At 31.6% G+C, this 272,218-nt stretch overlaps 3 protein-coding genes across 3 annotated transcripts; 2 read left to right on the top strand and 1 right to left on the bottom strand.

The window, feature by feature from the left end:
• Positions 1 to 58,656: 58,656 nt before the first annotated feature.
• Positions 58,657 to 158,460, bottom strand: LOC129983956 (uncharacterized). The gene is made up of 41 exons (XM_056093689.1): positions 158,169 to 158,460; positions 156,419 to 156,515; positions 155,367 to 155,422; positions 152,157 to 152,253; positions 145,332 to 145,448; positions 142,855 to 142,943; positions 140,379 to 140,524; positions 135,940 to 136,064; positions 134,977 to 135,121; positions 133,883 to 134,043; positions 131,461 to 131,549; positions 128,783 to 128,926; positions 127,551 to 127,707; positions 124,095 to 124,154; positions 119,499 to 119,617; positions 115,789 to 115,885; positions 113,709 to 113,764; positions 113,109 to 113,205; positions 111,212 to 111,328; positions 109,769 to 109,857; positions 106,541 to 106,686; positions 104,027 to 104,151; positions 103,796 to 103,937; positions 102,624 to 102,784; positions 101,566 to 101,654; positions 99,422 to 99,565; positions 95,666 to 95,822; positions 83,407 to 83,495; positions 79,842 to 79,938; positions 78,533 to 78,588; positions 76,447 to 76,543; positions 74,384 to 74,500; positions 71,513 to 71,601; positions 67,435 to 67,580; positions 65,095 to 65,219; positions 64,335 to 64,479; positions 64,081 to 64,241; positions 62,487 to 62,575; positions 61,631 to 61,774; positions 60,275 to 60,437; positions 58,657 to 59,419 (listed from the first exon to the last, which is right to left on the bottom strand). The coding sequence occupies exons 1-41, from the start codon at positions 158,234 to 158,236 to the stop codon at positions 59,333 to 59,335; spliced, it is 4,695 nt and encodes a 1,564-aa protein (XP_055949664.1). The 5' UTR covers positions 158,237 to 158,460; the 3' UTR covers positions 58,657 to 59,332.
• Positions 158,461 to 204,555: 46,095 nt separating this feature from the next.
• Positions 204,556 to 208,285, top strand: LOC129985269 (innexin inx2-like). The gene is made up of 2 exons (XM_056095235.1): positions 204,556 to 204,714; positions 207,059 to 208,285. Exon 2 carries the CDS (start codon positions 207,079 to 207,081, stop codon positions 208,180 to 208,182), a length of 1,104 nt encoding a protein of 367 aa, XP_055951210.1. The 5' UTR covers positions 204,556 to 204,714; positions 207,059 to 207,078; the 3' UTR covers positions 208,183 to 208,285.
• A 15,298-nt stretch (positions 208,286 to 223,583) lies between these two features.
• Positions 223,584 to 251,940, top strand: LOC129983871 (innexin inx2-like). The gene is made up of 2 exons (XM_056093539.1): positions 223,584 to 223,742; positions 249,608 to 251,940. The coding sequence occupies exon 2, from the start codon at positions 249,619 to 249,621 to the stop codon at positions 250,699 to 250,701; it is 1,083 nt and encodes a 360-aa protein (XP_055949514.1). The 5' UTR covers positions 223,584 to 223,742; positions 249,608 to 249,618; the 3' UTR covers positions 250,702 to 251,940.
• The last annotated feature ends 20,278 nt before the right edge of the window (positions 251,941 to 272,218 follow it).

Below are 272,218 nucleotides of genomic sequence, written 5' to 3'. Positions count from 1 at the left end.
CCATAGTTAAATTGTCAAAAGTATCCAAGGATGACATGATAGATTCAATAAAGATGCTAACTTCATGCCATAGATTAATATTTTTTAATTGTGTGCTAGTGTTGTGCCATTTGAGGACCAGGGTGCATAGCGTCATGAAAAATACTTAAATTTAAAAATCATTTGTGAGCACTTTAAAAGTGCTTACTTTTGAAATAAGGTCCTTCAGAAGTGCTTGCTTTTCCCAAGAAGATGCAAAGGCAGCATTTTGTTTCCGGACAAATTGAATACGGTAATTCGAAAGCATAGTCGTAGAAACTTGTTTATCAAATGTCTCCAGAAAAGAAAAGAAAAAAAAACTAAGGAAAAGGAAGAATTCGGATAAGGGATCTAGGGTGAAATAGATCCAGGGGTTCCAACACATATTAAGATAACGCTTAATATGTGGGGTTTTTTTCCCCGCTGCATCTTTTTTTCAACAATTTGCATTGTCGTTTATTAAAATACTGCGAAATTATACAGAAGGGGCCATATATATGTACTGTGCCATATATGTTGCGGTCCGAAAGACATTGAAATTTTTTTATGTATTTATTTCTCAGACATAAAAAATGTTTAATGTTTGAGATGTTAAGTATATTCTTAACTTTTTATGTGTTGTAAAAGAAAAATACGCAGATTAGTCTTATCAACGGTAAATGAGACTACAGCAGGATGAATTTGGCGCCACAGAGTTGTATATGGTAAAAGCTACTGTAAAAACACTCGCAGTGAAGTCTCTTTAGTACGTTACACATTCGATCATCACTTTCATTAATATGTTGTTTTGGAGCAATCAATTGGATGACTTATTAGAGGGTATTTGATGTATTATACTGAATTGTAATTAATTAATTTTGTGTAAATCGTTCGCGTTGTATCTAGTATGATGAGATTTTAACGATTTCTTTCACGGTCTTTTTAAATGACCCACCTATTTGAAAATTATTATTTGTTGCGCCAATCTCGCCAAATTTTGGTTTACTAAGAAAAACAAAACAAAAAATTGTTATTTCTATATTTAAAATTTAAAAAAAAAAAAATCCTTTTTTTTAGCGCTTAGATTTTATTATTTTATAACAATTGTTTCCTTTCCCTTTTTCCCACCCCCTTTTTTTTATAATTATTATAAAAAAATTTTCCTCATTGAAACCTCTCTTCACATATAAATGTTTGTCCTGATTGACCGAGGCATAAACCATTGAAGTTACCTCTTGAGTGTTAGACGTCCACAAGAAGAGAAATTTAAAAATTTTAATTTAAAAAAGAAAAACTGAATTTTAACTTGTCGCCGCAACATCGAAACATCATTGTTCAAAAATTATTTTTACGACATTTTAAAGGTTAAAAAAGTAGTTTTTAAATTATACCATTTTTTTTAATGAATGCATTTCTCTCTCTTTAGTTTTAGTAATTTTTGAAAAATTAGTTATGGATATAATTTGTAACAATGAATTTTATAAAAATTAAATTCAAAACAATATCATTGCTTCTTCGAATCGTTGAGTCACATTATTTTATCGTTCTTAACGTCGTGATAAATTAGTGTGTGTGGGGGGGGGCTTTCTTTGCTTCGATTTAAACTAAAAAGGTTTTTTAAAGGTTTTTAAATTTTGAAGCAATGCGATATATTATCTTACACTGGCTTCAAAAATAAATAAATAAAAATACTTTTAAAAAATTACTTCAACTAGCATTTTTTATTTTCATTTTGCTTCTAACTACTGAACTGGTCTTTTTAAACTTCTGGAAGTTATTTCAGTTTTTTTTTTAATGAAAACTAGAAGTTATTAAAATGTTTTCATTTCTTCGTATAATATATCATCACATTTTGCTAAAACTTTTTTTAAACTAAAGTAAGGATTTTTTTATATATAACTTAAAAAGGAGATTTTTATTAAATTTTCGAAATGCTAAACGCTAAAATAACCTTTACCTAAATTTAAAAAAAAAAAAAAAAAACGATTAGGCAATTTTTTATATCTAAAATTGACCTTTTCTGAGCTCTACTATTCTTTTTCTATTAAAAAATTATCTAAAAACACATTTAGAATATAATTAAATTTGTCCTATCAACAATCATCAACTTTATGGCGATTTTGCCAGTCTTATGTTCTTTCCTTTCATGTTATTCCCTTTCGGACAGCTTAGTTCTTAGCTTTATAAGACGGTGGCTAAAATTTCTAAATCTAATGCAGAAGGAAATTTATACTTTCCATCCCAGCTATGTCGAACCTTATTCGTTGTTGCATAGATAAAAATCAAATAAAAACTGCTGGTCATGCTACGCTTCTGCATCAGTGACATTTTCAGTAATGATGTATGCATCCAGCTAAATAAACTGGTAGTTTGTTATTTTAAAAAATAATGAAAAAAAATCACATATTTTTATTGTTCATTTTATGAAAGTTGTCTTAATTTTTGGTATTAATATTTTGGTATGATCCTTTTTGTATTTTTATGAAAACCAAAAAGACATAATTTGTTTTGTAATAAAAGACGTTGTGCAAATCCAGAAATAAATATTAAAATTTAAAGAAGGTACATTAAAATTTTTTTATATATATATATAAAAACTCTGCTTACTTATAAGACAGAAAATATCTATGCTTAGAAAACCCGCAGGTTTATGAATGCGTACATGAACAGAAGTGTTCAATTATTTGGCTAAGGTGCTTAAAAAAAAGAACTTAATTTTTGCAGCAATTTCTCACTACGCACCTGGAGGACTTGCCAAAGATCGACATTTTTTGAGGGGGCAAGGGAAAGCACTATTATTAAAAAGTTTTAGGGAGGCCACATCTGATGATTTCAATGCCAAGTACGAGAATAGGAGACAACATTGTGATTTCTGTGCTGTTTAATCTTGCTGCTCCAATACTGCAGATGAAATACCTAGAAACGGGTAATGGTGTAAGAGACGGGGAAAAAAATAGTAGAAGTATTTCCCTTCGACTTTCTTCTTCGCTTACTGAATAACATTGGGCTTCATAGTATAAGGATACTACTAATAATAAAACTGAGTACTGTTCTTTTCAGTATTCTGAGACTAACACTTTTTGACGACTCTCTCTCACTGAGGAGTGAAACGCTGAAGGATGAGCGCATTTCGATATTCTTTGATCTTGATTTTCGCCCTATTAGATACTTTTTCGTTCATGTTTTTTTTCTCACATGTATGAGAGTATCTTATTATTTCTGACCGTATTATTTTATTTTAATTCAGTCCACGAATAATCCTAGTTTACTTTATTGTTAAATGTAAAAATCGCCTCCTTTTATCTTTCCTCTCACTCCTATTTAGACGAATTAAACCCATACTAACGCATGCGCAAAAGCGCGGAGGGTTTTAGAATCCTTTGCAAACAATATGCATTTTGGATGCCTTTCTTTCCTTCGTTTGATGATAAGACTATATTTCAAATGTCATTTATCTAAAACATTATGTTGAGTTGTTGTGTTTTCAAACATACTAATACGCTCAACTCATTGATGGATTTTGCACTAAATTTGATTCAGATCAATAGTTTTGTTCATAAAACTATACGCTTGATTTCATTTTTCTAGGTGTTAGGTGTTTTTGCGTTATCTACTAGCCCATGGGCGGATATGCAGATTTTCCTTCGACAAATTTCTTTCAAAATTTGATAGAAATGTGCATCTTTGATGCAGAGACCATACATATTATTTTTAATCGCACAGTTCCCTCCATTTCTGAATTATCATATCCACAGGTAGACATGGAAATGGTTTATTTTGAAATAAAATCTTGAGATCGAATTTTTCGTCAATTACAATACGTTATCTTGATATACGAGGACAAGAAAAAAATGTTCGCCCACACCAGATAACAAACGTTACGAGAAATCTTCAAATATCTCATTAAGCTCCTTTTTCTATGTCATTATATGCATGAATTAATTTTTTTTCTCCTTAATTTTTAGTTTATATTTGCTATCAGTCCCCCCCCTTTTTTTTTTCTTTTGCGTATTTTAAAGAGATTGTCCAAGTCTGGAAATGCTGACACAGCAAATGAGACTCAATATTGCCTTGCACCTAAACCGGAAGGGGGGGGGGGATTCTTGGTTTCTTCGGTGTGGTCTTGGAGTCCGCGGTGGCTTGGTGTTAAGGTCTCGGCTTCGGAACCGGAGGGCCTCAAGTTCGGGACCCTATTCCACTGAAGAACCGTCGTGTAAGCGGGTCTGATGCACGTTAAATTCGTCGGGGCGAAACGTTCTCCCGTTGGTGTGGCTCGGAAGTTTGGGAAGGCAAGCTTGCCAACTCAGGTGTTGTCCTCGTCATCTGACAGCGGTTCAAAAGTCCGAGGTTCGTTCCAAAATAGTCCTAGCGTTGCTTTAAAACTGGACGATAATATAACTGAACTAAACTGAACTCGTTGTGCTCTTGCTACTATCAGATTTCTGCACTGTATTTTCTACGGAAAGCAGTGGTGTAGCCTAATCATTAGTGATATACTGTGGAAGACTTAAGTACATTGCTGCCCAAGATAGTGCACGCTATGATGCCCTTCTCTTAATAAAATGGCTAACTTTGTTTTACATTTTAGCATCTTAATGATTTATTTTAGGTTAATATTTTTTAGAAAACATTAAATATTTTTTATTTAATAAAATCAAATTATATATATATATATATGTAATAATATTTTAACTCTAATTTCAATTTAATTAATTCTCAAGATTTTATCTTAATTCAGCCCATAGTAACTTCATTCTAAAATATTCTCTTATTTCGTGATCCAATTCCATTGTCGCTACTTAATTAATTCAAGAGAAGCCTTGTTAAATTGTGGAATCAGCTACGATCTAACTTTCCCACACTGCGCGTGAAGAGATAAAATACCGCTGATCAGGCAAATTCTTTTTTGAAATCTGCCTGTGTTTCCCCTACCTTCTCGGCGCATGTAACGAAAATCCCTATCGAAATCTCATAATACCTTAGCACTGTAAAGAAATATTTTCCCTATCAAAATCATAGGTTATATAAGACCAGGGATAAAATGTCCGAGAGCTTTTTCCTCATTCCTTTTCTGTGTCGCTCTGTGTGCTCATCGCTTGTACATATGCTTGCTTCTTCAAAATGAAATAAAACGACGTCACAAAATTAAAAGTATCTTCACTGTCTTCAAACTGCATCATGCTTCACAACAAATAATGTTACATATATATATATATATATATATATATATATATATATATATATATATATATATATATATATATATATATATATATATATATATATATATATATATATATATATATATATATATATATATATATAAGCATTATTTTATGTGATGCAGGATGCAGTTTTGAAGACAGTGAAAAGACTTTTTACATTTTTAAATTCTTTTTAATCTATCGGGAAAGCATAATTATTTACAAGCAGAGACGCGAACAAGACACGTCCGCCACAGCGCGGCACAAAAGTGGAAGTCGAAAAAGAACGAAATAAATTATCCCTCGTCTTATATAACCTGAGATTTTGATAGGGAAAATATTTCTTCATAGTGTTAATAAGATTCTGATGGGGATTTCTGACGCATGTCAATCACAAGTAAGGGAAACACAGGGATCTTTTAACAAAGAATGTGCTTACTGGACATTTTCCTATCCCTTCAAGCGAAGCGTGAGAATGTGTCGGTGTTTAGCCGATTCAGCAATTTTATAAAGCGTCTCTTGAATTAATTATGTAGAGAAAGTGGAATTGGATCAAGAAATAAGAGAAGGAATTTACTATGGGCTAAATTAAGATAAAACTTTGGAAATTAATTAAATTGAAATTAAAGTTTAAAATATCATTACATATATATATATATATATATATATATATATATATATATATATATATATATATATATATATTGAAAATTAACTTTTAAATATTAATTTCGAAAATATGTATTTATTTTTATTTATTCAGGATTCCCAGTTACCCGGCATTTACGTTTGTACACATTATTATTGAAATAGATGTTCAATTTTATTAATATTCTAATAACTAAATGAGCGTAGGAATCTGAATCGTTATACTTGATATCATATTTTATCATTCATAGAATTTGTAATTTTATTTTTTACAAGCATTTATTTGGCAATTAGGAAAGCAAAATTTTTGAAATAAACGTGTTTACCACTTACCAGGGGCCCTAGGCAGTTGCTATATCTGCTTAATCGGAAATCCACCATTAATGACAAAATAACCTTCTGGCATGATATTATTTTTTCGCTTTTTCATCATATTTTGCTTTATACAATTCTTCATTAATACCTTTATGACATATTTAAGTCAACTCAACCTTGCCTCTTAAAGGGACGCGGTGGCCTGGTGGTAAGACTTCAGGTTCAAAATCCGATTCCACCGAAGAACCATCGTGCAAGCTGTAAGCATCGTGGTGCACGCTAAATCAGTCGGGGCAGCACGTCCTCCCACTGGTGTGGTGCGGAAGCTTGTAGTGGGAGGGGGGACTTGCCAGATCAGATGTCGTACTCGCCATCTGACCGCGGTTCAAAATTAAGAGGTGCGTCCCACAATAGCCCTAGTGTTGCTTTTAAAACGGGACGTTAATATAATTAAACTAAACTAAACCTTGCCTCTTATGCCACTGCCGCAATGCGCTTGAACATTTAAAGTTTTATATCATTTATCAAAATTTAATGAAAGTTAATAAATGTGTTGATTCCGCCCTTTTAATAAACTTCTGTGGTATGTATATTATCCCTAAAACGATTTGTGAAAGTAATGCCTTAACGCCGTTTTGAGGTATGGAAAAATGATTTAACAGTAAACAGTCAACAGCCTTTTATATTTTCGCAAATTTTATAGATAGAAAAATGCAATTTTCGCGCTTACAGATGAGAATAAATAAAATATTTCATCCATTGACATTCTTTAATCAGCATAAAAATTTAATTTATATATTTTTTTATTCTCAACCATAACAACAGCCAAAGTATTTTCACACATTTAGGTAGCTTATTGGATGAAATTTTGCAACTGGAGATATATGCTTAATTGCAATAGCTGAAGAAATAAACACTTGTTCTACTTTAATGGGGTACTCTGTATATTATATGAGAGAATAAAACAATCTTTCAAAAAATAAAAAATAATAAAAAATTGCATGTAAAATTAAATTTACCCCCCAAAAATACAATAAAAAATGAAATAAAAATTTAAATTTATAAAACATTAAATTCTTTAAATTACAAATGTTTCTTTTCATTACGTCTTCATCGTAATATTGAAATAAATAAAAAAAATTAATTGATTTATGATGACCCGAAATTAAAATGAAACCATAAATCCGCAATTAGAATCAAAGTGAAAAGCAAATTCCGTTATCTAATATTAAAAAATCTCGTGTCGCGGTGTTTGTATTCGTACTCCTCTGAAACGGCTCGACCGATTTTTATGAAATTTTTTATGTGTATTTGGTAGGTATGAGAATAGGTCGTAAAGTATATTTCATAACGCTAGGTAATTAGGGTGTCCCGATCCCGTCATTTCACGTTCAATGTACACGTTCAACGAGATTAACGCTTGCTTGAAATCATCGCCACTGTGGCGTAATGTTGAAAAAGTCCAGCTAAAAATAAACATGCGCATCCAAATGCTACAAGATCTATTTACTGACACATTCTCGGACTAATTGTTAGATATCGGCGATGGAAAATTTGCTGTCTATGAAAATACTGGATGCATAAAATTGCCCACTCATTTCTGCACTGTTGTTGATTCGCAAAATGCTCTCATTGACCGCACATTTCCCGATGTACGCACAGAATACATAAATCATGCGTGTCTAGCAGAAAGAGCAATTTTGGCAGCAAAACAATGTGGACATCGACGATATAAACTTCAAGATATAGCAGCTGTTGCCAGGCGACTTCGTATCATACAAATCGATCGATACAGTTTGCGAAGCTAACGGAGCTGTAAATTATCCTACAGAGATTTTGAACTCACTGGATTTGTCAGGCATGTCACCAGACCTTCGACGACTGAAGTTGGATCTCCGGTTATTTTACTTCGGAATTAGAACTCACCACGGCTGTTCAGTGGCACACGATTAGTCATTAAAAAATTGATGAAAAACATTATCGAAGCCATCATTTTGAATTGCAAATTCCGAGCCGAAAATGTTTTGCTGCCACGAATTCCAATGATTCTCACAGACGTGTCAATTGAATTCAAACGCGTTCAATTTCCTATTAGATTGACATTCGCAATGACAATCAATAAGTCGCAAGGCCAAACGATGTCTGTTTGAGGCTTATATTTGGGCATACCATGTTTTTCACACGGACAATTATACGTGGCATGTTCTCGCGTGGGCAAACCATCGGGCTTATTTGTGTTGGTTAAAGACGGACTGACAAAAAATATCGTACACTCAATTACTCTTCGAAATGAATATTGATTTTCTTTATTTCATTTTTATACTTTAGGATAAAAAATATATTACTTTTTTCACTTTACTTTTAAATTTTAAGAGATCAAACAATGTATATGTTCATTACGTTAATGAAATACATTGTATTGAGAAAATGAATAATTGATGTCTTTTTTTTTTTTTTTTTTTTTTATCTCCGATCATCGTCTACAGCTTTCTATTCCTCTTTCTGTCATAGATCCCATCCCCAAACACTTACAATACATTCGTTATTTTTTAATTAACAACCAAAATATTCACTAGAAATAATTTATATGGCAGAAGAACGTTTGTCAGTTCAGGTAGTTACAATATAAAATGTATCCATTTGAAACTAAAGCGAGAAAATATTTCAATATTTAAAACTTACCAAATGAAATAAAAATATCCCCATTATTTGAATTTGACAGAAAATTATATTTTATCCATCGGGAGTGATCTTTCCAAAACTTTTTCGCATATCTTCTAATAAGGTTGTTAGAGAAACTGCCTTTCATAGCATTAGCGTACAATTGTTAAGAAATATTAGCTTTTGGTGTGAATTTAGTATTTTTGCTGAATCTATTGTGTCATCCTTGGCGAGTTATTTGGCCATTAATTCCTGTCCAAGAATCTACAATGTCCAAGAATCGAATTAGTGTTTCAAACGTGTTTTTCCCAAACGACTGAAACATAAATTTGACACAAAACTATACTTGTAGTCACAAAATCACATACCAAATGTGATATATAAAAGACACTTTTACATGTTTCTAAAAGTACAAACCAATAGATGGTCAATCCCTTGCTGGATTTAGCTCAAAATTTAATAGGTGTCTAGACTATGATGTTTATTTTGTGTATCGAATTTTTACTATCCACTCCTCTTCATTTTGTAGAGATCGTGTTAAATTATATTCGAATTGCCGGGCAGACAGACTTCCTCTGATAGAAATCTACAAATGTATAAGGCCGTATACCAAATTTCATCTGTATAGATCAAAGCGTTTTTTGAGTTATCTTTGTCACAGACAACAGACAAATGGTCGTTTTTCGAAAATGTGTTTTTCGAACTCAAGAGAGGTCTAAAACGCGGAATGTATCAAAATCTCAAATTCGAATTTTTTGACGATTACACGTGCTCTGTATTATGTATACGAAAAAGTAAAAAGTATATAATATCCAACTACAAAAGGGTGAAAATTTATTTTGGAATTCAATAGATCAAAAGTGGCAATTTTGATTAACTATACTTTTAAAAATGGAAAAATTGTTATTACATTTTTCATAAAATAATTAATTGTGAATTTCGCTACAGAAATATAAAGTATTACTTCAAATTATTAAAAAAAATTAATTGTTAAAATCAGGGAACCAATTGATTATATTCACAATATTATCATTGAAAAGACATTTTTTAAAAACACATTTTTAAAGCACTTCGCTAATTTAAATAAAATTAAAATTTTATTTAAATTTTGAAAAGTGACCCGCATTTAAGATGTATATTCCCAACGTTTTAACGATATTTTCGCCACATTTCTTAGGTTCAACGATCTGTCCTGTACAGCGCCAAACAAACATTCGGGTTTTCTTTTCTTAAGTATAGATATATAAATGAGATGTACAGATATATAAGTACAAATATATATATAAGATGTTTGGTCAAGTTGCAAATTGTTTATTTTCATTTCATATTTTCTTTATCCTACTGCAAATTAATTATTTATTTCTAAATTCGTCCATTTCATTTCAGATTTCTGCATCAAACATCAATAAAGATAAGCTTTCACTCGTTATTATTTTTATCGAAACAAAACGATTTCAAAAATCTAATTCATTTATTTTTACAGATTTTCGCTTTAAATTGAAAAGCATCGACCTATTTCATCCCACTCATTCGAACGCTTGCACTTCAATCTTCCCGCTTTCTTTTGTGCTCGTCATCTTTTTGTTCGATGACACACCTCTACGGAACTGCGTCACATGCGCTCGCGCGTGCGGAAATTTCACTTCCTGCTTAGATCTGTCAAAAACAGTCCTTGGGACGCGCGTTCTTTGAAACACGCTGTAAATAAAAATGTCGGCTCTTTTTTTTCTTCCCCCCTCCCCCGGCCTCCTTTCACGCTTTTTCTCTATGACTTCATTGGTTCTACTGAATGACCATTTATTAGTTGTTCGCATCCCCATAGATGTCTCATTTATGTTTCTTTAGTTAGCAGTTAGGACCCGCATGCTGTAATGGATAGAATTACGCTCACAATTATCCGCAGTTTGTTAGCAGCTGCTTTATATATGAATTATTTATTTTTATAACTGTTGGAAATAGCACTGCGTTGTTCACTAAAGAAACATAAATTCGAAACTTCGGTTATTGCATTGCGGCTCTGGTGTTATGAATTTATTCGTTGTTGGAAGCGGGATCTTTTATAATGTTGTATCACAAAAGGCAGCATTGTTTTCGGTTTAGCTATTATTCGAATAATTAATAAATCGGTGAAATGAAAGCTAGTTATAGTTCTTGGAAGATCGCTTCTCTGTTATCGATTCCATGTGATGCATGTCTGAGCTTCAGAACTATTTTCTTAACACAATTTTTTTATTCAGTGTTTCTTAGACTCATTGGCAGATTCAGGGGGTTTGCGGCTTCAGGCATTGAACATTATGGGGCGCTTTTTTTATATAGCTGCTAATTAATTTCCACGTTGCTTATTTTTACATATCAATATATTTATGATTTATTTGAATTAATTATTTTTATTTTAGTAACTTTATTAAAATATATGTTTTAATTTATTTATGTAATATTTCTATTTTTGGAAATAAATTTCTAAAAATTCAATTGCAATTAATGGTCAATGTGTTTTTTTACATGCAATAAAATAATTTTTATGAAAGTTAATGAAATAATGAATTCTAAATAAACATAATGTTAAAAATTATTATTTTATTGGGTTTGTCAAACCAGTGAAATGAATTATTAATATTTCAATATGTTATAAGCAAATGAATAATTTATCAATTAAATAATAATTTTAATATTTCAAAATGGGTTTTACCGCAGACGATGTTTTAAAGGACCCGATTTTATTCATCGATTTTTAGGAGGATTTTAGTTTTATGGAGATGGTCTAACTCTATGTCTCTATACTATCTTTGTTTAGTAATGGTAACAATAATTTAAAACAAATACACGTTCTAGGACTAATATTTTATAATCCAAAGTATATATTTTTTATAAATTTATCATATAAGATAAATAATATTTTTTAATCGACTTCCTGTGACTCGGCCTTCAGCCTAGCGGTCTTAAATAGTTGCACTCGGAAATATGTCACCGATCAAACGCATACATCGAACTAAAAATTAAATTAAATCAAAGTATTCATTAATTTAAAAAATAACTTGGTATCACAGATATCATTTCCGTTCTTAGATGAATTTGTGAATGTGAATTAATTAAGTTAATTCAAAATTTGAATTAATGAAGTTAAATAAAATGATATGCCAAAGAGGTTGCAGTGGTCTTGTGGAACAGTACCTTCTTCTATATCCTAGAATCGAATCCTGATTTCACAAAAGATTCATGGCAGATAAGGGACGAATGCATTTCAAATTATGGTACATGCTTGCGTGGTGTGGAAGCGTGGGAGATAGGATGCCTTTCAGTAATAGTCCTCATCATCTGATCATGGCTCAAAATTTCGAGATACCTCCTCAAAACAGCTTTATTTATTTTAACTGTTCATTTCAGATTGAAAATGAATCCCTTATTTTAAATATGTGTCCTTGATTTGACTTATAAGTAGGTGTCTCATGTTAGATGCCCACCAAATTATTAAAGGTATTAAAATTGTGTTGTTTTACTCGATTTATATCTATTCTGTTCATTGGGTAGATGCCCAGTTTTAATGGAGTCGAGTCTCATAATGTGGCATTAAAAATTTAAATGTTTGGATCATCTAATTAAAACTGTTTGCCGTCTTGAGTAGAAATGCAGTTTCACTTTCCGACTCTTTGTGTAAGCTGTGCAGATAATAAACAGAATCTTTCTTCTGTCGAATGAAACAGTGAAAGGAAAGCACGAGTTTCAATATTTGATGAAACAACGAAAACGGTTCGAGTTTTATTGCAATACTGAAATATATGAAAAAAATAGCCAAAACAGATAATTTTTTAAAAATTGTCAAAATGTAAGAAAAGATTGTCTAACAATAGCAATGATATTATTAAAAAAAAAAATAAAAACCATTTTTTTTTTAAATTTTAAAATGATGTAAATATCAGTTTTGTGCAGCATTATTTTAGGGAAGGATTATGGTAGAAAACTTCCAAATCTTACTTCATTTTCTAATCCTAGTTAAAATTTCGAAATAATTATGATGAGATGCACATTCCCACCTTTCAAAGCATAATTGTACCAAATTTGAAACTCTAAGTCAAATGATCTGCTCCGTTGATCTTCAATACACACATATACTTCTTTATCTTTAGTAGATAGATGTTATTTTTAAAAAATATAAAGAATTTAAATTCCAAACTTTTATTGTGTATATATAAAGTGACTAGATGTCCTGGCATAGTCAGAAGAGTTCGGAACTTTTAACTCTGTGTCTAGAATTGGAATTCAGAGACTCTTTTTAAGACTCAGTAAATAGTTCAACTTAAAAGATCAACAAGATATTTTCAAAATTAATTTCTGATTAATTCCTTTCCTGCCTTTTATTGGTTCCACGGGGTGCGCTTCGTAATTGAGGATGAGAAGCTTCTGGCATGGTGATTGGTTCTCGCCATCCTTGTGAGTACACGAAAAGTTTATGGGTCTGGCTCCTCCCATCGACGACGGGATGCCCTTAGGACTTAAACACTGTTTCCACCAGTATTGCTGTTGTGGCTGTCCGATCATTCATGTTTTTCCGCGGGCCGGGTCGGAGTAGCCAGTTTGTTGTATCTTACCTTTTATTGTTCACAGAATAGTATAGACGTGGATAAGAAAATACAAACTATAAAAAAACACACAATATTTTTATAAAATTAACTTATTAAGAAAATAATTTCTGTGCAAAAAACGAAATTTAGAAAGTATAATTTTTCTTTCTTTCTTTCTTTTTTTTTTCCATTTTAATGCAATTTAAGCTTAAGGTTATTGAGTTATTTCTATTCTGGATCAGATAAGGATGAATCAGCCTAATCAGAATATCGTCAAATCTTTTCCTGCATTTTTAATATAATGAATTGTTTCGTATCTCTGAACTTTTGTTTCCTTTAATAACATTTTCTTCTTTACTAATATTCCATAATAAAATTTAGAAAATCTGATTATTTCACAATGATCGTTGTAGCCTCACATTTTTTTTCTGTAGACAGATCTACCGGGAAAATGACGAACTAAAAATAATAGAATATTTCCCTGTTCTTTATTTTGTGGAGTGCATTCACTGCTGATTGTAACAAAAATGACATCTATTGACATCAATAAAGAATGATCGAGCTTGCTTGAAAAAAAAAATCTTTTCATGCCGTGACGTCATTGCCTGCTATTTTGACCGACTTGATTTCATTGGAGCTCCATATTGCGTCACACGCCTGTTGCGTGAATTGACCCATTAAACTTGAATTCAGACTGGACTTAGAATTGCCCAATGGAAGAAAAAAAAAATTGAACATGCAGTTTCAAACTTGAACAATAGAGGTTAAAGTTTAATTTTGGATCATTCTTAAAAAACATCAAATAGAACTGAAGGTAAACGTTTTACCTCCTCTTAAGAAACATTTTAGTGAAATACTGCTTTACGTTTATCATTTCTGAAATATGTTAGTAGACCTGATTCTAAATATTAAGATCATAATACAATTAGCGATATTATAGATATTTTTAAATGGAATTTTAAATTTAACATAAATATAATTTTTCATGAAAATTTGATGAGACATTGGGGAAGAGTTTATTCATTTCTTCTTAATAAAACATATATTAATATAATTAAATTTCATTGCTAAATGAAATTCAGCATTATTCTAAAGTTTTTGAAAGACTATCCGAAAATATGCAGAAACATCACACAGGATTTAATTTCTCACATCAAAAGAATTATTAATATATCTTTTAAAAACACATTAACAGCTAGTTTTTAATAAAATAAACTATTCAACTGTATAAGTATATATCATGATATTGATTGATATTCTGAATTAATTGCAAATTTTGCACTAATATTGAAACTAATATGGATAAGAATATTTTTTACCGGAAAAAGGATATTACAAGCAAGAGTAATAATATTTTGTTCAGTCACAAGTTTTACGTTTCGTCTTTGCAAAATATGTTGGAATAGAATTCATCCAATCATTCATTTTGAATATGATTTTATTGAGCCTCTAAAAGTTGAGGCGCTCATATTTTTCGAAATTTATAAATATCGAAGGTAATACACATTTTTTTGCTCTCAATCCATTCAGAATTTACTAAGCTGAATTCCAACAATATCATAAATTGAACCATTGTAAGTTTTAAAGCTGTAAGCAGATATTTATTGCGAATGTATAATCCACACTGACCTCATAAAATTTTATGAAAATTCCGATTAATGCACATGAGAATCGAAATAAGGGCCGATTTGGATATTTTGTGACCCTAAACAAAGCGAATTATAAAGCCAATTTTGTTTCACACTTCACCTTAATCGACGTGTTAATAATTTATGTAGGTTAATATTTTTAGTAACTTTTTGCAAATTTATAAATTATTATTCCTTTAGTTATATATTTTCTTTATTTATAGTATATATTAAAATTATACATTACAATGTCTCTATTTTTTATGACTCATGACTGGGCAGCCACCTCGTACATTCACATTGTTAGTTTTTAGACACTCGGTACTTATTAATACCGTAACAGCAAAGAGAGCATAATGAAAGAAATCAAAGCAAATTACATCAGACAAAGTATTAATAGTATGTTAATATTTTACCATAAAATTTGAATTTTTTACAATTTTTTTTTGTAACTAATTAACATTTTAAAAAATATATTTGCTTTTGATACTTCTCAGGCCAGAGGCCCAAGGCAGCTCCCTAAGCGTAAATCCGTCCTTAAGTCCAACTACAATTATCTAAAGAATTTTGGCAACAGAATGACATCAACAGCGAATATAAATATATGTATTTTGCAACGTGCAAATATCTATTATTAACAAGAATGTCAGCCTTGGTGTTATGACCTAATAATCACTATTAGCCATAGTTCGAAATTCGAAAAAAATGCAGAATATCATAATTTAATGTACTTATAGGAATCAGAAACTGTAGTGATCTTTGATTAACATAGAAGTAGAACCCAGCTGTAAATAATAAATAAATAAATAGCTCACTTTTTAGATAGGAAAGAAAGTATGAGTGAAAGGGAAATATGATTATAATAGTGGAAAGATAAAACGATTGATCCGAAGTAATCATTGTCATCTACAACATTTCTAATGGTTCCACTGAAGCCGTTACGATCATTGCATCCTGCTTTCCTGACGTCGAAACGACCTCCAGTCGCAAGCGCAAATACATCAATTGCTACAAATGAGATGTGTCAACTCAGGCGCTTTTTTTAAAGTTTTGTTCGCCCATTAAGAGTTCTGTGCTGACCGACTCAGTAATATCTCCCATCTTCAACTGTTGAAGTTTCTTTGATCTACATTGCAGTGACTTTATAGCTAACAATTTTTTTACGAAAAAATGCTTCACGTTTTGAAAAATTAAGAGTTTTTACTTTTTTTTGCGTATGTAAGATTAAAAAAATATTGTTTGATTTGCACAATTCAGGAAAAAAGTTGGATTTAAAATGTGTTTTATAATCTGTTTGAAAATTTGAGTATCATACAGAAAGATTTTTTTTTCAAAAAGTGGAGAGTTGCACTACTTCAGGATGTAGTGTGCGTTTCACAGTATGAACCTTTAGCACTCCACTAACGGGGATATTAGGTTGCTTGCATACTTTAGGCTTAATACACATGATTTAATATTTTTTTCATTCAAACAATATCGATTGACCTTTAGTGAAATCGTAGCTCTAATTTTGGTTGCTAATCAAAGTAATTGCATCGTCTTTTAAGGAATTTGACCGGCGAATGTGACGAGCAAAAAGTAGTATAAGCATCTCATTAGATTCTGGATGGCAGAAAGGCTTTTATTGTTAATAAAATTATGCAAATCATACATTTTTGTATATCACTGCCGATATCGTGAAAGCTATGCATTGTCGTACAATTCTGGTGCTATACTTGTATATTACTAAAAAGGCATAAATAATGAAGCAAAAAAAAAAAAATTAACAGTACAGTAATCTGTCTTGAATATACAACAAAGACACACAGCTTTCAGAAGGTTATAAGGTCGAGGATTCGGAGCTCGATCAGAGCAACTCCGTTCATGTGCGCGATAATTTGGAGAAAGGGATGCCGGCTAAAACATCATCCTCGTCATCTGACAAGGATTCAAAATGAAGAGATCCGTTTCAAATGAATCCTGGAAACAGGACGCAAATATAATTTAACTAAATATACTGCATCGCATTGTCTCTTTGAGCAACTGTGGAAGCAACCAGAGCAGAGTATATAAAAATTCATATGTTTTCTGGGCATTTTAGGAATGCCAGAAGATAAAAAGAAGAATATTTTTAAAACATTTATTCCTACGTATAAATCTACGTAGCTATTCTCTACGGTCTCTCCAAACGCCTGCAATTCTCCACTGTCTCCTCGCTTTAACTGTATCCAACTGCCGACTCACTACTACATGACCACACACGACTCGATGCTGTTTCTATAATAAACTCCAGGATTCGGCACACAGCTCAGTTCACCAATCGCGTGAGCACCATTCAATGCCTGCGCTTCGCTGAACTGATCCAAGTAATTCGCTGTTATAGTAATTTTTAAGAAATTTGATCAAGAGGTCGTGACGAATCTGGACATATTAATTTTCAAGAGGTCCAAAATGAATTTTTTTGTATTATATCTGTGAATATAATAATATTTGCTCAATGTAATTTGAACTAATTCCCAACTTTCTATATTTTTTAAGCTTTAAAATCTTCATCCATTCAAAATATATGTTCAAAATATAAGCATTCCCTTGTGCATGGTTATTTCGAATGAATCTTATTTCAAAATTCTCTTCTTTAACTCTAAAATGCATGATATTTTTTTTAGAAAAGTTTTTCTTTAACCCTAAAATGCATAATATTTTTTTTAAAAAAAGTTTTTACCAAAAAAAAAAACATGTGTTATAAATAACTGCATATAATTTTAAAAAATTATTTTTAAAATTTTTTTTATTTTTTTCTGACGAAATTTTAACAAAACACTTAACATGTGCCAATTGCCTACATTATGTATTAAACAATATCCTAGCAACACAAAACATATTATAACAATTCTGCAATAAAAATAAAAGTCACTTTTTACTAAAATATTTTTTACAATGGAAATAAAATATTTTCGTAGCATTTTCAATGGTAGAATTATTCTTACAATAGCCATCTTGGTATTTTTCTAAGTTTTCCAGTTGAAATCTTATTCTGGTTTCGCTCTTGCCATACTTCGGTGTTTTCGGCAAATGTTTATCAAAACGCATTTAAAAAGGAATTTCCAAGCACTCCATATTGCCCTTTGGAACAGTCATGTGTAACATAAATCGAAATAAAAACGTGTAGCCAAATGGCTACACCATACATTGCAGGGTTAAGAAATATAGGAAACAAAAGGAAAGTGAAGCATGAATACAAAGGAAAAGGGTCTACTTTCTTCTTTTCTTTTTTAAAAATAAATGTTCAATGTATACCTTTTCTTAGTTACATGTATCGTGTCTAGAAGAAAATTCCTGTCAAGCGTGCTGAAATGTATGTTTGGTAAATGTTTCTAAAGATGAAGATTGTTATTTAAATACGAATAAATTCGTCGAAAATAATGGCAAAAACTCCTAATTTTTTATAAACCTTCAAAGGTAGAAGCCACCAAGGAAAAAAAATCGCGCTGAATGGTCACTATTAATGGATATCGCGCATACAAGACAACATAAAAGCTTTCTACTGACGTTGCCATTTCGCTTTCTTTTCTTTTTTTAAAGCAAATAGCGTCATTGTCATTTTGTGTTCTTAATCTACAACTTCGATACTTTTCTTTGCATTCATATTTTTATACTGAATCTATTTTTTTTAAAATCTTTGTGATTTACTCTGAATCCAATTCTGTTTCCATTTTGACATTTAAAATTAAGTGATTCATTCTGAATATTTCCATATAAAATATTTCAATCATTGCAAAAATTAAAGAGATGGAATTGACATAATTAAGACGAACATCTTCGTTTGGATGATGCAAAACACAGCATTCAAAATACATAATTTCTCAGTCTGTTATTGTTGTCTGAGAGAAGACAGTAAATTAATTTGTTAAAGAAACAAGCAATTGCAGTTGTTAGGATTCACAGATTTATGAAGTACTTCATCTTGATGACGTCATTTTATTTGTGGCATAATGTTTGTTTATGCAAATGGTTAATAATTTCGTTTGACAAGTGCGTCTTTTATTTGAAATCTTTCTACTTGTGACAGATGTCTTTTTTTTTTTTTTTTACTTGAAATGTAATCATGGCGCTGCGTTTCATCACTCACATCGTTCCAGAAGTTTTCTTTTGGAAACCTATACCCATTAGCAAATGTAAGGAGGATTCAGAAATGCGTCCGAACCATAAATGAGAGAGAGAAAAAAAAAAAAAAAAAAAAAAAAAGAACATAAATTTACTTAGCTGTTAAGGAAGCAGCTTCACAAGTAATAGATGTTTATGTTTTCTTGAATATTTCATAAATGTCTACAATGCAATGCAACTTTAAGTAAGAAATGTTGGCTTTTTCTGAATGCTTTTACTTTATATCGATAACAATGATTTTTCATTTCCTGCAGACAAACAATGGAAAGGGGGGGGGGACAGTGGGAGTAGTCTCTCCAAAACTTTCCTGCATATTTTTTAATAAAGATGAATTTGAGTTTTTAACAACCTATTGAAACCAAAATTTGACAAAAATCTACAAGAGTAATTACAAAATCACACAAAGAAGTTGATAAATTTAAATCTTTGTATTTTTGAGTTATGGTGTTTTCGTTGGTTCCTAAAATACAAACTGACAGACGATGAACCAGTCGTTGAATGTGGATCAAAATTTCGAAGGTGTTTGCAAAACGGATGTTAAATCTGTGAACCGTATTTTATTCATCTGACTCTATTTCGTAATTATCGTGTTAACTTTTACTCGGGCAGCCGGACAGACAGCCTTTCTCTGAACAGATTTTCCCCAAAATTTGATAGAGATCTATACATTTGTTGTAAAGACCGCATGCTAAATTTCATCCATTTAGCTGAATGCGTATTTGAGTTACTTTTGTCTCAGACAAAGAGACCTATTGCGAAAAATATGTTTTTCAAACTCTGGGATGGTTAGGTTAGGTTTGGTTAGTTTATATTAACGTCCCGTTTCAAGCAACACTAGGGCTATTTTGGGACGGACCTCGTAATTTTAAACCGCGGTCAGATGACGAGGACTACACCTGAGCTGGCACCCCCTCTCCACATCGCACTACACCAGCGGGAGGGCGTTTAGTCATGACGGATTTAACGTGCAACAGACCCCCTTACACGACGGTTCTTCTGTGGAATCGGGTCTCGAACCTGAAACCCTCTGGTTCCGAAGCCCAGATCTTACCAAACGCTCAAACGCTTACGGCCCGCTCAAACTCTGGGAAGTCTAAAGCATAAGAGATTTTTCAGAATCTTCAGGTCGAATTTTTTGATGATTACAATGTTTTCTATATACTTTGTAAACTAGAAAACGAAAAAAAAAAAAAAATGTAATTCGGCATTGCATTCATTTCTAACTTTCCTGAGCATGAGAGGAAAGTGGATAATTTTTAAAAGGAAAACAAGTCACTGAATGTAGATTTCGGTGATCTCGGCGATATGGAAAATAGGATTTTTAGTTATATTTCTTAATATTAATTATATACTTACCGCTTTTGGTGATCAATTGATTCTCTAGAATTATTGTTAAAATATTGTTCAAAACTTTCTTTAATGCTTAACATGCTTATTATTGGAACATCATGTTAACTCTCCGGCCTTGAAGCTCTCCTCTATCAGGGTAACGCACCCCATATTTCAACGGATACAAAGTAAGGGGATAGAAGAGTTATCGGCTCTTTCGTATTGTAATAAAAAGCTATCACCCTGAGAGGAAAATTTAAAATTTAAATGTTGTACTCATGAGGCGGATAAAATAAGCTATAAATTGCAATATTAGCTTAATTGGTTCAAGAATCCTTTTTTTTAAGTGCAAATTTGGAATATATATATATTTTTAATTTGAACGAAGTTTTTAAAATTTTACTCGGATATGTGTTAAACAGAAAAAACAATTTTTAAAAATTTTCAGGTCAATTTCTGAATTTTTTTCCTTTGGAAAAATATAGATAAAAAAGGATCGTCGTAAAATGCATATAAATATATTTCAGTCAGTCAGAATTCGAGAACCGAAAAAAAAAATGTGTTGTTTAAGTTTTATTTTGCGATTTCAAATGATATCATAATTGTCGATTTTCAAAAAAAGAAAAAAAAAAAAAAAGTATTGAAAATTGAATTTCAAAAAAAAAAAAAAAAAAAAAAATTATTCTTTTTCGTGGTGATTGGTTTTTAAAAATCGTTAAAAAGTAGGGTTATCGAGCGTAACAGTTATCGGTAAATAAATTCGGACTCAAGAGAATTGAGACAAACTATTATTTTCAAATTTAATATTACAAAGTACTTTCATTTCGACTGGTCTAAATGAAGTTTAATGAAAAACGAAATATATATTCTGTAGTTATGTGAAAATTCTGTACGATCAAATGATGTATCTGGAGCATCATTCGACATCATTACAGACGTAAACTTCTACTAATGAATTTGTAATGTGAAATAATTAAATCTTTTATTCTCAATAACTGTTCCGCGTTGAAATAAAAATTCGCTTCGAGTGCCTTTTTTGTTATGGCTATGCTCTAAAAGTGGTAGCCTGGTCAAACTCCATTACGAGATTCTCTAAAATGCTGCATTAGCAGAACTGCATTCCAGTTTTGCTAATGCAGCATTTTATAACTGAAGGAATCTTTCTTTTTATGTTCGCATTTGTTCTTGATTGCAAGAAAGACATTCCAAAAAGGGTCGTTGGATATGTGATATGTTTTTCTGAACTTCAGGGCAGGAATTAGAAGAGGAGTTAAGGAGAGGAGGGGATTAAACAAAATTTTCAAAAAATGTTAAATAAATAAAAATAAATTAGAAATAGTGAGAATTTTTTTAAAAAAGAGATGAAAAAGATAAAGGCACGTAAGCAATACATTCTGCTGATACTTTAGTTATTTTTCCTTTAAGCTCATTTATCTATGTAGATCATAAAATTATGCAGACTCGATAGTGAAAGTTGGGGAGGCAAATTTATCATTCATTCATTTTTTTAAAGTTTAAATCTAGTTTATATTCTATTTTCATTTGAACTACTTGCTAGTGAAGTATAAGGACTGATATAAGAAGTCTGGTCATTTTAAATATACAGTAAAAAATGAGAAAGAGGTACAAGAATACTTTTATTTAAAAATAACATTATTATCTCACTCTCATAAAAAAATTAAAAGTAGTCATTTTTTTAAATATGGGTTATTATTTTGTATGTAAAAGTGGAGTAATCGAGATTATTCATATTCAGGACTAATCCAGAATCCTTTTGCAAAGAAAATCGAAAAGGATCAGGCTAATCCGAAGCATCGGATCACTTTTGTAATGGGCGAATTTTGAAATATGAAAGTTATTTAACGATATTTAATATAATATTAAAATTTCTGATAAAATATTTTGGGGAATGGCAATGAATTCATTCTATGCATTTCTGGATCTTCTTTTCATACAATTCTTGAAAAATTTAGCTTGATTGTTTCATATTTATAAAGAGAGAATGTTAGATCCATTTTTCACTCCATTCCTGCTGCATCTGAGTTTTAAAATCTTTTTTATTCTTATGTTTTCTTGCTGACGACGCACTATTTTGATATTTTGAGAACCTAGATATCAGTTATATATTCTTCTATTTAGATTTTGATGACATATGCTTTGCGCTATTTGTAGATAAATTCGAGAAAAAGTTGTCCCAATTTCATAAAATTATTATAAAGAATTATAAATTGATCTGAACTTTTAATAAAAAAATTAAAAATAATTAAAATAAAAATTCTACATTTTTAATGCATCAATAAAACTGCAGTTAAATTTTTTTATTATTATTATTAAAATAATATTATAAGATTGAAATTTTAAAAATTGCTTTTATTAAAATTATTCTATTAAGACTGCGTATTTTAAAAGGGCTTTTATTCACTTTTTAAGATTGAGTAATCACTATTTTTTTATATTTGTATTTATGTTTAAAAGCATTTATTCTTATAAAGGTAGAAAAATTGGACATGTGATGAGAGTTTCCCTCCATTCATCACGAAACAACAGTTTTTTTCCTCTTCTATAATTTCATTCATTTATTTAAAATTTTATATATTAATTTCTATAATAATGCAAGGGCATTTCAGATATTGCAGTATTTTAATTGAAATATGCATTTTAAATTATTTAATACTTTCACTTTATCGAAAATTTAAAATTCGGTAGTTCGATACGCGAGTCAAACTGATCATTATATGCTAATTGGTTAAATGAATTTGCTATTGAATCGCAATAAAAAGAACTGAATATATATATATATTTGTTATGAGTATCTTGGATGTAAAGTCTGAGTTGTGAATGTTTTAATACAACAGATTAGTGCATTATTTCGTACATTAAAACAGCAAAAAGTCATTTTCTCGTTGTTCACAGGATTTTCAAAACGAAAACACTAAAATTAAATGAGTTGAATGAAACTAATATTAGATTTCTACAATAACACACGCTGAAAGCCATACTTATTGTGACAGACAGACAGTACTTTGAATCGCCTGGAATTGTAAACACAAACAGGCAGTGCGAAAAACCGATTCTCACAATGAATAATAGACCAGTGTCTATATAGCAGAGAGTTTTAAAAATTCCGTTATCGCGCAGTTAGGGCAGCTGTTTCTGTGCAAAGAAAAGTCCTCTGTTTTCCTTTATTTTTTAAAGATCCAATCCTAAAAAAAAGCACTAATGTTGTTTTGGTTTGTTATGAGGAGTGAAATTGTAAAGAAGTAATTATATAAAACATATAAAGAAATAATTTTATCAAATTCTATTAGTCTTCATAAATGTATCTAATTCATATTTAGAGGGAAATAAAATAATACGAAATGTTTCTTTTGTAATTACTATTTCATTTTAACTTTCAACTTTGGGAGAATTTTAGTACCATCGTCCTATTTAAGAGCTTGCCTAGCTAATTTTCTTTCTTTCTTTTTTTTTCTTTTGTTCTTCTTTATTACAGAAGTACCGAGAATCTTTTCCTTCTAAAATCTCTCTTTTTTTTAAAGTCCGATATAATATAGGCAAAGGAGCTAGGACTTAAAAAAATGTTTTTAACACTGAAACTATTAAACATATCTATATAGTTAATAAATAAGCTACTTTAATACCTTATTTTCATAGCCTCTGTTTACTATTCTGTGGAAAGTAGGAAAATTAAGATGAAATTTGGTGAACAGAAAAGTCTTGCTTTTAGTATGACGTGAAAGAGTTAGAGAAGATACAATCCTCTGTTAATGTGCGAGATTTTAGTGTTGCTGTGTTTATTGTTAGTGTTAACATAGCGCTTTCAGAATTTACTTTTTTTTATTAATGTATAGTAGATAATAGCCTCAATATTAAAAATACTGTCGACATACAGAATCCAAAACAAGTATGGAAACTACGATTTTAGTAAAGAAGCGAAGGCATATGTGTTAACTTATTTAATAAGTTATGACTGGATTATAAAATTTATGACTTCATTTGTGGCTCGAATTTCTAAATAATTCAATTTTTCCAGTTGAAATATTAATAATATGGCGTCGTCGGTTGAATGTCAAAATACAATATTATTTATTATTTGTACAACTATTATAATTTACTTACTATTTATATACTTTTTTATTATATATTACTTATTATATACTATTTATAATTTTTTGTGATATTATCTTGCATTTACATAAAAAATGAAGGGTTTTATAACAACTACACTATGTAATTAAAAAGTATCCGTACGCTTTTTTTCGAATTTCTTTAAAACGGTTGGACTAACTGTCTCTGAATTTCGACCATGTAAAATATATATTCGAATTCATGTTTTATCGAGAAAATTCGGTTACGATAATATTCAGGAGGCTTTACTACAAATTAATAAAGGAGAAAGGGACATACTGTGATTCTCAGGAAACAGATAATGTTTTAAAACTTTCTATACTATTTTTATTTCCTATGAGAAATTTTTGCAATTAGTTTTATAAAAATATTAAATATAATTCTGGTAGATATAAACATTTAAAAAGAAAATTTTCTGAGAGGATTTTTTTTAAATTTATAATTTTTAATCTAATTAAACAAACTTATGGAATTAATGACAAAGTATTAGTAAAATATTATATTTGATTTAAAACTTAAAGCTATAAATTGTGAAAACTTGAGTATTTTTAGTAAGTAAATTTTAACTGCGCATTAGCGGGAAATGGCATATTTTTTTTCTTTTCACAATTTTAAAGCCTCTTAGGAAACATATAAAAATTTTGGCTGAATCCCTTTAAGATTCAGAAAGATATTGGTAATAAAGTAAGATAAACTAATGAAGACGAACTCTCCACAAACTGATATGCTTTAAACTCGAATCTTCAAATAGTCATACTGAAATCTAAAAAAAAGTTAGAAATATACTAATTACCTATTCATATAGCGATGCACTGAATTTATAACTTTTTACATCTTAAAAATTTTATTAATGTAGGCTTTATAAATTATAAAAAAAATTGAAAAAAAGAATTTATTTATTATTTTCTGTGCAAACAGAAGTTTTCTAACATTATGCATCCTAATTCCCATTATAATAAAAGCATCTGGTCATGTTTATGTTTTGTTTATTCTGCAGACATGTCAGTTACAAATATGAGGTAGGGCATTTTTTTGATGCAGCTATGGCTGCTAATCTATGAGTAAGCTTATTCTTTAGGTTTTGGAATGTGATCTGAAGGAATTACACTATTGTATTGTTAAAGGCATGCGTATGCGTTGCTGTTGAGAACATATTGAAAGCTGATTTGTGCTGATTGCGTTTTTGATAGAATGCCCGTTATAATTCATTCCATAAGTTATGAGGAATTGAACTTGCTTACTTAGAGTCCGAATCTCAGTTCCATCAAATATATGCAAAATGAATTGAAATATGGAGTTGGAAATGAACTCTCCCGACCAGTATCAGTGATAACCCCCCCCCCCTCTCTTGACGAGGACTGATAGGCAAAATCTTCAGTGACATTCCAAAAACTAGAGAATAACCTACTTCGGGTAGTAGTAACCATAATTGCAGCAAAATATAGCTTTACATCATATTTGTAATTGAAAAAATCTACAGAATGAACAAAGTATAAATGTATTTAGTTTCTCTTAGATAACAATTCAGATTAACATACTTCATTTCCAATATCATTTTGAATGATATTCAACTGAAATTTTCATATAAGTCACCCAATATATGTGTCTTAGATATTACATAGGATATATTTCGTGCATGCACAATTAAAATTTATTTACTAAAAATGCTTAAACTTCTTCGATTATTTATAGTTTTCAGTTTAGAATTTAGCATAATATTTCAATTATACCTCTTCATTTATTCTGTAGGTTTCGTTTACTTTGGTTGAAAACTTTGCATTTTATCAGCAAAAAATCTTGTTATACCTTGTCGGATATCTTGCTATTTTTACGAAATCATGTACAAATATTGTTCATAGCAAATAAAAGCATTATTCAAAATTTCAGTTCAGCATCTGCTTTCTGTGAAACGAGGAGAGCCAAAATGGTTTATTTTCTTCATCAATTTCCAGTAGTTCTCCTACATTTTCAAGTTAAAATGTGAACTCAAGTACATTTTTTACATGGTGTAATTTTAAAGCCAGTTCGTCCAATCTTTCTGGAGGAATTCCGAAAAATATGTAAATCCGAATGCGTTCGTATATTATTGATCACATCGTGTATGAAACAGTTGATAACTCTACTTATATTAATAATTATATTATATTTTTGTAAAAGAAGAATTGCAAGTTTTTAATGCTATAGCACTTTCCGTCTTTGAAGCAAATAAAAGGTGACACCTTAAAAAAATTTCTAATTTTATCTGGCATTAAGCTGGCGGGTAAATGTTTATTTTAATTTTTATCATAAAACAAATTAATATTATATAATAACCAAAAAATTTTATAAATTGTCCTGAAAAAGGCTTTTATAATAATCTATTACATTTCTCAAAATCTTTCTTGGATAAGCAAAAATAGTAATAAAAAAAACGAGTAAAAAGTAGTTTTTTTCCAAAATTTTCTATCATACTCATTAATAAAGGTATTACCTCCTCTTTCCTGCGTAAAATTATGGGTTTCGGGTAAGAGCTTGAATTCTTTTGCGTGTCATTGGCAAATAAAAATTACGGAATGCAGATCTTTGTCATGAATGGCGTGTTTTTCCAGATCTATTGCGCGATTTTTGACAATTTTTTTGACGATTAATTGTTGAAATGCATTTAACACACAAGTATTCGAAAATCGAATATGTAAAATCGGTGAATGGAACCAAATTTTACATAAAACTATAGTACTCTCAAAATCATATACAAAATTCATTTAAGTTATTGAGTTTTTGAATAATCCCAGCGAAATTACATTTGACATATTCGGCTCAAAATTTGATTGGTATTTAAACTTTTGATGCTAACAATGTGAATCAAATTTGAAAATCCTTTTTGAATTGCCGCGTTTATAGGTATGTAAAAATACAGACTGACAATCAAACCTTTATCCGATTTTATTCAAAATGGTATGGATTTACATTTACATGTTAAACTTGTGTATCAAGATATCACATAGATTCCACATAGATTCTCTCGCAAAATTTGATCTACTTATGTGGTATATAAAGTCGTTATACCAAATTTAAATTTTCTAACTCGGAGCATTTTTTAGTTGTTTTGTTCAAAAATAAACAGACGTCATTCCAGAAAAATGTGTTTTTCAAATTGAGGGAGATTTGAAATGTGGGGATTCATCCAAATATCGGATTCGAATGTTTTGGCACTTATAGTTTTTTTCTCTTCGTGTGCTTCGTATACAATAAAATAAAGAAAAACAAATGTAAAGATTTCAGAGCTTGGGAAATATAAATAATTTGCAGAGGTATATTAAACATTGTGCAAAATGTTTTAAAACAACTGTTTTGAGTGCATCTCAACATTCCATCAAGATGTCAAATAGCACTCATTCCTTCCACTCCGATATTTTCTTATTCTCATCGGTCCTATTCGAGGACGTTAAAAATAGCAACATAAAAGAAAAGCAATTTCTCCAGGAGAATAAAATTCTTTAATCGTCAGCATATCTTGGCCTATTGAAGTTCCTGTTATGTAGTTTATTATTTTTAAACCCGTCCGAAATCATTTAATTCATTTGCAAAAACAGTGAACAATGAAATGGTAATTTTATTTAATGATCAAAATCCTGAAAAGAATACTATTTGCAATTAAAACGATAAAAAAATTATGCAATCAAATGTCAAAATTGGGAAACTTTTAAATAATTAAAACAAAAGTAAATGTAACGCGGATTTTCCACAACTATAATTAAATATCAATATTTGTGTATCTATTACAAAATAAATGCAAAACTTTTGGGAAATCTTTCTAACCCTGGAATGCAGTACGATCTAAACGTTTCACTTTCTCGTATAATACGAGGTATAGAGAAATTATAATCGTCAAAAAATTTGAATTCGAGATTTTCATCCATGTTTTATATCCTGCTGACTTCGGAAAACTCCTTTATGGCATTAAATTTTCCTCCCCACCTGTGATAAAGATCAAAGGCTTTGAGGCAGATGGATGAAATTTGGTCCACTGTGTTTACAAGGTCTAGAATTTGTAGATTTCTATCAAATATTTCGCAAAATCCGCTCAGAGGAAATTTGTCTGTCTGGCTGTTAGAATATAAACTAACTCCATAACTATAAAACGAAGAAAGCTAGATGGATAAAATTTGGTACAGATATTTAGCATTTTAGTGAAAACGCCTATCAAATTTTGAGCCATTTACAGCTAGGGGGTTGACCGTTTGTTGGTCAGAAACATATACACGCGATTACACAAAAAGGCAATGATTTAAATATAGCGAACTTATTATGTGACTTTGTAACTACAAGAAGAGTTTTGCGTCAAAGTTTTGTTTCAGTGATTGGGAAAAACGCGTCTAAAATACAGTTTTTATTTTTGGATGCTATTATCGTAGCGATTAAATGCCAAAAATACTCATCAAGGATCACACGATATATTCATTAAAAATGCTAAATTCAAGATTAACATTTCATGACTGTTTTAAGCCATTGCCATGTAAGGCGTTCTCTGAAATTAAATTTTAGTTAGAGAGTATGATTTTATTATAGAGTAGGTATTAAAGTAGGTATTATATTATATTAGAGTAGGTATTATATAAAAAATGGTTTTATATTAAAATCATAAGAAAAAAGCATATTCTTCAAAATAATACTAAAAATGCCGGAAATTCTTGCTATGACAATCATCAATAATGTTAAAAGTAATAAACTCCTTTGCTTTACTGTTTTACCTAAAATGAATGAATAATTATATGGAATTGAAAATATAATAAAGCAGTTTTTTGAAACAAATATTTACTCATGTACTAAGAAGCATAATTTTTTTCATTATAAGTCATTTTTACGTATTGGATTTTAATATATATTCCTTATTATAAATATTATAGAATAATGATATCAGTTTTTTCCCAATTCATTGATATATTTTAATTTAAAAATCAAGCATAATTCACTTAATTGATTAATGGATAATTTATTTTAAAATTTTAAAGTATTGCATTGTCAACGAGAGCCTGCAAGTGTGTAAAATTTCAGAATTATAAGGCACCGAGAAGTAAATGAAAAGTAAATTAGAAAAATTCTATCATTATGAGAGTAACACAAATCGAGTTAAATAATAAAACTCATACTGCTTGTCAACCTACTATAATTAAAAATGAAAGAGACGATAAATAAAAGCATCTAAAAAAATCAAGTTTAAAACTCAAAATCTTTTTTTTTTTTTTTTTTTTTTTTTTTGTGGTCGAGCTACGAATCTTAAACATCTTTCGCTTTTTTTTAAAAACATCTATCAATTTTTATCAATGTATAGAATTTTATTAATTATTTTTTCTAAAACTATTGTTTCCATCCAATTGGTCAGATTATTCTATAACATGCGCTTATGACAATGCTTGCATATACGAAATAACACCTTAGAATGAAATCTGTTTGTTATTCCACATATTCAGCTCCTAATGATTTTCAGAAAAAGACTGCCTTCCCTCTTCCCCCCCCTCACCGACCTTTTAGAAACTGACACCTGGCGGTACCTTCATTACTATTGTTTCATGATTACACGCACCACCGAGTCTTTGCCTGCGGGTCCCTCGGTTCTTTTATTGTCCTATTGGAACTAAAATGGTAATTGTTAGAAACGAAAGCCATCATTTATCCTCTGACTGTCCGTTTATTAATGCATAAAGAGCAATAACTTGCTTTGTTGTCACTCTGCTAGCAGTTTGTCAGTACTTGCTATTTCAACACATCCAGGAAATTAGATTACAAGCCGTTCTTTACGCTCCAAATTGCATCTTTCAGACAGAAAAAAAATTCTTGTACGTTATTTGAATTTCACCTTTGACAGTATTTTTAAACATTTTTTTTACTTTCGTTTGATACTATCTATGTCGTTTTGTGTTAGCAAGTAGCTGGTACACGGCACGTTGCTGCTACAGGAGAAATAATATGGGAAATACCGGTTGAAATTTGAAATAGCTATCTTGTTTCATTAGGAATGATATTTATTTTCATGTCGACAATGAATACATTCATTGAAATTGAATGATATATAAAGGGGAATTAATAATATTTATTCTATTTTTTTGACTTTATTATTCAAACATGCTTTAAGGTAATTTTTTTTTTTTTTTTTTTGCTTTTCCGTCTTTAGCAAAAACAAGTAAATGTCTTGGCTGTCCGACTCGTGAACATCCAACCTACAACAGGACATGTGAAAAACATGGATTTTCTGGGTTCAATCCGCAGACTTGAAGTGATTGATCTTGCGCCTTGTTGCTGTTTATCGGGAATACTAGCAGAATGAGGCATGGCAATCATTTCAAATCAAAAGGTATGCCGGTGGGAATAATGGTAATGCGTGGAATGAGCACATCTTCTCCATTCGACTTTTCGTTAAAAATAGTTGCATCATTGTTTTTCTGATTCTGATGATCAGGTAGTTGTCTTTCGATTCTTGTCGCATATTGATCATGAGATTCTGAAGCATTTGAATTTGCAATTTGTAATGATTTGTTTGTGAATTTTATTGCGTTCAAAATAAATGCTAATAATTGTACTATACCTATTACCTTCGCACAAGTGCAAGAAATAAGTTGACAAAGTTTTATCGCAATCGAATGAACGGTACGGCAGCGCATAAATTACAAACAAACAAAAATTCATTTTTATATATTGGATATCTAACTGGTCTTTTTGTTTTATCTTAAGCAGAACTAATAGACCAAAAATAAATGAGAAAAATGGCAAAATAAACACGGAGAACGGCACGTGTATCTGATAAGTTATACAAAGAACAAAATACAATTAATGCATTAAATGGATAAATGCTGTTGTATATATTACGTTATTGCTGACAGATATGTATATTTAAAATAAGTGAATTGCAGGTTAATAAAATATGCGCCTCAAAATGACATAATTATCAATGAATATTAAATAATCTGCCATGACGCTAGTTAATGGATCATTAATACTGCTTATTATACTGTAACGAACTAATGAGGGTTGTAATAAATTATATTACTTGGCGAAGATTTAAAAAAAAAACGTTGATCCGTTTGCAAATGGATGTATTTATGTGACAAGGAAACCAATTACAAAACAGCATGCTGATATATAACTGCCCTCTTCCCAGCTGAACACAATAAGGGAAAAAAATTGAAGTGGTGTTTCCAAAACTTTCTCGCATACTCTCTAACAAACTTGTCATGCCATAGAATGTCTTGCATGGCATTGGCTTACAATTTACGAAATATTAGCTTTCGGCATGAATTTAGTATTTGCACTGAATCTCTCATCTCAATTTGGCGATTAATCCCTGATATGCATTAATAGCACCCAAAAATCGAATTTGTGTTTTAGACACGTTTTTCTCAATCGATTGAAACATAAATTCGAAATAAATTTACACTTGTAGTCACAAAATCCCATATGAAATTTGATATATTTAAGTCATTGCGTTTTTAAATTATCGCGTTTACTTCTTTCTGAAAATACAGATTGACAGACAGATAATTTGTGGTTGGATTTGTACCAAAATTTGATAGGCATCTACGCTGTAAATGTTAAATCTGCGTATCTGACTGTATCCATCTAGTTCCCTTCGTTTTGTAACTGTCATGCTGACTTATATTCGAATAGCTGAACAGACTGAGCTTACTTTGCTCAAACTTTGATAGAAATCTGCAAATTTGTATAAAGACTGTATACCAAATTTCATCCGTCTAGCTCAAACAGTTTTTGAGTTATATTTGTCACAGATAGATAGACGGACGAACATTTTTCAAAAATGTGTTTTTTGAACTAAAGGGATCTAAAAGGTGGAGTCAAAATCTCGTGTTCGAATTTGTTGACGATTACTCTATGCTACGTATAATCTCTAAGCTACGTATGCAAGAAAAAAAAATCCACTGGGAGTCCTAGAAAGCAAAGATATATTCCTTTTGGTCTAGCTTAAAGTTTGTAAAAATGCTCATTTTTATAGCAGAGCAATTAAGTATTGCACTATTTTGGATGAAATAAAAACAATAAAATTTAAATATGTATATCGTGCACTTAATTCTTATGGGAAGATATCGATCCCTAACTTCTAAGGATTGGGAATTATTGAAAAATGTTAAAAAAAGTAAGGGTGTTTTTTTTTTTTTTTTTTTTATGATGATGAGGAATAATTTGTCTAATTTAAATTATTTATTTTGTCTTCATCAGCAAACGTGAAGCGCAGAACAGAAAATTACATCCTCACCACCATTTTAGCCACTACGAAAGTTGAATCTAGAGGGCTGAGAGAAAGGGAAAAAAGAACACAATTATCGAGAACTCTTCAAAGAACCAGAGGGTTAGATTGAACGAAGATTGATCGATAAACTGGGTTTAAGGATTTGTAACTTATGTCGATAACCATAAAAGTCTTTAAAATTCATTAGTTGTTCATTAGATGAAGCAATAATATGCCTACTTTGAATTATTTCTCTTTAATAATAAGAGTGTACGGAGAATTAAAGAATTTTGCGGTTATCTGCAAATCCGATCAAGATTTTTATCACGCCTAAAACATTTCGATTTTAGATGACACATTATAGCACTCTTTTGTTTGCATGCATTCTTTTTTTTTTAAAAAAAATTCATAAAATGATGTTTGTTTCCTAATTTTATACTTAGTAAGGTCATATTAGATTTACCTTCAAAGATGCGATAAAAACTATCATAATTTTTTTCACTTAAAAATTATACTTTCTCCTTTCCAAATTACTATAAATTTATACAGGGTGTCCCATCACCATACTGTCCAAACTCGTGGGGAGTACATAAAAAATACGCAAAGAACTGTACCTCTACGTTACATAGTTTTCGAGAAAAATACGAAAACAAAGTATGACGTCACATCCGATGCAAGGGAAAAATAATGTAGGACACATCAACAGCACTATTTGCATATCTTTCCAGACGATGATGTTCAAAATTTTCTGCGTGCTTATCGCGTAATGTATGTGCGCATCGCGAAATTATGTGAAGCCGGCATTTAACGTATTTAAAGGTCTTTAACTCATATTTATTTTTCTTCAACTGTCATATGTGGTCCCAGTTTAATCCTCATTCAATCCGCGCACCAGAATATCAGGAACGCTGATCTGTAAATGTGTAGGCCGGTATACTCGGGGATCGCCTGTTTGGACCATATCTGTTGCCTGAACGGCCATCGGAATATTTCTACTTGATTTCTACATGAAGTATTGCCCAATTTTCTCTATGACACACCCTTAGTGGCAATAAAATTCCTTTGGTTTCAACACGATGAGACTCCGGCGAATTTCTGTGCCCCTGTATGTGATTGGCAAGATAGGGAATACTGCGGCTGCTGGATCGGACATGGGAATTCAGTTCTATGGCCACCGTGATCGTCAGATCTGACACCGTTGGGTTTTTCCCTATGGGGCCATCTCAAGGAACTGGTGTACCGAAACATAGTGACTACACAAACGGACTTAATTCCTCATTTGCATGCTGTTTGTACTTCAGCAGGTACCGCACTGTTGCGACGTGTGCAGGCATCCCTTCCACGGCGCGCTCAAGCCTGCCTCGATATGCACGGGGAACACTTTGAACATCTATCTGCCTTTGTAGTTTGCAAATAGTGCTGTTGATGTGTCAAATAAAGTGTTTTTCCTTGCACATGCGACGTCACGCTTTGTTTTCGTATTTTCCTCGGAAACTATATTTTGTAAAGTTCTTTGGGCATTTTTTATGTACTCCCAACGAGGAATCTGGCCGTGCAGAGCTTGGCCGGTATTTATGGGATACCTTGTATTTACTTATTTTATATTTATGACAATTCTTCTAACTGTGGTTATCTTAGAAAATTCATACTGCGTTAATTTCTCTGTTTGCTTATGATATTCTTAATGCATCTAGGGAAGTGCGGAATGGTTTTTATTATTCATCTTAAAAACATTTTTTTTTTTTTTTTTTGCGCTATCGGTAAGGAAAACTTTACGATTAGAACAAAATAACTAGCTCTTTTGCCTAAATTTTTCAGTATAGTTTTTGCATACAAATCGCCTACAGTAATATAACTCCCCATTGACTAGAATTCGATTGTTTCTCAAACAAGGCTAATGCTTTGTTTTGCTGCAATCAAATCCCTATTTTCCACAGCTTCCTGCAAAAACAAAGGACTTCGGCCTTTTTTATTGACTTAGTTGTTCGGTAATTATACCGTTACGTTCCGCTGGTAAATCAGCCCAGTCCGAGAAAAACGATCTGGTCTACAAAGAAAACCTTTCTGCTTTGACGCTGCGCATTTCTGAGAATATCTGCTCTGACTAATTATAAATAGAACGAGACACATTGCTATCGCCATTTAGTAATGGGCGCCTTTTTTGTTCGATGAAGATAAGCAGAAAGGAAAGCAGGCGACATTTTTGTGCGTACGATTGCAGCAACTCTCATTCCTGAGTTTCAGCTAATGAATAAAATTAGCATACGATTTTTAATTTGAGTCGTTGGTGAAGAGACATTTTTATTTTTCTTATACATCTTTGTACTTTGATTGAATGTTTAGAATCGATTCATTTTAGTTAATGAAACTTTTATGCTTATGATTATGCCACTCTTTTCTGAACGAATCATTCCCCCTCTCTCTTTAAAGCCGCCATTTCCTTTAAGGGGACTCGATATCTTAAAATTTCGCAAAAGTCGACGAATATATCGATTTTCCAACTTTGAGTGAAAATGATCCTTGAACTTTAGACTTATTAATCTGAAAATTTCAAAACAATTGGACAAGTATTTAGTGAGATATGGAATTATATTGTCGAACTCGATATCACGTGCCACGCCCACTTCCAGTGTTTACATCAAGTATATTTCATGTGCGAGTAGGCAGGCAATCCGCTTAATTTTTTTTTTCCATCAAATAAAAAGCAGGGCAGTTTTTTTGGTACTGTAATGGTTAAATCTTTGTTTGTTTATAGTTTTATTGCTTTCGCTTTTCTTTTCGATTGAATTTCTTGCTGGTTATTAGAGTCATCTTCAATATGACTAATGCATTTCGATGAAAGGATCTAGAATTTTTGTTGTGTATTAATAGATATTTCATAAACCGAACTGCAGATCATTTAATAAATATTTCGACGAAAAAAATTTTATCAAATAAAAAAAAAAGTGAATTTTCTAATTTTTTTCTAATAATCCCTATAGATGATAATTGTTATTAATAAATACGCTATGCTATTATAGATCGGCATATTAATAATAGTTATTTTTGTTTTAAAAGTTTTTGTATTTGTTTGCAAACGCTACATTTCAATAATGATTTTTTTTAAAAAAAAATCAACGCTGAGACAATAAACCATTTGCAGTAGTTTTCAGTTATTTTGTTTTCTGGAATTGTTTTGACAAATACCAAACAGAGATTTTTTGGTGTAGGGCAAATTATAGAGGGAAGATACAGAAATTAATTTTCTAGATTTGTACTGAGCATCCTATTTGAATTTCTCTTTCTGGAACGACGAATTACTTTTATAAATTGAGTGAAAATTTTACGCGATTCAATTTTTACATCGAAGGACTACAAAAGTATTCAAGCCAGATTCTACATTTATATCAGCTGTCATTACATGGTTACCATTATTAAAAGCTCAATCTCGTATGTCGTAAACTCTATAAGCTGATAAATTTGAAACAATGGATTAAAAAAAAAAACTGAACCGAATAACTAATTGCGATTATTTATGAAAAGGAAAAAAGCAAAGTATCTTTGAGAAAACTTTGTTGAAAGATTTCACGAACACTAATATTAATTCCATAACCAGTTCCGTTTCTCAGAACAATCTTAATGAATAGACTCGGAGAAATCCAGTTTAAAATCCCATTATTTTGAAACATCTCTTATTAAATTCTAATTGGATGGGAATGTAAGCCAAGTAAAGCTTTATTGCCTGCTGCAAAAAGAAAGATGAGTCATACGTTATCTTTTAATAGACGCACTTGGTCATATTTAATCTCCTTAACTAACTGAACGTCGCATTTTGTTCTTTTGTTCCAAAGCGACGAGATAAAGAACATGAAAATCGTGGCCAAAGCTTAGCTTTGGAAGACATTATGCATTCAAAAGTGTTGAACACTAATGTTTTTCTGTGCGTGAATGCGTGCCATTCACCCCAGCAACAACCTGTTGCGTGACGAAGTGATCCATATACTATTCAATGTATCGTAATACGAATCTGCCATGGGAAAAACGCTCCATTCTTTTGTCCACTCCGAATGGAAATGACGTTCGTCTTGACAACTTTCAAGGACTTTGGATGCAACCCGATGACCTTGAATCCGGACAGAAAGCTTCGAAAAGAGTTATTTTCTAATTGAAGGTGCTTTAGGAGTTTCATGAGTTCAAAGGGGTCGCGCTTTCAGGATCATCAAATGAATCGTCATGATAAAACCAGATGAATCGTTCAGTCTTTTTAGTGATATCATTGCAAGGTTTAAAGGCTATGAAATGAAATTTATTTTTGTTCTTTATATATTGGTAATTGTGAAAATCAAGTGTAAGGTCTGTAGTTAAAGTTTAGTCAGTATTTCTAAAATAAATGGAACAATTTTTTCCCCAATTTTTGGAGAGAATGCCCTTTGTTATACTAGCAGATAAATCTGATATTCATCATTAAACATTCGGAAGAATTAAAGGCATTATTTTAACGTGCAAATATACGTATTTTTATCGATCATTTCTGAAAAAATCAACAGGAATGCTCTACTCGAGATTTTTTTTTTTGTATACTTAGTTTAGCTTAATCAATATGGGATTAAGATCTGTGGGGCAAGTTTGCAAATTTCTAAGCTTTGCTTTTACCAAACCAAATTGAATTTTAATTTAATCTTCCTGTAACCACTTTTTGTGTAGCAAATATTATGCTTAACTCAGGACTAAAATATTTAACATTTAAGGCATTAAAAATGTTTGGATCACTATTAACAGACTATGTTTAGATATATCGTTTATAACAATTTTAATTTTTGAAATAAAATCATAAGTAAACTACAAAACTATACCAATACACTAAATAGTTTAAACACAAGCTTGTATTGTGAGTTAATCAATCAAATGCAAAAATAAAAGAATAAAAGAAAAGAATATAAATATTCTATCAATGAATTTAAAATCGTGGGGAAAAAATCCTGTAATTAATGTTTCTCGCGGAAATATTGACATTTATACTTTAGGTGTGAGGATCACGTACAAAATTTCATCAATACAACTCATTTGGATTTTGAGTAATTGTGTCCTTTAACAAATGTACTTCCAAAAACAGTCTTTTCGAATCGATAGGTCTAAAATAACTTGACAATTATAACCACTTTATTTTTGTATAATTAGTATTTCTGAAAGTTAAAATATCAGTTCTATATCAAACCTCTATTCAGTATTATATAACCTCTCTAAATGCTAAAAGCGGGATTTATTTTCGCATTGATTGCGATATTGTGCCCACTCAAGCTATTGCGTACTTCTAAAGTTTAACCTAATTACTCGGAATTTACTTACGAAATATTGTGGAGAATAAGAAAGGAATAGATAGTCATTCCTGTCTCTCTCTCTCTCTCTCTCTTTTTTTTTTTTTTTTTTTTTTTTTTTTTTTGGTTTGGAAAATGACTGTAGTTTTAAGAAGGAAACTTCTAAGTACAAAAGAAATATAATATTTTTTTATGAAAATATTTTTTTTAAATCAATATGAAAATGAATATAAAATTTGCTTCTCATATTTAGGCTTTTATTAAGAAGTAAATTTTACTATATTCATTATATCTTTCAGTAAAATTTTGGTCCAGAAAATGTTCTTAGTTTAATTTAGGTATATTTCACCTGCTTAATTCAATATGCAATTCCTATATTTATGCAAAAAAAACAAAGGGTTCTTGATCATATTTTACATTGCCAGTGTTTTTTTAAGGAATGTACTTAACTTAAAAATAAGATTATTTTTCAAATAATATTTGATAATAAAACATAGAACATTAAATAGAAAACTTATTGCTTAAAAATAATAGTTTACTGGAAACATTTCATGTTACGAAATACTGATTCCATAAAAGCTTGACTTGATCCTCTCATTTCTATACTCTATTATTTATCATGAAGCCTTTTAAAAATTCTCAATCTTCCCTCAGATTCTTTATTATATTTTTCAATTTGAGCTTCCAATCAAAATTAATTCGAAGAATATTTTTACGAATTAAAATATTTTCAAAGGATGCTTTTTTTTATTAGTGAATTATCATAATATAAATTATCATAGATTTGGGTGATGACTCCAAGTGCCCTTACCTTTTCTCCTTCTATTGGAAAGCGGAACTTGAGTTTCTTTTTCAATTATTCTAGTAATTTTCTTTCTTTTTGTTGATTTTTTTTCTTGCATATCTTTAACTTTCTTGTATGCAAAGTATAGAGGAAGTGTCGCAATCGTTTTTAGAGTTTCGAATACAACAAAATTCGAACTCGACATTTTGACGAATCTCCTCATTTTTAAACCTCTCTGAGTCCTAAAAACACACTTTTTATGTTATGTATATTTGTCTGTGAACAAATTAACTCAAAAACGCTTTGAGCTGGACGGATGAAATTTAGTATATGGGCATATGGACTTAAGACCAAATTTGCAGATTTCTATTAAATTTTGACATAAATCCATTTAAAGGAAATCTGTTTATTTAGTTGATCAAATACAAGTAAACTCTAAAACTTTGAAGCACAAAGAGATAGATAAATAAAATTGGACACACGGATTCAGAATCTAACATATAGATTCTTATCAAATTTTAGATCAAATTTGTCAAGGGTTTGACCGTTTGACAGTCTTATTTTCGTATGCGTATAAAAGCAAGTCCAATGATTTAAATAAATGAAATTTGTTATGTGATATTTTGACTAAAATTTAGCTCTAAGTAAAATTTTGGCTTTAATTGCTGGAGAGAAAAGGAGTTTCTCTTTTTTTCTTTGGAGGAAATTTTTGCGTCAAATTCTTTAACAATTACTGTATTTTCTCATGATATAACTTTAATATAAAAAAATAAAAGTTTACTGAAAATTGCGGAATGTTAATTTAAACTTGATTTATTTTGATTGTTATTATTTATTGATAATGGATGTTTCATTTGATATTTAGTTTTTGAAATTAAGTTAAATTAGTAAGAAAACGGTAGAATATTTTTTCTGGTTATGAAAAGACTGTTGAGAGGCAGACTTTTGAAAGATGCTCTGTCTATAAAATAAGATACTTCTAACATAAAAGATGGATTAACACCGGCAGTCAGCATCTAGACAGCCATGAAATTTCTGCCTGGGTTCGTTGAATATTTATGTTCCGTTTCCTCACCTCGCAGCGAGTCATGCATACAACAGCAGTTATAAAGTTTGGGTTACACTGATATGACCCGTTTTGGTGGCCTGTGACCAAGGCAGCCGATTATATTCTATTTTTACGATTGACTTGTTGTAATAAAAGTGATTTCAACTACAATAAATACTTTATATCAAGCGTTATGCAAGGGAAATTGTATACTGCAAGTTAGTTTCATATAACAATTTATGGAACTGAATATATTATGCTAAATCACAATTTTTTTTTTTTATCTGAAGCAATAATTTTAAAATTTAAAGAAAATATTAATGAAAAATATCAAGTTGTTAAACTAATTTCTAGCAACTACTGTTTTATGAAGCACAGAAAAAAATGAGATAAAATTAATAACTCTTATTCGAAAAGAATGTTAATTCTTATTTGAGGGGTGTAAAAAAATTGCCAAGCGTTCAGAGTATTTGATTTTTGTTTTCTCGTACATAAAGTATTATCATCACAAAAATTTCAATTCGAGATAGTGAAGAAATCATCAGGTTTTAAACTTCCGTGAATCCTAGAAAAAGATTTTCTGAATTATAATACACTTCCGAGTATCCGTCCCTAATGTGGTGAAAGGGTAGGCCGAATAACAAAACCCCCGGATATGCCGGAGTTCTCCGAACTTATTTCTTTCTCCACCAATACCAGAAGAGGAAGTTTTTATACCAAACCTCAACTCTTTATAATACGTGTTTTCTTACTTCTTATTGAGTACTAAGCCCTCCATTCATCTCAGTGTGAACGCAGCCGCGGTCCGGTGAATCATAGAAGCAGTTGCCGGTAACGTGTCGAGTTAAAATAGAAGGCTCTGCACTTGTAGTTTATATATGCTTATATACTACAACGCACGTTTCAAGAATTTATTTGAGAAAGAGTAAATTAAAGTATGCTAAATGTTCACATTTTAAAATAAATTCTCTAATTTTCACTGTGTATACTCAAAGCATTAAGCATACCCCAAGAACAATTTATGAATACTGTACGTACTGTGCAGTTATAATTAGGAACAGTGGCAACAATTGTGATTCATTACACATTGATGAAACAATGAGCAGAACGCTTCTTTTGTCACAACTTATATTTTTCGACATATAGGAAGATCGTAGCAGATGCCCGTTTCCAATGCCTTGCCAATGTTGTCAATGCAACGCCTTGCCTTCCTCATTTAATTCAATGAAAAAAAATTAATTAGACCGGATGGTACGAAAGCCGGATAAGCACTAACCGAGCACTCGGGATTTTACAGTATACTTTTTTTTTTTTTTTGCTTAAAATCGCTCAGAGAATATATTAGTTGACTTATAGCTCCGCTTGTGACAGTTAAGTTTTTCTATTTTTTTTTTATTTGAAATATGATCATGCCACTGGGTTTCATCATTGATGGCTCTTCAAATGCGTTCTTTTGGAAACCGATACCCATCGGCAAGCCTGCAGAAGATTCAGAAACCCATTCGATCATAAATCAGCAAACTCGCTCATAAATTTACTTAGATGTCATGGAAAGCGGCTTCAGCTTGACAAGTAAATGAGATTTAATTCGTCTTAAATGCTTTGGAAACAAATTTGTGTTGCAATACAGCGTCATATAAAACGTAAATAAAACCTAACAACTCTCTGTTCTCTTTTCAGTTGAGAGTCGGCTTTTGTTGGGAAGTTTTTGCTTATAAATTTATACGCCAGTGATTTTTGTTTTGTTGTAAAAAGGGCATAGACAAAGGGAATATTTTAATAGCTGAAAATTGGACTACGATATTTCGATGAATCTTCTTTTTTCTGATCCATTGAGTGCTAAAAAAAAAACACCCCATTTTTGGGATTATTGCATGATTGTTTGCTCGAAAAGATAATAGATTAGATGAAATTTCGTGTATGGTTCTCTCTCTCTCTCTCTCACACACACACACACACACACACACACATAAAAATCCTATCGAATTTCGGACAAAATTCGTCTTACCGAAGTTTTTCTACTTTTTTATCCATGTGAATCTGAATATTATACACTCTCTCTCTCACACACAAATAATAATACCAGATAAACGAAATATCATATTTGATTTTAACACCCAAATTGAAATGTGTACCAAGTTGAAGACCTAATAAATCGTTTGGGAGAAATTCAAAATTCTAGTTTTTGGTTAGGTGAATAGTAGGATGGCGTGCTGGAACTCGATAATTCTTAACTTCCAGATATTACTATTACTGAAACGAAGGTGGCATAACAAATGACACATATCAAATGATCCAGATTATTTCTTACGATAATTATTTTTATGACTTTAATGTCTGACATAAAAGAGAAAATTCAATAATGTAAGCTTGTTTCCGTAACTTTTAAAAGAAATTTTCGTATTCGAAACATGCAAAATACTATAAATCATTATAGAATTAAAGAGAGGTTGATGTTCATAAATACTTTGACATACCGTACGTGAGTAAACTATTCTAAGCATAAAGCGAACATAATAAATTAAATAGAAATTTGATCAAATATATCTGTCGAAGTATTAACATTATTAATATTTTATATTATATAAATATATATTTTGTACAACTTTATTTAATAAATAAGTTAATAAACTCGTTAATCGAACTTTTCCAGTTCACTCAATCCATAGCCCTTGCCAGCTGCTTACTCTGCTTTACCGGAACTCCACAATACCGCGGTTGCCTGATGGTAATATCTCGAATTCAAAACCGGAGGGTTTTAGGTTCGAGGCCCGATTCTACCAAAGATTGTCATGTAAGCAGGTCTGGCCAAAGGTGCTCCCGCTGGTGTGGTGTGGGAGTTTGGAGATTGCGGCCCTAGCTCCAGTGTCATCCTTGTCATCTGACGGAGGTTCAAAGGTACGAAGTCCGTTCCAAAATAGTGCTAGTGTTGCTTTAAAACGGGACGTTAATATAACCAAACCAAACGGAACTCAATGACTGATCTAGAGTCCTAAGAAGTAGCGCATTTCCAGCTATGGAGATGGGTTCTGCGGCCCCCTGTAAGCCTTGAGGTGCTAGGCAGCTTTTTTAAAAATTACAAAGTGAATAAATTTACAAAAAAAAATTGTATAAATTATTAAATATGAAGATATCATTTACACTTTCTCAAATATAATTGTTCAGGTTCCTATATGTTTCATTATGTTTTCACACAGTTATTTGAATAAATATTAAACTATTTGCTTTAATGATATTTAATTTAATATCATTATCGTTAATATCATCAAACGCAGATGCTACATAGCTTCGATTTATAATAAAAGAATAAAAATACATATATATTTACTAAGTAAAAAAAAAAAAAAAAACCCTAGAATGCATCATTAACATGTTCTAAATGTGCCGTGGAATTAAATTGACCATCTTATTACAGGTGAGACCTCGTAATGTGCTCACAAAATATCTAAATTGTCACTGCTCCTAACTAGAATGCCTCCACGATGTGGATGCTCTTAACGCAATAATAGTAAAAATCTCCTTTTCTCAATCGAAAGTTATAAACTTCAACTATCCGTATGCGTTGAAGTGGAACCGACAGTAATATTTATCCCATAATTCAAGAGCTTAAAACACTATGGAAAAAATACTTTCAGATTTCTTTGATGAATTCAGTGATAGTAACGGATGACTTGTACAATTTTCTGTGAATATTCTTTGCATTTTGAGTTTCAGCGTGGAAAAAAAAAAAGCTTAACCATTTTTGATGATGCTATAAAGATTGAACGGGCAAGAGGATGGCATGGATTGGAAAATAGATTTCGGAACGGGATATAAGCATAATGGTAGCTTTTAGAATATTCATTCATAAAGATATGAAAGTGCAATAGACTTACAAAATACGAGAAAATAACTTTCAAATTTTTTCCATGATAATTTAAAAATATGGTAATAAATAGTCATTGTTATCTTGAAAAAGTTTTTCGATATTTCCAAAAACTAATGAATATGTGACAATAATATAGCTCTGTCAAAATATGTAAATAAAAAACGACGATATGTTTTTTTTTAAAGGGAAAGATATTTTTCGATACAAACGTTTGATGTCAATGATATCTCTTGATTTAAACTTAGTGACTAAATTATCATTATCCTTGTAGACTATTCGACGAAAAGGGATTGTCCATAAATTTAGACAAAAAGGACATGGGTGTTATGTTTTGTCTCATGCATTCTTCCAAAGAAAAATAGTGCATGAGACAAATCCCAATAGTATACCGTACAGAAGTAGTACAATATTGTGAAATCGTGTTGTATATGTATTGATACAGATAAGTCTTTTCATACGTAATTTCTTTCTTTGGCAAACCCCAAAGAATATCTCGAGGCAAGAATAAATCCTTTAGGAGAAAATCCCTTTTTTAAAAATGGTTAGTTCTTAAATAAAGGGATAAATAAATGGATATTTCATGAACTTTTTTTCCACAGAATATTCATGATTCAAATTGATTTTTTCTGGAAAATGAAAACCTCTTAATTTAGGAGCATATACAAGTAGGGTTGGAGGTTTTCTCAAATGATTTGGTTTATTTATTTTATAAGTTACTATAGAATATTGTTTTATTATTTTATATGGGCCAGAAAAAGTAGGACTTAATTTTCTTGTATTAGGATAATTAAATTCTTCATAAACAATAAGATCACCTGAATCAAACATTTTTCTATTAACCGAGTATTATATCTTAATTTATTTTTGTTATGAAAGTCAATTGCTCTTTGTAAAACCAAAATAAGAATTTCGTTTACAGCCTCATAATATTTATTTTGTCTTGAAGGAAAGTCAAAAGATAATGTGTCATTACATTTAACAAGTACGCTGGTGGATGTTTAGTTATTGAAAGAGGCATAAAATTATATTCATTGAGAACCGACTCTAGTAATTTTGTGCATTGAACCTTAACTGATGAATAATTTATCTTACTTTTATGTCTATTTATTAAAGATTGATTGACTTGTTCAACTTTATCATGAGTCTGAAAAGGATGAACTTAAGTTAAAAAATGTTTAGCATTATAGATTCTAAGAATATTTTGAATCTAGAAATAAATGCAACATTTCTATCAGTTAATAATTTTGCAGATTCTTGAATTTTGTTATCTTATTTAAAAATATTAATGTAAGTTTCAGAATTTTAATTTATTTGATGAAAAAGCCAAAACATTAATACCTTGTTTCATGGGCGATTACAGTATGCAGATTCTTGTTGTTGTTGAATTGTAATAGTTAAAACGTCCAATTATATCAACATTAATGTACTTAAGAGCTTTAATTGTGGGAGGCATCTGTTGTTTCAAATCAAGTTTCTTTTTCGTTCTTTTCTTAATAAAATAGCATATAGGACAATGTTTTAGAAATTCAGAAATATCCTAAATAATATTAGGCCAATATTATAGATGAGAAATTAATTTAATCAGCATTTGATCATCAGGATGAACAAATTATTTACGAGTTTGATTTCATAATGTGTTAAATTAGGGACCAAATCAACTTTTCTAAAATTCATGCTCTATTATCTATTTTACTACAAAGCTAATAAAAAAGAAACCGTTAAAGAAAAGGAGGTTAAATAGGCAAAGTAGATAACTGATTAGTTCCCACAACTTTCAAGGCTCCCAAGATCTTGAGTTTTAAGGGCAACTTTTGGTTTATATAATTTTGTGCTTTTCATCTGATACATATTTTTTAAGTTTCAAAATCTTTTTGAATTTTTATATTGATATTTCTAAAAGCTCTTGCAAATTAGTGGGAACTTCTTTTGCTGTTGTCACGGAATAGACCTGGAATCTTTGTATTTCAATATTTATAATGCATTAAAAAATATTGTAATTTTTTAACCATTTTGTTTAAAACTATAATGTAACTTCTTTAAACTTGAAACACTGAAAAAAATCTCTTGTAGGTTACTTGCAATGAAATATTTTGAAATTTTGGTTTTTCGTATCATAAGTTACTTAAATTGTTTGTATAGAGATTAAATCAAAATCAATAAAAATAGATGCTCTTGGTAGAAGTTACAAAGTATTTCAAAACTTGCATTCCGTAAGGGATCCTACTGAATATATCGGGCCTAAGATAATTTAATGAAAGCTTATGAGAGAATCGTATGGAAAATACCGTTTGAGAACGATACTAAACTTTAGAAAATGCATAAGTCATTCTAATTCATGAAGCTTAAATTCAATTGGAGCAAATGGAAAATGAAATGCAATTTCCTTGTATTTCATGAAGAAACCGTGAATGATCAACAAAAAGTCTATTCTGTTTTTCATGTTATACAAAAAAAGAGATTTTCCTTTCTATCTGCACGGTTTTTTTTTCTCGCAAAATTCCTTTCATGAATGAGTGTCACATAAGTTAAAGAGTTAGTGGCAGGTGTTCTATTGTTCTGAAAGTTTCTGACTCGTTTCCAGATGTAAGGATTCGCAGATGTTTCGACATCTAAATGTTTAGATCGTGTTGTTCTTAGCGCTTCTCAAGCAGAATACTACAGATTAAATGATCATTTTATTCTGAAATATTTTTTTCTTTTCCTTTTGTTTTTATGAACGATAAAATAAAAGGCAAAGAATAAACACTGTTGTCATATTTTATATAATTGAAAATAATGTTTTTAGGTTGGTATACTTTCTGTAAATTGCATGGTTCAAAAATCGAACAAAGAGAATGTAATATTTTGCAGGGCAGACCATTGATCCTAGAGCTAATAAATTTTACATGCAATTATTTTCTTGGCCAGTAGATGCGACTAATAAAGATGATTGTCAAAGTTTTTAACTAATTATACATTAAGCAAAGTTTTAATTTTTGAATTCCAATTATTTTGGTTTGCACTATCGCACGAAAAACAGTTTTATACCAGTTTAGAATTTTTTTAAAAAGGCTTTTCACTACTAACCAATTTTATTTCCGTGTTATCTTTCAAAATTAGTATTAATCAGAATCTGTAATAATGCGTTTTTAAAGTTGTCATGAAATTCAAAACAATTTTATATACTCAATTTTATACTGTAATCTTTTATTTACATGCTTTTGCCACTGTTATGTTTATGAAAAAAAATTATTAATTTCAAAACAGAATTTTTATTTTCCTTTTATTAATTTTTAATTTTTTTTGCAAATAATTATGAATTAGGAAGGTTAAATAAAACATTAATAAAACTACAAAAGTGCCCGAATATGTTTATTAATCAATATAAAAGTTTTGTTTTAAACGTTCATTAAAAGTGCTTTATTTGTAGACTACGAATACCATGGTCATTAAATTATTAATCTACATGAACAAATTCAAGTTTTTTTCTGAATCCAATTAAAAAAGGCCTGCATGTTCGTCCTTGGAACTTAATATTTCGATTGTTCGAATCGCACTTCCCTTCATTATACATACAGGAAATTTCGCTAATAGTTAAAAAAAAAAATGTTGCGTTATCACGCGTTAAGTTAAGGACACATTCATAATGTCCGCATTCTTTATTCTTTTATTGAATAAATTTAACTTTTTAATCGTTAAATTTTCGTTTTTTTAGGGGGGGGGGGTCCGTTATCGTTTCACTAACCATCCTCTGATTCAGATTACCCTTTTGAGGTGCAGAACATAAAACTATTGAATTTCAGGTGGAAATGGATTAAATTAAATTAAATACATAATAGGCAAATAAAATAAGAAAATAATTTTTTTCGTACATTTGCATATAAGTTAGGGGGTGGTTTCATTTTGAGGCATTGTGGCAAATCTTAGCGACATACATAGTTGAGAAAAAATAAAAGGCATTGATTGCCCCGCCCACTTTTTTCCTTTCTTGACTTTAAGGAGGATGTATTTCTTTTTTAAATTTAATGTTTCTATTCACAGTCAAATGGTAAATTTTGACAAAATGAAGTAAAAATAAAAAAATTAGCTACTCATCACTTTTATGAAAGCTGGTTTCAATATCTTGGGTATAAAAAAACAAAATTCATATTAATGTAATTTTATACAAGATAATTCTCAAATTATTAAAACTTTTAACAAAATCTAAATGCTACTTAATTATTTAATTGAATATTTCTTTTAAATAATAAAACATATATTCTCTTAGAATTATAAAACATATTATAAGTAACTTGGAAGATATAATTAATTTGGAATGTTGTTCGAATAATGTTCTAAAATTTTAACGATATTTGACATTAATTTGAATGCGTTCAAGGGCATAGTTCCTCTTCATTAAATGAAAGCATAAAAATTAAATTTCCTTGAAAATAAATATAAAAAAATTTAGAGATCTCATGATTGTCTACAACAGGAAGTCCTCTAGGCAGTCACATAAGGTGACTATTTGGTAATCTTGCCTTGATCGCCTAAGTGTTACCGAACACTAGAGAGAAGTTTCAATTCCAGATTATTTTTGTGTCGAGTGTCAGTGTCTATGAATGACTTCATTTGGTTTATAATTTCAAAAATGTGAGCAGAGTGCTTCGCATTTAAATCTATCAAGTGATTAATTTAAGAAATCTGACACACAATCATAAATAATGCTTATATACGCAAAATTTTAAATTAAAGTAAAAATTATTTTCAGTCCAAGATCATTAATTGTTTTAGCATGAACGCTATAATTTTAACCTTCTAAACGGCTTAAAAGTGACTATTTCTCATACATGAATAAATGGATATACATGAATACATTATTAAATACATCTGAATTTTTTTTCTTTGTTTTGTTTTTCCTTAAGATAGAACATTTTTGACATACATCTCAATTGTCATTAAAATAAAAATAAATTCATTTTTATTTCTATTTTAATTACAAGTAAAATGACATCTGTAAGATTATTCTTCCATGTAATACATGTTCCAGGAAATAATGTTGTAAATGAATGTTTTAGTTATTTTTAATTTAGGGATTTGAAAGTTCTCATATTAAAAGTTAATCAATTGAAATCCTTTGCAAATATTATATATATTCTTGGACCATTTTTGAATTAAAACCTGAATGACGTATCTTTACTTCAGAATCTTATTGGTGATTTGTAGAGAAATGTATGTATTCATAAAACGAATCCTCTTTATTATGTTATTTTGATTCATTCTTATTAATTTTCTTTTTTAAAATTCCCGAAGAGAAAATTTTAAGGATAAAATTCAAACAGTGATTTAATTAGAATCTAAAATTAAAAGCAATTATAATCGAAATTAAATTATAAGAAAAATGAAGATAAGATTAATAAAATGGTCGGTTAATTTTTTTTCTATCCAATAGCCATTCTAAACTTAACCCTGTAATGTAGGTGTAGCCATTTGGCTACAAGTTTTTATTTTGATTTATAAGTTACATATGACTGTTCCGAAGGGCAATATGGAGTGCATGGAAATCCCTTTTTAATTGCGTTTCGATAAACATTTGCCGAAAACACCGAAGTATGGCAAGAGCGAAACCAGAATAACATTTCAACTGGAAAACTTTAAAAAATACAAAGTTGGCTATTGTGAGAATAATTCTACCATTGAAAATGCTACGAAAAAATTTTTATTTCCATTGTAAAAAATATTTTAGTAAAAAGTGGCTTTTATTTTTATTGCAGAATTGTTATAATATGTTTTGTGTTGCTAGGATATTGTTTAATACATAATGTAAGCAATTGGCATATTTTAATTGTTTTGTTAAAATTTCGTCAGAAAAAAATAAAAAATTTAAAAAATAATTTTTTAAAATTATATGCAGCTATTTATAACACATGTTTTTTTTTTTTTTTTTGTAAAAACTTTTTAAAAAAAAATATTATGCATTTTAGGGTTAAAGAAAAACTTTTCTATTTTGGACTTAGATTCCTGTCCGAAGTAATAGGAATCTAAGATGCATTTTATTCTTATTGATTTGTTAAATCTTTCTCTTCGTGATACTACCAACTGAACTGTATTAGTTTTAATTTTTGTAAGGCCGAATATAATGCCAATAATCTCATAATGCCAATGTGATATAATTATTAAGAAGAGAAATATATTCTTCCTAGCCTAAATAAATATTGTTCGAATACATTTTTCGAAATTGATTTGAGTCTTATTTTCTGCCATCTTGAGGAATATCCACTGTTGTTGTTCATATCAATTCCGCCAATAATCGGGAGTTGGCTGTGATTCTAGTTCTTCCAGCAAAAAAATGGAAAATATTTCCTGAATGAAAACTATTGTTGTTGGTAAAAACAAATATTATTGGACGTCATCCCATAAATCAATTGATGAACTACTGTTCTGTTATGAGCAAGAAAATTGTGACTTCCTTTAGTTCGGTGGTCCTGAGGTGTTTTCAAAACAACACTTCCTTCCTTTTGCAGTCTTTTATTGATAAAACCGATGCTGGTGAGGCCACTCTCAGGGGTGTGATGGTGTGCGTCACCACTGGGATGGGGTGAATTCGAACGAGAAAAACAGAGAGAAAAAAGAAGAGAAAGCTGATGATGAAATGCACACACCCCCGTGGGGAGGATCTGCGTTCTACGAAGTGTCTGTGAAATTCATCGCGACCTTGTCACCGGGAGAGGTCAGTGTGTCGGCCGATTGGATGAGGATTGGTGACGTTTTCCCTGCTCCAGAAGGTCAGGGATAGGAAATGGAGACGGAAAAAAACATGTTTTCATTAGTCAGAATCAAGAAGTCGGTGCCTTTTGGAGATGAAGCGGGGTGGGGTGGGGAAGAGGTTCTGGTGAGGATGCACTGATGGTGGAGAGATGGCAGGTTGTTTGCATTATGAAATGATTGATTCAATTATTCGGTACTTATGTAATAACTATCATATATTTGAATAATGCTAATAATAAACTTTGAACCATGTGTTTTAATTTACGGTTCAAAATAACACTTAATGTTAACTCTAATATCGCTTTTTGTGAGAATGAAAATCATAGCTTTTGAACTCAATCGGCAGGTGCTATTTGTTGGTTAAGTTGTGGACTAGCTAGCCATGAAATTTTTAAAGGATATTCGAAACTCAAATTCAAAATATTGTAGTATAATAATACTTTAGTTTTGATGTACCTGTCTACGTATCTGTCTTTATAAGAATTTTTATAATTTCGCATTCATTAGAGCAACGATAAAGTGCTAAAAAAATTCTTGCTATCGTTGCAATGCCTGTTTGTATAAGTATAAAAAAAGTACTCAAAAATATTTTTTGATATTATAAGAAAAAAAGGGACTGAAATAAAATTGCTTACATGAATCACTTATGAATGGGAAATATTTTTTTTTTTAATTTTAAATTAGCTTAATTTTTTCTGTGCGTAGTAATATGCCTTAGATTTACCGAGGAAGAAATTAAATATTCCGATTAATTATAAAAATTCTATTCAAAGAAGAAAGATTATAAAAAGTTCTATTTAAAATTTTGAAAAAAATTCTATTACCCAGAAAGTAATTATATATCAAATTTGGTAGCTCTGTTTTGTAGAAAGCTTTGAACTATTTTTGTATCCTGCATGTCGAATTCACAAGTAGTAATTTGCTTATAACCATAGTCTCTTGCATATATTAACCCTTTTTACTTCGAAAAGTGATTCGATACATAACCGTCCATCTAATACAAGGATTTGTTTATTGCCCCGAAAAATAAATATATATATATATAATTGTTTTTAAATTGAATTTCCCTAAAAAATGAATTTGCATCTTCTTACCATTCTTTATGTATTTTTTATGATCAAAACATAGAAAAAAATGTCAAAACGATGCAATGGTGCCTGATAAGGAATCATATGAGTGCAAAGGTTAACACAAGATTACTACACGCAAAAGGTAGTAAGGGTCAAATAAAAAAAATTTTACATTTCAGCAGACTGCGAACAAAAAGTTAGGCATGAGAGAATGAAGGTTTCATCAGTCCGCAGCCCGTTCTAGGGCTGTTTTGAAACAAAATGATAGTTCTGAGTTTTCGAACTACTTAACTAATGTTGCAAGATACCTCATATTAGCGGGACCATTCTGAATTTTGATTCTGTTTTCTTCATTGAAAAATGTTTCAGACTTATAGCAATTTTGAAATAAAAACGTATTCGCAATAATATATGTTTATTGAATAAATATATCGTTTATTAGTAAATAGTCGCCGGCAAAGAAAAGCATCTACAATATTTAATTCTTTAGAAAGACTTCTAAAGAATTCTCCTTCCAATCTTTTTAGATTTGCAAAATATGATCAGCTTAAATAATGTAATATGGATTAATCGGTCTTTAAAAAAGGTAATAAAAGTAAAAACAAAACATGGCCTTTTCTACTTTGATATAATTTTAATATGAGATTTTTTTTCTGCATTTGTTTAATTATAATTCTATTTTATTTATTCGCTTATGGATTTGGCCTTAATACACTTTTCTTTTCCACTCCCTAGACCGAACATCATGACATCTGGTCCGCTTACTCTCTAGACTATTTGATTTTCTCCATATTATTAGATGACAGCTTCTGTTTTGGAATTGTGATGTCTATTAATTCAAGATTCTATAGACCATCTACTTATATGAAATTGTCAAGCGCTACCACGCAATTTTTGCTTTAAATTATACAATCCATAAAAGACTTTTAGACTGTAAATGAAAATAAATAAACAAATAAAAGGATAATTCAAGTGTATGACTGATGCGACGATAGTGGGATATCATGAGACTAAAAACTAAGTCATAAAAATAGAAAAAAAAAAAGACCGAATTTGTTACCAAAAGTTTTGTACAACTATGATTACTTTTCGACATAATCACCGCGAATATTCAGGCATTTGTCATATAAGTGGATCAGATCTCCGATCCCTGAAAAACGTTGTCAGCAGCAATGTGAGCTGGGTCTTAACGTTACTAGAAGCTCCCCATTTGTCTGGAATTATTATTTTAACATCCAAGCCAGTTCTTTAATTCAGGGAGAAGATGAGAATCAATTGGTTCTAAGTCGCTTTCTCCATGAAGGGACACAAGGCTATCGCAATGGATGATCTCTTTCAATGAGTTGATCAGGTCTTTCGAAAGAAATGGAGGGATGTTGGATTCAGAGACAACGAGCTAGACGACCAGCATGCCAAGATTACGACTTCGAAGGGTGAATGCTTAGATATGCTTGGTCTTTATTCTTTCCTTGAAAGAAAATTGAAAGAACTTCTAGACTAATTAGGAGCGTCAAAGGAACGTTAAGGCCGATCTCACATTACTTGTGGAAATGCTCTTCGAAGAGGGAATCGAAAATTCGAGATCACAGATATGAGAATCGTCTGAATCCTCATGGCGATTATATTGAAAAATAACCCGGAGCATGCGTAGCTTTTGATAATATATTTATTTTGTTCTCTATACATGTATTTTTTTATGGTCCGATCGGAGCTTAAAAAAAAAGAAACAAACAAACAAGTTTGTAGAAATTTAGAAAATAAATTATCTTATTTTTGCAGATTAAAATATTAGAACTTTATAAAAATTATAAAAATATTTCTAAGCATAAATTTTTTTATGATGCAATGACAAAATTATTTTCAAAAGACAATTCGATCTGATGTGGCAAAATTAATTAGTAATCCAGAGCACTTTTCGTATCTGGGCCGTTGCTTTTAAGTAAAAAAAATTAGAGATTAAAACCACACATTTATTTTTTTCTCGTCTATGTATTTTCTCACATTAAAGAAAAAGTTTACTATAACTCCCTTATTTTCTTTAATTTATTTTGCAATTTAGTTGTATTTTCTAAGACAATATCCAAATTAGTTATTATTTCGAATGCGTTCTAGATTCTGTACGATGGAGTCTTAGCAATCCATAGAATGTGAATCATGGCTTAAATCTCCATAAAAACCTCATGATTTCTTTTAATTCGTTTTGTCGGCTTTTAATACGATAATGACTCGCTAATTTATGCCGCTATATCTATTAAGTTGTTTTTAGATCTCCGAGAACAGCAAGAATGAAAATTCATAGCAAGCCTTATCTCGTGAAGAAATAGACTGTGGAATTGCGATAACACGAATTAAAAGAATGGAGCATATTGGGCTGTTATGAAGGAGATGTCCTTAACATCCTGTACATTTTTTTTTTTTTTTTAGATTTTTGTTTGGTAATAGTGCAGAAAAGCTGCCTTTTAGGTTCAAAAACAATTTTTTTTAATATTTGGTTGCAATATATTATCTTAATGTATGCAAAAAATTTAAAATTTGTAAAAAAAAAAAAAAAAAAAAAAAAAACCTGGAAATTTTTAAAATGGAACTTTAAAAATTTTTCTTAGATTTTAGTTAGCAATAATGGTGAAAAGTTAGCTTTTAGGTTCAAAAAGAATAAAAGAAAATTTGCTTCCAATACAGCAATACCTTGGGTGTCGCAAAAAGCTTAAAAGTTGTAAAAAAAAAAAAATGACAAATTATAAACTTTGATAAAAATATCATTATGAATTTTTCGTTCATATAATATTAAAAAAAATGATTACAAATATAAGCATTACAACTGGAAAAAATTATTAATTACAAAGTATAATAATAAATTTATGTCAAATTTTGGATTTCTTACTTTTATATCCATGATGATTGCAAATGTTACAGCTGCAATGTTTGTTTCTACTTCATTGTTACATTAAACTTTTTTAAATTAAATTTTGGTATATTCACACGTGAGTCAATTTTTGCTCTTATGTATCCTTCTCTTGCGATTGAACCACAGACATTTTGAACCGATTCGGCCACCAGTCTCACAGCTCTTTCCACTGCTTACATGCGGCAAGGAAGCCGGGCTCCGGCGACGACTCAGTGCCATGCCAGTGCAATAATAAAACTGTTTTTATATTTCTATTTAAAGGACAACGCCTATTTAAAGCTTTTTATTTTATAATCGAAACACGCAAAAATTCTTAAAAAGTTGCAAAAAGTGTGTTTTTATGAAACTTTAACGTCCTTGTGGCACCTCAAGATGTACTCCAATATATTTTATATTTACCTTATCTATATCAAAAGGCAACTTTTCCTCGCTATTACAAATTAAAAATCAAACGTTGATTATTTCGTAAAAAAACTTTAAAATCCATCAAAAATTGCAATTTTTTAAAACTTTATCGTTTTTGTGGCACTTTAAGACCTATTCCAATATTTTTCATATTTTTAATTTATCTTATCTACACCAAAAAGCAACTTTTACGCACTATTGTAAATTAATAATCAAAATTGATTTTTTCATTCCACCCTACTCTACAGGACATCTGTCATAAGATTGAAAAATTTATATAAAACATAAGCAAAAATAGGTTTTGCTGAAAAATCAGTGGGAAAAAAATCTATCACTGTGTAAATATGAATCGCATTACAAGCAATCACTAAGCATCCAGAGTAACTAAACTATGAAGTTGCAAGATATTCATTTTGCTTTTCGTAGCATTTCTTCATACTTCTATCCAGGGATTTCGAAGTACTTATCAACTAAAAGTCGTTCTACCGTGAACATAATCGCAATTACTTTATGGAAATCTGTGGTTGATCAGCGAAATCTCATTTCAAGTTCAAAGGACGTTTCGAACCATTTCCCTCTGCAACTCGGAATCAATTGAAAAAAATCGGCCATGCACATGTTAAAGAATAAATATGAGTACCTTGAGAAGAAAAAGTATCTTGTTATTCATTGTATAGAGTTGCATTTTCCTGTTTTTTAATTAAAGCGAAATGTAGTAATTGGTTGTCTTTTGATTTCTTCTTCTTTTTGTTTACTTTCTCTTCTTATCTAAATTATTGTAATTGATTTATTTTTTAAATATATTTTTAACTTAATAATTGTGCAACTTGTTGGTTATTATGCATTGAATTGAAATTTTTTTCTTTATTTTTCTTTTTGTAAGTAACGGCAACATCGTGATGTTTCGGAGTTCCGCCATCGGGCAAAGTGGTCACGAGCATAATTTGGATAGTTACTTTAATTTGTAAGTTTAGGGAAAGATTAAAATAAATGGAAACCAGTTTAGGCGAGCGCATATTGTTCTAACGTCATGAAATTTGGTATAATTGCTAGATGAAAACTTTTAAGATATAATTATTAATAAAAAAATAATATGCAGATTACTTAGGAGGGAAATAGAACTTTAATGGAATTACGTTGCAAGTATCTTTTTCTATGCGAACTGATTTAATTATTTTGCTTAGTTATTTTCGAAAAATTCCAGAAAGCGTGTAGCTCATCATAGCTATTTGAGGCCGAAACAGGATTTTTACCAACGGGAAATTTATGTAGAAATTGTCAAGTGTAGCTCTAGATCTTTTTCTAGAGCTTGCACATACGGGATCATATGCTGGCATCTGAAGTAACTCGTTACGAATCTGGGATAATTTTTCGATGAACTTAATTGATGTTCTTTTGATAAATTTCGAAACAAGTTTAATTTGGTGGTCAACATGAAGTATTTACCTTCTGACGTACCAGGGGGCATTAAAAATCTTCATTAGATGTTTATTTTGAAAAACTTACAACTTCTTAATGTTTGGGCAGAGGTGCTCCCCCCCCCCTCAAATTTTGGAGCCATATAGATGAGGTAATTCTTGCTACAGTAACGTAGCAAGGATTACTGATTAATATTAGTTTTTCGGATTATAATATTATTTTTTCGCCCCCTTGATGACATTACTGCCATAACAAAGGTAAATGGTGGCCTTTGTACGATTCTTTTTCTTACCCCTCAGATATATTTAGCTTAAAAAAGGGATAAAAGCGCATTAGCATATCCTTTTTTTTAGGCGCCCCTTAGACATATCTGTTCCCTTGCCGCTATGCCACTGTAAAAATATCTCACTAGAGAGGAAAATGAGCATTTTTTAAACAAATGGTTCTGCAATATCCCGAAACAGATATTTTAAATACGTTGTTCTGTTAAAATGCAAAAAATATTATAAACTCTGACGTCAAATGTAAAGACCGCAACTTAATAGAAGATAAGATAAAATATTTTTTGTATTATCACACTTTTTTAAGAAGCTATTAAGCTTTCACTATTATGTATTCATTGTCTAAAGATCAATTACTTATTCTAAAGCGATTTTGCTAAATTCTCAAAAATATTAATATTTTTACTATCTAATAAATGCATATAAATATCCAATAATATACTATCTAATAAACGCTTGTAATTAACTATCTAATAATATGCTATCTGATAAATGCATATAATTAACTACCTAATACTATCTAATAAAGCATATATAATTAACTAACTAATAACATGCTATCTATTAAATGCATAATTTTATCAATGATTTCTAGTTCTTATTTGCATAAATGTCTGTCGAATGATTTTATAGCAAGATTGAAATAAAAATGAAATAAGATGTTTTGAAATAATCTTACAATTTTACAAAGATTATTAAGATCAATAAATTATTTTAACCGGTGGCTGTTCTTCTTCTTTTTCTTTCTTTCTTTCTTTTTTTTTTATAAATCGACATTTTTTATAACATTAAGTCTGAAAATTACTCTAAAAATATGGAAAGAAAAGGCTTATTAATCATTCATTATAGAGTTTATCAGTTACCAAAAAACCTGCGTGTGGTCAATCGAAAAAGAAAGATAAAAAGATTTGCAAACTGTTTATGTTTCTGAAATGTTGTTTTCTGACATGAATAAACAGACATGAATGTCTGACAGCTGTAACTGACGCTGATAACAGCAATCAGGAGGTGTGACTATCCGTGGGGAACTAATCGCAGATTATTGATGGATGAGTTTCTCCGGCTTAAGTAAGTGCATGTGAAGTCATTACTTAGACGGCAGCTCTCCGCCCAAGAAAGATATGTTAAGTAATTTGATAGCTGATAGGCGATAAGAATTGAGGTTCCGGTTGATAAGAGCACTCAGTTTTCGACACATTCTAGGGAAAAACATTTGGGAATTTAGAAATAGATTCTTCTGAGTATCAGTGTGGTGCTTGAATATCTTTCGGGCTAATAGACATGCATAGAAGGCATTAACAGATTACGGAGGCCTCTCCCTCGTAGCTGTTTGTGACAGTTACAGAAACGTCACGAGATAACGTGGGGCAACTGCTGGAGGATAAGTTGCTGTTTTAAAAAAATACCTATTGATTTGAGACTGCTAAAAATATTATAAAAGAACCGCACTTGATAACAGCCGATTGATTCATCGGGAATACTGATTGTGTTTCACTCCACTTAAATCACTTATGCAAATTTAATGATTTAATGAGTATGTATTAGAGGTTTAATTGATTTAATTTGATATTCATAATTTTCTCATTAAAGTATTATTAAGCATTAAATTGTGATAAATATTTGTTTCATCGTTCCATTCTGTTTATTGCATACATAAATCTTTTTAATGGAAAATTGTCACATCACTTTATTTAGTATAAAATATGTAACTACCCATCAATTCTAATTACATATTGTCTATCCCATGTGCTATAACTTGCAAATTTAAGTACAATCTTTCAGTGTGTCATTGAGTATTAAGTATTTTTAAGGGTTTTGTAGAAATATTTCATAAAAACTGATGCTGTAAAAAGGGAAGAAAAAAAATTCATTATAACTTTACTAAAGATTACAAAGAAATTAATTGAATTTTCATTTCATAACTTTTAACAATAACGGAGTGATAAAAAAACACACACGAAAAAAAAATTGATTGCACAAACAATCAAGACAATTTATTGAACAAAATATTTATTTTTTATACAAAAAAAAAAAAAAGGGATTGATTCAAATATTACATGAAAATATATTCAGAGTGAAGGAATATATTGCGAAAAAAAGGATGTCACTAAAAAAATATTTTTTTTTTTGAACTTTAAGATGGTACAAAATCATTTCTATGAGATAATATTTCAAGATCCTGACAGGGAACAAAATCTAGCTTCAATTTTAATGAATAATTATATATGAGTTTTCAAGAAATTACTTCAAAGTCCAATTCGACCTCTTATATACACATGTGATAAATTCAATTTATTCGTATTTATGATTCATTTTTCTAATCATTTGTGTACAAACTTAAAAATGGTGGTATTAATATTTTGAATGTTTTCGGAATGTCAATGAAGCTCAAGAACTTTACAATCGAAATATTTATCACATTCCTTTATATTTTCAAGGCGGAGATAACCCAACAACGCAAATATTAAGTATTTTTATTTATATTTTACGTTCATTATCTCGTAACTATATAATTAAAACTATGTGGCTCCTGTACATCATTCAAAGAATTTAAAATGAAGAAAGATTGGGATTTTTAGAAGGCCGAAATGAATTATTTAATACAATGTACATGAGATGTTAAACATTGCAAATTAAAAAGTTCATTGATAGAAGCGTCGAAGACAAGAGAGTTTGTTCTTCCTTTTTTGTTTCCTCTTCGTTTATTTCACATCCATCCTTTTCTCTAACATTAGTGGCAATTCGGTTACAGTGAGAAGCACAAGTCCTTTCTTATATTCCAAAGGTACCTAGAAAAGATGGAAGGTCGTATTCATAATGTAATCTGGAATTTACATCAAAATACTGAAACTAATTGGATTCATTAAAGAAACAATAATCAATTTATGGAAAAACTTTGTCTTTTTGCTGAAATGATGGCAATGGTTCTAATTCAGTTTCTCTAGCAAAAGAAATTAAGTATTAAATGTACGTTTAGTTTTTAGAAGGAAAAAATACTTCTCCGTTAACTGATTTAAACTTATGTTAATTTAACAGTTTAAAAGCAGCTTATCGCTGAATAGTTATTATCATATATTTGTAAGAAGGATCCGTTCTCCTAAGTACGGCTCTTTTTCTTGAAAATTGCTGGTTCGAAGCATTTGGAGTGGGTAGCTTTACACTACTCCAATCGAGAGCTTTAAAGCACAGCGAAATTTTAAAATTCTAGCATTATTACATCGGTATCAGATGCATTATGGAATGTCTGGCCCAAAATGTGTATATGTAGCAATTGAAATATAGTCTGCGGAAAGAGTTTCATATAAATCTAACTAACTTCAGCTAATTTTTTAACTATCTATAGAGTTATTAGATGGGTTTTTTTAAAAATTATTTTTCTACAAATTTAACTATATATCAAATAATCCTCCCTCAAGAAAAACTGCTATATGATTTAATTTCTTGATTAAGTTAATTATTTAAAAATTGGATTAGGATATACGATACTATGATGTAATCTTTTTTTATAGATTACCTATCACTGTTTTTGTATATGATATATACTATATCAGAATCATAAAACTTTTTTAAGTTATAAAATTTGTTGATGAAATATCTTTAATCGGCTTTTCATCAAATAAAATATTTTGTAAAATATTTTTTACTTTGGTAGACGAATGTGGTTTAAGCCTGTAACGACGCAGAAGATTAGCAAGACAGACTTTTATTTCTAACAAGGCGAATCGCATCCCAAGGCAGTTCCTTGGTCCAATTCCAAAAGGCAAATAAGCATATTGGGGATGCTTTGGCTCAGAGGAATCCATAAACCTGAAAGTAAAGCAAAACGATGTTTACTGAGTTTTGCCTCCAGATAATTTTATTCGACCAGGAAAAAAACGGTAGAACACTGATTATAGTATTATTATCAGCATTTCTAATGAAAAACAAATTTTATTTAGCTTCTTTCTCCTTAAATATAGGAATATACATCTTATTTATGGAACGAAACAGGAAGTTAATTTCGTATAGCATCGAAAAATTCTTAGCGACGGTTGAAATATTTCTCTTTACATTTGAAAATTAAAAATTTTTTGGAACTGCCAAAAGATATAAAGACGCAACAGGAGAATATATTTTCTATCCGTCATTATGCCATTATGATTTTGACCGAGATGCTTATCACCTTCTAGAGCAGAATTACTACTTATTGTTTTCCTAGAAGCCTTAATCAGATTTACGATCGTTGTGGAATATTTTAAAATTAATTATCTAATTAAAGTATAAATTTGTTCTTTAAAATAAGTTTACCCAGGAAAAGAAAATTTTTCAACACAATATTGTTATCTTCAAACCTTCACATTTTACGACCATTTAAGGGGAAACTAGGGCAAATTTTAAAAAAGAAAATGTCTCAAAAATTTGCTGTATTTTTTTGTACCAACAATTTTTGATACAGAAAGTAGATCCATGAAATGCTCGTATCATGTGTTCATTTGAGTTTTGATTAGCATTTCCTGTGATTTCGAAACCATTTACCATATTGCGTATACACTTTTAGAAAACTTTACAAATTAACTTTCAAGTGAAATATCTAATCAATGTTAACTTTCAAACCATTTAGCTGAAATTTAACTCTGCAATCTGTATATTAATTTCAGTACATCATCACTCAGTTCCTTTTAACTCATTCTAACGTTCTTCTAACTTTAAAAATGTGTACGATCAATGATTACACATATGATGTAAGGGAGCAAACGTTAAGTTGCAATCAAATATTTCGCAAACGTATTATTAGTTAAGTTTTCTTACTTAATTAGCATTTTTGGCAACATTTTATTATATCTTTTCTATGGAGCTATTATTATAGTCCATATTAATATTATCACTTAATCCAATTTGTTAATGCTAATATATGTCATTTACTGAAACTCCATCGACACTAATCTCAAAACAAACCTATCACTGCAAATTCTTAAAATCTTTGCCTTAATAACGAACGAAAGTAAGAGAATTTGTACCACCTTTCTGGGTTAAATGTTTCTGGATCCTCGAAGAACTCTGGATCGTAGTGCATCCCATAAAGAGGGATGAGGACGTGCATTCCCTTCTCAACGAGGATTCCCGTGTTGCCGAGCTCGTAGTCTTCCACAGCAGCTCGTTCTGTCCTGGGAACAGAAGTATCTTGTCACAAGGTGACTAACAGAATCGAAATAATGCGCACCAAGAGTATCAACCTCGGATCTAGCAAGTATCAAATAAGCCAGATTGAAGCCTATATGGGCCACACACGCACAAAAAATCCCTCGCCCTTTAATCTATACAGATAATTAAAGTTATTTCAAAAACATAGAATAATAATAATAAAAAGAACAATTGTCAAATTAATGCTTGCTTTCTGACACTTCTTAATGCTTCCTATAGCTTTTCTTTCTCTGCTTGGCATTTCAAAATCACTATTATATCGCATGTTGAACACGTTTAATTAGCTGTTTTTAAATGAGTGTATTACTCTAAAAACTATCAACTTCAATCCTCTGTACATTATACTCGATATAATGCTACAATCAATTTTAGAAATAACCAAATTATTTTCTCTAAATATAATGTAAAGAAAACTGCATTTCAAAAGGTAAATTTTGGAGTGATTCTCCCCTCCATCATTGCTTCCACTTATAGTAATGAATATTTATACTAAATATACCACTTATAATAAATGAAATTTACATTTCTGGAATATATGATCAGGCAAATATTAAAATAATCCCAGGCAGAAAATTGATATGTATATATATAAAAGTATATCCTGAATATAATAAGTAGCTTCATAATGATCTGTACAGACGATTCAGTGGCCTTGAATTATAAAAAGTTACTTACGACGCAAGAGGTGGATGCATCCTGAGAGTTTCCGAGACCACGGCGTCTAGAATCTTCATATCTCGCACTGAATCGTAACTCATTTCACTCTGCAATACAGAATTCGAAAATTATAGTATATACACGTAGGGAGGTGCTTGATGAAGTGATAGACACAGTGAAACGGATGAAAGCATTAAAAGGAACAATAATTGTTACAGAAAATGGTATCGCAAACCCTTAAAAAAAGCAAGAATACTAATGCAAGGTAAGTCAACCATCTAACTCTCCGACCCGCCACGAGGGCACATGGATTTAAACCATAAAACTGAATGACCGGATCGCCGCAACAGCAACATTGGCGGGAACTGTGGTTGAGTCCTAAGGGCCGTCACCGGCCACGGTACAACCCTCCCCGAAGGAAGTACGTCCCGTTATAGATGGGAGGAGTCAGATCCCCCACTTATTAGTGTATCCTCCAGGGTGGCGAGATCCAACCACCACTAATGCAAGGTAATCCGGCCTTAGTGCTGCAGAATGGTAGGACATGTCTGGTGGTACGCTCGCGCCTTTTCCTATTGATGTTGGTGACGTTAGTCACAACAACGAGAGCAGAGTGCAAACACCAGACATAAGATTTAATTTTTTTTAATGAACTAAAATGTCTACATTTTGCAGAGTATACAGATAACACTCAGTCGGTGTCCATTTTTTTTTTTATTTATTTAAAAGCACAAATGTATAACAACCAATCACAATTTATCCGGAAGTACAACGCACTTCCGGTTACAAAATGATACAACCAATAATGTTTCTCCTCTAGGACAGACCTCTGCTTGATTTGAATATGCAAAAGATGTGTATAATCACGTGAGCACTCCGAAGTAATTGCTTCATCTCCTTCCTCCTTGTATTTCAATTCTTCTTTTGGGGATACTTTAAACTACTCGTGTCTGACACTGGAGGATCTCATTTTATGGATGGTGTACTGATCTACAACCTGCAACAGACATCACCTACACATCGGACTTGTTTGAATGACTCCGATAACCGTTTATATGTTTCTATGGACTGTGCAATGACACTCGTGGGTGGAATTTGTGACAATTTGTGCAATAATTTTTATCTGCTCTTTTCCAGGTACTCTGCACCATTGAATATATTATAATCAAGATATTATATAAATCATCTTATTATTGTTATAAGACTGTTTATTTTATGTTGTATAGAATAGGCTTTGTCTATTGTGCTGCAATCATACTATTAACTAAATGTTTGTTATAATCTTTATTTATTTTATTGTTCCAAATATCACACTCGTCAAAAGTTACCTCGTGATTTTACCGATTAAATGCAGTTTGAGACTTCAAGTTCTACGGCAATTATTACTCTTGATGGATACTATCATCGCTGTGAATTCGTACCACTTCAAGGCAACAGATCTCGTAGAAACACAATTGGAATGAATGTACAACAGAACAAAACAACATAAATGAGCAACGACTCTCTCTCGCTCAAAACAATTTAGGAAATTATCCCTTTTTACAATAAGGAACATTACAATGTTTAAAAAAATTAATCAGTAGTTATAAAATAATGTAAACGATCTACTGACATGTTTTTCAAAAGCCTCGTCCACTTCTTTGATCAGCTTCTCCTGCCATTCAGGATTCGTTGCCAGCGAGTAAGCGGTGAATGTCAACACAGTCGCTGTAGTTTCGTATCCGACCAAGAAGAAGAGAACACACTGGGCCAACAATTCAGTTTCTGACAATTCTAAAACAAAAAGAAAACGTTTCGATGGAAACTTATTCCAGATTTCCATTAGTCTTACATTGCATATATACAGTTAAATGCCTATAAACTTGCTTTTGTATTTCTGAGTTGGCGGTGCTAGTCCGTTGCTCACAATGGATCCAAAGCGATCCGTTTCGTCTTCGGCGAAGTTTAGATGTTCTTCACGCTTGGCTTCATCGGCAGCATCCATCATGATTTGCAAGAAGTCGTTGTACCTCTGAAAAATGGATAGTAAAGATTTGTATGCCTTTGATATCAAACTTATATAAAGGTGGGTTTACACTCGGCCAGTTATAAGACGGCCAGTAGCCAGCGCATGCGTAGAAAGGCTGAAAATTGTCTGTCCATGGCAAGTACATTGTCTCGACGGGGCAACAACATGCAGCAGTATTGTATTTTTTTCTTACTGCGCATGCGATTGTAGAATTTGACGTTTTTTTGGCATGAAAAATTGATAACTTATCATAGATTAAGTCCGACATTTTTTGCTTTTTTTTCTTTCTGGTGCGAGCTTGTGTTTTTGTTTCATTTTATTTGCAATTTTTTCTATAGTTTTCCTAATTTAGGAATGCTGACATTTTTTATTTTTATTTTACTATGTTTCTTTGGTCAATATCCGTCAGTTTAATACGATAAGCAATGAAAAAAAATTCAGGGAAGTTAAAACGACAATATATAGCCAAGCATGGAATGCCTGAATCTATCTTATGAAATTGTGGTAAACATAAATCAGTCCCTTTCAGCGCATGCGTCGTCTTACTTGACGTCTTATAACTGGCTGAGTGTAAACCCACCTTAGATTCATGTAGATATTTAGATGAACTAAATTTACCGTTCCTTTTTCCTTCCTCTTCGCAACAACGCTTCTGACGACGTCCCTAAAAAAATCATCTTTGTCCATTTTCATAGGGTTTATGCTAGGTGGAACAATTTTGAAGACCCATGAAGGAATGAGAACTGAAAAGAAAAATCATTCTATTGATGGAAAAGGAACACTTGGGAGGAGATTGCAAGACTCATGCCATAAAAAAAGAAAGAAACTCTTCAAAAAATATTTTTAAAAAAGCAATTTGGGATTCCAAAGCTTATTCATAGTGTTATAAATCTGTAATGTTGTGTTTGCCTCAATACGAATCTCATCACTGAGATTTTGCAAAAACAAATTCTCACAGAGCAGAGACATTCACACTACAAATGCGTTTCTTTTAGCTTCGTTATACAGTGGAATATCGCATAGTGAGCATACATCGTTACCGAATCTTACTCGTAATGTAAAACATTCGTTACGCTAGTCAATGTTTTTCCAATTCTAGGTATCCATATATAGGACAGTGTTTTTCCACTTCTATAAAAATATACTAAAATAAATTTAAAATAACGTAATTTATAATTTATAGAGCATGCTTTTTTTACAAGACAATTTTCTAAAGATATTAGTGTTTGGCTATATTTCAAAATTTGGCGAAAATGAAATACAGTATTACCGTCAAATAAATTTGTAGTATGCCTATCTACCTACTGCCTTATCAGAACGATACTTCTAAACATACGATGCAGCAATTTCCTATTCTTTCAATATCTCCCTTATTTCAAGGGAAGATTGTGGCTCTGTCCCGGCTATTTTTTCTTCCTTTCCTACGCAGTGTTTTACTGTGATATAGAATGCAATTCTATTTCTTCGGTTGTTCTGACTATGTTTTCCCAACAGCTCATCGATGTCGTTGCTATCTACCCCTATCTTCATAATCTTGACAGACACAAAATTTTGCCAATTAAGGTTCCACGAGTACTTACTCAGATCCCTCGGAGTCGCAGTTGACAATTCAATCCGGCCAAAGCTCCTTATATATAGCTAAAAGGGTTCTCTTCAAACAAATACTCAATACAGACTGATGCAGAGCAATCCAGCATGCGACGTCACGGTGTCTCTTCGCCGTTAGCTCTGCGAAACATTGCTTGTTAAGCGAGTCACTTTTTTACATTTTGTTTTGCTTGTTATGCTAGGTACTCGTTAAGTGAGGATTAACTGTACAATGAAGAGAAACAAATATGCCTTTAAATTTTTTTTCTTTTTATTGACTGTGTCTGAAACTTGATGCGGATTCAAGAATCTGGTGCCAACAGCAAATGTTAAAATTTAGGCATCGAGAGCATTGAGTTCCTGAATTCTGAAGTTCATTTAACAGCCATATCCATAAACAGTTAGCCAGTTGCAGAGTTGTGTTAAGCATATGACTAGGGATAAAAATCACATATCAGTTTTCGTCTATCTAGCTAGTAACATTATACTGTTTGTTTACTGATACACAAATATTGTTTGACAACGGATTCTAAAGCCCTCCGAGCGTTTGCTGATGCGTTAGGGTGGGTTCCATTCCTCAAAATAGGGGTGAATGGAAAGAAGAAAGGAGGCGATGTTAACATTTAACAATATGATGAGCTCGGATTATTCGTGGATTGAATTAAAATAAAATAATACGGTCAGAAACAATAAGATTCCCGTATACACGTGAAAAAAATTGAATGAAAAAGTATCTAATAAGACGATAATCAAGGTCAAAGAATGTCGAAGAATATAGGAAAGAAACGCGTTCATCCTTCCACGTTTCCCCCTCATTGAGATAGAGTCGTCGAAAAGTGGTGGTCTCAGCATACTGAAATGAAAAGTATCAGTCCAGTATTTGAAGAAATTTACTCTCGAAGCCCACTAGACACTTTTAGAAACTTTTGGTGATGTTCCTTCGTCATATTCCGATTGTCGGTTTTGGTTTCAACGATTTAAGAATAGTGATTTAGATGTCAATAACAAAAAATGGCCTGGAGGAACAAACAAAAGTGGAAGACAATAAGTTGCAAGACTTACAGGACGAAAATGGGAAAATGTTGTAGAAAATGATGGAAAATATTTGATTGATATATATTGTACTAATTTTTCTCAATAAATGTCTTTTTAAAGTGAAAAAAGGATCAAAATACATGCAAGTACCTTATAGAATAATCGTACAGGCTTAGCACAGCATGGATCGTTTTATCAAGAAATATGTATTTAAATATCCTGATGGAAAAGGAAATAGCAAAGATTTAATAACAAATAAAGGCAGTAACCAAGATTCACAGTTCAATAACACAACCAGGTTTATAAATAATTGGAAAAAAAAACTGTTTTCCTTACAAAAGATTGTTACGATAGTGACAGATATCTTGAGGAAGCTGCCTCGCACTCTTCGGACAAATTCGTTCTGAGGATCTTTATGAGAATCGACCTTCGTCCCGAAAGCAGAATTCGAGATGACGTCCATCGTGAAGGCACCAAACAACCTGAAAAACACAAGAACTCATTCCAATGATATAGAAAAGCAGAGATTAGTAAATAATCGATAAAATTTTCTTTTTCTTTTTTTATATGAGTTCTGTATTGTTGCCGTTAATATTACCCTTTCCCCATAGGGATAAAAAAAGTTAATGGTTTGTTCAAATGTGAAAGCGAAGACTAATGGAGACTAAGACTAGATATGACTGATAATTATTCCAGATATTCTGAAAAGTGGCTACCGAACATAGAATTTCTCATATTGTTCCTGGGAGAGACTAATCAGACAGACGTATGTCCAGCTGCTTTTTATTCATGAGACAGTTTGTGCATGACTTTTTAAAATATAACAATAAATTTGGGATATCTAACTGAAAAAAAATACATCAGGATTTTCCAAACTTTTAATTACTATGAAACACTCCTTAGAAATTCAGTGTAAAGCGATACACTTTATCCTCAGCAAAAGGATTTTTTTTTTTCATAAACGAACGGGCGCACATACTTTCTGAAAAAAACTTTAAGGGCTTAACTAAAAGGAATTTTTGTGAAAGGAAGAAAAATCCATTTATTTACCCATTTATTTATTACCCACAGAGCAGAAACCTCAGCACTAAAATAAGCAGCTAAGATAATTCAATATTTCCCACGCTAACTTAGTTATACTATAGTTTTATATACTTAGTTATACTATAAAATTTGAAGTCTTAAAATATTTTGATGAAGAATTTATTAAAGTAGGAATTGCGTAAAATATTTATTTAATTATTAAAATTTAAGCGAACATTAAGATTGGCGAACCGGCTGGTCGCCAAAGGCGGCTAGTCTTGAATAAAGAAATCAAGGTTCAATGGGGTAGTTGAGTTAGCTCTAAAACATGTTGATGCATGAGAAAATTAAAAAAAATGATTCTACTGATTTAAATTTAAAAATATTATTATGTTAAATATAATTCAATTATAATAATTTGATTTGTTCCTCTCATGACCACGGTCTATTGTCGTCAAATGATAGATGGTCAAATTGTATTTGGAATGAATGCATCTATTGTATATTTATTCTTAAAATAGATAAATAAAACTATAAAACTTAAGTAGCATAAATAATACACATACTAATATATATTTAATTTTTTAAAAAAATGGCCATATAGCTCATTTCTAAGGCTTAAGAGGTAGGTCAACTAAAAAAATGCTTAAAATTAAGCAATTTTTTTCTAATGGAATTAATGGTATGGAAATATTAAAATTCACACGAACCTCTTTAGTCCTATTAATCGATAGGATAGGAGGATTTCTTAAAAATGTATTCAGAAATGCATTTATTGATTGAAACAACATAAACATAATTTGAATGTGATTATGTATATAGACCGAACACGCTAGGATAAGATATGACTATTTGCTAAAATACTTTAGAATACTATCATTTTATACAAAAAAAGGTCCACTCTTCTACCAATAAAAGTGTTATAGTTACGAAGTTTTAAATATTACTATTTTAGATGATTTTAGATAATTTCAATGGCTTCCACAACAAGATCATCCGATCAATGCTCATTTCATAACTCGGTCGGTTCAGAGCACAGAAGTATTGCATTTTTGTCTTATTTAAAATGTTAGTTTGCCTTGAATATTTTTCTAATGTTGTCAAAGGCACAACATTAAGTATAAATATTTCCGTCATTTAAAGTATTTTTCCAGTTTTAAGCATATACCTATCTCTTAAGGTATCCGAACACGTTAAAAATGTCGATTTTAGCTAAAAATGACTTTTTAAAAAAATTCTTTCATTGCATAGACCAGTCTGAGCTTTCCAAAACAGGTTTACTTTTAGACTTCACTTTTTTTATTTATTTTTTAGAAGTCAAGATATTAATATTTTCGTAATGATCGGTAAATCGGAAGTGGACATTTAAATAACCGGAAGTACCGATTTAAAGGGCCAAAAACATGTTAAAAATTTGTATAAACATAAATTTAGTTTTAAATTCGAAAAAATTTTTTACACAGTAAAATGCAAAATGCCAACGAGAGTTTCAACGGTGTTTTGTGAAAATTTGTACTTAAAGATGTCTTTGTTGAGCTCCGAACCCTCAGATTAGGGGCATTTATTTCTGTGATATTTTTTAACGAAGGTGTTATAAGATTACTGAACATCCTTAAGGTTATTAGAGTGTATCCTAGTGCAAATGCAGTTATAGCAATTGCTGAGCTCGACAAAGACAAAATAAACGAAGCTAGGCGAAATTCACTTCCAAATGCAAAAATTGCCAGAAAAAAAGGATTAGAAAAGTAAAATTATTAAAAAATGAGGAGGAAAATGGTATAACCTATAAATATTATGAATTTTAAGTATGTATACACATAATTTATTATTAACGCAGGCCACTGTATACTTTAAATGCATTTTTCTCTAAACTGATTTTTACTTATTTTTTACTCACTTCAAATCAAATAAATCAAAACATAATTATCATATCACTATGAAATTTGGTGGACTTTGTCTTTATACTATTTTCTAGAGAATGAACTAAAAGAATTTAGATTGAGTGAATATTTTTTTTAATTTACAGCCTATTGTCTGAATAATAAAGTCATAAATTTACTAAACATTTCATGATAAAACTTCGACTGGTTCTAAAATTTTAATTTATTATTATAACCATATGTTTGTATCTCATTCCCTAGAGAAAACTAGTTAGTTTATTTTGGTATAAGTTTTGTTCGGGTGAGAGTAATAGTTTTTGGTGTAGCCAATTTGAAGTTTTTTAAGAATTTCTTTAAATTTATGCTATTAAATTCCAATTTTCAAAAAGTTTTAATGTTTATTTCAAATATTGACATCCTATTACTAATTTTGAATAGTAATAAACCCCCAAATATGGTTAAAGTATGTCTACACCATGTTTTTTGAAAAAGTGCTCCGAACTTGGATACCTTCGGATACCTTAACGATTTTGAAATTGGCGATTGGATTACAACTAGAGAGATACTAGTAGAGATATATAATACAGGTTTAGCATAAATGAATAGATACTGAACATCAATATTTCCAGAATTTATATATACACACACACACACACACACACACACACACACACACACACACACACACACACACACACACACACACACACACACACACACACACACACACACACACACACACAACAAACAATGTTTATTCCGTAAGGCTTGTAAAGAAGTTTTTGGTGCAACCGTATATAAAGAAACCCCATTAGGTGAGATCCGAAGATCGTGGTGGCCGTATGATGGTGGTAAATGAGATACACTCCAAATCCATTTTCTCAGTTAGGTAGACGACGATAATCATATTCCCAACGGGATGCAGCTCTATCTTGTTGAGAAATAAAACTGTTACTATCTTCGCATTGTTCTGGAAATAATCTTTCCAATATGTTCATATAATTGACACTTGCTTAAACGGTGCTAAAAATAAAATTTGGCTTTTCTTTGTTTTTAAGTATTATTACGTATACTACGTATAATAGTTTTGGAAATAAAAATTTTAAATATCCGGTCATTCATTTATGCTAACCCTATAATTTGAGTCATGCATGAGTATTTAAAAATATTTTCTGCGCCCTATCATAGATCTCGTTTTATGATAATTTTCTTTTAAGTTATTCAAATGATTCAACTATGTAGAAACAGGAAGTATCCATGTTTGAAATATTTGGTATGCATTGTTGAAACATTAAGTTTAGAAAAGAAAATCGTGACTGAAGTACCCATATAAATAAAAGACTGAATATTCAAAATTATTTACCAAAATAAACAAAAGATACCTTAAATTTCTTAAATAATTTTAAATTCTAGTTTCTTACAGAATTTTATAAAGTATCTTGTTCTATTTTCCCAATTGAGTAAACAAAATATTAAGCTCAATATATATTTAAACAAATATCTTTCCTTACCCTTTGCAGTCGACTGGTTCTTTCTTCTCCCAGTGTTGCTCACAAACCTCCAGCACTGATTTTGAGCAGTCATTAATAATAGAACCAATCTGAAAAAGCAAAATAATTTGCATCCATTAGTGGGTAATTCATGCATTTATTACATAAGGAATGACATGGGAGAGAAAATTATTTTAGAGTTTGTCATGGGAGAAAATGTATACACTAAGAAAGGATAATTACTTGCAGAGATATCATCATAAAAAGGACTGAAATCCTTTGACTCATTGAATTCTTTGGCCTCAATATTTTTATAACAAATGCATTTGTTTAGCATGAATTTGTGACAGGTATAATACTAGGTTAAGTATTATATCTTCCCAGCATTAAACTATTACACATTTCGATTTTAATTAGATATGTATTCCGTTTTGAAGCTCTATGAATACCAACGCGCTATACCTCATAAATTTGAAACGTGGTCATCGCAGTTCTTTTTCATCTTGATAATTACTGCCAAATCTGTATTATTACAATCGTCCTTTGTCTGATTCGGCGAATTATCATCATATTGCTACGAATTTATAAGATTAGCGTCATCGCTGGAAAGAGAAATTTACAAAAATTCTAAATGAAAGCAGAATGGATGTTGGATGAATAACCCACAACCTTATCAAGACACTATGAGACTTTTGTGAGAAAAATGAAGATTATGGAAAATTCATGAATAAGGGATCTGTCGCTATTAGAATTCGGATTCTAGAGTTTCCTTAATAAAATTCCATATCCTATTTGGAGCATATAAAAAATAAAGCACTTGCACTAGAATTAATTCTTTCCTAGAGCTATCTTTATGAATCGAATTCTGTACACTCTAAGCTTTATTATTGTTTTTTCGATGCGATTTACTGTTTGCTTGTGAGTTTCTAGTGTTGCTATTTGTCTACGCCGCGCCTATAATTTTGCTGCCTGTGCTTCGTGTTTTTCAATGGAATAAAACATCGTTATCCATTAACAAGCTTGTTAAACTTTTTGAACAGTACATCAGTGGACGATTTCTATAACAATATGATAATCATTGTGATTGCTACCGAGTCATTGGCACGAATTATTCATATTTAATCAAGAATGTTACATTAATAATTCGTGTAGAGAAGGAGATAATTAATCAATTATCTCCTTCGCTCAATAATTTCTCAAATAAACCCAATTCATTTTTAGGTAAAATTCTGAACATTTACTTCAATTCAACTTCTGAACATTTTTAATCTTCGACTACGTTTAAAAAAATTATCAGTAAAATAGAGCTTTATAAAACGGAGGTTTGTACCCAACGAGTTATGATAGAAACCCAAGAACGGAGTCGTGTCCCCGAAGCACTTTCGCATACTCCCCAATAAAGATGCTATCCATCCTTTCAAAGCATAAGAAATGCGGACTTTAAACGAAGCTCTGAATGAGCTCAGATGCTCAAATTTTCTCATTTTATTTTCGGAGTCTCTCCCAAGAGTATTTTGTTTTTTCTTAGTACAGTGAAGAAAAGAAAGTATTCATTTTGGGCATCTCTTTTTTAACCGATTGAAATTAAAATTTGACACAAAACTACTATTTTATTTACAAGATCCCATACCAAATTTCATTCATTTAAATCATTGAGTTTTTTAAATTATCGTAATTTACGGGCACACTAACTTATAGAGGAATTTCGGAATCAATATTTCACTTACTCCTGGATGGGCCAGAGTTCCTAAATACTATTGCGTGATATCTATGACAATACAATTCTAACATTTTTAGCACAGTTATTAATTAGTCGCTAAATTTTATTTTTTTATCAATTCTATATGAGAGGCAACAATTATATTAAATTCGAAAAAAAAAAAGAAAAAAAAAAAGAGTTTGGAAGATTCTATAATGATAAAGTGTGAGTTATAATAAAAATTATAAATTACTAAAAATAAAAAAAAAGTTGTTCAAGTTCTCTTTTATTAATGTGCCAAACAAAGTAAGAAGCCATTTTTCATGAAGTATTAGAGATTAAAACAAAATGCCTTAAAGCTAGAGACACTGCATGTAGTATAGCGAGATATTATGCCTCGATGAATATTATAGGAAATACAATTTTTAAATATTCATTAAAAACTAAAATATGTCAGGAATGTGATTAAAGTTTTAACTTTCATTGAGAATATACATATATATATATTTAAGCAGATGCGTGGCCAAAAAGAAGAAATTTTTGAAATTTGTAACTTTGTTTTATTTTTATCACGAGAGTCATAATATATACAAGAAGCGATGGTGGAACTCACATGCGCTTGCATCGTGATACAAGGCAGCAAAGCAAAAAGGACGCTTCAATGCCTTTTTCCTTCAATAGATTTACTATGAGATTCAGATACGGATTTCTTTAAAACGTGTCGATTTAGGCAAAAGAATTTTAGGTATCTTTAAAAGAATGTGGTAGACATTAAGGATATTTTTTATCCCTTCACTTGAGAGCATGAGAACCTGCTGAATTCAGCAGTTTTTAAAGAGCGCGTGCAGCATTAATTAAATAAAAAAAGTAGGAATAGGATCAGGAAAATTTAGAATGAAGTTAATATGGGTCAAAATAAGATAAAAAGTTGGAAATTAATATATATATCAAGGATTTACATTTTACGAAACTTCGTTCTTGAAATTTTATATTTTGATCTTGAAATTTTTGATTAAAAAGAAAAAAGAATCTACATTTTAGTTCACTAATGGAAATATGAAGGTATGTTTCTAAAACGCTTTTTAATTTTATTATTTCCTATTCACATAAAAAATGTGTAGTAATCTCTAACACCTAAAACAGAGGACATTCAGGTTGGTCTGTAAAATGTTGGTTGCGAAATCCAACTTTACCTGCCTCATCCTTTTGGAGGTGAATGCAGGAGTAATGATGGTTCGAACTCGCTTCCAGTCATCACCTGTTCGATTCATGACGATACTGTCTGCTACGGGGTCGCCTATATTCGAAACCTAAAAAGAAAATGAGTTATTTTATGCTTCTTTCTCACGAGGACTATTATGATGATGGCTAAAATTTAGAAGAAACTATTTGGAAAACAAATAATTTTAAATAAAAACAAGAAGCAAAAAAAAAATTGTTTATTAATTAGAAATCATTTTTTGTGTGGTCGATAAAATATCTCATAATTCGATTTTCAGACTTACTTAAAATGATTTATTTCAAGTTTGTTACATCGATTTTTTACTCACTTCTTGATGTGCTGAAGTGTCCAAATTTTATATGTGCTCATTTTATACATGTGTGTGTGTTTGTTTTTTTGATGATAATACATTATTTTCTGAATTGAATTATATGTCAATAGATTCATTAAGTTAAATTTTGACACCATACCAGTAGCGTCACTCTTCATAAAAAGAGATGCCATAGTATTTATAAAAATGAGTTATATTTCATAATTTTATATTAAAAAAAGCATTTAGAAATGAATGAGGTGAATCTTACAAAGCTCAAATTTCCAAAGTTTCCGGTCTAATGATCAATAATGTTGTTCTCGCTTGATAGACTATAAAATGTCTTGTCACAGGTTCGAAGTGGCTTCGGTTTATATAGAAACGACGAAGATAAAAGGTGCATGTCATTGTCACTTGGTTCTCTCTCCCATTTTTACTACAAACTTTCAAACGCCTTCTAAACTAAAATAACGCGTTTTTTTTCGTTTAGTTATAACTTTAGAAGCGTTTCATTTACGTAACTGCATCGGAAATAAAAGTACCAGAATTTCAAAAGGTGTTTAAATGTGAACACTACCCCTTTCAGCACTGCTCTAAACAGAGAAAAAAGTCTTTTGAAATTCAATTAAAAAACTTCTCTTTTACAACAAATATAAAGCGTTGAGCATTTGTAGATATATTTATTTTTGATTGATTTAAATGGTTTAAATAGGATCAAAAAGAAATTGATGAAAACCAGAGGCCAACCAAAATTCAGATGAAAACAGATACGAACATTTAAAAATTTGCCAAAATTAATCAAAAAAAATCTTCTCCTAAATAAAAGAACTGTGGCTAAATGACATTATTTAAAAAGCGTTCAACAAACAATACAAGAAGAAAAATAACCTGATATTTTAAAAAATAAACCATGGTTTCTTTAATCGAAAATGCCCAAGCACACTATCTCTCAAGATGTGTTTGGTCAATTATGGGATTCCATTCTGTTCACCAGATGTAGATCCATGAGACTTTTTTTAAATTCCCCATTGTCAATTCAGTTTGTATTTGCAATTATAGATGCAGTGAAACCAAGAATAATGAAGAGTGATGAAAGAACTTTCAGGAATTGACTTGTAGCACTGCTCTGAACAGTGAAAAATTCGTAAGGAATAGTATAAGTACTGAGAAGTACAAGTAACAATAACTTTAAAATTATACAAACTTAAAAATAAAAAGATTAAAATTTTCGGTTACTTCTTAGTCATATCTCTTATTCTTTATATTATCAAATAGATTCAATGACAAATTTCGGTGTATTTATTGAATAAAGACGGTAAAGATAATCAGGATATTAAAAAAACCCGAAGCTTTTCTATAAAATCAATTATCGTTTATGAAGTCCAATTTAATTTTGAAATACAAAATATAACTTTCAGGAAGGAAAAAAAAAAGTGACGTTACTGAACAATGTAAAGCAACGTCAATTCGTTATGAGATGACGTATAATGATGCTTGTTATGTGACAGTGACGTCATGGGAATTAACTCTTCTTAAATTTGTAAGCATTTTATTATTGAGTAAATCAGGTGATGCCATGATTTCGTTTTAAAATTTTTCGCAACAATCTGAATTGCAGTGGGTGCTTGGTCTTAACGAAGCAATAATACGAAATATACAGAAAGAATTTTTATTAGCTAAGATATAATTAGGACAGAAGAAAACAAGGGAAAGTAGAAACTCACTCTTCTGTAAGGAAACACGTGAAAGTCCTTGACCAGAATATCACGCAACAGATCTGGATCAGTGACGATCACGATAGGCTTGCTGCCTTCGAAGGAGCTGTAAATGATTCGGTGGTTTAACAGTACAGTTTGAATACTTCAGGAGATCAATGGTAATGAACTCAGCAGAGAACTTAAAACTCAACTTATTATAACCTGAAATTCATAATGATAAATACATTTCAAGATTCTTTTTATATTTAAACCAGCCGGAGGGATCTCTCCGAAAGTTTCTCCCGTACTCTTTAATAAATGTGAATATGTATTTTAGATGTATCTTATTCCAAACTAAAATTGCACACAGAACTACAATTGTAATCACAAAATCACAGACCAAATTTGATATATGTTTAAGTCATTGCGTTTTTCAGGTTCCGCGTTTACATGCTTCTGAAAATACAGTTCGACAGACATTCAACCCCTTATTTCATTTAGCTCAAAATTTACTGTTGCACTATAAATGTTGATTCCGTTTACCGAATCTTATTTACCTAGCTCTCTTTGTTTTGTATTTACCGTGTTAACTTATATTCGAACAGCCGGGTAATCAGGAATACTTGAGGCTTCTGCAACAAGCGCAGACGGAAATTTCTAAACAGATTTATTTTCATTTGTCGATGTACACCATAATCCTCTAAAATCTTGCTCATTTCATGATTGAAAACTAACAATGTTTAAATATTAACCCAAACATTCAAGATCATTTCCCAATACGCCAATGGAGTGACGTATTGGTATGGCATGGACTGGAAAGTTGAATATCTAAAGTAATCCAATTTCTTTTCAATCCATTTTTATCACATTGTTTGGATTGACTGCTCATGAAAGGCGAATACAGAGACAGAGGTTTGGGCTGCACGGAGGAGGATAAGTTTGGGGTGTACATTAGTAAGGTGTATATCAAGAATATTTGAGAGATGCTTGCATGAAGTGATTATGAATGACCAAGCTAAATGGATGACTGAAAGAAATCGAATCGGGCACCAACATCTCATTTTCATATTGCAGCGGAAATGACCGGTTTTAAGTATATTTGGAATGAATTGAATGTTTGTTCATTGTCCTGCTAAATCGAAAAATACGTCATGTCTTGAATTTTTTTATAATTATAAAAAGCAAGGAATATGAAATCCCCGCTCAATCAATGGCCTTGTGCATTTATTTGCAGCTTTGCCATTTTTTTGTCTTAACATCTGTCCTTTTTCTCGCTATTCGCAAATAAGCACATCGCAATAACTAAAATATTGCTGATATTTTCAAAAGTGCTTTAAGAAATTATCAGAAGACTAGGTACAACTAAAATCGACTAATTTAGGATATGTTTTAGTTATTTTAACGTCCCGTCTTAAAGCAACACTAGGGATAATTTGGAACGGGTCTCGTGATTTTGAACCACGGTCAAATGCCGAAGGCTACATCTAAGTTGTCACCTCCTCACCAAGCTTCCATGCTACATCAGCGATAGTACGGTTGGCCTCGACGTATTGAACGTGCACCAGACCCCCTTACTCGACGGTTCCTCGATGGAATCGGGTCTCGAACCCGAAGCCCTCCGGTTCCGAAGTCGAGACCTTACCACCAGGCCACCGCAGCCCAGCATGTTTAGAATACGTAGGACAATCCTTTGTATTAAGTCACCTATTTGTAATACATAGAAGAAATATAGTTTTCTTGCAAATTATTTAAAAAATTTATGATAAAATAATTACAAATAATGATAATAATTGAGTAAAATTGAGAATTAAAGGAATATAATTAAAATTGAACAAAAAAAAATTAAAAGCTACTCAGTACAACAGATCTTTTTTAAAAAAAGAAATACCATATTAAACTCCTGACTACACATGAAATGTTTATTATGATTTGCAAGAACTAATTATTTCTAAAAATAATAGACATTCTGTCATTTATTAAATATAGATTATCAAACATAGTTTTCCGATCCTTTTTTGTAAAGTCAAAAAAATTTGTATCTAAAAATTTATTAAGGATCGTGAGAGAGCATGCGTGAAGATAATCCAGAGAGATAAAGTGCTTTAAAACTTACCCGTATACTCGTCCAAGTTTGGACAGGGCTATCTCCTTTATTATACCAGACATGCCCTGAAAAAAAAATTGAAAAATATATTACGAAAAGATATTAGTGTATTCATTAAAGGCCTTATTAACTTTCGTTAAATGCGATTTTTTTTGGGTAAATTTCCATTTATCCTAAGTTTTAAAGCAATACAAGAATTAATTTGGGACAGACTTCGTAATTTTGAATCATTATCAACTAAATCCTCAGCCTGACTCATTTTTTCTAATTTACATACCACACAAGTAGAAGAATGCTGGATTTTTTGGCGGATTTAACATGAACCAAACTGTATAAGTGATAAATCATTTTTTTTAGTTTGGTTTGTCTATCCGGTGATGTAACCGTAACAAATTGTCATAACGATTCATTCAATTTCTTTAGATTTATAAAAATGATTACTTTCGTGCTAAGTTTAGCTTTATATTTATAGGGAGGTATAAATCTGTTTTGAGCTACTGAATACACTACTGAAACTTTAGGTTATAGTTTGGATACACTACTGAAGTATTCCCCACACTCAAGCATGTTGTAAGATCTTTATTTACCTGAATAGATAATTTTCGCTGATTGGAGGACACTCATATATAGAGATGAACAGCCTCCGAATGGTATTTGATTCTCGATTCCCTGTAGATGTTATTAATGATATAGGGTCGAGTTACCTCCACTTCAATGACAGGACGTACCTTTTTTCCTGAAGAGTTGCACCCTTACCATGATGACCTGTGACATCATTAGTCGTTTAGTTCCTACTCATTAGCTTCAAGTAGGACAGGAGTACTCTAATGTGATTGCATTACATATAGTTTTACTTTACTGCTGGGTCCTTTATTCGCCGTATAGGTAGTTTTACTGTCTTGTTACAGTTTATTAAATTTTTTGTAATGGATAAGTTACAAATTTCGAAAGGATAGGAAAAATTAACTTACGTAATCGAAGGTGGCCGTTTAATTTAATTATACTAATGTTCCGTTTTGAAGCAACATCAGGGACATAGTTAGAGAGACCTCGTAATGTTGAACCACTCTCAGACGATGAGGTCGACACTTGAGTTTGCACTCTCTCTTGAAATTTTATATCGCACTATAGGAAAAACATTTAGCCCCGACGGATCTGAAATGCACTAGACCCATTTAAACAGCTGTTCTTCGATGAAATCAGGTTTCAAACCTGGAATCTTCCTAACCAACGTAGACCAAAAGGCAGGGATATTTTTATCTCCTTCAATACTACAAACAGTGATAGGCGATTATATACATATATTGATAAGAGTTACCTTTTTCTTGATAGAATATAGAGAAGCGAAGAAATTTCTGCGCGGCAGATGAGGTACACCTCTTTTCTTCCAGTAATCGTCATTTCTCCCACTGTACCTGAAAAAGTTGTCAGAGAAGCTTTAGAAGATGAGATAAATATGGAATGCACTTATTGCTGAAACCAGTATTACTGGGCCAAGAAGAATTATCGAGATTGTGGTAGTCTACAGTAAAACCGATATTTACTTCGAAGAACTAAGAGTAATAAATATTGAATTTGAAAATTACTCATTGGGATATTCCATAAATTGAAATGGAGGATTTTTCCAGTTAAACATTTAGTATATTCTCCTCTTCACTTTCTAGAGTACTTATATAATATGGTGACTTTTATGTTATATTCATTGGATAGGATTTGCGACATTTGTTCTTTGGCCTGCTAGGATCAGTATTTGATACAGATCAAACATTTCGTATTAATATTACAAATCGCTTCATTTATCAGGTTTGATGCATTTTTGAATTATTCCACTCATATCCACACCGATGGACCAAGTTACAGACAGTGGTACTTAAACTGACGTAATCAACAACAATAATAAAATAATATGCCACATTTCATGGACATAGAACTAGACTTACACTAGATCATTAAGTAAAGTAACAAGTATATATATATATATATATATATATATATATATATATATATATATATATATATATATATATATATATATATATATATATATATATATATATATATAATGGAATTTAAATGTACAACAGAGCACCAATACAGTAACATGAATGAAAAATAAAATACGTGTAACAGGCCAATCCACATTAAACATAATACCAAAAGTTTCTCTCCACACGACCAACTGGAACAGAGCTGATATCCTATCGCCAAAACATTAAATACGGCCGTGTTGAATTTGACACCGATGGGATTCTCTCTGGAGATCCTAGGATGGTCTGTCGTTTCTTTCTTTCTTTTCTCTTCTTTTTTTTTTCTTCCTTCTATCTTGTGCTCATCCAACTGGTTAGATAACTCAGTGTTATAGACACCGGGGCACAGAGTGGCGTTATGTTATGTATCGTTTCGAACCGTAAACCCTTTGAGTATTTTGTCGATTAAAAATTCATCCACAGTTTATAGTTGATGTTGCTAACTACTTTACATTGTATCTGTCAAAATATTTACAACTTGCTAAAGGGTAAAGTGTTGCACAGACCGTCAAAAAAGTATCCGAACACTTATTATTGTTCGTAATCTATAAAAGTTAAATTCAAGGTAAAAGTGCTATTCGACTTGGAAGAGTGTTAAGAATTCAGTTAACCACGTGGTCTTATTGGGCGGAGCCAGCTGTCAATCATGTAAATACCACGTGGTCTCACTTCTAATGCTAGAACATTTTCTGTTTATATCAGAAGCTAACTTGAATGTCATGGATTATGTTGGGTGTGATCTCGGCTGTCTGCCCAGTATTATAGTGTGTAGCTCTCTAAGCCTGCAACACCTTGTAATATTTTCTTGGGTACGATGCACGTATTAATATTGAATTGCCCTTGAAGGCACAATCATGTGCCTTTTGTTTATCAAGAAATGTTCAGTCTAAATTTGCTGATGTTGCGTTTCTGTTACTAATAAACCACAAAAAGAACAACACAAGTCTCTTCGGGTTATTTAAAAACCAGGCACTAAACTTCGCGATTAAATTAATTATTGCGAATCGCGAAAGCAATCATTTTCAAAGAATGCTCACTTCGAAAATATGTGAATTGCATTCCATTAGGGACCATGTACATATTTATGTAAGTATTCCCATTTCAACTCTTAATTTTTCGTTTTTTAAATGATTGCCTAATAAGAAATCTTCAGATATAAAATTTGAAACAAATTGATTCAAAATAATCGGATATTATGAGAAAAAGATTTAGTGGCTTTTTAATACGAGCAAATGTAAAAAATAAGTCTCTAATACTCTACTTTATTCAAGTTTTCATTCCAAGTGTTAATACGGTAACTTTAAGCTAAGAAAATGTAATGTTTTTGTGCATCATTTTATTATTCACGAAGCAAGACTAATAAGAATACGAAATCCCTGCTGTCCTACGCAATTGCAAATAAATGATAGGTAAATAGTTTTGGTATGATAACTCGAAAATGCAACACGCAAGATTGATTAAATTCGGCACGTGTCTTTCCACCAAAGATTGTATACGTGTGTTGAATTTCTGATCGAATCAGTCAACGAAAAGTGTCACTTTTCAATATATATATGTACTCGATTTTCTTCATTGTTGTCATACTTTGAAATCACCATGTAGCTGCTTAGTAACACTGTGTATTAAAAAATTCCAAAAATATCCTAATCATAGGAAATACGATATATGTGGTATATATGAAAGTTCAAAGAAATATAACACATAAATGGAAAGTTTATTTATTTAATATTTTAAGGAAAAGGGCTGAATGATAGGTGATTTAAAGTTTATTTATCATAATAAAAATGCGCGAAATTTTTTTTTAAATGGCATATTATCTGCATCTAATATATAAGATAAAACAAGTGGAATCATACGTTCGATTACATTAATTAAAATAGTCACGTATGATTAAAAAGAGGGGTATGAATAATTTAATCCAACAGTTTGTTGTCAGGAAAATCCTATTTATAAGATAAGTGAAAAAAAAATCAATTAATAATGAGTTTTTTTGTATCCAATTTGGCAAGACTGATAAAATACAAGAATTTACAAATAATAACAAAAAAATCTTATATATATATATATATATATATATATATATATATATATATATATATATATATATATATATATATATATATATATATATATACAGTAGACTCCCGATTATCCGCGCCTGCCGCACAAAGTTTTTTTTTTTTTTGACTGATTTCTTCAAAAAGGTGCAGTTTTACAGTTATACTTTTGCAATTACATAATACATTACAGTATTAAAACAGTACATATGTATTCATTTTTTTGTGTATCCTTGACGCCTCTCGTAAGTACAAAGCACTTTTCTGTTTTCATTAACAAAATGTATTTTAGGTTAGTTTTGAGTGATATACTAAAATATTAAGCGTTAGTTAAACATTTCTTGCTGTTTATTTTACGTTTCATTGTACATAAAACGTTTTTTCAAAGTTGGAATGACTGTTTTCTCTTTTGCTATACCCGTTTTTAGCGTTTTTCGGATTATCCGCGATTTTTTTTATCCGCGGCGGCCGCGCCACCCAATTTCGCGGAAAATCGGGAGTGTACTGTATATATAAATGGTAGAAAAATTAGGAAAATTTGTCTTAAAATTTAAAGATTTTTTTCTTTCAAATAACATTTCAAAAGATATGGTAATGCATTTCTTAGTTAATTAAAATCTCCCAGCAATAAAAAGTGTTATCAAGAAGCATTTTCAACTCTTTTTTAGCACTGTTTATTTTGCAATATCATGTTCGTACAAAATAATAAAAATATCTTTTTTATATTCAAAACAAACCAGAAAGAATCATACAGATTTCTATGAAAATGTGTAAAACTTTTTTTTAGAGAAGTACTCACCAAATGAGCAGGGTCAAAATGACTGCAATTCCAGCAAATATCCAAGAGAAAATTGAAATATCCATCGTATTTAAAAAAAATATCCAGCACTTTTATTGGAAACCGAAATGATGTGATTAAGAATCCATTTTTTTAGAATGCTTCATAAAGGAAATCGAAAAAATTATCACCTGTTATCAAATGAATAATGATAATACGCCAACTGAAACTACGTTGGTTGAATTTTTAAAATATTCTTGGATGGGACAATGTTAAGTTATCCATTTAATAAAAAACATGCGCTCTCTTCTTGTATGCCTAGACAAAAAGAGAGTATCACACTGAGTATTATTTTTAAATAATGTAGTAAGATAAATATAGGTGTATAAACATCGCTGACGTACTGATAATAACATTCTTATCGTCAGAAAAGAGGAAATAATGTTTTTAAAAAATTGATTTTGCAATAGAGCACTGACCTTTCTTCGAAAATACAAGGCTATTCACTTATTATTTAGACAGCTATATTCAAAGTCAGATTTGTATCCAAGAAACAGTGAACGGATGAAAAATACTTCTTATTACCAACATTTAAAGTAAACAGTAACTATACATCATTTTCTCTGTCTAATCTTAGTAAATTATACTTTAATTTTTTTAATTAAATAAAAAAAAATTGCAAATAAGTTAAATCATTCATTAGTTCTAATATTTTTTTAAGTGTCACATTCATCCAACACAAAATCTTAAAAGAATAACCTCCTAATTTAAAGTATTCTTAAACTACAGAATCATAAACGGCTTCTTTGATCCGCCTTGAAGGGATACGGAAGAAACTGAATGACCGGACCGCCGCAATAGCATTAGCGGGAAGTAAGGTTGAGTCCTAAGGCCTATACTGGCCACAATTCCTCTCGTAGGAGGCCTATCCCGTCATCGGTAGGGGGTAGCTGACCCCACATTATCTGTGTAGCTACCAGGATGACGAGAACTCCCCCCCCCCCACACACACACACCACCACCAAATCAAAAGTTTCACATCCCCATATCTGAAGTGCCCCCTGTTGGAATCTTAAACCACAGAATATTACAAGTTATTATCCTGTACTATACCCGAGGTGGCCTGGTGTTAAGGTCTCGGCAACGGAACCGGAGGGCTTCAGTTTAGAGATTCCACAGAGTCCCGATTCCACCGAAGAACCATCATGTAAGAGGTCTAGTACACACTAAATTCGTTGGAGCCAAACGCTCTCCGCTGGTAGAAGTTTGGAGAGGGGAAGCCAGCTCAAGTGTCGTCCTCGTCATTTGACCGCGGTTGAAAATTACGAAGTCTATCCCCAAATAACCCTAGTGTTGCTTAAAAATGGGACGTTAATATAATTAAACTAAACTGACTAATTCTGCACCACTTTCTTATAGCGAGTAATATATCCTCCTCCAGGCATTTCTAAAAAAAATCCTGTGTATAACAATATTATCTAAAACGATAAAACTGACTACAATGATATTTCCTTTGGTCCCGATGGTTTTCTACTTACTCAGTGCCCTTTGAACTTCTTACAGCTATAAACAGATATATTTTAGCTGCAAATATCTAAAATGATAATTTTACATCTTTAGAAATCTGATGCAACACAATGCGATTCCTCTCTGTATTTAAGCCGGACTCTTCTTGCTTCAGAATGTGAGACAGCAGAAAAAATGACCATGAAAACCATAGCAGCTGGGAAGAGAGGGGATACAGTACTAGCAGATGTTTTTTTGCCTTTGTCTACGGCAGAGTGCAGTCGAACCTGTTTATTCGCATACTTTAGATACCTGATACTTTGTATCTAGCATACATTTCTTGGAGACTCGTTTATGACGCGTTAACGTTTCGAATCTGCAATGGAGTGGCATAAAAATATTGATATTGGAAGAAAAGCTACAAGGACTGAAGTAAATCGATTCTGCAGAAAAATTGAGGTTTCTCGATATCGACAGTAACATTTTTGAAGAAAAGACCTTGAAAATGCTGTGAGAAAAAGTAAATCGTTCAGCAAACGGAATGAGTTATAGGCGATGATTATGCTGATCAATCTGCACTAACATTCGTGACGTAAGAGATTAAGACTTGCAGACTTAATCGACAAAGGATTGATAAGACTTTTCTGTTATTTCCTTTTTATTATTATTACTATTATTATTATTATTGGGTGTGTGTGTGGGTCATGGTGGTAAGGTTTCGGCTTCTGAAACGGAGGGTTTCAGGTTCCAAAGAACAATCGTGTAAGAGGGTCTAGTGCACGTTAAATCCGTCGGAACCAAACGTCCTCCCGCTGATGTGGTGTGGAGGTTTGGAGAGGGGTGCTAGCTCAGGTGACGTCCTCGTCGTCTGACCGCGGTCCATTCCAAAATAGACCTAATTTAGCTTTAAAACGGGACTTTAATATAACTAAACTAAGCTAAACAAATGCTTCTTTTTTTAAAGCAAAAGATTGCAGATGGCTAGAACTGGAGATCAAAATTAATTATGGAGTTATCATCACTGCAATCTTAACCTTTTTTGCATTATGGAAAATCTCGAATGTGACACATGGTGCATTTCTTTCTTCTTCCTATAACAACCATTTTGTGACATATATATCTGAAAAAAGTAGCACGACATTAAAATTGCAAAAAATGAAAAGCCAGATTACTAAACAGAAAAAAAAAGTAGACAATTCATTGCCTGGAAGGTGGGAGGTGGGGGGGGGGCAACTTAAGAAAGCCTCGATCACCTGAGATTTTGAAAATATAAATTTGTGCTTTCATTTAATTTTAAAAGCCGCAGAATCAAACTTATTCAAATTAATTAATTTTGGAGTATTATTCTAATAGCATTTTAAAATAATTACCGTTTGGAAGTTTTATTTGACGTTATCTTATAATTCTAAGATACTGCTATATAATTTTTAAAAACATGCCCGCTTCTATTATTACATATTATTCGGATTGTGTTAAGAATTGTCTTGTCATTTCATTTACTATTTTATTTAAAATTAACTCTAAATTTCAGTTGTGCATTGTTTTTTATCCGCGATATATCGAAACCAATTTTTAAAAGGTAATCAGCATTTAAGTGTTTTGTTATTTCAGTTTGTCACAATTTACTATTTAAAACTACTTAAATAAAATTAAAATCAATAAAAAAAATTGGATTTGAAAGTTTGGACCGAAAAAGGGCCCGTAGATTCGCATTGTTGGAACTTAAAAGTAAGGGTTGATATAAAGCAATTAATATGATTAGATATACTGAAATTAATATCGAGGGATGTTAGAATTAGGAAACAACATGGAACATCAGTTGAGAAGGGATCTAAAATATGAAACAAATTTCAATAAACAAATCAAAAATTTGAAAATCAAAAACAATAAACCAGTTAAAGACGAATTTTATAAGACCCAGTAAGTATATATAATTAAATACGAATTTTATAAAACTCAATGAGTATATATAATTAAATACGAATTTTATAAAATTCAATTAAAAAAATAGAATGTTCTACTTTTTTTACTGTTTGTCCTTAAAACTGGTTTATCCATACTGGGATTTTCATATTCTAAATGAAGTAAAAAATTAAAAGTGAAAATTTTTTAGATGCTAACTTTTAAAAAATTAAATCTAACTTTTCATTCAGTGCGGATTATTTACTATTTCGAACAAATTGCGAAAATTTGGATAAAGAATCAAAATGTGAATCTGTTTAAACTTATCCGATCTGGTCACTTATGTCATGTTGGTATATGGTAATAATAATTATTACTTACCATTTCAGAAAAGAAAAGAATATTATAACAGCTGCTAAAATCCAAGAAAAAATATTTATTTCTATCATTTTTTAAGCAAAAATTTTTGAACACCGTGCGGCAAAATTTTTTACACAGCCACAAGCGATGTCACCTAGAGGCACACTGGCGCTAGAATATTTGAACAGTCCGCTGCTATATTGCTTATTAAATCGTTGACAGAAAGAGTGATCATGTGTCAAGGTCAATATGAAGGCCACACATTGCTCCTCCGACGGAAGTCTTTTTGTACTTTCATTTGCTTCGCTACATCCGGATGTTCTAACGTTGTTTAAGAATTTCTTAAATGCATCAAGATATAAATTCTTAATTATTTTCGTTCATATCATACCTCATCATATACGTATTTTCTAGATAGGCAGTTGCATATCAGAAGAGCCAGAACTGAATTTAACTGAAAGGACGTGATGGTTGATTATATAATTTTGGTCAAATGATCATAAAAATCAAATTGAAACATAACTCGCAACTATTTTGGAGTAAAAGAACTGTATCGTTTCTTTGCTCATCGTTTCAAAACTAATACTTCATTTCTAGTTATGTCTTTATTATCATTGTTATAAGCAAATCTTTTAAAAGGATATCTTCCTTTTTCTTCTTCATATATGCATTTTTCGTTTTCAGGTAGACGTACTATAGAGAAAGTATAGTAAACGTCAAAACATTCGAACTCGAGATTGGACGAATCTTTTAGAGTTCGTAAGATGCATTTTTGGAAAATGTTTGCCTGTCTGTAACAAAGAAAACTCAAAAGAGCTTTGAGATAGAGGATTGAAATTTGGTATACTACGTTTACATCAAATGTACCGTTTTCTATTAAATTTTGTGTAAAAGCTGATTAGAGGAAGTCCGTCTGACCGACTGTTCGAATATCAGTTAATTCGATAACTGCAAAACGGAGAGAGCTAGATGGATAAAATTCTGTATACATATTTAACATCTATAGAGTAGAAATTTGTCAAATTTTGAGTTAAATCCAACTACAGGGTTGACTGTCAGTCGTTCTGTACTTTCAGAAATATGTAAGGCGTTTTTCTGACAGGACAAGTTTACTAGAGAGTATGCGAAACTGTTTTGGGGAGAGAACTTCCGCTGATTTTTTCTGCAAGTTGTTGCTTTTAATGTATATAAATGATAAAGAAAGAAAAATTTTAGTTATGATAAGATGTAAAATGATAAAGAAAGAACAGCTTGTTCACCACCTACATGGAATATTAATAACTTAAAAATGTGGAAAAATGGATTCATTTTGCACTGCTCGACGTTTTATGCTCTTCCGCCAATGTTATGGTAATACAGGAAAATCTATAGAAAGTCAATTTAAATTTATGAAAAAATATTTTATTTTTATTTTTTGTTATAAAGTCTTCTATTTTATATCAAACGTTTGAGGCATCCATTGTTTTACTATTATTTTACTATTTCTATTTGTTTATCGAAACATGATTGAAAATTCATTTACAAACAGTAAAAATGTATGCAATGCAAATGTATGTTGTAACAATGTACAAGATTCATTCCATTTCAAACTAAATAAACAAAGCCAAAGGCATACTGTGCCTTTGGCTCTATTCTAATACTATGGAAACGAAATTGCTTCAAAAAGATATTATTTCTTTAAAAGCACATTGACAAGGTTTTGCACTGAGAAGGAAAACATTTCTTATGTGGATTAAAAAAAGAAAGGATTGTTTTTTCTCTGTAATTTTAGTCTCCTCTTATGATTAAAATACAGTACACTCCCGATTATCCGCGGAATTGGGTGGCGCGGCCGCCGCGGATAACAAAAATCGCGGATAATCCGAAAAAAGCTAAAAACGGGTATAGCAAAAGAGAAAACAGTCATTCCAACTTTAAAAAATCGTTTTATGTACAATAAAACGTAAAATAAACAGCAGGAAATGTTTAACTAACGCTTAATATTTTAGTATATCACTCAAAACTAACCTAAAATATATTTTGTTAATGAAAACAGAAAAGTGCTTTGTACTTACGAGAGGCGTCAAGGATGCACAGAAAAATTAATACATATGCACTGTTTTAATACTGTAATGTATTATGTAACTACAAAAGCATAACTGTAAAACTGCACCTTTTTAAAAAAAATCAGTAAAAAAAAAAAAAAAAGCTGTGCGGCAGGCGCGGTTAATCCGCTCCGCGGATAACCCGCCCGCGGATAATCGGGAGTCTACTGTAACCATAAATCAAATATTTTCAGACAATTTTAAAAATTACCGAAAATCAAACACTTTGTTTCTGAACAAAGTGTTCGACTTACGGTAGTTTTCAAAATCGGCGTAGGTTTATTTTTGTATTTTTTTATACGTTTTGTTTCGTTTCGTTATATCAATATCTCTTTTACATAATAAAATTGGCTTTCCTACATTAACCCTTTCCACTCGATTGGCTTTTCTCAGTCAGCATTCAAGACAGAGCATTATTTTGACATTCTATTCATTTATTTTTAATTTAATTTTTAAATACATACAGAATGTTAAACAGATGTAGATTCATTTTTCAGGGAAACTCAATTTAAAACAGTTTAAATAATTTAACAATACTTTGGGATGGTTTTCATAATTTTGAATTGTGTTCGGATGATGAGGATGTCATCGAATTGGATCAGTGATAATGCAAGAAAACTGAATCAATAATAATCTAACTTAGTGATAATCTAGGTTTAAAAATTGATTAATACGCTAAGATCTTATGAGCTGCCTGAGAGGTAACACAGCTTTATTTTTTAAGGGATACTAATTTTCTCAACTGATTTGTCTTTAATTTCTTGTACAATCGGGCAATTTCTTAACAAAATGTAAAGTTATTCATTTAACACATTTTAATTATAATGTATCAAAAATGTAATCTGTTCATTACAAGAAAAGTTTTCGCAAGTTTGTATTCAACAGTCTTGGTTTACGGTAGAAATTCAATCATAACTCTGAAACTATATTCACTAGTTTCTCTTTCATTAGGTCGTCTTTATCAGACTTTAATTCACAGTACTTTGAAATTATTTATAAATCATAACTTTACCATTGTACTCAATAGTTTCTCTTTCATTAGGTAATCTTTTGCTTTCCTGCCTGGAGCAGTACTGCTGGCGATTCCACATCGATTACACCACTGTGATTGTAGATCTCTTTGTTACAAGCTAACTGTTGCATTGTTTGAAATGGGTAGATATTTCACTGATTAAAAAAGCAAAAATAATTAAATGAATAAGTGAAGAAAAATATTACGACTCTTTGTTTAATGATGCCGAGACTAGCTCTTTTAGCTGATTGTACTTCAATAAAGGGTGATACACAGTAAGATGAATTCATTCCTAGAATTCCTTGATAGGATTTGAAATGCATTTTTTCCAATTTATTTTTCCGCTTGTTACTTTCTCGTATACTTATTATAGAGAAAGTATAATAATCGTCAAAAAATTTGAACTCGAGATTTTGACGAATCTCCACGTTTTAGATCTCTCTGAATTCGAAAGATACATTTTTAGAAAATGTCCGTCTATCTGTCCGTGACAATGATAACTCAAAACTGCTTTGAGCTAGACGGTTTAAATTTGGTATACGATGTTTACACCAAATTTGCTTATTTCCATCAAATTTTGAATGAATTCTGTTCAGGGGAAGTCTCCGTTTGTCCGGCAGTTCGAATATCAGTTATCAAAATAATTACAAAACGAAGAGAGCTAAATAGATAAAATTCGGTGTGCAGATTTAACATCTATAATGTAGACATCTACCAAATTTTGACCCAAATCCAACAGCGATTTGACTGCCTTTCACTGTACTTTCAGAAACGATTTAAACGCCATAATTCAAAAATACAGAGACTAAATTATATCAAATTTAGTATATGATTTTGTGATTACAAGTGTTAGTGTTAGATTTTTGTATCAATCGTTTGAGAAAAATGCCTCTCCTGATACACAAATTTGATTGTTGGATACTATTAACTGCATATCAGGTATTAATCACCAAGTAGCTCGCCAAGGATGACACGATAGATTCAGTTAAAATGATAAATTCATGCCGAAAATTAATATTTCATAACTGTTGTACGCCAATCCATATAAGGCGTGCATGAAAAGTTTATTAGAAAGTATGCGAGAACGTTTTAGCTCCCGCTGCTGGTTATGAATCGTATATATTATATTTCAACTCGAAACTTTTATGCTATTGTTCATATGGCTAGTTGAAGTGGCAGAAAAAATCTGAAATTGATTACAAGATTTGTAGAAGGCTGTATACCTGTTGAAATTGTGCAATTTTATGGTTATATTGAGTTACTAAATAATCCTAAAATTTTTCAGTGGATTTTAGAGGCCTTAGTGGCTTTGGAATATTCTACTTGTCTCGTTTTGCTGATGATTCGAACTATTTATAAGAAGGCACAATTACCAGTTTTCCTCATAAAACCAATGATAAATTAACCTTTTCACAACTGACCAGATCCGACCGGTAGTGCATATTTCACCCTGGCTGGCCGGTTTCTGTTTCAAAAGAGGAGTTCAGGGTGTAAAGCGAAAGCATTCTTGATAATAACTTGTTTTACATCTTGCACTCCTCGTTTGAAACAGAAACTGACCCGCCAGGATAGTATTTCTAAGGGTTCAACAGTCTGTATCATTTTATGATGTCTCTCAATCTGCCACAGTTTATGGATTCTATTCCCCTACGAGATTACTTCCAAATAAATATAAGTACAATTCTTAATAATCGTTATATTTTTTACTGTCGATTCACACATTTTAACAACATGCATATTTGTGTCTGAAATCAGCAAAAATGAACATGATAAAGACTTTTTTAAAAGAAACAATTATACAGCAGTTTAGAAAAGTTTTCGAAAACAGCATTTGTTCTCAAGACGCTTAATTCTAAATTATCAAATTCTATAATTTTTACACCCTCTTATGCAAAGTATACAAAAAAAAAAAGCATTGGAATTGCTAAAATACTTGATTTCCTGATTCTCAATATCTCCACATTTCAGACCTCCTCTATTCCGTGAAAAAAAAACTAGTCTTAGAAATATTTTTTCTTGCAGTTGGTCTTTCTATCTCTCTCTGAACTCGATAACTTAGAAACACAACACACTCGATTCATTTCATAAAGTGTGCATTTCAGTCGGATCCGTCAAATGCAGTTTGAAATTGGTTCACAAGAATTCTGCACATTTCGCTATGCATGGGATTTCAAAAATACAAAGAATTAGAGAAGGGATTGTATTACTTAATCTGTGTCATATTTAGACTTCTGCCTCTTATCCGTTAAGGGGTCGACTGTCTGTTGAATGGTCTGTTCGTGAGTGCACGAATGCAATAACTAAAAACTGCAAGAATCTGAATTCATAAATTTTAGTATATGTTTACTGCAACGAAATTATGCATCAGTGTCTAATTATGAATCAAATAGCTATAAAGGAATCGCTATCTATTTCTTTGTCCCTCTCTGTATAGGAGGAAATGATAGTTCTAAAAGACAGTAAGAAAGTTGAATAGAACTTGATCAGAAATGCTGTAGATCTACATCAAATTTTAGAAGAAAAAAATGCATCTCCGAATTTCAAACTGCATACGAGATTTCTTTCAATTAAAACTGCCGATTGCAAGACAATCGTCTTGAGGGAAGTAAGGTGGGAATTATGGATGGTTATGGCTATCAACGGCGGCAATCTGTCGGAGTCCCATTATGTCATCAGAAGGGGGGCAACTCTACCCGACACCTTTATTTTATCCATCGGAAAAGGAAAAACAATCGCTGTTGTGAAAGCTTCTCCTCTCTCTTTCTTGTACGAACCACACTGCATTTAGCGAGAATCGATGAGAGATCACTGCTGCGGTTTGAATTTTGCCTCTGAACTATTTTTCAACAGCAGTGGTAACCAGAAATGGCAATGGTATGAAGCAGAAATATCCAAAATGTAATATAATTTTTGAGAACTGGTTTTGAAAATCGAAGTTTAAGATTCGAAAAAATTGACTGAAGAAACTGACTGAAACTTGAGGAATGCAAGAAAAGTAAATAAGAAAAATCAAATTTTGATCTCAATAAAAATTAACTGTTGGATGAAAATTACGGTAAAAATTTATAATTATCTAGTTTAAAATTACATATTTCATAAGTAAATAAATCTATTCATCAAGTATTTATATGTTCAAAATTGTATGATAAAATTGATTGTGACAGAAACAAACAGACCTATGCAATGTTGTGTAACATATTAATCCGATATTTGGCCCTATACAGGCATTCTGATTAAAGCTTAGAATTAAACGACAAACAAATGCGATTTTTTAAATATAATTTATTCTTAAACAAGGTTATGTAATATAAAATTGGAAGGTGAAGATGATGCATCAAAAAACAGTATGAAATGAAAACACAAAAAGAAAATTGAAAAGCAATGAAATGATACTAAATTTGTTTTTTTACTAAACCCTATTCGTTTTAGTTCAGTCTATATCTGTTCTCTTTTCAACCAAGAGAGGGAGTTCAGTTACAGTGAGAAGAGGGGCATCTTTCCTGTATTCCAGAGGAACCTAAACAGAGAGAAAAAAATCGTTTTATCGCATCAACAAAAAGCAATAATGATAATTAGTCTTTAGTGTTTCCTTTTGAAGTAATTTAAATCGTCAGTTTTTTAAATTGTGTTTTTATTTATCAAACTATAGATAATCTATAGATCTTCAGAATTCTTGAATTTTAAGGAATTTTCTATCCAGATAAATCTACTCAAAACTCTAGCAAAAATATTGTGAATCGTGGAAATTTCCATTAAGATTATTGAAAATTTGTATGTTTATTAGATTATTGAAAAATTGTATATTTCATGTGATACATGTCAAATACGCTCTTTATCATTAACTAATGCGAAATGAATCTTCATAGTGAATTGTTTTTTAATAGATTAAAAATGAGAAACAGTGTTCATTTGCAAAGAATGCCATCAAGTCCTTTGCAATCTTCTGCCGCAAAAAAGAATATTTTGACGGATCATTTTCACAGCTGAGTAAAGATTATTAGTCATTGATTTTCGAATTTCTTATTGACTAGCCATTTTTTAATTTTTGTTAATGTAGAAATTCAACTGAAAGTCATAAGGCAAAATGTCTTTGCATAACTAATATACAATTTATGCTTTGATTGTGCTGTGTTCTCTCTCTTATATTAAGGTGGAATTCAATTTGACATCATTGGAACATTTGCATTGTTTTCTCTTTAAATAACATTCACTGAAATTATTCTCTAGGAATTCTTAAATGGCGTCTTTTTTCATAAATATGCTAGCTTAATACACTTCGTACATTCCTATTTTGTAGTTTTAATTTTTAAAATTCTAAAAAAAAACTCAGTAAATGCTTTTATATTTCTAGATAACGGAGGATACCATTGGTAGAAATAAAAAAAAAATACGAAGAGTTTATTTTTAAGAGTAGTACTTTCATTGCTGTTTAGTCAGAAAGCCAGAATGATGAACAGCAGAAAGGAAGATGATTGCAGTACCTTAATAATAATAGCCTTATAAAAAATATTTCTTTTCTATTTATTTGAGTTTTGTTGCTACTTTTATTATTTCTACTTATAATAAAGATGAATGTGTATGTTGTGTTGGCGCTCTAAAAGCCAAACCGTTTGATCTAGAGTTTCCAAATTTGGCTCAGATATACTTTGGGAATGTGCATCTCGAAGCGCCTTTTCTCAAAATTTTAATTAATTCAAAATAAGCTAGATTTAGAAGTTTCCCCGCGATAACTTCCAAACATATTCCTACACAAAAATTATTTTTACATAGTTTTAAAGCCCAAAATATAAACTTTTAATAGCACCAACTTCATTGCAGTAAAATTCTTTAGTTTAGATTTAATTATCTTTTGACCATAAATTTAAATCTATTTCACTAAAATATTTTCATTGCTGTGAACGAAGCGGAAATCGTTTTCATTATTACATCAAATATTTGATCGCATAATTTTCTTCCATTCTTGAAAGCGCTAAAGAAGTATTCAAATTGATGTCTATGTAGTTTATAGGATGACTAAAAAACTTAAGGTAACAGTTCACTTTGTTTAAAAAATATTTGAACTTATTTATTTGCAAACACATCTATATAGTAATTTTAAAAAATTACGCAGTCAAAGGGATAATCAGTTTTCTGACCTAAACATTATAAATGCTTGCATGATCAAAGGTATCCTATTTTAAAGTGATAATTTGAACTTAGCACTTGTATGTTATAAAGAAAATGCGATACCTTAAAACAATATTTTTGAAATTTGATGAGCTGCTTATGACAATATAAAACACTGTTTCTGAAATTCTGATGAATTGCTTGTGATAAAAAAAAAAGAACACATTTTTTAAAATTATTTTTCTGTATAGTTCTGAACATTAAATAGGCAAATCAAAATGTTTCGAATTCAATAACAACTTCTCCTCACCTTTGTAGTTTGATGTGGCTTAAGCCGGAAACGATGCAACAAGTTAGCGAGACACACTTTTATTTCCAATTGAGCGAATCGCATTCCTAAGCAGTTTCTGGGTCCCATCCCAAAGGGCATGTAAGCATACTGGGGATGCTTTGGATCTTCCAGAAACCTGTCAACAGAATGAATAATTAATTAAAGAAAATCTATTACTTTCTAAATTTGTGACTATTTTATCGACCAAAAAAGAAGCAACAACAAACCATTAATTGTTCGAGTGTTCAAATTGCTAACTTGGGATGGAGATACATACTCTCTATATTAAGGTTATTGTTTAGCTTAACTCAATGGTAGCCAATAGAAAACGTCATGATAAAGATCGATGGCGTGGCATAACATGACATGGCGGCAGACAGTACTTCTTGTCCTCGTGCCTAAAATCCTTGTGACTTTTTATAAGCGATTTACGTTGAAAGAAAGTGAAAGTTCTAGCCCACTATGTCAAATTCCGGTTTACAAAATTGAAAACAAGATAATGTAAAAAAAAAAGATTATATTACAAAATCAGAACCTTTGAAATATAATTTAGGCATTCATTGGCTTACCCCTTACATGGGCATTGGGAAGATGACCTCCTACCTACATGATATTATGAAATGTCCCTCATGGAAACTTAAGCCCACTATCATAATTGGTCTAACTATTGTACAGTTGGGAACAACAATTTCCATAAACTGCAAAAAAGTGAATCAATGTTCCTAACTAAGAAAGGAGTGAGGATGTCCCTACAATAAAATGCATGGGCAACAAGGCTGGACTTTGTTGACTACTGCACATAACCCAGCGATTATGACATCTGTAAAGCAGACTAAATAAGAGGATACTAAAAGAGAAGTACTTTGACCAAAGACTGTCGCTGTATACGACGGTATCAAGGGAGGATTGATCGCTTCGATCAAAGAAAAAAAGGATACCAAACAGGAAGATCTGAAGGATAGTGACACCCTGTCTTTTATTTTCTTGTTTGCCTTTTCATCGTAAATAGTTTTATATTGTGGAAAATGAGCAAAATAAACTGAAATTCAGACTAGCTAACATTGCGTAGAGCATTAGATCGTCAGCTATAGTCTATGTAATTTCTGCAGGCATTTCAAGGACACTCGCCTTCTCTGCTCTTCACTCTTTCTCCTTCTCCGTAGCCATGATTTCGACTTTTTTTTTTCTTCTTCACGTCAGTACGTTTCGGGAATACCTTAACAGCTGAGTAATAAAAAAAAAAAAAAAAAAAAAAAAAAAAAGAGTGACACTGTTTTCTGCCTTAGCGTTGCAAGGCAGACAACCAGCAACGAGATAGAAAATGCGACCTTGAACTGCCTACAGAAAATACACAGACTATAATAGATTATTTATATTTCTCAATTAAAAGGAAAGGCCATTCTGCCAGCTACCAAACAAAAAGTGTGCGATTCCGCATGTTGTGTGCTTAGCCTTATGGTTTAGGATTATTGGCGATATAGAAAAATAGCGCAAATGTCCAAGAAAAGAAAATTCGCTCCATGTCTTCAGAAAGTGGGGTACCCTTGTGCATTACAACATGCTTCTCATCATTCCATGGCAAATAATCGCCATTAAACGAACTTTTCCTCACGATCAATAGTTCCTTGGGATGTGTACTTTACATCCCTAGAATTTAAATGTAAACATAAAAGTTGGATAAATAGAATATAATTCCTTGAATGTTATTGTTTAATTCATAATAAAACACAAAAAAAAAAAAATCCGGGAGCAATTCAAAAGAAATATAAAAGGCATATGAAATAAAGAGTAAAGAGTTAACTCATTCTACTTCAGCCAACAAAGAATGCTATGATAATGATCTGTAATACGGCAAGATGCCATAACCTTGTCCCTTGTGTCTTGAATTCGTGTAGCTCTTTATAAGCGATTTGGCCAGACAAAAAGTAGAAGCTTTCTAAAATCAGGAAGTCACCCCGACTTATTACACTAAAAACAAGGTTAGACTAACAAAAAGTTTACATTGTCAGGTCAGGACCTTTGAGAAAAAGTGAGAGCATAACCAATAAATATGGATTATGAAGATATATTGGTGAAGTTACAAAAGGAAACACAGTCAGTTTGTTGAAATTTTAAAATAAAGGGTAGGGGATAAAAAATTTAACGACTCATAAAGAGTAAGAAATTTGGGCATATCTGAGAAAATATTTACAAATATACACAAAGAAAAACTTTCCATTAATGGAAGGAACTTCATGTTTGAAGAATTGTTGATATTATTATCATAGAGCATTTAAGTGGAGTGGATTTAATGAGTGACTTAATGAAGGAAGCATCATACAAGACTGCTGAAAGAATAAAAAGAATGCACACGACATCCACAGACGCATGAAAATTCGGCAACAAACATTGTTGGACAAATGGAGATTTGTAGATATTTTTTACATATGATGAATGCGTTTGTTATAGCTAGACAGCAAAATGGACAAACTAACTGACAGTGATAGGTGTTGATTATATGAAACCCCCTTTCGACGGCCTGTTGCCTTTAAGGATTTGGTCGTAAATTTGACAACTGATAAATTGTAGGACCACTCCCGTCTGTGGACGTCGATAGGAAGCTTCCCACAAATTGTCGGTAAAATGAAGAGACTTCAAAGGACCTCGGAAAACCACAAGAAAGGAGAAAAAGGGCAAAATACACCCGCCTCAAGGCGCGAATGGGTCATGAGACGATGCGAATGAGAACCCTCCACGCCGACCAAGTAAAATGGACGGATACGAGGCGATTGCATTACTGAATGGTCTATGTTTTTTCTTTATTGATGACTGCTTTTTCCATGAATGACCACTTCCATCAACAAAGCTTTCTTCTAAATTGTTGGAGACAGACAACTATTTCCAATCGAAAAAATGTTCTACACGATGGAATTAGTATTTTTTTACTGCATAAAATAATGAATGCATAGCTGAAAAATTTAAATATTTATACATTCCTTCTGCTCTAATATTCATATTTAGTAACATATTTTTGAGACATTCATATTTTAAACAAAGAAACTTTCACCGTTTTACGGCTAAAGCTAATAGAATAATGAAATGACGGAAATTATTATTTTAAAAAGTTTTATATCTTTTCAAACACTGCTTTGAAAAAGATAGACAATCAATGGACGTCCGAGAAGTGGAGAAGTGGCGGATGTCGATTTGCCTAAAGTAAGGATATTCAAAACGGCATAAAATCGATCCATTATGTTTGCAAAATAGTAATGCTTCTTTTATGTAAAATGTCAGCGTGTAAAAAATATTTTATTAAATATGACTAATAAGACTGAAAAATGCATAAATGTTTACACCTGTCATATTTCCTGCAGAATATTAATTCACTCAAACAGAACAAATGTATTTCTTTCGAATTATTTCGAGTAAACTTTTAAATGGAAGTACATGCCTATCTCTAAAGATTTAGAAATTTGCTGTTGTGCCACAATCAAATTGGGCATTTATTTCGTAAAAATCTGAATGACACATTATTATCATAAATCTTCTGACATATTATTATATTAGCTTCTAATTTTATTTACATGCATAAAATTCTTTAAAACGTTTTAAATAACTAATTATGAGGGGAAATGATTTCTTTTTCCATTTGGAACCAAAATATTGACCGTATATTTTGACAGAAATGAAAGGAGCGTGGATTGTAGTTCCCATTTTTTGGAGAAGTAATTAGTTAAAAAAAAGCAATTTGATTACCTTTCTGGATGGAATGTTTCTGGATCTTCAAAAAACTCTGGATCGTAATGCATGCCATAGATAGGGATCATGACCCGCATCCCTTTCTCAACCACGACGCCAGTATTCCGGAGCTCATAATTCTCGGTGGCTGATCTTTCCAGTCTACCAAAGAAAAGTGCATTATCAAAGTGCTTTCTAACAGTCATCATACTGAACTGGTAAGGTTATTTTACTCTCTTTATTAAGGCAGAAATATAAATATACGAGAAGTAGAAATACAGTAGAATGAAAAGACTTCAATTTGCAGAAATGGGCTTCGTGACATTTAAAGTTGAATTTTATTAGGGTAATGTTATCCCGATGTGTTATTAAATTTGCACGATAAGTGATATTTATATATTAATCAAAACAGTGGTTCAATGATTCATAGTAAATATGATAAAGTGCCTCGACTATTGTGGGTAACCATAAATAGCTACTTCGACCCTCCTTCGAAGACACGCGGAAAAATCTGAGTGACTTCCCGTAGGAGGCACGTCCCATCATCGGTAAGGGAAGCGTAAGTTTGTGAGTAGTCATGTCCTCACACCATTTATGTGCCTACCAGGGCTTCTCATCCCCATTTTTGAAACGCCCCTTGGATTGGGATATAACCTCCTCATTAGTATGACCTCTGGGATGGGGTTCTATTGTGGGTATGTAGACATTGAGATGACACATTTATCTCTCTTACCGCAGAATATCTATGTAGTCTTAAAGATTTGTGAGTCTTATGTACGTCCACAAATTTCAGAATCTGAATCTGGTAATATGAAAAGTACTTTTTTTTCGACAATCAAAAGTCCATTGGTCTGGTTCAAGTTTGACTATGCACTTGTCGCAAAGGAAATAGTGGCATCATGATACAAATAGTTTTGTTCAATAATAAAATGAAAATTATAACAGTATGTACAACTGTATCCTTAAACTGAAATTCAGCAAATTCTCCGCTAATATGTCATACGACTTTAAGTTATGAATAAATACAATTTTATAGCAGCGGAACTGTTCAGTACACTTAAACAAGCTCTGCTCTGTTTTTCTATTCTTTGCTGTATCGCCTGAACGTATCAGGATTGGAGAGATGATTCCAAACTCTTGAAGGTCAAAGCAGTCCGTAGGTACGAGTGCCTCACTTCGACTTTGGTGTGTAGTGGTGCGGCACAGAATATTTCTTGCTTCGTAATATGATGAAGGAATACTGAACATACATTTTGGACACTTCCCTTCACACCAATCAGTTCGAAAATTTGACGTAGTGCGCATGAAAATTGATTTGTCTAAATTACCGTATTTTTGAAATATTACATTCACATACCCGGGAATCTACAGAACAATAGATACCTCCTAAAAATATAATATATGTCTATTATTCCGAAAACATAGCTGTCTAGCAAATTTTATCCATCTAACTCTAAACGGTTTTGAGCCATTATGTTCACGTGGATACGGACAGAGAGGTAAAACTTCCCTTCAAAGGATTTCGCCCACATCTTGATAAAACATTACAGAAGCTTATTATCCCTCGAGAGGGGCATCGTAATTGAGGATGAGAAGCTTCCTGTATGGTGGTTGGTTCTCACCACCTTTGAGGGTATTCGAATGGGTAGGAATGGCTACTTACCATCGATGACGAGACGTATTTCCCAATGGAAGGGCTGTACCGTGGTCGGTGATGGCCCTTAGGACTCAACCACAGTTCCCGCTTCGGTCCGGTTATTCAAGTTTTTCCGTGTGGCTTCGGGCGAGTAGGTGTAGCCAGTCTATGACTTACAGAAGCTTATTGTTTTGGGTTCATATCAAACGTTATTACAGAAGCCCAGCCGTTTCTAGGTTGTGGTATTCAGAGATAAACATACATAATTCCGAAAATGCGTTTTTCAAACTCGAGAAGGCATGAAATATTGTACGATTGTACGAAAAGATAATATAAAAAAAATTTAATAGCCGACATCCCTTTGTTCTTTAACAGAATTTTTCAAATAAACTCCGGTAACGTTCCGATTTTTTCAGTTATGTATTAATTCAGAGAAATCCATGAAAATCCCAGTAAAAAAATGGTCCATCACATATCAAAGAAGCAAAAGAATTATTAGAAAAGAAAAACTGATGCATTCACGTACGATGCCAGAGGCGGGTGCATCCGTAGAGCTTCTGAGATTACGGCGTCGAGGATCTTCATCTCTCGAACGGCATCATAGCTCATTTCACCCTACAAATACAAGAAAACGTTATTTTGAATACATACCTAGAAGTTTATCCATCTTTAATCAGTGAGGCATATTTGAAGAATCCAACAACAGAGCCTAACGATAGGCCTTTGCCGATAATTCTATTTGTTTTGTATCCTACGCTAAGATGTTGCGGCCTTTGCATATTGTATCCATTTGCTTTATGTTCTATGGAATAAGACTATTTATCATGCACTGATATTTATTATTAATTTTTGAGGACGTTCAAGTTTTATGCATTCTTCATATTTAAAAATATTTAGGCTTTGTCTCAAAACTGTCATAGTTCTTTCCAGCAATGTTGGTATCCTCACTGAGAAGAAAGATTTACAGATACATCTAATGGCTGTTGAATGCATTCCAAGACAATGACCCCCAACTTTGGCAAACTTGTGATAATCCAGTGACTTATGAATTTAGCAATAAAAATGAAGGTTCGAAAGAAATACAGGAATTTTAGATTTATCTCTATTAGGAACCGAGATCTAAGGATTGTTCTGTAAAATTCCATACCTTGTCGGATAATTGATAAAAATGAAAGAATCTGAAGACAGCTAGAGAAGTGAATTCTCTCTTTCAACTAATGATCACAGAATAAGCTCTCTAGTAGCACTACGAATAATATTGTGCTGTAGCTGTTCTTTAATAACGATTTGCTGTTTACGAATGAGTTATTGATTTCTGTAAATATTGTCTTTATTTGCTTGCATTTGGCTGAGTTTATTTTGTTATTATTATCATTATCGATATGTCTTATGTTTCCTTGGGGAATAAAGTGCTGTTATACATATTGAGCTTTTTGCTCTTTTATATTCGTCACATATTAGACGAATTCGCCGAACTACAGTATTTGTTTTATGACCGTGCCCAGATATTGCTTTAACCCTCACAGAAATGCGATTTCCCATTCAAAGGAAAATGATTGAATGGATATTAAGATTTCTACTCACATGTTTCTGGAAAGCCTTGTCTACTTCTTTAATCAGTTTCTCTTGCCATTCCGGATTCACTGCAAGAGAGTATGCGGTGAAAGTGAGCATAGTTGCCGTGGTTTCATATCCAACCAAGAAGAAGAGGACACACTGCGCCAGCATTTCTGTCTCTGATAATTCTGAAACAAAGAAAAAACCGATGCTTTATCGCTATTTATTAAGCAAATTTTTCTTTAAACACATTTTAACATATACAGTACACTCTCGAGTATCCGGCTTAAAGTGGCGGAAGGATAAGCTTGATAGGCCGGATTTCTAGGATTCTTTCCTTGTCCACTAATACCAGAGGACAAAGTTTTTATACTAAAACACTCTGTTATAGTACGTATTTTCCCACTTTTTATTGAGTACTAAGCCTACCATTTATCTCAAGCTACGTAGACTGTGAAGGGTTTTTTCTTACTTGTATTTCACTTCCACTAGCTTGTGCAACACGCCACTTTTCAATTTTTGCCCAGTTTTTTTTATCAACTCCCCACCGTACTTTTCCCGACTCTTAACTCCGAAGTTATGTTTTTTGCTGTTACACCAGTGTCTAGTCGCTGTGTGGAGCGTCATTTGTCCTCCACAGTCGTTACAACTTTTTTTTCGTTTATCACGCATTTCCAAATATTCACAGTGGTATACTTTAAAAAACATTAAAACGTACCCCAAGAACAATTTATGAATACTGTATGCACTGTGCAGTTATAATCAGGGGCAGCAGCAACAATTGAAGTTCGTTACATACTGAAAAAGCAATGAACAACGAGCAGAATGAGCTGCTCTTTTCCTGTCACAATTTGTATTTTGCACACGATGCGTAGGGGGATCGTAGCAGATGCCCTGCCTCCAATGCCTTGGCAATGTTGTCAGTGCAACGCCTTGCCTTCCTCATTTAATTATAGTAAAAGAAAACTAGGCCGGATAGCATGGTCGCGAACCGGATACCCGAGGGCATACTGTATAGATCCCAAAGGATGTATTACAAAGCTGCGATCATGTAGTGAATAAGATCGCACATATTTCTATGACTTTTGATGAGTTGTAGAGATCTCGGAATGTAGCTTTTACGATTAAAAATCACGGCAAATTTAAAATTCTACAACAAAATATTTAATCAAATCTTTATTTTGAACTTTTGGACTTACTCTTGTACTTGAGAGATGACGACAGCCCATCGTTGATGATGCTTCCAAAGCGATCCGTTTCATCTTCAACTAGCTCTGAATGCTCGACATGGCTCGTCTCATCGATAGCATCCATCAAAATTTGCAAAAAGTCGTTGTACCTCTAAAACAAGAACAGAGCCACAGTTATATCAAGATCAGGTTTATCTTTAAAATCCATGCAGGCATCAGATTGAAGAAAATTATATATACCCTTCCAGTGTCTTTCCTTTTTCTGATGACATTTCTCGTAACATTGCGAAAGAAATCACCCTGGTCAAATTTTAACGGGTGGATACTGGATGGGAAGCATTTCCAAAACCAGGCAGGAATAGTAACCGAAAAAAAACAGAAATTTCTTCTTTGAAACTATAAAAATTAAATGTCATTAGTTAAGTCATCAACAGAAACAACTAGATTGCACAACTAGATAGATTCAAATGTTTTATGTAACATCAAACAAGAATGATAAAGCGTATGCAACAATTCACTTAATAAAAGCCAGGTTTAAAAAAGAATTAAGATTTTTAACTCTAAATGAAAGCTTAAACAGAAAGCATAAGAAATATTAGTGTTGGAGCATGGATCTTACTGATGCCATCGACTGCTGAGTAAGTAGGAACATTGAAGATAAAAATTGAGCAAATATGGAACCTATACTAAGATATGGATATTACTTCAAATAGGTTTTTTTGAATAAAATAGGCCATTTGCATTTGAAGTTTCTTTATTTATTAAATCATTTTTAACATCAAACTGAAAATCTCAATAATTATTAATTTAACATCAAATTCAACAATTATTTAATTATCAGGCGGCATCCTACGCGTTACTGTAGCAGAAGAAATAATTTTGGAAATATAATTTCGAATTTGAAATAGCTATCTTGTTCAATTAGGAATGATAGAAAGAAGGAAATTTATTTTCTTGCTCACAATGAATACATTCACTGAAATTGAATGACATATAAAGGAGAAGTATAAATAATATTTAGTCCATGTTTTTGACTTTATTATTCAAGTATTTTAGGGAAGGTATAAGGGGAGTTCAAATGAAAAGGTACGAAACGACACTATGGGTATAAATGAAGACTTTATTCAAAGTATACACCATAGGCCTGCGCACAACGAACCCATTGATTAACGAGTCGAAGGATTCCTTGTTCCCTGAATTCCTGTGGCCGTGACGAGACCCAGTCCTTTACAACGTCCTTGAGTTCGTCGTCCGAATTGAAGTGTTTCTCTTTCAGATGTTTTTTCAGTAAACCAAACACCTGAAAATCGCAGAGTGACATATCGGGGTTATAGGGGGGATGATCGACCTGCTCCCACTTGAACTTGGCCAGTTCCGCGTGTGTGACCCTGGAGATATGTGGACGCGCGTTATCAGGGAGCAGAACCACACCCACCGTGAGTAACTCTTGTCTTTTGTTCTTGATGGACCTGCGCAGTCTTCGGATTGTCTCCCAGTATACTTCGGAGTTCATGGTTCTTCTGTGTTCGAGGAATTCAACAAGTAGCGGACGTTGGATGGCGAACTCAAGGACTCGTTAATCAGTGGGATCGTTGTGCTCAGGTCTATGGTGTATACTTTGGATAAAGTCTTCATTTATGCCTACAGTGTCGTTTCGTACCTTTTCATTTGAACACTCCTTGTAATGTTTTTTTGTTTTTCCGTCTTTAGCAGAAACAAATAAATTTATTGGCTATCCGATTCGTGAGCATCCAACATACAGCTGGCCATGTGAAAAACGCGGATTTTCTAGGTTTCATCCGCGAGAATGCAAGTCGAATGGAGAAATGCAGTCGTTTGAAATCGAAAGGCCAGGCGATATAAATAATGGCGATGCTTGGAATGAGCACATCTTCTCCATTCGATTTTCCGCTAAGAATAGTTGCCTCGATTCTTGTCGCAAGGTGATCTTGAGATTCTGAAGAAGGTTAGTTTGCAATTCGTAAATGATCTACTTCATTGCTCACTGTTGTTGTTTGAGATGCTCGAATTCGCTTATTTCTACGTGCTGCGCATATATTTTGATGAAGCAATTTACACGATATACGCTTGCATAACCAAATGTCGTTTGTCGATTCACTGAATAAATAGAAAAATGCCTGTTTGCTCTGGAAAATTTCCGTTATATATAACTTACCTTGATCGGCATCGATAATAATAATTATTTTTTGTATGTGTGAGATAAACTCTAAATAATATGTACGATTCACCGCAGCCAAAATATTGTGCCCGTTGAATGACAATATCTTGTATAGATCACTATTCTTTAATAAAAAGAAAATAATGACGCTTGCACTAAATACTTTGCAATTTCATTTCATTCATATAGATTGGCATAAATGATAATAATTTGATTTGATTTGATATATGTGCAATTAACTCAGAATAGCATGTGCCGTTTGCCGTTTACTGTATGTTTTTCATCGATTGTCAATTTCAAAACAATGTCGAATCCGAGGAACTTCTGAAATGTTTTTTTGTAAATTTTATTGTGTTCAAAATAAATGCTAATAATTGTACTATCCTATAACTTTCGCGTAAGTGCAAGTAATAAGTTGGCAAAGTTTGATCGCAATCGGATGAACGGTACGGCAGAGCATAAAATACGAACAAACAAATAAACATTTTTATATATTAGATTTATAATGATGCATTGCATCAAAGGATACAAATATGGTATCTTCATTTCCCTATTTCTTCCAAATAGATACTTACAGACCAGCAACATGCCAGAGAGGTTAAAATCTTCAAACACTTTCACAACTCTCGCTACGAATTCGTTGTTGGGGTCGTTATGGGAGTCGATTTGTGTGCCGAAGGCAGAATTCGCTATAACATCCATGGTGAAAGCTCCAAACAAGCTGCAGAAAAAGTTTTTAAAAAATCACAAATCACTTTTGAAAATAAATAAATATGTTTAAAAAACAAAGTATGGAATGCAGATTCGTTTCAAAATTATGTTTGAAATAAATCCGCATTCCATACTTTATGAAAATAATATTTAAAGTGAAATTTCTATTACCTAAGTATTTAATTCATGTCTGAAGGTCACTTACAGACCAAATTCACGGGAATGATTCGATTAAAATAAGTCAAAACGATATTTTTGAAGTCGTTGAAGTCCATGTTTCAGAAGTTACACATTTCTATTTTTGCATTTACATACGATTGAATGCTATTTTGCATTTTTAAATGTCACATTCTCAAGTTTTAATCTTCGATAGAATTTTCTTACGGAAAACCTCGTAAATTAAATGAACTAGAAAATAATTAATCTATTCATATAAATATTTTATAGCTATTTTAATGATTTATAATACAATAAAAATTGAAAATTTCCTGTTATTTATCAACTGAATCCCAATATTTAAAGAGTGGATAAAAATACAACTTATTTTTTATTTCAGGAACTAGGCATGTATTTCGTAAGTCACCTGCAAAAATTTAAGCAAATTCTTTGATAAACCTCTAAATTAGAATATTTTTTCTTTATATCTCTTTTTAGTTTAAAAAAAAAAAAAAAACTTTTTTCTAATTCTTAAAAAAAAATTTGCCATTAAACTAGTATAATTTGGCTTTATAGATGTATTATCAATCTTTTTTATGCAAAAATTCAAAAACATAACTATTTTAATGTGTTCTTTAAAAAAATTCATTCCGAACGTAATCACATACTTTAAAATGGAATAATACATATTCAAACCAATGACGGTGGGTAAATTCTCAACTTAAAATCAATGGACTCTTAAATATATCTCAAAAATAGAGAAATGCAGACAAAAACGCAACTGGACGTTGCCATAGACATATGGAGGAGAGCTGGAATTATAAATGGAAGGTAATGAGGAAGTGAAATGTTGTTTAAAATGAAGAATTTTTTTCTTATCTCACTGCTTATCGAATACATTTGTGATGCAACAGATTATAAGAATTGTCCAAGAATTGAATCAAGATTGCATATTGATTGTTCTTGTAGTATATAGATTTTTTTGTTATATATGGGTTTATATAGAGATTGCAATCCGTGTATTGGTTTGGACAATCTTGAAATTATCAGATTTGAAAAATATTACTTATCTATTCCGAATTTGATTTTAATTTTTCTGGATTGTCCCGAATTTAATAGATAATATTTATAAATAAGTGCTTCATATAAAAAATATTATACTTAAACAAAAATACAGTAAAATAGTTACTTAAAAATAATTCTCCTCTGTTTTTACTATGCATAGAATATGATCTCCTTCTATTGTTGTAATAAGAAAAGTAAGGTTCGCTCGCCTTTAGTGACCTGACATTTAGTTTCTTGATACTTAAAAAAAAATTGAATTCTTCAAATTTATTATTACGAAATTTGAAATAAATAAATATATAATACAGGGTAATTCAAAATGAATATAGCGATTACAAACGGCTGTGACTATTTAATGAAAAAGAATTCATTGATAAGATTAACACATAACGTAGACGGAAATTCAAAATTTTGTATACGTACGTCATAGATGTTCTATGTGACTTCCCTTGGTCACACGGACAATATCTAGGTGGCAGTCCATTTCACGCCATGCATTCTGAAACATGTCTGCAGTCACCGACGCAAGCGCACTGCAAATGCGTACTTTGTTTCCCTTGCCTCCCATGGGAGCACATACACATATAGATGTGCTCTCCAAATGTTTCTCATGCACAAAACAATTGGATAATTCAAAATACGCATTTGTAATGCTCTTGCGTCTATGACTGCAGACATGCTTCATGGCGTGAAATGGACTACTGCCTAAATATTGAACGTGTGACCAAGGGAAGTCACATAGAACATCTATGAAGTACATATACAAAATTTTGAAGTTCCGTCTACGTTATGTGTTAATCTTATCGATGAATTCTTTTTCATTAAAAGTTACAGCCGTTTGTAATCGCTATATTCCTTTTGAATTACCCTGCATATTGAAATAAATAAGTTTAAACGTTTTAATTCATCATCTAAGATTGTCTCGCTTTATTTGATGTATGCAGTTCAGATTAAAAAAGATATACTAGGTTGAATTTTTAATGAAAATATAATATTTTTTGAGAAGTTCTGGCCAATATTTTTATATCTAGATTTCTCAAATAGATCAATGCTTAAGAATCAGCTCAATATAAAAGTAATTGTAAAATATGTTAATTTTTTCCCAGGTTTATCTTCCTGTTTTTTATAAATTTAATAATTGAAATAAATATGAAAAAAATGGAATAATTATTTTATATATCTGTTGACGTTTAGGAATGCACGTCATCGCTGCTTTACAACATAGGGGTTTGAAATTCATAAATCTAAACTCTTTAGAATATCCCAGAAATTTGTCCATGGGTGTACCTTACAGGTTTGCGAAGGAGGAATTGCCATAAAAGTATGCAAGTTTTGCTTTTCTGGCAATGTTATGGGTTACTGCCAGTCTGATAACAGAACATACCTCCTAAGAGAGAGGTTAACTTGTGACTGCAGGCGATGTTTCAGTAGTAACTGTTAGATTTTTCTTTCTCAGTTTCCGCCTGTGCTGTCTCGACGACAATTTTTTAGATCACCCCGAATGTTCGAGAAGGATGGGCATAATTCCTTCGTGGCTATACCAAAATCATGATTGTGTACATTTTTTCTTCTTGTATTAGTCAGTTAACTTACTTTGCTCTCTCAGTTTATAAGAAGTTCAAATGTGTATTATCAGTTGCGTTTCAAAAAGGGTGATACTTCAATCTTTTTGAAAAAATTTGACACAAAAATAATAAATGAAATTAATAAGTCCCAAAAGCAATATATATATATATATATACGAAACAAATGACCACCACTTTCAAAAACATACATATAGAAAATCATAAAATATCCCTTTAAATATGAGTAAGAAACCAAGAAGTAATTAATATATCATGAAGACTATTGAAAAAAGTATACATATTTACCCTTTGCAATTCACTGGCTTTCCTTCTTTGCTGAATTTTTCACATACTTCAAGAACAGTTTTTGAACAATCGTTAATGATGGATCCCATCTAAGAAAAGAAAAGTTCTGAAAGATTAACCTTATGTATAGCGTGTGTTTGAAATTTAATTCACTATAATAATTTGGATATTAATTGGAGAACTGACAAAAATTCATAGCAAGATTGTCTACATGAAAATGGGTGGTACATGGTGAGACATTTGGATTGTTGCTTGCAAATACAAAAATTGCACCTTCATGAGGATGATGAAACAACTCTCGATGTTAAAACAAAAAGGCCAAATGGCTCTATGCCGATCACTATTGCTATTTTCAGTATTACAACTTTTCGCTGTATGGAAACTTTTCGCCACATTTACTATGTAGATATTTTTATCTTCCCATTTATGTAAATTTTTACTTAAATACTAATGATTCATGTTTGTCATGATGTAATTACGCAACAAATTTTCAATCACTTCCTGGTGTTTCTAGAAATCTGAAATTTTGCACAATGTCCCTACATACAATTTAAAATTTTAATATTTGCAACACACATTTATCAGTCTATTGATTTTGGTTTTCTATAAATGGTACATCTGGTAGAAAATTTGAGAAAAGAATTGATTATATGCCTGTCCAGAGGATCATGTTAACCATATCACAGACCCGATTATTACAGAGTAACTGACAAAAGATGTTGTAGAAAATCTCATACATATTAGCAAAGTGCTTAAGAAATAAAAATTCACACATATATATTTTATTTGTATTACACTTTAGATGAAATGTTTAATAATATTGCAAATGAAAAATAAAAAACTTAAATTCTGTGAACTAAAAATTTCGCAAACACTCGAATGAAAAATAACCACTAAAAATGAATTTAAATAAATAGTGATTTACTAACAGAATAAAGGGAAATGCCATTATAAAATTTGAAGAGATAATGTTGAAAGAAAATATTAGCAACTATTCCAACTGGTCCATGAGGAGAGAAAATAACCAATAAGAATAAATATAAAATAACAAAAACTGCAGACCTCACCTCATTGATCTTTATCACAATCCCTCTTAAAGCAATGCAAATAAAACGTGAAGCTTAAGATCCCATAATTAATTTTTATTCATGCTTAAGTTTATTCACTTGCCGGTAAATCACTTTAAATATTAATAAAGCACTCTCACTGAATTGCTTGTCCTCAAACTGAAGTTGTAATTTGCGTATCCGATAAAGACGCAGATAAAAAATACAAGAATATTTTTATATTTCTCCTAACATTACAGATTTCTTTGGTTTATTCTATTATAGATGCATTTTGATGTCGTTTCTTTTACCAGGCCCTAAGTTTCGCGTTATAATGTGGAAGAAAGGAAGATTTGAATATCGGAGTGAGAATCGATTCGGTAAAAAGGAAACTTGCCTGTCTCATCCTTTTCGAAGTGAATGCAGGAGTAATGATGGTTCGAATTCGTTTCCATTGTTCTCCAGTCAGATTATTGAGGGCTTTATCAGTCACAGGATCGCCTATTTCCATTACCTGAAAGAAAAAAAGGAGATTTTTAATTCCTTTTCTTTTATAGAAAAAAAAATTTTTTTATAGAAAAAAAAAGTTTTTAAAATTGAAAATGACTGGCTCAGGTTTCAAATTATTACTAGAACCATATGAATTTCTAAGACCTTGCTTTTAGAGTACAGTTTTCTGTTTAACGATATCGTATTCAATCGTTTGATAATTTTGTAAATCCGCCTTAATATGAACACATGGATCAGAACAAACAAACTGAACTAACAAACATCAAAACTAACAAACTGAAAGTTATCTTCGTAAACAATCCCTTTAAGCACAAATTCTAAAATGCTACCACAACGATCGTTTGAAATTAGATAGAGAAGTATTAAATAGTATGTACCTCATAATAGCATGCTGTAATAAAGAAGGCGAAACCGACATATGAGATGTCTTAGTTTTATTAAAGACACATTTTGCATCAATACTATGGATGGACCTGATAGTTTTTACCCACGTCTATATGATGGGAATTAGACCTGATCTAGAGCCCTTATTCTATTCTTACCACATTAAAATAATTTAGTCGTAGCTTTACTTTCTGTGCTAGTGAAGCCGTGGTGAACAATTTTAGAGAAAAGTAGGTTCTTTTAAAATAAATTTTTATAAACAAAAAGGAAAAATTGAGCATATTCAGCTTCCTAATACTTTTTAAGGATGCATACCCAATAATGTTAAATTATAAACGAACTGTTTAAGGATGCTTTACTTTGTGCCTTTTTGTAGAAAATTTCGAAGTTTGTATATTTAAAGTATCCTGACTAGGTTCGGAAACGATTTTTAAAAAAAATTTACATAAACACATTTTTAACATTTAATATAGTTCGAAACAATTAAAACAGACTTGAAAGATCATTATTAGTGGAAAAACTACATTTATCTTTTAGTTTTTGAAAAAAACTGCTTATTAAACGAAAATTTAGCAAAATTTTCATTGTTAGAAAAAATAGAGTAAGTTAAAAAAATAATAAAAATATTTCAATATTATTTCCTCTACACAGAGCTCAATCTACATAAAATGTATCAGACCAAAAGAAAAAAAATTATTTTAATAAATAAAAATTTTAGGAGGATTTGAAGATGCCTTTAATGATTTTTTGCCCAAATTTGTCTATTTTTTCAACTGAAAGTATCTGTAAAACATGTATAAATGAAGCTATCTTAAATTCCCTGGTCTATTATATCCTCAAAGATTTTGGATCACACATACAAAATTTCATGAAATTTTAATGAATTGATTTTGAGATGACATGTTATACGGGAACCAATCACAGTGAAATATTCAATCTTCAGAAAGTACGCTTAGATATTGTACTTCAACAAACAAATGAAGTTTCCACACTTTTTTAATGCCAGAAGTAAGCAAACTATGGTTGAGTAGATAGAGAGTTAAGATAAGCATATCAAATATTATTTTGAAGAATTTTACGGTAAACATAAAATAAATCACTTATTTTCTATTAAAAATACCGCTATTTCCGATTTCTTTTTTATTTGTTGTGTATATTGAAACTACTGTATCTATAGTTCTATCTTACATATATTAAAAACGTTGTTTTAGAATCTACGACGTTTGGACTTCGCTTTCATATCACAAAAAAAAATTTCAAATTTTTCTGGAAAACCATTTTTATAATCTAATCGGACACCTTAAATGTTTTAATATATTTAGATTTCTAATTTTTGTATTAAAAAACTTCTGAGCTTATAACGCTTTGTGAAGATCAAACAAGTGGAATGCAGAATTCACTCTTCTATATGGGAAAATGTGGAAATCCTTGACCAAAATATCCCGCAGCAAGTCCGGTTCGGTGACAACGACTATGGGGTCTCCATTATCAAAGGCACTGTCAAATTAAAAAAAAAAAGTTCAATAGAGTCTATGAGATCAAAAACACATACATTTTATTTATTAAAGTATTCCTGAAAAAATATTGAAATTTTTTAAGCATAAATACCATGAAATTATGCCATAAATAAAATTAAATTCTGATTTTATCTATTATTTCAAGCTTTAATAAGGAATATAGAATTTTAGCAAAGTAATTTTAGCATAAATACCATGAAGTAATGCCATAAATAAAATTAAATTCTGGTTTCATCTATTATTTTAAGCTTTAGTAAAGAATATTGAATTTTAGCATAAATACCATGAAGTAATGCCATAAATAAAATTAAATTCTGGTTTCATCTATTATTTTAAGCTTTAGTAAAGAATATTGAATTTTAGCATAAATACCATGAAGTAATGCCATAAATAAAATTAAATTCTGATTTCATCTATTATTTCAAGCTTTAGTAAGGAATATAGAATTTTAGCAAAGTATAATTTTTTTAAACATCAACTTACCCATATACTCTCCCCAAATTATTCTTACAAAAACTTTTTATAAAAGGAGCCATGCCCTGTAAAAAAAATCAATTAATAAATAAAAATTAATATATATATGAGCCAGAAAATAACAAAATTTAAGAATAATAAACTCTAGATACATGATGTTAACAATCTCAGATGTAAAATGTATTTCGTGTATAAGATTCTTTTCTTTTACTTCCATTTATATTACCACTCTTGATACTTAGGCATTATACATATAAGAGCTGTGGTTGAGTTCTAAAGGCCATCACCGGTCACGGTACAACCCTTCCTTAAGGAAGTGCGTCCCGCCATTGATGGAAGGAGGAGCCAGACCCCCACCTTTTTGTACACCCACAACCATCAAACCCGAAGCTTCTCGTCTTCAATTACGAGATGCTTTTCCCCATCCCCCGTGGGACTTCCCTAAAGAGGGAAACAAATCTCTTCAAAAATTTATTTTCCTTGGTTTCATTTCCTTCAGAGGCGCATGTGTATTTACGTATGAAGTCTTTTATCCACAGTTTTCAAGATTAAAAAAAAAACTTATAGTGAAGTTCTAGAAATACTTGAAAAGGGTTGGTAAATGTTTACCACATGCTGAAGATTTTTCGCGAGTCGCAAATTTAAGAGAAAATTGCAAAAGGGAATAATGATACGTAAAAAAGTTAATTTAAATTAGTTTTTCTACATTTGAAATCTGAATAGAATTCTTTGCAACCAAAGTGATTGTTCAGCTGAAGAGTTTTTTTTTTAAATATTTATTTTAATACTGTTTCAAAGTGATCAAACTTTTAAATAAGGAATTACTTCAAGGCATTGGGATTTCGAGGAATAACAATAACGTTGAAGAAATTACATCTATTTCTACTAAGACAGCAAATTTAATTTCGAAATTTTTAAATAAAATTTGTTAGATAAAATATTTATCTATTTTAAATGAAAAATAAGCAAATTATTTTTAACAGTTTAAAAAGTAATCTGCTTAAAAAGACAAAGAAATGTCACGGGTATAAATAAGCATCATGATGAAGTGGAAGATGGAAAAAGTCATGGCACATTTCACTTAAATTGCACTATTTGGATGACATAATTTTCAAAAATATAATTTTTAAAAATATCCGTATACCAACCGAAATTAATAACTATGCAGTGCATCAAAACATAGTACATTGAAATACTCCTAAATATGTCTAATTATTATGTACATATATATAGTTACTCATAAACATTATGAAATGGATAAATAAAATTTGCTAACTTGATGGTTTTGCCATCAAAATTATCAATCTGCTTCAAATATTGGGAAAATCGATTTGCACTGTGATACATATATTTCTCATTCTGAAATGATAACACAATATTTAAATATATGTATGGATACACACACACACACACACATATATATATATATATATCTGTTTCCAAGTAAAAAAGACAAGAACACAACATAAGAATTAGTGCTGTATATTGTAATGAGAAGCCAGAGCTCAGACAGACCACTTCTATTGTAACAGATCTATCTATGCACGTCTGAATGTAGCTCTTCTATTGCACCATCGTTCTCTCAATCATCACCAACCATAGTCAAATACTGGAATCTCTTCGAAGCAGCTGAGGAATGTGCCATCGTTCCTTCAAACATCGCCAACAGTAGCGAAATACTTGGGCCTCTTCATGGCAACTAAGGAATGTGCCATCATCATTTTTTAACCATGGTCAGCAATAGCCAAATATTGGAATCTCTTCGTGGCAGTTGAGAAATGTGCCATCATCATTCTTTTAACCATAGCCAACAATAGCCAAATACTGTATTTTCTTCGAGGCAGCCGAGGATTGCGCCATCGTACCATCAATCAACATCATTAATAGCCAAATGCTGCAAAAATGCTTCTCGACACTCTTCCTTCATAACTCGGACTCTTCATGCAAAGTTCAGAAAGCGCCGTGTGGTAGAATTGTACAAGAATATCGAGGCGAGAAGCGCCTCTTTGGATTCTATTGAAAGAGACCGTGAGTATTCTACAGTTCAATTCGAACTGAACTGCAGAAGTATATGCCATTCGATTCTTACCTCTTTTCTAAACATACGCAGCATAGCAAAAAGGCCCATGCGTGGTTGGAATGGTATTCCTTTCTTTTTCCAGTAGTCATCATTCCTTGCTAGATACCTGAAAAATAGCGTAATATTTAAGTCAGAAGTAGTTTTTAAAAAAGGAAGAGATATTCTTGATTAGTGCTTATATACGCCGTGTTATTTTACAGCAAAATTTAACTTGACTGAAGTCATATTAACTATAATAATTTTACTATCCAATAAAGTCAATTAATGATGATTTCACTTGATGAATGACAAAATGGGCGCATCAATGAAACTCTTAAATCCTCTAGCGGGAAGAAAATAGAAGTAACAGAGAAACATATCGGAAATTTTAAAGGCGTTTGCAATTAGATTTGCTATGAGACTGTGCCTTTATTTAATTGATAAAACGTTTTCCATAATGTGAATTTACACTATGAAACAGTCATCTGTTGCTGAATTCGGAAAAACTTCAAAAGTGGTCTCTAACTATAAGTATCATGAAAACGTACTACTAACTCATAACCGCAAAAAGCAGCACGAATAAAATTTGGTATGAAAAACACATACACGCTTTTTTATATTTTATACTAAGTTCTTTCAATATACTTCAACTAAGGGATGCTACTTACATCCAAAAAATTATTATAAATCTTTTTTTTTATTATTATTATTAAGTATATTGTTGCATCATGCAGTGAAAGCATTATATTCATATATTTGTGTGAGAGCGTATAGAATTAAAAATAAAGTTCTTAAAAGGCCACGAAGCCTAAAGTAAAAAGGTACAACAATTATATTGACATCTTAATTGTTATAATTTCAATAACATATGGAGATTACATTTTTCAGATTACGGTAACTCTCCCCCCCCCAAAAAAAAAAAGAAAATTATAAATTTACAGAATAACAGTAATTAATCTCCAGCGTTAAAAGCTATTTCGGACAATTTTAGAAGATTATCGTGGATATCATTACTTTACTCATTGATTTAATGATATTGTTCATGATTTGAAATCATGAACATGATTCCATGACAATATCTGTGTTTTTGTTCATTGATTCCATGACATGGTGATAATTTTTTTCTTTGGTTTCATGACAATATTCATAATTTTTTTTATTGATTTCATGATAACGTTAATATTTTTGAATATTCAGGGCAATGTTCATGATTTTGTTTATTGATTTCAGGTCAATCTACATGATTTTGGTCATAACTTATCAATAACATTTGAATAATTGCTGAAGCTGATATCCACAGTGTTTTCTGTAGAACGAGAGATAAATAGAAGATGACCATCTCTTCTTTGAGGATCCATTCATTGGACTGTTTATCTCATTTATGAATGCAATACCTGCGAAGCTGTCTATCGGTAATCATAGCTGACTACTCTGAATCACACGAAGGCACACAAAAAACTCTGAACGACCGATCGCTGTGACAACATTGATGGAAACTATGGTTGAGTCCTAAGGGCCATCACTGGTTACGGTATAATCCTTTCCGTAGAAGACACATTTTCATCGGTAGGGGGTAGCTACCTTGTACTATTTTTGTACCAATCAGGCAGCGAGAACCAACCACCATCGCTTCTCATCCCCATATTTGAGGTACCCCCAGGGAGGATGAGGTGTTGAGGTGTTTTGGTTTTTAAAAAAAAAGGCGTTTTTCGGAGAAATCGCAAATATTGATAATGCCTACCTTTGTTCATTTTTTTCTTTCTTTTTTTCACACTGGCACTTCATCCTGAAAGTTGGTTATCACTTCTTCAATGTTATTCTTGGTTACTTGTTTTTCAGTTAATTTTTCAATTAATTTCTTGAACCAGTAAAGTTTGTTAGTTGTTCTGGAAAGATTCCATACGATACAAGAGGGTATGATGTCCGCAGCTTCTGATATCGATTCCTAGATACAGTTTAATGCTCTTTCCAGACTAGGCGATATAAAGCGAATTTAATTGTAAGTTTAAATTGTATCGCATTTTGGAAGACCACCACATTTTCCATTTTGAATTATTTATTACCTCAATATTTACAATAATAGATGTAATCTATTACAAACATGTTTTTTTATTTTAGTTAAGAGTTGGATATGCACACTTGCCTTCAGTACAATTTGCATCCTCTGTGGGAGTACATAAGGAATGAAAGAGCAGATAATTTGTGATTTTCATTGTATATAGTCAAGAAAATGAAGAAATAAAATATTAAAAAAAATGCTAAGCAAGGGAAGAAAAAAAAAACGTGTCGCCACTTTCAAGTTTTTTTAATGCAATTTCTCAAAACCATTGTACAGAAAGGGAAAGTATTGTTCGTGACAGTTTGATATATCTCTAAGATCAGACCCTCAGAAATCCGGAATAAAAAACCGTATTGAAATTATGACTGTCTTTAAAAAGCTGTACTTTAAAAAATAAAAAGAGTTAAATGGGTGAGATATAGTATGTGAATTTATACCAAGAATATTAAATCTATATCATCAAAGGGAAGTCTGATTTCCTATCATTCCGCTTGTTTAACTCGAAATCACTGAAAGAAAAATGGATCGAATTCGACACATTTTATGATCAGACTCTTGCAAGTTTGACTATTTGTGAATCCGTCTTTTCGAAAGAAATTAAACGTAATATCTCAGTATTATAGCAACTAGATAGAAGAAATTTGGATAGAGATAAAAGAAATTTGGCATTAGATATTAACATAAAAAATAATCATTCGTGGTTACTGCAGATATGTGATGAGAAGTTCCGGAAATCAGCGGGTTCTCTCCCCAGAAAAGTATAGCAAAAGTGATGTTACCATCGCCATTAAAGAGGTATTAACATCTAAAGTAATCTTTCTGGATGGGGTCACTTCAAATATGTGATGAAAAGTTCCAGAAGTAAGCAGGTTCTCGTTTCCCAATAAAGTACACCAAAGATGGTGTTATCATTGCCGATGACGAGTCATACCTCTTATGGGGAGACCTTGTGCATGAATCAGTGATGGCTATTTCATACCGGCCTGAATATCCGTATTGCTAATCGCCACGCCCTGTCGTTCAGACACCTTGGATGACCAAATGCAAGAGCAGGGTGAATTGAAATCAAAATTTTAGAAAATTTTGTTTTTATACAGCAAAAGGAAAGTCAGCCTCGAAGGCACATGGATAAAAAAAAAACTGAATGACTGGATCGCCGTTACAGCAACACTGGTGGGAACTGTGATTGAGTCCAAAGGGCCATTACCGGTCACGGTGCAACCCTTCCCTAAGGAAGTACGTCCCGTTATCGAGGGGAGGAGCCAGACCCCCACCTTTTCGTGTACCCTCCAGGGTGACGAGAACCAACCACCATGCCGGAGTTTCTCATCCTCACTTACTAGGTGCCCCTTCCAAGGGGAATACAACAAAAGGAAAGAAGTCCATATGCATATTTGATTGTCTTCAGTATAGTGCGAAATTTCAAATAAGATACGTCATAAAGAGCATGTATACAAGAATGGCAAGGGTTTATACTCTTATTTTTCATAATTCTTAACATCCCCTGTCAGTTTTCCCTTGGGTGCCGTTTGACATCAGCTTAAGGGACCGTTGATATGCTGTAGCTTAAAATGACACTACCGGGTTTTTTTTTTTTTTTTTTGCATAAAATTTGGAAATGACTTTCCTTTTTATTTAAAATAAACAACAATATTAGAGGATAACAGAAATTGTGACTTACCACTTCAGAAAAGTAAAAAATACAATAACAGCTCCCAAAATCCAAGTGAAAGAATTGACTTCCAACATTGTTAAGCGAAGAGGTTTAAAAGATATTGCGACAGAAATTGTAAACGAAAACTAGGAGACACGCAAACATTCATAGATGAAGACACCCAGAAACACGCTAGTTTTAGAATCCTGAAACCGTCTGCTCTTTTATTCCACTTTAAATAGGCAATTTTAAAGAGGGCTTTCATATACCAAGGTCACTTTGAAGGCCGTTGATTATCAACGCATTGCTTTCGCGACGAGCAGTTTTACTGCACATTACATCGCACTCAGAAATCCCGGATGTCAGGATGCTTCCTAACCATCTCTTGAATCAATTAGCAAACTGAAATTCCGAGGCCCTTATCGTTTATTGATAGTTTTATCTGTAGATAAATAATTGCAAATCAACAAAATAAGTTATGAATTGAACCGGAAAATATAATGCCCTATTATTTCTTCATTATCTTGTTAGCTGAATTGGCTCGAAAAACAGGCAGCAACAAAACCCGGATCTGTTGTGTAAATTAAAAGTACATAATTATTTTGTGTAGTGTCTCTGAATGAAAACGTCTTAGATAAAGAATCATAATTAGGAGTAAATGCGTAACAGAAAAATTAAGAAATGACTCCAACTACAATACGAAATATTTTTGTTATTTCCAGCATTTTATTCATAGTACGTTCGTAACACTTCTTTAATAGTTCATTATCATCAAACTAACTCATTTCCCCTTGATCTTTGAATCTGACATATAATTCAATGTTTCTCATCATTACTTTGTTAAACAGATTATGTAATGTTCCACGCCTTTATTCCTAATATATATTATTATATTCATTCGTTCAATATTTTTATAATCAATACATTATAAAAATTTCCATCTTTTTTTTCATTGTTTCTAACGTTAATATTTTTTTTTTACCATTTGCATTAAACATGTTCCTTCATTCGATATTCTTGTACTCGAGACATTGTCAAAATTCCTTTTTTTATCATTGTTGTCAGAATAATATATTTTATTTCTTTTTTTCCGTGTACATTGGCTTTGCTCTTTTATTCAGTATTGAAGTAATCAAGATGATAGTTTCTTCTTTCTGTTTTTTATTTTAAATAAAGTCCATTTTTATTTATTCCAAACCAGATAAGAATCACACGTGGTCTGCAAATGAAGTTTTTAAAATTGTTACTAGCTAATGCTTAAATTTTTTTGCTATTGCACCATTATTGTTAACATCATATCTTTAAAAATCGATATCTTATTGTTTTCTTCTTACAAATATCGCCATTTTTTATCTAAAATAAAAAGAACAGGCAGATTAAAGAGTAGTATTAAAAATAAGAAAAGAATTTGAGTAAATCTTACATAAATAATTAATAACAAGAAATAAAATTTCACAATTCGATTCAAATAACATTTTAAGCACATCGCGTTATAGCAATGATGTCTTCTTTAAACTTTATAGCATTGAATTAAAACTGTATTTGTTCTCAATAAATAATTACCATTTAGACTAGTGTTTTAATTCATTTGAGTCGTCAGTTAATTAAAGACAATATTCAAGGACAACTTGAAGGATATTTGTCCCCAGAAAGCTTTGAAAAATCGAATTCTTGCTTAATGAAGTGATAAGTGTTGTGACTTATTTCTATGATAGTAAACAATCTTTTTTTTTTAAGGACAGTATTTTGTTTTAGGTAATATCTACTCCTGGTTTTATATTTTCTTACAATGAAATATTTCGCAATGAAGAAGTAAAGAAGGCTAAGATAGGAAAATCAAGACAGAAAACCGATTTGCAACAATTGGTGAAAGATATGGCCCAATTTTTTGTATGCTCGTATATAAAGTGGTGTAGAAGGGCACGTTTATGTGTGTGCACTGATACAAGCCTTGGTTTGATGTTTTATTGTGCAAGAAACAATACGTTCTTATATTGAGCCAAACAAGTTGTTTTTTTTAATTAAAAGTTTAACAGAAACAATCTCTATTAAAATGATGCAAGAATAATCATTGACAAAGAGATAATGAAAAAAGTCCAAAATAAAAATTAGAGTATAAAATTTGAACTAAAATATTTTATACTTTAATTTTAACTCTAATGACAATGTGAATAGCATATATTGTTTTAAAAAATACGGAAATTAAGCGCAAAAATAATAAAAATTAATTACTCTTCTCTCTCCAATGGAAAGATTTTGACACTAAAATGAGTAACAATTCTCAAACAACAAAAATTCTGATTGTATATAATTTGGAAGAGACGTTTTAGAAAAAATGTCGAATATCACCGGATATAATCATGATATATTAACTGGTTTATAACTAGTAATATTATAACTAGTTTGTACTCTAGTTGATTTTTCCATGAGGAATCTATTAAAATAAAGGAGTGTTTTCATAGAAAATTTTAAAATTAGTACATTTTTCAGTATGTATAGATCCTTACCAGAATTTTACGCAGAGAATATTTTTTCGGTTCATTATTAACTATAAAGTGGTAATTTTAGTTTCCGTGTACGCTGACTGAAAGCAGAATAATCTGCGAAGCCCATTATTTTTCCATCCGACTGCAGAAGGGGATTAAAATTTAGTGTATAAAGTAGTTAAGATTAGGATGTGTGAATGAGGAAAGAAAGCGTGAATTCAAGCTAGATTCACATTGGAATATTTGATAAGAAATAGCCCTTGAGCTCAAGAAAATTCCGTTAGATGAACATGAGCTGGAATACTATTCTACCTAATCACCGATCACCTAAAAGTAACACTGATCCAGAATTCTTTTACTACAAAATACCGGTATATACAAGTAGAAAGTAAAAGAAGCTGCGGACGTGGGAGGTTTATACGCATTCCCTTAAAAGTAATAATATATCTTTCTAACCATTTTAAACATCAATGGTAATATATGCGCATTTTGTGTTTAGGGGAGTATTTCATCTTTGCTTTCGTTGTATAATCAATAAAAATCAAAAGTATGTATTAAATTTCTTTGTACTAAAGTAAATACAAAATAATGAGTGGAAAACTTGAATCAGCTTTATAATTTTAGTGTAAAGAAAACTTATTAATGCTCATCCCTTCAAATATGTTCTATTTTTTATTCATTCTATTCACAGACGTAAAGACAGACAGAATAGATAGACCAACTGATAGAGTGAATAGATAGAATTTACAGACTTTTACCGATTTATCAAAAAATCTGACATATATTTATAATTGTAAATTGACATGCCAAATTTCTCAAATCCTTTCATTAAAAATCAATCTAAGTCATCACGTTTATGAGTTATAGCTTCCCCTATTCATCTGAACGTACAGATAGCCATACTTTCAAAAGAGTCTTTTCTCTTTCAAACCTGGACGCAGATCTGCAATTTAAGTATAAAGACTGCATTTCCTATTCCGTTTATATCAGGTTTTATATTAAGTTTTCATTAAGTTCGTTCATTTAAGTTTTCCAATTATCTGGTTTACTAACAAACACACAAATATACTTCCAAAAATATTTTTTTTCTTTCAAAAAAGTAATTTAAGATATTCTTAAATTAATTTCATTGGAGATTGATTGCATTTTCAAAGTTCAATCATTTGATCATTAAAGAATCTCCTCTTGAATGCATGAAAGTTTTAAAAAAATGGATGCAAATATGGCAAATATTTCAATACAAATATTTTATTTACCATAAAAAAATTCTGCAAACAGAAAGTATTGTAATCTTTAAAAAATTCAAACTAGATTTTGAGGAATCTCCATGATTCAGACCTCTTTCATTTCGAAATATACATTTCTGGAATTATATCTGTTTGCTATTCTTCTGTAAATACGCAGCTCAATAACACTTTGGCCAAGACGGATAAAATTCGGTATTGGAATACACCGAATTTCATTGGACGGATGAATTTGGTATACACCAAATTTGTAAATTTCTATCAAACAAACAAACAAAAAAAAAATCACAGAATGTCAGTTGAATGGCTGAAGTGATCATTATTACTACAAAGTGTAAAAAGCTAATGAATGAAATTTAATTAAAAAATTTCAAGACTGAAGTGTAGATTCTTATCAAATTTGCCAAACCTTTTGCCATCTCTCTCTCTCTCTCTTTTTTTGCATGTCATAAATGTCGTAATTTAAAAGCGTAAAAATTTAAACAAGTGCAATTCGGTATGTGATCTTTTTTATTAAAATTGTATTTCTTTTCAAAAAAAAAAGGCATCCAAAATGCGCATTCGTTTTTTTTTACAATTCTACGAAGCACAAAGTTCTCATGCTCTTCTGAAAATCAAATTCTAAGCACTCATGGCCTTGCCCAAAATTTACAATCAAAGGGATGCCATCTTTATTAAAGATTCCAGAACATTTCATGTAGACCACTACTGCCGTTTCCTCAAAATATTTTATTGACTTTTGAAACATGGACAGAATACAAAATATAAAAGCCAAACAATGATGCTTTTCACAAATCACAGACAAACATTTAGAAACAAATACAAAAACATAAAGCTAATTTCTTCGTTTGAATACTGCTGCCTCATAATTTGACATCCGTCCTTTTTTCTACCATGAGAGGAAGATCGTTAACAGTCAGGAGAGGAAAATTCTTTTTGTAATCCAGAGGTACCTGTGAAAGAAAAAAGTACGTTCTAATTTTATATAACTCAAGCAGAATTATGTATATGTAATGACATTACAAAGGACGATAGAAATTTCAATAGAATGGCAGTAATTACTTAGCATCTCTGACAATAATTTTTTCACATCATCAGGAATTGATAAACTATTATTTTATACCTTTATTTATTGATGGTACATAAAAGCACCGTTTATGTCTGGATTATATCTTTGTAATATGACTATTTTTTCTGATGATATTCAAAAGAACATGGAAAATGCAACCTAGATAGCAAATAGTTAATATGAGCTAAAAGTAGAAATCAAAAATATTTAATTATTAATTAAATTAAGACATTTCGATTCATTAAAAAAAATTCTTGGATTGACTGGGATTATTTGGCAAGGAAACATAATTACTGATGCAAAAATAAAGTTGGAATATTGATGGTAAAACAATTCGGTCAATAAAGGGTGAAATTATATTATACACTTTAATGGTGATACAAGGCAATATGTGTTTAGTAATAAAGTATGGGTATTAGGATTAGAAGTCTAAAGGTTTGATACTTGATTCCGCTAAAAGTCCATAGAGCATATGGACCTACAGTATGTTAAATCTGTCATGGTGGATCAAGCATTTCTTCTACTGGTGTGTTGCCGTAGTTTTAAAAAGAGAATGCTAGTTCGGGTGCCATCCTCGTAATCTGATTGCGATAGAAAATTATAAATTACATTCTAAAATTGCTTCATGTTGTTCCAAGTGAGTTGGCATACCAATAGAACTGAACTAATTTTAATTAGTAAATAAAAAATATAAATTTATTTTTGTTCAACCCTCTAAACTCAGTCAGATAAATGTCCCGTTTTGATATCCCATAAGGAAATATTGGGTGAGAACTCATCAAATCAAAAGCATCCCAATGATAAGGATAGACTTCTCTCACAACGCCAAAGGGATAAAATTTAGACTTCCGAATTATTCTCAATTCACGAAGATTGCGAATATGACGGCAAAATCTTCTCCGAACTTGCTACATTTCATCTTGAAACTGACATTTTCTCCATCTTATAGATAAATGTGAAGAAAATAATGAGCATAAATGTCGAGCTACTTGATAATGAGACGTTGGTAAAGGCTTGTACAGATTATCATGTATCATCTATCATGTACAGGTCCATTTTACCTCGCTTGCTTTCACATACCATATTTTTTCCCCAAACATATTATAAGTTTTCTTGATATCATTTCCTTCGCATTCATACAAAGTTATACAGAGATGATTTTGACCCTCTGGCAGAACTGCCATGGTTGCACCAATCCTCTTTCCTATATGTCCTAATAATTTTACGTTCCTTTTATTATCCCTTCGGAAAATTATATGCCCTTTATTTTTTTACGTCGATAACCAAATTTTATAATTTGTATCTAGCTTTATCAAAAATGATACATTCTTGAAAGATAATATCCTAATGAAATATATCGATGGAAAATACTGCAGGGAACAAATTGAAATCACGACAGTGAATAAATTTTTTTATTTTATGCCTTTTCGAAATAAAAAAAATGATTTATTGTATTTCTGAATCAACCATAGAAAGCACACTTTCGAGGGTTTATTTTTAATTCCTCAACAGATCATAACAATACAACGTAATCATTACCAAAGGACATTTTTGCACCTATTTCTTCTGCTTGCACCCTTGATGGTGGGGGGGGGGGCGAGATGTCCATCTCGCCACCCCCACCACCAAGTGTACAAAAAATGCATTCATGTGTACAAAAAAAATCCGACTTCTTACTTGTGACATTATAATAACTTAGAAAATCTCACTATGTCACTATTACTACTTTTAATGAAAAGACTTTAAAGTGATCGCACGTTATCACCTATCATCGATTCCATCAGTATGAACTAAGCATCGCTGTCACGATAAATATAAAATTTAATTATCTAGATGAAACCCTTTCCCTCTCTCTCTCTCTCTCTCTCTCTCTTTTTTTTTTGCATATAACTATGTATTTTCAAAGTCACAAAATTCCCCGTTTCTTTGTTTCTGCACTCTAAGGGGAAACATGCTCAAAAAGGGTTTGACAAACCTAATCAACTCTGCCAGACATTTCAGTTGAAATCCAACCAAAGAACTCGAGTCATGCCTGAAATATTCCCATCTCTTTCGCACCTTCGCTTATCTGGACTGACTTGAACAGAAAATAATGAACTAATAATAAGATGAAGTAATGTTATGTTATATGTGGACATAAGGCAGTTAAATTTCCGACCGCGCTGATGATCAAACAAAATATGCCTCTATTAGAAGCATCTCTTGCATGAAGCCCTAGTACGGAGGCGATAGGACCGTTAACAGACAATCAAACTGCCTATCATAATTTACTAAATGGCAGAAAGCATTGCGTTATTATTTTTATTTAACCGCTTCACTTAGTTTCGAAACAAGTAGATATTTAATTGGAATCAGATTTGACTTTCTTTTTGTCGATAGCCACAGCTGATATGTCTATTCAATAGTTATCTTATTCCTATTATGTGTAATCAGTCTCCGAAGACGAGTTCTTGTACTCGTGTTTGTGCTCACATTAAACCTTTGACCTATGAATTTACTTAATTTCCTAATTAGATGACATATTCTATTTGGGACATTTATTATTGTATTTAATTCCTACAATGATACAATTGTGATATTAATCCTCCCACTGCGTAATTCTTTTATTAAAAAAGGTTCAAAAGTTTCGAAACGTTTTCTGCCAGACATCGACCTTTGAAAAGAGCCCACAAAACATGCTTGCATATTTCGCAGAACCATGGGCCACTAACGCTATCTATTATTCTCAGATCTGAATAAAATCAGAAAGGCCAAAATGAAACCATGAACAGAAAAAGAGCGGGTAGCACAGCTAAATAGACGAAAAAATACATCCCCGCGGAAATCACGTGTTGAGCAAATGTTGCTACTTCTAAGTTGCCCGTGGAAATCGTGGGTTACGCAGCGAGAGGGTTAAAGCATTTTTAAGTAATTTTTGAACTTTTAGTTATTTAATGCCTTCACTTAATTGTAAATTTAAAATTAAAATTTCATTCATTCCTTCGATGCTGGAGTCAGATTCGTCGTTGTATGCTAAGAGAATAATCTTCGTCACGCTTGCTCTCGTAGCACTCGCCGCAATAGTATCATTTAGAAAATATAAATATTCTACTCTTCCATGAAAAGTTTTTAAGTAACTTTTTTCTGAAAACTAATATGCTTAGGTTCTAACATTACTTTTACCGATACGGGTATGGACGGAGCGCACAACATAAGTGGAAATGCTCTTTGGCTTCTTGGCCACTCCCATAATCTAAATTCACGTACTAGTAAGTTGAACAAGTTTTATATAGTATCATACCTTTGTCGAAGCATGCGGTTTAATCCTGAAATGCCGCAAAAGAGTGCTGAGACAGATTTTGATCTCCAACTGAGCAAATCGCATACCGAGGCAGTTCCTGGGACCCAGACCAAAAGGCAAATAAGCATATTGGGGATGCTTCGGTGCTTCCAAAAACCTGCAAAGCAAAAAGTATTATTCGAAAATTCACGCTTAAATAAATATATATAAAGACAAAAATATAAGAAGGGGAATGGAGTCACCCCGCTACCAACGGTAAGCATCGCGTTCGGAGATCAAATTTACTTCTGGCGAGTCTTGACCCTCTCTGTTACAAAAGGGAGCAACCCTAGAATGGGAGCTCACCAACTTGGCTTGTTGGTAGCAAAGTACTGAACAGTCGGAAAATAGAAAAAAAAATTTGGTGATACCTAGTACTAGATATTCTTTGAAATGTACATACATTGCTTTCTAAGTTATGCAAAATATTCAAAATTTCTGCCATAGAAAATAAATTATTGTTTGTGATATTAGGTTTCAGTTGGTCTCTTAAATTTTGAAAATTATTTATATCCATCTATTATATATTATTTGCAGAAACATATCAAAGCATACAATATTTTATCATTTTTAAGTTAAGCCCTTAGTGGATGAAATCACAACATAATGTTTAAAGGCAAAGGCATGCTCTAGATGTATGTTAAAAATACAATTTAGCATTCGTTTATCAATCTTCAACAGCTCGCAAGCGAAGAATATTTCGATGTGTGAAAATTTTGCGACATTTCTCTCTCTCTCTCTCTTTTTTTTTTTCTAAGACTAGGTAGACAAAAGATTTTTTTCTCCTTTTTATTATATTTTATAAATGCGTTTATATCCACAAAAGCAGACATACCGAAAATCTTTCGATCAATTGGTGGATATGGTTAAAATTTCGCACAAAATGATAATTTTGTGGTAAAAATCAGACACCGAATTCCAGCCATCAGGCTCTTTGTATTTCGGAATCACCACACACATGAACAGGCAGGCAGACTTTTTATTGTCACATTCACCAATACAGATTTCTAATTTTGGTCTGAAGACCACATGCGATATCCAATTTGTTTTAATTTTGGATTATTTAGCTTACAGACGAATATTATTTTTGGTCCAAAGAGGTTTGAAACGCAATAATTCATCGGAAAGTTTAATTTTCTAGCAATTTCTTTTTCGGTATTTCACATGTGAGTAAATGATAAAATAAAACTCACCTGGCTGGATTAAAGGTTTCGGGGTCTTCAAAGAACTCCGGGTCGAAATGCATGGCCAGAACGGGGACGGCCACGCGCATTCCTTTCTCTACTACAACCCCTGTGTTTCTGATCTGATAATCTTCCAGAGCTGTCCTCTCATTCCTACAAATAAATGCCACAACTTTTCAGAGACCATTTTTCAGAAAACTGCTATAGCGAAATTAAAATACCAATGGAGATACGAGCAAATTCTTTTGCAGTGATATAAACATATATAAAAATAAAAGGTAATACTATTTTTCATTGCGCGTAGAATGCTTTAAATGCCATGTGCTTCCATGTAAGCTATTTACTTTAAAATGACTATTTACGTAAAGATGGAAACGGAGCCATTTTACATCATTTCATAACTATAAGACAAATAGCATGGAGCTTGTCAATTAATACATAATTAAATCTACTATGCTGTGGTGTCATGTTCTTATCTTCCCCATAAAGGTTTAAAAAGATTTCCATTTGGCCCAACTTTCATGATCGCTCCACGCCATTACATTTTATAGCACACTCATTCAAGTTGTACATTCACGTGCCCTCCACGCCATGCAATCCTGTCGATTTTAATGACCTTAACCTCTGTTTCTCCTTCGACTTTCAAAATCGGAACCATCTTCTCTAAATTCTTTGTCGAATCTTTGGCTAAAGCAAAGAGCAAAGTTTTCTTCATTTCTTGTTCACCAGATAGCCGTGCACCCCTTTTTCAAGACACACTAACTACTACCCCCGCATTTCTGGAATGAGCTCAAAGCGTCCCTTTGAAATGGCACGATGTATTGGACATTGGGACGCACCGAATATTCAAGCTTTACCATTATTTTTATTATGTGTTTAATACACAAGTATAAAGGCAATTTGTAGTATATTTTGAATCTTTTTGATAGAACTTCATTCAGAGATTTGAATTGATTGATATTCCTTGAACTTCGAATGAAGTTCAAGGAATATCTTGTTGAAGGTCTCTTGTCATTTCGTTTCTCTTAGATTAAAATAAAATTCTTTTTTATTGCTGTGCCTATATCTTTCTGAATCTTAATGATATTTAATGGGAATTTCTATATCAGTTACCTTATAAATAAAATTTTAAAATTTTGAAAAGAAATATATGCCATATTTCGGGTATGTGTACCTAAAGTTTATTTATCAAAAATATCTACATTTAATCCAATATATTTGGTTGAAAATTATAGAAAAAAAACCCTTCGAAAAAATTTGTTATTTATTGGAAAAACTTTTATATTGTAGCAATCATGCTACCAGAATCAAATTTCGAATCCATTTGGTTTAAAACATTGCATTCATGGGCCTTTTCAGTGATGCTTCAACACAGTTTATTTCAAGCAGACATACTTTATAATCAGGCTGTGCAGATTCATATTATATAAATACTGGGTTCCTTATATTGCATATCCCTTGTGTTGTACGAATCACTGAAGACGGCAGCAATCTGTTACAGATTATTTTGTTCTGTTTTTGTTTTGTTTTCGTCACGATGTGATGTGATTGTTCATTTCGGAATGAAATAAATAATTTATGTTTTAATATGCTTTTTTTTATTTTTGTTTGAATTTGGGTTAAACATTTTTGGTTAATTAGAGTAACTCATCTGTTAAAGTAAAATATATAGTGTTGGTTTTGACTTCATATCAGAAGATACCTCTAAAATATGTTCCGTGCAATTTTTACAAAAATGCTCGTAAGCATTTTCCAAAGCAAATAAAACCATTGTTGAAAGCTGTAATTCATGATCTGCTTTCTATGAAATTCCTTTTGTTCCTTTTAATGCCCTCGTAGTGGAATTTCTCCGGTAAAATGGTAGTTTATATATATTTTTTGTATAGTCGAAGTTCAAAGACAATGGGTCCATCCTTTCTTCGGAAGATAAATTCGGAAACATGCATTCATCTGAAGGTGTTCAGATACTTTTGATCACATATTATAACCACAAAAGGCTACACCGTCCCGCCCGAAGGCATTCGGATACATCTGATTGATCAAAACACCGCGAAAGCATAAGCAGGAACTTGGTAGAGTTTTTAGGGCCATCACCGGCCACAGTACAATCCCCCTCTTACGAGGTGAGTCCCACCATAAGTAGAGGATAGCCAATTCCACATCATTTCTGTAACCATCAAGAGGGCGGGAACACACCACCATGTTGGAAACTTCTTATACCCATTTTTGAAGTGCGCCTCGAGGAAGGGAGAACCTTCCCTGATGTATATTTTTAGCTTTTCAAAGGTTATTGATTTTTATTATTCTATATAGGGTTTAATAAACATTTACACTTGTTTTTATAAACTTACATCTCAAGCATTTTATTACTCTTGTTTTACTGAAGTTTTGTTGAACTAAAGTACATAATCTATAATAAGTTATTGACTCCTTTACGTGGTTTCTTTGTTTATGCTTGCCACAGTGTGGCTATTTTTGGCTCTTGTATTATTAAATCTAAACCAATCTGCCAACCAATCCTCGGAGGGATTGTTCACATATTATAACACAGTTCAGATTTTAGAACACTTGAAGACTTGTAAAGGATAACCTTACAACTGAAGTTATTAATTACTGAAACTCCCCAATAGTTGCTTTAAAAATTAAGAATTGCCATTTGATGCAAAACGTAGGCGTCAGTGACTCACGTTGCAAGAGGTGGGTGCATCCGTAGTGTTTCTGATATCACAGCATCTAGGATCTTCATATCACGCACTGCATCGTAGCTCATCTCGCCCTACGAAAATAGAAAACAAAGCGATTTTTAATAAATAATAAGGATTTATCAATGAATTGGCACATTAAATAAAGCTATAAGATTCACAATAACATGATTAGGGATTGCAATACCGGTATACCGGGATACTGAATACCGGTATTTTGAGCCATTTGTACAATTTTGTAATACCGGTATTCACGAGCTTAAATACCGTTTTTTTCGGTATTTACAAAAAAGTTTTTAAATTGTCTCAACTATATGTTCAGGGATCGCCAACATAGCAAAATAGTGTACATTTTTCTTTTTATGTCTCCCTAATGGATGAAATGAATTAGACTGTGAATGCAAAATTGCATTGTACAATCAAGAGAAGTGATAAATACTGCTTCACAACGGATTGTAAAACCCTCCGCTCTTTTGCGCATGCTTTAGGAGAGGTTTAATGAGACAAAATAGGGATGAGAGGAAAGATGAAAGGAGATGATGTCAGAGAGAATATAATTTATTAACAGCTAGTGCAACAATAAATTTCATGTTGCAGTCACTGAAAGAACAGCACACATCACTATCTGAAGAATTATATATCGCACTGAAAAATCGCACAGAAGAAAGGCATACCGAAATAAAAAAATGTTTTACGGTATTTACATAATTATAATGATATTAAAAATGAAAATGAAAAAGAAGAAAAGAGACTAATCAATTCAAATCTGATCAAGTTTAAAGTAAATTTTCTTAAAATGTTTTACCCACAAACCTATCCACATTCAGAAGAATTTGGTACAGTTATCGAAGATTATGATGACACTCATGTCGATGGGGAAAAGGAATTGTCTCTTGAATAAAAATTAGATTTAGCGATAAATAAAAACAATTTCAACGAACCAAAATACAATACAGAAATCAGCTATATCCAAAACCATCCCACGAGAAGTCGATTTATTTGATGTAAATACTTGGAAAAAGTATATCACGCATTGCTAACAGTACCATCAACTAGCGTAGATGCCGAACGAACGTTTTCGACAGCTGGTCATTTTGGCACAAAATTACGTTCCAGGCTTAATGACAATATAATTGATGCAATATGTTTTTTAAGATCACATTACAAAAATTTGTAATAGTACTAGACTGAATAGTGATATTTACACTTTTTTGTGGTTTAAATAAATAAGATGTTGCTTTACTTTTTTTGTGATTCTTTATATACCGTTATAATTTATAAGTTACAAATTATTATTTGTGACATTTACACTCTCTAATAAAACTGGCAAATAAAACAAAGAAACGCATGTGTTTTCTTTCTTTTTCTAAAATTTCTAATACCGGTATTAAAATCGGTATCTCGGTATTAAGATCTAAAAAATACCGAATACCGGTATTGAACTTTTGGACCGATATTGCAATCCCTAAACATAAGGCATTAGAAAATAAAATTCTATAAAAGAAAAAAAAAATGAATAATATTTTGCATCCTAGAGAAAACCAGTGGGGGTGGTCTGCCCTCAAACTTTCTCGTATACTCTCATATTGAAATGTTTTCCCACACTAATCGCGAAAAATTATAATTTTGAGTAAGGCAGAAAATGTCTTACATAACATTGCCAAACAATAGTTACAAAATATAAATAAATAATAAAATTAGCATTTTTACAAAATTTATCCTTGATTCTTGGAAAGTTTTTTTTTTGTGTGTGTGTGTGTGATTAATTCTTGTCATGCAGTTAATCGCATTCTAAAATCTAACTTGCGCTTTAGACGCATTTTTCCCAAGTTATTTACCAAATTTGATCTATTTAAATTATTGCGCGCTGAGTTATTGCGTTTACATGCTTCTGAAAGTACAGACAGAGAGATATTCAACTTCTTGTAGGAGTTGACTCAATATTTGAAGGTATCTATACCATGGATGTTAAATGCGTGTACTAAATTTGTCCATCTAGCTCTCTTCATTTTGTAGCTATCGCGTTAATTTATATTCGAACAGTCGAAATAGACAGACTTCTTCAAAATTTGACAAAAATCTACAAATTTGGAGTAAAGTCCGTATACCAAATTTTATCCGTCTAACTCAAAGCGTTTTTGAGTTCTCTTTGTCACAAACAGACAAATGTTAAAAATGTGTTTTTCGAAATCAGGGAAATGTTCGAAATGTGGAAATTTTTCAAAATCTCGTTTTGAATTTTTTGACCATGACAATACTTTCTCTATACTTCTTACACTGGGAAATAATGAATATTACAGCATTCACATCCGCAAGGATAGTAACAAATTCATTGGTCTGGTGTTGCAAGAACTTCTTTACACCATATCTAATTCTACAACCTCTGGTATTATTCCAAAATACTAACATGTTTCTCGAAAGCTTCGTCTACTTCTTTGATCAACTTTTCCTGCCATTCGGGATTCATTGCCAGGCAATAGGAACAAAAAGTGAGATTAGAAGATGTCGTCTCGTATCCTACGAAGAAGAACAGGACACACTGGGCCAACAGCTCTATTTCAGAAAGTGCTGGGGGAAAAAAGGAAAAGAAAGAAATTAGAAAAAGAAATGACTGTACAAAACATCCTCTGTGACACGATGAGCTTCTATGTTGCATAAAGCTGATTGTTAAGAATACTGCCATCATAGTCATATTCGCACATGTTCCTTTCAATGACAGAATAAACAACAGTAAAACAAATAGCATTCATTAGTTATATATCAATCACATTCACAAAACCACATTTATAGAAGCAGTATGAGTAGTTTCTCCACAACTTTCTCGCATTCATTCTAATAAATAACTCATATCACAAAAAAAAAAAATCATGAAGCGCGGTTAAGGCTTCGAATGCCTTGCATTGTACCTAACATTAGATAATAAATATTGATTTTTTGGCTTGAATTCGGTATTTTTCTTGAATCTATTGTGTAATCCTTGATGATTCATTTCGGAAATGAATCCCTTTCATGTGGTTAATGATATCCGGAAAGACAAATTTAATTTATGACTTAGACGTGTTCTCTTCAACTAATTAATTTCAAAATTTGATACAAAGCTACAATTGTAATCACAAAATCACATAAAAAATGTCATATATTTAAACTATTGCCTTTTTGTTCGAGTTTTTTGAAGATTACAATGTTTTTTCTACACTTCGTGTGCGAGACGGTAAAAACATAAGGCTTTATCGGATAAATTTCCCAGTGAGGTAATTAATGTGCCAATAACATTAAACGGATATTTTGTAGCAGCATTGCAAAGACAATGACAAACCTTGCTTATCATTTAACAGAAAAAGAATAGTGCAAACTACAAACATTATAACAGACTTGCATTATGTATTAGAAAAACTGGGCGGTTAGAATTCAAGTTATAAATATCTCTGAAATATTCGCTGTTCATCAGAATTCAGGCTCAACATCGCATTGTTGGCAAATAGTGAAATGTCCCCAACTTACTTTTGTATTTCTGAGCCGGTAATGCTATCCCGTCGCTCACAATACTTCCAAAGCGATCCGTTTCGTCCTCGGCGAGTTCTGCAAGCTCCTCACGTTTGGCTTCATCGGCAGCATCCATCAAGATTTGAAGGAAGTCGTTGTACCTCTGAAAATGGGAAATGCACAATGAGGGTCGGGTGATATTGTGTCAACCTATACAAAAATAACAAGTACATGAAACTGATATAAACTATGAGCATCAAGTACTTACTATTAGTTTTTGGACTCGAATTATAATCTCCTCGGCTTCATTCGTTTTCAATCCAGTAGTCCTATATCAATCTTATACTAAGTATTCACTTCTCTATCCTATCTTGGTGACACTATTAGTATACGTGATGTTTCTTTTAATTATATATATATATATATATATATATATATATATATATATATATATATATATATATATAAATTCCTAATTAATTTCTTAATTTAACCCACATTAACTTCATTCTAAAATGTTATGTTCTTTTCTGTTCCAGTTCCACCTTTTTTATTTAATTAATGGCACACGAGCTTTGTAAAGTGTCCTCTCTCTTCGCCGTTTTTCCTATGTAATATTATTCAATTGCATGACAAAATATTGTATACTAACAACGCCTTTCCTTTCAACATCTCCCCCGCCCGTCAATCACTGTCAAAAATCTGGTCTCTAGCAAAATTCTAATTTAGAATCATATTCCAATCAGTATCAGCTACCAGTTAGTCTTGGCGTAGTGCAAGAACAGATACATACCGCACACCTGCTTTCATTCCGATGGGAAGAGAATCGGTTACCGACTGTATTATGTGCATTAGAGAATCAGTATTAACCAGTACTTAAAGCAGTAAAACCAGGTGTCAATCCAACCCTATATGCAATTATATTTTGTCAGAACATATTCCCACGTAAATTTTCATAAAAATGCTCAGATATGTACTCACCCTGCCAGTCTCTTTCCTCTTCTGGATGACACTCATCGTTACATTCCTGAAGAAATGGTCCGGATCAATCCTAACAGGATTCAGCGATAACGGAACGAATTTCCAGAACCAGGCCGGAGCGTTCACTGGAAGATAAAAAAAAAAGTAAATCATTAAAATAACAAAATTAGTTTAGTTGTATTAACGTCCCGCTTTAAAGCAGCACTAAAACTATTTTGGAACGGACCTCGTCCTTTTGAACCGCGGTCAGATGACGAGGACGACTCCTGAGTTGGCAATCCCACCTTTCCAAACTTCAATGCCACACCAGCGGGAGGATGTTTGGCCCGGCGAATTTAACGTGCATCAGACTCGCTTACACGACGGTTCTTTGGTGGAATCGGGTCTCGCACCCGAAACGGTTCGGTTCCGAAGCCGAGTCCTTACCACCAGGCTACAACGGCCCATTGCAGAATCCAGCAAACATCATAGGAGAGCTTTTTTATGTTACAAATAAAGATAAATTGCTTAATGTTTCAACGCCAGGTATCGTCTGAAACCAACAATCCTCTGAAACTTTCTCAAACACTCAAAAGTAACAAATATATAAATCCCCACGGCCACCAAATTTAACAAACTAGGTTGAAAATCTTAATTACGGGTGGTTGGAAAGATTGGTGGTTAAACCCCCATGAAGGACTCCCATCCCAGCTCGATATGGCAGATTTATAGGTCAACCCTTATATGAATTACACCTACACAGGAAGTGTTTAATAAATATACAGGTTTGAGAATAACTAAAAATGTTGTATAATTTCTGGATCCACGTCAGTGGAGAGAGGCTAAAGTAATAACAGTAGCACAAATAAAAAGAAATCAGTTTGACTAAATCGCAAATTATCGTGGTGGATTATGGTGAGTGGTTCCATCATCAAGGTGTTAATCCCTGCATAAAAAATTATTGACCTTGCGCAGGGCCACAAACTGTACTTGTGCTCATTTTTATTTTTTTTTTCACTTCGTAAAATAATAAAAAAAATGTGAGTATATATTTTGGGCGAGTTTTTTTATCCGAAATATTTTTGAAACCAAAAATTGACATAAAAAACACTATAATTTTAGTAATAAAATTGCATGCTTAATTTTATTTGTCTAAATTGTTACGCGTTTTGAATTATCACGTTTATATGCATGAGAATGTACAAACCAAATAAGTACATCCTTCGATGGATGGATTTGGTTCAAAATTTGCTAGATATCTTCAATTTAGATACAAAAAGTGTGCATTTGATTACATATATCTAGTCTTAATGCTTCGAAAATATCGTGCTCGCTTGTTTTCAGAGAAGGCAGATAACAAGCTTCCTGTTAATGGATTTCGTTCAAGATTTGATAGAAATCTTCCCATTTTGTGTAAAGAACAAATTTTATCCATCCAAGTAAAAGCTATTTCGAGTTATAATGTTCACAAGGAAACAGATGTCAATCGAAAAATGTGCTTTTGAACTAGAGACGTTTGAAATATTTTAATTTGTCAAAATTTCCAATCGACTTTTTTACGGTTCTTACTTATTACTTTCTCTTATACGAAATATAGAGACAGAATTGTAATTGTCAAGAAATTCGAATTCGAAAATTTGACAAATATCCACGTTTTCGAAAAACATTTTTTTCGCATTATGTCTATCTGTCCGTCTGCCTATCTTTGACAAAGATAATTTAAAAACGCTTTGAGATACACTGATGAAATTTGGCCTACGGTTTTTACACTAAAGTTTTAGATTTCTATCAAATTTTGAACAAAATCTGTTCAAAGGAAGTCTGTCTGCCAAGCTGTTTGAAAACAAGTTAATTTGATTACAATAAAAAGGAAAGAGCACGATGGATTAAACCAAGAACACAAATTTATCATCTAAATTGAAGATTCATATCAAATTTTGAGCCAAATTCAATAAGGGGTTGTTCACCTCTCAGTCTGTGCGTTCAGAAGCATGTAAATGCGATAAATCAAAAACAAAAGGGCTTATATTCACTGAGTGGCCAAATTATTATGACCACCTCCTCAATGCGTTGTTGGACCACCTTTAACCCGTAATACTGCTCACATTCTTCTTGGCATAGCATTTGTGAGATATTGGTAGATGGTAGGAGGAATTTGACCTGGAGTCAAATTCCTCCTACCATCCCCATACCCGATGAACTGCACTTTCCAGTTCCTTCAGATTGGATGGCACTGGATCCAACTGTCTGATGCCCGGTTCGATCTCATCTCACAAATTCTCAATTGGATTGTGATCTGGTGACTGTGCGGGCCACCGAAGGCAGGCAAAGTCAGCGCCATGCTCTTCGGGCCATCTGATGGCAATACCAGCTGTATGACAAGGAACATTGTTTTGCTGAAATTATCCATCTCCCGCAGGGTACATCATTAACATAACAGGATGTGCTTGATCTGTGAGAACACTTAAATACCCTGGGACATTTAGACGTTGTTCCACAGTAATCAAAGGACCCGTGCAATGCCAAGGAAACAAGCCCCAAACCGTAATATTGCTTCTACCAGCTTGAAGTATTGTGGCAATGCAGTTGGGGTTCATGCTTTCGTGTTGTTTTCGCCATATCCGAACCCTGCCATCTGATTGGTGTAATTGAAAACGCGATTCATCAGATCACATGACCCTTTTCCAGTCATCTACTGTCCAATCCATATGTGCCTTTGTAAACTGGGGACGTCTGCTCTTGTTCAAGGCTGACAGCAGAGGCTTTCGAACAGGTCATCGGCTCTCATAGCCTATACGGTGTAACGTGCGCCGCACAGTTCGCTGAGAGACGTTCGTAGTTGCTCCTTGGAGTGGACAACTCTGGCAAGTCTCCTTTCAACTTGAGCATTCTGTAGCCTGTGACGACCACTAGCCTGACGTTGAGACACGTTTTTCCCTTTTTGTAGCTATCTCGCCTTCTTGCGGCAACACTATGACGCAATGGCTCATTTTGCATAAAACTGTCAAGTGGTCATAATAATTTGGCCACCAGTGTATATCAAATTTCAAATAGGATTTTGCGCAGTTGTTATTCTATGTCAAATTTTGGTTTCAATAAATACTCGAGAATACGCGTCTAAAGCATAAATTCAATTTTATTAGAGAGTATAGAGAAAGTTGTGGGGAAACCACTTCCTCTAATTTTCAGTATACTTTGTGCATTCAATTTGATGCATGAAATGAAACTTTTCTCAATTGGAATCATATGCTTTTTGCACGAGATGAGTCTAACAGTGAGTCTCATGTGTTATTTTTGAAAGCGTTCTTTTGAAAATAAATAGAAAAAGTACTAATAGTATTATTTTTACTTCTGTTTCTGTTCTCTTTTCATTGCTTCAGGGAAGGGAATATCACGTTTTTATATGTTGATGCTAGAACAACTCGATAGGACATAAGTTTCAGAGTTGATTTAGAGTAGAAAAAGTCGTGATTAGTTAAATTAATATATTTTTAAGTTCTTCTAGATGTAAAAAATTTAAGTACATCTACTTCTAATTTTTTTTTAGTTAAAATAATAATTTACCGGTTTGATTTATGAATCCACGGATTCTATTTATCTTTCTTGACAAATTAATAAAGGATGTTATTATCGGTTCCGTGAGTTTCCACTTTTTTGGGGATGGGGGGTATCATTTTTCTCTTTTTTTTTAATAGTAAATAAATGAAAATTTTGCAATTTAACATACTGTAATAATTTCCTACCACGAAGAAAAAGTAGAAGCTCTTCCGTTTTCGCTGCACGACCATCTTATCCTATACGACAAAGTTATCAAATTGCAAAGAAATATTTATCTGAAAAAAATTGAAGTCCTAGGTCTCAAAAATTTCTTCCACATCTCATTCTTATACACAAAATGAAGCTTCTGGTTGCACCAATGCGACTGATGCTCAAAGTAAATTCGAAACGGCAACTGACCAATACCAATGAAATACCTGTAAAGAGAACAGACAGTACTGTGACCAAGATATGTCACAAAGGTCCTTCGACATTAAAGAAATATTTACTAAAATATTCCAAAGTGGTATAAAGTATTGATTTTCCCCTCATATCTGTTGTTCTATGGACAGACATTTAAATTTCTCTTGACAATTTACATCTTAACGAATGTTTGGGAAACTCCTGCGCCATTGATTTCTTTTTATAAACATTTTGAAATGAATATAAAACCAAATGAACGGTAACTTTAATAAATTTTTTACGTTGATTATTTACTTCATATTTAATTTTGCATATTTTTCTTCATGCGTTAGTTTTTGTCGCATTTTTGAATTTCCTTTTTTTTTTTTTTTTTTTTTTTTTGCCTTTTTGTCAATTACGTCCCTTAAAAAGAATCATCTTCATTGACTTAATGATTCGCCTAACAATGTAAACATAAAAACCTGCGATGTATCAAAGAAAATTGTAATTTGAACTCTTACAAGCGAGGATCATGACAAAGATGCTGAAGCCATCCACCATCTTTTTCACGTGCTGCACAAATGCATTCTGCGGATCGTTGTGGGAATCAATCTGGGTTCCGAACGCAGAATTGGCTATCACGTCCATGGTGAAGGCGCCAAACAAACTGAAATAAAATCAGAATTAAGAAGAGATCAGAAACGTGATATAATATACATTAAGCTTTTTGGTACATTAAGTCATCGTGAAACTTATTTCGTACCTTCTGCAATTTAATGAGTAAAATTACCCACTTATGGATGTGTCATTAAAGTTCCATCATCTTAAATTGTATCAAAGCATTTTATTGCTAATAATTTCCACTTTATATGCTTTCATTTTTAATGAAAATTATGACTGTTTCCTCTCATTCAGTTTACATTCCAACTTTTTCAGAAAATAACTCGTCTTTCTACTGATTTATAGAGGCTCAATAAATAACGTGATCATCTGGACCGTAACAGTACCACATTTCGTTAAATATCAAAACAAGAGTTTTGATATGTAATAGGGAGAACGAGTCTAATCAAATGGAATATGGATGTCTATAAATTTTTGCACACTCACTCTCTTTTTTCACTGATCCCTTCTGCAGATCCACTAAAACTACTAATTCTCATCGTCATGTTTTAAAGACTAATAGTGTATTTGGCGAGCAATAATGCATTTGATATTGCAATTCAGAATTGGAAAAAAATTAGATTATTTGTTTATTTATCATATACCAGGGTCTGGTTTTTGGTTTGGTTATATTAACGTCCCGTTTCAAACAACACTAGGGCTATTTTTGACGGACATCGTAATTTTGAACCGCGGTCAGATGACGAGGACGATACCTGAGCTGACACCCCCCTCTCCACACCAGCGGGAGGACGTTTGGTCATGACGGATTTAACGTGCAACAAACCCCCTTACACGACGGTTCTTCGGTGGAATCGGGTCACGAACCTCAAACCCTCCGGTTCGAAAACCGAGACCTTACCACCAGGCTACCGCGGCCCATACCAGGGTCAGGAATTATCGGGAAAAAGTCGTCAAAGATGTTATGTTTATTGATATCATCTATTAATCGTTAAAAAATTAACTAAAAATATTTTGGCAATATTTACTGAGATCAAATCGCCCAAAAATATTTGCCATGTTAATCTACTGAGTATGCTCGCCAATTCCAAGCGGTTAAGCTTCAAATTCGCTAATGGCGAGTGGTTAATACACATTGACACCAAAAAAGGTTGAGCGAAATTATTGTTGTTGTTTTCTAATGGCACTTGCCATGGACAAGCTCACTGACGAAGTAAGCGATTTTAAGCCAAGGGAGCGTATCTTGTTTTAGTAGAGCCAACAGTACGTCGTAGCTACTCACGCATCCCCTTTTCCACCACAACCCCTTTTTACAGAGGGGCACATTCACACATCTCACAGATAGAACAGATGAAGAACAATCATGCGCGGACCGGGACTCGAACCCAGTACTCGGACTCGCGCCCAGATCACGGGGAAGATGCGCTATCCCCATGCCAGGACATCGGCGAGCGAAATTTTAAATACATATAACGATGTGTCTGTATTGTTTGTCTTTTTTTCCTCGTGCTCTTTTGTTACATATACATATACCAAAATTATTTCATGCTATTTCCATGGGAGAACAAATTATTATCGTTTTGAATGGTATTCACACGAAAAATATTAATAAAAGTTACAGTAGAATTTCATTGAAAATTCGGAAAATCATTATTGTTATTTTCTTCGACATACTTTACAGCTTACGTATTCTCAATTTGAGACAATGTCACATCGTATGAGCCTTTCAGTACTCTTCTGGATTTAGATGTAGCATAAATGAGAATCAACAACTATTGAAGATGGTAATGGTTTTGTTTTTTGGCTCAGATTTTAACCAATATTATTGAAAATGTATTATCAATATATGATATAACAACGATTTGCTTTTTATGATTGCGTCAAATACTGAGTTTTCTTTTTAAAGAAATATAATTGTGAGATAATATCTCCTATACGTATTCTAAGGAAGCAACTTACTTTCATTTCGAGGAGTTCATTCAGGTTTTTAACTCAGGTGCTGCCTAGTATGGCTTCGATAAATGCACTGAGTCTTTTGGCTCATGACAAAGAACGATAGAAAACCATTCTATGCTTTCCGAATTTTAGAAAGATATATTCCCACCGGCCTTTTTTCATGTCTTATATCCGTTTGAGAAAGGTCAATCGATGTAGGTCTTTTAAACCAGATATGCTAGATAAGGCAGAATTTAAGTCATCTCCTAAGTTATTTGAAATGCTTCATATTGGCATATTTTGATTCATGTTGAAGTGTTCATAATCTGAAGTTTTTAAGAATCGAAATTTGACTGTGCAGTTTATTAAAATCTTTAGAGGTAATTGTTATAAATCAGTTAGAAATAAAACTTGTAATTTGAAATAAAAAAAATAATATACCCTTTGCAATCGACTGGTTTTCCTTCTTTATAGTGTCTCTCGCACACTTCTAAGAGCGATTTTGTACATTCATTAATAATTGATCCCATCTGAAAAAGAAATAAAAGTTACGATTTTATGAAGTTCATTTAATTCTCTGTTAACACAAAATATTGTAGGATATCTCCACAATGTTATTTAATATTCTGAATGCCGGACGATATCGAGAAGATATCGTAACAATGTTGTACGGTATTTTGTCCTAATGGATATGTTGAATATATAATACACTTTCATTTAACCTTCGCTAACTTTAATGTTGGTTGTTTAACTTTATTGAGAATGATATTCATCGGTGACAAAATTTTGGATTCGAGTATTCGTTGTGCCAAAGACGAGCCGTCTATGCGAGTCGAATGCACTTGAAATTCATCACTCTCAAACGATGTTGTCTTGATGGGAAACTTAACGCATATCACTGCCACGACTCACGCCTTATATTCGGGCCATCTATCTAATTAGATGACCCCTTCTTTTGTATCTTTTAACTATAGTAGAGAAGGAGTCATCTAATAAGAGAGATGGTTTTGTACCATTACATATTATCTGCAACGCACAGGCGCGTAATGCGGCAATCAATCTGTTAAAGTACTGCCTGCATGTTATCTAACCAAGGTTCAAAATGCAAAGGCTCCTCCCCAATCAGTCCTTACATTGCTTCAAAACAAAATACTGACCTAAATGAGGTTAAACAAGCAGGATATATATATATATATTTATTTTTTTCCTTGGTAACTTCTTGTATACATTATTTTGCTTCAGATTTTGCGTCATTGACTTTTAGACGCTGTTAAATCCTTATCTAATTGAACATGAAATAATATTTTGTTGTTTTCGATCATTGCTGTGGCAAATTTACTAGAAAAAATGAAGCAATGATTTTTTTGTTCATCTTAATAAAACGATAACAGAAAGCAGAAGCGGAGATTTCCAAGACAATAGAAGACCAATTCCACGCTTTCCGAATTTTAGAAAAATTCAATTTAATGACTAAAGAGAATAAAATTAATTTAACTACTAACGGACATTCTAATAGAGATCGGTTCTTAAAATTGGAGAAATTTTAATATTAATATTTGTCTTTATTCAATAAACTCGTAATTTTTTTTAACATTCTTGTATTTAAATTCTTCAATTAGATATTTCATTCAAATTCGTCATTTATGTAAAATTGCATACTGATTGTTTCTACTATTTATAAAAATATAGAGCATTAATTATTTGATTTTGTTTGATCTTTTTGAATTTTATCAGTTCAGTATTAATACTAATGCTTTTTATAATTTTCCATAATCAAATTTTACAGATTAGATTATTTTAAGATAAAAAATAAAATGGAGAATTCAATGGATGGTATGTTAAAAATAATATTAATCTGAGATGGAATAATGTTTTTTGTATAAAAAAAATATTGCAAAACTTATGTATACTGTATTACAAAAAATATTTCAAAGTCCAAAATGCGAAACGCTAAAAAAATAAAATTCTTACATAACTTACTTCCTTTTGAATTCTTAAATTATTTCTTCAATCACAGAGACAATGTTTATACATTTAAAGAATTTATGAGGGTTGGAAATTTAGAAAAGGCAACAATATGACAGCAATCTTTTAGAATACAGGTGCAAGCTTTAAACATTTAAAGTCTTTTAATAATGGTAGTCAATAGCTTTGTTGTTTTGTAAGAATTGCTGCCAATCGAAGAATACCTACGGTAATGCTGCTGCTGGTTTGGAGGGACCATTCTGTCGCCTAAAGGATCTCTGGAAAATGTAGAAATGCACCAGTGACAAATTTTTCCTGGGAGTAGAATTTTATCTAACCAGAATTGAAGCTCCAGTGATTATAATTCTATTCAAAAGAAGAAGGAGCCATTTTGTTGTATTCATTATACCGCTATTGAAAAGAATCTAAAAGCGACGAACACTTCATCTGAAGCATTAACTGAACTGTCACTTCTTGAGGTATTCTGTGACATCCATATCTCTGGTACATAACACAAACATTTTATCTCTTTAATAATCTCTAAGTCTGTCGCTTTCAGAATCTCTGGAACAGTTCTGTAAATACCAGTAACAGTTTTTTTTTCTCTTGTTGGGATTTAAAACATAACCGTTAACCGTATTGAAGCCCCTGTTGATTCGATTCCAATGAAAAACAATGAAAAAGGAACTACTTTCTCCCACATTTTATCTCACTGCTCCAGTTATTCCAGAATGGCCACACGAAACATCAACCGATGTGGCACATCTCTACGTATTCTACGACTTTTACATCAGTGGTATACAATAATGGGAATTATATAAAAGGGCAATAAATATTGCAAGCTAGCACCAGCGTTAAATTGATTTTATTTATATAATTATTGCAATTAAGTTTCCAACCTTCATATTTTAAGAGCTTATAATGCATTGTTAATTGTGGCTAAAGGAGCATACCTGTCTCATTCTCTTCGAAGTGAAAGCGGGCGTGATGATAGTTCGGACGCGTTTCCATTGCTCTCCCGTCAAAGCGCTCACGTTGCAGTCAGAGAGTGGATCGCCAAGCGATGCATCCTGTAAAAAAAGATGATTTAAAAAGAATTGATTCTTTATTTACTTCTGAAGTTTCATATTTCAAAACATCAATATGTAGAAACATGGCACTAAAATGACTAATTTTCAATAGAAATCTATTTACACAAAACGCCATGTTAGGCAATTGAGACTAACCCACCAGTGGAATCGAGGCAAAAACTCATGCGCTTTTCCTCTGATCGTGCTCTTAATATACTCTACGATGTCACCGAGGTTACTAGAAACTTTTACTGGTGGCTTTTTCCCAAGCGAAATGCAAATGTGGTTTAGAGTTTTTCTTAAAACTCTTCAAGAGAGGCAATTTACCCTTTTATAAAACAATTAAATAAGACTTCTACCTTAAGTATTTCACAGTCGACTTGACCGCAGATGAGGTCACATTTTCCTCCATCAGGAATCTTTAACTGGTTGTCCTGAACTTAATTAAATGTGCCAAGCAAATTGGAATTAGACCACCATCAACATTTAGTTCTAAAAATTCGATTTTAAATTGAAACTTGAAACTATGTATATCGTTTTTACTATCAATTCTCCTTTAATGTAACATTATGTATGCATTGCGACCATTTATTCCAAATAGTCAAACAAACAAGAAAAGAAAGATGATTACATGTGCATCTACAACTAGTATCTCGAAATCCAACGCAGGAACGAAATTAGCATTTCGTTGCGATATACTTCAGCCGATCAAATTAATGGTAGATTACCCCTCTGTGATTTCCTCCATTCTTCGTTGCTACAGCCAATTGAGATGATAAAATATGACAATAACATTTCAAATAACTTCTTGATTATTTGTTATACAGATGGAAGTCAAAGTAGGCTTAGCCTTTGTTGTCTACGAGGACGACCAAGAAATATGTGTTCAGCAGTTTTGTATTCGCGACGAATGCATTGTTTTCCAAGTAGAATTGCTGTACATTAATCTCGCAGTTAAATGATTTCAAGGAAACGGAACTGTTTCATCAAATAATCTGATTATCTTTCTTTTTAATTTTCACTTCAAAATATCAACAGTAGAGAAAGGCTTCTGGTGGAAACCCTAGAAATTCTTCAGACTCTTAAAGAAAATCGAGTGGAAATTTTGTTCACACATGTAAGAGGACACTGTGGGATCCTTGGAAATGAAAGAGCAGACTTTTTAGCAAAGAATGCTCTTAATTTCCCAATTAATATTGACGTCGGAATTCCTAAATCCCATTGGAAAAGACTCACTTACCAGAAGCTCCTTGACCAGTGGGAGGAGAAGTACGGTTTTTCATCGAAAACCAGCCATACCAAAAAGTTCCTTCCGACTATTAAATATAGGCTTGCACGAGAATCGTTCTTCTTCTGCTCTTTTAAAGTGACTCAGTTTCTTACTGGTCGTGGGGATTTCGGTCAATACTTAAAAAGGTTTTATCGACAGACCAGTGACATATGTGACTGTTCCTTAAGAGAAACTCAAGACGTTGAACACATAATTTTTCGGTGCCTGCATGCGCAGGATTGCCAGAAAGTTCTTCAACAAAAACTAGGCATTTCAGAAAAGGCCAGTTGCTCTGGTCGCTTTTGTGAATACAAAGTATGTGTGTGTGTGTGTGTGTGTGTGTGTGTGTGTGTGTGTGTGTGTGTGTGTGTGTGTGTGTGTGTGTGTGTGTGTGTGTGTGTGTGTGTGTGTGTGTGTGTGTGTGTGTGTGTGTGTGTGTGTTCTATTTTGTTTACTTTTATCTATTTCTTTTGTCTTGATTTTCATTACCTTTTAACTTTTGTTAAGGAGTTTCGTAAAAGGTCTGATTATTTTTATACTTACTTTTGTAAGCCTCGTGTTCATTGTGGTGCACGAGGAGTGTTTAATGTTTTCACTATAAATAAATAAACAAAAGAAAGATGATTAAAAAACTTATCGGATCCTTCGAGCGGCGTAAGAGATAAACATAAAAATCAATAATCAATATCAGAAAGTATTTATTACATGTACATCTACAACTAGGTTGGCTGCAATAACACAGGAGACATAATTGTAAAAGTTATATCAATGTAACGCTATTTGCAGTGGTATCTGAAGGCCAAATGTCTTCCAGTTAATTCAATAAAAATATGATTAACACATTTCGCTTCTAATAATATCGCCTTCTATTTAATTAGATTATAATCTCTATACCATCTTTTCACTAAATAAAGAATTGCCCTACTAAATGGAAAGCAAATACAGCCCAAGTCAAATAGCATCAGGAGCAATTAGTGTACTAATTAATTTTGTGATAACAGCTCTCTAACTCTATACCACTTGATTAATTGCTCTTAAAACTGAAAAAAAAAATGCTCAATTGAATGGACTGTAAATTTATTAACTCATGTTCCAACTCATGGACAGAAAATTTTTCAAAAGGGCACCGTACAGATAGGCTCACAGCAAGCTTTCATAAACTCTCGGAGGATTGGAGTGAATCTATAAACTTACACAAACAAAAAACAAATACAAAATTTGCAATAGATATTTCTTTAATGGAGTCCAGTGGTCCATTTGCTTTTTATTAAGAAAGGTTGAAGAAATTGAATTTTCTGTAGAATAGAATCACATAACCTGGGCCATTATCTCTAAACGCTGGTAAAAGCTCTAATGTATCATAATTAATAAATCAAGGATTAAAGCAGAGGAAGTATAGAATATTTTATAGATCGAAACGACTTTAGAGCATCAACCTGAGTTATATCCAGTATACAAAAGTAAGATATTTTCAGAGGAGATTGACCTACATTTGAGTTTCGTTTAATTATAAAAATCTCTTACAATTATTTCCGATTACAACAAAGAATCCGTTGCTAAAAAAGCCCATCGTTCTACCAGTTGTACAGATAACAGCCAGAAGTGAGAACTCATAACTTTCCTAATTCGATTCGAGTACAAACAATGCTCTAATTTAATGAAATTATCATCATTACTATTCGTTAAAAAATTAATTATAAAATATTTGTCATATCAAAAAAGTACTGTCAAGGTAATCGTCAATCTAAAACTTCTGGAATATTATACTTATCCATCCGAATACCTACAAATGGCATAGAATAAAACACTTTTATGTAACAAGTTTCCAAATTACATCATATCCTATTGACCATGAAAAAAATATTTTACACATTTATTCAGTTCTTATCACCAAATCTAGTTTTGCGCAATGGTTACTCTTGATAGAACATCGCATTATGCAGCTAAAAACCAAAATACCAAAATCAGTCACGCGTCATGATTTTGTTGCATTAAAAATTTATTTTTCAGGAATTTCTTTAAGTTTCTGTTCTCTTTCTTTATATAACTTATGTGTATTAAGATAAATATAGAATTTTGTGATCGATTTTTCACTCACTTCCTGGTATGCCAGAAATTCTTACCAACAATACACTATTTCAGCATTTTCGATTCAGGGTGTTACCAGGAAATGATTTTTTTTTTTTACTTCCCTGTGTACCAGAATTCTGAATTTGCGATCTTTTCTTTCATTCCGATAATAATGTAATATTTTAATATTTTCGACTGAAGCCGTCAGAAGAAACTGATGATTCTTTCACTTTTTGATACACTGGACTACCTAAAATCTTGAACAGTACTTTATTTTCGACAATATCACATTTTAATACTGTTGGGATTAATTTACCTGTTATTCGATGAATTTCGTATTTTGATTTATTTCATATATAACCAGCTCCATCTGGTGGTGAATTTCAGACAAAAAAATTTAAATACAAATACACAAAATAATACAAATAAAATTTTTTTATGGCATTAAAAAGATAAGACTCAAACTTCAATTTCCCCGTTCAACCAGGGGTCGAGTTCCGGCTACTCAGACTAGGCAACCATTTAGGGCCCCTGAAGTCTAGGAACACCGTAAGCAAAGAAAATAAAAATGTTTATAATAAAAAAATAATCTAAATATAAATTTTATGAAGTATAAAATATCATTGTTTTATCATACAATTATTATTTTATAATTTATCAACAGATATATTAAAAGTATTATTCTTTTATAATATAATATCTGCTGACATTGAGTTATTTAAATTATTATTGAATAAATTTAAGTATTTATTTTTAAAAGATATTTTAGAATATGAATTTTTTAATTATTGGTTATATTATATTTCAATTGATATGTCCTGTAAACCAATAATTTTAATGTTATGTTGTTGTTTTTTTCAGTTTCTCGGTAGTCTCTTTTAATAATTAAGTGTTTATTTTTATTGGGAAACTACTAACTATTAAAGGGTAATTAATTAAAGAATAATTTAATAACTAGTTTATGAATTTTATTACATTTTTAAATAAATAACTTTACGCTAATATAACCAATAAATAAATATATATATTCACTAAATTACTAAAACAATAATTAAAATGAGCCATTAACTTATTGATTAAGTGACAAATGTATTGAAATGTGAAACTAAATCGAACAGTCATTAAAAGAGGGATCTCATAATGGACACTATGCAGGGCCACAAAATAACTATATCTACCCCTACCTTTAGCACTTGAGTAATAAATTTGTCATTATAAACCTAAAAAAAGTTTATTTATGGCATAAGAAGTAATTGAGTGAATAGGGAATAGCGAGTGCTTGTGATCACTTATTATTTCCGAATTCATTTAATTCGCAACAAATAATAGCGCATTGCATTTAGAGATCATCGTAAAGCATATCAATGCTCTCTACAATAACATGGATTTTACAAAGAATTGGTTTTAATAGCAGGAGACCACCCACGGACCCTTTGATTTCTGGAGATAAGAGGAACAAAAATAGAGGCAGGGGGAGCAAATTTTCCGAAGGTACTGAGTATTTTCAAAATTGAAAGGATAAGTAATATTTCTAAATTTTTAGATGCTATTGAATTTGGGGGAAAATTTTCAGCTGATTGCAGCAAACATTTCGTTGCTAAAACACTCAATGGCGTTTCTGCTGCTCAGAAAACGCATCATGTAAGATATTGAGATAAGTTTGACTTCATATATTGAAGAAGATACCTTTATGAGGGATTTTAGGGGAAAATAATCCACATTTAATTCTTTGGAGATTTGCTAGATAGATCAACTACAACGAGTATTCATAGTTAAAACATCTTTCAAATAGTTTTTCAATAATGCTGGTCAAGAGTTCAGTGAGAGGTTAAAACCCATAACTTCCAATTCATATTTTCCAACCAAGTCATACTTTAATCTGCTTGGCCAGTGCAGATAATTTAGCTTCATTACACTGATTTGCTTCTTGTAGGCAACAACAAAATATGATTCAACCTTTATTTTAGTACCTTCGGTAAAATTCCTGTGATATTATGTTATTGATGAGAATTTTCATGCCACACTTGAAAGTTACTTTTAGGACACTTCATGAAGAAAATTATTCATGATACAACCGTTGTAAAATTCTCAACAGACAGAAGTTTATAATAATCAATAAATTTTGAAGCAATTATAACATTATAATTGCCTCAAAAGCAGTTATTTAATTTATACAAATTCCTTGATAATTCTAGGTTTTAAAATCCACCATTCATGTTCCATATTATGATAGAAATCAAGATGCTTAGTTTGCATCTTGCGATTGTCATATCATATTCATTGAATGTTTTACAATTACTGAAATCAGTGAACCTTCAAAGCCATCCTTTGATTTTTAGCATTTTAGAACTTCACTACAAATTTATTTTTTTAATTTTATAACCTGGATATCATCCCATGTGGAAATCAATCGAAAGGAGGAAACCTACAAGGCAGGTGCAGTTCTTACTAGAACTACACCTGCCTAGACTGTGAAAATGAATGTAAATAGTTTTGTTCATAGATGACTGAAGGAAACATCAACAACATATATTTAAATCGAAACAGCACGGCGTAAACATTAAACGCCTTTTTTTCTTTCGCCATATTTTCAAAAAAAAAAAAAAAATTCAATTTGTTTCTTTTCTTACATCTGTTGCTACTCCCAAACAGAGAAATTGACCTCTCACCCAGTTTGATCGTGACGAAACAGCAGCAATATTATCATCCGACTCTTCCAATGTGCCCTTTTATGTGATCCTAAAAAGGTCACATAAGGCATCTTAAAGCTATTCTTTTTGAAAGCTGGCAAACTCAATGGTCTAATGAAACAGAGAATAAACTGCAAGCAAAAAATCATTTACAGAACATTGGTCTCCTTTAATAAATGGATAAAACGACAGGACCTTACGAAGATTGTGTATTGGTCAAACTAGACAAACTCATCCGTATTTAATAATGGGAGAACAGTTCCCATTTTCTTTAATTGTAATAGTTTGTTATCTATTTTTCACATTTCCGTGGAATGTCCTTTTTAAATACTCAAAGATTGCATTACCTTCAAACAACTTCTATGACGCTTTCAATACTTATTGATGAATGAATTTTTTCCCTTTTTAAAATTTATTGGAATTTTAGTCTTTAATTTAACTTATTTTTACATTTTTACCATGTTTCTTAGAACATTCATTTTGGCAGAATTGATTTTTAAACAAATATAGGTCCAAGCTTCAGTCTGGCGCAGTATGGCCAAGAAATGGCTCTTGCGCCAATAAACACAAACCAACTGAAACCAACCCTTGATAACTCTTCAGCTTATTTCCGCTGCAGTAAAAATTTACTTGAAAAGATTCAAGAAAATCATGCAGCTTGTTAGGAATTGCGCTTACCCGTCTGAGAGGAAATACGTGGAAGTCCTTGATGAAGATATCTCGCAGAAGTTCAGGATCAGAAACGACAACATGCGGCTCACTGCCTTCGAAGGCACTGAAAAAGATAACATATTTGATTTAAACATTAATAAAGATAACATATTTGAAAAGGCATTGTAATCATCAAAGAATATTACATTGCCTCTGAGTCCGAGAAACTATTTTTGGGGTAATGTCTGTCTTTCTGCGATCCCAGTGATTCAAAAATGACACAAGTTAAACGAGAGTAAATTCGTACGCACTGTTTACATAAATATTGTAGATTATCACATTTTGAGTAAAATATTTCGCTGGAAAACGTGCTTCCCAGCCGTCTGTGTGTGTATGAATAGGATAATTCACCAGTAGGAGTGAAAAAGTCACCAAAACTTTTTCGCATTCTATAATAAAAGTGAACTTGTGATTTAGATGTTTTTTTTCCTAACAGATTCAAACCAAAATTTGGCATGCAACTAGAATTGGAGAAAAAAAATCACATATCAAATTTGATATATTGAAGTCATCGCATTTACATGCTTCTGAAGGTACAGACTGACAAACGTTCAAACCATTGTTGGATTTGGTTCGAATTTTAATAGATATCTTATACTATACAGTTAAATAGTGCACCGCATTTTATCCATCTAGCTTTTTCACTTTGTATAGTTATCGCGTCGACTTCAGGACAAACAGACTTTCTCTGAATAGATTTTACCCAAAATTTGATAGAAGTCTACAAATTCGTTGTAAAGACCACATACCAAATGTCATATGTCTAGCTCAAAACGGTTTTGAACTATCTTTGTCACAGACAGACGAATGAACAGATAAAACTGACAGACATTTTCCAAAAATATGTTGGTTTTTTTTTTTTTAGCTTAGGGATGTCTAAAACATGGAGTAACGTCAAAATCCCGAACTCGAAGTTTTGATCTCGCATACCAAGTATACTTTCTCCATACTTGGTATGCGCGGAAATGAAAAGACTCGACCAGTTGTATGTATGAAATTAAGTTTATTGTGACGACAATAGTTTACTCTGTTCGAATATTTGATACAAATTTACCATTACCATTTCAAACATTTTATCAAATGTTTGAAAAAATCCTTCAACAAACTGTTTGTTTTTCGACTTGCTTCTTAGTACGTTAATGAAATCGGTTGTTTAAAACGCAGAAACTCAGTTAACTAAATTTTTTAAATGGTAGATTTTGATGTTTCTTTTGTCTAGTCCTGTACAAGTGAACATAGAAACTGAAAGGCACAAAGCGAGATAAATGAAACCTAAAGTGTAATTATGAAACCAGAGCAGTATATCTTTGAATATCTATATGAATATGCAGTATCTATATGAATCAAATGAGTTGGGATCCAAATTACACTACCGATTCTTTTTAGTATGTAACATATATACATATAATATAATAACAGACCTAAAAGCGAAACGCATCATATCGCTAAAACACTTCCACCGGTGTTTGTTTAGATTAATTTACCAATTTTAAAATTAAAGAATAGTTTTTCACCACTTTATGGAAAACTGTATCCGGGGGGGGGGGAAGTAAGAAGTTCGTTTTTGTTTGTTTCCTTTCTTTTTTGTTAACATTAAACAGTGTGAAGGGCACAATGGTATGCATGAATAGCCTCCTGGAGCATAATTATTGTTTTGTTATATAGTCCGTTGTAGCGCACTGAAGGCAAGATTTCATTTACATACTTAAACATATCTAGCAAATCTAGAACAAATAACTTTATTTCTATTTTTTACTTAAGAGATTTTATACAATTCTCAAAAATATTATACAGAGTGCACTTTATTTTGAGATCATGTTAAAGTAACACGGCGAAATAACAATAGGTTTCAATGGATCGAGTTAAAAATTCCAAAGTTGAATTACTTCCAATTTCGGAAGCTACAGTTCTGGATCCATTCGGGCTCTGTATTTCCTCTTTGTTCAAACGTGCCCCATGTACATCGATTTATAATAGCAGACTGCGTTTAATTAAAATGTCTCGCAACGCGCATACCACTATTAAGCCTTCAAAGTAGGCAGTTCGGCAGCTGCTATTAAAATCAGTACATATAGTTCGTAACTCCACAGGTTTAACAGGTGCTTTTCTTCTATTGTTATTACATGATGCCCACTGTTATCATTAATAACTGATTATTTTTCAAAAGACAAAAAAAAGGGGTGGACCTCTTAAGGAATGTTACATCTGTAGCAATGGCTCTATACAAAACAATGTATATGTTGACCAGGCAACCCACTCGAGAAGTAGTCATACCCTCGAGTAGTCACGTCTTTAAGGTACAGCCATCAAAATATTATATCTTGGAAGAGAAATAAAACCACTTGTATTTTGGTTTTCTGACGTCTGTCACACTATGCAAATGTTCGTTAAGCACATAATATTTATAGTTGCCAACAGAATGTTTGAAAATTTTCAATTCCTAAAAGAATGTTTTCACGAAGATTAAAATTGACATTTTAAATTCTACTAACATTCCACCATAAACGTCCTTTGAAGAAAACTTAAGCATTTAAAAAAATCTTCTATCATTTTAATCTGAAATTATGATATAATTTTATCAGGCAGAGCAGCTTTGAAGTAATAGTTCTCTCTCGAAGCCAATAATTTATATGTGCATGGACCGCATATTTCATGATGTAGTACACTGGCAAGGAAGATACCTAAAATAATCATTATCTTCTGATGATATAATAAACAACATCTTTGTAGAATTTAGTGATCCATTGGTTTTATTTTGAGACTAAATTAAAACTATTTGTATTATAGATTTCATCATTTCTCATCAAAGAACAAATACGATGGCAAATACCTGATAATAAACAGATCTGAAGTTTAAAAAATGCCTTTACTGGTTTATGCTACGTGAAAATTCAGGCGGCTTTGCTAATAATCTATTTTATATATATATATATATATATATATATATATATATATATATATATATATATATATATATATATATATATAGAGAGAGAGAGAGAGAGAGAGAGAGAGAGAGAGAGAGAGAGAGAGAGAGAGAGAGAGAGAGAGACATAAGCAATATTAACAATTCCAACTAAGTTCACTTTTTTATTACGGGAAAAATTATGTGCAATACATTTTTTTGCATGAAAATATGCTTAGAATGGAAAAAAAGTGTCGAAACCACATACTGACCCGTATACTCTACCAAGGTTGTTCTTTCCCATCTCTCTTGCCACACCAGCCATGCCCTGAAAAATATTTTTAAAATATATATAAAAATATTTATAAAAAGTGAAACAGTTCGATAATTCGATTAATAAATTTTTCAATAAACTCTTATTTTTTGCAAGGGGACCGAATCTACCTTTGCAAGGGCCTTTAGATCGTCTAAAGATTTGGTGTCTCTCTTTTGTCTCTTAAACATTCAAAACCTCTTTTTTTTTAATTGATTAGTAATATTATGTCAACATAAATCATTTTTAAATACAAATATTAAAGCAAATTTAAGTAACAAAACTTAAATGCAGATCATCTTCCAGAGAGGTGATATCAATGACTTACTTATAAAAAGAATTTAATAAAGAATTTGTTAATAATTTTAAACAAAACAGTAAAAAATTTATAATACGTTTTTAACTGAATCTAAATACTCTAATATAAAAATTGTCAGTTTTGTTGAGTTGTGAATGAAAAATTAACAAACTACTTAAAAAAAAAAAAACGAATGAGAAAAAGAGAATTACATGGTAGGCAAATTTGAAGACACGGGAGAAAATCCTACGAATAATGTTTATACGATGCTTGATTTTGATTTAAGTAAGTTCCAATGCAAGGTTCTTATGAATGAAACGAAATTACAAAATTAGATTGCCTTGAAAGCAAATCAATTAAAATTTATAGCGGGTCCTCAAAGTTGAGGGGCTTCCTAGACAGTCACCTACTTAACCAAGTTGATAATCTGGCACTGAAAAGAAACACATCTCATTTCCGTTTTTAAATGTGGGTTGTGGGCTAAATGAAAATGGATGTTTAATGGGTGAATAATAAAAATGGTAATGCCACCTGATGTCCTGAATTTTCCGGGACAATATATGTGTTTAAGTTGTTGACACAGCTTGACTCTACACCTTCACCCCTACCCCAAGTTTTTCAGTTGTCTTGGACTGATGTTCAGAAAGTCTGCTAGGTTAAATTAAGAAAGAATCATTATATGAATCTTTTTTATGAAATCTGCAAAATATTACCTTCTCTGAAAAACTGCGCCACATGGCGTAATAGCTGGCCCGTGGGACGTAAGGTATTCCTTTCTTTTTCCAGTAGTCATCATTCCTGCTCATATACCTGAAAAAAATTCGTCATTACATCTATATCACAGTATAAAAAAATGGAAAATAATCGAACCTTAGTGATAGATTCGTGTACAGAGTCTATCTAGAGTCAGGAGACAAGCTTTTAGGGTAGACTAAGTGTGCATATCACGTCATTTCTACAGAGTGAGTTATAAGTCCTCATATAAATAGTGACAGTTTTTTTTTTTTTTTTTCATTTCAGGAAGGTAAACCAATTGCAAAAAAGTTACCACTAACGAAGGATGAATGAATGAATTGACATTATTCCGTCAGCTAGGAACGGTACCATCCTTCATGTAGCGCGTACTTTCAATGCCCCCAAGTCAAAATTTATCATGAAACTTAAAAGGACAAATTTCATCATCAATGCGAGAAGAATTGGAAGCCCAACGGAGAAATAGATAAAATTTCATAAAATTTTCTGTCATGGCGTCGCTGGTTATCTGTATTCTGTATATTGCATTGAAAATACGCCATGCTGGGAAGACGGTGTCACTCTCAGTTGATAGAATAATACCAATCCGTTCTTTTTTCCTTAGTAGCATCTCTTTTCAATTGGTTCAATTTCCAGAAAAGACATTAGTCCACTGTCATCATTTGCATAGAGGCTTATTATTCAGCCTGAAGAACAAAACATGGGGTTGGAAATCCAAATGTTAAGGGAACAGGGAACTCTTTGTCAGTGAATTAAGTAAACGAAATGCATTAGATAAAGTATGCAATACACGTTTAATGAAATAAAAATTTACACTATCGTAACAACATAGTTGCGTAAATATCATCATCATGAGTCTTATGCAATACGATTTTTATGAGAACAGCAAGGAGTAGATGCAATGATAGGTATTCAGTGACTCACCTTAGAACCCGTGTGAATGCTATTCGCGACGACCGGTCATTCAGATACAAAAAGTCGGCCAAAGGTGGGATGATTTCATTCTACTTATTGTCTACTAGGAACATTATCTAACAAATAACATGTCATGATTGTGATAGCAACTATATCAGAAGACCGCCTTTTTTTATTTATTTATTTTTTCACTAGCAAAAAAAAAAAAAAAAGATCAAAGACATCAGACAAATGAATGGCAAAATTCAAAATATGGTTTACATTTTAAAAGATGCTTAAGTTCTGCTAAGATGTTTCTCATAAATAAGTTTTATGAGAAAAATATCGTGTATTGCTGTAATAGATATTTTTCATTGTCAAATCAACTTAGCGGTTATAATAATCGATAGCTTTGTTGGTAAATTAAAATAAATGTAATAGCAGAAAGTCTCCAAGAAATTATTTATTTGTTCAGAAAAAAAAACAATAATTTTCTTTTTCTCAAAAGCTTATAAAGTTGGTTTTCAAACTTAAAAAAGTTTGATGAATTCTGCTTGAAGAATTTACTTATGAGTAAATAAACAAATAATAAAGTTATTATGCCATTATTGAACAAAGAATTATGAATTAACTTTGCGAACACATTTATAAAATAACAAAGTTGGATTAATAAGCCTATATATATAATAACATAATCTATAAAAAGACATTTAAAAAAGCTTTTTTTAATGAAACGATGGCAACTATATCGACACTTTCTACTAAAGGCGGAAAATGCGCATTTAGGTTAATTATTTTCAACTATTAATTACTTACCATTTGAGAAAGGTGATAACCACTATAATGCTGGCAATAATAAAAGCAAAAGTAGAATTTTCCAACATGTTTCTATCGAAAACGCAGAAATCAGAATTATTTCTATGCTATGAACTAGAGGCAGTGAAACAAGCGTATAAACAACAACGCCACAGTGTCCAGAGTCTACTTTCCGTTTGACGCATAGCGAAAAAAAAAAAGAAAGAAAGAAAAAAATTATCAACTATTGTCAAGGCCATGGCAACCAGTGATAATAATCGTTTCCCTTCGCGACAGGCAGTCTTCAACGGTGCAGTTGCCCACACGTGCTCCTCTCAAGTGCCGGATCTGTTTAGAATTTTGTTTCATCCTTTTTGCTGGATTACCACTGTTAAGTGAAATTGCTATTGTTGGGTAGAAGTATTTAATCAAGCATATGAGAATAGAGGCATTCCAAATGATGCGAAGGTTGTGACGGACGATTATCTAAATTACGATCATTGGTGTTTAGTGAGACGCATGTATGTATCGGCTGAACCCAGAACTATTTGGACCATGATTGTATATCGACTTTTGTTACTTGTTCTTATTGATAATTCTGAACTCCAAATTTTTAATATTATTTAAAGATTATTATTATTGATATGCAATGTATCTTTATGAATATATTGTTATCCTTATATATAAACATCAATTATTCCTCTTTCAAATAATATTTTAAACATCTCTCTTTTAAAAAATGTAATGCTATAAAAAACAATTTAAACGTCTTTCAAGGGAATATAAAACGAAGTGTAAATAAAAAGACCTCTAACCTAAATTTTAATTAATAAATTTGATTATTACAAATTTAATGCTACTAATGTAAATTTATTTAAAAGTAATAAATTTTTTAAGTAACAATAGCATGTACCTGTATGGCCTTGAAATCAATTATTCAATTAAACATTTATCATAGAAAGAAGTAAAATTATACTTTAATTTCTTAAGTACTATTTTTACAATTCTTATTTTACACAATTAATATGTATACAAATGTGCGTTTGATTTTAAAAAATGCTTTGATCATCGTCTAATGTGACGACTGGCTGTAAGTATTAAGAACAAAAACATGAATGAATTGAAATGACATCTAGTATTTTTGTGTTTCGTCCAAAAAAGTTTGAAATTTATGAAAGGAATCCATTGTGCTTTTACAAGAACGCGCAATTAAGTTAGCATTTTGCTGTCTATTAATGTGTTATTAGTTTGGCTATGTTTTTATCACCTATGATCTATATTATCCGGAATATTCTTTAAATAAAGAGTTATCTGCCATTATCTAGTGCAGATTTGATATAAGCAAATATATATTTTAATATATTATAACGAAAGTAATCAGGTGAGTATACATTGAATTTAAAACAACAAGCTGGATACAAGGTCGGTTTTTTCCCAGGAAAAATTCGTAGCACAGGAACAAAAACTCAGCTGAGATATTCGCAGAATGCAATATCAGTAGAAATTAACAACACACAAGCAGACAGCAAATTATTATTTAATGGACAATAGATAGTAGGTGCTCGCAATGCGACCCATACTCTAGGAAGAGAATGAACCTCGTGTGAGAGCTCGCCTTTTATAGGCTAACGACAGTGAATTGGATTTTCCAGAAGAATCCTCAGATCTCGGATTTTATTATAGATAGTACTATAAATTATTTATTTTCAAACGCCTTTATTTTTGTCACCAACATCGCCAATTTGTCATTAGTGGGAAAGGGTCATTGATCTGCATCCATCCAATATCTATTTTAAAAAATCTGTAAATATCTCTTTTCAGTGATAATCGAAATAATACAGGAAAGCAATATTACAAATTCATTCAATGCACTCGGTATGTCTAAAAAAATGGAATGGATGAATATCTCGAAACAACGTGAGTTAAGATGCAACACCACACGCTTGTGAGAAGAGAAACCAATGAAGAGAGACGGTGGATGGCAAGAAATCAATGCAGATTAAATTGCAAAGGGCAGTGGAAAGTCGTGTATTTGAAATCTCATGTCAAATTGAAATGGAGTCACATGTACATGAAGTTTTACGACAAACTGGGAGAAACAGTAACATAAACACATGCAATGTTGGTGTAGATGTACGAAACAAATGTAATAAATAGAAATTGCTTTGAAAAAAATAGAAGAAATGGCCACACAAACACATCCAGTGTTGGTGTAGTGTACGGAACAGTTGTAGTGAGCAGAAAATGCTTTTACGTCTTGTTTAAACGATTTTGGCTGGGATAGGAAATCATTAATCACGAAGCGCGTTCGAGGAATTCGATGTTTTTGTTGTCAGAAAAATGTGACGACCGATAACAACGAGGGATTGGAACAGATGCAAAATCTAAGACTGTCTTTACGATAGCTATCAGAGGAATCGGGAACTGCAAATGAGAGTATTTGTATCATTTTTTTTTACCAAGATTTAAGTAAGTACAAAATCTATTTTCATTTTGTGTTCCGCTCAATGACCGACGAGCGAAAGGAAATGCGAATACACACTCCTGAAAATTTCAATGGTACCTGTGATCAAGATCTAGCTTTTCTACAAATCATCGTCAAAGAAGATGAGAGCTAGTCCTACTAGTATGATCCGGAGTCGCAGCGGTAAACAATGGAATAATTCTCACCCACTTCACCGCGTTCTAAAAAATTTACCTACATAAGTTCAGAATTCAGACAATTCTTGATTGTGTTTTTCGATGGCAGTAGAATAAGAATTACTCGCCAAGAATTTGTTTAGTAAAAAGCTAACCTTTGAAAAAATATAAGTTTTTTTTCAGTAAAAGCCAATCTACGAAATGGTCGTGAAGCACTAGCTACTGCACATCCAACGTGTTCACCCGCAGACAGTGGAAAGTGAAAGCCATCCATGTGAGCAACTTCTTAGTCCAACGCCATGTCACTGGTATCACACATCAACCATACTCATCTGATCTGGCGCCTGCAGACTTCTATTTAATCCCTTGCCACAAATGGGTCTAGAAGATCAAAGACAGACTGACAAGACATCCGACAATATGGGGCATCTGTACATCGATTTTTTTCAAAATATTTCAAGCAGCTTTGTCCAAGATGTTAAAAGTGTTTTATTTTTAGCTAATGTCACTGTCTGTCTAAAGATACCGAGACTAGCTGTTTTCGACAATTTTACTGCACTAAGGAGCAGTACGCAGAAAGATCAGCCTCTTTATTTTACGAACAATGTCAATTCACCCTATTGCTAAATGTTAAAATCTTCTCCTTTCACCCCTTTTTTGACGAAATAAATGGCCCTGAAATATGCGGAAATGCGCGGAGGGTTTCCAAATCCGAAAATGGAAAGTACTTAGAGGGTGAATAAAGGTATTTTGTTTATGTGCTCTTTTATTTGTTGTGTGCTTCCATTTCACAAAATTTTTAAATGCACTTTCATTTTTTTCTATCGAACTGAATTGATTTTTCATTAAATTGGAATGATATAAAGAGGAAAAAATATGGTATATGACATCACAGCGAGATAAGATTAAAATATATAGGGTGTTCATTAATTATTGTCGGGGTTTCCGTACCTCATAACTTTCGAATAAAAAATATTACGCAAAAACCGATTACGTATTCGTAAATTACAACTCAAAGAATTTTATTAATGATATTAAAGTGTAAAGCTTGCACAATTTGCACTTTGTAGGCATTCAGCTGAAGGCGATTATGAATTCGTAAATTCTCTGAACAAATTTTGACTCGAATTGAGGATGATGAAAATTGCCTTCGGAAATGGTTCTTCAGTGACGAATCCACTTTTCATGTGTCAGAAAAAGTGAATAAACATAACTGTAGAATATGGGGCTCGGAGAATCCGCACGATAATCAAAAGTCAAAATTTGTTCAGCGAATTTACGAATACATAATTGCTTTCAGCTGAATGCCTTCAAAGTGCAAATTGTGCAAGCTTTACACTTTAATATCATTAATAAAATTCTTTGAGTTGTAATTTACGAATACGTAAAAGGTTTTTGCGTAATATTTTTTATTCGAAAGTTATGAGGTACGGAAACCCCGACAATAATTAATGAACACCCTATATATATGTGTTTAACTTTTTCCAATTCTATTCATTCTTTGATTCCTGGGCATTAACTTACAAAGCAAGAATTCTAAACTTGGGGTTCAGATCCTGAGTCTCCTTCGCCGTTTCCGTGAATCTTCATTTATTATAATTCATGTAGAAAGATTTGGAAAGTTTCGGAGATCGCTTTTTTATCACTTTCTGATGTACTGGTAATCTGATAATCTAAATAGTTTTATATGCCTGATGGCAATACCTTATTTTAATATTTTCAAAATCTAATTGTTAGTTAATTAATTTTTTTATGTTGCCTTAATTAGTATTCAATTCGATAAGAAATTTGATTAAAAGATTTCATAAAATTCATACTAATGAATTATAAATGAAATGATAAAATTTCGAAAATTAGTAAAATAAAATAATTTTATACTTTCAATACACAAAGACATCGGTACCCGATTTTAAACTTTTAACTGTCTGATATTGATTGACTTCCCAAGCTGTCCAGTTTCTTAGGCATAGAATATATGGCGGTACACTTCATCCTCGGCTCATTGAATTTTCTAGAGATGAACGACACATGTTCTTTTCAGAAGTTTTAAGAGTCCAAAAGGGATTTTTTTTTTGGCAAAAGAAAGAAACAAAAAACCGTTGATTATTAATGTATTAATACAAAAAATATTTCTATTGTATGGTTCGATGAAGATTTTTAAGCTCACATCTCATTTTAGCAAACTATGAAAAGGTACACACACGTTCAAGATCTTATGGTGACCCACAGTTTGAGAATCTTGCACTAATACAAGAGCTTATTAAATATATTTATTTCAAACTTATATCGACTTTTTTTTCTACTTTTCCGTCTATTTAATCTTTTTTTTTTATTAATTCAATAGGAATAATTTTTGATATGTTTTTTTTTTCTGTTAAAACTAAACTGGCATCAGCAATAAATGATTAATTTGCATTTTCGATCCTGCGTTTTCCAATTTTTTAAATTTTATATTATTCTTGCAAATTTTCTTTCTTTCCTTCATTTGAATCTTTTAAAAGAAATCATTTTATAATAATTTTTTTTACTGTTAAGAATAAAGTAACACAAACAATAAATTATCATTTCAAGTACGGTATTAATTTTAAATTATCCATTTTTCAATGCTTTCGGTCTTTATTTGTTTATGTTCTTAGTTCTGATGAGCATTTTTTAAAAATTTTATTAAGAAGAATGAATCTTTTAGTTGATTTCTTTTCCTCCATTTTATTCTCTATAAATAAATTGATACTAACAACAGATCACTATTCTATGTACGTTATTTTTATAAAAATTGCGAAGTTATTTTTATCATAGCTTTTATACTATGAAAATGTCCTTATGGTTCATATATCATAAATCCGTAAATCCTTGCATTCAACTTTCAAATAAAGAAAATGAATAAAAAGTTTGATGACAAGGTCGTGACTCCTAGTAACAGGAGAACTTACAAAAAGCGACGACATGCAGGGGTCATACTCCTCATTATTCATTGCGACTCCAGCAAACAAGATCAAATGAAATTCGTAACTGAATGCTCTCAAAAAACATGCACGAATGAAAGCAACAACAGCAAAAGGAGCACTGTTACTATGGTTTTTTGAAACTTATTTTTAGATATCTGCTAAGGAATTATAAATAGGTTCCTGTATGTATCTTCCTTCTTTCAAAAAATTAGAAATGTTTTGAAAAAGCCGTGCAAATTATTTTGAAGAGGGCAACGCCCACAATTTGCATGGATCATATTTCTGAGTATGAAAGAAATAATATATTTACTTTCTATTTATGTCCTGGTAGTTAATTGTTAGTTCGTTATTATGGAATCGAATTCATTGTTCTTTCGGTGCGTTTTATTTTTAACAATTTTCAATGACAATTTTATAATTTTCATTGCTTGAACAAAAATGCAGCCGAAATACATTATGGAATTATTAAATATCAAAGCAAGTTAAATTCTAAAAACGTTATTCTGAAAATTCAGCACAGCATTGTTCGATTGTATTAAAATTGCAAAACTACTTACAATTATTTAAAAAATGCTACCTACAAGCTCTTAAACTAAACTCAGTGATATGACAGCTCATGTGGCTCAAGGCCTACAGGGCCTATCTGCTTTCTTGACCAAGGACCCTGGGGTGCAATGCATATGTTCAGTTAGGTGTCCCAGTAAGGCGCCTAACGCGGAACACTCAGTGTTTAGTTCCCAAGCATGCTTGGTCCTCAGTTTATAAACCCACTGAAGGGATGAAAGGCTGAGTCGACCTTACCCAGCCCAAGGATCGATTGATAGAAGTTCTTAGTAGAACCAAATCTGCTAACTTCAATAAATCTAGTTTTTATCAAAGATATTTCACATATAATGTTAACAGTTTATTTACCCCCATTTGGTACAATAGCAATTGCTGAGCGCATTTAATTCAAAAAGTTAACAAAAGTACGATCTTTTGATCATGATCAACTGATAAGCATCAACATTTATTTAGAGAGTAGAAAATTTTATTCTTACATTAATGAATCAATTATTCAATGATGATACTGGTTATTTTATTAATTAGTTTTAAAACGATATAAAAACTAAGCAAAAGCCGATTTTCTTTTTTCATTTTACTAAGTTCACACTTTAAGAAATAATTTCTATCTTGATATTATCTTAAATATCTTAATAATTAAATTCATTCAAAATTCAAATACTACTACTAAATATTTAATTTGTCGTTGTATTCTATTGATATCTCGATGAAACTGGATGAAACAAAAGGTTTTATTTGGATAATAAAAGTAGTGAAAGTGTGTATTAACATAGATGATTCTTTAAACTAAGAAATTAATTTTGAGTTTGGATTCCAATTAATTAATGGTCATAAAAAATACGTCTTGAATTATAAGCAAAACTATTCTTGGTGAAATAACCCTTTAAGTCATGCAGATAAACTTGACAATAAATAATATTTAATGATTTCATGGGGTATAAATCTGAATGTATTAATTGTATCGCAATAATTTTTAAACTATAATTATATAGTTGTAGACTGCTGAAAAATACTCATGTAAAGTTTTAGAACCATATCAAAGTCAGAAATTAGTATCAAATCGACTTTTTTGAATTCAGATGAAATGTAAAGTATATCTGTTGTCTATAAAATGTATTTATAATTAATTTATTCCTGTTATTACAAATGCGATAATAAAAATATTGCTGTATTATTTGATGGAATTACTTACTAGATTAAAGAAGAAACATGAATTATAAAAATAAAAGGTGTTTTTTTTGGTGTTTCAAAATTAATTATCCAATTACTACGCGTCATTTAAACACTAAAATTCTATTGGGAGCAATATTTGCAAACGAATATATATATATATATATATATATATCAATAACAGCAATCTTTAGCTGCTTAATGTTCTCACTTTTATGGCAAATGATTTAGAGGTTAATTTATATCAAAAATTAAAATTAATTATTAGTTCAGAGTATTAATAAAAGATAAGAATTATTTATCATAAAAAATATACATTATTTTTTAATTAAAATTATATGATTAATTTATCGTCTTAGTTTAAAAATAATTAGTCAATTGAAATAATGTAAGATTATTTCTATTGACTATTTTCAAACTATATCAACATATTTGCCAAATATTAATGATATGATTGAAAGAAAAACTTAAATACTTAAAACGTCATTAAAATCATTCGTGAAGCGAATGGCTTCTTAGTTTCAATGTTTCTCAAAGCCTAGAATAGAGAAAAACAAATCAGTCTCTTTGTTTGTGGTTTATGATAAAAAAAAAACGTTTGGAGGTGCTGACATCTAATTCTTTTTTGAAGATTCAATAGAATTCGGAAACAAGATGTATTTCCGTTCTTTCCTTTCCTTTCTTTTTTTTTTTTTTTAATTTAGAACTACGCCTCTTGCATTACTAAATGTGACACGTTGGTTTGCAGAAAAAGGTGAAAACAATTTAATCAGGGCACTTTCTTTTTTTAAAAAATTAGATGAATAAAAGGATATCGAAGGAATGATAATAAAATGAAAGAGAAACAGCGAAATAGCTTAAAATAAATTAAATAAGGAAACAAAATATAAACAAAGTGTAAATAAATATGACATAAATTTGAATCCAGTTTCCATGGAAATCTATAAAGTGTTTCTAGCATCCAGACAACTTCTGCTTTGATGTGAAACGACTCAGCCAGGTTTGTTTAACATGGGTGCGAATAAAACTAAGCAAGAATAATAATTATTTATTGGATCATAAACATTTGCATTTTTTGCATGTTGGATTGTAACAAAGGTTAATGAGCTGAGGTCAGCAACTTTTTTTACTTTATATTAATGCTTCATTTTTTGTTAATGGGTCGCTATTTCTTTCAAGCCGATTTCAGTGACCATTTTTTATATCATTGTTCGTGAACATTATCGATAGAAAAGATTCCAGGTTTAAATATATTGTAAAATGTTTAATATTATTGCTATTTAGTATTATTATTTAGAGCTGAAGTGTGCTACAAATGATACCTTTTTTTATTTATTAAGAGCACTGCCAATGTGCTTGAGAATTTCTACTTCATCTACTTTCGTCAGTTCATTTAATAGATGGGCACAACTTCTAATTTATATAATTCTAAACTGAAATAACTTTTTAGCCGTTGTATTACAAATCTTTTTTAGTATGAATTTAAAAAAAAACTCTGAATAGAGATTTAATTCATGATGTTTTCATAGTGAGAAAGCTTAGAACAAAAGCACAATCAAATTAAAAACTGTTATATAAACATATAAATATATCCAAGAGTTTCTTCCTTTCTCTTGTTTAAAAATATTGGCTGTGACAATTTTAAAATTAAAAATGTCTTTTGGCCCTTTCTTGCAAACCATATCTTCCATATGTTAGTATAAATAAAAATCACACTATCAATACCTGGTGGCTAAGAATGTTAAAGCAATCCCACTTGGACAACGATTACGGCAGTAATAGGTGATAGCTTGCTTTTCAAATTCGCTGCTAGGGATTTAGGTCAGTTTTTGAATATTAAAGATCATTCCAATAGAAATTTTAATGAATTTTCATGAGATAAATATCAATTTGTAATAACAGAAGATCGATTTTCGTTTGAATCTGAAGATATAAAAGTCATTTTGGCAAAAAAGGGGAAATGACATTAAATAATTTCCTTTTATGAGCACTATCCTTAAGCGCATTTGTAAAATCTACAGAGATTATTTCAAATCACTCAAGTGAATTAAAGTTCACACTCTGTATTTACAAGTGGTAACAATCGAATAAAACAGAAAAAGGATGAGCATTAACCCCTTCACATACAATAACGAGTCTCACGCATTGAATTATTAAATTTTTAATTTTAAATATGCAATTCAGTGAAGTAATTTAATATGCAAAAATCCCTTGAAAACGCTTCAGCATCTCAAGTGCTCCCATATTATTTATAAGAATTAGAATAAATGTCCCCAATAGGACGTGTCATTTAATTAGGAAGTTAAGTAAATTTGTAGGTCAAGGGGTTAATAAACGAAAGGCGCGTCACTGGCCAACCGCTTGCTTGCTCAACTTAGTGACACTGGAAATTTCGCAAAAACACGAATAGACCCGAGATGGAGGTAAGACGATATATTTTCACAGAGAGCCATGTCACTGAAGGATTTTGAAACAGAAAAATGTTCTTTTAATTACGAATAGGCATGCATTTGAATATTATCTCGCTGTTTATGCATATTTCATGGCTGCCGATTACAGGCGGGATTAATGACTCTTTTTTTCAATATCCTTGCAGATAGCAGGCATCGATTATATGATATTAATCTTAATCGAGAGCGCCATCATCGTATATTCTTTACTAGTGTGTTAATCTATGCAATCTGATGAACTGTTTTTTTTTCCTTGTAGGAAATTTCTTTTATGAAACAAATCGAAATTTTTTTATGAATATGAGTTCTCATATACTTTTATGAATATGGGATCTTATAAGGACTGAAGATTATTTCAGCTGATGCAGATATAATGGAACAAAAATCTATTGTTGAGTTATATCTTCCTTCATATAAATACAACAAAATTTATTTAAAATGTGTTAAAATTTTCTCTCTGCTCAGAAAATTATAATGATCTTACTATTTACAGTCACATTTGCAAATTAAATAAATAAAATAAAAAAATAAAAGAATGATAGTAACAATAAAAAAATGTCTGATCTAACATTCATCAATAACGATTCACTTCTTATTCCTTTTATCTGTCAAGTCCGAATTCGTCAAATAATAATCATAACTAAATAAAAGTCATGACAGCGTTTAGGCGAATTTGCTGTAAAACACATAACAAAAGGAAACAAACACATATTGTAGCTTATTTTTAGAAATTGGCATAATTTATTGTGTTTAATATATTTATTAAGCAATAATTTTTGTTATCTGAATTACTAACAATTATTTCTATTATTAAAAGCTTATAAAAATAGTTCATTTATAAATAATTTATTATTATCATATATTCCTTAAGTCCTTACTAAATTAATCTATACAACGTAATAAATTATTATTTCTTTACATGAAATTTCTATTATTAAAAGCTTAAAAAAATAGTTCATTTATAAATAATTTATTATTATCATATATTCCTTAAGTCCTTACTAAATTAATCTATACAACGTAATAAATTATTATTTCTTTACATGAAATTTCTATTATTAAAAGCTTAAAAAAATAGTTCATTTATAAATAATTTATTATTATCATATATTCCTTAAGTCCTTACTAAATTAATCTATACAACGTAATAAATTATTATTTCTTTACATGAAATTTCTATTATTAAAAGCTTAAAAAAATAGTTCATTTATAAATAATTTATTATTATCATATATTCCTTAAGTCCTTACTAAATTAATCTATACAACGTAATAAATTATTATTTCTTTACATGAAATTTCTATTATTAAAAGCTTAAAAAAATAGTTCATTTATAAATAATTTATTATTATCATATATTCCTTAAGTCCTTACTAAATTAATCTATACAACGTAATAAATTATTATTTCTTTACATGAAATTTATATGAAGGCCTTGCAAGTCAATTTTGCATCAAGAACTACTTTTAGTCCTGAGCACAAAACATTTAAAAATAATCTTGGGAGAAAGCATATCCTGGTAAAATACGGTATTTGTGAAAGTAACACCATTTCTGCTTCAAAAATATGTTGTTTGGTGGAAAAAGGACCATCATTATGAATCAGAAATGAAGGCTTATCCTAGATCTGAATGGGCTTTGAGATGTAGGATAAAAAGAATTATTGCGCATATATATCACTAGGCAGTGTTTGGAATTCTCGCATCTTCTTCGAAATCTTGAAATCCGAAAATCATTAAAAGATCATGTCATCAGAATTTCAAAAGAAAAAGAAGAAAACTTCTTTAAAATGGATCCACTTTCGTCAAAACAGATTTTGTAAGGAATCTATCTAACGAAGTAGGAATTTCTACATTCATTTGGAATTTTATCGTACTTTAAATCCTAAAAAAGAGCATCTACTATCAAAATTTCATAGAAAGGATTTCTTCAAGAGCGGTGTTCTTTTTCAGCGAAGCTCATCAAGATGGACATTCTTTGAGATAATAAAGTAAAAGACACCATAAAGAGAATAAAAAGCACTGAGTTAATTAACTTTAAGGCACGCTCCACAGAGCTGTATTCAGAAGAATCTTAATAAAGCGACTAATGACATCTTCATTTCAGTTCGTCAACAAAAGGTCAGGCCAGATGCCATTTGGTCCTTGGATGAAAAAAGATTCCTCTGGTTCAAAAACCCATTTGACTGACGACCCCATTGACTCCGGGAGTTAATGACCCGAAATTTGTCTCAGGCGATTTTCTTTCTTCTCATTCTCAGTGCCAAGAGAAGATTTGGATGTCTGGAGGTTCTGATTCTTATTTAGCATTCACTGTTAAATTCATTGTTTCTGATTCTGTGAGAAAAATCTTGATGTCAGACAGTTGCCCGTTACATAAATCTTAAGATCATACCAAAGTTCTTGAGGATAAATGAGTATCCTAAAAATCATACAATTTATGCTGTAGGAGATGACTTTTAATATTTATTTATTAGTCCTTTATATAGATAATTTCATAAAGAAGATCTTTATTTTTCTTTTAAGAAAACTTTTTATGTTTCTAAGTGTTACGAGTTTATCAGATTGGAGGAACATTTTCTGGATAGGATTTATTAATGTCAGAATGGACATGAATTTCTGTAGCGCATTTTAATTTTATTTGTTGAATTCATACATTTATTAATGTTCAATTTTTCTTCTTGTACTCCTACTTCTTTATAAGAAACTGTTAGTGCAAAATTTTCTTGAAATTGGCAAATAATGATTTTGTCATCAGTCGTTATTATCTGTACATTTTAATAATGTTTCATACTTGTTCATTAGCTGTCATCTTGTAGAAGAAAGAGAAATGTCCGTGTGTGTGTGTGTGTGTGTGTGTGTGTGTGTGTGTGTGTGTGTGTGTGTGTGTGTGTGTGTGTGTGTGTGTGTGTGTGTGTGTGTGTGTGTGTGTATTTCCAACAAAACATGGGCTTACATAAATTAATAGGACAACGCATTGTCACTGAATTGCGTAAAAGAAATAATTACAACCGTTAAAATGTGTGCTCTACAAATTTTATAAAACACAAATTCACAGTAGTACAAGTACAACAACAACAACAAAATAGTGGAATAACAACACAGCAAATTTTGCTTTTCAAAATGACAAACGTTTCGCATATTGGCATATATGAAATTTCGTTTTCGTATACAACTTTAATTTATGCTCTATTAAACTTATGCTTCAATATTTATCTTGTGTATGCGTTTCCTTTAATTAATTCACTAACGAAGACCCACTGTAACGAATCCCTTTTGAATTTGGAATAAATATTGTATTCTGTTGAAACCAGAGGCAATGGTCCCCCTGAAACTTTTTCGCATATTCTCTAATAAAATTGTTAGCCTCCCCTTCTCCCTCTTCCTTTGTAGAAAAAAATGTAAATATTCGGCAATGCCGTGAATACAGCAAGTGAATAGATTTTTATTTTCAGAGTTATTTAGGAACCTCACGGGAGAATTTTGTGCTTTATTTTATAACTAGCCGCCTTTGACGAAAAGCCGATTCGCCAATCTTAACGCTCGTTAAGATTTTAATAATTAAATATTTTACGCAATTCCTACTTTAATAGCGTCTTCATTAAAATATTTCAAAACTTCAAATTTTGATAGTCATATAATTCACTCATAATATTATAAAGGCCATCAGTCATAGCGTAATATGTATCTCTCTAATTTTCTGTTAGCTCCCGTAGAATTTATGCTTTAAATTAAAGTGGAAATGATTAATTTGCAATTAATATAATAATATTTTTAATGAAACAAAGCATTTCTTTTAATATGATTACAGAAAACAGAGTCACTGAACATTTAAACCTTATGGGCACTAAAGAATATATTTCTTAATTTATGTAATATCTCAAGAATTTGTCAACAAAATTTTCAGGTCATCATGAGCAGATCGATTAATTAACAATGTTTGATTTTAAATGCATCAAACCCTAAGAAAATAAACAGAATCGTTTAAAATAATCGGTCGAAAACAGGTTAAAAAACTACTTAAAAAAACGATGTACTTAAATCTATAAGCATATTCAAAAAATATATGACTAACATAAATACAATTTAATTACAAAAGCATAAAACTAACCTAAAAATAATTTTAATCAAGTCCGCATCCGTTGAAAATAGATGTCAACAATCAGAATACAATGGTAACGCAAATTAGTGAATTTTCTACACCAGTTGGGGTAGCGCTACGCAGATTAGAAATTTTTAATTTCCTTTATTCTGTTTCATTTTAATTCAAAATTACTTCAGAATAAATCTGAAAGATCGATTAATTAACAAGTTTACTTTTAAATGCATCAAATACTAAGAAAATAAACAGAATCGTTTGAAATAATCGGCCGAAAATATGTTAAGCCTATCCTAGTTAGCGTGGGAAAAAAACTGAAGCCTTATTCATTTGGAGGTGGGGAAATGAAAAGAATTTTTGGCGGGGAAGTTAGTTTTTAATTAATAATTAAAATTCTAAATAAAAATTTTAAAAAAAGGACTCCAGGTGCACATTCCCGACCTCCAAGGTATGCATGTGCCAAATTTGGAAGCTGTAGGTCGAATGATCTGGCCTATAGAGCGCCAACACACACACACATTGATCTTTATATAAGTACTAGCCGCCCTTGGCGATCAGCCGGTTCGCCAATCTTAAAGTTTGTTAAAATTTTAATAATTAAAAATTTTATGCAATTCCTATTTTAATTGCGTTTTCATTAAAATATTTCAAAATTTCAAATTTTGATAGTCATATAATTCACTCATAATATTATAAAGGCCTTCAGTCATAACGTAATATGTATCTCTCTAATTTTCTGTTCGCTCCCGTAGAATTTAGACTTTAAATTAAAGAGGAAAGGATTAATCTGCAATTAATATAATAGCATTTTTTACTGAAACAAAGTATTTTTTTGTAATATGATTACTGAAAACAGAGTCACTGAGCGTTTAAACTTTATGGGCACTAAAGAATATCTTTCTTAATTTATGTAATATTTCAAGAATTTATCAACAAAATTTTCACAAATTCATCATGACCAGATGGATTAATTAACAATGTTTAATTTTAAAGGCATCAAACACTAAGAAAATAAAACGAATCATTTAAAATAATCGGTTGAAAACAGGATAAAAAAACTACTTAAAAAACTATGTACTTAAAACTATAAGCATATACAAAAAATATATAACTCACATAAGTACATTTAATTATAAATCATCCAACTAACCTAAAAATAATTTAAATCAACTCCCCATCCGTTGATAATAGTTGTCAACGATCAGAACACAATGCGCATGCGTGAATGCCAGTTACGGTAACGCAAATTTTGACGCATTGTGTTACGGTAACGCAAACACAATTCGTATGCGTGAAATTTTCTACGCCAGTTGGGGTAAAGCTATGCGGATTAGAAATTTTTAATTTCCTTTATTCTGTTTTATTTTAATTCAAAAATACTTCAGAATGAATCTGAAAGATCTATTAATTAACAATGTTTAACTTTAAATGCATCAAACATTAAGAAAATAAACAGAATCTTTTGAAATAATCGGCTGAAAAATCTTAAGCCTAGCCACATTAGAGTGAGGAAAAAATAACTGAAGCCTTACTCATTTGGCGGTGGGGAAAATTAAGATTTTTTTTGGTGGAAAAGTTAGTTTTAAATTAATAATTAAAATTCTAATTAAAAATTCAAAAAAGGGACCCCAGGTGCACATTCCCCATCTCCAAGGTATACATGTACCAAATTTGGTAGCTGTAGGTCAAACAGTCTGGCCTGTAGAACGCCAACACACACACACATTGACTTTTTTATAAGTATAGATAAATAATGAAAGTCGAATATATCGAGTATGCATTTTCAATATCAGTGGATTCAATTTCAGTGGATGGATTGAAACAAAAATTTGGCACAAAATTATTATTTTAAAAACTATATTATATGCTAAATTTCAGGTTAATCTTTTTTGAATTACAGAGTTAACATGCAAATCCAACACATGATTTAGATATAATAAGGACCTTTTTGACTCTAAACCGGTGTACCAAATTTTATCTACCGCTTTGTGTTTTTTTAGTCTTTGAGTTCACTTGTACTAGAACAGCTAGATAGACAGATTTCTGGTCTTGAATGTATTTAGTTTAAAATTTGAACACAAAACACAAGTAAAGATCACATGTTAAATTTCAACTGTCTAGCTCAAAGAGGTTTTGAGTCATGTTATAGACAGACTTGATTCGAAAAATGCATTTTCCGGACTTATTATGTCTGAAATTTGGAAATGTGTCAAAATCTCTCTTTAGAGTTTTAACGACTACCATGTTTATATATATATATATATATATATATATATATATATATATACTTCACATCCGAGGAATTAAAAGTGGTCTGCTCCTGTATGCCCGCTTAAAATTAGCTCCAATAATATACAATCATTTTTTATGTATTTAAATTTTAAAGCAGATAAAATGAACATATTCGGGAATTATTATGAGTGGTGCACTTAATACAGTTCGATTATAGAAATTTACAACTTTTGAAACCTGATCAAAATGGAGAAATTAAATTAATTCTTTCAAATCTTCAGAAACCCAGAAGAAAGTTTTCGGAAAACATTAAAAATTAATGAGAAAATATCGCTGAATCGAACTCATTATTATGTTATCAGAAATCGATTAGATATTATAGAACAGAATCTTATGTGAGACAGCAATGTAAACTTGTTTTTCTCGCTTGTTTGTTTATACTCTTGTTTATTCCCAGGAATTTTTCTAGAAAGAACTGTTTTTCTCTACTAAATTAAACAAGTCACTTTATATCTCTTCCTCTACATTCAATAGAAAATTTCCCTTGGGAATTTCTATATCGAAAGAATTTATTTACAAAACTGTGCTAACTTTCGGCAGAAATTCGATTTCGAAAATGAAGTTTATTTGTTTTACCTCAACAAATATAAGATATAAATGCGATGTGTTTATGTTTCCAACGTATCGAATAAATAGAAATAGATTTGAGAAACAATGAATTCATTCTGTTTCAATTTTTTTTTTTTTCAGAAAGAATTTAAAAACTTTTATGTCTGATGTTTTCTGAAAAAATAATATGTAGAGTTGACAAACAATGATTTCACTCTATTTTGAATTCAGCTGTTGTTTTTGTGAAAGATTTGGAAAGTTTTTATGACTGATGTTTTCAGTGTATTTAAGTATAATCTGCGAAACAATGAATTCATACTTTTTCGAATTTCTTTGGAAGGTTCTAGCATCATTTACGCTTGTGGTACTGTTTAGATTTAATCTGACAATATTTTCTTTTATATTTTTAAAAGTAAATTATAGCTTAAGTATTCTTTAAACTCTTCAATATTTGTCTAATATGTCTAAATAAGAAAAATTATTTTTTAATTCAAAAACGGAAGAGCTCTTTATTAATGAAATTCATCTTTATGGAAATTTTAATACCTTTTCTCAAATACAGGGTTGCCTGTAAACAGTCGACAGTGACTGACATATTCCTAGGTAGCAGCATTAAGCTATCTAGCAAATATTTGATAGGATCCAATTAGTTTATACTCAGCAATTTTTCTCTAAGCATATACTCCAGGTATTAGGTGCTATAAAAGCTGTCTTATATTGTAGAACTCTTTTCATATATGTTTTGGCTTTTTCTGTCTCTAAATGCAGAATTACTCTAAATTAACGGTTGCGGTACAATCTTCTATAATAACTCACTCGAAGAAGCATTTGAACAGTTCGAGCTTTTCGAGCTCATGGAAAGATGTACGCATATGTCAAAAGTTTAGGGCGTTAGTTTACGAAATTGTAGAAAAATAATGTTACAGATAATGATTATGAATAAGTTGCAATATAGTTGAATATTGTTGTTGACAAAATATAGTTATAAATTTTCTAGCATACATATGGGAGGTTAACTTTTTATGCCTTTTCAAACTTATCACTTTCATTTAGTATGGTGTCACAGAATGAGTCTACCCTATAAAACGTCAACACACGCACACATAAACACACATTTATCTTTGTTGCAAGTAAAGATGACTCGTAATACTCCACAGCGATTTAGAATAGTATTTAATCCGACCCGATGTTTATAAATACTGTAACATCCAAGTGGATGCAATGAAACAGATAGGAAATCTGACTAATTATGCTTGAAAAAATGTTAATATTATTAAAAAAAAAATTTTCATTCAGAGAATTTGTATAACCAGAGATATGTATATAGCCGATTTTTCAAATATTAATTATTTGAAAAATCGGCAATTAATATATTTTTAATCCAACTTCAATGCGACTCGTCTCGGCCCAGTGATGATAGGCTGCCAGATCTGCCTAGCGACTATCCACTACCGCTTTAGCGAAAGTGAAATATTGAAAAACTAATTATGCAAGCATTTCTGCTGCTTTCAAACTCTGTTTTGACAACGAAGAAATAATTGAATATGATAAAGTAGAAAGACGAGGATGAAGAGAAAAAAGATAAGAACAACTGGCCGACCGAGAAAGTTTCAGTGGAAGCAAGCAGAATGAAAGATGACAGGCTTTGATAAAAACTTCCAAAAACAGTTCATCTGTGTTGCCATATAATATTAAAAATCTTCATTTAGACGCACAAAATTTTCTAAACTTTGGTGATTTATTCACAAGCAGGCAGATTCTAATTGGGGGCGAGGGAGGGAGAGACACTTCATATGTGGAGGAAAGAAGCTTCTTGTATAGTAGTTGGCTCTCGCTTTCCTGCTGGATGCAAAAGCCTTAGTGTCAATATCTGGGCCCACTAGGTAGTATCTGTATTTCTAAACTTTGGTGATTTATTCACAAGCAGGCAGATTCTAATTGGGGGCGAGGGAGGGAGAGACACTTCATATGTGGAGGAAAGAAGCTTCTTGTATAGTAGTTGGCTCTCGCTTTCCTGCTGGATGCAAAAGCCTTAGTGTCAATATCTGGGCCCACTAGGTAGTATCTGTATTTCTAAACTTTGGTGATTTATTCACAAGCAGGCAGATTCTAATTGGGGGCGAGGGAGGGAGAGACACTTCATATGTGGAGGAAAGAAGCTTCTTGTATAGTAGTTGGCTCTCGCTTTCCTGCTGGATGCAAAAGCCTTAGTGTCAATATCTGGGCCCACTAGGTAGTATCTGTATTTCTAAACTTTGGTGATTTATTCACAAGCAGGCAGATTCTAATTGGGGGCGAGGGAGGGAGAGACACTTCATATGTGGAGGAAAGAAGCTTCTTGTATAGTAGTTGGCTCTCGCTTTCCTGCTGGATGCAAAAGCCTTAGTGTCAATATCTGGGCCCACTAGGTAGTATCTGTATTTCTAAACTTTGGTGATTTATTCACAAGCAGGCAGATTCTAATTGGGGGCGAGGGAGGGAGAGACACTTCATATGTGGAGGAAAGAAGCTTCTTGTATAGTAGTTGGCTCTCGCTTTCCTGCTGGATGCAAAAGCCTTAGTGTCAATATCTGGGCCCACTAGGTAGTATCTGTATTTCTAAACTTTGGTGATTTATTCACAAGCAGGCAGATTCTAATTGGGGGCGAGGGAGGGAGAGACACTTCATATGTGGAGGAAAGACGCTTCTTGTATAGTAGTTGGCTCTCGCTTTCCTGCTGGATGCAAAAGCCTTAGTGTCAATATCTGGGCCCACTAGGTAGTATCTGTATTTCTAAACTTTGGTGATTTATTCACAAGCAGGCAGATTCTAATTGGGGGCGAGGGAGGGAGAGACACTTCATATGTGGAGGAAAGAAGCTTCTTGTATAGTAGTTGGCTCTCGCTTTCCTGCTGGATGCAAAAGCCTTAGTGTCAATATCTGGGCCCACTAGGTAGTATCTGTATTTCTAAACTTTGGTGATTTATTCACAAGCAGGCAGATTCTAATTGGGGGCGAGGGAGGGAGAGACACTTCATATGTGGAGGAAAGACGCTTCTTGTATAGTAGTTGGCTCTCGCTTTCCTGCTGGATGCAAAAGCCTTAGTGTCAATATCTGGGCCCACTAGGTAGTATCTGTATTTCAAGGATCGATGTATATGTTGCTCATAATGAGAGTCAATATATTCTCTCACGCTGTGAGAATCATAGTGAGAGAAATACTGAAAGTCACAGTACTGCTTGCATTGATTACGGTACCCGATGTTATTTGCCGCAGTAGCTCGATCACACTGTTCATCGTGTAGTTGAACAGTGAGAGAGAGAGAGAAATTTTGTTTATTTTAATTTTATAAACATGATTTTGTAACAATATAAATAATCCATAAATTATATTATAAAATTGCCGATGTAGAAAAAGAAAAAGAAGAGTTATGCATTTAATTATCTTCTTGTCATAATGAATGCCTCTTATATGAATTATCCCACCTGTCATATATTTTAAAATCAATAAATAATAGTTTCTTTGGAAAATGCGGCAATGATGCAAAAAGGTTTACAAACAATACGATAATTGTCAAAGGAGGCATACGTAAAATGTGATAATAACTGATGAATGCATAACGGAAACTATTTCTATTAGGAAAAGAAATTTACATATTCGGCTTTGGAAATGTTTTCTTCCCTTAACTATTTTAACAAAATATATTTTGATAAAAAAATTTACTAACACAGTAAATTTTATATTTTGTGATATTAAAGAAGTGAAAAAATTTAGGCAAGCCATTTGAAATGGAAATCGCTCTTAAACTTGTCAAATATTAGTGACTATAATTATTAACTTTTTCCTAAAATGAAGCCTTCCAACGCCGTCATCATTTTGAATAACTCTCGACAGATGGCAGCAGTGTCATAATCGGAGCATGGTTGGTGAAGGAGATTCTCTTTGTAATATAAATCAGGGAAATACACTTTGATTTTAAGCATTCTCAAAATTTAGAATATTTATAACTTATAAAACTCTGTAAATAATACTAAAAGCAATATGCTAAACTCACTCTCATTTATTTTACCGAAATTCGGAGCAATAATGATGCTTAAAATATATGCAGCCATACTATGAGTGGAACTTTCATGGGATAAAAACTAGCAAGCATACATGAATCAAACACTTCTCGATAGCATCTCCCCCTCTTCATAGTGGGCCCCGGGGGTATCTCCCACATACTGGTAGACATATAAATATATCACGGTTTCAGAATTCAGTTAGCCAGTTTCTCATGTTGCAGGGCCGACCTTTAGCCGGATTTAGACAGAATACGCCCGTTCTTTAAGGGATCAGGCGTCATAATGCAATCAACTCTAGTTCAGTTCTGTTGTGTCTCTAGGAGAGTGAAGGTAGACCATGTAGTCTAGGCACTATTATAAGAGGCTCAAAATTGTTAATTCAGAAAACTAGATTTTTTAATTTATTTATTTTAGCGCACTATTATCAGACTCTAAAAAATGATTCAAAATAAAATATGAGGTACATTATACGATACAAACTTTCTTTGTAGAGTTGATCTTGAATACAAGATAGATTATTCTTCTAAATGAATTCTTCCGATACAAATTCAATTTCGCCTTATTAACAGAAAAAGTCAAAATTCTTTGCAGATAGATTGTATCAAAAATAAAACAATAAAAATATTTGAAATTTAAAAAAAAAAATTTAAAAATAAATATGTCAAATAATTTTCGATTCAAAATATTTTTTTTCAAGTCATGTATGCGTTATATTTCACTCCAAATTTGAAAATATGTAAACAAAGAAGAGAAAAGAAATCATTCGATACAAATGTATTGAGATGATCCCTACATTTAAATCGATCAATGATATTCTAATGCTATGGTTCTTTTTTAGAGGGGACCTATTAACATGGCTAAAAAAAATCTGAAGTAAAAATATTTTCCATTAAAGTATCTGCGAGTAATACGGGTAGTATTGTTAATGGAAAGTATTGGTTATTCGGCTGTTTCAAAGTCAATCAAAAATTTTCCGCTGTATTATACTGGAAAGAAAATTTTGTTACTGCTGTCCGCCGAGTTGAATGAGCCCAATAATTTTTCTTGAAGATGAAAAATTATTGTTTGATTTTGAGCCGGTGATTCTTATTTTAAACTTATAAATTTATTCCCTTTCTCGTATACGAAGTATAGACAAAGTATTGTAATCGTCAAAAATTCAGATTCAAGATTTTGACGAATCTCCACATTTTAGATCTCCCTGAGTTCAAAAAACACATTTTTGGCATTTTGTGTGCCTGTCCGTAACAAAAATAATTCCAAAGCGTTTTGAGTTAGTTCGATGAAATTTGGTATAGGGTTTTTACTTTAAACTTGTATATTTCTATCAAGCCGATTCATGGGGAGGGAAGTGCAGCTTCTGCGAGTCAAAAGGCTGGAGCACCAGGAGGTAAAAGACTGTCTTAGCTCCTTCGCCTGCAGAATTTAGCTGGCCATAGTGGAATGGCCTTCAGGCCTTGGGTGACCCTACCAGGAGCAAGCTCCCGACGTACTTCACCCATTCCGCCCAGGGACACCCTGCCGCCACGATGAGGCAATCTGTAAAACTTGGGGATGTCTTAAATGTCTTTTCTTTTCTCAGAGTGAAAAATTTCACCCTCTTTGCCCGAAATGCTGCCAACATCAGTCCTCTGCTGAACATATTCTAGACTGTTTAGGACTTCTTTGGGGAGAAATTTATTCTTCTCCCTTCCTCGTTTTTGACTTTCTTCTTGTCAACGGATTTTTGGATTTGGTCTGACTAAGTCAGGCCATGGAGATTAGCAACAACAACAATTTCTATCAAATGTTAAGCAAAATCCATTCTGAGGAAGTCTATCAGCCCAGCTGTCCGAATATAAACTAACTCGCTAACTACAAAACGATCTAGATGGATAAAAGGATGCCTGTTAGAAAGTCTGCCTAGTTGGAAATGCATCTTTGGCTATCTTTACATCAAAACTGAATATTTCATGAAATTCGAAGCACATTTATCTGCAAGAAAAATTTTTATTGAAAGATGAAAAACGATAACACAAAAAAATCAAAAAGCTAAATAGATAAAAACTTTCTTATAATTTTGCTTAAAAAAATGGTAATTCCAATTCAAATTTTGCATCCATTTCATCAAAGTATTGAGTCTGTCAATACGTCTACTTGTGTATATGAGAAAGCGATCATTTATAAATGCAACAAGTTAGATGAGCGAATCTCAGCATATGAACTTTATACTAAAATTGTAGGTTGATGCTTGATTGTCATCGGTCAACGAACATATTATATGTTTATTAGTCTATGATAGTCTATGATCGAAATTAAATAAAAAAATGCAATAAGACAGATAGATGAAATGTGATAAATTGGGGTGATACCAAAATTGAAACCGTGGATCACATTTTTGATCTAAATAGTGAATGGGAATTGCCTAAAATATTTACGACGCTCTTCATCATGCTAAGAAGCTTAACTCAAGATAGCTTGTCTCAAATTTTACTGTGCAAGTGCACATGGTAGTAAAGGGGGATGAAACATTTTACTTGTTAGTCTCGGTTAGAAAAATAACCAGAGCCCTGTTAATGTAAGGGCCTGGCTTCAGAACCTAAGAGTTCTGGGTCTCAACCTCGATTCCAATAAAAATCCGTAGTGTGTAGGGTGCTTTGTGTTCGTTAAATCTGACATCGTGCTCTAAACATCTTCTCTTAAGTGTAACGCAGAATTTTGGAGAGGGGATATCAGTTCATAAGTCATCTCAAAGGCGTTCAAAATTATGAAGTCATATTAAAAATGGTCTTCATGTTATTTTGAAAAGGAACATTCATTTAATGAGCTATAAAAATAAATCCATACTAAGCTTAACAGTACCTACAATTTTTAAAGAAAAAAAAATCACAGCATCATTTTACTTTATGTTGTACCCTATCGATTGGCATATGTGAATGTTTCATTGCAACAACAACGTGCTGTCTGCTGAGCGATAAAAATTCAATGTCAAAAATCAACCTGTTAGAAAGATAAATATATATATCCTGAACGGAGAGTGAGTGACCTTGATCATTCCTATCGGGTTCAAATGCATGAAAGGAACTCGAAGTTTTCATCCAATTAAACAAATAAAAACTAAATGCGTAACAATCGACAGGATTGGTCGAAACGGGAAAGGAAAACGGTTTTGGCACCCGCTTCCGTTTTGGTGCGGTTGGGTTGTTTCCACTTCGGTTTGCGTCTCCTGAATCATTCTTATCCTTCCTCCGCTCACTTCATTCACTCTTCCTCTCTTTTGTTCCGAGTATTTCTTGAAGTATTTAAAGAGTGATTGGAATTGGAATCACTTATGCAACACTGCTGTTAGAAATTTTATGCTTCTCTGATTGCGAGAAGTGGAAACAATGTGCTCTCAACTGTTACTTTAAAAATCTTTTTTTTTTTTTCCCTTCATATATGAAGTATATAAAGAGAAAATATCGCAGTCATCAAAAAATTCAAATTAGATACTTTGTCAAATATCCACATCGCAAACATTCTCGAGTTCGAAAACCATACTTTTCGAATGACAGTACACTCCCTAGTATCCGGCCTAATGTGGCGGAAGGGCAGGCCGGATAACAAAAATAGACCAGACTTCTATGAATTTTTTTTCTTTGCCCACCAATACCAGAAGACAAAATTTTTATACCAAAATTCATTCTAATAATACTTATTTTGTACTTCTTATTGAGTACTTGTCCCTCCATTTATCTTAATGTGAACGCAGCCACGGCGCGGTGAATCATAGAAGCAGTTGCCGGTAACGTGTCGAGTTCAAATAGAAGACTCTGTACTGGTAGTTTATATATGTTTATATATTGCACAGCACGTTTAAAGAATGTATTAAAGAAAAAGTAAGTAGAATGCTAAAAATTGTTCACATTTTAACATAAATTCGGTTATGCCCAATTTAAATGCAGACAACGTAAACAAAATATTAACGTAAATCTTAGGCCTAGTTCTTAAGAAAATGGACTCAAACTGATTTGATTTTTCACTGATAAATGTTATTACACAGATATGATAAAGTAACCCTAAAACAAGAGTCAAAACTTACAGTTTTTAGGTTTTGAAAAGTTTTTAATAGATGACTTAATAGACGCCTTATCTTCTTCATTTAATTATGATAAAAGAATACTAGGCCGGAGAGTCACGAACCGGATACTCGGGAGTGTACTGTATATCTATCTGTCTGTGAACACGGTCACCCAAAAAAGCATTGAACTAGAAGGATAGAATTTGATAAATTGGTTGATTTCTATTGAATTTCGAATAATATAAATTCATAGGAAGTTGTCTGTTTTGTCAATCCAAATCCAAGTAAACACTATAACCACAAAAATAAAGCCATAATCGGTTTCACCGCACGTCAGTCTTTTCTTGCATATATATTAAACGGATCATACAAATACCTGTTAGAAAGATAAATATAAAAAGCATCATCGGTGAAATTTAACAAAATAATTTACCTTTGAAGTACAAAATTATGCCGATTACTCTTTGAATGGCGAAACATTAAGATCCCGGATTGATTGGGCTAAAAACACTGTTTTATGAATTAGAGGAGGCCATCACCTTACATGTGCGATGTTTCGTTTTCAACCGATTAAACATTTATTAACACTACAGCAAAAAGAAGAGCTTTTTTCTCTTAGTACACCAACAATATCTCAGTTAAAATAGGGATTAGAATCCTCGTTCATTCCATTTTCCAGTCCAGGATTCATTTCAACTATTATTATTATAAAATTGTCTTCAAGTACTTATATAGTAAAATTTGGCGAAAATATAAACTATAGAAGATAATTATTAATGCTCAACTGACACATGTCAAATACTCGATACAAATTTTCGAATTTATTGTGCGTTTTGAAGAGGTAAAAGGACATGATATCACAAAATATGTAAGATAATTGCTACGAATGTATTATATTGCTTCTCTGCGCAGTTAGTCTGGTAGAAAGAAAGAGAGATTTACAGATACTCTTAACGAATGTTGAATGGATGCCATTTCATTGAAAGTGGCGGTAACAGCATAGCCGAGATCCAAAAATCCTTCTAGAAAATTCCATATCCTGTTAGAAATCTATAAAGATGAATTCATTGCTTGGAGTATTTGTCTCGGAACAAGTAATTTTGTTACACTCTGAACTCTAATGTGTTTCTATATTGAGGTTTCCGGTTGAGATATTTTGATATCCTGGTTTCGTGTTTTTTGTATATTCGTTATCAAATTGCTAGATTTAATACAGCGCACACTCACCGGACTTATTGAACAATTGTATTATATGAGACTGTAATGTTATGGGACATTGCTGTCCTGCGGTTTGACTTCACTGAAGTAAAAAGCATTTTGATTTTTTTTTAACCTCAATCTTTTGACCCTCTCATCTTAGTTTGATGTCATGAGACATCCTTACACCTGTTTTTAGTTTCTGCTTTGTAAATATGTTAAGTCATCTGTTAAGTGAACACATTTTCGCGAATCCTGTCAGTCTGTTCGATACAGGCTACCTCAACTGTAAATAAATATTCGTCCGATATGCTACGTATGCAATTCAAAACATCAGTCGAGCCGAAACCTGCGACAAAGGCGGAAAGGCAGGATCGTAACTACATTCTTTTTCCTCCCACCTCCTAAGTAACTGTGATAATCGTTTTGATAAACGATAATAAAAAAATACAAAACATCCACTTCGATGCTTGAAGAAATATTTGCTATTATGTCAATATGCAATAGTCATGTTCAAATTAAGGTCTTCTGAGAAAATTTAGGTCAGAGGGAGGCGACGGAGGATGAAATAAAAGATAATTTTGTTTTCTAACCATTTCGTACACAAGACTTGTCTGGCTCGTGGATTGAATAACTTACTTTTTCATCTTTTAACTTTGCATTTGGGTCAAAGCAGCAATTAATTAAATAGACAAAAACCATTTGAACAGTTTTGCGAAGTGACAGTAAGAGAAAATAAGTATAATGCATAACTAATTTTGAAATAATTGACATTTATATCGCATATATATAATTTAATCCCAACCGTGGTGTAAATGTTATAAGTATGCAACAGACATTTATAGTTGTTAGGCGGCCAGTATCCATTTAATCAATTCGTATTTAACAAAAAACTTTAAGGAAAGAAAAATGACCTCTTTTTTTAAAAAAAAAATTATTATTTATTATCATTATTGTTTAAGTCTTACGTTTAAAAAATATATAAGCACTTAAGTATTCTTATGACTAATGGTTCTTTTGTAAAATTGCTCTAAAAAGAAATAATTATGTATAAAGAGTACCAAAGCAAGCAGATTTTGTTATAGAATATATGGTTAGAAATGACACGTTGAAGTAGCGGAAGACGATATTAATGTTGCCTCCGATGAAGCTAGAGTTGAATATTTTGATATGTTTATCATTCACAATTCTCACTTCGGACATGTGATAAATCTTAGAGAAAAACATCACATATCTACCAAGACAGGTTTTCTATACTTGCTTAAGTTGAAATGGCTTTCAACTACGGCTTTTGTTCCTTAGAATGTACCACAGTATTCATACAATCAATCTAATCAGGTGAATTGTGGTTCACTTGAACATTTTTCTTTTCGTATGTACAAAATACATTTAAAAAAGCTCTATATTTATATAATAATACCGCTCATAATCGAAACGGGATAGAAATTTTACCACAATGCTTGCTATCGCCTCAAAGCACCCTTTCAGAGCATACAATCTACTGCAAAAATTCACTTGTTTCATCTCTTCTCTTGCTTTTAAATCTCCATCATATATTTAAAAGTCTGCGTGCAGTAAGTTGTTTCATTATTTCAAATTTGAAATAAACTCTATTAATAGTCATAAAAATTTGAAAACAAAAGCGGAAGTGGTTTCTCCAAAACTTTCCCTGGGAACGCCTTCCATAGCATTGGTGTACAATAGTTATAAAATATTCACTTTTGTCATGAATTTAGCCTTTTTATTGAATTCATCATGTGATCCTTGACGGGTGTGGTGGCAATTAATCCCTGGCATGTGGTCAAAAATATCCAAAAATCGTATTTGGATTTCAGACACGTTCTTCCAAATGAATCGAGATAAAAATGTGATACACAACTACACTTGTAGTCACAAAATCACATGCCAAAATGTGATACATTTAAGTCATTATGTTTTTGAGTTATTGTCATTGCATGCTTCTGAAGGTACAGACCGACAGACGATCACCCCCTTGTTGTATTTGGCACAAAATCGGATAGGCATTCATAATAAAGATATTAAATCTTTTTACTGAATATTATCTATCTAGCTCTTATCGTTTTTTAGTTATCGCGCTAACTTATATTCAAACAGCCGGACAGACAGACTTCCTCTGAACGGATTTTGCTCAAAAATGGACAGAAATCTACACATTTGGTTTTAAGCCTGTATACAAAATTTCATTCATCTAGATCAAAGCGGTTGTTGAGTTATCTTTATCATAGAAGTCGGACATTTTCCCAAAAATGTGGTTTTCGAACTCAGGGAGGTCCAAAACGTGGAGATTCGTCAAAATCTCGAGTTCGAATTTTTTGAAGATTACGATACTTTCTCCATACTTTATATACGAGAAAGTAAAAATATTGACCAGATTTTGACCATTTATACAAGACAATAACACATAGTGACCATTTTTTTTTTCGTGTTTAACTTCAAGATAGCAATTAAATTTTTCTGTTATACTTTAAACTGTTTTACGATTCCCAAATATAGCGTATAATGATATAATAGCATAAATTTAAAAAAAAGAACGAAAGAAACGGTATACTTCAAGATCTTATTTACTAAAATTATAAAAGTTTTGAAAAGAATCCTAAGATCGGAAGATAAAAAAGATTATCGATGAATGAAGATATGAGTAAAAGAAAATTTCAACCCTCTTCTTTTTTCATCTCCAACGCTAATTTCATAAAAGTTGGAGAAGGAATCAAGAAGTTGGAACGGAATAAAACTAATGAAAGCTTTACAAAGATATACCTATTTAGGTTTAGAAAAAGTCTAATCGCTTTTAGACCCATCACTTCTGCAGGGGCACAGCTATAGGAAATCTTTAGTACAAAAATTGTTGGTTATGTTGATGAGATAATACTCTAAATGAAATTATTTTCTATTTTCAATAGTACGGAAGTTATGGAAGTTATGAAAGTTACGAAATTACGGGAGTTATGAAATATGTTCCTTGTCCATTCAAATCCAACCAAATTTAGTATAATTATATTAAAATCTCGTGTTAAAGCAATATTATGGCTATTTTGGGACGACTTCGTCATTTTGAACCGATCTCAGATGACGAGGATGACATCTGAATTGGCACCCTTCGTCTCCAAACTTTCGCATCATATGTTTGAGCCCGACGGATTTAACGTACATGGTGGTTCATCGGTGAAATCGGGTCTCGAATCTGGAATGAAGCCGAGACCTCACCACAGACCACCGCATCTATCAAACTCACTCAAAGTTATCTAGTTAATAGTGGTCATAAAAGCAATATATGGCAAATCGGTATATTTCTATACACTTTAGCATGGTTTCGAAACCATGATTGAGCAATTATTCGATCATGGATTAATGTTTCTAGAGATCATGATAGAGAAAGCTATTAAATGTCATGGAAACCGTCGACTTGGAACCGTCTTCCTATAATGAATCTATCTAAAAATCAGCGAACAGTGCATGTTCCATCTACTACAGATGGTTCGTAGGTCGTGAGAAGGTAAATTTTCAAAATGTTTAGCCAAGTATCCGGAGTTGGCGGAAGTTTGCAGCATTTTGAATGCAGTTCCTCGATGCAATACCATGAAGATTGCTGTAATGAATAACAAGTTATTTTCATCTGAATTCTTCCTGTAATAAAAGATAAGGACATCAAACTGAACATATTTAATAAAAGAAGAGTAAGTGCGCATAGATTAAAAAGCTATATAAGAGTACGTAGAATAAGTACACAAAATATAAAAGGAAAACAAAACAAAAATGTAATTTTAATAACAAGAAGAATTTTAATATCAAGATCATACACCAAATTTCATTTATCTAAATCTTTGTTTTTCTTTAATTATCGGATTTACTTGCATGTGGCAAACTTTGATAGACTTAGTACAAACTTTTATACAGACATTTTAGATACTTAAAATATATATTAAATTATATCTATCTAGTTCTTTTATGTTTTGTAATTATCCTATTTATTTTCAGAGAAACAGACGGACAAATTACCTCTGAATGGAGTTTGTTCAAAATTTTATAAAAAACACCATACTGCTTTTATTGAGGAGCCGCGGTGCCTTGGTGGTAATGCCTCGAGCTCCGGAGAGTTTCATGTTCGAGACCCGACTCTGCCAAAGAACCGTCGTGTAAGCGGGTCTGCTGCACGCCAAATCTGTAGGGACCACCGCCCTCCTGGCGTGGTGCAGAAGCTTGGAGAAGGGTGTGCCAGCTCAGGGGTCGTCCTCATCATCCGACCGCGGTTCAAAACTACGAGGTCAGTCCCAAAATAGCCCAAGAGTTGCTTTTAAATGAGGCGGTAATATAACTAAAAAACTAAATTTCCTTTATTGACTGCATAGCAGATTTAATCCGTCCTTTTTAAAGTATTTTGGAATTATTTTATTCACAGACAGAAAGACATAATTTCAAAACTGTTTTTTTTTTTAATCCCAAGGAGAAACGAAATCTAGAGATTTCAAATAAAAAGAGAAGCAATGTTTTGACGATTTCAGTCATTAACCTTTGTATATTTTGCATATAAGAAAATAAAATTTTATAAATAATGCCTGACAGTTTTGAAGATCGGTCTTTTTTAAAATTAACAGACATTTCAATCGCAGACAAAAACATTTCGTAGATCAGCTTTCCTCACCCATCCAGCTTATCTCATACATGATTCATATTAAAAGTTACTTTATAAAATGGTCAATATTATGTTCTACTCAGAAAATCTTTCATTTTACTTTTATATGAATTTACTCTTTAGTGGGTTAGATCAGTGTCATAAGAAACATACACAGCGCACGGGCATAATATAATTGTTCCGCTCCAGCCTTCATCATTCATTTTACAAGAACACATGACACCAGGAACATGGTGTTATATTTTATACCCTCATGGTGTCTGACGTAAACGCACCAGTGTTTTACCCCTTTAAAGTAGCGCCCGGGACGTGTATATTTATCCTCGCCTTTGATCGTTATGACACTATAGATGATATGCAGTGACTATGAAAAATGAGTTTAAAAGTAATTTTTTGTTAGGCGCGTTTTTCTTTTAGCTATTCTTTTCAGATATTGATATTCACGGCATTTTAAATAATAACATTGTATTAATTCTAAACTTTTCTAATGTTTCTTTATATTACTTAGTAAAAAAAAGTTTTTTTCCTGGATCTTTTATTTTATCTTTGTTTTGATGAAATCAAAGCTGACTAGCGCATGAACAAAAACGCGGTGGGCTTCCATTTTTCAAAACAGACAGTACTTTCTAATCCATTCTATATATTCATGCAGGAAAACGCAATAATGAATCTCATATTTATGCTCGTGTAAAAAAAAAACATACATGAAGGCTTTGTATTTTATTTAACAGCTTTAAATATATAAAATATGTTTTAAGTATCTTCGGATCAGTGGTGCCTGTGGTCTAGAGTCCAGTTACCATATTGCATAAGATGGCATTGTGCACAAGAGAAATACATATTCCTTTCTCTGAAGTAATGAGAGTTAAGCATAGATAATTAAGTTGAACTCTTTGGGAATTATAGCCTGCATCACCTAAATATAAATTCAAAGATGCCCAATAAAATCCAAATCCTAGTCCGGAAAGTTTTAGACCTATATGTTTGATTTCAAGTGAAAAGTAAATTCGCGAAAGATGCCAGATAATCGCGTTCTGAAAGTAATGAGATTATCTTTATTTTCTAGAAACGAAGTACAGAATAAGCATTATCAAGAAATCTCCATCTTTTAGACTTTCCGGAATTCGAAAAATACATTTTTGTCATTATGTCTGTCTGCCAGTCTGTCTTATAAACCAAAAACACTTTGAATGAGATTCATGAAATATGATATTGGAGGTTTACATAAAATGTGTAGATTTCTATCAATTTTTGAACAAAATCCATGAAACGGGCGCAGTCTATCCGGATGTCTGAATATAAAATAACGAAAACTATGAAACGAAGAGAGCAAAATGGATAAAATTCGACATACAGATTTATAATTTACAGTATAGATATCTATCAAATTTGGAACCAAATCCGTCAAGGGATGGATTATATGGATTGATTTTCTATTGGTCTGTACTTACACATGCATGGAAATGCAATCACTCAAAAACGCAGGGATTTAAATATATATGATATTTGATACTTAATTTCATGACTACAATCGTAATGTTGTATCAAATTTTAGTTTCGATTGGTTGAAAATAACGCATCTAAAATACAAATTGAATTTTCAGGTACCTATTGCTAAAAAAAAAATCACCAAGAATCACATGATAAATTCAGTAAAAATACTAAATTTATGCCAAAGATCAGTATTTTGTAATTATTGATCGCTGGTGTTATGGAAACCAATTCGCCAAGGTCCTTTTTTTATGCGGGATAAGAACATAAAACTTTTATTGGTGAGTATGCCAAGGAAGTTTCCGAAAACCACTTCCCCTGATTTTATTCAGTCACACGAGACTTGAGAACCACAAAGCTTGCTGTTAGTGTTTCATACATCGGTGATGAGATTTTATCAGCCAAATAATGAATTCATTTGAAAAAACTTTTCATTCAAATTTTCATATGAACAAAATAAATAGTAAGAATTCAATTAGATAAAAAGAAATTTCAGCTGACAAATTTGACATTAAGAGAAAGATTAATGAAACAAATGAAATTGAAATAAAGTTAAAAAAAAGCCCTTTTAAAGACCTGGGAGTGGTTTACAGGTGGAAAATAAAAAGGAAGCCAGTAATGATATTAATCTAAAATGGAATATTCAGGCTAAAATATCACCTTAAAATAGTTGAAGAAAATGTTGCAATCTCCCTGGGCGGAACTAGCTGTCAATCATGTGTCACGTGGTCTCCCTGTTGTTGTTTATAAAAAAAAAATAGTATATTTTTTTTCTAGCAGAAGCGAATTGGACTCCTGTACTAGGGAGAGTGTTATCTCGGCTCTCCAGAGAGAATTTTATTGTTATCTCGGCTCTCTCTCTCGTGAGAGAGTTTTATGTGTAGTTCTCCAGGCCTTCTACACTTTGGCGTTTTCCTGTGCCTTTTGTTGTTGATGTTACCAATAAACCCCAGAAAAGACAACATGTGTCTTCAAGTCATTTCACCCAGAACACAATCTTCACTAAATAATAAATTATTGTGCAATCAAGAAACGCAACGATAATTTATTTATTTTACATAGACAATGCCAATGAATGTTGATGAATCTGTTATGAAATTCTAATAGTGGGACAGGGGGCCAGAAATTTGTAAACGATTTAAGGGCAGGAAACTTGTTGCCTATTATCAGATCGCATCATTCTTGCCTTGATAAATGAATATGATGACAAAGAAATTTATTTCTATCAGAAGAGTGGAATGATTCTAGCAAAGAAATAGAAACCGCCTTTGCATTAATTAATTCAGTCTCGTGGTTAATATACGTGTGACTATGAAAACCAATAATATAAATATCCCTGTACAGAAAAATTCGCAATGGCTAAGGATTTCGAAAGTCTTAAGATATACTTTATTTTGAATATTGCAATATTGAAAAGGAGTCTAACTTCATAAGTTATTCACAGAAACACCGAATTTATATTAATCAATTAACAAATTATGCGTGAATGCTATTAGAGTGAAAAATTTGACATAACTGTATTTTGTTTGTTTTGTTTTCATATTTAATTAACAAGTAATCCGCAACCGTCTGGATGAAGAATTTTTTTCTATATATTCATTTAATCGTCCGATATAAATATTTTTAATTGAAATTGAATGTTGCTTGTATAGACATTTTAAGTATATGGGAGAGTTTGGCCTAATCTGCCAAACGAAAGAGGGTAATAAGAGAGCCCATGAGGATCATAACCTTACCTATCTTACCTACCTACATACCTACGGCAACCTTATCCTATCTCTTACCGATTGCAAGTTATGATGGATCAAATATACATGTCATTAATCCTAGAAAATCGGAGAGTTTAAGAAGTTCCTGAAAGACCTGCACATAAAGTAGCCACATATTTTGAAAGAGAAAAAAAGAATTATGTAAGATAATTCATTTTCATCAGGAAATTTGGGATTCAAGCAACAAACGTTGAAACCTTTTAGTTACAATTTGTACATTTCATCAGCTCTTGAATGAGCCTACAATAAACCATATCAGTGATCTAGTCCAGAAAAAATTTAATATTTCGTTCGGAATACATCACTGAGATTGACTTTCCGTCAAAAAAGAAAACTCGCTAAAGACCATTGTTGCTCTTGATTTTAATTGTCTATCCATCTTTTTAGATAGGTCCAAGAAAGAACATTTTAAAGCCGAATAAGAAAACTAGCATTTTTTAAAATTATAAACACAATGGGAACAAACCAAAGACGCCTTCATATCCAAAAGAATTCGCAATAGCGGATTCCATTTATATTTTGTGTACATTCCACTTATCCTTCCATTTTCTGACTTTTCAACAAATGTCTGCTTCGAAAAATGTCGATTCTTCTCTGGCTTTCAAAATCATATCCGAGAATTTTTATTGTTTCGCATCAGACGAATTGTTTGATTATGTGAATCGCCAAACTTGAATTTCAACATCTAGAAAGAAAATACAAAGTCGTAAATTTGTTTCGGTAACTTAGAAGGTATGCGAATTACAACCCATTCTATAATGCTCCTCTAGTACAGGTAATTCAGATAATCTGGTCAGTGAGCTATTATCAATCCTCTGGTACAGACAATTCAGATAATCTGGCCAGTGAGTTATTATCAGTCTTGAAAAACAATGCGAAAGCAGAATATAAAAGAATTTTTTAATATATCCTAAAATCAAATGTAAAGTACGAGGAAAAGAAACAATACTTTGCTTTCAGAAGCAAACAGCCTTGCGGAACCATATAACTTCACTGAAAACCTATCTAATACTAAATTTCTTTAATCTCATAGCAAGCTCTATTTTCAATTTTCCAGTTATTTCTATTGGACGATTAATCTTTCTCTAAAATAATCGCTAACATGAATGATTAAATGATTTAATCGGAAATTTGGCATGTTTGTATCTCTCAATACTCGCCAACTGGAGGATTATCGGTCATTTCGTAGAGGATTGCAATATTGCTCTTCAGACAAATTTGTGACTGAAAAAATCATGTGCCAGCTGAACCCCTTTTACAAAAGAAATCTTCTGAAAGAATTGCACTCCGAAATGATCACTTTTCTCAAACTCGTTTCGAGAACCGCAGCATTTCCTCCTGCGAACGCAAGTACGGTAGGCACGCAGCACTACGGTGCAGGTTCTAAAAATACCGTAAAAGGGAAGAGTGGAATTCATTTGAGAGAAGAAACTCTGAGAATTGCCCCCCTCCCTCTTCCTCGGAAGCGGCACTGACAAGGAAGAGATGTGAATGAAATGTACAAACAAAAGAGTTATCCGTTGCCGTATATGGAACGGATGCGACATAAAGCGTCACATGTATGATGTCACTGTTTTTGTGTGCGTACGACAGATCTGTCTTTTGTTTCAACACAAAAATGCCAATATTGGCGGCATTTTGCTTCGTAATGAGTTCTGAGTAAAAGTGGTGTGAATTTAATTAATAAGAATTCTAATTTTTCTTCATTCTATGGCAATCTATTAGAGGAAGATAAGCCGCGAGTTTAAATAATCGGTTTCTGCTTGCTTGTGGTTGCTCGGACGGAAGTCAGCAATAAGGACAACGTAATTCAGCTCAGCTTCCATCCCTTATCTTCCTGTCCTTCTCCTTCTTACTTGTTTCTTTTCTTTTCAAATCAAATAATTCTACAAATTTCAAAAGGAAATTTCAAATCTAATAAATTTCCTTTCAATCTTATATTTTATTAATATAATAAACTATTGATGATAGATTAATTTTAAGTCATGATTAGATGGTGAAGTAATCTACTTTTTGAATTAATGTATTAAAACTGATATTCCAAAGGGAAAATAAGCCATAAACATTAAAATGTTTAAAATATGATACAGATTCCTCCAATTTGAATATTAATTATATTTCGAACTTTTCTAAATCAAAACTGATTAAACGTACAAACGTATGGAACTTCCACCGCATTTAAACATTATGCATCAATATACTAATTCATTATATCCTTGAAGTATTTACAGAATTTTGTGCATTTCTCCATAATCAACTCAAAATTAAATTACGAGACTATTTCGGAAGAAATAATAACTTTCTAAAATATAGATCTTTAGAAAAGTGGTCATCTTTGTTTCAAAGGTAATCATTTTTAGTAAACAGATCATCTTCACAAGATCAAAAAATCTACATTATCTTTTGATCTGAACTTAATTGAGCTGTTCATTATTTAGCTGTTGGCGATGGCTTAATGAAATAACTTTAACATAATGAATAACAGTAATATCTAGAATTAATCTGTGCCAATTTAAATATACTATTCTTTATTCTCCCGTACATTGAACAATTCTTTATTTTTCCGTGGAATTTAAAATGTTCTATATTTTCCTGATTAGAATATTTAAAATTTTCGAATAAGATCTGAAATTCAGTAGATTCAAATAAGTAGAAAATATATTCTTTCTTTTTTCAAAAATAGCCGGAAATCATGTCCGAAATGGTTTACGTCATCCTCGGTTAGAAATTTTTCTTGCAGCGCAATGACATTTTGATATATTTTAATAATAAAATCAGTGAACTTTTGGAAATAACAAAGAACTAAAATCAATAAGTTTATACTGAAAAACGAGCAAATACCGTTCATAGAGCCGACACCACAGCCCTAGATCGACTAGACACGCAAACGATACTTCCAAGCATGAAATAAAGTCTTGTTGCAGTCGAAAAAGAAATATCAATTTTAGACATAATAGAAACCAATGAGGAACGGATTATTAAATAGAAAAGTAAGTAATTATCTAGAGGCCCACAATTTTAGGAAGTATCGAGAAATTTTAAATGCGTTGCTTTCAACGCAATCCGATTTCTGCCATTTCGCTTTATTTATAAGTCTCAGGCATTCGAATGTCTTTAAATTAAAATCAAATATCGCTTCAATCTCAGAATATTACTCTTATTATTTTTTTCAACATTTTTAAATTCGTTTAGAGCGAGGATCGATGATTTATATATTTTGTTGTTTTTAACTGACAGAACGGCTCAACGGCTTTGACAAACTTCGTATTAGAATTTCCATATTGTGTTTAAAAGTTTCAGAATTGCTTTAATGTTTTGGTTAAAATTGGTTATAGATTTGATTTTTTTTATATGTGAGATATTGAAACCAGCTTACAAGCTTTCCAGAAAATAACCTGCTATTAAAAATTTGTTATTTAAATACGTCATAATATTTGATACTTAACCCATTGACCATCGATTATCCAATATCTGAATCTCAGAATACGGCCTTTATCGTAAAAAGCGAAAGCACTGGCGATTTTTTTACGTCATAGATGATAGTCTTAAGACAGTTTTCAGGAAACGATTTTCTAGATTTCAACAGGTTCTACAGCAAGAATGCTTTCAACTTTTGAGCCGTTAAAAAAAAGATTCATTGCGTTATATGACCTGCGTCAACATATCAGAGATGGAGTAGTGGTTAGTAGAGAGTAGCTTCGGACTCTCATTCATTTTTCTCACGTTCGATCCCGTGTAGTTATAAGAAAATTCAATTAGAATTCGTTTATAACTTTAAACGAGCCACAGAATAGAATTTTAAGATTTACAAAAAATACCGAGCGAAGCACGATCTCCCGGGCACCATAAAAGTATCAATAATAAGACTGCTTTCAAATTTGACTGTCATCATTATGAAAGAAAAATGTACTCCTCATTAAATTTAGAACTGAATTCGCAAATTATTTGATATAAAACAAAGGCACATTTTAATGGAACTTCATTGCTTTCATTCATCTCTGACCAGATATTATGGCAGGAAGGATGTTGCATTCGGCCGTTACAACTACGACGAAACGACCGGGAGACAGTTTCATCTTCTTTCTATCAAAAATCGAAGAACAAATGAGGGTGGAACCATCTTCCTGTTCCACATTTCCTCGCTTATGGCGGGAAAATAAAATAAACTGAAAGACAACGGGAATGAATTATCCTCAGACTTCTCGTCTGTTTATACAATGCGTTGCCATTTTGTGCTTAGATTCGTAGCATATTGAAGAAAGTGTATTTTGAATCGCTTCTCAATAAATCGAGTCATTCAAAATGTGTTACAAATTTACAGTTTTGGTGCCAAGAACACTTAATAAAATTTATTCATTTAGTTCCTGATATTTGAAGTATATAAAACACTTAAATGCAGACCGTTAAAAATTCAATCCATAAAGGAATTTTGAGCCAAAATATGCGGTTATCTTGTAGTTAATTTTCCTAAATATGAGACAACAACAGATTTAGTAATAAAAACTATCTGGTGATTGCATCCTTGTATCGAATTTCAAATTTTAATTATAGGATTCACATATGCATGGGCTTACAGACAGCCAATCTTCCCATCGCCACAAGTCATCAGAAATGTGATACGAATTTACTGTTTTGTTGTAAAAGTCCCGCGCCAAATTACGTCCTTCTAGCGTGGTACATTTTTAATTGTCTAACTGACAAATATAGTTCCAAAAATGATTTAAGGCCTCGAGGAAATTTAATACGTGTAGGTAAAACAAAATCCCTAGAACGAAATTCTTTACACTTAAAACACTTGTTTTATACAGTATTTTTTTCTGTTTTTATATAGAAAAAATAATAAGGAAGGAAAACCACAGCAATATGCAATTTCTAGACAGATAAATTTTCATCTGATTTATTGATTTTATTCAAAATGTTCCATATTCTATAACTGTTGTCCTGATCTCTTCGAGAATAATGATTATGTCTCGATTTCGAATTAGGAAGACCACTGATTTGAAACTCGCACCATAGTTAATCTGAAGATTAAATTTGATGCCAATGGCCAAAGATCCTGCCAAGGTGGGAATGGAATTTCAACACAAACATTGTCCCATCTTCTAATGAGGACCATGCCTGAATTTTCTGACGTCCTCAAAAAACCATCGTATAATTTCAAAATGGGATATAAATCTAAACGAACTGTTTTAGGTCTGTTCAGCAAAGATGAGCGTCGTAGATGGGAACGGCAACTTACCACCATTTTCTGAATATGTAACAGAAGATGAAAGATTAACTCTTTTAAACTGCAAACTGGTAAGTTGGGAAAAAAACAGATACCATTGTAAATATGCATATGCCTGAACTACTGCAGATGGTGTTATGCGAGAGGAAATTTTCAAATTTATACGTATTCATGGATATTCTTCTTGAAGTTATTATCCTTCAAACCTTCTACATTTTCTTCTATATTAATTCTTTGATGGCCGCAATTGCCTTGCCAAAATAGAAGGTGCTATTGTTATTATTATTAAAACATAATTAATGAATAGACTTAATTAGTTTAACAATTAAACAACATCTATGTATAATAAAATACCTAGGATATAAATTGAAAAAAAAAAGAGAGAGAGAGAGAGATTTTAACATACAAGGCATACCGAAAAAAAAATTCCATAATGCATAGATTAGTAGCTGATGAAGATATTTAAAATCATTCTTAAAAAGTAATAGTACAATTTCTTTGTTCTTAGAACAGTTTCATTGTCTTCATTTTTCATGCCACGGACTTAAATTCTGAGCAATATCTGGGCACATGAGGTCTTTGAGATTCTTAATACGTTCAACGCCATGGCTAAATTCTTATATTCGGATCACCTATCTAATTAGTCTTTTCTTTACTATCACTTAATTAAGATACAGAAGGGTCATCTAAGTAGACAGATGGTTCGGTTTAGTTAGAAAATAGATGTGGTATATGCTTAAGACAGTAAACACATTAATCAGGAATTTAGTGAAATGGGAGATGTTTTGTAATAAGACAGGAGATAACAAAATGCAAAATCCTTGTTTCAACAGACGAAACGATCATCAAAACATATACTGAACTTGGGGAAAGAGGTCATAAAAAAACTAATGTCCTAGGACGAACCGGTTGAAATTTGACTTGAACAAAACTCGTTTAATATAATGGTTGACTGAATGGAAATAGAACGACAGTTATAATTTGATATATTTTTGACTAAGTGTGAAGAAAAAGGTGTGTAGATCTAGAGAGGGAGATTAAAAAAAAATAACAGTTGTTTAATGGATTTATTTTAGATGCTTCCATGGAACCACATGATATGCGCTGGTAGTCGGCCAACGATATCGTCCAACATATAATTGGTTGGTATTTCATAGCATCATATTTGCGTTTAAAGCAGGGCTCACACGAGGCCAACTCTTGCGCGCAATAGGAGGTCATACCTACTTCAGGTGGATCACATGACCACAATGGGACAATGGCAAATAGTTGTCCCGATAAGATAACCATTTGCCATTGTCCCGTTGGGGATCCCGTGATCCACCTAAAGTAGGCGTGGCCATCCACTGCGCACAATAGTTGGCCTAGTGTGTACGCTGATCAAAGATAACACCCTGGTGATGTTTGCTTTTTAATTGCAGAAAGTGCTCGATTTGAGAATTGCATTGGTGAATGAAGAAGAATAGGGAGAACACTCACTGTCATGAACTCGTGTGCAAGACTGACACGACTTTGGGAGTGGTTTTGTTCCATGACAGTGCACGGCTACTCGCATTTTGAACAAGTTGACAAAATTTTGGTGGACAATTTCCGAATGCCCAATCGATCATCATTGAATATCTGGTGCGATGAAAAGGACATTGAAACGCCACTTCTTTTTTTGTTCGAGCAGCAGTCACGGACATTGTTCGAAACTTCTACAAATAAGATATCCACTTCTTAGTGAATCAGTGGGACAAATGCTTGTGTCATTTTGGAGATTGTTTTAAAAAATAAATTATGTCATTTTATCCAATGGCCCTTGCACCGTTTTCATTTTATCCATCTTTATATTAATATGAGATACGAATAAAAAAAAACTGGATAATCCAGTCTGAAAACGGTTCCATTTATCCTGAAAATTTCAAGGGAGCACTTCTTGAGATTTGAATTTTGTAAGGCTTGATTTAAAAAGGTCAGTCTTGTTTTTTCACATTGATATCATGAATAGTCTCTTTGATTAACAGATCAGCAAACTATCTCCTTAATACTACCGAGTGCAATAAGAAGTACTGAAAAGGCAGATGCAAACTCAGATATATATGTATAAAGGTTGCTTCAGGTCAATCGTTCAATTACTTGGAAGGAGATAAAAAAAAAAAAAAGCAGAGTTAAATAATCATAACATGTGATTTAAAACTCAAATTATAATCGTTAAAGGAGTCGTTGTGATTGTGAAGTAGCAAAAAGTACAAAATTCCAGATGTTGTAAGATGCTGTATTATAATGAATATCAATTAGAAAATAACTCTGGAAATACCTTCTTCAAGAATATTTATGTTTTTTGAAACGTCTACCTATTTACACATTCTGCATATGCTATGAAATTACATATTAATAGTCTACTGTAAATCTAAAATGTTGTAGCAAGATTCATCAGTTTTCGAAGGAATATTATGTTAAAGACAATAAGAAATATATTATTTTGTTTTGAATTCGGTTTCTTTCAGACATTTCAACTTCAAAGATCATCAATGAAAAGCAAATTAGATTTAAAAGGGCGTATCACGATGATTGAATTCTTCGTTAGAATAAAAAGGTCCCGGTTTTGAGAACAGATATGCATAGATCTGTCTTTATTTCTGTTCATACGTTTATCAACGCTGTCGTAATCAAATATTTTTTTCAGGATATTGGAGGGTAAACTTCAAAGGAAGAATACTATCTCAGGAGTCTTACTTGCCATATCACAAAAACCCCATTCATTTGACAATGATTTCTAATACCAGTCAACCACGGATTATTGAAATATTAGAATAACAAATAAGTTATTGGAGTTAGAAGCGGAAATTATTTGAAAACGATACGATTAAAAAAATTTCCGTTTTAATTACGCATTTGAGCACTCTCTGAAGGTTCAGTTATTACGATCTTCATTAGCACTTCTACGTAAGAGGGTACGTGGACACCCTTCCCATGAGGAAGGAAATCTGCACGCACGGGTAAATGAGCGACGTAAAGTCAATATTATGAAAATCATTTTAGAAGAAGATATCCTATTTTAAATAGCGATGTTATGGCGGAAATCCTTTTGACTCCAACTACATCAAGGTTTTAACACATTCAATGCAAACTACTCGTACCATTTTACTCCTAACCAGGATACGCACGGCGAAGGCTATAAGTTCAAATTCTTCGTTTTGACAACCTGTTGTTCTCCAAGAGAAAAGATGCATGGTGGCTTGATCGCAGCACTTCGTAAGTTTAATATTCAGTCGAAATTCGTTAAAGATCCTTGTTGTCATCTGACGGCAACTCAGGATAGTGATGACAGTCATCAAAAAGCCCTCTACTTCTTCAAAATAGTGGTTACGGTAACAAAACTATACAGCAGCAAGGAAATGTTTGACTACTAAATGAGATAAAAGTTTGGTTTGGCATCTCTTGTCGAAATGACATCAAGGCTATCCTAGAACGGGCCCCGTCATTTCCAGGTGCGATGAGATGATGAGGGAGGCCTACCCCTTTTAGTCATACTCCTTTAAGATTGCAGACGATACCGGCTGGACGAAGTTCAGCTCTCAGTACCACTTTTAATAGGCAGCTCGTCTTCACAATGGCTATTTTGTAATTCGTGACTCGTTTCGAACCCACATTATTCCAATCTCTAAGTCGGTACCTTCCCACTTTAGTACCATTTTTGTCAAAAATGAATAAAATAATAAATAATGTGGTAAAAGAACCTTCAATCATGGGAATTTTTCATTTTAAAAGAACTACAAAGAAAAGGAGTTTCTTATCTTCACAATAATGGCTTACAACTTCTGCTGTCGTAAGAGATACACCTCGCTAAGAATCGCAGAAAATGAAAAAGATCCTTATTTCATGAACTAATAATAATATGAAAGGCATAATAATATTCATATAATTACTTTCTCGTATATGAAATATACATAAGGAAAGTATCGTAATAGTGAAAAAATTCGACTTCGAAATTTTAACTAATATCTAGGTTTCAGACTTCCCTGGGTGCGAATAACACATTTTTGCAATTCTGCTTGTCTGGAAACACGATCAAAAACGTCTTGAGCTGGACAGATGAAATCGGGTGCATAGACTTTACACCACATCCACAGATTTTTATTAAATTTGTGACATCCATTAAGGGGTGAACGTCTATCGGCCTTTTTTTGCATACATATTACTCGGTATCACAATGATTAAGTCAATGAAATTTATTATGTAATCTTGTAACTGCAGTCGAAATTCTGTGCCAAACTTTGCTTTTAAACGGTCGTAAAAACTGTATTCAGTGTACGCATTCGTTGCTTTGGTGCTTATATTTTAACTATATCCCTGCTATTTATCGCCAAAACATGCATGTTAATAGACTTTTTCATAAATGTCGCTGAATGTATGCGATTAATACTACACAAATTTATTAGAGAATATATTAGAAAGTATCGGGGGGACTACTATCACTGATGTTTCTAACATATTCTTTTGAAAACACCCTATTTATAATTAAATGTTAAGAAATTTCAATATTTTTCTTAATCTCTTGATTTACGAATTTACTTAACTAAATAGATGACACATTCTATTTGGATTTTTTAATTCCTATGATATTGTAAGGGACATCGACGGTATTAAAGTGTTTCCAAGGGATTTTCTGCGTTTCCTTTTAACACTTTCACTTAAGAGCAAGTTCCAACCTCAAAATTCAATAATTCAATGCGCGTGTCAGACACTTCATTGTATACGAAGGGACTAAAATAAATCTTGAACAGCTAGATCCATATAATCGTAACGATGTCGATGACTGGGTCAAAGAATATTTTCAAATGTTGCTCTCCCGTAATCAGCCGTAGATGCTTTCTTCAGCGCGGTGCGAGAAAAGACTCTCATGTATTACCACAATTATCCTGTTAAATATAAGATAAAATGAAACATTTAGGTTTATTTAGCTTATTCACAAAAATATGTGGGAATAGCATCTGATCTAGATGTATATGAGGTGAATGAAATTCGATGCAATGATCTCTGCTAAGTTTCTTCTAAGTCACTTATTATAAACCACATTTTATAAATGGTCGAATCCTTTTTATTTCACCTGTTGAATTTATTCACCTGTTGTTGTTGAGAATCCCGGTAACTTTTAAATAAGAGAGATTTGTTGGTAAGGCCTGGTTTTGAAGTCTCAGCTTCCTATATCTGAAATTTAACTCCATCCAAGATTAACCGTGACTGCATACTTAGTAAACGTAAAACCAGAATTAGAAAATCAAAACATTCTTACACTAACACGGTGTTAAAGTTTGAAAGGGGTAAGTGATGTTTTAGTGTTAATCTTGTCATCTGACTACTGTTCAAAATTACTATCCATCCCGAAATAGCCTTCATGTTCAACAAAACGGGTCTCTAAGTAATTATGAAAAATACATAAACTGTTAGTAAGATTTCTGAACAGCGTCGAAAGATGATGAACGAATGGAATCCCATTGAAATGAAATAAAGCTGAATAATCTTTGTCCTTAATATTTTAAATAATCCTATTATTTAAAATATTAATACTTATTTTACTTATAATTCATTTTACCTTTCCAATTTTCCTTTATAAACTTATTATGATATTTAATATTGTATTAATATCTCTTTTTAAATAATGACTTTTACTATCTTGCTGTATAACATTTTCATTACAGTCGATAGCAATCTTGTTGTTGTAGTTACTAATTCTAATTCTCATCTGAAATGTCAAAGTACAATATGTTGCAGATTGCCTACAAAATACGAACTATAAGAATCGAAACCCGATCAGATGATTAAATGAATTCACTGTTGTTCGGCGATGCGTATCAGAATTCCTAGAATGAACTTTTGGAGTAAATATCTGGTCACTATTTAAAATTACGCATTCAGTCATCTTAGTAACTTGGGCTGACTTCGAAGTTTACAAGGCTCATTTGATCGTTAAAGATCCGATTCTATATTGATCGGTCGAAATGCATTCGAAATCACTTTAAAAAGCAAATAACCCGATCATCAGTACAATTTGGCTCTCCCGTCATAAACAAAATAAGACAACAAAAGATGGTAAATTGATAATAAAAACAGAAGAATCATGTATACAAAAACTCTATAGAAATCATTAATTCATCCATTAATAAATATCTAATGGGAAATCGGCACGATATATTTATGTGCTTCCGAATATAGATGAGAAATTACAAGAAAGAAAGAAAGATAGATAGATACAAAAGGACGATTTGGAATGCCATATCTTGATCGTCATAAAAATCCTTCTTAAGATAAAGCTCACAATTTCTGCCATATACAAAGCAAATAAAGTAAGAATAAGCACGAGAACCTCAGGGATTTGATGGTAAAGTTCCGATTGCAAGTTCAAGATCTGATGTCCTCCGATCATCATCTGATCGCGGTTCAAAATGACGAGGTCCGTCCCAAAATAGTCCTAATGTTGCTTTAAAATCGGGACGTTAATATTACTAAACCAATAAAAAACCCGATATCCTCCGAATGTAAGTGAGGTTGGTGTACTTAAAATCTCTTATGATTCGAAATATCCAGACTTTGAACATTTTGAGCCACGTTTTTTTAGAATGGCACGGCACTCGAGTTTTTGGAGTGGCATAAAATCTGGATCTGTGGAATACCGACTCTGGTGGAATATCACTATCTGAATATTACTCAAAAAGTCGAAGTCCATTTCAAAATGGCTCTCATGTAATTTCGATAAATTTCATTAATAATTACTAATCTGTGTCCAGAACCACACGAATTGACAGTACATTCTGTAGAATCCTAATAAGTTCTAATCTAGACCAGGATAAAGCGTTAATACACTATGTGTTGGCATGCATGATCATTTTCGTCAGATCTGGTTGCAAGCGAGGCGTGATGATATGATTCTGTTTTCAGATCATTACACCTCGTCTCCCTCCCCCCCACGTCTCTTGCCGCCACCCAAGCATCCTTGATTGTCCTCACATAGTTTGAAGTGAAGGAAAGCTTGATTTATATTTATAGGCGTTTACTTATCTTATACTACGAGCTTCTCTTAGTTGAAATTTCAATCAATTGATGAAAAAATCTTTCATACTTTTGAATGAAGACGTTCAAAAACAAACAAACAAGATTTAAAAATTTCTTGATGTTGCATTGAGAAGTGAAATATTTTTCATAGAATTGGAGGATGGCGAAACTGGAAAAAGAATTTTTTTTTTCCGCCACCTGTTTTAGCAACCCTAAGGCGGGAAATCACTCTTACCGGTTTCCTGTGCAAAATGCGGAACTTACGCAATTTTGTGCATCAACGGCTAATTTAATATAGAGAGGTTTCTGTTGTTGAAATTAATCGACATTGACTCCTCTGCACAACAGGTTGTTGATTTGACATCAGAGCTTGCACTGCACCTGAATTTCAAGTCCCCTTATAGAAGTAAGCATATTATTTCTATCCTAATTTTTATCGGATATGTCATATCATTTGAATTCAGACCTGGTATTTCAGTATTTCCGAATGTGGTTTCTATCTATACGCAAGAAGTGATTATTTCTCATATGTAACATCTTTTCATGTTATGCGATATTAAGTATTTCCCGCTATTTCTGAAATCAAATAAATTTGTGAACGCATGTTAACATGATAATATCTTTGTGGGGCGGCACGTACGCTGTAAAAATCAATCAAAATACCCTTCAGTGCAAACCATTTGATCTAAAATACTAAATAAGACATGTAGTCTTTCTTGGATTATAGGTGTACTCTAAAAATTGATTCTCAAACCTTTAAATCAATTTGTTTGTTTTCCTTCAGTATTTTCAGATTACATTATCACACATCAATCATTTTCATGACATTACAAGATTTGAAAGACAAACATGTCAATGGTATTAATTTTCTTTCCGTATGATTTTTTTTATTTTGATTTTAAGAAATTTTTAGTGTATTTTACAATAACTTTTTTATTCTTTCAATTATTGGATATATATTCATGCGTTGTGATGATATAAGATAATTTTTTTTGTGTTTGTGCACGCTACCACTGCTATTTAATTTTAAAAATAAGGTAAATTATCTAGCTTATAAATTGTGGGCATTTTCTGCACGGGTAAATTGTAGATTGTATTTATTTTATATTTATTGTATTAATGTGCTTATTACCTTTTATTATTTTTTTTCTCCGCATCTTTTGTGAATCGGAACTATTTTTAAAATATTATCTAGCTGAAAATACCATGTTAAGATGTTTGAGGCTAGGAATTCGATTTTTTTTTTTTTTCAGTTGCGAATCTTTAAATTTTGAGGTATTTTTGAACAAATAATTTTCAATCTAAGGACGATGAATCTTGCTACCCGAGCTTATTTGAGAATTTCAGAAAAATTTGCATTCAATTACAGAAAAGCAACACTTATCGATATCAAATATTTCCCAAAAAATTTCTTAAACAACTGCTAGTTTTTAACAAAATTTAATGTCGTGTTCACAAACAAACAAAAAAAATCAGAATTGGAGAGGATTAAAATTTGAAAATTTATCAAAATCTCGAGACCGAGTGCTTTGACAATTACCATACTCTTTCCAGCCTTCGTATCTGAGAAAGAAAAACTGATGCATGCACTATTATGAGATTTTTATAGTTTCTTTGGTGGGGAAAAAGTTTTCGAATAAGGAAAAAAGTCTGAATATGAGCATAGTAAGGAAGATAGAGAATAATTAAAATACTAAAATTGAAAAAAGATTTTTTTATTAATGTGCATGCAGTTTGACAGATATTTCATAATTAATGAATGGATAGTAAATAATTTAAATCATAAGGATTATTTTATTATTGCAATCTTAAAATTAATAATTTTAATCAATAAAAATAATTAATATTATACTTTTCTGCCCTATATTAGCATTTTGAAAACTATTATACAAAGAAATTTCAAAATAAGCTCTACATATGTTCAAACATATTTTTTAAAGAAAATGAAATTTTATCTAAATTTATTGACCAGACCGTTTCCGAGATATACAAAAACTTTTTCATAAAATTATTCGCTGACAATAGTTGAAGCAGCAAGGTTAGTGGTGTATATTTTAAGAAAACAAATCATAATTTGACTTTTAAAAGCACAATAAATTCGAATTATTGATAATATTTTTAAATATTTATAGGAAATTTATATATTATACAAATTATAGACAAAGTTCTACTTATTCTCGTTCTCTCTAGTCTATTATTATAGACAAAATCGAATTTAAAAATATTCGAATTACCAAGTATGCACATTTTATAAATTCAATAATCAAGCAAAATATGTTCTTCGTTTATATTTACAATCTATAAAGATTTTTATATTGTATAAAAGTATACAGTTTATTATAAAATAACATAGGCATTCTTATAAATATGCCTAATTTCTTTTCGTGCATATTGCCCTCGTTTATGGTTGGTTCGACCTCGAAATGGTTTAAAATCACTTGGATGATATATTATTTTCATTCTATATACGTTCAGAAATAATAAACTTTAATAGCTTTCAAAAATTTCAACTTTCAAAAAAAGAATTCCCTTTTTCTAAATAATACTTTCAGTTTAAAGAAATAGAGGAGAAGCAAACTCGTAATCTCTTTGTGCTTTCTGTTTTTCATTTTTTTAGGAAACTGCTTTTGAATCGAATTTTTGATAGATAAAAATCACTATAATCCTTTAATTTGGCATTAATTTCAGTTTATCTAAATTTTACAACCCCATTCCCGATTAAATTTCATGAATGTTTATTTTTCTTTCAGTTTGCTCGAGCAAGTAGACAATGGATCTCTTCTCCAGCTTGAAGAGCTTCTTCAAAACCGACAGCACTACCATCGACAATAATGTCTTTAGGCTTCATTACAAAGCAACGAGTACCGTACTTGTAGCGTTCAGCATCCTCGTCACCGCCAGACAGTATATCGGAGATCCCATCGACTGCGTGCCCAACAGTAACATACCACCAAATCTCCTCGATACCTTTTGTTGGGTGCATTCTACTTTCAGCGTTCCTTCTTCCTGGAATAAAGAAGTGGGTGTGGCTGTGCCTTACCCTGGCGTGGACAACAGCGTAGACCATAAAGACCGTAAATACCATGCCTATTATCAATGGGTATGCTTCGTGCTTTTCCTTCAAGCCATTCTGTTCTATATTCCAAGATATTTCTGGAAGGTGTGCGAAGGCAGTCGCATGAAAAACTTGATACTTGGTCTTAATACCCCCTGTCTAGACAAAGAGGTAAAGGACAAAAGCAAGATGCTTCTCGTGGACTACATAATAGCTAATCTTCACAACCATAACGTATATTTCACAAGTTACGTATTTTGTGAAGTTATGAATTTCGTCAATGTGATTGGTCAGATTTACCTCATCGACACGTTCCTGGACGGGGAATTCACCAAATATGGACTGAAAGTTATCCAGTTTACGGGATGGGAGGGTGCATTTCGTTATGATCCTATGATCCACGTATTTCCTCGAGTTACAAAATGCTTGTTCTACGTATATGGTACAGGTGGGAGCGTTGAGAAGAAAGATACCATGTGCATCCTTCCCATCAATATCATCAACGAAAAGATTTACATCTTCATCTGGTTTTGGTTCATCATCCTAGCCGTTCTTTCGGCACTGGTGTTAGTTTACAGACTCGTTTTGGTCTTTTGGCCGAATAGTCGCTTCATGGTGACCACCTGCAGAGCTCGCCTTGTGAAGCATGACCACTTGAGGTTGGTTCTGTCCAGGGCCAGTCTTGGAGATTGGTTTATACTGGACATGCTCTCGAAGAATGTAGATTCCATGTATTACAAAGAAATCATCGTCGATTTGGCAGATAGGCTGGATGGCAAAGGAAAACATGGGAATTTGCAGTCGTTGATTGTTCAATGAAAATTTTATTAGACTGCAACAAAATTTAATTTGTTGATTTCCTGTTATATATAATGTTCCAAACTACGCATTTACAACTATTAATAATGCATTCTTTATACGACTTCATTTTATTTTTATTGAAAAATTTTTTATTTGTATATATATTTGTGTCAAAAAGATACAAAATGCATTTACATATTTTTTGATCAAAATCATGATCATAAATTAATTCATGTGCTTTTCTTCTAAAATTGAAATAAGTATTGGATTTTTGGATTTTTACTCAACTAAATTTAACCGAGAAGGCTTTAAAAGCAATAAAATTTCGATTTGTGTAAATCATTCTCAAACTCGGTTAAATTTGAAAGACTAAAAAGAAGATGAAAAGTCTTGAGAGTGTGAAATCTTTACTTTGCATCCCTTAATAATACAGCTATCTAATTGCCATCAAACTATTATTAATTTCCAAAATAATATAGAAAGACCTTTATCATCACAATGTGTGCCATTTTTCAAACCACCGACAGTGCCATAATATATTTTTACGATGGAAAAATTTCATTAAAAAAGAAATATTTCTATGTGAAAAAAAATATATTTCTATTTATTCATTTATTTTAGTTTGCTACTTTCTTAACTATTTTATTTATCAAGTAAAACAGATAAGATAGTATTTAAATCTTCTGTTGTAAGTTTGCTCATAGTTTGATGCGATTTTAATTTGTTCACTGTTTCAAATATTTGTCATTGTCTACTAACATAAATTAAGAGTTATTTTATTGTCTATTTGTCTATTTTTATGTCTATTTTTTTTTGTCGCATATGTCTATTTTTTTGTAGCATAATCTCACCATTCTAAAGCATAATCTCTATTTTTATTTTTTGTATCTTATTTTTTTATTATTATAATTTCCTGAATCATTGGATGAAGGAAAAAAATGTCTTAAATGTTTTTAAACTTTGCTTGTGATATAATTTCACATATTATATCAAAAAAAAAGTTTAGAACCAATTTTTCAAGAGTTAATGTTTATCGCACATGTGATAATATCTGTGATATTTTTTGTAGCTTTCTTAGTACTTGAAATGAAACACTTCAGTCAACACACCTTAAAGGGGGGAATTCTTCTTTATTACAGTTTCATAGACTATTGTGATTTATGGTTGTTTTTCCGTTGATTAAGGAGGCTAATTAGCTTCCAATTGTATATATTTTATTTTATATAAATAAACTCGTTTTTTGATATGAATGATTTAACTATGTTGATTGGAATACTGATATCAGAATATAACATTTTACAAACGTAATAGAATTGAAGCCATTGACAATAAAATCGGGTATAAATTTTATTAAACATCATTTAAAAGCAAAATCTAAAACTTATAGAATACATAAAAAATAATTTGTTTAATAGAAAAATCTAATTGGATTGTTAAGATCTTCTCAATCTAACGCTATCTGATTATACATTTTTGCACGATACACTTATTTTATTCAGATAAATTTTTGTATTACCAAAGAGAAATTTAATTGATACTTGCAAAATAAATGAAGTTATTTAAAATTTATAATTAATTAGTATTTAAAATGCATTGTATACACTTTTATTAACTTATGGATACTTTTACCAGTAATCAGCATTTAATTCTTTAATATAATTGTAGTTGATCATTATTGAAAGACTACATAATTTTCAGATAATAAAAAGCTGACATACAAATCACAATGCATGCTATACAAGTATGGTGGCGTTGCAATTATAATTCATACCAGAATTAAATAACTTTTTAGGCTCTATGTTAAAAACTGAAGGCATATTTTTTTAAAGAAATAATATATAGTTGTACAAGAACAATTCTTCTCATTTGGCTTAACTTTCGAAAAAAAATTTCTATTTAAATTTACCACAATTTGCATAATTTATCATTATAAAAGTTTTAATTACCATTTCTTAGGTCTCTCTCTCTCTCTCTCTCTCTATATATATATATATATATATATATATATATATATATATATATATATATATATATATAAAATATTGTAATATTATGTTGTAAAAAAATTCTGTATGCATTAATTTCTTTAAAATTTGGTTTACAAAATTTTTTTTAAGATTCTGAAAGCTTTCAGCTAAAGGGGAAAAAAATAGCTTTTTAAAAATTCTTAATAAGTTTAGAGCCTTTTACAGTGGTGTCCAAATTGTGCGTCTAGTATTCCTCACAAAGTTACTCCATTGTACTGAGCCGAGAGTAGATTGTACTCTTGACTCGAGGCCCTCTAAGAGAATGACTCATGTGAGAGTAATCGATAAAAACCATGTCTAAATGTAAATAAGATTTTAAAAAATATAAATGAATCAGCCTGAACAATGAATAGCAAAAGTTCCAAAATATGTTTCACTAACCTCTTCGCATCCAATGATGAGTCTGACGCGCTCATCGAATTACTGAATTTTTATTTTTAAAATCCTCCAATCAAATGAAAATATTAGGTAATTTAAAATACAAAAATCAATTGGAAAAAGCTTCAATGCCTCAAATACTCTATGTTATGATAGAAATTAAAATAAATGTCTCAAATAGGATGTGACATCTAATTAAGGAAGTAAATTCTATGCTTCCTGGCTCTATATTTTCTGTTTCCTTGTCTAATGAGAGAAAAGCTTATAACAGCATATTCATAATGTAAGCATATCTTTTCTGTACCTTTTGCTGACAACGCTTTCAATTCTAAAATTGTTCGCGCAGATTCATTAAACGTTATTTTTTTTTATTTTTCTAGAACTGTAACACTTAACTGTAATCTTCAGGTATATAGCATTATAGCATTATCCATTTGCTTTGGTTCGGTTCATTTCATAATAATCATTTCCATTCCTAAAGCTTACAGTCGCCGTTAAAAGTAGGAAGTGCTAATGTGTAGGTGCGCAGTTATCGTGTTTTTCATTAATTTCAAGGACAGTCAAGGTCAAACCATGTAATTACCCGATTTTTGTCTTAACAGTTGGATGCAGGAAATGGAACGAACTGATTGATTGCTCTCATTTAAACTTTTTCCTTAATCAGACATCTGTGGTGTAGACAACATTGAAAGTCTTTTTTTTTTTTTTAATGGTGGAAAATTGAGTTTCGTAAACTTCTCCCACTCGGACACATTTTTGAAACATAAAGCATTTGAAAAGCTTATTTTCATTCGAAAAATTTAATAAGAGTTCAGAATGAGACAATTCATTCGTTATACTTCCACGGTAAATAAAAATACTGCCTTAATAACATTTATGCTTCGTAATTGGACGATTTTTTTTCACAAAAACAAAATTCCAACACTAAAAGTTAGAAATTAATTTTTTTTTCAATTATTAGTTAAATTAATTAAAATATTTTAATTCGTTAAAAAGTCTTTCCTCCTTCTTGAGGTTGCTTCGCTCTAAAATTTACATTATATATCAAAAGTAAGATTGCAAACCTGCTGCTAAATTAAAAGGTTAAAGTAAGTTGATATTTAAAAAAAATTGAAAAAGGAACATATAACAATGTTAAATAAAAAAGTGGCTGGATTAAAATAATTATTCGGCAAATAATTCCAGTTATTTCCAAATAATTGTAATTATTCTGAAGTGATTTTCTCAATAAATTCTATTTTATCGAATACAGCCGTTCCAAATGTTGAAAAAATTCACCCTCCAGATATTGGCGGATTTCTCCGTTTTAAAACCACAATAAATACGGAAAAACTGATATGATCTGTAAAACGGATTGTGTATCTTTTTAAACCAGAAATATCGTGCTGTTTGAAAATAACGAATACGTGACACCGATTTCAGTTTGATTATGTCTATCTATGCATAATTTATAACAGATTAATACTGTCCATTTTATATATAGGTGTTTTTTCTTTCTTTTTTTAAATGCTCATTTTTATTTTTTTATTTTTTTTTTATTTTTTTTTTTTTACTTTTTTTGTATCCGAACTATAGAGAAAGATAGAGAAAATATAGACAAAGTAACTGTCAAAAATTTTGAACTTGATATTTTATGAATCTGCATATTTCAGACCTCCCTGAAGCCGAAGAACGCATTGTTGGCATTGTGCTTGTCTGTCCATCAGGTCCGTCTATCTGTCTGCTTGTCAATCTATCTCTCTATCCATGACAAAGATAACTCAAAAGAGCTTTGAGCTGGACTGATAACATTTGATACACATTCTTTACATTATCAAATTTGTAGATTTCTCTTAAGTTTTGAGTAAATTCTGTTCACAGGGGATCCGTCTGTCCGGCTGTTCAAATATAATTTAACCCGATAACTACAAAACGAAGAGAGTTAGACAGATAAAATTCGTCACATAGATTTAACATCTATGTTGTAGACGCTTATCAAATTTAAAACCAAATACAGGAAGGAATCGTTTGTCTGCCCATCTGTTCTTTCAAAAATATGTAAACGTGATAACTCAAACGCGCAATAATTCGGTATGTGATTTTGTGATTACAAGTGAAGGTCCGTGACAAATGTTTGTTTCAATCAGTTGCGAAAAACGCGTCTAAAACATATATTCGATTTTTTGATGCTACTAATCCATTAATTGCCAATTTTTTTTTTTTTTTTAATATTTGGCCGGATAAGTTTATATATATATATATATAGAGAGAGAGAGAGAGAGAGAGACATAAAGTTGTGCAAACGTGTAATTATATTCAAATTATATTTTGTTTTGAAAATATTTTATATGTTTGAAACCGTTGATACCTTTGTAAAATGATCAATAAAATCATTTCAGTAAATAATAGAAGACTGAATAAGTAACAGATCGTTTTTACAACCTATACATTGTATTTTCATGTCCGATATTTCATTATAATATAAAAACCAAACCTAAAATATAATGCTTCAAATATAACTGTTTTGTTCCTTTTTACTTACAGACGAATTCAAAATTTGTGCTCTCAGAGAACACACTTTCTGCTACACACAATATTGACTGATAAATATAGAATGAAACTAAACCATCAAGCGTATTAAACATATTTTTGGCTCTCGGTAGTTCACATAAAATTTAAAAATCCTCAAATGGAGATTACGGCAGCTAATGGGTAACCGCATGCCAAGAATTTATCGCCATAAAATTCGCCAAGGATCACCTGATAGATTCAGTAAAAACTCTAAATTCATGCCAAAGGTAACTATTGTACGCCATTGCCATACAATGCATTCTCTGGACTTGGTTTCGTTTTAGTATTTTTTTGGCGCAAGAGCCATTCTCGGCTAACATGCGCCATGGATAAAAGAGTTTAAAGGCACCACAATTTTATTAGAATGTGAGCGAGAAAGTTTTGGGGGAGCCAATCTCTGGTTTATTTCTGTTTTGAGTTTTTTTTTTTTTTTTTTTCTTTCTTTCTTTAAATGTCCGTATTTTAATCAAGAATTTTTTCAATACATTTATTCTTAGTGACAAATGATCAGATTTCTTCTTTTTTTTTTCTTGCCAAATGATTTGTAGTGAATGGTTTTTATAATTTTGTGTATCTTACTCCTTGTCAGAATACCGATACCATCTTAGATTTTGTAAATTAAAAGTCTTGTATGTACTAATCAGCATCCAATCAAGAAAAGACTTGATTTCAGATATTCACGTCATATTGGCGTGGTGGTTTAGACAACTATATAACAGGGGGGGGGGGGGTATCTGAGGGGAAAATGATGCCATTCCTCGGAATGGAGCAAACATTGATAGATGTCTACACTATGGTAGCTTAACTTGTGTACCGCATTTTATGTATCTCTCTTCGCTTTGTAGTTGTCGTAAGCACACTTATATCCGTTTAACTTATGCTCGAATATCCGGATAGACAAAGTACCTTTAAATGGCCTTTGCTCAAAATTTAATAGAAATTTACAAATTTTTGGTAATGAACATAAACCAAATTTCATCAAACTAATCTAAATTGTTTTTGAATGGTCGTGCTCACAAACAGATATAATTCCAAAGATGTGCTTTTCGGATTTAGTGAAGTCAGAAACACGTCAAAATCTCGAGTTTTTTGACGTTTACAGTACTTTCTTTATGAAACGTAAAAATATTCTTGATCCTTGTAATTCTTACTTGTAACCTCGATTTCAGTAAAATTGTTGTTAAATTCTTGATTATAATTATATGTTTCAGTTTCAAATTTCACTCTATTTAATGTGTATTTGATCTATTTGTATATGTAAACTACAAGGGAAATAAAGGTAATTTTTTCGTTTGGTAAGTCAGAGAAATCTCTTTATTATATATTTTTATTTAACTTCATTTGTTTCATAGCCATGAAGATGAAATTTTATGATCGATTTTTCACTCGGAAAGGAAAAAAAAATACTTTAAATATGTTTTCAAATTTTACAAATAAAAATGTATTTTCGAAAACGCTTTTATTAGTTATTTTTTAGCAATTCATTACAAATCACTTTAAAAAATTCCATGGTAATGGCTAGATTTCTATAATTCAAACATTTTTACTCCATTTATACTGCAATCTACTTTCCCCATATCATTACATATAAAAAAAGTATTGTTAAAATGAATATATTAATGCTAATTAACTTTAAGAAACAAATTTTGCAAAAAAAAAAAAAAAACTATCATATTTTTTAACGATATATAAAACTGACTTATTTAATGGTAATTAAAATAAATCTCTTTGAAAACAATTTAAGCCTTTGGTTAAATTTTTTTGTTTTCCTCTTCCTACACCAAATCAAAAATTTATTAAATAAATCATTTTATTAATTTACTTTTAAATTGATCAGAAAAAAAAAATGTGAAACTTAAAAAAAAAAAAAGGGAAGTGACACAAATATTAATCGCTGCACTTTACAAATTAAAGGATAGCGGTGGCCTGTTGATAAGGTCTCGGCTTCGGAGCCAGCGGGCTTCAGATTCGAGCCCCGATTCCACCGAAGAATTGTCGTGTAAGCGGGTCTGGTGCACGTTAAATCCATCAGGGCCAAACGTCCCCTCATTGGTGTGGTGTGGAAGTTTGACGAGAGGGGTATCGTCCTCGTCGTCTGATTCCGGTTCAAAATGATGAGGTGGGTGCCGAAATTGCTCTAGTGTTGCTTTAAAACGAGACGTTAATATAACTAAACTGTACAAATTAAATTTTACATAAAAGGGAGTGTAAAATATTTACTAATAGGGGAAATATTTGGATAAGTTCAGCCTGGACAGCAGTCAACAGCAGAATCAATCATTTGTGGTGATTCATATTTTTCTTATTTCGCTCGGCAAGATTACCAACACACTGAAGAAGATATATTAAGAAAGTTCATACAGAAAAGGAGACGCTTGAGCACTTTTGATCCTTTAGAGTGCCGCAGAACTAGAGGTGACGGATTAGCTTATCATATATTATCTGGTAGTGAATAATTGTGTGATTCCCGCTGGACAATCCATCATTGAGGCTAAAGAACATATGTTTCTTATTAGAGAAATGAGCATTATAAACCGAAGGAAGGGATGCGAAGTCCAAAAATAAATAAATGAATGGGCAGATACCATTATGCGCTTAAAGACTCCTTTTTGCATTAGGATTCCTTTTACTTATTCCTTCTAGCTATTCCTTTACTTATTCCTTCAGTAACATTAACAAGTCTGAATAATTTTCTTAAAATTCTATATATATATATATATATATATATATATATATATATATATATATATATATATATATATATATAGCTTCAATGATATTTTTCAACATTTTTTTAATCAATTTATTAAAAAATAATTTTAACCATATTTTCCAACAACAACAACCTCTACGGGCACTTCATGATTTGCTGGAAAAATGAGTTTTTATCATTGCATTACCACCAAGTTGACAAAAGCTGAAATTAAACGATTAAATGGACTCTTACTTCAAACTAAGCCAAGAAAAAAAATATATTCTCATTGCATGTCTATAAGAAATGAAATAGGATATTTTCTAGAAAGATCGTAGATAAGTGCAAGAAAAAGGTTTCTGTAAACTGTCAACATATCTAGATTATTAATAACTCTGTAGTATGTGCGTGTGTGTGTGTGTGTGTGTGTGTGTGTGTGTGTGTGTGTGTGTGTGTGTGTGTGTGTGTGTGTGTGTGTGTGTGTGTGTGTGTGTGTGTGTGTGTGTGTGTGTGTGTGCACTCTAATCGGATTCCGGTACCTAATTTCTAAACCGTATACATCTAACAGGAGAAATGGTCTAAATGAAGTAAATAATACTCATTTATGCAGTTTCAGTCAGTAAATATTCTAATGAGTTACGAATTTTATATTTTTATCTAAACATTCAGTCCTACGAGTCATATTTATTCAAATATTTCGGAGGGGCTAATATTTTAAATTAAAAAAAAGGTCCATTCTATTTCAATTAAAACCGGATAATCTATGAAAATTTGTATATTATTATCATATAAAAATGCGCGATGGTTGACCTCATCGTTCATCTCAAAGAAGATACGCCAATCCTCGTCCAGAGTTTATACGAGACTCATTGGCCTAAGATTATAATTTCCAAACCCTCACCATTCAATCAGAGTTGATTGCAGAAGATATAAGCTTTTTTTTATTATTATTATTGTTATTGTTATTTAAAAATTGGTGACTCAAGAATGTTTCGTTGAATATGATTCTTTAGGACAAAAGGACTGTATAAAGTTTTAGGCTTCATCATTTTTTCAGTACATTTATTGAATGAAACAAAACCAAATACTGTTATTCACTGTATTTGGTTTATTTCATACTGTATTTTGATCATTTTTTCACTTTAAAAAGGCATTTATTGAGAAAAATTGGTACGATATATATATATGAATCAAAATATTTTCCATCATTTTCTAAAACTTTTTCCCATCTTCGTCCAATAAATCTTACAATTGATTGTCTTCGAATTTTTTTTATGCTCCAGGCTGTTTTTAATCATTAACATCGAAATCACCACTCTTAAATCGTTGAAATCAAAACCGACATTTGGGATATGACGGAGCGGCATCACTATAAGTTCTAAAAAGTGTTTTATGGCCTTCTGCACAGATTTCTTCAAATCCCACACACACACAGAAAAAAAAGCAATGAATGTCGAAAATGCAATTTGGAGCGTTCTATGACTGGGTCTTTATACACTGAATAATGCAATAATACTAAATGGAAACCTTTCAAAACGATAGCAATAAAGTAATAGTTGTTGTTTATAATGGCATTTGCCATGCACACGTTCGCTGACTAAGGCAGCGATTTTAATTCAAGGGAGCGTCTCTTGTTTTAGTAGCGCCAACTAGAGTCAAGAGAACGTCTTAGCTACTCACGCATCACATTCGCTTGCGCAACCCCTTTTTACAGGAGGGCACATTCACATATCTCACAGATAGAAAAGATGAAGTACAACCATGCCCGAACCGGGATTCGAACTCAGGACGCCCAGGTCACGGGGAAGAGGCGCTACCCCTATATCAAGACGCCGACAAAGAAATAGTAAATCGGGAAAAACCTAAAACCGTCGTCGTTTATATAGATACTTCGCATGTCTACCAATAGATGTCGCTGATTAAAATACATGCAAGTACCTAGTTACACCAAGTTGCATAAAATAGTGAATTTAAAATTTTAGAGAGTATTAATTCAGACGAACCAGCTGGTCGCCAATAGTGACTAATTTATAATAAAATATTAAAATAATGTTAACACTTCTTCAACTATAATTTCCTATATCATTATGTTCTCTTATCTTTTGCAGTACTTATAAGCAGCAAGTGTTTACTTTAATAAAAGTATGTAAAATGTGTAGATTGCGAAGTCATGGTTCACAATATATAAATAAATAAATAAAACGATATTTTCACTGAGTTAATAAAATAAAAAAAAAATCCAAAATAAATCATAACAATTAAGCTAAAAAATTCAATGAACTGTAAAATCAAAATCACCAATATATTAATCCCTTGACTTTACTTGAATTTACTTAAATTCCTAATTAGATGACACATTTTATTTGAAACATTTATTGCTATTTAAAATTCCTATAACAATATAAGAGCATATGAGATACTAAAGATTTTTTTTAAGTAATTTAAAATACAAAAATAATCATTTAAAATATTTCACTTTATTGCAGATTTAATCTTAAAAATTCATTCATCAGGCGTGCGAGTCAGACTCGTCATTGTATGCGAATGGATTAAACATAATGTGCTCTTCCAAAGCACACAAAATGCTTAAATCCGCCACCAAGTATACTTCATGGTTTTATATAAATGCCATCTAGTGACAGCTTAAACTATTAACAGATATTTTGATCGAAGGGGGGAAAAAATGATGCACTGAAGCAAAGCATCCACCTTCTTTAGTACTAGCATCATTATCTGAAACATATGATTAAACAAAAATAATGAGAACTGGTGAAGAGGATTGCTGGGTTTACTAAATAAGAAATAAAATCCTACTATTATTCAATCATCTGTCTTACATTATATAAAAGAACTACTATATATACTATTATCTATCTACCATAATCTTTCATTATATAAAAGAAATTATTATTAGCAAATGTATTTGAACCACAAAATGATTGTTCTAACATATTCAAGGATTTTTCAAATTAATAAAAAAAAAATATGATTCATTGGCAGACTGAATAAGAATTACAGAACAGGTCATTAATACCTGAAAAATTGAATCAAACTGCGTTATTTCAAACTTTTACATTACTAATTTAAATCTCTTACTATATTTTAAAAGAAATCAAAATCGTATGTAATTTTGATATTTTTCACTAAATAATCAGAAAAATATACTTAGTTCAAGAAAAGTATAATGACGTTATTTCAAATAAATATAGTCTATTGCAGTAATATTGCAAATATCAATACATTTAATTTAATCAAAATGTTCGGCATTTAGACAAAAAGTAAACAAAGAAGATGAATTCAAAAAAAAAAAAAATGCAAGCATCATTTAAAATTTACTGAAGATTTTCATGCAAATGACGACAAAAAAGGTATAGCATTAAAAAGGAGATTAATAAAAATATTTAAAAAAACTAATGCTGAAAAGTAAAATATTAAAAAAGAAATTGATAAAAATATGACATAAATTATTGCCGAAAAATTATAACATTAAAAAAGTAATTAATAAAAATTTAAATATTCCAAAAAGTTTAAATGATTTATTAATAATGCTATTTTATTTACTTTCATTTTGTATAAAAAATCTGTTTTTTTTAGTAATGTAACTAACAAAACATTTGAACTCACTATTTTTACGTATCACCACATTTTAGACCAACCTAAGTTCTAAAAACACATTTTTGGAAAATGTTTGTCTGTCTATCAGACAGACAGACACAAAGACCATTCAAAAACGCCTTCAGCTAGACAGATGAAATTTGGTAGAGGGTCTTTACAACAAATTTGTAGATTTCTATCAAATTTTATATAAAATCTGTTCAGTGGAAGTCTGTCTGGAAGGAAGGCTTTTCGAACATAAGTTAACACTGTAACAGCAAAGCGAAGTATTGTAAACGCCTGTCAAATATTGAATCAAACCCAAAAAGCGATTGATCATCTACAGTCTATTCCTTCATAGGCAAGTAATGCGAAAACTGAAAATGACAATGATTTAAATGTGTTGAATGTGATATGTTATTTTGTAACTACAGTTGTAATTCTGTGTCATTTTTTTTTTTTTTCGAGTTTGGGGAAAGGCGTTTAAAACACAAACTTGATTTTCTGATACTATTCGCACTATACCATGGATCAATCGCCAAAAAACTCACCAAAGATGACCCGATAGATTCAGTAAAAATGCTAAATTCACTCCACAGGTTAATATTTTTTAAACTATTGTGCTGCAGTCCCATACAAAGCATTCTCTGGGACAGTACCTTTATTAGAGAGTATGTGAATGACAGAAAGGCGAAGAGGGGCATGCCAAATCTGTCGTTCGATCTGTATATATGTCTCTGTGCACTCTTCCACGTCTGTGGTTATGAGACAAATCTATCGCACTAGACATCGGGATATTTGTCACATAGGTAGTCGCAATGCTGAAACCGCAGTCAGCACATCTCTGTTAATAACTTGGATTTTAGGATGTCATTTGAAATACTTTCTTTTATCACCTGAGCACAATTCAGATTTATAAAACTATGATAAAACAGCCCTAGCGTGGCCTTCAAATGGTATAAAATAAATCAGACTGATGTATTTCATCCGTTTCTATCTCATGTATTCCGATAAATATGAGAGAGTGATACATAGTAGAGCTCCTGAAACATGGGCAATGGCGAGAAAGATAAAGAGGCTCTTTCTACATCTGACAGAGGAAGTTTAAGATGCATTGTCGGTGGCGTTAAATATGACGATTATTGGAGAAGAACCAGAGTGGAAATTCACAAACATATAAAGAGCTAAACATTGAATTTATTACAATACGGAAGATTAAACGGGTAGGACATTTAAGAAAAAAGAAAAAAAAAAATGATATACGTTGAACAATTAATCAACAAATGAAGCACCTACAACGCCAGTACTAATTGGCGAAATCGGTCTAGTTGGTGTAATTAGAATACTTTGTCATGACTTTTTAAAAATAAAATTATAAATTTAATCTGATTAAAATTTATAATTTTAATCTGATTAGGTTATACAGGATTTTTCTATTCTCCATTCTATTCTCCATTTGCAACAGTCCTTTTTCTTTTAAATTTTTATATCTATTATAAATTTTAAAACTTCTTTATGAATGTGTATTTTTAAAGCTGAATAATTAACACAATATTTACTTCTTCTTTCCTATTGAAAATTGAATTATTAAAGTTTATCGGATGCCTTATATCTTAAGGACATCGCTTTTTCCCTTTGTAAATCGAATATATTATGCCTCGATTGTTTGACATCCATTTTCCTAGTCTATTTAAATGAGAATTTGTTTATTTATTTATTTATTTTAAAATTCCATATCAGAACCTTTTTCTACAAAATAAACTTCAATTTGTCTTCGAAAGATTTTTTCAAGTAGCACCAATAAGATAATAGAACAATATATATATTTTTTTAATTTATACGTTTCTTTAAAAAGCAAAAACTGTGTAGTCCCTAAAATTTACAGAGAAATATATTGCACTTCTAGGATTAGATATAAAACTAGTAAATCTATAATATAATACAAAGAGGAAAAGAAAAAAAAAAAAAAAAACGAAGAAAAAAGAAATCTCGAAAAAGAATAAAGGTTAATAAAAGTGATTAAAAATAACTAAGTTTTAAGTAGCTTGAAAAACTCAGTCAATTGTTCTGATTTTTTTATAAGCATCAATAAAGTTTTGATTGATTGTTTCTAATCAACAACTTCTCAATAATAATAATAATAATAATACTATTTTAAACATTTGACTAAACACGATACAGAAATCAATTCAATTTCCATCCACTAGATGGCAGGACATCTGCGATTCTGTTTAACAAATAGCGTTTTCACGGACAGTTTTATAGAAGCTAATTATTGAAAATTAATAGTGCATTTTCTTTTGCTTGCAGATTTATTTTGAATTTAATACTCCCAAACGAACAAAATTAGTTTTTACTTCAACTCAATTTCTAAAATAGAATTTATAGGAAACATTGCGTGCATTATTTTACTTATTTCATTAAAGTTTTAAACTTTTATTATCTTGGAATGAATAAATTATTTTAAATGCGAACTTATAAATTAAAATAAATATAATAATAGATTTAAAGTAATAGAAATTATTTAATTAAATTCATAGATTTAATTACGGGAGTATAAAAATGTCAGTATAAGATATTTTTTAAATTTTATATTATGTATTCCTAAAGTTCCGCAGTTGCATTCGAAATAACGAAAAAATGGCGAAATGTTTCAACTTCCATAATTCCTTTTGCTCTCATCCATCAAGGCTGGGAAAAGCAGGAAAAGATCCCCTCTTTTAGGGGTTGGTAACTTCCGTTCTAGTATTCCACAGCCGTTTTTTCCCTCCAAGAAAGTAAGAACCAACACCTGAGACGGAAATCTAAAATTAGGAATACTGGTCTCTTAAAAAGGAAATAAAAGCGGTTTGTAAATAAAATATACCTAGTCATAACGATTACTTTATTCCCGATTAGCTGTTCTTCATAAGTTTATTTTCCCAAAATTGAATAAACTGCGTTGATAATAAAAAAAATATTTCTATTTTTTTTATTGTTTATTCAAATTACAAGAACTTAAAAATATTTTTCAAACTATTTCATATAATATAATTTCACATATTTTTCAAACTATATCATATAATATAATTTCATATATTTTTCAACCGTTTTCATATATATATATATATATATATATATATATATATATACTCGTTGTCATGTAGAAAAGTATTTTATTTTTTCATTGTTAGGTTCGATTCAGAAGTGATTAAGAGAATATAATCTATTTTTTCAAAATAATCTTAATAGTATAAAAAAAATAACTAAACACTAATTTATGAGCTATGCCAAACTATTTGCATAAAATATTAATCAGTTTCTTTTGTTGGGTTCTTTTTGGGTAGCTTTTTACGAATTAGAAATGGAGTTTCAATCTTGAAATTACTTTTAAAAAGTAATTTTCGAATTAGTATTAAATTCAATTCAAAATTAAACTAAAAATTATTTTTATTTTTTTATGTTTCAAAGTAATTTAGATATTATTTTTTTCCACTTAAGTTTCAAATTATAATTGAAAACAGAGATGAAAATTCTGCTTGGAAAAAATTAAGAATGTAAAGATTTACACAGTAATTTAATACTCACGAGCAAAATATTAAAAAAAAAAAAAAGTTTTATATTTTCCACCGTTCTTTTAAAAATGCTTAGAAGAAAACTACTGCAATCTCTTATACTTAATCCTAATGTCACAAATATATTAGTTATTATTTTATGATTAAGAAGTAGCAAGAATGAACATTATTAGAAGAATTTCTGCTTTCTTCTTAATAAACTTGCTCGTTCTTCGAAAACTGAATCAATTTCAACATTGTGAGATTGCGAAAAACTAACGCAACATTTTGTGTGGCATTTCTTTTTCCCGAAAATAAATCTTTTTTTCTGACCACCCAAGTAATATCTCTGATTTTATTAAGAGCATTCCCAGGACATTTAACAACGATATTAACACTTATACGTAAGCAAATATGACGCTTCGCTGTTGATTTATTTATTGCAATAATGCAATAAAAAAATGACTGACAGCATTCCCAAGCCATAGATTTCGATAACGACGAAATGAAGTCCACTCTGACGTCACACTCCAACAGTAGAAAAAAAGGTTTCTGACGTCACGAAGCTCAATCTGATTGATTCTCGGCCTTGTAATGGTCTATCCCGCTCTTCCATTGGCTGTAAGTTAGCCTAGGGAGGTGCTTACCATCGAGTTCAACAAGTGTCGTGCAAAATATCCGCCATTGCAACCCGCAGTTCACTAGGAAAGCACAGTCGTCCGTGTGCGTAGTTTGACGAGGAATTGTTTATTTTTCCTACTTTTTTCCTGGATTTCTTCCAAATTTTAACATAGCGGTGCTCAGGTGAGAAACTTTTTGATCTCCTAGTGGCGCGTTGATTAATTTTTAGAATGCTTTCATTAAAGGAAAGCAGATAGTAAAATCTAGTTAACTATTCGCAATTTCTGTGCTAGTCGTCTTGGAAGAGACCGGTTTGGCCAGTGGTCCGTCTGGTTTGATTCGGCCAAAAAATGTAGCTTCTCCAGAAAATGCTGTCTGTCCACGTTACTAAATCTCATAGCATCGCACGTTTCTTCTTTTCTTTGTAAAAATTTTTATGTTCATTTTTCGGAATTTTATATTAATTGTAAAGTAATTTAGGTAATGCATGATGCAGTTCTGTTTACATTTCTATGAATATTGTTATGATTGCTGATATTTATTTCACTTTTTATGATTACCTCAAGCTATCGTAACCATCAATGCACGATTTGCTAATTTTTTTTTTCTTTTCCTTCAAAACAATGCTATCGCGATTGATTTTCATCAAATGAGGTTTCTTCTTCGATTTATTTATTTATTATTTTAAATTCTAATTCATCACAAATCGGTTTGCTGGTCTGTTCCGATTTATCTTTTATTTTAGAATGTTTATGAAATTATTAAAAATTCTACTTAAGTGCGGTAAAAAAAAAAATTATTCGTATTATTTAATGTGTGCCGAAAGGTATTTCTTATTTGTAATCCATTTTTTAGTATATTAACATAAATTTTCACTTTGATATATATATAATTGTCAAATAACAAAAACTTCTGAATGATCTTTGAAATCAAGCTTCACTTAATATATTGTAATTGAAAAGAATAAAAATGTGTATTTTCAATGAATAGTTGAATTTATTTACTGATTAAAGTTAGTATTTATTTAGTGTCGTTTCTCATATTTTGGAAGACCACTATCTAAAAGATACATCATGACATTTTTATTTTGCTTTCACTCATCATTGTATTTTGAAAAATTATGTAAAATGATTACATTTTGAGAAAAGTGAAATTTTAATTTAGTATTATCAATTGCAACATAATATACTATCTTTAATATGTTGATTCAACTTGATCAAATATTTCCTTTTGAATCTTCAGAGCAGTAAGATTCATAGTAAGTCTATGAAATACAATATAATTAAGCTGTTTAAAAGCAAAGGCATATAACAAAATACATTCTTAATGTATCCACTATATTTTTATATTAAAATATTTAATTCATATTTTATAAGTAATGTTATGTGAAATATGCTGAAAATTTGATTCTGGTAATTTCTTATCACAATCTGCTAAATGTTGAATGCTTATAAAGATAACTTAATATAGATTTTTAGCAAGCTGCTTAAATTTTTAACTGTATCTTTTTATTTTTAGGCCTTAAGTGAAATTTTCTTAAATTATATGAACATTTTATACTATATAATGTTCATATCAATCAGAACATATAAATGTTCTGATTGAATATTTGAATCCATGATACTAAGAATTACTTTTAGAATTGCAAGATTTGCAGCTTTGGTGTAACATTGCACACCTTGAGAATTCTTAGTAACAAATCAAAATTTTGATAAATATCTACTCTTTTGTTTAATCTTTGTATTACAAAAATGTGCATCATGTTTTTATTCATGATCTATATACCTGTTAATGTTATAATTCATTTTCATGAAGTCTTTTGATAGTTTTGGTGTGGGAAAGAAATCCAAAGATTAAAAAAAAAAAAAAAAATCCGAAATATTTAAAAAAAAAAAAGAATAACTAAGCCTTTAAAAAATATTTGTATTATACAAATGATTACCTAGCCTTTACATCAAATAATGTATTGGAAATTTTATTTACTCTTAGAATAACTAATTTGATAAGGTATTTCACATAAATTTCAGAACTTTCTTAATCTTAGTTAATGTTTCTTATTTAATATTTATTTTGCAATTTGAGTTATTTGCTGTATTATGTATTTTAATCAGTTTTAATTTTACTAAAAAAATTTGACAATTGGTTAAATATATTAGGGCAATTTTTTATTGCATTAATTTCCTGTATATCTTATTTAAATATGTTTTCAATACTCCTACACTTAGGATTTAAGTGTTATGATAATTTGTTAAATTAAAAAAAAAAAGAAATGAAATTTTTATTTTTGTAAGCTTTCTTGAACTGTTCAGAACTTAAACTGTGATTTCGTTTACAAAATCGTCTGATCTGACCTTTTGCATATGCACGTGCTAAGCTTGTGCTAAGACTTACTTTTGCCACCTGGTTGCCGTGGCATATATTAGAACAGCTGGAATAAGGCATTTGCTTTTAATGTTAAGAACAGTTTAGAAAGGATTTTTTCCCCCCTTCTCTTTTTAAAGGCTTCCTAACTTTCAGTTCCCCCGCCCCCACACACTCTTTCTTTTCTTTTCTCTCTCTTTTTTTTAAAATATTACTTCAGGGCTTAGTTAAAGAGAGTTTAAGAATAATATTTCGATATTCATCGGTTGCTACCCAATGAAGATGTTCTTTTATATTTTTTAATGGGTGATGGGGGAGAAGAGAATGTTTGACAAATGCTTCCAAATTTTTTAGTAGATTTATCTTTTTCTAGAATTTTACAAATGACATGGAACAGTGTAATGTTAATTAAAAAATGTTTTAATTGCAAGCGAAATTCCGCATGTAAAATTAAGATTTTTCTGTCTTTAGAGTCTTCTGTAAATTTTAAAAAATAGTCCTAGTTTTGCCTTAGAAACGGGAAGTTGTTATAACAAAAATAATCTGTAAATTTTAAATTATGAACAAGTTTAAGGTAAAATTCATTTGGATTTAATGAGCTTTACATTAGCATTTTTTTAAATTGTCTTTTTTAATGTGATTGCCGTTTTGATAAATTTCGTATTCAAAGCATACGAATTTTAGATGTAATTTATAGGCTTTTGTATTTACTGCTAACTTGATTCACATCGTTCAATTTTAGACATTGCGTCATGGTAGACATTTGTTGTTTCAAGTGAAAGGCATCCTAAATAGCAACTCAAACTTCCTCTTAGATATGATGCACATCTGTTAACAATTGAAGTTGCTACTTGGGAATAAGTTTTAGTAAGCCACTTATGGAGGCAGTTCTTAGTTTAATAAGTTCCTTTGGTGAACGAACAACAAAAAAAAAAAAAAGTTATCAGCCTTTAAAAGCTTTTTTTTCCTCCCTCTATCTTCCCTCTTCCGTTCGGCAGCCGTTTCCGTTGCTTGTCTCCAATTGGGTTAATATCATACTGTAGTAGTATAGGGCGACTTAAACCTAACCCATGCCTTGGCTTCATTGAAGAATTTTCTTTCATTCCTGTCATTTTATTAATGGAAATTGACTGTAAAGACTCGTTTTGTCGTTATGGTTTCTATGAGCGGTTCTTATATTGAATGCAACTTATTAACAATGATAATCTTTTTAGATTTTTATTCTTTTATTGCAAAGTTGCATTAGTTTTATGGCAAAATGAGTCTTAATGGATTGGTAAATTAATTACCAAATTAATTTCGCTAGTGTGTTAAACTTAAAGGTGTACCAAAATTTGAAAAATGATAGCATGGTTGCAAATACTATTTCTTAAAAATAAAATGCAAAACGATAGATTGACTTTCTGTATGAAATCAGAATGCAGTTACTACCGATTTGTATTAATTTTAATATAAATAGTCAATACAAATAAATCTTCCATATAATCTTGTTTTTGAGAAATTAAATACATTTTTCTTTATATTTTCGAAATTCTGTTGGGTAAGCCGAAAAGCGATTAAGACAGAACTTGCGAGAGATATGTTTTTAAAAAGTTTTATTTGTCTGACGGATATCAAAATCTCAATTTATTTTTAAAAAAATTTGTTTGTGGGTTTCACACCTTTCAGTTTTTAATTAAAATCTTAACTGCTTGGGAATTTAATTTATTTGAATTGCATGCAAGGACGACGAAGCTCTTTGGACTGAAATCGTTTTCACGGTTCATTGATTTAAAATTAATAAATCGTGAAAATAAAATATTTTAATCATGATTCGCTACTAGAGGAGTGGAGTTTATTTTAATCAAACTTTTTAAAAAGTTTAAAACTCAATAAGCATGGTATTTTATTCAGCAGAAATTAAAATTTGTTACTTACTGCTTTATTTCTTTCTCTTAACATTTCTTTATTTTGAGCTAAGAATTGTTCGTTTTTTTTTATTTTAATTTCGAATTTTTTTTTAATTTCGTTAATTTCCTATTGTTTGTTCTAGAGCAAGTCTGCTAATCCAACCTAACTTTTTTCGAATTTTGTGTTATTTTATTTATTTTTTGTTGAGAGGAAACAGGTTCACTAACACCTGTTCTACAACTTCCTTTTTTCGGATATGTAATACTTCCTTCATAATTGAATTAGCATTGACGGCGATTCCGCAATCCATCAGAAAAGCTTATTTCATCACAGACGGGCGGAGAATTCGAAGCATTATGTTCCACGGGGATTTAGGTTACGACCCTTAACGTGTGGATTTGACTCCACCGGAAGACTAGAATTTTGAATTAAATTTAAAATTTATTTGAATGATAAAACGAATCTTAATTATTTCAGTTTTTAATTCCTCTATTCATATGAAATTGGGTACTGTTGTTTCACAAAATGACAACCTTTTCATTTTGCGAAAGTATTTTAAATTATAAAGTTTGCTGAATCTATTTTGATTGAGGCAGTCCGACTGTACAAGAATTAATTTGATGTAGAATGTAATCAGGTCAAAAAGATGAAAAGTAATTACATGAATCGACTCGCCGTAATTCCTATTTGGTTGTTATGTTCGTTCATCATTCATGTCGTAACTGGATGGCATGGTTTAAATAATTTTATTTTTCAGTGATTCTTTAAATGTTAAATGAACTCAACAAAATAGCTGAAGCCATATTCTAATAAATGGAATAAGACGCTGCGTTATTCTTGTCTTAATAAATGCAAAAAAAAAAAAAAAAGGCAAAATAACCGATTCAGTATTTTAATGAGAAGAATAAAATGTTGATTTCTTAAGACAATAATAAATGTTCTTTTCTTAAGACAATAAAAAATATACCCTGTTGCAGAGAGATGCATGTAGTATGTTCCCTGAGCCATAATGTCACATTGCCTGTAGGTAACCCTGGTTAAGGAATCTTGGATTTTGAGAATAGAGGCTGGAAACATTTTCATCAAGATTCGTCATATATATACGTAAAAAAATATTGATGTAAGGAAAAGTAGGCGTGTAGGTTTTAACAATGTTTTATTTTTCATGTTACGCTAAAAATTTGTCCATTATACAGATTTGTTTATTGACTTATTTATTTTATTTATTTATTTTTGTAAAAACCGTGCCCAGCGAAAGACGCAGTCAGAAGAAGAAAGCAGGAGAAGGAAGGTCTTGTGAAAGTATTTTGAACTGTTATAGTTCTAAAATGGAAATTTGCCGAGAAAGCACTTTTGATTAGCCAGTGTGGGAAAATAATAACTCTGAAGTCAAAGTGGAGCCTGAATTTCGAGTGATTAAAAACAATTATTTTTTTATTAGAGTGCGGATAGATTGACATTTTATTTATATATATGTTAGTCTTGTGTATTTAAATCGATCCGTCTTGATTAAGGTGACCATTTTTTTTTAACCTGAAACCAGGACAACATGAATTTTGACCAGCCACGCCCAAATTTTATAAATTTTTATCAAAAATTCACTCAACGGCCAACCTGTATACTTAAGTAAATAAAAAACTTTTAGATATCAAAAAATGTTGTGTTTATTTAAGCACAAGAAATGTGATAACTAAAATAGGATTTTACAATATAAAAATAAAACATAATAAATATAACATAACATGATAAGCCATACCTAATATAATAACATAATAAAACATAAGGAGTTATTTAATTTAGTTTGTTTTTTTATATTTTTCTGAGGAATGAATTGCTTTTAACAAATTTTTGTTTTCCTGTATATTTTCATAGAATTCCATACAGATTGCATTTAAATTATTTTTGACAATCAATAAGGATTTCAAAGTGTCCACTTTCAATTGGGTTTTCTCGCTAGTCCAGATGTTGTTTAATGAAGAAAAATCCCATTCGGTCGGTGCATTAGTTCCTGGCATACAGAGGCAATACTCTACCAATTTGCCAATATTATTGGACACATCATTTTCTTTAAAGGCTTTAAATATTTCAATCCACCTATCTCGTGGCGGTCCTGTTCATGCGACACCTGACGATGTCACAAGGAATTATCAGGGTTGCCACTTCTAATTTTATTATTTTCATTTTATTACTTTTTTTGTTTTAATGTTTTCTAATCTAAAACCAGTACTTTTCATGTACTGGTTTTGTTTAATGACTAACCAGGACTTATGCCCTGAAAACCAGTACTGTACTGGTAAAATCAGTATGAGTGGTCACCTTAGTCTTGATATATGTGTAGTGTTAAAATTAGGTGGAAGGACCTGGTCTTCGTTATATAAACGGCATTAATAACAATGGATGGTAGTTGCTTTATGATAACTCAAAAGATCACTGTGTTGTAATTTCCAGTTCTGTCGAAAATCGATATGTAGAACTGGTTTACCTTTTGCGTGCTATCGTGCTCCCATGCAGTAGGAAAATTTCGAGTGTTTAAATGGGCCTCTGAAGTGCCGTCCTCATCATTTAATTTAGGTTCAAAATGACGAGATCATTTCGAAATTATTAGGTTGGAAATAGAAAATTAATGAATTTTCGAGTCATTTCTCTTATAACTTGTATTATCCCATTTTGAAATGCTTTGTAGGTAATCGCGTAAGCTAGATGAAAATATTAGGTATTGGTTTATTTATCATAGTCTTTATTTAAATAGATTTGGGAAGGAGTGGCATTTTTTTTCGTCTTTCGTGATCATCATGCCTGAATATCTATAAAATCGTTTGAAGATTATTTGAATGGAGTATTTGAATAAGCTGCGAAATAAAATCAAGTGTAAATTTTAAATTATTCAAAAGTTGAGTTTACCTGTTAAGCAGAGAAAGAAATGATCGGAAACAGTGCGTAACAGATGTAGAAACTTCAGAAACAATTCTTTTTTAATGTGAATTAAAATATTCAAATGATTTTCCCATGCCCACTTCCCCCAGACCAGAAAATCAGCTTTAAATCAAAGACAATCAATCAGGTGTCTTGCCATTCCACGTATATCTATTTTAGCTTTTCTTTACAGTGAAATTGTTAATTTACAGTTTTCTATACCAAGCTGTAGCCAAATCCCTTATGAATTATTAATGGTGCAATGCATTGCGGTTGAAGTGTGAAATCCGGAATCCAGACGAAATGGTGGTTTTTGGCACTTTTAATGAGTCGATTCCAATGTATGGAATTCAAATTTCACGTGCCATTTAATTTTGTGAAAAGTAACGGTTGCAGAGATGAAGCAAAATAATAGATGGCATTTTATGATCTGATTTATGTTATAGAAATGTTCTAATGGATTCTGCTTTGTGTGTATATTTGTGGATCTGTTTCATTCAGTTGCGCAGCAAGTTTTATTTATTGCTGTTTCTGAAGGGCGATCCTCTTTGGTATGTTAGTGAAGCAAAAATATATTTTTTACGATTTCAGTATTTAGTCTGTCAGATTGGTCATCTAAAGCTATAGAATAAATGATCACTATTCAAATATGTAGCAGTAATGAAAAGCAAAAAATTACGTTTACAGTAATGAGTTACTAATTAACTTAAATCTTTCCAAGAGTTACAATATCCAATGAAATTTTGTTCTATTCGTAGCTTAAATTAAATTTTGACTTCTTGAAATGGGGGACTCCTCCAATGTAATGGTCCATTTTCTCTTAATTCTTCAATATTAGTATGGGTCGCAGTTGTAGTATATCGAATGTGGGACTAGGGAGTAGGCCCAGGCTTGAAGCCACGATATTATCAAAGATTCATTGTTTATGATGATCCGGTGACGCACCAGTCACAGCGGCACTAAATGCTGATGTAGCGATTAGCGGCTTGCAGTAAGTACATTTACAGCGATTTCAGTTATTGAATGCACACATCCGTCGTTTTCTGTCTCCGACATTGTTATCAATGCCTTCGACACAAATCGAGTGTTTGGGGTGGGCCGTAATCCGATGTCTAGGGTTAACTCTATTCGCTGATGTGGTGCAGAAATTTGGATGGATCATCTGTCCAAAGCTCAAATACAGTCATAGTTCCAAAATAATTTTCAAAATAAATTAATATTAAACAATATTTTTGAAAAAACTCCCATTTTGCCAAACATTTCATTAAATTAATGCTTGTCTTGAACACATTATCTTCCTTTTGTAGTTGCCCCAATAGCGAATTTGTATACTTAACGGTCTCTTTTTAAATACGATCATCAGGTTAATTTCACACTTCAGCGAATTTTTAGCTTGTTAGTAATTCATTTCAGTTTTTTAAAATTAACTTTGTGAATATGTTGTCTTTTTGATTCCAGAGTGTCTAGCATTCGCTTTGCGTCACACTATTATTGAAGCAGATATTGGGTTTTATATATATTCTTATTTCTAAGTGGGGGTCGCGGTGTCCTGGTGGTAAGGTCTCAGCCTTGGAACCGTGGGGGAGGGGGGGTTGAGGTTCGAATCCCGATTTCACTGAAGAACCGTGGTGCAATCGGGCCTGGTACACGTTGAATCCAATGGGTGTGGTGTGGAAGTTTGGAGTGGGGGGTCGGTTCAGGTGTCGTTCTCTTCATCTGACCGCAGTTCAATAGACGAGGTCCGTCCCAAAATAGCCCTAGTGTTGCTTTAAAACGGGACTTAAATAAAACTGATGTTATTTCTAAGTGAGCGTAATGAAATATAAACCTGGCCAATTATACTTTATAAAGTATTAATGTTATTCTAATATTTTATTATTCAAATAAGTTTTATTTGTTTATAAATTTATTCGCAACTGAAATTTTGTAATCGGTTTCCTGCGCACCTCCCCCCCCCCCTCATGTCAACTTAATGGTCTTAGGCGTCTGCCTGTTTGAAAATCCGCTTTTAGTTCTACAACGTTGCAGATTTTACTTCCTTCTTTTCCTTTTTAATTGAGAGATAATGTAATGAAAATATAGTTACTAATATAATTTTTCGAAATTTTTTTTGCAGTGTTGATTAGTTGGTATCTTCTCACTGCAGGTGTCAGACACGAGTCTCTTGACAACTTGCCAGTTTCCTCCACTTACTTGCAAATGAATGTGCGGGGAAAAAACTTAACCGATTATTCTGTAATTGCTTTTAAGTGTTTTGTGTGGTTGTGTAGAGGTAAATAGAATTGAGAGCAAACGGAAAGAGTTGTGTATCAGCAAACTCAAGCTACGTGATAGCTGTAAATAATCGTTCTTTTGTGCAGGCTCGACGAACCTCTTATCGCGATATTGTTGAAAGAGTTGAGAGATCTGGAGCTGAATATCGGATCGGAATGGAGCGATTACTGCATAAAATACTGACATCTACAATCGATTAATCAAGAAACTTTATCGCTATCTGACAGTGTTTTTTTTTCTACAACTAGTACAAATTTCCATTCTGGAACGTTTTATTTTTTCAGAGAAATTAGTATGGTAATTTTTTCCCTAAAAATTTGTAGTTTTATTAATTATTTCAAGATTTATTTGTATCTCCCATATGTTAATATTTATTTTCCTTAACGTACCAAGTTAAATCCTTAATACTTTTGCACATGTTTAAAGTGAATTATAAAATTTAAGCCTTAAAAAATGTGCTTATTCGTTATGAATTAGTGACTAATAAGTAGATAGCAAAAGCAGTAATAACTTCTGATTATTGTTGATTATTCGCTGACTTCAAAGAACGAATTGAAAATCCTCCCTGAACAACTGTTCTGTGGTCGTTACTATGCTTTGGACATTCATATATTTACAGTTAAAGCTTAGATGGTAATAATTAGCAACGAAACATTCTATCCTAATTTTTTGAAAACTGCAGTTTCTTTGTCAGCATGGTTTTGGCAGTGAGCGTAATCATGATAGACTGAATTAGAATTTTCTCCACCATCATCCCAATGAAGTTTTTCGTGAATTTTCTTTTAATGTGCAAATAGATTATCATTTTAAGTCGTCTTTCTTCAGCTTGAAATGAGAAAGATGCAATTTTAGTAGTACAAATCTTGATAGTTCTGTTATTTTAGGATATAGTAAACTATAATCATTGTTTTGTTGAAATTTCATTGGAATTTGATATAAGCGTTGCAGCATCACATTTTATTATCATTAATGTGGTGTTCCAGCAAATTAAGACATAATTTTCTCATTGTTATAAAAAAATGAATCTTTTTCTCTACTCGCTATTCTTTATCAGTCGAAATGAATGTTCCGACCTCGATTTTAGAAAAAAGGCACCCCCCCCCCCTATTTATTTGCAAAAGTATATTTTGGATTTTGATTTAATCTCTTTAAATAGTTTTCAAGTAGTAGAAGTTGGCAAATTGAAATAATAAAACTTAAATATCCAGATGACTTTCAAGAGATTTGATTTCAGTTTATCTTGTATGAAGAAATGTACAATTAGAAATTTTACGCAAAATATTAAAAGGAAAGATTAACACAATCCATATTATGTTTAATAATAGGATCGAATTTTTTTTAGTTATAAAACTTTTTTTGAAGGATTACTAAACAAAGTAATAGAAAATTTACGAAAGTTAACTAAGTTGGAATGTTGTGAAAAATAATATTCCGAAATTTAAACAAATCATGATAACAATTTGATATATTTAAAGAGCACGGCCTTTGTAAATTTATTAAAAATATAGAATGAAAAAACCGCAATAAATCTCGAGAATTTCGGGCCTGTAGGTAATTAATTACCTATTTAGTTTTGTTAATAATCCGTCCGTCTCAAGTATGGTGTTGAAAAATTTAACCTGCAAATACAGCATTAATTAATGAGTATTATTATTTGGCAAAGTTTTGGGGGGGGGAATGTTTGTTCAAAAGATGTTCTCGAAAAAAGATTAATCCCCCCCCCCCAAAAAAAATATTTACAGTAAATTTTTAGAGATTTGGTAATTTCTAATTTAAAGAAATTGTGTTGTAATTTTATTGGTAAATATTTCTATTTTCTGGTATTTTGAGAATTCCCTTCCCATCCCCCCACCTTTTACCAGAACGTTCTAACATCGCTGAAATTCCTCATATAATCTGTTTGTTCGATAGAGAAACGATCGATCTGTGTGGCATCATTGTTTTTATTTCGCGGAGTCACTGAGCACACAGTAGTAAACGGCTCGATAGCGTGCTTCGAGATTGGAGGGTGATAGTCACATTAGGGTCAGAGTCTGCCGGCCATCGTGTCATGGTTATCTCTGGTCCATAAACATTGGCCAGCCGCGGCATAAATCTCGTGAATCGGTTATCGCACCGTAGATGACCCGTGTTTGTTTGAAACACTTTCCGTGGACAAGGGTGGGTCAAAGGTTAAGTTGATTCTAGAACCGCGAGTACTTGCTTCTCAGCGTCACGTGTTTGAAAACGGGACCCGGATGCACCTTACGTGGTTCTGTTTTAATTTTAGAAAATCTGTCTAGTCCTCTTTCTAAATGTAGACTCTTTCAGGAGTATCATTGTAGTTTCTGTTCTAACACTTTTTGTTATTTCTTCATTCATATATGAATCACTTGCTACATAATATGAGGGAATAAAGTATGAATGTACAGATTGTATGAAATTAATTATACTGTCTTCATGTTGAATCCCCCCCCCCCATCCCTTTTATTGAACCAACGAAAAGAATTATATTCTACCTCCTATAGGTTTTAGGTTCGAATGGCTGAAACAATTTAAAATAAAGTTGCTATTTGGGTTCTTCGAATAAAAATAAAAAAATAATATTGTAATCGTCAAATAATTGGTCTCGAGAGATTTTCTTGAATTGTTCGGCTTTTTATACCTTTCAGAGTCCGAAAAATCTGCGAATTTTCTAATTGTCTCTTTTGGGTGTTCGTCTATTTGCATGGAAAAACTGACTCGACACATTCGCCACCTGACGCAAACTTATACTCCAGTCTTATTTAATTAGATGATCCCTTCTCTTTTTCACAACTATAGATTAGAAGGGATCATCTAATTAGATAGCAATTAAGAGCCTCGGATAAATAAAATGGCGACAAAGACAGCCATTGTGTATAAAATAGAACGAGGAATATATGTTTAATCAAACTGCAGATCTATTTCAAAATGTAGACCAAATTCACAGGATGGGGGGGGGATTGCCTTGTAGACACGTGAACATTATAACTCAAAATACCAACAAATTTGATTGGTGAGTTTGGTTGTAAGATTTTAATGTTGAAATTGTTGAATCTGAGTTAACTTGATCAGCAGAAAGAAGTATATGGATTTATATTTTATTTCGTATTGATTATATTTTATTCGCCGGGGTTTCGAACAAAACTCACCACGTTGAAAAACATACGAGGTAATTGAAAGATAATAGAATTTTTAACAGCCCGTCGAATTGTACGAAATATCGGCAATTATTAAATTCATTTTTTCTATATTTTTTTTTTTTTTTTTTTTTTTGAGAAAATATCTGATTCTCTAGTCGTACCTAAATTTTCTTATGAGTAAAATATTCCATTTTTCGTATGATTATATATGTTAAAAACTATAGAAATAGATTTTACAATGATATATTTACTATAGCAGCTTGAGAAATATATAGCATATTACGAAATTTCAGAATATAAAATTTTATTTATCGTTACATAAATTAAAAAATGTTTCATTATTTCGGGGCTTTTCCTCAAAATAATTGAATGTTTTCCTACGATTTTAGAACATACTAATTATCCATTTTCTGGAGATAAATCAGAATAAACTCGAGCATCGAACTATCGAATGCAGTTCTTGAAAACCGGATGTAAAAGACATTTTTAGGAAATTTGTGATGGCAACATGTTTTATGTGAAAAACTCAAATATCTAAAATTCCACTGTTTCGTATTTGTTCAAAACATTCATACATCTTTAAATTTATTTCCATATGCTACTGTTGGAAAAAAGCCGCAAGATAACGTTAATATTTTGACAGTTGACAAAACAATCCTTTGCAAATAGCAAATTTCAGGGATTTTAAATTGCTTTAGGGTTAGCAACAGCGCCTTCTTGTTCTGTGAGGCCTTTTCTTGTTCATATTTTGCAACTTGCTTTTTTTTTTCTCCCTGCTGAGACTTATTGCGACTAATTTTTGTTTTCACGGGTGATAACAGTACGTCATTCAGGAAAAGCCGAAAACATTATAACTGCGGAAGATAGTTGTATGCGAAAACGAGCATAATGTAAAAGTCATTGAATCCCATCAGCTTTTTATGTATACATTCAGCCTTGCGAATCTGTTAATAGTGGGTTTCGAAATTGACTCAGAAAAGGAAGTCAAAACAAATGCTAGGTCAAAAGATACTTACATTTTCCGACGGCTTTTTATCCAAATTCTTTTCTTTCTATAGGACTTGATTAAATAAGAAATTTCCGCCATTGATTTGACTTTTAAATCTTCTACAATGGCTGTCGGTATAACCCTATTTAAAGTGTCAAGTTTCGTGTATCTGTTGTAAAATGTTTCCTGTAATGAAATTTGTTAACTCCCCTAAAAGTTTGTTTTTATATTGCATCACATATAAAAGCGAAAAAAGTGCTGCCTTTCGTGATTTTTCTTCTTCATTTAAAGCACCCGGACTAGAATTATCGAGGGGACAACTATTCTGAACAGTATTGTTTAGCACCATTTTCAAATTCATAATCTAATTACATATATTATTTCTTAGTCATATATTCGAATATATTAAAATATTTGATTAAAACTTAAATTTTTGTTTCGGAAGTTACTAAAACCGAAAATCTTGGAAAGTAACCTGTTACTAATTGTATTTATCTTATAATTTAATTCATTTTATTATAAAAAAAGTCTGAGTTTGGAAAAAAAAAATGATGGAACCTGCTGTCCAGGCAACTCTTAAAGAGTTAAATCGGTCTTGCACATACCCCCTTTATAATATAAATATATTTGTCACAACCCTTCCATATAAGTGAACACTAAGATGTCATCCACACTGCAGTCAAGTAAAATTCGCATCCTTTAAATGTTGCGGAGCTGTAGTCACTTTTCGACTTCAGGACAGAAAATAATTCCATTCGAATCCTGCTCGTATACGAATCTAGTGAACACTGAATCTGTCGGATCTTCCTTATGCTGGATATGATAAAGAAAAGATTTAGGCATGTAGATGGCATTTAACCTAGGTGAAGTCTTGATATCCAGAAAGTTGAGTTTGGGGTTGAGTTAAATGTATCGCGTCTGTTTCTACCAAAGATTGGTATGCGTGTACACTTGCGTTATTATATCTAACCTCGGGGAGTAAATGTCCTCTGGCGAGGATGTTTTGAGAAAGGATCCTGCTTGAGGTGTCCCCTTCCTCATCTGACTATGAAATAAAATGATGAGGATCAAGTTGGCTTTGTGGCTTTAAAGCTCTATGTTTAACCCTTAAAACTTTCCGGCGATATTGGATTACATGTATATTGAAGACTTAAAACATATATAATTCAATTTTTTATTGAAACAATATAGAACAAATCTTTGTTTAGATCAGCTATTAATATCGATTGCTAATTAAGGTAATGGCATCATGATTATGTATAAAAAACGCATTATGTGTTTTAAGCTTAAAGTGAATGTAACCCAATGTCGCCGTAGTAGCGCCAGTGGTTTGTTAAGTATTAACAAAAAAATCTTAGACGTTCATCTAATCTGCGTCATAATTTACAAATGTGCTTTCTTTAAAGTTTAAAAAAAACATCCTGTGTTCGACATCAAAATCTTCATTCTAAAGGAGGGAAGGAATGTTGCCATAAATGAATTGTGGTTAATAGTCATTGCTTATATGCATCTATTGTATGGTTTTCCAACGGAAATATAAGAATTTTGTTGGTGGTTTAGGCAGTTCTCAAAAATGTATTACTCATCAACTTCAAAAGGGCGAAGAGTTTTTAAAAAAATCATTAGCTAAGCTATTCTAAAGTGTGATGTAATGATGGTAATTCTGTATCTGCACATGCTGACTGTTGCGTCCATTACAATAAAGTTCCTGCCTGGTTTGAAGATATAAAATGCTTTGGGCCATGCTCATGTCTGGGTCATGCTTGTAGTTATTATATGTAGATGAATGAACTATAAACATGAAGTTGTAAATATGTAAAGAAATAATGAGGAAAAGATTAATTGTTTTGACATAGGAAAGTTGATGGGACTCCGGCTATTAATGAGGCAACATAGTTGGCATCGTAATGAGATATGCAATGCCTTATGGCTGTAATCATGAACTAAATATAATTCCTCCTTAATTGTTGGCGACGTGTAAAATTAATTGCTTTCGTCTTAATTAGTTTGCCATAGCTTATCAACTTACACCCGTCATCAAAATTCGTTGGTTGAATGTTAATATTAAGGGTAAATCGCATGGAATGCTATCGCTAGTTATCATAAAAATTATGCCGGGTAAGCTAATTAGAATTAATGACATTAATTTCATGTCATAAAAATGTCTTCGTTTAATTTGTTGTATTTCAAATCCAACAATGTTTTGCTACATTTACTAACTCATTAGTATTCGAATCGCAATACGTGAGGAAAATTGTTAAATATATTTTGTTTTCTGTACTATTTGAAGGTGGTAAAAATCAATAGTAGTGTAGGTTTTCAGTGTCTGCTCATTCGTATTTCAATATTAAAGCTATTTTGTTGCTTCCATTATTCGCCTTGACCATTTGAAGGCCCGGTTGTTTTGATCGTACAATTTTTAATGTCTAGAAAATTAACTTTTCAAATGAGACTTGTATTTATTATGGTTGGATGTTATATTTCTTGGGCTTTTAAGAAAATTGTATTCATAAATGTTAAAAAAAAAAAAAAAAAAAAAAAAAACATAAATACGAAATTTGTGCATGCCTGGCATTCTTTGAAGGAACAAGTGTGGATTCTTGCAATTTTTTTTTCTTCGCAACTTTAAGGAAATAAGTTCAATATTTATCTATTCTCAAGATTTCTTTTTAAAATCCATAACGAGCGTAGCTTTGAGGATCCACTAAGATAGTAAGCATGGAGAAGAACGCGATAAAACATTTTGAATGTGTATAGTTTTGATAATGAATTTGCTGATACAATGGGAGAGGCTCGCGCAACGCAGAAGTTAGTTACAATTAAACCGGCATTCGAGTGGAAATTAATTTCAGAGGGTAGATTAATTGGAAATTATATGTGCATCTTGAGTCATCTCTATTTAAGTAATTATAGAGCAGTTATCTCTTGGCGGAAAAGGAGGTTCACAAGATTTTCCCCTCACGAAATGGACCAAACCTGGGAGAAACTTTTTGTATCGTTTAAGTCTGTTAAATTGCGGTTTATTATTTCATAAATTCTTTGAATTTCATTTTTTAAAACTTGTCCTGGTGCTACTCTCGAGTTCGTGACCTGTTCGAGTTCTGTTTATCCTCAACTCATAAGCAACGTCTTCTGACTACAGAAGGGGGCGGAAACTAACTTTTCATTCAGTAGGCTTTTAGTGTGACCTCAATTTTAACAATTAGACAAAAGAGATGGGGAATTCCTATAATCACTTAGGAAATTTCTTTTTTAGTTTTTGTTAGTTTTCGTAATGTACGTAGAACTCATCCTGTCTGACTCAAGTGCAATAATTAAAGAAGCGAAAGTGGGGTACGTGTTAAATGATTCGTTGAAATAAGAACTATCTTCCGTATGGTAGGATTTTTTTATGTAATAAATTTAATTGCTTTTTAGGCAGTGGCATCTCAAGGGGATGTATAAAGGGAAGAACCACAAGCTCTAGTCAAAAATAATGCTCACTATTATTTAAATTCATTTTTAATTAATTGATGCACTTCAAGTTTAAACATAATATAATGAAATGCTATATCCAATGGACGTTGTTTAATTGTGAGGTACTCTTTTTACCGTCTTAAAAATTATAAAATGACGAATTGCTTCTGCTTACGTTTTTGCGTTACGTTTATGTGCTGTCAGTTCATTAATTACCGTCATATTTATTAATTTTAAAAATTTTCTTATTTAAGTAACTCTTCTTGATTAAGTCATGTTTATTTATGAAATTATAAAATTTCCTATTTATTTTCCCTTAAGTATACTCCCTCTATTGAAATTTATTTCAGCCGGATTTTCTTATAGCAATTGTCCTGGGAAGAGGGGTCTGAAATTTCGATATTTATATGTATAAATTTCCAGTATTTTCTATTAATTTTTAACTTTCATTTTATTGACATGGACCATGCACTCAACCTTATATCTAATTTTAAGAATGACCGACTTTTTAATTAATATTTAAATTGTGTTCATTTTGTTTAAAATTGCTTCTAAATTTCTTTTTCGGAATATTTGAACTCTTTTGAAAGGGACCTATTTAGTAATATATCAAAATTTGTTATTTAAAACGGCTTATGTAGAGAATTAAAATCAGTCAAAAATATTTGTTGTAGGAAATTAGAAGTGAAGAGTCCCCAACACTTGCCTAAGGGCTCCCTGATAACTGAATCCGGATCTGTGTTATCAGATGGTGTTTATATTAGATTTGATCTTCCTTAAACTCCTCCAAATACATAATTTTACTTTTCGTATCTTATATCAATTCCCTGTCAGTCACTTTAATGCATCTGTTTTAAAGGAAAGGAAATCAGTATCTCATTGCTTCTTTTAAGAATGGAAACATAGTTGTGCTACTTTTGATGAAGTATGAAAATGTTGCAGAAGTTATTACATAAGACGCAGGCCAAACAAACATCCTATCTGCTTGACCTTGGGGCTTTGTTTTTTGAGATGTCTTCCATCAGATGGATGTCGTAGAGAAGCAGTTCAAGGCTGCCTCAGATCGAGCTGTGATGTTATGTAGCAGCTGAATAACATGAAGCAACTTTATGGTTTATTGGTGGCAACTTTTCGTCGTTAAGATGTAGTAATATAAATTCGCATCTTTCGAAAATTTGATGCCTTGTACAAATGTTAATATTGTGTAACAGTTCTTTATTTTTAGCAGATTGTGTGTCGCAAGTGAGAATAGTTTATCCATAAAAAGGAAATTCAAACCTTCTTACTTTGATCGTTTTTCACTTAGTCATAGATTTTTTTTTTGTTTTGTTTTGTTATGGTTGTCTGTTTGAAATGCTGCTGTAGCAAGTTTTATAGTAATGCTGGTATATAATAATGTTTAGGAAGTGTAATTTCAGTCGGTTCTTTCTCCATTTTTTTTTTATCTCCGTCAATTTTTGCTATCGCTTCGATTATATTCATGTGTTCTTCATAATGTGATGTGTATTAGTGCAACTTGCCATTATTTTTTAATCCATTACACATTTTGCAGTAAGAGTTAAATTTAATCATAATTCATAGTATGGTCTTTTTAACTATTCCTTGCTCTCAATACACATTGATGATTGTATCGTTATAGCAATATGTATTGAGGCAGTGACGTTGAGTGTAAGCAACACCTAGGGCATATGATTTTTTACGCCCTATCGTGATATTTCTGTTTAAAAATGGCATTCATTATGATTTTGCTCCCATGGTGCCCCTAGGATTTTCTTCCGTTACATCTGTAACCATACCGCCCTTGCCCCTCGATCGCTACGCCATTGGGCTAAACTCAGAATAAGATAGCGTGCAGTTATTTGACACGTGACTGTTATGACGATTATTTTAATTTTTGCTATTCTTTCCTTTTATCAAACTCTTAATCGTCTTACTTTAAAAATGGTAAAAAAATAAAACCTTGAAAGTTGTTTTCTGTTGTTGATACTTTTACTTTAAGACACGGCTTTTCAGTGAGCAGATTCATTCTAAAATGTGTTATATATCTGAAGTATTAATACGAATTTTTTGGTGCTCTCTCATTTCTCTGTAATATAGTTTTGTAAATTTGTTTTGGGGACTTTTATGGGCTAACTATATTTTATACAACAGGAAAATCGGCTTGCAAATACGCAAATTCAAATAAATTTTCAAATACGTCTGAAGTACAAGAAGCTCACTACCATGTATGTACATGTAATAAAATTTACAGCTGATCGCGATATTACAGTTTTGGAAGAACATTTTATCTTTACTCGTAAATCTTAAAAAGATAATCTTGTAGAACAAATACTATAAAAAAATCTCAGTGGATATCCTGCATAAAATAGTAGATATACTCAAGAAAATCTTGAATCAAATGAATAGCTTTTATAACAATAGCAATGATGACGTTAATAATGCTGGTTATTTTTTAAAAGCATTTTTAGGCTTCGAGATGCGATATTTATTTAAAGTGTTTTGTTGACTTTATGTATGAAAAATTTATTTATAAGAGTAATTTTTAATAAAATGCTTAATCGAATAAGGGTCTATTTCAATGTGTAGAAATTTATATAATTACGAATTATATAAAGATATTACGGAAAATCTTTCATAATTGAGTTTTATAGTGGTACAAAAAAAATGAAATGCTACTGATTTTGACTCGCACAACATTCTGTAGTTAAGTACGTTATATGCACTAAAAATTTATTTCGGTTAGTTGTAGGAATTTTTTTAATGGAACTTTTTTTGTTAAACTTTTGAACTTCGAACTGAAAATATTTAAATTGGACTAAATATATAATAAAAGTTATTTTCAGAAGGGGACCACGGTAATGATTCAGATATTCACCATTTCTTAGGTTTAATATTCCCAATGTATGGTAATTCCAAATTTTGAAGGGGCGGTCGCTTATGGGAATTTTATACGATAAGCTTTTTCTGTTTTAATTCAACCAGGATTTATATTGGCAATAGTGAAATTGAAACATGTTGTTTCCACTTCACAATCAAATCGAAATTTTTACAACTTTTATTAGCGTTTTGACCGGGGAATCCACCCATTTCATTCTTTTTCTTTTAACACATTATGGCGATCCATTTTAGATCCGATTTCAGGGAAGAATTCCTGAGTAAAAGGACTTAGTGGGCGTTAAAACCTGCCTAAAATGAAACGCCATTCTGTTGGTGTGGAAATTTAAAGAGGATTTCTAATTCGTGTGCCATCCTCCTCATCTGACCATAGTTAAAATTTTCCAACTGGATCCTCAGAAAGGACGTGGTTGGTGTTAGATCATCGCGATATATCGTCCAACACATTTCGATATATCTTGATCATTATTTATTTATAGTTATTATAGGGTATAAATAGCGTGATCAGAACGACTCCAAATAAAACGAGGTTTCAATTTATATATAATAAAAATATTTTTCTTTTGAATAAAATGAGTTGAAAAACAGTTTTGTTAAAACCCCTTTAATGAAGTGTGTAAAGCCAAATGATTGTCTGCATGTTGCAATTTATCACACTGCGTTTAAAATAATTATTTTTATGTATTATAATATGACAGTATATATATAAATATTAACAAAAATTCTGTATGAAGGACAATAAGAATGAAGAACAACAAAAAATGAACAGGGACCGGTAACGAAATCGAAAAAGCAAATTAATTGTGAATATCGATTTATTGTATCGCGATTCATCGTGAACTATTATTCATGATCATGATTTCGATAGATCGATATTTTTTAAAAACTGGCTTCTGAAAATCGATTTTTTTCGTTAAATCGAAAATCAATAAAGCCCTAGTTAGTGTTAATAAGAACTAATCAGAACAAAACAAAAAATGTCATTCTCTTATTCCTCCTTGGCATGAAACAGTTTTCTGGGTGTCCATTTAAAGTTAAAATTTGTATATAATTTATTTTTTGTATCTTCCCTTTTTTTACCAATTGTGGGGTTGTTACGCAATTAAAATGAAAGTAGGGTCGCGATTAGTAAAATGTCGGCGATGTTTCGAAACGTTTTCCATTCGTTCATCCTTCACAGTTCATTTGAAATCCGCTCTTGCATTTAATAATGAAAGCTTCGTCTGCAGTTTCAGAGAGGCTGGTGTTTTCAGATGCCAGTCGAGAGAGAGCTCTCTGTGCTGTTACATTTCTCGGAACATTGGCTGTATTTTTTTCCTACACACTTGACCTCGATTGAATTTGTTTTTGTTTGCACGAGAGTCGGTCTGTGCGTTCTCCGTCTTTTCGCGGAATGGGGAGGGATTGCCGAATGGTTTAAATTTCAGCCACGCAGATCGTTTTCATGCGTTAAGTGGCTGTAACAGGTGAACTATGAAATAACTGTCGTTTGGCGCTTGTTCCTAAGAGCCATGCCTGGCTCCTTGGCGACGAATAGTTACTGCGATTCAAGTACATAGTATGGTGAATATACAAAAACTGGACATAAGGCTATCCAATAGGTTTTATTTTATGGGTCTCGCTAAAAATGTGACTGATAAAACTGGTTACCTAAATGAATATCTCAACCTTGCTGGGCTATTAAAATGAAACAGAACAAAATGCAACTTTCTTGTTCAGTGGACATTAAAAATGACATTTTAAAAGTTTACATTCCACTTAGTTATTAGTATTCAGTGCGAGCAAGCTACCGATACTGCTAGCTAATGCTAATGAACTTAAGATATATGTAGCTCAGCTCAAAGCGTCACAAGACATGCTTTTTTTAAAAAAAATCTGATTTGAACTATTCGTTACCTTCTCGGTATCCGTAGTGTTTTTGAAAAGAGGCACTTTAAACATTTATAATAGTTGAATTTAAATTTCCAACTTTTATTTCCGATAAGCAACAAAGTTCATTTAAGATATCCATACTTGTTTACTTGAAGCTCATCCCCTTATATGTATTTATTGTTTCTTAGGAAAATTCTTAAATTAAAAAAAATTCCAATGGGTGTCGTTTTTCTTGGTATATAGATGATCATTCAATTCAATTCAATATCATCTTGCGATGTTAGTTCATCATTTATATAAATCCGGCCTTTTCGTATCTTCGGATTTTTATCGAACATACGAATGATGTTAAAACCAACTGGTTCTAATGAAAAAAAAATAAAAATAAAGCATTTGCTAATGTATTGTGTAAAAATTAGCAAATGAAATTTTTCGCTGAGAGGCAAGGGACTTTCAATTATCTAGTTGGTCCATAAAGATCATCTTGTCGGTCTGTGTTTAGGGCATTGATAGCAAATTTTACCTTTTTGCCATTATTCCACTATATTCAAGGACTCATTGCATACAATTGATTAGTTCAGTGGCGTACTCAGTGATGTTCACTCCCTGTGTTAACTGTTTTTTCTTTCCTCGCACTTGGTCTCATTCATTTATGTTTGGATTTAAAAAACGTGCAATATATGAAAAATATTTCTGTTGCTACGTCCTCGAAAGACTGGAATCTACGGTAGTCAACTGAGTAATTATACGGTAAGAAAATGACCGAGTAAATACATGCCTTGCGTAGCAAGGCTATCTCCATAATCCTGTTCCGTTTTAAGACCTGTCGTTATAACTACCCTAGTCTGAAGAGGAGAGTGAGTAGAATGTGGAATCTACGGCATTATAAATTTTTAACTTTCTTAAATAAACGTATCAATGTTTCTTTACGCCCTTGCGTTTCTCTCGCAGTATTTCTGACCTTAAAAGAAGGCTCATTTGCTGGCTGTGAAGTCTCGTTTGCATTGCCTTATTGACGGTCAGTGGTGTAGCGATGGCAGAACATGGAGGTGTTGGTTCTATCATTAGATAAGAAGGCCGTGAAAGCAGAATGCTTCGTTTATTGCACTTTGTAACACAACGCGAGGAGAGGCAAGAAATAATGCAGTCCAGATCCCTCTTATCTTTCACTAATTTTAACAATATAAAGTTGAGCATATTTTTAAAAATGAAGTGCAAGAGTGAGTTTTCCTTATTAATTTGTTCATTTTTATTCATTTATTGCGATATTGTAAATTAATCTTTATAACTAAATAACTCATAAATGGTTTCAAAAAAATTGGCAGGATTCCTTTATTGACATTTATAAAAGCCAATTTCTTCAAGCTTATCACAATTATTTACGTTAAGTAATGGCTTCAAAGAGTTGCTCATTGTATCAGAAAATGAACTAGTAGACGGCCACGCCTTCCGTGCGACGCGGGTGCCCATAATTACCAAGCAGTGAAGAAGAAACCCGCAGAATACGAAGGGAAGGAAGATGGAGGCAGACCTTTAATTTACTGCATAATAGTCGTTTTGTCAGCCTTGAACGTGAAATACAGGTTCAGCTTTTTTTTTTTTTCTTTTTTTTTTTTATCGTTTGCCTTTTTCCCATTTAGAGTGTTACATTCAAACAATCTTGTCTTTGAACCTGTCAAGATTTCAATTTTTTTGTTGGGATTCCTGATCAAGTGCTAAATTACTGTTATGGGTTTTTTTTTTTTTTTTTTTTTTTTTCCTTATTGCTAAGACTAATGCGGATAACACTTGTGCATTGTCTATAGCGTGAAGTAGAGGGGGAAGATACTCCACCCTCTGGTGCACATTTACTTTAAGTTTTTTTCCCCCTGTCTTTGATGAGATGAGGAAATGTTTATGCGTGAAATGACTTTTATTGAGTTTCATATGTTACACTATACTAATCTATGTAGATGTACATAATGTAGTCAAAAGTATTAGTCTCGTGAATGTTTACTGTTAATGTAATTTTTTGTAGCACGTGCGTATTACAGTAACATATGTAACTTAATTTTGCAGGTGCGTGGCCAAAAAGAAAAAAATTGAAATTAACTTCAATTTATTGTTCTATGGGGGGGGGGGACATGATGTGTGCTTAGGGATAAAGGGAAAAAAACGCGTATATTTGAACATGAGCAAAGTACTAGAAACTTTCCCCTTAGTGCTTCTACTAAGATTTATTTAAGGATTTATTTGATACGTATCGATTTAAGAGGTGCCATCTTCGGTGTCTGAAATTATTTCGCAGACGTTAGGGATTTCTAGGATTAGAATTGAAGTGTCAGTAATTTTTAGAGCACGTGTTAGAAATAGTTAAATAAATTGGCGTTTGGTTTGAGAAATAAAAGGAAATTAATTAGAATAAAAAAATGTATGTATATATGTCATATGTATAAAGTAATCATAAAATTAGTATCTGAAGGCAGGCAGGCTTATACGTTGAAAACTCGACTAGATATTTTTTGCAAGTAGGGTAAACAATAATGGAATACTCTCATCCTTGGTAATATTGTCATAGGAACTAGAAAGAAAGTTAATCATTCTTAACACTTTAGTATTCAATAAATGAATGTTAACTTCTTACTAGGTTATTCATATCAGCTGTTGGCATTTTATTTTACTGTTTAAATTTTAAAAATGTCATTCTTTCATCTCAAATAAAAAAAGATACCCGTTTTTTCAAAAGTGTATCTTCAATTCAACAAATTTCGTTTTTTTTTTTTTTTTTTTTTTTCCCCGCCATATGAGACCTACTTTCAGAATTGGCTAAATGGTAATCTGAATGATAAAATGAAATCTTTTGCAAAAGTTAGAATGCGAACGCCACTTGTGCCCTTCAAAGTTAGCGACCAAACAATGAACTGTTGAGTCCATGCGTGACGACGGAATAATGTATTTTGTGTTTTGCGAGCATTTTTTAGATCGAACCGTGTTGCTGCATTCATTTTGAGAAGTTCCCCTCACGCAAAGGCACTGAATCAGAACTACGATTTTGAGCATTCATCCGGAAAGATCCTGCGGATATTAAAAAGCCTTCTCTGAAAGAAAGTTTATACTGTTTTTCCTATTTTGATGCTGAAATAGATATCTTGCTTAACGAGACATTGCCTACGCGTTCTCATTAAGGTTGAAGGAAAAAAGCCTTAATGTCCCTGCTTTGCTAAAGCTAGCCTTAATAGTTTTATCGCTGTCTTGAAAAATAGGTGATTGGATTGGAGTGTATCTTTTTTAAATGGTTTGAAATCATTTTTTTTCAGACTTCTAATTATTTAATATGCTTTTTTTTTTCTTGCCTTCGAATTAAAATAAGGCAAGAAATAAAATTTCGAAAAAGCGGGTTCGAGTGTATAAACATTCTCCTTTTAACCTATTTATTTGCAATTCTTGCATTTCCTAATTCAGAGCACAAAATTGATCACCATATTTTTAGTATTATTCTCAGTTCTAGAGCACGTTTTACGTATTTATTTGCAAGTTTTAATTATTATTGGAATACTTTTTTGCTATTTCTTTTACGCAATTAAGCGTATATAAAAGATTGAAAACAGATAAAAATATACTTGCGATATACAGATCTGACCGGAGGCTATGCGGTAAACTTGATGCGGCCGCCGAAGAGCAACCCCACCTAGCTCGAAAGAACAAACGACACTTGATGACATTGGAGCCTTGCAAACAATAAAGATTAAAGCATCCATGATTAAGAACCCTCTCGAAAAAAAGCATATTGGTACAGAAAAGAATTTTAAAAAAAAATACATTTTACATTACATATTAAGTTGTGAAACATTGAAAATGCATAAAATACATTATATGAGCATAAACTTTTTGCATTAGAAGGAAACAAAATAAAAAATATCCTTAATAGAAGATTTAATGACTGGAATTTTTGATTGGCGCAGTTTAGCCAAACCTGGCTCTTGCGCCATTAAATCCCAACCAACCATAATGACTGGAATTTTTATCAAAACCTTTTACAATAGATGAAAAAGACAATTCGAAAAGAAACGGCGAACTTTCCCAACAATGATATTTTATATTTATGCCCACAATATATCACCAGTATTTTTTAATTTTCAGGCTTAGTATTCATTGTAACACTAGTGAGAATTAAAGCTGGACGAAAGTGTTATACACAATTCATTTCATAGCTATTTTATTAAGTGATTAATTAACTGTTTAAGATGCCTTAATGATTTGTATTCTTTCTTTTCCAGATAGATAAATCATGGATTTGTTCGCTGGCTTGAAGAGTTTCTTCAGAACTGATGCAACAGCCATCGACAACAATGTCTTCCGACTTCACTACAAGGTAACTGCTGTGATCCTCATCGCCTTCAGTATTCTTGTGACGGGAAGGCAGTACATCGGAGATCCCATTGATTGCATATCAAAAGATGATATTCCTACGAACTTACTGGACACGTTTTGTTGGATACATACAACTTTCAGTTTACCGGATGCGTGGTACAAAAAAGTGGGAGAAGAGGTTCCATACCCTGGAGTAGATAAATATACACCTGGTGAGAAACGTGTGTACCATGCCTACTATCAGTGGGTGTGTTTTGTTTTGTTCCTACAAGCCATCTTGTTCTACGTCCCAAGATATTTCTGGAAAGCAATGGAAGGAGGTCGAATCAAAAATCTGATCTTGGGACTCAATTCTCCTATTTTACCAGAAGAAACCAAGACCTCCAATCGGAAGCTGCTTGTCGAATACATGGTATCGAACATGAATAACCACAGCATGTACTTCGTCTGGTTTGTAATGGCTGAAATGATGAATTTCATCAACGTCGTTGGTCAGATTTTCCTTATGGATGCCTTCCTTGGCGGAGAATTCTCCACTTATGGTTCCAAGGTTCTGCAGTTCACCAACTGGGATTGGTCAGTTCGATACGATCCAATGATTAAAGTCTTCCCTCGATTGACCAAATGTACCTTCCATAAATATGGTTCCTCCGGCGATGTGCAGCGACACGATGCCATGTGTATCCTGCCCATCAATATCATCAACGAAAAAATCTACGTCTTCCTGTGGTTCTGGTTTATCATCCTTGCCATTCTCTCTGGATTGGCCCTTGTGTACAGGGGTTTTATCATCTTCTTCCCCAAGTCCAGGTTCATGGTCACCCGATCCCGAGCTCGTCTTTCCAATCAGGATTACCTGGAATCCATCATCAACAAGTGCAAGCTCGGCGACTGGCTTTTGCTGGATTTGCTGTCCAAGAATCTTGATCCCTTGAATTTCAGAGATGTTGTCAATGACTTTGCAAGGAAACTCGACGGGAAAAGTTTGGATAACATATAAGTGTATTGTAACCAGCTATTTTTTTTTAATGTCGAAGCGTTTCAGTAAATTAAATATCTGGCCATCCCTAATGGAAGAGTCCATAGTTGCCCGATTTCTGTGGGCCGTTCTCACAGTATCATTCATCAATCAATGCTGCCACAATCATTTTGTGCCTTTGTTGTCGAACTAATATTTTATATTTAGAAAGCATCTGAAGCTCAAATTATTTTTTATATTTGACCTATACAATGACTTTAAAAAATTCATTCCATTTTTTAAATGATTCATAAATACCTGTTGATACCATTTAATATAAAAAGATAGTTGCAAGCAATTACCGTGCAATATTACGAGTGCCCTATTTTCTGAGGGAGTGATATTAATTTATTTTGAATCGTTTTATGGTAAAATTAAATGAACGGAGATTTTCGAGTTAAAATTTTGCTTTGGTAAAAATATTGTTTAATTTAATAGTGTGTGTCTGCGTGTTTTCTTGTGCTATTATTTTTCTTAATTAAAAGTTCATTTGTGTGTTAATATATTTAAATCTTACTAAATTATCAGATTTTTAATTCTTTTAAATTAGTGTTTTAAGCAATATTGACAATCCTAGATCATATAATTTAAATCAAATTCCCCAGTGTTGATACATGGACAATTTCTCAACCATCGCTTCGTGTATCGTTCCTATACTTGTATTTTAAGATGAGTCCTTTGTGATTTTTAGATGTTTGAATATTTTACTGCCATGTGTGCTTCATTCAAGTGCCTTTTGAATTTCATAATGTAATTTACATAAGTCATCTTATATGCTATTCTGCATTTACTCATTCATTTGTATTAAGATATATCTCATATCCATGTGTATTTGTATTAAGTATTTACAACGAAACAGCTGGTTATGATTATGAAAAGGGTCCAATATATAAAATTCCTTATTGTTTTTAGGGTTCCATTTCTTTTTAGTGTGTTATGTAACTGTTCTGATTTTTGTTGTAAATATCCAACCGAGCAGCAATAAAGGAGAAATCACTTTGACCATGTGATAATGTAAAGTGATGTGTATCTGTATGCTACAGATATGAAGCGTGCCTTCTTTCTCTACCATTATTTTTAACTACATAGCAGTAGACTGGATATCTTTCTATGTTTTATATTTATCTATTTTGAGTGCCACAGTGACAGCAAGCTAGATAAAGCTTGATTTTTTGGAATATCAATGCTGTTTGGAAAAATAAAGTCTGATAATTTTTTTGATATTTGAATCTTGTTTCATTTCATTTCTTTTTTTTTTCCAGTGTCTTTATTTTAGTGCTTTATATTCACATTAATTTAATGAAACAGTGGACTATTGTGCATTTTTGCAAATTAACTTACACGTAATGAAGTTTCAAATTTTAATAAAAGAGTTTAGAAGATCAAATTAGTTCCATATACATACGAGTGTGTGTCATATATATACATGTATTTTTTTTAATTAAATCTTTTTTAAAAATTACTAATTTTTATACATATTTGTGAATTTTTGTAAAAGTGTTGTCTTTTTCTTAAATAAAATTCATTCATTTAACTGTTTGAAAAAAACTCAAAACATGAAATACGTATGCAATTTTATATTAATGTTTACATAAAATTTGCAATAAAGATTATTATTAATTTACACAAAAATAAAGATATTTGGAACATTAAAATCGGAAAACATCATTATGAGAAGTAAAAAAATGCTTGTTTCTATGAATTTCTTAAATACTCATATTCTTTAAAAATTCAGTTTATACTGCTATTTCAGTGACATACAAGCGTATATTTTGGAAACAACGTTACAATTTATATTTTTGTGTTTCAAAATCCTTCTGCGCGATACACATGGGTTGGTCTGTTTTCTATTAGGTGCGGCGGATGCTATGCACCGGGCCCCAACATGAGCAAGAATTAAAGTAAGGTTCTGAACGATAATAGCGGGATGGAAAGAAGAGAGGAAGAAATTTAACTGAAGCAATCGATGGGTTTTGAAGTTTACAGATATAATGCACTTTAGTGAAAGTGTGCAGCTAGGGATTGCAATACCGGTATTCGGTATTTTTTAAATCTTAATACCGGTATCCCGGTATTAGAAATTTTAGAAAACACAGGTGGTTTTTTTTTGTTGTTGTTTTGTTTTGTTTTATTTGCCAGTTTTGTTAGAGAGTGTAAATATCACAAAAATAATTTGTAACTTGTAAATTATAACAGTATATAATCACAAAAAAATAAAGAAACATCTTATTTATTTAAATCACAAAAAAAGTGTAAATATAACTAATGTCTGTGGTACTATTACAAATTTTCGAAATGTGATCTTAAAAAACATAATGCATCCATTGTACTGCCATTAAGCCTGAAAAGTAATTTTGTGTAAAAATGACCAGCTGTCGAAAACGCTCTTTCGGCATCTACGCTAATTGGTGGTAATGTTAGAAATGCGCGATATAATTTTTTCAAGTATTTACCTCTAAATCCCTCATCTTCAAATAAATCGATTTCCCGTCGGATGGTTTTGGATATATATAACTGATTTCTGTATTGTATTTTTGATTCGTTGAAATTTTATTTATCAATAATTCAAATTTTTGTTCAAGAGACAATTCCTTTTCACTATCGACAGTAGTGACATCATAATCTTCGATAATTGAACCGAATTTTTCCGAATGTGAATAGGTTTGTGGGTAAACAATTTTAAGAAAATTTACTCTAAACTTAATCAGATTTGAATGGGTTATTTAATTTTCTTCTTTCTCATTTTCATTTTTAAAATCATTATAATTATGTAAATACCATAAGACATTTTCTATTTCGGTATGCCTTTCTTCTGTGTGATTTTTCAATGTAATATATAATTCTTCAGATAGTGATGTGTGCTGTTCTTTCAGTGACTGCAACGTGAAATTTATTGTTGCATTAGCTGTTAATAAATTAAAATCTCTCCGAGATAATGCCTCAATAGTCAGTTTTATTGGAAGTAGAGCTGATATAGTTCTGGATATTAAGCCGAATTCACTATCTGAAAAATTTATTTACAGGTTTAAGTCGATTATTGCTTTTTCGATTGGATTTCCCAGCTTCAAAAATCGTTCCATCATTAGGAGTAAACTGTTCCAACGTGTTTTAGAATCTAATATTAACATATATTCTGTTTTATTTTCAATTAGTATATATTTTAGTAATATATCCTTTTCATAGGGGAACGTTTAAATATCTTAACAATTTTTCGAACTTTATAAATTATAGGAAACAATTCTTGATAGGTTAATATTTCATCCTCATTAGCAATATCTTCTTCAACAATTACATTGTCATTACCTTTATTGTCAATATCACTCTCACTCTTACTCTTTTCAAAGTTGGAATCCGAAATTTCTATATCCACAGTATTTGGATTCTTCTGTTCTTTATTTTTTCGGTATAACACATCTATTACTCCTAATTGAATTCCATGTGCATAGCACAACTGCTGATTTGCACCCATCAACTTTCCAACTTTTTTCATAATTGTTGCTCCATCAGTCGTTATGGATACAATATTTTCTTTCAGGGATAATCCATGTTTCGCTCATTTAGATTGAAGCAATTCATTAGCTAATTAATTTCGCCCGTTATGAAGACATAAAAACAAAGACGTATACTATTTTGCTATGTTCGCGATCCCTGAACATATAGTGGAGACAATTTTAAAAAATTCTAGTAAATACCGAAAAACCGGTATTTAAACTTGTGAATACCGGTATTACGAAATTGTACAAATGGCTCAAAATACCGGTATTGCAATATCTATGTGCAACATATAAAGTACAGTCATATACCACACCTACTAAATTAAATTGCATGTATGTAGTGACGAGCGCTTGTTGGCGAGCGCCATCTGCTGGTTGTTAGACGGAGTTGACGCTGGTTAGACGGGGAGCAGATCAGACGGATCTGGACGAGAGTAAAGACGTGGCAGATCAGACGGATCTGGACGAGAGTGAAGACGTGTCAGATCAGACGGATCTGGACCAGAGAAAAGACGTGGCAGATCAGACGGATCTGGACGAGAGTGAAGACGTGTCAGATCAGACGGATCTGGACGAGAGAAAAGACGTGTCAGATCAGACGGATCTGGACGAGAGAATAGACGTAGCAGATCAGACGGATCTGGAGGAAAGTAAAGACGTGGCAGATCAGACGGATCTGGACGAGAGTAAAGACGTGTCAGATCAGACGGATCTGGACGAAAGACGAGACGCGACGTATTCGACGAAATCTACTGAATGTTCAATTCTTTTATGTTAATGTATATATATCCTAAATGTCCTAATCGTCCTAAATGTAATTAAATGTGCGTTCTAAAATAGTAGTGATTTCTGAGTCCTACATGTATTACTTTGAGAATTCATACTACAAAATGTTTAATATTGTTAGATCAAATCATGTCCATCCCAAGAAAGTATCTCTTTGAATGTCAAGACTCTTGTTTCAAAAAAGAATAGCTAAGTTTGAAAAATTCATGAATATATTTTATCTTGTCTACGAAGTAATTCTGGGAATGAAATTGCTTCGGCTTCAGAAGTTGTCATTCAAGCTTCAACTCACGATGAAAGTTCCGCACAATCTTGCAATAAAAGTGTGAAACTGTAAAAATCTTTGAAGAACCATGTTTATTTAAATATGATTGGATCAGAAAATGGCAATAACAAATGTGATCAAGTTCATAGAAGTGGTTCAGGTTTATAATCGAGCATTGTAACTGATAATTTAAAATGTTTTATGTTAAAAACTGACCTGTACAACACAAAAGAATTTTTGCCAAGAATGCTGAAGGAAAATCATTTTTTACTATTTAGCATTTTTTTTAAGTGCTAAATGGGGAAACACAGCTTCCGACTGCTTCATTTATTCAGAAACGCAAGACTCGGTATTTTATTTTTGATTTACATTATTTTTTAGAAGAAATGAAAAATCTACATGATTTATAGGTGTCTATAATAATTGTAGAAAGTTATCAACTTTCATTCAAGATCATGTGCGTTCTATCTGTCACCTAATTCATTTATTGCTTGGAAAGAGTTACTGGAACGACTCAATTTATGTTCGATTATTGATAAAACAAATCAACTTAATATAATTTAATAAACGGAACGACTTAAATGACTATTTCAAAGAACTGTAGATGTGATTCTATTTTTAGCATGTAATAATCTCCCAGGAAACCATGAAATAATGGGAATGCCTAATAATGGAAAGTTTTTGAATTTTATCGAATTAAATAAATAAGTCTCTGTGCTTATAGATCCTATAAACAGAATAAAAAATTCCAAAAATAGAATTGGGCATGGTTTAGCACATACACCATAAGAACAAATTATTCTTGCGTTAGGAAATGAAGTCCTTAACAAAATGAAAGACGCTACAAAAGTAGCCACGTATTACAGTATCCAAACGGATTCCACTTCTTTTAAACACGTCAGTCTTTATTAGGTATGTAAATTTTGAAGAGAAAATATTAAGTATAAATGAGTCATTCGAAAAAGAGAAAAATTACATTTCGAAACAGCAGACGATGAAAGTATAGAGAAGCCGGTTGAGAAATTTTGATGTTATTTTTTAATTCTATTACTGATACTAGCATTGTACTGATAGAAAATAGATTTTAAAGCATTTCAAATGAATCACCTATATAAAAACTTTAGAATAATGTTCAAAAAACATTTTACGTTTTAGAATAACGATGTAGATGAAAATCGAATCCAAATAATTGTTTTGCTATGGGATTTGATTTTGAATGAAATGGATGTCCATGACGCTCAACACTTCTGGCAATATATGCTAATTAATAATTATAATGATTTATTTCTAAATGTATTAACTGTGTTAAAACTTCTTTTACATTGCCAGTTACTATAATGCTGGGTGCTCAATGTTAACGAATTTTCTTCGGTCAAGCATGTGTGCATAGTGTTTAAATACACTTACTATGCTAAGCTTCGAAAGAAAGTGCCATTTTCCTGAAGTAATTAACAGCAAAAGAAAAATCACACATTAAAAAAACAGGTAATAGTAATATGTTTTCATATTTGTATTTATTTATTTTCTCTTTGCAAAAAATTTAGGGCTCCAAATGACTTTTTGCACCCGGGCCTCTTCATAGAGAAGGCCGGCTCTTTTTTCTATTGCATACTGCAAATTTCGTATGTTAAATGTGTGCATTTCTTACAACAGCACTGCACAAATAACAGCTTTTTCAAAAATCTGATTTGTTATATTTCGATTTGCAAGCATTTTATAAAAGTTAAAGATAAATTTTACGTGATAGGTAATTTGATTACACGTAATATTCTTGGAATAGCTTGAATTTCAAATTTCAGCAATGGTAATTTTTTTTTTAATGAAAACTGAAACTTAGGATCCATTGCATAAAAGTGCGATCCAAATCGCAATAAAATTGAATTTTTTTCAAGTTATATAAAAATGGGTCATGCAATAGAAAATTCAAATTGATATCGATAAATGCTTAGTAACCCTGTTTACTTGGGAAGAAAACCTTCTCCAGAAAAAAATATTCCTTGGATTAATGAAACCGCTTACCTTAGAATATATCTTGATATGTCTTATATTAAAAATAAAATACGCAAGACAAAACGTAACTTCAAATTAGAAAACTCTATTCCATTATCAGTGCAAAATCTGATTAATTAAAGGAAAACAGCATATCCATAAAATGATGGCAAGGCCTTGCGTATCGTCTGCATTTGGCATCTGCAGCATCGCGTATCAACGAACCATGAAACTCTATGGAATAAAACTGTGCCGCGTATAATATTTGAATTTGTTAGAAATATTGATATTAAAAAAAAAAAGACTTAGAGCTATTAACAGTAATAATTTTCGAAACAAAAAAAAAAAAAAAAAAAAAACACCTTTTAAAAAGATTTTTTTTAAAAATTGATATGCATTTCTAGATTCATGCAAATGCAATGCTTGCAAATTTGATGATTTTAATTAAACATGTTTTCTTTGAAGGAAGATAATTTCTGTAATACACGAAGTTTCAAGTTTATTTCGATTGCAATAAATGATTTCAAATCAAAGAAAACTGCAGACTGTAAAGTATAAATCCATCTTACTATGTGCATGCAGATCATACATAGTGTCCTTGTACCATTTATAAAAGAAGAATTTAGCGTCCTCAAGTCAAATTGAATTCAAGCAAGACAAGGAGTAGAAGTAAAAAAATCTAAGTACACTGCTTCACTTGTAATAAGAAAAGATTTCATATATAACCTACTTAACATAGAAAATTATAAAACCTACTGCTTTCACTTTACTTGTTTTCCGCAGGACCAAGTTTTGATACTTTATAAGTGTTACCTTCTTTTGCAAAATGGATAAAATAGCAAATTTTTTTCTCTCATGCTGTCATTAGTTTTTTTTTTTTTTTTTTTTTTGTCTATTTTAGCTTACGTTGGATGTCACTATAACTGTATAGTGAAAATAATCTTGATGGCCCTTTATATATTCAGATATGGATTTTTGGAAGTGTATTTAGCATATACATTTCAACAAATCAAGTTGGGTACCTGATTATATCGTCAATAATAAGGTACCGTTTGAATTGCGAAACAGTGGCTTTTATTGATTCGTTCTTCCGTGTGATTATCTTTCAAATACTAAATCCTCCTCCTTCACCTTCGATTGCGTTATTTAAATTCTATTGGCATTTTTATTATTATATCTTCATTTAGAAAAAGAAAAGCCACAGCACACAGAAAGCAGACTTCATTCAGAAGTCTGCTTCCTGTTTGGTGACTGGTTCTCGCTACCCCGTGAGGGTCTGTTAGCCTTTACAGAGATGGAATGGGCATCCTTTGGGAGGAGTTGAACCGTAGCCGGTGATGGTCCGAAAGGCGTAACCTTATTTCCTGGCAATGTTGTCGCGGCGTCCAATCATTCAGACGCATCCGTGTGCCTTAGGGCGGGTCGGAATAGCAGCCTTTTTTTTTATATTTATAAGTATTTTAGATTTGACTGTTGCTACTCTTAGCGACAACATATCCTGTCGAAGCCTAGATACCATTTCATGTGCATGCGGGACGGCAGTTTTCGGTTTGTTCCATTGTTTTTCGACAATTCAGTTTTATCGAAGAGTAAAAACTAAACGAATATTTTAGTATGAAAACTATAACCTTGAAATATTAGTTGCTCGGAGAGTTAAAATTCATTCATTTATGTTAAAGTCTCTTTTTGTTTGTTTGCTTTATTCATTGCATTCACATCCGTACGGAAACGCTGATCCACCTTCCACTCATCAACAGATTAAAATTTGAAGCAGACCTATAATTTTGTATCACATTTCATCCGTCCAACTCTTTCTGTTCGTTTATTATTATTTTATTCCATCTTAAGGATATACCAAAATAAAAACAGTTTTTTCGGACCTCAGGCGAGCGTGATTCTAAAACGCAGGACCATACCGAGGTAGTTTTGCATTCTCTAACTCTTTACAGAACTGCCAAACTGTGCCATCATTTCTTTCTCCCACAAATTTCTTCATTTTTAATTTCTTATCTCCTCCTGGAAAACGTATCGCCTGCCTGCAATTTTTACTACACAGATTCGAGAAATTTTATAATTGTATCAATGGGTTTTATAAAAATGATATATTCTTGAAAAAATATATTCTTTAATTAACTATATTTATGGAATCTGACAGATATGCGCAGCAGCTATCAATGTTTGTAATGAGTAATACCCCACAAAAGTCTTACTTGTAAATTCTTTTTTATTTATATAGCAGTAACAATCTGATTGCTTGAAAAAAATGGTTACGTTTGCTTCCTCTCCTCTATCTGCGCCCTCGCCGGGGCCAATTTAGCCATCTCTTCGGTACGGCTCTGTTAAAGATAGTAAAAAAAATTCGTAGTCGAATTTCAAAAGTAAAAAAAGAGAGTGAGGGACGGAAACTAATAATAAATAAATATATGATAACTATATTTTTATTTTATTTTATTAACATTTACAAATCAGTCACGCAAGAAACAATATGAAAGTGATTTAGGTTTAAAATGTTTAATACTACTGAAGTATATATACAAAGTCACTGCAGCATTCCTATTGTAATAATATCCGACCGAAAACACGGACAGGTGATCATTTTCGACAAGCTGTCCGCAATATTGAAGAGAACCAGAAAAGATGAAATTAAATTCGACGGCTGAAACAAAAAACTTATTTTCGAAATCCTAATGACTCTTTGATATTTTCGGAATACTTCTTGACGAATATCTAAGACTTGGACTGTTTGAAAGCTGCAAAATTTTTTTTAAAAAATGCCTTTTTTCCCTTCAAAAATGTGATTTCAATTATTTTAGAAAACAGATATTTAAATAAGATTATTTGGAAATAACCAATTTTCTTGTTATCTTTCTTAAATTCAATTAGCAATCAGTTGGTTTGCCCATATATATTTTTTTATTTTATTTTTTTAGGCTGTTAAACTATAAATAAAGAATGCACTCTAAAATTTTACCTGCTCATTCGTTAAGTCTGAAAAACATGAACTTAATTGACTCCATCTGCAATAAATTATTGTCGACGGAAATTAAAGAAGGTGTATACTTTGAAATAAACATCGAAGTGAAACTTTTATTTCGGAGTTGATGTCCAAGAAAACCATTTATTTATCCTAAATTTAACATTGCCAAAACCACACGATTAAACATTTTGATGGATGAGTTTGAATTGAAACATGACTTTAAAATCATTGCAACGGATCGTGTGTGTAATGAATAAAAATTATTAAAAATAAAGAAAAAAGATTATACAGAAATGAAACTGATATCAATAAAAAGGTAATTTCTTGAGTTTTAAAATATTGCAAAAACTATTTTTGGGAGATAATAATTTTGGAAGATAAATGTTATTAATTTCTGATGTTAAAACATAGCAATTTCATATCTGACGACGATTGGGCCTATTTTCGCTATCGATTAAATTCTCTGACTTGCGTCTATTTCTTGATATCTGTTACATCTTTCTTACGAGTAAATTGAGTTTTTGGTAAACCTTATCCAGACCATTTCTAAAAATATTTTATAATTTCATTGATTAGCAAAGCATTAAATTAAATACATCCGGTGGAAACGATCAATGAAGCATCTGAAATTCGTACGATATGTTTATATTTGACTGTTGCCATTCCTCAATATATAAATAAGAGCGATTTTTGTGCAACGTGCTTCGGCGTTTTTCATGTAGGGATTATTCCGCTTCTCGAGCTTTGGCATACCGTTACTTTACTAACTTGTAGGAAATTTACTGCATATCAAGATGATGGCCACAAGCAGAGATGTAGTTATAAAAGGAATGCGGTCATAAGTGTGAATGTCTACTTCTGCAGCATTAAACATCTAGATGGCAAGTCGATTAAAGGATGTCATTAGTTTAATTTTAAATAAATAAATTTGTGAAGATTACCAATTTTCTCTTCCTCTCTCTACGAGTTATAACATATTAAAATAATTTGAACTCTTTGTCACGAAAAAACTGTCAGTTTCTTGCCTATTTTATTAAGTTTACTTAATTATTGTAATATTTATACGCAATGAGTGTTTGCTTAAGAGAACTGGGATGTTTTCGGCAATGAAAGATGCCAAAATTTCAATTGTACAGTAAAATTTTTTTATTTGACAGAAAGTTTAGTACATATAGAACAAATGATTCATTTAAATTATAAAATAGTAGAAAAGTGTTTGTTTCGTGAAATATTTGGTTTTTAATAGCAAATCGAATATGTGCTATGATGTGGTAGATTTCAAGTTCATAACCACAAATCGGTAAGCTCAAAAAATAATTTTGTGTAAAATGTAATTACTCTAAAATTAGCATAATAAATAAGCATGAGTTTAATAATTACTGTAAATTTATTTTCATTTAAATATGCTGATATTAAATTTTTTAAAAAATAATGAATCTCGTATAGCTTGAAATTTTAAAAAATATATATATTACATAATAAATAGCTTCTTAAAGATTAATAATATTGCCCTGAAAAAAATAAAAATAAATTTAACAGATACATATTGTTTGTAAATATTTTTGTGTAAAATTTCATACGATTGTAATGAATAGGATACATTCTATGCATCCCGAAATTTGAAGGAAAAAAAGGCAAAGAAACTGTCCGTCATGGAAACTCCATTGTTAAAGAATAATTTATCAACTTTCGAATTTACAAGCCTACACAAATTATACTCTTTTGTTATCAGTAAAATGCCCCCTAATTTATTAGACTAAAATTTAAAAATCATATTTTTGAATGTACAAATGTTTCCAGTTTCCTGAAATAATATTAAGAACAAACATTACATGGATGCTGCCAGTCATGCACCATAATAAATACCAAAAAAGTTTTGCATTCCCACAAAGTTTATAAAACAAAGAATAATCTAAAATAAATCATTAACGTGTTAATTTCTCACTCTTATTTATTCTGACATTTTTTAACTATTTAAATGATATCTTCCGTTTCAGAAATATGTTGTCTCATTGAATCATTTCAGAATAAATAGAATACTTGAAATGTTTGTGTTTTATGGGAAAATTTTGTGAATAGCGCCGTTGAATGATTTTATTTCTGTTTCTAAGTTCGGAAACCAAAAATTCAATGCATGTATGAAACACGGCAACCCGATTGAGGAGTTAAATTAGAATATGTTAGAAGGAAAAACTGCATTGACCAGTTTATTAAAAAGGAGGACCTCGTCATGTGCACTGATATGACTTAAAATGCCTAAATCCGCCTCTGTAAAATATGTACTACGAATACCTTATTCATTTGTTTAGCATTTCATTTAACATTTATTTACAATGTATCTCTTCGTTACTTCCTTTTTCATTGCAGTTTGTATTTAATTCATTATTTATTTTTTACAGTGGCAATATTTTTCAAATATTTTTATTAATAAAGTTTTTTTAATGCTATATACGCATTCATTGAAACAATTTGAATCATTTCAAAAGTTCCACTTGCATTCGACCTGTTAATACTAGTAAAACATTACTTGTCAGTACTGTATTTTTTGATACGATACTGTTTATAAGTACAATATATAAAGCTAAAACATTATCTGTAACTATTACGTAAAATGCTGTTTACCGGTGTTGTAGCTATAGAACGGCATTGTTTGCAAGTACTGTACACCCTGCTTGGTTTCCCTTCCATAAGTGTTACTAAACATGCTGAAACAAATATTTAATCTGTTTAATTCAGAACGGTTGCAAAAATGAAGAGGCAAAACGAAGAATAACAGTTACTTTAATAAATAATTCCTCGACATAAGCCAACTAAGCTTTACGCAATTTTAGATTTTTTGGTTCCACTTCAAATATTTCTCATTTTAGAGCATGAATACACATTACAATATCCATATAAATTCAAAATTCTGAAACAAATAACGGAAATAAAAAGAAAATTTGTCCTCTCTTTTTCAATAATGTGCCGCAAAAAACGCCGGGATTTGAGTAATTTCCTCAAGTAACAAAGGAAGTTGTTGATCTTACCTGACAAATACGCTTGTCAATGAGATTTTGGATTCCTACATCAAAGAGCAGAATATCAACGAGCTTCTAGAGATGCGTGAAAAAATAGTTGCTCTAAAATTGACAGCTGAGACCCAGAACCATCGTAAAAGCAAATGATCTTTGCAAAGTTAACTGACGGTTTCTGCTGAGTAGGAAAAGGGTTAACATTTAGGGAGATTATAAAGAGGAACATCTTCTAGCTGATGGGAAGGAATAAAGAATTTTATTAGTTTGCCGTGTGAAGTTTTAAGAAAAGAGTACATTTTGTTAAATCTTCAAACCAGCTTGTTAGATTTTAAGAAGTCATCAATATAATTCCATTTTACATAATACAGTACACTCCCGAGTATCCAGTTCGCAACTATCCTTCTTCCGTACTATCTGGCTTAGTTTTCTTTTATCGTAATTAAATGAAGAAGGAAAGCTGTTGCATTGCCAAAGCATTGGAAGAATGCATCCTGCTACAATCCTCCTACGTGTCGTGTGCAAAATATAAGTTGTGACAGGAAAAGAGTAGCGTTCCGCTCGTTGTTCATTGTCATCTATTAAGAACATTTTCAAAAAAATAAGTTTTGACTTTTATTTTAGGGTTACTTTTTCATATCTATGTAATCATTTATCAGTGAAAAATAAAATCAGTTTAAGTCAATTTTCCTAAGAATTAAACCCACAATTTACGTTTTTGGTTTTTTGTTTGTCTGTTTATTCGTTTCCTGATAAGAATATGTTTATGATTTAAGATAGGTCTTATAGAATTTACTCTAAAATGTGAACAGTTTATATCCTTTAACTTACTTTTTCTCTTATAAATTCTTGAAACGTACAACGCAGTATATAAACATATATAAAGTACCAATACAAAGCCACGTTACCGGCAACTGCTATAATTTACCGGACCACGGCTGCGTTCACATTCAGATAAATAGAGGGCTTAGTAGTGAATAAGAAGTGAGAAAATATCTATTACAACAGTGAGTTTTGGTATAAAAACATTCTCTTCTGGTATTGGTGGCAAAGAAATGAGTTCGTAGAACTCCGGCCTATCCGCCTTTTCTGTTATTCGATCTGCCCTTCCTCCACCTTATAGTCGGAAGTATACTGTATTTTTATTTTAATACCTTTGGTGATAGCTGGGAGTAACGTTTACTCAGTTGAATATTTTCTGTTACTTCATGCTTATCGGCAAAATATTTTAAATTTCAAAAAGTAAATAACTTGTACTATATTCTTGGATGGATATTCTTGGATACTCTATTCTTGATTGAACAGAATAATTCATTCCTTCATTTCCTCTGTCTTTATATATCTGATTACAGCGTAGGAAAGAGCGGAAGTATACGGGCGCATTTCACCAATGGATTTGTCATCACTATGAAGTTAAATTTTATTGTAAGGTACCACAAAATTTCAAAGATTTTGCAAAAAAATGCTTTGTACTAAAACCTATTCAATATGTAGAAATAAGTCGATTGATCATATCTTGAACATCAACAATGAAAAAATAACTAGAATATAATAATAGTAACAACAATGGGAACTATTTGAGTTTCATTTCAACAATAAGATATATTGTAGTAAAATGCGCTCAAAATATTTTTTTAAAAATTCATTAAAATAGAAAAAGGTTATATGGCAAAAAATGTATATCATTGAAAAGACAATGTTTTGAATTTTAAGGTAATATAAAAAGTTTTTTTTTTTTTTTTTTTTTTTTTTGCTGCAATCATTTTGTAAATTATCGCTTAAAAACGGGAACATTTCGATTCATCTTTTTAAATGAATAAAGTTTTGAAAAAATCGTTCCGAAGTGCACATTTCCACTTTCAGAAATGTGACAGTTTTTTTAACAATAAGTCAAACAGTTTGTTTGACCTATGTAGATCATCAACATTCGTACATTCATTCTTATCGTCAATAGAGATGTAATATTTTGATTTCATTTACATAATTCAGTACTCCGTTCTCTATCACGTATTTATTTCCAAATCGTTAGTTTCCTAGCTTTTGCCTCCAATTAATTAAATTCCGCTTGTATTTATATCCAAGATTAGACTTCAAACTTCATTTTTTTTTTTTTTTTTTTTGTCACTTTCACTTTGGAACACTACTGTGCATCTGATACAGAGGAGAACTGACGTAAAATGGTACCTACGGCAAATTCCAAAACAGCACCTCTTCTTTTTTAATTTCTTGTGTACGTAGTTTAGAAAAACTATTGCAATTGTCAAAAAGTGAAAGCTCGAGATTTCGACGAGTCTGCATAACTCAAAAACGCAAAGATTTAAAGATATAAAATTTGGCATGACACTTTGTTATTACCAGTGTTATTATTTTTTATAAAGGTTTTGTTTCAACTGGCTGGGAAAAACGTGTATAAAACTCAAATACCATTTTCTATACTATTAACCGCACGTCAGGCATTTAAAAACTCGCCAAGGATCCCATAGTAGATTCAGTAAAAATGCCAAATTCACGCTAATGGTTAATATTCCATAATTATTGTATATTCCAGTTCTATGCAAGGCGTTCCCCGGGTTAATACTTTTATTCGAGAGTATGCGAGAAAGTTTTGAAGAGACTATTCATCCCCGAAATTTTATGAAGGAGCGTGATGGAAACAGATATTAATTACGTATAAATGAGTGTTGAATAGATATGGTTTAGCTATCGATCCATGCATCTTATTTATCCAACCGAATATATTGAAACTAAGTGTGAAAAATAAATAATATAGTCATTGTTATTATTAAAAATATGGTTAATATGTGTAAGTATTTTAAATTGAAAATTTATTCCACCTCCGATGAGATCAGTGGAAAGAATATTTGTATTCTATTCTTTTCTATTCTTTCAGAGCTTTCACGCAAACAACACTTTCTTATTCAAACGCTTTGTGAGAAGTTAAAATATGAATGTATCAAAAATTTTCAGAGAAGGCTTAGCGTTAAAATTTTCAAAATGGTCTTTTTTTCCCCCACAAAATGCTCTTATGATATTTTTTTATACGGAAGAGTTGTCCTTATTTAATGCGCATTGTGGAATTATTTCTACAAAAATTAAAAGTGAAAATATACATGTATGTTACATGTATATTATATATGTATACATGATATATACATGACTTAATATTACTGTACTCAGTACAAATATATTTCAGTAATTGAAAATGTGCATCTAGGAGCGATTTTTTTTGAAGTTTTAATACGTTTTATTTAATAAAAAATTAATTAAAAATTTATTTAATAAAAAATTAAATAAAATTTCGGTGTTTGCAGTGATAATTTCTGAAAATGTCGCACAAAATTAAAAATATTTCGAAATCTTGTGAAATGAATATCTCTCTTTATGAAGCTCCATAAAGTTTTATCACTTTAGAGAAATCTTCCGATTTCATTATTCGTCATTAAATACTGTAAATAGAAATTATACAATATATTAAATAAACTTTACCTTTTCGGCTATAAGAACTTTGTCATTTGAACCAATTAGTAAGGCAGAAAGAAATCCCCAATAAATTGTTCTTGCGAACTCGGATGTCATTTTAAATTTATATATACAGTTAAAATTTATAAATATTTACATAAGCATTATAGTTTATTCATAAAATATTTCGAATTTCTATGAAATTTATGCTTCTTATTTCTTAATTGAATTTCAATGAGTGTATGTCACTATGAAGAACTTGTTTGATTAAATATTTATCGTCAAATATAGGGCAATTATAAAATGATACATGAAATAAATATTACCTTGTTTCTTTGGTTAAATAAATTTATTCACCTCAATCTCTTAAACGGACTACACTATATCTTTTATTTTGTACTAGCCGCCTTTGGCGACCAGCTGGTTCGCCAATCTTAATGTTCGTTTAAATTTTAATAATTAAATAGGTTGAACCGGAGTTTAACCCCCTTCTTCGCCAAGTTGCGATAACGCGCCAAAGCCGGCAATCTTTATTATGCACTATAATTGAACATCTGCTCCTTTGCTTTTGAACATTTCGCAAGGCCGTTGTTGGCGATTTTTAAAAATTGTGCCAAGCAGGGGGTTAAACTCCAGTCGTACCATTAAATATTTTACGCAATTCCAACTTGAATAGATTCTTCAGCAAAATATTTTAAAACTTCAAATTTTGATAGTCATATAATTTACTCATAATATTATAAAGGCCTTCAGTCATAACGTGTAACGTGATATGTATCTCTGTAATTTTCTGTTACCCCTCGTAGAATTTATGCTTTAAATTAAAGTGTAAATGATTAATCTGCAATTAATATAAAAATATTTTTTACTGAAACAAAGCATTTTTTTTAATAATATGATTACTAATAATAGAGTCACTGAGCGTTTAAACTTTATGGGCACTAAAGAATATCTTTCTTAATTTATGTAATATCTCAAGAATTTGTCAACAAAATTTTCTCAGATTCATCATGAACAGATCGATTCATTAACAATGTTTAATTTTAAATGCACGAAACACTAAGAAAATAAAATGAATCGTTTAAAATAATCGGTCGAAAACAGGTTTTAAAAAACCACTTAAAAAACGATGTACTTAAAACTATAAGCATATACAAAAAAATACATGACTAACATAAATACAATTTACTTACAAAAGCATGCAACTAACCTAAAAATAATTTAAATCATCCGTTGATAATGGTTGTCATCTCAACAATCAGAACATAATGCGCATGCGTGAATTTTCTTCGCCAGTTACGGTAACGCAAATGCGTGAATTTATCTACGCCAGTTGGGGTAACGCTATGCAGATTAAACATTTTTAATTTCCTTTATTCTGTGTTATTTTAATTCAAAAGTACTTCAGAATGAATCTGAAACATGGATTAATTAACAATGTTTAATTTTAAATGCATAAAAACTTTAAGAAAATAAACAGAATCGTTTGAAATAATTCGCTGAAAAATGTTAACCCTAGCCTCATTACTGTTGGGAGAAAAAAATGAAGCCTTACTCATTTCGCGGTGGGGAAAATGAAAGATTTTTTTGGCGGAAAAGTTAGTTTTTAATTAATAATTAAAATTCTAATTAAAATTTCAAAAAAAGGGACCCCAGGTGCACATTCTCGACCTCTAAGGTATACATGTACCAAATTTGGTAGCTGTATGTCAAATGACCTGGCCTGTAGAGCGCCAACACACACACACGCACACACATTGAGCTTTATTATAAGTATATAGATAATATATCCATTACTTTGTTTGATATTAATAATTATTTTATTGTTATTGTTATACAATTTGTTTAATTATCACGATATATAATTTGTTTTAACAGCAGCTCTAATTTTTATTTCTTGTATTTATTATTTTTATTTGCCTTTGTATTTATTTATTTTATTTTATTTACTTTTCTGTAAACTACAAAAATAAAACAGTAAAACTACAAAAATAAGGTTTATTTCTTCGTTGGTCTGTGATTTGAACTTACAAGTCAAAATATCGGCTTAATAAATCTCTCGTCCCTACAAAAAAATTTTATTGCGTATAAATTTTACGCCTAGCACTTTTATTGTTATCAAAATTTATTTCCAATTCTTCTCATTCTGTTTAGTTTTCAGAAATTCTAAACTATCTATTAATTTTTTTAAAGCACTGATTGTTTTTTTGCTTAATAATGGGAATGCTTGAAGAACAGAAATATTATCATCTGAGCTTATTTATATAAAGCCCACGCTGTCACGTGAAATGTTTTTCCTCACAGTCTAACACACAGAGACTCGAAAATCTGTTTTATCAGATACTATTCGTATGATTCGTTTAAATTATTGCGATATATCTGATTTTAATGGGAAAAAAAAGTATCTTCGAATGTTCATATTTTGATTGTCAATGCCAGAGAAGTTTACTTAGGAAATTTAAATAAAGATTTGAATTTAGGAAATTTTCAAATTTAGTTAAGATTGTAATACAGTAAAATTAGAGGGGAAAAAACTCATTTTAATTGTTAAGAATCTAGTGAGTGACACTTAGATATAAAAGCACACCTCTCATATTTGTGCTCCTATCAATGGCGACTAAAGCATTTGCCGATCTACCTGATCTTAGGTACGCCATTGATCTGATAATAGATCAAATTTGGAAGAAAGAGCAAAATCAATTAAAATGTTGAATTTCACAGGCAAAATTCAAGTTCTGTGACAGGTTCGTCATACAGCTACGAGAAGATAAAACTTTTTTGTTGTTGTTGTTATTGACCATTCTGCTCTAGATCTTCGAAGTATCGTATTTCTCCGATAGATAGTTTCGTACTATAGATACTTTCAAACTATACTGAAATTTAAAAAATAAATTTACAAAAACTTTATTAGATTTATGTTTCAAATCGTATTTAATTGTCTACTTTAGATGCTAAAAATAATGTTATTTTTACTTCTTTGAAATACATTCTGAAAAGCATTTAGATAACACTTTTCCTATATGACATTCCTCGTTCAAGATTTTGGCAGTGGCAAGGGGGTGGGAACTTGTAAAGCACGTGGACTCCATCTTCCATTGGGAAATAGGAAAGTGATGATTAATAACATGACCACTGAAATGTGCCTAAAATGAGAACTATAAGGCTAATTTAAAAGTTAATATACAAATCAATCACATACAATATTAAGGCAATTTGTAATACGAAAAAAGAAAACAGTAAGAAATTTTTTTACTTTCACGTATACGAAGCACAGAAGAAGTATTGCAATCTTCAAAGAATTCGAACACGAAATTTTGACGGATTTCCATGTTCCAGATCTCCGGAAAACACATTTTTGACATTATGCCTGTTTATCTATGAGTACGATAACTCAACAGCGTTTTCAGCTAACTGGATGTCATTTGGTATTTGGATTATGAACGAATTTGCAGATTTCTATCAAATTTCGAATGAAATCCGTTTACAAGAAATCAGTTTGTCTGGCTGTTCGATTATATGCGAATTCGATAACTGCAAAATGCAAAGAACTTCTTAGATAAAATTTGGCACACAGACTTAGCATCTAAAATATAAATTATTTTCAAATTTTCAAACAAATTTATTGAGCAGTAGGCCGTATATCAGCCTGATAAAAATATGAATAAACGCACGCATATAAATGCAATAGTTCATAAGCGCGTCCACTGGAATCAATGAAATTCGCTGCGTTCTTTTGTGACTACCACTGTAGTTTTGTCACATTTTGATGGCAATCAGTGAGCAAAACGACTTCCAAAATACATATTCACACAATAAATTCAGTAAAAATGCACCTATAAAAATGCTAGATCTGTATTTCGTAACTATCGTTCACCAATCTCAGATAAGGTATTCGAGACCTTATACAAGGGGATAAAAAAAATTTTGAAAAATATTCCTGGAAGTTTCGAAAAGACCACTTCCGCTTATTTTTTATTTTGTGTGTGTTATTATTTTGTACCTAACATCTATTTATGTAGTTATATTTCATTGTCCAGATGATCTGTTGGCTAATTGCACATTCTGCAACTTTCATCATTTGTCGTGTTTTTGAGGTTTCAGCAATTGAGGGCTACCAGCTTTGAATCCTCATTAACGATTTTGATTTGAGAAAGCTCCGAAGCTGTTTTCAAACTACGAGGTATTGAACAACTAACGATCACTAGTCAAAAATGAGCAATGAATGGACAGCACTTGAGGAAACAGAAAAAATAAACAAATAAATGGAATGCTAAGTCTCACAAGTAAACAATGAATCAGGCAGTCCACAAACATTGGTTAAAGCAGAAGGAAGAATCAAGAATCAGCATTCGACTGGACAACTTGTTAATCAACATAAAATGTTTTTCTTTCGAGTGTTGTGAGAATGATTCTCGAAAGCGAATCAAATTTGAATTCTGTCTAATAAATGGGTTGTGTAAACAAGAGAAGATGGAATGATTAAAAATGTCATAAAAAAGTAGTTCAAATTATATTTAAGTGAGATTCACTCATTCTAATGTATTTTTTTGGTGAAAAAAATAACTTATTTCAGTCACAGGGATATAACGCGTCTCATCTCATTTTTTTGAAAAGGAATCTTAAATGAAAGTGAAACATCTATAATTGGTTATTGGCATGGGTTTCATTTTGAAAATTGTATAACCAATAAATAATCCAATATTTTAAAGTAAATTTTGGTCTCCCATTAATAGGAAGATGCTTAAATTCACTGACAAATATAGTTTTCTATATTCTTTTGCAAGAAAATACCGATGAGCGATTGAAGCTGTGACAATGAGGCCATTGCCAACTAACAAAAAGAAAAAAAAAATCGATCTTTCAGAATAAAATCCTACAAATTAGGAAAAATAACTATGGCGTATTAAAAATTCTATTCCTTTTTGGATCTAAAAATTGAATTAGTTAAAGACAACAGAGTAAAACTTTCCAAAAAAATCTTCAAAGCAACCATTTATCATCAAAATAAGCGGCTGATCAGTTTCTCCTAATCCACAACTCTGGGCAACATCGATACAAATGTTAAATGAAATATCGCTCATAAAATGTCATAATTCACACTTTTCCCTCATCGTATATTCCTCAAAAATATATTTCATTCATTCTCAACACATATTTTATGAACCTCTTGCGAAGACAATAACGATATTTATCTCTGGATTCCAGTTTAAGGATTTTTTACTCTCTCGTTTACGTGGTCTAGTAATCGTCAAAAAATTCGAACTCGAAATTTTGACGAAATTCTATGTTTGGGATCTCCCTGAGTTCGAATTCAAAAACACGTTCAGCTAGACTGTTAAAATTTGATGTATGGTCTTTACACAAAATGTGCAGATTTCTATCAAATTTTGAGTAAAATATGATAGAATTTTTTTTTTTTTCTAATGAGAGGAAATCCGTCTGTTCGAATATAAGTTAGTATGCTAAGTACAAAACGAATACAGCTATGCTGATACAATTCGGTACGCAGATTTAACAT

The sequence above is a fragment of the Argiope bruennichi genome, chromosome 9 (genome assembly GCF_947563725.1).
Source record: "Argiope bruennichi chromosome 9, qqArgBrue1.1, whole genome shotgun sequence".
Classification (NCBI taxonomy): domain Eukaryota; kingdom Metazoa; phylum Arthropoda; class Arachnida; order Araneae; family Araneidae; genus Argiope; species Argiope bruennichi.
The sequence above is the reverse complement of the archived record's forward strand: the minus strand, read 5'-3'. Positions and strand labels throughout refer to the sequence as shown.

Coding starts and splice junctions, on each gene's coding strand:
- LOC129983956 (XM_056093689.1), bottom strand. CDS start 158,236: ATGTTGGAAAATTCTACTTTTGCTTTTATTATTGCCAGCATTATAGTG. Junction 156,516..158,168: donor GTTATCACCTTTCTCAAATG/GTAAGTAATTAA, acceptor AATTTTTTTCAG/GTATATGAGCAGGAATGATG. Junction 115,886..119,498: donor TTTTTTACTTTTCTGAAGTG/GTAAGTCACAAT, acceptor GCTATTTTTCAG/GTATCTAGCAAGGAATGATG.
- LOC129985269 (XM_056095235.1), top strand. CDS start 207,079: ATGGATCTCTTCTCCAGCTTGAAGAGCTTCTTCAAAACCGACAGCACT.
- LOC129983871 (XM_056093539.1), top strand. CDS start 249,619: ATGGATTTGTTCGCTGGCTTGAAGAGTTTCTTCAGAACTGATGCAACA.